Source organism: Eptesicus fuscus, chromosome 4 (assembly GCF_027574615.1).
Source record: "Eptesicus fuscus isolate TK198812 chromosome 4, DD_ASM_mEF_20220401, whole genome shotgun sequence".
In the NCBI taxonomy this organism is placed as follows: domain Eukaryota; kingdom Metazoa; phylum Chordata; class Mammalia; order Chiroptera; family Vespertilionidae; genus Eptesicus; species Eptesicus fuscus.
Genome location: NC_072476.1, coordinates 64015512 through 64303869, shown reverse-complemented (window position 1 = coordinate 64303869; position 288358 = coordinate 64015512). Strand labels below are relative to the sequence as shown.

Sequence of the window (288358 nt, the reverse complement as noted above, 5' to 3'; positions counted from 1 at the left end):
ATTGCCTTAATTGAACCTCCTTGAGAAAGAAAACCACACACTTTGTAATGTAAATGTTAATTGTAGTAGACAATGGGTCTAGGTAAATAGCACCCCTGGACATGAAGTAAATGAAAGGAATACAGGCACTTAACAATGAAAGGTTGTTTGCACAAACAGTGCTTCAAATGTAAATAAACAAGGGTCTTCTCAACAGTCACCACAGTAATAAAACTTTGGCACGTGTTCCAAAGCCAAATCGAGAATTTACCTTAATAAAGTCTCCCAGAGTTTCTAACTGAAACTATCAGTGGTTTTTTACAGGCTTCTCCAGTTTGAAGTCTTAAAAGGAGTTGAAGCTACAAAGGCAAGTGGAATGCTTTTGAAGAAATATTGCATAGTTGGGATTTAGGATTGTCAGTAATCTAGGCCATGTGGAAGATAACAGGCCAGTTTGGGCATTTTCTTATGGCAATGTTTGTATTTATGTTTAAATGCCTATACAAATGTTTGCTTGGTGACATGTGGGAACATTGAGGACATTTTTGAAAATATTACGATAGGGACCTTCAGAGAACCAAACTTTCTAAGCACAGTCACTTTTAGATTAAATAAAAATGGCTGTTTAGGATGTATCTAGCTGAGACTATACCAGAACAAACTTTTATCATATTGTCAGTGATCAACTTTCTACAGGTTGGTGATTTTATACTTTTACTTCCAATGTGTCTACTAGCATAATTCAGCCAAGTTTCTAGATGTATTATGTAAGAAGCAAACAATCTGATGAAGTGATGATAATGTCTGTTATACAGAGAGATGTATTTTCAAGTATAACTCACCCAAAGCAAAAGCCCCAAGGTGGTCCCAAGACCAAAAGTATGGACTGAGAATTTGACATGAAGGGCAGGCAGCAATGGAGCTTTCTTGGGACTGCTTTCTACAAGCTTTCCTTAAATATTGGCAATCTCAACCAAAGAAGGGAGGCCAACTTAATTGTGGCCCGTTTCAACAGTGGTTATAAAATTAACAGAAACAGACAGTATGCAGCAGCAACAGACCAGTTGGTGCTGCCATTTGGGAGGCTGCAGATGGCTGTGGGTGGGAAATGCCTCTACTTTTTTAAGCGATGGAGATGAGTATGGTGTGCACTTGATGTTTTTTTTTATATATATACCCCTCCCCCCCCCCCAACAGGGCTGTCTGTCATAGGCTGCCAGGCCCGCTTTACCACTTGCCCCCGAGCGTGGGAATCGGAGCGTCCTGCCGTTCACATCTCCTGCATTCCGTTTAGCCGAATCAATTAGGCAAGACAGACCCTCAGATTCCCCACCCCCTTTCCATTTTTGTCAGGTCTATATACGTCCTAATTATTTCAGTTTGGGATGCCAGAGCTGTTTCCTGGATAGACCTGATCATCCTTAAACAAAAAGAGAGGAGGCGCACACGTGGGTTGTGGCGTAAATGTCACTTTCATTTCCAATGCTAGGCGCAGAGTAAGACAGAACATTTTTTTAACACTTTGACAAGAGGGGAGGCGATCTCGTCTCCATCATGTCTTTCTGCTTCAGTAGCTTCCTCAAGGAAACCCTCTTGGAACAGAGAAGCATCTGTCCTTGTATTTTTGAATAGAAGAATAAAAATCAGCCTTTGCTTTTTTTTTTTTTTTTTTTTTGCATTTTCCCTACTAGCTCTCAGTCCTCAGTAGACATAAATCATTAACCTTCCAGTATAAACTTTGCTGAAAGTCCAATTTCATATTATCTGACATATACCCCAAATACATGTTGTTTCCAAGCATAATCTTAAAATTTTTTCAGAGGAGGGGCCTCGGAAGAGAACTGCCCAAGTCTACATAATATGACATCGTTTTCTAACTGGGTACCAGCCACCTCTACAGCAGCTTTCTAAGAAAGGAAAAAAATAACTCGTAGTTAAACTTTCGCCTTTAAGTAGGACAAACTGTACATGCCTCTTACCTCAGTAGCACTGTACAATTCTCCTTTTTTAACAACCCCTCTCAAAGTACCTGGCGCCTCCCTATCTTGGCATGTGTGTGCCACTTCATTTCCTCTCACCCCACCTTTACTCATAAGGAAAACGAAAACGAAAACAAAGTTAGATTCAATAAATATTCCTGACCTTTCTGGTTTTTACTGTCTCTTGGCTGCAGTCTTTCATTCTCACACGCTCCCCGGCGATCTTGAAGGAGTTTTTACTTTCGGTTATCTAGCTTTATGAAGACCAATACACTCATACAGCTAGATAACCAAAGATAACAACTCGCTTCCCTCACGCGCCTCTGTCTTCCTCTGGCCAGAATCCAGATCCCGATCTTTCTGGCAGCACCGAAGAGTCAGTCGTCCTCCAGGGCACTCGCCGCGCTCCAGATTCCTCCTTGTATGTAAATATGACCTGGTTTCTGTTTGTGTGTGCGGCTAAAACATCCAGACGAGATCTGTGGCTTTGAAAGTTTATTCCGAACTTTTTTTTTTTTTTTCCCCTTTCAGCAAGTAATCTCCGGCAGCGTTAGCCAAACAATTCATCTATTAATATCAGAAAATAAAACCAGCTATTAAGGTGCAGCAAGCGGTTACGAGTGAGCAGCAGCATCCGTCCCTTCGGAGGCCTCTATTTGCATTGTAAATTGCTTCATTCTCACGCAAGACTCCTTAGCCTCCCTCTATGGAGACGTGTGAAGCCAACGGCAATTTCCAGCGCAGGTTAAGGAGGAAGGAGAAAAAAAAAAAAACACAAAAAAACAAAACACATCCCATTCTATAGAAGTGACAGCTGATTCAAAGATCTGCTCCTGATCCTTTTGGGGTAAGCACCGTGAGCTTTTTACCAAGCGGTGGCAGCTTGATGGCAATATCTCGTGTGTGTGTGTTTTAGGGGGAAGATCCTCGATTTCACAGGGCTTCTAGGCTGGGAAAGAGAAGAGGCCGTCCTGCTGGCGTGCTGCTGCCCCCGGTCTGAAAGAAGGAGAAAAGGGCCATCATTGGAAGGGCTTTCACTGCCAAAATGTGGACCAGCCCGGCAAGGTCAAAGGTTCGAGACCGCTGGAGACCAAGGTAATGATGATGTCATGAGAAATCTCAAGTACATGGTTATTGATATGCATCAGTGATCAGCCAACTGCCCCAGGCCTGCCGCCCGAGCAGCGGCTGAGGCAGCAGCAGCGGCGGCAGCACTGCAACAAGCCCTGTTTTCTCCATCAACCTCTCCTCCGTTAGCACTACCGACTGCTCCTGGAGACGCAACCGCGGCCTTTTACCTCCTCCGTGCTGGTGTAGATCGCTCTAATATCCAAAGACTGGAAGAAATCTCTCTCTGAGGACAGATAAAAGCATTTCAGATCTGGGGAACGTCTTTGCCTGAATTTCTCTTATGGCAGATTGCATGGGCAGACAGATGGAAGGCACTTTGCTATGGCTTAAAGCAGGGCCTTGCTTGCTGGGGCTGGGAATCAGCTCTGTATTAGGCAGTGAGTCGATGTGTGATTGCATTGACAGTTTGCTCTGGTGGTGTGTTTCTAATGGCTTTCACAGCTCGGGCATGTTTTGTGTTTATGTGCCGTGGCGATAGGGTAGCGTTTGTTCTGTAAGTTCAAAATGAATGCTCTAAGCAAGCCGACTTCATCCCAATTTTTATGAAATAACTCTCTACAGGGTGTGTGCCTTAGAATGAAGAACAGGTTGACACTGCAGCAATAGTTTCTAATGTTGTCCACAACTCTACTGCAATAGATGTTGAGCCTTTGTCTATAGTTTCAAACATCAACTTTCATACAGAAGGTCAAAATATACTAGGCTCCCTTATGAAATTATGAAAAAAGAAATGTTACTTCAGTGAAGAAGACATCCAATACCTGCATGTAAAGAGCAGAACCCTTCCTCTTCCCCACCCCCACCCTCTTTCTATCTAGAGGGGAATATTTTATTAATTAATTAGCCTCATACCTTTTCTTAGGACTTTTCAACGTGTAAATATGATCACTTAAGAGAGCTCTCTTCTTTTCTCTCCTTCGTAATGAGTAATCTATGTCTAATGCACCTATAATATGTACAGTTCTAACAGTCAGATGCCCCTCAACAGAATATCTGAGGTGCAGTCCATATAAGATGTATATTCACAATGGGTAAGTTTTATGGACTGTTTCCCAAAATGATGAGTTATGTTTGGTGGTATTACTATTCTTTAACATATACGCTACAATCGAATGTCATAAATCTCCATATTCATTTCACACATCACTAGTCTATCGCAATACTCTCATTTCTATAGGTTAACTACTTTCCCCAATCACTAAAATACTTTCAGAATTAAAATACACTTTTTCATTGATTCAGTAATTTATTCATTTAAGACATGAGTGGAATATGCTTACCAAATTACATACAGAGCATACATATGTAAATTCTATAGAAACGACTGACAAGTAAAGAAAATCAGAATTGCTAAGAAAAGCCCCCAATCAAGAGTACAAACAACAACATTCTACCAATTAAAGATATGATTTAGTAACACAAATGCCAATTTTTCCCTAATTTTTTATTAATTTACTTTTTGGTGAGAATTCTTGTCCTGATTATTGAAAAAATACTGCACTGTAAAAATCACTTATCTATTTTTCTTATCAAATTTTGGTCCAGGAAGTACAATAAGAAATGGCTGTATTGTGATATATATATATATACATATACATATATATATATATGGCAAACTACAAACTAATTCAAAGAAATATACTCCTATAGAGTTACTGTTTCTTCTTGAACTAAGAGGTCACAACATAAACTACTGGATAAGAATTGAACATATCACTGAGGTATGTGTTCATGTCACTTCTGACAGTATGTAAAATCCTAATGAGCTTTGCTGCTTTGGAATATTGAAATTATTTTGGCCTTGCTTTCCAAGACCTAGAAACAGAATCATTAGTGAATTGGCATGTACTACATAAAACAAGCATATGATTAGATGAATTCAATTCCGTAAGTAAAAACCCCAGAAAATGCCAGTTATTTTTAGAATATCTTTTTGCTTTATATATGTCTGGGAAGGATGTTGGTGAAAATAAAGAGATCTGATGCATGAATGCATGTATGTCTGTGTGTATCACCCCCATATTTGTGTGAATTTGCAAATTAATGTTGCTATATTTCCACATTTAACAATTAAATGCATTTTAGAACCCAATTAACTATCATGAAAACCAAGACACTAAACATTTGAGATGCTTCTACAATTAGAAGCTACAAAAGATACTGTCTTAAAATAGCATCTTTTAAGGCAATACCACATAGTAATATGAACTGACTCCAGGACTGGCCTCCATGCCTAATACATGTAACATAGATTCATTATGAGAGCCCGAAAAGTGAAAATAGTCAACATAATGATTATGGCCAGTCTGTTCATTAACCAAACAGCCAATTAAATATTTTACCTCAACCATCATCTTTCAAAGTATGAAGAAATAAAAAAATATATAGCAAGATTTAACACTGAGCACCTTATTATTTTGATAATTGCCAAGGTTCATATCATAGTTTATCATACACATTTCAAGGACATGTTGAAATGTATATGAGACAAGTTGAAACAATTGTGCTCTAAAGATTCCTAGCAATGTCTACCATACATTGTTAGGAGCAGCTATTAACACTTACATGTTCTTATTCCAGATATTTTTGCTTTTCAAAAAGCTATTTAGCTGAGCTACAGAATACCCATTTTGAAATCTGCATATTGAAGAATATACTGAATTCAAATGGCTTGCATGCTCATTCTCTAATAAATTCCCATTAATGGCCAGTAGATTAGGACGTGATTGTCATGCTTGTTTTCTAATCTTTTTACAGGTCTCCAGATGGCTGAAACATGAATGGAAACATCCTGGCTTTCTTGGGAATAAACAATCTCTGCTTAAGTTAAAAGCGAAAATTTATGATTTTCCACATATTTGGATCAGAATTATACTGTCCCATGAATGAAAATTCATCAGGTTTGCCACTAATATTTAGAACACCTCTATGAATCCTATTCAGACTACTGTAGAATATATAAAGAATTGGCCTATCACCAAAATCCTTTTTAATATTGAGTTTGCATGATTCTCATGCATATAAAACACAGTCCACTAATACAGTCAAGACTACCATTTTCTACATAAAAGCCATTTAATTTACAGTGATTTGTATAGTTCAGGCAAGGTACTTGACTGGCTTGCTTTCTAATAAATGTATCCTATTATTTCTTCTGTGTCCCAAATTCCTTTTTTATAGGTAGTTACAGGTTATATTTACATTATCTTTGATATGTAATATACAAAGGCTACCTAGGGGGGTACAATTGCATATATGGAAACTTGGATTTTTCTGGAATTGTATCTATTGCATGAACTGGGAGATATGCAATACACTGCAGGCTTGCCACCCAGTGAATAATATTTTATACGTCACTTTAATTTTGTCAAATGTAAATTTTAAAATTACCTTTGGTTGGTGGGGTGTCTATTCATTTTATACTTCTTTGTAGAGTCATCTGAAAAACAGTCAAGAAAACAAATTATCACAGTTTTAATATATACATAAGCATGTCTAAATTTGGTTTCATTTAAAGTACTGCAATTACAATGATTCCTTAAAATGACAAGAGATTCCAGAAAACCCCAATACAATGTATCCTGGGCTTCAGCACCTACAGAGTTAAATATGCTAATTTGCATCTAAATGGAGACATGCATGATAATGGGAATGCAAAATATGCAGAATCTGGAGGTGTTTGAAAATTAATTTTTTTTCTTTCATTTTATTTTTAGATTGGAGGGAAGAGGGACTCTCAAAAAATACTAGGGATTTGAACACTGTTACCTGCCATACAAAAGAGGAGGGAGAGTTCTTCCATGCAAGAATATTAAGACTGGAACAAAGTCATAATTTCTAAATGTTTAAGGAACTAAATTTTCCAAACCTCTCAAACAATGGGAATCCCTGGATAAATATCTAATCCATTAGAAAGATACAAATAGTTTACTGTAAGGCAACAGCACGGTGAGATGTGCATTCATATCTATGGCTCCTGATTGGCTATTTCCTCCAGTAAATCAATGAATAATGTAAAACCTGATTGCTGTAAAGAGGTGGATTTTCTTATTCCCTTCCCCCATCCCCCATGACTCAATATATTCACGAAGTCTTACACTCCTGAAAATAGCTTGCTTTTCTTTTATGATTTTTAAATGCTTATTGTTATTTTGGAGTGGCGGGGTTGGGCTATTGGTTTTGCAAAAATGAAAGTACTTCACTGGTTCAACAACCCTGACTGTGGAAGCTTGTTTGCCAAGCCAGCGCCCTAATTACTGGGACCAAGGTGGAGGAGGAGGGTGGCGGGCAGAGGTGGGCATTAGAAGAGGGAGGAAACCAAAGCCGACCCCACTGGTGTGGACCCACGCCAGCCACTGGTCCCAAGGAGCCCCCCGCCAGTGGCCGTGACTTGACAGGCCCCCAGCCTAACTTCTGATCAATCTCACCGCTGCCCTGACCTCTCCAGACAGTCCTCCATTCAGGCACTGCGGATACCTTTGCGAGAGAAAACGCCACAGTCTCCAAAGCAGATACATTGCCTGGGTCCCCACTGCTTCGGGGCTCCTCCAGATAATTCCAGGCCACGGAAGGGCGGTCTCGTCTCCCTCAGCGGAGTCTGGTTCCAAGCAAACCGCAAAAAAACCGGGTTCCGCCGGCACTCCAAGCTCCAATAACTAACCGTGATGATGGCATACTGATGAATCTTAACTTGGGATAACCCTGAAAAGCGGCCTCTTGCCTCCCAGAATCCAAAAGGCAAAGGGAAGAAGGAAGCAGGAAATCCACCAGGTCTCGTTAGCTACTGGGTATAAGTTTCCACCGAAATCCAATCAAACCCTCTCCTCATTGCCAGGTAATTGCAACTCTGAGGGGGTTAAAATAATTATTCAAAATGCGAATTCTGCTGAATCCAGGAACGCAAAATATAACCGTTATTTGGCTGTAGGTTTAAGAGGGGGGAAAGTCCTACCTCCACCAACACAAAATGACATACAAAATTCCCTTTTCCAGCGCGAAATGTTCCTGGTTTCTCTCTGCAAGACGGGGGTCAGGATGCTGGATAATTAACAGCCCTGACTTAGACAACTCAGGAGATCAACAGGTTTGGTGTCTGAGACACACCGTCATTAGCTGAAGCGAACCGGGGAGCGGCCCGCAGCAGGATTCTGCGGGCACGGCTCGCGGGGAGGAGACCGGGCGCGGGGCTGCGGCGGCGGTGAAGGGCCCGCGCCGCCGGCTGAGCTGCCGCCTGCGGGCCGCCGGGATACTCACTTGCTCTCCCTGCGCCAGGCAGTGCCGCCCCCCAATCCCGCCGGGCAGGAACCGAAGCGCGGGCCAGAAGACAAGATCCAGTCACAGAGCGGCCGCAGTACACAAACAGGCTCTTTTCCGCATCTCAAAAGGAAAAAAAAAAAGAAAGAAAAAGAAAAAGAAAAAAAAATTCAGGTCACCCCTCTCCTTAGCACGTTTAAAACTGCCGCTCAATTCCACATGGTGATTCTTGCTTGATTGGGTCTAAAATAGTTTAAACGGACCTTCCCTTCTGGGGGGGCAGAGAGAAGGGCGCAAAAGACGGAGGAAGAAAAAAAAAAGCCAACTCCCCCCTCCCCCCAACGCCAGGCACTTGCTCCCTGAGCCTCGGAGTGGAGAGTGAAGTGGTGTGTGCGAGGCTCGGCAAGTTTTTGGGGGGGCCGTCCAAGGTCTAGTCCAGCCCCCTCTGCCGAGGAGGACGTGCTCTGAAACTCAACCAATTTCCCCACTGCTTTTGTTACTGATGAACTGAAGCCCCATTGTTCATCCATTGCCACGGTCTTTTTCAGTCCCCGCACTACGTCCTGCGTTGCCAGAGATAATGAATTTGCACCCAAACCTCTCATAGTCCCCTCCTGACAGACGGAACAAATTAGAAATGTCTCGTCTGAAGGAGGGCAATGGCTACATTTTCCTATTGTAGAATGCAAAGCACACATTTCTTTGGAAACTTCTTTCGCCTTTTCTACCTTTTATTTTCTCCTCCCTCTTTTTCTTTTTTCCTCCAGTTTTTCTCTCTTGATTCCTTTAGACTCTCTCTCTCTCTCTCTCTCTCTCTCTCTCTCTCTCTCTCTCTCTCTCTCTCTAGCCCTGTCTTGTTTTTCCAATGCACCATTTTGTGAAACTTGTGGGTCTTTTCTACCTTCCTTTTGGTATTTTTATTTACAAACTTGGAGAATGACCTTTTGACTTGCAGACTTTTTTTTTTTTTTTTTTTTTTAAGAAAGGTCTTTCGGTTCAAGTCCCCTTTACTCACTCCTCCCCTTCTTTTTGTTGTGGTCATTAAATGTGTTTTGCTAATGGCAAGCAATACATTATAAGGATTTTTACTCTTTAAACTCCAGAGCTATTCAAAAGGTACGGGGGACGCGCCATGGGGGATTATCTATTTGAGAGGTTAGAAAAAGCGTGTGTGTGTGTGTGTGTGTGTGTGTTTTGCAGGGACGGAGGCAGAGAGATGTGGGAGGGTGTGAGTGGGAGTGTGCAGTGAGAGAAGGGTGGGGATCTGGCGGGGAAGGTGGGCTTCCTGGAACACGATCGGGAAGACCGTTAGGGGTGTCAGCGCGGGAAGGAGGGTGCAAGGATCCGTCTTGCCGAGGGCGGCTCGTCCCCCTGGGCCTGTTTGAGCGCCGGGGCGCGCCGCAGCCAGGGCGCGGGGGTCCGCGCGCGCGGGCCCCGGTTCCGAGCCTGCGCGCGTGCGGCCGGAGGCGGAAGGGGGGCTGTAAAAATTCAGACAAGTGGCCCGTATGTAAATGATGCCTATTGGGGGGCGGGGAGGGGGGAGCTGGGCTGCAGCCATAGGAGTCTCGGGCTCGCAGCCCCACCGGCGGCCCCCAGCTTTCCCGCCAAGTGCAGCCGGAGGACACAGAGCCAGGCGTGTCCTTGGCGGGAGGGCCCCCGCCCGCCGCGCGCACCGCCCCCCACCCCGCGCACACGCACACGCTCCCCTCGCAGGCGTGGGGCTCCGTGGCCACGAGCGTGGCAGGAAAACAAAGCTATGGCTGCGGGGTGGGACCAAGAAGCGGCAGCCTTGGCGGCCAAGGGCAGGGCTGAGAGAAACCAAGAGCGCGGCCTCCCTCCGGCGCGCCCCCTTCCCGGCCGGCCGTGGCCTTGCCCTCCGTCCCCGGCTCTGCCAGGCCCGGCCCAGAGGAGGCCGAGGAGCGGGTCTGAGCTGCCTGGAGAGGGCGGTGAGCAAGGCGGCAGCAGATGGGCACAGGGACTTGCCAGCAGCCCCTGCCGAGTGCGCGGACACAGACACGCACACGCCGGCGAGCGGGGCTGGAGCGGGAGCGGGGGCGGGGCGTCCGGAGGCCCCGCAGCCGCGTAACCGGAGCCGCCACCTCCTCGCGCCGAGGCTGCCGAGCGCCGAGCGCAAAACACCCCGGGCTGAAGCCGGCCGGGCAGCGCCCGGGGCTGCGGCCGCGGAACGGTTCGCCCCTCCACACCCCCTCCCCAGACAATGTGCTCGGAAGGGCCTAGCTGTTCAAAGAGAGCCGCCTCCTCCTCCTCCGACCACCCCCCCCCCCCTTTCAAAAGGGAGAAACTCCAACGCCAGCCGCGGAGCTCCGTCCGGCCTACGTGTCCTGCAGAGAAGTCCCAGAGATGGTGGTGGAGAGACACCGATCTCCCTCGGCTGGCTCACAGCGCCACACTCACACTCACACACACACACACACACACACACTCACACTCACACACTCACACACACACACTCACACACGACATTCCCACCACATGAAAACGCACGTCAGTGGCATGGCTGTTCATGAAGCCAACGCGCTTAAAGGTTGGACAGGTAAACAGGTCCCGAAGCGAGAAGCCCCCCACCAGTCGCCTGGGCGATTTACCTCTCCCTACTGGAAACACGTGTAGCTTATCGTGTTTTAGGAACGATTTGCTGTTGTCTGAGGTTTCCCCCTCCTCTTCTTGCGGAAAAAAAGCAAAAAATTAAAAAAAAATTAAAAAAAAATCATGCTCCATTGTCAGTCTTCTTTCTGATAAGCTACCCGAGCATTATCTAAACCATTTTTGGGATTCGACTTGGTGTGTCTGCTGTCTTTGGTTTGTTGTTTTGGGGTGTGTTGTTTTTCTGAGGGGAGCAAAAGGACGTGCATTTGGTGGGGCTGGCGGTGCGGGACCAGAGCCTGCGTGTGCGGCCGGAAGGCTGGCGAGGCTGGCAGCTGGGCAGGGGAGGAAGAAGGCGGAGGCCGGTCCTCCCCCGGGGGCGGCACGGACCCCCTCGGGCCCCTCGGGCCTGGGCTCGGCTGGCGCCGCAGCCGACGCCCGCACCAGCGGGTTCCATCGGCTGCCGCTCCGTGTTTTCCCCCATCCCGGCTTCACGTTCAAGGTTTAGCTGCGAGGTCACGTCCATTGACGTCAGCTCCCCGTCTCCCTCTACGTCCGGCTACATTTACATACATCAAGGAAATTAGGGCATTAAAAAAATATGCAAATCCTGCGCGAAGAGGAGCCGGTGCATTCCTGGCGCGATCGCCTTTTATCGAAGCTTTTAATTAAAGGGGCCAGTTGGCGAGCCCATGAAACAACCGCCAAAACCCCCAAAAGAGAAAAATAAACGCTGTAGCCTTCGGGAACGGTTGTTTCGGTTCCTGTTCTGTGGGCGGCTGAGGACCGCCGGCTGCCCGGCTCGGAGAAGAACAGGTTAGAGGAGGCAGCTCCAGCCCATGCATAATCAGGGCTCCGCGGCGCCTCCATTCTTTCCTCCTCCTCCTCCTCCTCCTCCTCCTCCTCCTCCTCCTCCTCCTCCTCCTTTTCTCCTCCTCCACCTCTATTCCTCCACCTCCTCCTCCTGCTCCCGCTCCTGTTGGTTCCAGCGTGTATTATTTTTAATACTGATGCATATGTAAAGATATATTTGCATTTTTTAATTCGGGGGGGGGGAGTTCAGATTGTATCGTTTTATTGATTCTACCCCCCCTCCTGTTTTGCTATCTTATTATGTCTATCTATTTCTCTTGTTCCTTTCCGTCTATTTTTTGGCGAGTGTATGCTGCTGTCTCTTGCTAGATAAATATGCACAGTTGCCTCCCTGCTTCTGTTTATTTAAGGCTCCAAATATGCACATCTGTCATGTATGTAATGCCAGCTGTACAACCTCCTGGTTTGGTCACAAAAGAAAAGACACTTTTTTTTTTCCTTCCTGACATACCTCCTTGATGGATTGTAATGTAATGTCCATTGCTCAGGACTCAAAGTTTGATTGTCTAATTAACTTCATATTAACCAGAACACAGTTTGGGCCAGTGCATTTGAGATAATGTATGTATAACGGGAAGTGGCTCCAAAGATTTCTAAAGAATTTTTGTGTTGATTAACTGAAAAGTGCTGGATTCATGACTGCCCTATTGCTTTCTAGCATTTCTTATTGCAAAACAACAAAAAAAAATCTACTTTAAAATGTGTAGACATGGCAATGGACAGCCTTTTGCAAGGAAGACATTTTCAACCATGTTGTATGTTGTACCTTATCTGCTGCATTCAAAATTTACTGAGTTTCATTTTATCTTAGTATGTCTGAGAACAAGGCACATTACCTTGATTGAAAAGTACCCTTAATTCCTGACTGTGAAATGAAAACAAATAAACAAAACAGATGGCTATCTTAAGCCAATTGATCTTCCCTAAAATATACAGGCCTTCAGTTAGATTTCAAGCAATGGTAATCTTGTTTATAGAGTAGGATTTCCTTCCTGGTGATATATCAGTTCAGCACAATGGCTTTTGAAAAATACATATGTGCAAATCCACTTTTAAAATCCCCCCAACCTATTATTTTTAAAAAGACTGAATCCACAAAGAACAGCAAATACGCACTCATGCAGCTTATTCAATTAAACAAATCCAAGTACATGCACAGGTAATTGGTTTCCTTATGAATGACTTACCTGCATAGACACTCAGGACAAGAGTCAGCCCTCCCCAATGGCTTTCATGTATAAATATTCACATGTATTTCCCCATTTTAAAGCTACAGCTGAATACCATCTTTCATGCTGGGCTATCCAGCATCCATTTTTAACACCCTTAATTCTCATGGCATTTGCAGCCTTACCTCTGGCTGTAGTTTTTCCAAGCTTACACCAAAGTGCTCATATGCTATGTCACCCAATAAGAAGTGGTCAGATGGCTGCACGTAAAACATTAAAAAACGGAGACACACTCATCCTTTAGGTTTGCTCCTACCTTGCCATTTATAGCAAGATTATCTTTTCTAAAAGAACATTTTCAGCACATCTTACGAATAGTTGCAGATTCCACAACTGGTTGCAGAATTGCCAGTTTCTGGGGGTCACCTGCCTGAGTGAAACAATTCGGCAGGTTAAATGTCTCTTCGACTTTGGCCGCAATTCAATCGTGCGTGTCGGTTTGTTCCAGCCTGGATTCTGGCACATACCTGCCTGCCTTTATGCAGGGATCGGGACAGACACACCGGCCACTTGCAGGGCACAGAGCGGCGGCGCCTGTATTTAGATGGTAGTAGCAAGCAGTGTGTGCATGTACGGGCGTCTGTGCATGCATGTGTGTGCAGACGCGTGTGTGCGTGTGTGTATGCGCGCACGCTCGGTGACAAGGGACACAGAGAGGTACACCACATATCTGATCGCTGTAATCTCCTTTTCTGTTTCTAATCTCCCTTATTGGCGCATGGTAGTAACCCGAAGCGTCTGCACCTTCACCGTCATTGCCGGTGCGCGCGTGGCTTACCCTGGGGGCCGGTGGCTCTGTGGCTCGCTGGCTCAGAGGGTGCTGTGCTGGAGGGTGGGTAGCGCCGCTGCCGCTGCCGCCGCGGGTCCGGGTGCTCTGTCCCAGCCCGGCAGCGGAGCGCGCGGTGCCGGAGCCCCCTCCCACCCCGCCCTCACCCCCATCCTCCCCTCCCGCCCCTCGGCACCTCCCCTCCCACCCCCACCCCACCCCCGCCCCGCATTACCACTAGGAGGCCGAGTCCCTGCGAATCACAGCAGTAGCAGGCGGCATTTGAATAAGCACCGCAAACCTCGCGCAGACCCCAACTCCTCCGCGAGCAGCGCGCCCGGCACCGAGGGCCGTCACTCCCGCCGGTAACCTGGCAGCGGCTGACACCTCACCAAAGTGCCCCGGGCGCTCCGGAGAGAGGGTGGTGGGTCTCCCACTTGCTACTTTTATATTAACTTGATTGATAGGATCAGACAATAAATGGGTGGGGGCAGAGAGGTACATACACACAGAAAGACGGGCGCGGGGGGGGGGGAGAGAGAGAGAGAGAGAGAGAGAGAGAGAGAGAGAGAGAGAGAGAGAGAGAGAGAGAGAGAAGGGAGAAGAGGAGACCGGAGAGGGAAGAAGAGAGGGGGTGGGGGGAGTGGACAGAGAAGGGGAGAGGAAAGGAAGACAGAGGCTGAGGAATGGGAAGAAAGAGGGAGAAAGGAGCCCAGAGGATTGTGTGAAGGAGAGAGTAAAATGGGGAAACGATGGGAGGGGGCGAGATACCCAAATATATGAATTTGGGCTTTCCAAGCTAAAAATACCACTTCACTGAACTTCACAACCTCCAATTAGGCACGTGTTTTCTCCCCCCACCCACGTCAACGAATGATTAATTTGCTGTCTCAATCAGAAATAATTACTGACAATTGTATAGCAGATATGGGATTTAACGGAAAGGAGCCCATTTCACGAGCTATAGCAAAAGGCATGACATTTAGAGATGAGGCTGGCCGTCTCACGTTAAAAATGTAAGGCTTGCCTTGAAGACCCAGGCACCCGCCCAGCCTTGCCCTCCGACATCGCGAGAGCCAGGCCCAGAGTCAGGAAGAAGTGATCCCAAGGGTTTTGGACTTGAAGAATTTTTCTTTCTTCCTCTTTGATAATTGACTGTTACATTTTCTTCACGAATTGGTTATATTTACAAAAAAATTACAGATAAAAGCGTGGGTCTTGTTAAGAATTTACAGCAAAATGTCCCCACGTTTTAACTGACAATATAAACGTTAGTTTGAATGCATAGCCAGTTGCGTTTTGCATACTAACTCAGGAACTCGAGGTTCTGAATTTAACGTTTTCAATGTGGTTCCCTCCCCCCCCCCCCATCTTCAAATCGCCAGCAGTGATTTCCTTGCACAAAACCATCAAAATCATAACACAATCTCCAGCCACCTCTGGGATGTACCCATTGTAGATGTCCCTCTCGGCATGCATAAGCCAAACCTCCTCTTTGGAGACACACACAGAAAGAGCGCTTCTGATGAATAATCTCATGCGCGGCGCCCGGCGCCGTGAGGCCGAGGGCAGGGAGCCGCGGGATGCCCGGGAAGGGGGAAGGATTCCCAGTGCAAACCCCAGAGACCTGCGAACTGCTAGGTTCCCGAAGGGGAGTCACACTTGGCCAGCAATGTTTTGGGGGACACGACCACATCCACATACTGACTCCTTCCTGGGCGGGGGGAGGGACAGTCGCCGGTACCGGCATTTCTGCCTGCAGAATAGTGTGCAGGAGGGCACGCAGCTCAGGCTTGTGGCCAGGCCCTGGCCTCTCTCTTTCTTTCTTTCTTTCTTTCTTTCTTTCTTTCTTTCTTTCTTTCTTTCTTTCTTTCTTTCTTTCTTTCTTCTTTCTTTCTTCTTTCTTTCTTTCCTTCTCTCTCTCTCTCTCCTCCCTCCCTTCCCTCCCTTCCTCCCTCCCTCCCTCCCTCTCTTCCTCCCTTCCTCCCTCCCTCTCTTTCTTCCTTCCTTTCTTGTTTTCCCTCACTCCCTTTTCTCCTTCTCTCTCTCTCTCTCTCTCTCTCTCTCTCTCTCTCTCTCTCTCTCTCTCGTCCGTCGGCAAGAAATTGAAATTAATCCACTCTTTATGTGGCTAGCTCCCACGAAGCTGCGATTTCAACCTCTTCTTTATAATTTAAAGACGGTGTGGAGTCCGGGTGAAACCCCCCCCCCCCCCGACTTGGGATTTTACTGGGATGCTCCCAGTGCCGGGTCGCTGACCACAGCACCCGAAGAGAAGAGAAAGGAGAGAGAGTTGGTGGCTTCCAACTGCTTCCGTCGGGGCTCCGGGTTTCGCCCCAACAGACGCCTCCCTTCCTTCTCTCCCCGAGGCCGGCCAGTGCTGCTGCGGTCCCGGCCAGGTGAGCACGGGACGGCGCCGGGGGCAGCGGCCCCCTCGGGGGAGCGCCGGTGGGTCTGTGAACCCGCCGGGCGAGGCCGACGGAGAGGCCCCGGGGCCAGCGCGGGGCTCCTGGCTCCCGCCAGCAGGGGAACAGCGACACCTACTGGCCGTGCGGGCACCGCGTCGGGGCCGTCGAGGCAGCCTGGGGCTGGGGGTGCCCCGCTGCGTGGGTTTGGGAGGCCGCCGGAATCTGCGCCCAAGGCTCGGCTCGCCCCTCTGGGCCTCGCCTGGCCCGGGCAGGGCACAGCCTCTGCTCCTAGAGACCTAGGGGGACTGTAGGATGGAACTGAAGGCTCCCGAGGGCACACACGCCCTCCAGCCCGAGGATCCTCCTTCTGGGGAACCAGAGGGACCCGCCGACGCGACTGGCCGCCGCCTCCCGGTTCGATGAGAAACCCAGGAGGGCGTTGGAGCCCTGCCCTCCTCGGGTTCATGACCCAGGCCTCCTCTCCACCACCCGTTTCAGCTCCGACTAATGATGATGTCTTTACAAATTGGGAGCCGAGGAGAGTGTATTATTCTCCCTTAAGAGGGGAAATAGGCGAGCCAAGGACACAGACTCACGCGCAGCGGCTGGCGCCGGGCACGCGGGCCGGCCGAGCCCTCCAGCTCGCCGGACTCCGGCCCCTGGAGCGCGCTCTCCCCGCCGCCAGGGACTGAGCGTTTGGGTAGCTTTTCTGTAAGAATTGGGACCTTAATTACACCGAAAGTAGAGGCGCATTTCAGGTGGTGGTGATATGTTTGAAACCTAAGGGTACATCTAGATCCCCGCTGAATGTCACTGTAAATGCTTCGGTTGGGAAAGACGGAAGAAGGTGCCAAGGGATGGAGACCCCGAAGAAAATCTCTCGCAAGGACGAGGATGAAAAGTAACCCGCCCGCGTATTACACATTTACTTTCTCTATCAATATTTTCTTGCAAATAACCATTTCATATGAAAAGGAGATGTAGGTGGTCCCAGCATGGGCGGGGAAAGCAGGGGTCTCAGCCTCCCCTGGTCTCCCGGAGGCCTCCATTTCCCGTGCTGGGTTCTGGGGCGCACCTGGGCCTAAGAAACGTGATGGAATGTGATTGGGTGCTAACCTGCTTGAATATTAAAATACATTTCTTTTCCTAGAAAAACTGGAGTATTTGAACTAATTTGAATTCTTGAGACTTCCCCCCACTTAAAATATTATTCATTATAAACCTAGAATTAAAAAAACAAACGTTTCATTGAAAGTTCCCGTTCATCTTGGAAATAATTTTTCTTAGCTTTAGATATTGGTTGGAACAAGAATCTAAAGTGTATGGAGGGAAAAGGGGGAGGGGTCTGGTAAGGGCTAAATTTTAGTCAGCATTCTCTACAGTTGCAAAAGTTTTGCCAATTTTGTTTTGTTTAAATGGAAGTGGAATCCCCTAACTTCGAGTTTTAGATCAAGTCTTTCTCTCTCTCTCTCTCTCTCTCTCTTTTTTTAGTTAAACAAATCCTTAAAGGGCTCATGAAGCCTGTTTCTCAACTCAGTTTTGCAAGTATTATTTTTTTTCCTTTTTTCCTGCATGTCTTTACAAATGTGTTCTGGTAATATATGAATTCACATCCCAGAGCAGGCCCTTAGCAGTTTGTATGATGTATGAGTAAACCTGTATTATAATAATGAATAAACAGTGGTATATGCTAATGACATATCTCTCAATGAATCCTGCACCCTAATGCATATCAAAGTCAACTTTCTCCTTGCAAAATGGAAGTTTTCACAGAAAAATAATTGCACTGGGCACACAGCAAGCAACCATCAACCAAACCCACTTCAGTGGCATCTTTGGGTATTGAAAGCACCTTGAAAAATGCAGGGGTTGAAATGTTTTCCTTTCTTGGAAAGCATGGGGTTTGTAGGATGTAGCTTAATTGTGGCTTGAAAATCTTAGCTGGAATGGGTTCTCATTGTTGCTTGATATTCTTTGATTTTATTGACTCTAAAATTATTGGTTTGGCATTAAATAAATAGAAAAATAGGATTAAAGTGTCAAATTGATAGAATTTCTCTGTATTTCCAATCACTCCCCAAACATAAGCATATTAAACCTTAATTACAGGAATGTTTTTGTTTTTTTTTAGAACAAAAAGTTGGGCCAGTGAAATTGATTCTTATTCCAGGGGGAAAATCCATAGTTGTTGTGATGTATTTGTGAAGTAAGGGTGGAGACAAAGCTTCTCCATCTTTTTAGGTCTTCCTAGATATAGTTCTCTTTTAATTCCTCTTGTTTAGCAAGAAAATTAAGGAATGAAGACAGGCTAAACTGTCCTTAGACTGTTCCTTTGTTACACCTGCCCTCCCTGTGGGCATGCCTGGGAGGGTGTGTGTTTGTGTAAATGTGTGTGTGTCCTCCTTTCCTCCTGGTCGAGGAGCATGAAAGAAGGGTTGCAAGGATGGGAATATTGATCAGAAAGGCACATCCCTCCATGTGAAAATGAAATGGATACATTGGAAACCCCGATAAATCCCACCTGGCTGTTTATCTGGGCAGGGTATACTTGTGCATATGGTAGCTGGTAGACTGGTTGCATACATCGCTTGGGAAAAGGGAAAGGGTTCCTACATCTGGAGTGGCCCCCTTTTCAATTGTAGTGAAATGCACAGGGGCTCAAAGAGGTTTGGTTTCAGAGAGCAGAGCTCCAGGGACACCTGTGTGCATCTTGTTGGAGACAGGTGTGTGTGTGTGTGTGTGTGTGTGTGTGTGTGTGTGGTGTGTAGGAGTAGGAGCTTCATCAAAAATTCATTTGAAAAAATAGTATCCTAAAATTCTGCTATGTCATCCATTGGGGTCAGCACCAAGGTCACTAACATGTCCCAGGTTCGCTCATGGACATTGGCAACATCACGGCTTTTGATAGTAGGAATATGGCTTCTTTCATGCCTTTGGTTCTTTATGGTACTTCCTAATAGTGGGTCGAGGCTCTAGCCTCCCCCTCCTCCCTTCTTGATTCCCACAAACAAAACCATTCTACCACTTGAGCCATCTGCCGCAGGTGTAATGGATGGCAGGGGGCCGACCTAACCACACTTCAGTCTCTTCTAGGTCGTCGCCACTCCGCACCAAACAAATGAGTCCTGTTTCACCACTAGGGTGCCGAGGTGGAGGGTGGATGCCGGCCCCCGCCCCTGGCAGCGTTCAGCGCTTAGAAACCTGAGCCAGCTGACAACACGCGAAACACACAGGCACAGAGAAAAGGCCGAGCCCACTGCGCGCGCCCTCTATCCCCTCCCTCCGTTCTCTGTACACAGGGAGGACACATACAAAGCCTTTACACATTTAAAAGCCCTCGCGACTCTGATTACTTGGTTCCTTCTGACGGCCTTCCTCACTGCACATAGCCCCTTGGTGTGTGTGTGTGTGTGTGTGTGTGTGTGTGTGTGTGCGCGCCGCGCGCGTGTGTGTTTAAAACGCTTATTGGTAGGTCATCAGCAGCTGATCAGACATAGTAATCCAATAATCTTTTGAATACATACACATTTTCGTTAAAGGTAAATTTCTTTAAAGGAAAATTGTCCATTTCCTGCGGATTCCCAGTTTAGGTTCTAGGGAACCGCGGAGTTACGGAGCCCCCGCCTTGCCCAACTTTCCATTCCCGAGGTTTGAGCGGGGCGCCAATTGTCACTTCATGACAGAGCAGGGTCTCACTTGCAGGAGGGTGTATAGAATAGGACAGCTGTGGGAGTGAGGAGCTGGGGCGGGAGACTGGGTAGCTGGAAACCCCTGTAGTCGCTTGGAACCTTTGCAGGACGCACAGAGTACCCCAGGGCAAGCGCGCGGGGTCCCATCTCCTAGGCGCAAAGCATCCCCTCGGTCCGGCTCTCCGTCCTGAGCCTGCCCCCCCCCCCCCCCCCCCATCATTATTTTAGTAGCCCAGGTAATGGTGCTCACCTCCGGGGCCTGCGGTCTGGGCGGGGGCTGGGCCCTGCCAGGAATGAACTCCTCTGTCCCCAGGGTACTTACCTCGAGCGAGGCCCTGGCAAATGGTGGCCCAGCAGCGTCAAGTTTTGTCTCCCAGCCGTTGTGCCAGATTTCCCTCCTGTCTGCCGCTCCTCTGGCAGGCTCGTCTCTCTCTCTCTCTCTCTCTCTCTCTCTCTCTCTCTCTCTCTCTCTCTCTCTCTCTCTCTCGGATTACTTGTGACTTTTAGAAGCAAAAGCTTGCTTATTCAGAGGAGAGAGGGAGGGGAGAGGAAGAGGGAAGGGAGGTGGGAGGGAGGAAAGAGAGGAGGAGAGAGAAGTAGAAGGGGGATGGAGGCTGAAGGGGAGGTGGAGAATCTGAGGTACTGAAGGCTAGGTAGAGGGGGAGGAGGAGGAGGAGGAGGAGGAGGAGGAGGAGGAGGAGGAGGGGGGGGCTGGGAGGGGTAGGGTGGAGTAACCAAAGATGAGCTGGGATGGGTCGACTAGGAATAAATTGCTCCCTACCCGGCTGCAGTGAGACGCCCCCAACCTCTCGGGGGAGCCTTGCGTCAGATTGCGGCTGGCCAAGGCGGGGCCGTACAAAAGCGCCGCGGGACCCCTTCAGGAGCTTCTCTCCGGCCGACCCGGAGCCCCAGGCCGGAGCTCCGCTCCTCTCCGCCCGCACAGGGGTGGCTGTCTGGGGCTCCAAGCTCCACGGAACTTTGATTTCCTTCTGGAGAGCCAGGCCACCCTCGCCCGCGTCTCAGACGGGGCTGGAAGCCCGCACGTTTCCCGCGCATCCTCACCCCGGCCGCTGGCGCCCACCTTGGCCAGAGACCTGGTGCGGGCGCTGCTCCAGGGCGTCTTCCGCATCGCCCAGCCCGCTGTGTTCTCATTTGGGGCACCCCCTCAGCCTCTCTCTCTCTCTCTCTCTCTCTCTCTCTCTCTCTCTCTCTCTCTCTCTCCTCCCTCCCTCCCTCCCTCCCTTCTTTCCTTCTTTAATATAGAAGTGTGTGTGTGTGCGTGTGTGCATGTGTGTGTGTGTGTGTGTGTGTGTGTGTGTGTGTGTGTGGCGCATGCTCCAGGCTAGAAAAAAAGGTGAAATCCCGAAAAAGTCTCCAGCAGCTTGAAACTGACAACCAAGTCCGAGCACACCCAATACTTCAGATACAGTTCTTAGTGAGGATCAAGGCGGGAGCTCACGGGATCATTTCACCTGAGTGTCTATACATCAAGGATTGTTTATTATTATTAAATACAGAAATAGGCTTACAAACGAAGAGTCCTTACAGAGAGGGAAGGGGGGGCATTAAAGCAATGCTCAGGAACCAAACGTGGTTAAAATGGTTTTCCTGGACAAGAGCATCTACGAAGGATACAGGCGAAGTCTCAGACTGGCACAAAACCGATTCATGACAGCGATGGCACTTTAAAACAGGAGCATACGTCCCCACAGAGACGGCCCATTTGTTCTCTGTTGAATGTACTATTAAGCCAGACCCATGGAATGCTTACGTGGCAGCTTTTAATGTACTGCTGAAAGTGTGCACACGCGTTTATAGAATTATCTGTGTACACACATACACACATACTTAAAAAGGGAAAAAGTTGGAACACCAGCACCCTAAACTAATAAATATGTATATTTTCAAACAACTGTCCTTAAATATGGTAATTTTCTTCTGCATTTCCATGCTAACCTGTAGATTTGACCCTATAGTTATACACTAGGCTACCAGGATCAACATAATTCTGCTTACATTTAAGGTGATGGCAGGTCATAAAATGCTGGGGGTGGGGGGACCTGGAGGGGTGAGGAGAAGGCTTTTATTAACAATTATATCTCCCATAGCAGTTTAATTTAAATAATACTGATGATGTCACGATGACCATCCTTCTCCCACTCCAGTGAAACCACTGGATGGTTTAGTGAAGAAGCGTCTGTGTATTTAGTTAAGGAATTATTATTGCCATAGAGTTTTAAAACTATTCTGTGGCATATAAAAAAATATCAGAACATTGGGCATGATTTAGAACCTCATGACCTGCCAAAACTTGTTCCAGAATAAGAATGATAAAATGTTGCTAGTTTGTACCCACCATAGTTCTGAAGAAAAGTGTAACAAAGGGAATTGTTCTTTAAAAATTGTTCATTGTAGGCAAAAAAGAAAAAAGAAAAAAAAATACTTCCCTTCAGCAAAAACGAGCTGGTGGGCAATCTATGAAACGAGGACAACATTTTACTAATCTTTAGTGGCGTTTTAAGATTTCTTGTGGAGGGCGGTGAGAGGGGAGGACACAGGAAGCACACAGAACCCCAGCCCAGCCCGAACTGCGGTGGCTGTGCCAGGAGCGCACCCTCTGCTCACACGCATACGCAGTTCTACAGCTTGGGTGGGGTTCAAGGCTCCATTTCTGAGGATGAGAGACTCATCCACACCTTCTGTGGGTCAGCCACACGCTCAGAAATGGGTGTTTGTATAAGAGCAACGTTCAGGCTGTCATACAATGGCATGATGGAGACAGAACTCATTTTTTTTCATTATTTAACAATTGCTTAATAATTAATTTCTTTGCTTATTGAATACCATTTTAGAGAATTGCCTCTGTCTTTGAAATTGTTAGCCAGAGTTTGCTTTTCATGAGGCCTTAGAGTTGGGTTTACTGGAGGAGGGGAGGTACAGTTTTAAGGCACAGAACAATTAAGGCAAAAGAAAGGTAGAAGAGGACTAAAGAAACTTTCGGTTGTATTTAAGTAGGGCTTGGCAGTTTGTAACATATTTCTTCTTTATACTTTAAACAGCCAACTTTATAATTTACATTTCTTTTAAATCGTCTAAATCTCAGAGATATTATCTTCCTTAGTAGCAAAATGCCCCTAGACGCTGATGCCCTAACAACAACTGCCTGGCCTGCCCCTTTCCCAGCTTGGGGACCCTTTATGGGGGGCTCAAGAAAACCTCTCAAATCTAATCTGCTTCAGTGGTGACCACACTGAGGAGTTTGCTTTAAGGTTATTAGTCTTTTAAGCACCACGTGACTAGGCAGGGCTGCTAACTTGAAAGCACAACCTGATTCTGGGCAAAACCATTTTGTCCTTTTGGCATAAAAATGTAATTGTATCTCCAAGTTCCACCCAGGAACAGACGGCTGCATGTCAGGGCTGGAGGGCTGGTACCTGCCCAGATCACCCCAGGACTTGCGCTGGCAGAGGAGACCCAGCCCATGGGACTCAGGAAGAAACTCATGGGGTCTGGGTAAGAGGTGCTGCATCCTGGTTCTTTTTGTTGAGCGCTCCAGTGCTAACAATTAGTGGCTTCTGCACCAAGGAGAGCAAGAATTCACTCCTGAACAGTTTTGACCATGACATACTTAATGGAGCTAGTTCAAATTTTGTTTAAAAAAAAGTCCCCTGCAGATATTATTCTTCCCCCTGCTTATCATTTACAAGATTTTTTAAAAAAACCTCATTTATAGGTAGTCATTACTAGGGCTGTGCTACAATTAACACAGAACTCCAGGAGCACCGTGGGGTCATGTAATTATGAGGGTAAAAGGTCTTCCAACTTTACCTGGCAGCCTGACCTCTGTCATGGGAGCTCCTCCAGAGAAAGACATGTTTTTTATTTGTGGAGTTGCAACTCAGGTCTTTTGCAAGTGGGAGTTTTCAGCTGAATTCATCAGTCTGAAATAAGGAGTTGGATACGTGCCCAAACCTCCTGTCAATAACCACTTGAACACCCAGCCCCTGACCACTGTCTTCCCAGTTACTGTCATAACTCTTTAAGACGTTGCTTTTTAACCTTCGTATCCCCTTCCAGGAGGTTAATTAGTCTTTTGGGGACGGAGATTCAGATTTAGCCTTCGAGTTGGTCACTTAAACATTATTCCCTATTTTATCATTTAAAATTCAGCCCACTCCCCAGAATCAAGCATTTGGCTCAGTAAGGCTCAAACCTCTCCTCAGGTCTCTGAGGGTTCCAACCTGCCCTTAGCATCAAATGCCATGAAGGTGCTCATAGGTAAACTGAAGATTTGGAGAGGGAAATGACACCATTCCTTTTTTCTTTTTCTTTTTCGTTTTTGCCTAATAAAACGGAGGCGGACAGTATGTGTAGCCCCCTTCTACAGCTTGCCAAAATGGGTAAAATGGTTTTCATTCGAATTGGGTAAGAGTCCCTTGGTTTTGCACCTTAGAAAGGGTCCCCGACGAGCTTTCTCTGTGGTTGATTTTTAAGAGATGGGCGCCTCCGAGGAGGGATGAGGCTCTCAGGTAAAGCCATAGAGATGAAGGCGGGGCTCCCTGTCGCTTCTGAAGGTATCATACCTAGAATCCCCGAATTTTGCGCCCTAGCGCACACTCATCCACACTCACAGGAGAATCGGTAGGCTAATAAAAGACAAATTGTAATGGGTGGAACCCCACCGTGTCTACCAGAGGGACTTTGGTCAGAAAATAGAGTGTGTGTGTGTGGGGGGGGGGGGGGGAGGGACAACCCCTCACTCCACTAGCGCCTGGACTTCAGGCCACGTGGGCTGCTGCTGGCGACCTCAGGTGAGCGGCTCCGGGCCGGGACATTGGGGGCTCACCCCAGGGCCAGGCCTGCCGAAGGCCCCTCTCTGGGACCCCTGGGACCTGGGCCGCCTTTCCACTCGGTCTTTTCCGGCCAAAGAAAACACCTGCTGCTGCGGATCAAGTACACCTGACACCAGGTGTAGTCAACAAGAAAGGAAAAGAAAAGAAAAGAAGAGAGAGAGAGAGAGAACTCACCCTCCTCACTTCTGTTTGGCAAGAGCCGGGCTGCCAAGCCCATTACATAATGCCCGCTCAGGCTGACACCTGTGCGGCTGGCGCTGGCTCCGGGCCGGCGGCCAAGGGGAAGAGGAACGAATTTGGGGCTGGAGGGCGGCGCCTCGGTCTAGGAGGTGGGGGAACGGTGGGGACTGGGTCTTGGAGAGGAAGCTTCAGGTGGCTTCCCAGTACCTTGGGGATGGGGAAAAATCAAAGCCCTGGTTTGCAGGTCCCAGAGTCTTCTCTGGAAACATCGGACACCCCTCCCTGCTTCAGGAAGGGGTGAGCTTCCTGGGGGGCCCCCTCAGCCTCCCTCCCGGCAGGGTGGGCACCTGCAGCGGGGCCTCCCGGGACCCTCACTTCCGTCCGGCGCCCGCCACCTGGGTCCTAGCGAAGGCGACCTCGGAGGCCCCCAGGGCGTGGCCTGATAGGATGCCCCTTTGCTCGAAGGCGGACAGTGGCTTCATTCATTGGCCGTCGTTCAACCAACACCGGAGAAGCTCCGTCCCACAGTGAGGGCGCATCAGGTATTGTTTGCCTTAACTCAGGTATCCCCAGACCCCACCCACGGAGCGGTTTGGGCAAACGGTGGTTAAACGCGCAGAACCCCACTCTCCCAAACACCCAAGGCCCAGCTCTGTGGGAGTCTGCACGAGTGACTCTGCGGAGAAGGTCAGTACCCACACTGCTAGGATAGTCACACCCCCACCTCCTGCTTCCCGGATAAAGCGAAAGGCCTCGGACCGCACCGCGTCAAATCCCTCCGTCGGAACCCGCATCGCTGTGTCCAAGATCTCCAGCCCAAGGAATCACGAGCTCCTCAGTGCACTGGCCCACCGAGCAGGACACCATGTCAAGGGGACTCGTCCAGGCGGTTCACAGATACCGTGAACTTGGCCCGTGCTATTGGAATAAACCCCGACTTCGTTTCCTGCCGTTCTTAGGGATTTAATTAAGGCCCCGAGACATGCCATTGTGGAAAAATGGTTTTGAGTTTTGATTGTTTTTTTTTTTAAAAAAGCTATATCTCAAGTTCCGTGTGGATCTTTTAAAAGCAAAATAAAACGAAAAGAAAATCACGCGCACTCAGCACAAGGCAGGCCCCTTCCCCTGACATTGCAGGTACTCCTCTCCTCGCGGGTTCAATGCACCAGAGTCCATCTCCTGGCCTCCTTCTCGGCCCCCTCCCTGCTCCAGACCCCGCCAATAGGCATGAGACGCCGTGGTTTCTAGTTCTTTCCTTCACCAATTTCAAAGGCATCTGGGCTTTTTTTTTTTTTTTTTTTTTTTGGTACTTGGAAGCCTAAATAAATAAATATTCTTTTACTTTCATGTGCACCTAGGACTGTGTGGACCTGAGCCCTTCTCCCGGTGGCTACCAAGTTGGAGTAACCCGCCCCCAGGACCGGCTTGCTGAAGGGGCCAGAAGGCGCGCCGCCCAGCCCCCTCCCCCGAGAGCCGGAGCGCCGCGCCCGGCCCGCCAACCAGCGCTCGCAGAACCTTATCTTCACAGCAATCCATCCAGCAAGCCCCGCAAACAAAAGTTAAAGCGTGAAGGCACTATACCTTGCCCCGGGTTAACTCAGGCGGCTCCCACTTTGGACATGCTGGAAGTGTTGGGTTTGGGGAGGTGTGCTGGGGCTGGGTTTGGTTTGCCTATTTAAGCCCTGCCGGGGTACCGCACGGAGGAACGCGTTTTGATGGACTCGGGTGTTAATTAACGCGCGGCTAATTTGAGCTGCAGGAGCCGGAGGCGGCCGGTCCCGCCGCGAGCCGCGAGGGGCCAGTGACCTCTAGTGGACACGAGGGGATATGCAGCTCGCGCTGGTTTGCACGCGTAGCTCCACAGCCGAGAGAGCTGCTTGCGCGGGGAAGCCTGGCGTCTCCTCTGAATCCAGCGACGTGGAGGGACCCGAGTCCCCAATTTAAGGGGGTAAAGCCCTCAGCAAGCGATGTCGAGCAAGGGCCTCAGCCCTTCAGATATGTATGAAATCTAAACCCAAGGGGGTTAAAAACACAAACACACAAATCCTTCTTTTTTTTTCTTTTTTTCCGGCCAGAGCGGGAGATCCTATGGAAATGGTTTGAGAAGTGAGCTTCAACAACTTTGGTTTCTGAACCTAGAGGAAAGCAGGACTTTCAACGTTCGGGGGTGGGTGGGTGGGGGGTGTCTTCAGCCAGCCAGGGAAAGGAGTCAGAATATGCTTCTGTGAACAAAGTTCATCAGCAGTCCATGATCTATGTTTGCTTTAAAGCATTAACATAAATAAAGAAGACGCTTGGTTGGCTCAACGAGAGGAAAGCCAGGGAAGAAATGATGTGCGGAACAGCCTCGATGCCTCTGAGTTCACCCCCACCCCAGGCAATTACGCAGACACCACCGCAAAAATACTAATAACAATAACACAGGAGAGCCTTTTCACACAATAAACATAAAGGAAAAGACCAGGAGGATAAAATAACCTGGTTTCCCCTCCTCCTCCGCTTATTTAATTAGTTCGCTAACTTGTGTAGGGGTTGTTTGGGAAAAGATCCTCCCGGCACGGCAAAAGCAAAGCAAAGCAAAAGGGTAATTAAGACCGAATGGCCCTTTTTTTTTGAATAAACACAATTCTGCGTTTTATCTTCCCCCTCCCGCGCGCAGAAGCTGAGCGCAGAAGCCGGCGAGGCCCCCACAGAATCCCACGACCCGCTGCCCGTGAGTTCAGGCTCTGGCTGTGGGTGAGCTCACCTCGCTGACCACCGCGCCAGCCAGGACCCTTCCTCCCGGGCCGCGTCCTCAGGGCGTTTGAGGATTTCTTGATCTCCTCTCCTCAAAGGCACTCTCCCCCCGAGGGCCAAAGCCTGAATGACGAGCCGCTCGGAGCTGGAGCGTGGGTGTGATCCCGTCCCCCGGGGTAGCTTCCCGCCTGCTGCGGGCCCTTCTCCCTCTGTGCCCAACTGTTCAGCGGGTTCCCCCATCTGGCCTTAGGGGCTGGAAGGAGGAGATGGGGGGACTTGAGGCATTGCCTCTGCCCAGTTTACCAGCACAACCCGCGTGGGGGTGGTTTCACGCTTCCCGGGGCTGAGGGTCCGCGCCTCGAGCGCAGTCGTCGGGGTGCGCAGGTTTATACAACAAGGGAGCGCGTCTGGGGACCCAGCGTCCGGGAGCACTTGTGGGGTCAGAGGGACAGCCACCCCTGGTGGACAAAACAAAGTTTGGACCGCGGGGTAGGAAGAGCAGAACTGGGAACTGGGCTGGGAGCGGGGCAGTGTTATTTCTCCGGAATTTCCCCTCTTCCCTCTGCGCCTTCGGAAATGTCCTAGAGGTAAAACGCAGAGGCTGGGAGGCTGCGCCAGGAGCCAGGCCTCGCCCCGAAGGGCTGCAGCCCGGTGTCCGAGTGGAGTCTGGGAATGGGGGGCTCAGCTCCGCCGAGAGAGGAGCTCTGGTCCCCTCCTTTCTTGGCCAGAGACGTTGAGGGTCCCCTGTGACTGGGTCCTGTGAATGGGAACGTCCGGAGTTGGAAGTCACCCACAGGGTACAGCAGTGGCTACCCTCGGCGCGAGGCTGTCAGATTTGCAGTGCGGGGGTGGGGATGGGGGTCGGGGCCTGCACCCCAGCAGGGTCAGGAATGCGCGATGGAAATGAACCCAACGGGGGCCGAAGGTTTTTAAAGAGTTGTATTTCATTGCAGACCACAGAGAAAGAATTGCGAGCTGCCTAAAAGAAAAAAAATGAGTCCCAAATAATAAAATAAATGTTGCAACAAAAATGCAGTAATAAAATAAAAGTTTTAATAGATAAACGCGAATTGTAATGGCTTAAGCAATGACCTCTTCAGGAAAGTAAACCGGAAACAAAATGTTCAACTTGAAAACTCCCAGACGTGACCCGCACAGCAACAGGGTGGTAGGTGGTCCCCTCCCCCCACCTCCGTCCCCCCAGCCGCAGGAGATTCCTGTAACCCCGAGGTAGAAAAAAGCATCAACGTTGGAATCAAATAAGAAAAGAATATAAAAAACCTGTGGCACCTTAAGGCACGATCAACTCGCGTTCCTGCAACCTGGCTTAACCTCCGTGCCCCCAGGAAGTGGCGGGAATCACTCTTGGCACCACGTGGGGCGCACCGAGCGCAGCTGCCGCCTGTTGGCTGGCGGCCGCACACCTGGCCAGAGGTGGGAGCTCTGCCTCGTTCCGAGCCAGCCGTCTCCTCCAAGCCGGAGTCCGGCCTGGCTTGGGCCCTTGTCAGCTCGGGACTTACCTTTGGCCAGGTAGCAGCCCTTCCGCCCTGCCATCAGAGGCAAAGGGAACGCTCCCCTCCCCGTCAGCTGGGACTTACCAGGGGCATAGCTGAGCCCCCCAGGCCCCGGGGCCCTGCCGCAGGCCGGAGCAGGCCAGTGCCGCCTTCCTTGGGGGCGCTCACAGCAGCGTCCTCAGCCAGGCTCTTGGTGGTGGGGGAGGCCCCTGCGCTCTGGAGAGTCAGGGCTGCGAGCTTTGGGCGCTCCGAGGTCTGGCAGCGCAGGCCCCTGACCCAGGCCCTGACCGTCTCCGCCAGGGGACAGACGCCAGGGCTTATTGCCCGGTTTACAGCACCCAGCAGCCCGGCACCGCTATGACAGGGGTCGTCTCTTCTCAGGTGGTTCAAGTTCAGGATCTGTTCACAAGGAGGTGGAGAAAAGACCGGACTCGAATACTTGGCCCCTAGAAGCTCTGAGAACTTGGCCAGCAAGTGGCCACCGTCTATTTCCCTTCTCACCCCGCCCCACCCCAGCTGCTGGGGGGGGGGGGGTGAGGACTTAAAGGCAGGGCCACCCCCTCCTCCCCACCTCCCGGAGGTCCTCCCGCTGCTGCTGGGAATCAGAGGGACAATCTCACCCAAACAGTTTATTTGGAAACTTTGCAAAATACTAATACCAATACCAATACCAATACCAATACCAATACCAATACTAATACTAATACTAATACCAATACCAATACCAATACCAATACTAATACTAATACCAATACTAATACTAATACCAATACTAATACTAATAGTAATACTAATACCAATACTAATACTAATACTAATACTAATACTAATACTAATAATAAAGAATCTAGAGTCTGGGATCTGAAGACGATGCCACAGGCGGGGCGCCCAGGGCCTGCCAAGGAGCCGCGTGGCAGAGGGTGGGTGAGCTCGGCCGGCGGGCTGGCGGGAGCTGCGCGCAGGATGGTGCGCGGTCTTCCCCCATCCAGGCTATTACATTTCTTTCTTGGCTTGAGTTATAGATTTTATGTCTAGAGCAATTTAGAAAATACATTTGGACTATTTAAGCTATTCTCTCTATATTTTCAAAAGACCCTGAAGGGTCTCCCTCTCTCTCTCTCTCTCTCTCTCTTTCATCTTTTTCTCAAATTGCAAAAATGTAGCGTCCGGGTGAAGGGTAGGGAGGAGGACCGGCCGGGAGACTGAGGCGGGGCCCCAAGGTCTGGAAGGGAATTTACCCTCAGCGTCTCATTCCATTTCAAATGACGGCGACGGTGGTAATCTGAGCTGCAGAAGTCGATTTTGGGGGGAAATCTTGGGAATCCAACCGCAGGAACCGAGGTTCCAGTCCTGAAACTTTAATGAGAGGCTACCTAGTGCCTCGCTCGGACTTGGGGAATGGCATCCTCGGAACCCCCGAGCCGCCCCTGAACCTCCTGAGAGCAATTCACCCCCTCCTGCCGCTGCCACCCCCACTGACCCCCCAGCTTCGTCCCGTTCCCCCCTCCCCGGCTGGCTCAGCCCCCGGGCTGCTCTCGCAGGAGAACAGCCGGGCGGCCCTCCAGCCGGACGCCCGGGGAGGCTGAGCCGGAGGCTGCGGCTGCGGCTGGGGCCGGGCCTGGGGGCTCAGGGCTCTGGAACCGGGCCGCAGGGTCCAGAGGAGAGTGGGCGGACCTCCAGCGAAGGCGAAGCCCGGAAGGCCTGCCCCCACTGTGAGCGAATGGTAAACTCCTCCTGGCCTCAGTTCCCCGTCTTTAGATGAACTTTAAGGATCTTATTCTTTTAATAGTGATCCTTTCACCCCATATATCTCTTCTCTCCCCGACCCCCCCCCCCCAAAAAAACAACAACAACACACACAAAAAAAAAAAAAACCACACACATCGTAAATCTTCTTTTCCCAGGGTTAATTTAAAAGAACCACGAAACGATGCATAGACAGAATTTACCTGCCCATACATTTCTGTTGACGGGAAAACTTTTAATACGGGATTTAAAAAAACCATCTGGGAAATATTTAGCTTTTGGTGGATGGAGGTCAGCAGGTTTTCCAGGTGAGGCCATGTTCCCTCAGCTCTGCAATACCCTCCGACCGGGGGCTCTAGGTTGCCCATCAAAAGGGATCGCGGTGGATCAGCAGCAGGAGTAGAAGCTGTGAGGAGCCAGGCTGGGGCTGACTCCCAGTACAGAAAGCTCGCAAAAGGCTGGCGTCCCGCACCCCCCACCTCCCCCACCGCCCCATTCAGTGCTCTTCACCGGGGCAGAATCAAATCCTGTGTGATGTGAATTCTGGCACCCTCCTCAATCTCTTCTTGGTCACTCCCTCAGGCCTCTGCAAGAAACTCATTTTGTCACTCTCCTTGGTGATTGATTTTCAAATTTTGAGTTTAGAATTGTGGAAGATATAACGAAATGATAGAAAAGGGAAATCAAGTACCAGGAATAAAAAAAAACTTTTTAAAGGAATTAGTCCTTCAAAGGTTGTTGGTAATAATGCCAACACACAGGAAAAATTAAGTAATACTTTAATAAAATTTCATACTTTAAAAAATTGCTTTTAATTTTATTACTTCTGATATGGAGAATCTTTGTATTCAAATATTTTTTGTATTTAATGTAGCTTTGTATATTATAAATGTCATTTAAGACAAATGAGATAAATTATAGATTCATCCTCTATATATACATTATGGTATGTGATAATAAAGCAAATTTAAAACTTTTTAAATAAAGGTGTCAAAATATGCATGCAAAGTATTCATCTGGAGAGGTTATGTACTTATTTGAATAAAGTCACTTTCTGCAAATATTTGGATTATTTTTCTTCGCCTTCTCTTTTTTATTTTTTTTTCTCCTCTAGTTCTTTCTCATTCTTTTTTCTCCTTCTACTTTTTTCCCTCCTCTTTTATTTATTTATTTATTTATTTATTTATTTATTTATTTATTTATTTATTTTGTTCTTGAAACCTATTTCTGGGACACACAAGAAAATTAGCCTCAATAATTTATTATTTTTTCAATGGTACTTTTGAAAACAAAAAAGAAATATCTTCTCGTATGTCAATTTGAATATCATTTTAGACTGTTGCAGATATTCAGGGACAATATGTGCATCCCCCAAAAATGTCTTCTATGGTAGCTATTTTTTAAGATGTTGCCTTACAATTACAATAGATTTACTATTGGGTTAACATTCAATTAAAATAGATATCATAATATTAAAAATATCATCTTAAAGCTACAATTGTGATGTCCACTGCAACTACTTTAATTAAGGAAACCACAAAGTTTTGTGAGACACAATCAGCAGTGGACACAATCATAGCACACACACACGTACAAGGAAAAAGCAATTTATTGTAGCCTTACGGAAAAAAAATGTTCATTTGTTTTGTAGTCTCATATATTCTACTGCAGCAAGAACATGTTTATACTTTCAGTGTAAAACTACTGTACAACCACTATTTGGGATGGCTGAAATTTTGAGCTTGAAATAACTTTGTCTTTGTGACTTACCATTTATTGATCCTTTCTTGCTTTGCTCCCACATCAACTAAACTTAGCTTTTCTTTCTTCTAGTTTTCCTTCCCTTTGCCTTCCAAGCCAATGATTAGGTCATAATAATGTATTAATGATTATAAATGTTCAAATCCTAGGCCACAGTCCCTTCAAGCTTCCCAGTTCAGACGTAGAGTCTAATGAATGTGTTTGCATGGAATACTCCTGCTTTCATTGTCTAACTTCAAGTGCTGGACACGTAGGTTCACTTTTCTAAGGTTGGTCTGTCTTCATGCTTCAACTCATCAGTGCAATTATGGAGAAAGCCCATTAGGGAAAGAACTGGAACATACAACTCAGGAACATAAGATTGCTGAGTAAAACCAAACAAAACAAAATGGCAAAGACAGAATTAGTATCCAGACAGTTTGAAAGACCAGTTTCTAACTCTTAGACATTAATTCAAAAAGAGCATTCAATGACAATTTAAACTATTGGGCTTGTTGTTAGAAAGACTGTTCTCCTCTGTTAAAACCACATTCACTTTTCTGTTCTCAGAACACGTTCCTCAGAGCTTTTACAATTGCTGTTCCCTCTGACTGGAACACTTTCCCCAGAAATTAATATGACCACATCCTTCCCTCTGCATTCTCAGGAAGCACTCCCAGGCCAAACCTACTACTTCATCAGTCTCTTTCTGTCACATTCATATTTTAAAAAATAGAACCTATAACATGCAAAAAGTACTTTATTTATTCACACTTTTTTTTATTTTGCTTTATTTTTCTTTACTAAAATATAAGCTCCAAGAGGTCAGAGTCTTTGCCTCTCTTACTTGTCACATGACAGGTGCTTAATAAATATTGAAAAAATGATTAAATATGTTTGTAATGTGGATCATCTTTTGGATGTCTCTCTCATTAGCCATCCTCCATTATAATATCCACAATAAAAGTGCCTGTTCTGGTTTGCTTTTTAAATAAAACAATACACTTTCTTACCAGAAACTAAAATGGTGTGGGAGGAAGCAGAACATGGTTTAAAAGTTAATGCAGAGGAGTGGCTATTTGGAGACTATATTTGCTGTATACACCATCCTCTAGGAGTCAATTTCCAAGAGGTGAGTGATCATATTGCTTATAGGTTATATAAAATATCAAGAATATAGGGTGTCTAAAAAATGTACACATACACTTTGAATAATTACAAAGGCAGTGTTTATTAGAGTACATTTCATTTTCAAAATTGAACTATCAGCTGTTCAAGTGTGTATACATTTCTGGGGATACCCTGTATATTAACTGTTGAGTGCTTGCACTCATTAATTCAGCAAACATCCATGGAATGGCTACTCTATGGTCGATGCAATGCATTCAGAGGTCATTGATACTGTTCCTTCCCCGACAGGTTAGAGCAGTACAGTGATAGTCACCATCCTTACAGGCAAAACTACAAAGTCAGGCAAAACTAACTGCAACGCATCTAGCCCTTTCTCCACGTGTTCCATCACCCTTACCTCCCTTTTAGGGCACTCTTTGTATCTGACTCCCATGTTCTTCATTTGTAGAAAACTATATGGTAAAGTTTTACATTAAAGAGTAAAAGATTTACATTGGCTATCTCCTGAAGATATTTACATTGTATCCAATCAGAAAGTAAAGGAAAACCTCTTTAGTTAAGAACTTTCCAAACAAAAAAGGAGAAAGTAGAGTTATTTTTAAAGCCAGTGTCGGGTTACTGAGATACCATTACTTTACTAATTCATAAACTTTGAGAACTTAACAGTGAACAACAAGAGGATTTTTCTGTAGATCTAACATGTAAGATATTTCTAAAACCAAGTGCAAGTGTCCTCAATGCTTTTACATTTGGAGGGAGGTGCTTACTTCTTTATTTTTTTTCTTTCTTTTTCTCCCTTTCTTTTAACCATCCTTTTCCTGACCCTCTTCTTCTTCCGCCTTCTCCTCATTTATTCTTGCTCTCTCTCTCTCCAGGAAATCCAGAAAATTTAGGAAATGTGAAAAAGTTAACGCTGCTAAAACAAAGGATCACCACAAAACAGACCAAGGAAATACTATCTAAATATTGCTATAGCTTACCTGTAGTAAAGAAATATTATGGAAAATTAATAGCTGATTCTTACTAAATCAATTTATGTTTGTTTAATTGCATATGTCATATAAAACCTTCATTAAGGAGAATAAGAGGTATGGAAACTTATCACTTAAATATATTTTAAAATCATAATTTTGCCCTAGCCAGTTTGGCTCAGTGGATAGAGTGTTGGCCTGTGGACTGAAGAGTCCCAGGTTTGATTCCAACCAATGGCACGGACCTGGGTTGCAGGCTCGATCTCCAGCCCTGGTCAATTGTCTCTGGTCATTGTTTCTCTCTCTCTGTGTCTCTCCCCTTCCCTTCCACTCTTAAGATAATCAATGGAAAAATATCCCCAGATGAGGATTAATAAACAAATAAACAAAAAAAATCATAATTTTGAGCCTTGTCTTACTCTCTTTGGGCTACTACAACAAAATACCATAGACTGAGTGGCTTATAAACAACAGAAATTTATTTCTGAAAGTGAAGGAGGCTGCTAAGTCCAAGGTCAAGGCAGAGTTGGTGTCTGGTGAGGACTCACTTCCTAGTTCATAGACTGTGATCTTTTTTTCCCATATCTTCACAAGACAGCAGGCACCAGGGAGCTGAGTCTCATTTGTAAGGGCCATCACCTCATTCATGAGCGTTCTATCCTCATGACTAAGCACCTCCTGAAGGCCCCACCTCCAAATCTTATCACATTGAGGATTAGGTTTCAACATATGAATTGTGGGTGGACACAAACATTCGGTCTAGAGCAGGCCTAGTCCCCTTGGATAAAAAGCTCTTTGTCTTTTAGGGTGATATCATGACACCTCTCATTTGGAAAGATTGGTGTTCCATTAATGCCTCTGTTGGCCTTTAAATAGTATCTATAACAGTGCTCCTGATGCAATTTATTTATCAGAATAGGAGTTTTGCAGACAAACAGAAGGAAACAACTTCCTGAGCACTGTGGTCAATATTCAGACAGTTTCTCCCTCTATATGGTATGCTTCCTTTGTATGCTTCCTTTCAAAGTCTTACACATTTTATATACTAAGCCTTTTACGTTTTTGGAAACTTGGGGATTATAAGCTATTTATTTTATTCAGACTTTGAAGGCAAGCAAGATAAATTAGAGTAGGAGGGAGTTGGAGAGAGAGAGAGAGAAGCAGCTAGAGAGCTTTGGGCCTCAGTCAGGGTGACCAGACATCAACGGCAGTGAAGGAATTGCTTCGAGGGACAGGTCATTCTGGGAGGTGTTATTCAATTACAGCCCTCTCCCCTTGGCCTGACTAGGAAACTAGTTAGTCACAGCGGCAGGCTCTGTCCTAAGCTTAGAGACTTGAATTATTCATCAGTCTAATGTAAATTACCATTTAGAGGCAGGTGACACACATGTTTTCTCGAACAATTATTATCACTAATCATCATCTTCCACAGTAATTTGTATGCTCTCATTATTAGTCCTTGATTTCTATGTAAATCCTTTTTACAAAACTGCCACAAGATGGGAGTTCTTTTATTGGCTCCCTTTACCTCTTTCTATGTTTCTTGGCATTTTTGCACTCCTCATCTGGCACTTGATGGTTGGGTTTTCAGATTAGGCTGACTGTTGACATGCCCGGATAAAACATTCTTTCATTGAGCATATTGCATTTGTAGGGGAGGCCACCTTCTTTCACCTTCTGCCATATTGTACCCATATTTTTTTAGATCAATTGTCCAAACATTGACTCTCACATTTTCCCCTTTTTGATTTTCATTGTGCACCATATTTGACACTTTAACTACTTTTACTATTTGTCCAAGCCTTGTCACAAAGACGGAAACTGACACAGGCTTTGCCTGAATGGTTGCCTTGAATAAGTACATTTGCCATATGGATTTCGCCTTCACATCCTGTAGAACATCTTACATATTTCCCTGTTTCTCTTTTATTATACTTATATGGGTTCCGGGGCTTCACTACTTGAAAAGGACTAACATTCTTTGTAACATTTATTTTATATCGTCTAGATTCAATTTTAAAATGAACTTTGGAAAGAGTTCTTGAAACTAGGCAGTTCCTCGCAGCAGGAGTCCCTGTCTAGCTCAGGAGGGAATGTTGGAGATATTCCACTGGCTTGTAAAGCATCACCCTATCAAATTAATACCTGTAATTCTTACCTTTACAATGAACCTACTTACACTGGTGAGGGGAGGAGGAGGCACCCTAGGAAGGGCCAGCACATTAATTCTCAGCCTTTATGGGTTAAGGGTTATGGAGTCAGACCATCTCATTCAAGTTTTGGCTTTCGGATTTACCAACTGGGTGACTTTGTGGCAAGTTACTTAACCACTCTGTGCCTCAATTTTCCTCACCCATAAACAAGGTTTAATGATTGTGCCTACCTCATACGATTGTTGTAGGGATTCAATGAGTTAATACATGTGAAGCACTTAGTGTCTGGCAGAGAAGAAGTGTGTGGGTAGTGCCAGCTGTCATTGTTATTACAGTAATATGATTATTGTGGCACGGATTTGTTTCTTGGAACAATAGAGGGTAGGGATTTGGTAAGGCGGACACAGATGTAGAGTGGCCTGCAGCACAGGTGTGTCCTGTAGAGAGCAGACCTAGGTAGGAATCTCCAAGAGAAAGTGCCGAGTGGCCCCAACATCATGACCTCATGGCTGCCAAGTGCTTGTGCCTGGCCCTTCACAAGCGTTTAGAACAGGTGTTCCGACCAAGCTCTCCCATGAAGCATCCGTTGCCTATTAAAGACTGGAAGGAGAGGGAGGTTTAGTGGAAGGTTTAGTGATTTTTACCTGAAGATGTATTGTGGCCTTAATAGAACTATGCTTTTTATTACTCCTTTCTGGAACTAACGATGTGGTTACACACTATGTATGGACATCATCAACTGGTTTTCTACATTAAAAAAAAAATACTGTTTCAGTTTTGTTTTATCTCACAGTTGATTATACCAGGATCTTGCCTGCCACATTTTTCAGGCATTAAGCCTATATCCTGGCTCATTGTTGAGTCCTGCCAGTTGGTCAGAAGATGTAACTGCGTGTTACTACATGGTCCTGGTGGTGTCTTTCCATAAAATACAGTTTTCTTAAACAAGGAAGAGAAGCAGCTGCAAGATTAGTGATACATGTGTGCGTGCACACACAGGCTTAGACATGCAGGCGGAGGAAAGCACGGGACAATGTTCCACATTGTCATGGAGCTTCCAGAAACACAGAGCCTAGGGCCTCCATATTACAGCGACAGGGAACAGTGTCGCAATATCCGCCTGCCCCTCCTCCTCCTGACATTTCTGGAGAAGAAAAGGAGCCCCTGCTGCTTACGGGACTGAATGAGAGGAACCACGTGAGGTGTGCCCAAAGGGGTTTGCATTGCAAGCTGGGTTAAAATAACTTCTGTCTCTACCTGGAAAATTAAATTTTTTACATGTAAAATAAACACAATGAAAAAGCATGTCATTCCAGAAATGCTGTGTCTCACAGATCCCTAAATCTTCACCATCACAACTTAAAATTCAATTCTGGAAGGCTGAATTGAAAAAAAAAAATAAACACAGCCAGTTAGAAGAGGTACATAAGTACAAAATCTAAACATAATAACATACAGTTATTAATATACTAGTGGCCCCATGCACGAATTTCGTGCAGGTGGGGCGGCCCTCAGCCCAGCCTGTACCCTCTCCAATCGGGGACCCCTTGGAGGATGTCCGACTGCTGGTTTAGGCCCAATCTCACAGGGAGCATTAACACAAATTGCTAATGAATAGTGAGATATTTAGATTGGCTGCATAGAGGTCCACAGGGATCGGGCCTAAACCTGCAGTTGGACATGCCTCTCACAATCTGGGACCACTGGCTCCTAACCACTCACCTGCCTGCCTGCCTGATTGCCCCTAACCTCTCTGCCTGCCTGCCTGATCACCCCCAACGGCCCTCCCCTGCTGGCCTGATCTCACCCCCAACTGCCCTCCCCTGCCAGCCTGATCGCCCCTAACTGCCTCTGCCTGCCTGATCGCCCCCAACTGCCCTCCCCTGCCAGCCTGATCTCCCCTAACTGCTTCTGCCTCAGCCCCCACCACCATGACTTTGTCTAGAAGGAAGTCGGATATCCAGAAGATGGCTGGTCAACCCAGTCTAATGAACATATTACCCTTTTATTAGTATTATTAGTATATAGCAGGTAAATTTTCCTTAATCTGATGCCTGTTTTTAGAAAAATGTTACTCATTTAATTGAAGTAAAAGAAAATAACTTGCAGTATTTTGCACACTAAAGAGCCTTGATTTTTGTAGTTATCATGTTTCCTTTCTTGCTTAACCTTATCTTTACCTAGAGATCTGCTTTGCTGATTTTGCTTATGATATAATCCATGTGTTACTACCATTGACACCATACAAACCACTTGGTTCAGTTGGCAGAGGATGGAACTAAACCAGCCAAGATGTTTGGTTGGATTCCAGTCCAGTAGGAACTGGTTGGCTTGGCTCATTGCCATAGCAACAGATGATATTTCTAACTCTTCCTGACATCTTAGTTTCACAATGTCTTGACAATAGGGGCTGTATTTTAGAAAAATCGTTTTATTTCTTAAAGCACCTACAATACTGGTGTTCTGCACTCAGGATTTAATAACTATTTGCTTCGTGAGGGGAAAAATAAAGAGCAGCACAGGCATCTCTGCTGTGACGGAAAAGACCACCCTCTCCTGCTCAGTCAGCACATTCCTCAAGAGAAAAACATGGTCCAAGTCTGAAGTTGCATACTCAGTTATCTAAGAACTTTGTAAAAGTTGTCTCAAACTTTCCATTACGTTGGTCCTATTTCCTGAATATATGCATTTTGTAATGGAAGAATAAGAAATTAATCTGTCAAGTATTTAAAAATCCTTAAAGCTCACCATTAGAAAGGATGTTGATCTGAAGGAAAAAATGTAAATAAACACACAACAACGTGTAATTGCTTCTTCTTCTTTTCTTTTTTTTTGTGTTAATCCTTACCTGAGGATATTTTTTTCTATTGATTTCTAGAGAGAGTGGGAGAAAGGGAGAGAATGAGAGAGAGAGAGAGAGAGAGAGAGAAAGAGAGAGAGAGAGAGAGAGAGAGAAACATTGTGTGAGAGGCACATAGATTTGTTGCCTCCAGCACACGCCCTGACGGGCCAGGTATGTGGCTATTTGGTATTGTACATGTCTTCAATATCAAATGCCTATGAGTGGTTCAGTACTGACCAGGTACTGCAACCCAGGTACAGCAACCAAGATACATGCCCTTGACCAGGAATGGAACCCTCGACCCTTTGGTTCATGGGCTGATGCTCCAAGCACTGAGCACACCGGCCAGGGCCTCCCTCCTTTTCTTATTTAACCTTCATAATTATGTATAGTAACAGTGTACAAAATTATGTTATCTAGATAGTACCTGGTCTTTCAATGTAAGATTATTGACAATTCTAACTTGCTTTGACTAAACTTTTTTAGCCAATTTAAAGAACTCTGGCTTTATTTCTGTTTGTAGACATGAGTTCTTGCTGGTATAACAGACTTACATTATTACATTAGCTAGAATTCTCTGAGACAAGTTCCCCCAGGTGCCCGGGTAAAATAAAATGCAACATACCAAAGAATGGAGTAAGTAGAATACAACCTCTGATATCTCAATGATCTGGATTATATGTAAAGTGTTGGGAAGGAGAAATATGCTCCTATAGAATTATTCATTATTATGCGTGGAGGGACTATCCTTCACAAAACTGTGTAACCCTTAAATTCCTGTGTATAATTACATTTATTTGGAAATTCTGCAAAAATTAACTAGAATTAGGATGTTATTAACCTCTCAAATAATGAATATAAGAAATGATGTTAACATGATATATTTATAAGATTGTAGGACTACAAATAAAATGGAAAAACGTGACAGTATTTCTCCTGAAACATTCAACTTGATTTTACTTCTATGTAGTATGGTATTATAAATAATTTATTTTGAGCACAAATGAAAATAATATGTTGTTGCATTCTTCTTTGCTTTAGCTTAGCCCTTATGTTTCTAGGAGCTTGTTAAAGCCAGAAAATATTATCAGATTTTTAAAATTATATTTTATTTTTGAGTCTAAAATACTTCAAATGCACAGAAAAATGCAAACAAAATAAAAGAAGTCTTTATAACCACAATTCACATTTGAAAAACTTTACTTTTTGTTTAATCTCTCTTTTTTAAAAAAAGATATTTTTATTGATTTCAGAGAGGAAGGGAGAGGAAGAGAGAAATAGAAACATCAATGATGAGAATCATTGATCGGCTGTCTCCTGCACATCCCACATTGGTGATTGAGCCTGCAACCCAGGCATGTGCCCTGACCGGGAATCGAACCATGACCTCCTGGTTCATAGGCTGACACTCAACCACTGAACCACACCAGCTGGGCAGGTATTGCATGTTTCAAAAATTCTTATAGCACATGGTTGAAAATCACTGACTTAAGATATTACTTATTGCATAGTTAAAATAGCACAGGACTGAGACTAGAGACTATTTTAATCTGTATGATCTATACTAATAAAAACCTAGGTGGTCCTAGTGCCCTCGCGCCCTTACGTGATGCCCTCACGTCATCACAAGATGGCTGCCATAAGATAAGCCACACAAGATGGCCACCACAAGATGGCCCGCAGGGGAGGGCAGTTGGGGGTGACCAGGCTGGCAGGGGAGGGCAGTAGGGAATGATCAGGCCAGCAGGGGAGCAGTTAGGCATCAATTAGGCCAGCAGAGGAGTGGTTAGGGCAGTGGTTCTCAACCTTTTTAATGCCACGGCCCTTTAATACAGTTCCTCATGTTGTGGTGATCCCCAACCATAAAATTATTTTAGTTGTTACTTCATTACTGTAATTTTGCTACTGTTAATGAATTGTAATGTAAATATCTGTGTTTTCTGATGGTCTTAGGCTCTACAGCAGTTCTCAACCTGTGGGTCATGACTCACAGGTTGAGAACCGCTAGCAGGGTCGCCTAAGACCAGTTGAGATCCCTTTGGGATCGGGCCTAAACCGGCAGTCAGACATCCCCTGAGGGGTCCCAGATTGGAGAGGGTACAGGCTGGGCTGAGGGACACCGCCCGCCCTCCCCATGCACAAATTTTGTGCATTGGGCCTCTAATAGTTTATAATAAAATGGTTTGCATTTCTGTAGGACCCTTGCTCACCTGAAGAAACACTGGGATATATTATCAAAATCACTCTTTGATGTTATCCAAGAAAAATAGAGCAGAAGCCATGATCTTATAAGTGAGGTGGAAATGTGTTGCTCTCATAGAGCTTATATTCTGAGGCAGACATCCATGTGGACAAAATCTAGGCCTCTTTTCTGATGCTTTATTGTATTAATCTGATTCATGTTCATGACGTATGTAGTTTATATATAGTTGTGTGTGTAAATGCTGAATGTTAACCAGAGTTAATAAATATTGTTGGTTAAATGCATAAAAACAAATAGTACCTAATACTTTATGAAAAATACTTTGTGTTTTAATGTTTTGGGATTTTTTTTCTTAATAACTAAAAGAAGAATGCAATGTTCCCTCACTGGTAGCTTCAGAGTACTTAAGCAGATAGGCCTTGCACTTGATTTCACTAAGTGCACCTCAAAATGCACTTGGACTTTTATTTTTATTTGTGTTGTCCTTTACTTAACCCTCAAGGGGTGGGTAGATAAATGATCACTTTTAAAGGCAAGTGGTACAATTTTACTGGTTGCATATGACTATCGTTTTTGGTTCTGTACACATTGCAAAATTAGTTTCCTGGGGGCAAAACAAGTGAAGCCTCTTTTTGGGACAGTGTAGGAATAAAAGATCAACATTCTAGCTTTCTTATTCTTTTTGCTCTATTGAGATTTAACATTATATTGAGCAAGCCTGGTAAAAATATGGCATAAAACCCTTGATAGTAAAATAGTCATGCCATTTAATATTCTGGAATACATAATGCCTTCATCCTTAAAGTAGTCAATTTATTATTTCATGCACATTATTACATCATCAGTCTGAATATAATCATGTTAATTTACCTCTACCACACTAACATTTGTGATTATTTGGTCAGGATTGAACTGAAGTTTACCTTCCTTTATCTATGAGTATTGTGAATAGTTATCAACAAATATTGTGGGGGAATGTGTTCAGGGATTTAAAAAAATGAATAATTTTGAGCCATTTATCTTGATTTGAATTGAGAATCAATGGAAGTTTGAGGATTATCTGCATTGAAGTAGGTCCTACTACACCTCAACAGGAAGCACCTGGAGTAATAGCTCCTACCAGAGGCCCGGTGCATGAAAATTCATGCACTGGAGGGGGTGTCCCTCAGCCCAGCCTGCCCCCTCTCACAGTCCCGGAGTCCTCAGGGGCAGGAGGCGACTCAGCGATCAGGGGAAGGCAATGCCCCCATCCACACCTCTGTTGCTGCCACTGCCAGCAGCACAAGCCTTGGCCGGCCCTGGTTACCTGAGCCTTGGGCGGCCCTGGGAAGCTGGGCAGCCACCATCTGAGGCTTGTCTGTGCCTTTGGCCAGCCCTGGGTGGCTGGGGGGCTGAGGGCGAGTCCGGCCGCACCACGTGCCTGCCATCCCCCCGGCGCGGCTGAAAGGACTGGGGGACTCTAGCAGGGCTGAGGGGACTGGGTGCCGCCATCTTGTGGCTATGGGCACTGCCATCTTTGTGACGGTGTGATGGTCAATTTTCATATTCCCTCTTTATTAGATAGGATTATTATATATTATATATCATATATAAAATACTTATATATTATGTACAGTTAGATGAATTTTGACAATGTATCCCATTGAAGATATAGAGCATTTCTATCACCGCCAGAGAGTTCCTTTCTGCTTCTTCCAGTCCATCCCCACTCCCCACAATCAACCACTGTTTTGATTTCTATTACCAGAGATGAGTTCTGTCTGTTCTTGGGTTGCAAGACCAGTATGGAAGGACACAGTATGGAATACTATGCTGCCTAAATGGAGTTAGACAGTATGCTCGCTCTTGTGCTCAGCTTCTTCCACTCAATGTAGTCCTCACATACATTTTAATGAGCGATGCTTTGATGATTATTGTCACATTTAGCACTAGCATTGCTTATATTCTGGTTTATCTAATAACTAGTCATATATAATTTTCTAAATGCAGAAGTTCAATGCATCCTGTGTCAATTCTTTTGATTTTATATTTCACATTACTTTTTTTTCTTCTTAAAATTTACAAAATGCATTGTTAAGGGAAGAAACAAAGCTGTTCTTCTCAAGGTGAGCTTTCAAGGGCTGTTGTATATATTCTCATATTATTGTCAGTATCTTTAAATACTGGCAATACAGGATTCTGGAGAGGAAGAGCTATGTAGAAGGAAACCATTTTTTCCCCCCTGAGTTCTTTCTTAATTGAACTCAAAGGAAAAATATGATCACTAACTGAGAATTTAGGGGGAGAGATGGTGAAAAGCATCATCCTTTACTATCAGTAGAACTCTGAAGTAGAAAAAATATTCTTTAAAAAAAAAATTGGCCAATACTTTAACATGTTTAAATGGTAGAATTTTGTGCACGCAGATATAAACCAGGATAGTAGATGTGGAGGACAGGAAGGTGGGAAGTCATAAAACAATTACGTTTCGAGCCTTCTACATTTTACTTGGAAATTTAGCTCACGAATAAGAAACTATCAAAACATGACATACTGCCCATGCTACTTCAGCTGACCGTATGAACACAGAAGTTGGTAAGGAAGACATGTTTTCTGTGTTTTAATATTAGAGCTGGGTTGGGCACATGTGGGAGCAGCTTACAGTGACAATGAGCAGGGCAGCTGTAAATTCAACAGAAACTCGTCCAAGACCCTGTATTTTATTGTCTTAAAATTACAGGGCTCACTAAGACAAATAGACTCCTGATTAGGCAGAATACATTAAGTGTTATGAAATAAATTCTGAATTCTGGGGGGAAAAGTAGGTAAGTGGCTGGGGAAAATGGCAAGGAAAATGTGGATATTCTTAGAAAAGAATATTTGTGATTGAACTGGGGGAAATGGCTTGCTTTAGTAAGGCTTTTTTTTTTTTTTTTTTTTTTGCTGATTAGCGGAGTCAATAGAGAAGCAAACCCCTAACCTGGAGGTTTCATTCCTGCCATTTAGCTGGAGATGACAGCTGAAGGCTCCTGCCCCTGGAGCATCCTAAATGCATACCCACCATCCTGAGGTTTGCTCTACACACTGGCATTTTCCAAAGGCCTCATCAGTCAAAAGAGAGATTTCTATAAATCCACTGTGTGTGGCATTTACATTTGTTTGAAAGGCTTTTTTCTTCTAAACTAAAACCTTCCTCTTTTTGAATAAGTAGCATATTCATACAGTTCAAAAATAAAAACAATATGAAAAAGTTTATGTTGTTAAGTCTGGTCTCCATTCTTATCACCTCTTACCTCAAGCCCCTCATCCCTTTGGTAGAGACTATTCATTTCTTTGCATATCCTTACAGTCTTCTTTTGTAAATATAAGGACACATTGTTTTTGCATCTTGCCCTTTTACCTGAAAGATGGCGTATACATGACTTCATTGTTGCTCTCTTTTAATCTAACAATATACCCAGGAAAATGTCCATATCAGTACACAGAAGGATTTTTGTTTTGTTTCCTAGACTGTTTTATAATATTCCACTGTGATGGTGTACCATAATTTATTTTAACAGTCCTTTATCAATGGGCACCTTCTCAATATTTTAAACATAAACCCTACACATATAAACTTGCATACAAACAAGGTTGCATTTCCCATCGGGGCTCTTATTTGTAAAGAGAAACAAGTGTATTATATGGAATATTCATAAAATAAATGCTTGAAGGAGGTAATTTTCCTCTTACAACTATTACATCTAGAAAAGTCTGTGTCGATATATTTAGCACCACTAGTGGGATGCTGTGGGATGGGTAGTGCAAGGCACTTCTTTATCCATAAGTAGAATATGTGTCTTGGGCATCAGCAAAGCAGGGGCAAACCAAATTGTTCTTTGAGAAAGAATGTGGTATTGTTAATACAGGTTGTTGTCCTCAAAGGAAAAATCAGAACTTTACTGATTTCTTTTTCTGGTATTTTATAGAGTAGGGTCATGTTTATTTTGAGTAATTTGTAGGGGAGTAGGTTCTAATATTTTCAATGATTAGCAACTTTATAAAGGTCTCAATTGGGCCTCAGAGCAACCCTGTGAGTTAGTGCTATGTGAGAGAATTGATACTTGGAACAAATAACTTGACAAATGCTACTTAGCTTGTGAGGGGCAAAGCTAGTCTGATTGTCAACCAGGAGACGAGATGACCTCTGGAAAAAGTGCATCCAGGGTTACTGAGCAGGTGAAATAAGACGCTATAGGTCAAGGCAATTGCAGAGAAGGTACTCAACATGCTAGCATCCTACCTACTCTCACGCACCCCAGCTTCAGCTCCCATTTCTGCAGGTTGCCGTGCAAACCTCCCAGGCACTGGTGCTCTTTATGGCGGGGCCGGGAACACGGGTTTCTGGCATGACTGGCACTGGAGTGTTTGGGTGAAGTGTTTTCCTAACTCCTTTCCGTTCAGTGTGGAATTGCCCCACGGATGGTTCATGTTGCCTCCCTTTCAGCCTGGCCCTTGTACCAGATACCAGATTCAAAGGTAATTATCGTCGCTATTTTGCCTAGAGCAGCAGTTGGCTGCTAGGGATGGGTACTTTAGGGCTGGAGGTTCTTCCTGGAGCCCGAGCTGACCAAGACTGGGGTGTGATGGAGATGATGATTTGCAAGGCTGCTGCTAAAGCCAGAAACCACTTGGGCCAGAAACTATGGACACTTCCTTACATGTTTTCCTAACTAGAACTCTCAGGCAAAAGTCCCCCAGGAAAGAGGCTGTGCCTGGGAGAGGAGAGGTTAAAGGAATAGCTTCATTTTTGGTGATGGAGACATTTGCTCCCAGAAAATAGGGACAGTGTGAATTCAAGGGAGACATACAGTGGGAGTGAACTCAGCTTTTCTCTATCATCACTGATCTTGCTTAGAAGTCTGTCTGTAGGGATAACACATAGGAAAGCTGCCACAGAAATATACAGGCAAAATGGAAAAAGGGCTTTCTCAGTTTACAAAATGAAAACTCAGATGCTCTGTTCTGAATAGTTTTCCTTTATCAAATTCAATAACTCTTTTAAATCCAGACTCCCAAACATCATTGAAATAAAAGAGCCACATTTAAATTGGGCCTGAGGGCACAAAGTGTAATTCTTTAAAAATTATATATGATTTCAGAGAGGAAGGGAGAGGGAGAGAGAGATAGAAACATCAATGTTGAGAGAGAATCATTGATTGGCTGCCTCCTGCACACCCCACACTGGGGATCAAGCCCGGGCATGTGTCTTGACCGGGAATCAAGCCGTGATCTCCTGGTTCATAGGTAGACGCTCAACCACTGAGCCACGATGGTTGGGCCAAAGTGTAATTCTTTTTTATTTTATTTTATTTTATTTTATTTTATTGATTTTTTACAGAGAGGAAGGGAGAGGGACAGAGAGCTAGAAACATCGATGAGAGAGAAATATTGACCAGCTTCCTCCTGCACACCTCCTACTGGGGAGGTGCCCGCAACCAATGTACATGCCCTTGACCGGAATCGAACCTGGGACCCTTCAGTCCGCAGACTGACGCTCTATCCACTGAGCCAAACTGGTCTCGGCCCAAAGTGTAATTCTTTAGCCTTTGGCTAGAGTGGCTCATGTCTGCCTTCTGCCCCCTTAGGTCTCCGCCAGCCCATAAGCATTCTCTGGTAACACCTGATCCTTCACCACCTTGCCCTTCATCCTTGACCGTGCTAACCCTTCACACCAAGCTCTCTCCTTTTAATCACAAACATCATTAAATATCACTTCATACTTATTGCCTGAACTTTCACAATATCTGCTGTCAACCTCTTGCCCACATTTTATTGAAATTATTCTCAGATACCACCTAAGGCCAAGGCACTGGACACTGTTGGCTCCCCTGCCCCCAACCCCTTCTTGCTTTGACAGCACTTTTTGGCTTTCTGTCTGACTGCTCTTTCTGGATTCCTTCGCAGTCCCTTTCTCCACTATATTGTTCCCCCTCTTCAACACCTCCTTCTAGACCTGTTTCTTACCTCTCCCATCACCTCCTTGACAAGCTCATTCATGTGCAAGGCTTTCCCTATTACCTCCCCGAGAGTAACCCCTACAACTTTATATTCAACATTAGCTGGTGTCCTGAGTTCAAGTCTATATTTACAACATCTCATATTCTACTTGGCTATGTCAAACTGAGCATGCCAAACACTGAATTACCTTTCTCACAAAGCAGTGACCTCTCCATTTCCAATTGGGACATGCCTAAGATCCGAATCATTTAAGCTTAATACTGAAAAACTTTAACAATTCCTTATCTATCATCATTCCTACCATTAACACAATCACTTGCTGAATTTTGACAATTTCATCTCTTCTAAATCTTTCACTGAATTGCTTAAACACCAGACTTCAGACCCCAAACAACTCTTCCAGTCTGGCAAATTTGTCTCTTGCGTTCCCACCTCTGTGCCTTTGTACCTCTTATTTCCTCCTTGTAGAATGCCCTCAGGACTGGAGTCCTAATTTGTGGGGCTCAGTGCTAAAGGAAACTATTCTTTTTAAAAAGCAGGAAAAAGATTAAAGATACTAAAATGAAAGCTTTTCACCTTTTTCTGTGTATCTGCGCTGCTCACATTCATGCTTTCCTGTCCTACCAGACTTCACTTACAAAACACAAGATCCAAGATAAAAATAAGAATACGAAGATGGTGATAGCAGAGTGCAAAACTGAGAAGGGGGGCAGAGTGGGGGGTCTTGTGACTGCAGGGGTCACATGCCCACAAATCATCCAGGTCCTCATCCCTCTGGGATTTCCTGTCCCACCTACCCTCTGAAGACAAGTCAAAGGCTGCCTCTGCTGGGCAGATTGTGAAGTGTGCACGCCGGGGCCTCTGCCCCACTCCGCTGCAAAGAGGACCCAAGTGGTTTCCTCCTACACTTGGCAGCAGTCTCCGAGAACATTCTTTATTTGCTGTTAGTCTTGTAATCTCCTAGAGTTTATACATTTCTTAAAAGCCAGGGCTATCTCTTCATTTACCCTAGAATCCACCACATGGCTACACTTCATAATTGCTTAATAAATGTTTGCTAAAAATGAATAAAGAGAACAAAGAAGAGAAAAACACTGCAATTTCGAAGTCACATGCAACGTTTCCCCCAGCTGCATCCCTTGCTTCATCACTGCTAATGCAAAGTTCAAGTTCTTCAGTTGGCTGGCCAGGGCCTTTTTATTTTCCTTTTCATTTCCTGAATTCGTCTTTACATTGATCTTTCTAAGGACATTCCAATTGTCATTAAATTTTCGTAATGGATAAATCTTGGAGTTTCTAAAAATGTACGCATTTACTAGTTTTCTCAAATATTTAGATATACTAGTAAGCCCATGTTTTCAACCACTTTTGGTTAAAGAAACTATTTTGATGAAGAAAACAGAAATAAGTCTAGAAATGCTTTAGACACATTTTGATTTATAAAAAATTTAACTTATTGAATTGTAGTTTCTTTCACAATGACTTCTGGAAAATTCTGTGTATTTAAGCAAGTTATCAAAGACTTTCCTGGAAATGCAGTTTTGTTTTAAATAAGATTCCTTTATTTATTTAGTTTTGTTAATCCTCACCCAAGGATATTTCTCTCATTGATTTTTAAAGATAGTGGAAGGGAGAGGGAGAGACAGAGTTGATAGAGACACATTGATTAGCTGCCTCTACACACACCCTGACCAGGACCAGGGACTGAGCTTGCAACTGAGGTATGTGTCCTTGACTGGAATCGAACCCAGGACTCTTCAGTCCGAAGGCCATCTCTATCCACTGACCCAAACTGGCTAGGGCAGAAATGCTCTGATAAGGAAGTTGAACTCAATTAGAACCTTGAACTTCCCACACTGGCCAAATACATATGATCAGCCCAAGAACGCTGATCCAATTCATACCCATCTTTCCTCCTAAACACAAATATCCCTCTTTTTGAGTATTTTGAACTGAAAACTAAGAAAGCTCATGCGCACTTGTGGGAGAAGCTACTTTTAAAAACACACGATGAAGCAGAATACATTTAAAAGGCAAAACATTAATTAAAAAAATGCACCACAGACACTGCATCACTAAGAAAGCCAGTAACTTTACTGAATTGTCTGCAAAATACAAATTATACCTTATTTCCAGCAGGAGAAACTTTGGAAAATTCCCCACGTTTCCACTACAGACAGCTGAATGAAGTCCCTTGAGATACAGAGATGGGGTTTAACTTAGTTATAACATCTTGTCATCTAGTGGCGACAAAGTCCAGCTTATGCCGCTGTGAGCCTCTATTTGAATATTTGTTGCAAATGCTTGTATGCCCTCGTTTACAAGCTATTCGAATGACTGTTTAATGGAAACAAGTCCCCAGGAAAAGAAGGAAAGTGATACAGCAAACCATCTGAAGCAATCCAAGTCCTACCCTGCAGTGCCCCAGCCCATGTTGCTCTGAGAGAACACTGGTGCTGAATTCAAACCACAACAGAATCCCTCGCTTAGCTGACCTCTCTGCATTAAACTGAGGTATGAATCAATTTGAGGTACGAATAGGGAAGGCAAATGCAATACCGGATTGTGAAAATAACCCAAATGGACAAATTGAATGTAGAAGATATGTGGCTTGGATTGCTCCACATCTTTGGTTAAAACATATTTAAGAAAAGCCTTTAATTACATCTGTAGTCTGAAGCATTCTAACAGACACCAGTATTCCATCAATCTTCAAAAGATCTGCAGTGGCAAGAAATTCACGCTGTATAAGTGACGCCACACAGCAGATGGCACCAACGGGAACAGATGAAGTATGCCATGCTTAAGCAACAGCCTTTATTGAGGGTTCAAGTGGCTACTGCTTCTTGAAAAAATGTTTTTATAAAGAAAGAAATACAAGCATTACTCTCTGGAAAAACAAACAAAAGAATAAAGGGAGCAAAAAAAAAGCTATTTCTAAGTTAAAAGATGGGTGTGTAAGAAAAACAAATACATAACGTTGTGAGAGGGCAGATACTCTCTTAAAAAGTGTATTTGAATTGTTTTAAAATCCTCACCTTAGTTAACCTGAAAGTGATCTGAAGATGACAGGCATTTTCATATTCATCATTACAAAATGCTAAATTCCACCTTTGGGAAAAAAATAAGCCATTTTACTAAAAAACACAATTTTAAAAAAGGTTGAAATGAACAGCCTTCCACGCACCAATGCATACAATATACAGGTTGTGCATCTTGCATATATTGCATCAGTGTTACCAGTATGTAAGCTTAATGTTACCCAAAAATCTTTTAAACTAGGGTTAGGCATAACATGCTTGGAGCTGTGTAAAATGCCACTTGTGTTTCTTTGACTTGCAATGAAGAATGTTGCCTAAAATGTTCTCTATGATGACTATGTGAAACATCACTCCCTCAGGGCTCTGCCCTAAACTCCTGAATACAAAGGATTTACTGTGATAAAAATCCAAACCATACTAGCTTTGCAAATACAATAAAAGGTAAGTTACAGATAAGGTATAAGGGTAAAGATAGACAGTGATCGTTTACAGAGAGTGACTCATCACAATCAACATTGTGCTTCTTCTCATTAAATCATCTTTAAAAAAATTCTCAGATTATCCCTTCGCGAGCTTGCCACCACTTTATGTGAATTCAGTAGTGGGGACAAGCGATGACTGGCATCCATTTTCAAGTGATTCTGTTCTTTTCATGTTCTTATAAAACTATCGCCAGAATTGCTATAAATAGCCAAGGCTTCTGCTGGCACTTTAACTTACTTTATTTTCAGCATTAGAAATTCACTTTTTCTTTGTTGCTGAGGCAAAGTGCAGGTAAAAAATTAATATGGCTATTTTTTCATATTTTCACATAATGACCCTTTCCCACCCACGGATAAGTTTTTTTTTTTACTGATATTGATCAAGTGTTTTGAAATGATAAAGAACATTCGTGATATGTTTGCATATTTTATACACATCAAGTTATAAAGATGTGTTGTAAGGATGGGATCAAATCTATGGTGAGAAAAATGACTTCTTAGTTTTCTTCTCCCTATGTGTGAATGTGTGTATGTCTATTTTCAGCAATGATTTTCTGTTTTTCCTTTGCATAAATGTTTTTCTTTCATGTTCCATGGATACCTTGAGTAGTGGGATATATGAAATGATTAATAGTTATTTTTGCTTGTTTTTAGTATATAAAACGTTAGTACAAGGCAGGTTAGCATCCTATATGGATACCACCAAAGGTGCATTGTGGTCTAATTGTAGATTTCAGATTAAGTTAAGAAAAATATAGCCTAGTTAGTAAGGTCTCTTGGCTTTTGCCACCCAGCGGCAGCCTTTTTCAATGAGAAACACATAGCAACTTTACAAGTAAAAGAAAAAAAATGGGTAAGCAATGTCCTGCACACGATGTAGCAGTGTCGATCTTATTGTCTGCATCTTCTTTGCTGTGTATGTCACTGTGTATGATTGGAGATGGATCGACAGATCTCCACATTTCAAGAGAAGAAAAATCATCCCTAGACTGAAATCTTTTTTAAACAATAGATATCAACCTTTTTTTTTTTAAATGGCACTCACTTTTTAAAGGGTCTGAAAATGAAGCCCTTATAGACAAATATTAGACAAGAGTCATTATTTCTTGAAAAATTTTTTTTAAAAAAGGGACATAGAGAGGTTCTTTAATGGGATTTCTTGAAATGGCTATTAAATCTCTTTATTGAAGAAAAAAAATAGATGACATACATGCTTTATGCAGAAGTGACATTTGGGGGTCCTGACACACTGGGATTGTTCAACAGTCCTACATTGCTGACAAGATTGTTAAGGGTCAGTTAAAATAATTAAAAACGGATGGTGAAGCAACTATCTCTTTATCTGTTTCCTTCTTGTCTAGCACCCAATCTTTCACATTTTTCTTCTGTGGGAGTTTGTAACTTACACATCGAGCAAACTTCATATCACTTGTTTCTAGGGCCATATTTGCAGGACACGGGCCCCAGCACAGCTTCTCTATTCTGGGCATATTTCTAAAAGCGTAACAAATTCTGGGCTGAAAACCAACCAGATAATTTAGGATATGGGCAAGTTAGGGTGTGCACTTACTGAATTCCAAGATGCATGGTGAAATGGTGAGATCAGAAAGGGGCCCTGCGTTTGATGAAAATTCAAAAATAAAAAGCATAAAATAAACTAATTAGTATATACAATGGATGTCAGTCGACCCAAGAGATTGCTAATGTATTAAAGACAATTTAGGGTGTTGCCATGTGATATGTTCTAATCCCACAGGTTATCCTTTTGACAGCTGACCTTGAACTTATAAAATGTATGCAGAGTAAAAGAAAACAGAAAGAAAATAGTTACTCAAATGTGCAACCGCACAGATATCCCCCCTCCCACTATTAAGATAACAAAACTTCTGCTATTACCATAATATTATATATATTAGAAAGCTATACACAAGCATGTTAATTTCACAGATTTTTTAAAAGATTCTTAATATTTTATATAATTAGAAATACACATTTCAAAAACAAAACTTCTACAAAGAGAAAACAGTTATCTTGGTTAGCAAAGCATGGAGTTCCTCATGGCTTAGGGTAGTGCTTTCTATACAAAAAGTCCTTTTTGTTTTTTTACAGGACTGTTTAAAATATCAGCGAAGCTATCAAGGGGGGAAAAAACACATTTTGGCTTAAGTAAACTACAAAAAGCCACAAATGCTTTGCAAACTCTGTCTTACCTTTTATATGAAAATAAGCAAAATGTAATGTACATATTTTTATACTTTTATTTAATAAGAGATGCAGACCCAGATTCCTTTATTTACTTAATTAAATACGTTAGCCCTCAAACTCCACTTTTTTTTTTTTTTTAAATAGGTATGGTCCTCTTTTAATGGTCATCGATCCTTTTGATTGAGTGCCATACGCCAATGATATGCCTGCAGGTTTGTGAGCGTCCTCAGGGTGGCAGGTGACCTGGCGTGTTCCTAACGTTTACCAATGGCCACCCCTTTGCCGGGTCTGTCCACAACATCTATACATTTTTCTATATGTTGCATAACAGCTGCTCTCTCTTTCAGTAAAGATCTGCCGCTTTTGGCAAATGTTTCCTTTTTGTCTATTTACATGTGAATAACGTTGAACCTGCAACATGACACTATCTATTGTAACATACATTTTGCAAAGGAGCACAACAGTGAAAAGAAGTTAGCCTTAAAATCTATTTTGTACAAGTGTTCTGTTGTACAACTCAAGTGCTAAGCTTATCTCAGCATTTCTGTTTATCTTTATACTGTGTCACTGAGGCAATTTAAAAGTACTTTTACAAAACAGAGTACCTGACTTTTTTTTTTTTTTCCACACACAGCACATATAATGCATATCGACCCCCCTTTCCCCCATTAAGGTATAGCACACACACACACTGCAAGGAAAAAAAAACACAAACTAGTAAGTAATAATCTGATCATGTTGCCCATCCTTCAGAGAGTCGCATGCGCTTGACGGAGGGGCTTTCCCTTTCGTCCGGCGAAGGTCTGGTGAGTCCAATGGGGGAGTGGAATTCGTTCCGGTGATCCTCTCGGTCGCTCCCGTCGTAGGAACTGCTACAGCTGCTCAAGCTGTCAACAGGAGACCTCCCCGCCTCGTGGCGCGTGTGTGGTGGGTATCTCGAAGGGGTGGTGGTACGGTCTCTAGGAGGAGAAACAGGTTCTGACTTGATGTTGAGGCTTTGAGTAGAAGGCAGGGAGAGATTTGAACTCTGAGATAAATGAGTGCTAGTGCAAGCTCTGTAGGAGGAAAGGAAACCCAGTTACAGATGGAGGAGGCCTGGAGCCCCCAGGAACTCACAATTACATCAAACATCAGCTTAAGACTCTCGCATAGACACCAGAGCATGCCCGGAGCGGGAGGCGGTGCTCAGAAGCACTGGAGGGGGCAGCGCCTTCTCCATTTGCCCCCGGCGATGACGGTATTTAGCTGGCCCTGGCTGATGAAGGACACCTCTGGCCTGACAAGCTCCCTAAACCTACCCGTACCGGGCTGAAAAGGGGTAACCAGACACGCTGGAACAAGCATTCTCCGTGGGGTGGGATTCCTGCCTAGACTAGCTCCAAAACGGAATCTAAGATTTCAGATACCTGGTTTAGCTTTTGAGTTATACGTCCTTGATCTACGCATGCCAGTGTTTGAAAATTAGTGCAAAAAGCTTATTTTGGATACGAATGGTTCCCTCAATTTAATAAGCACTGACACAGTAAGTTGCACAGGCTTCAGAGAAAGGGAAAAGAGTTCAAATTTCAGGTGAGTAGCGTCTGTAAAAGGCTACCTATGACCTTATCTGGGGAAAAGCCTGGAAAGGCAGAAGGACGGAGGAAGGAGGTTGACAATTATCTGCAGAAATTTTAAGTGTTGGCTTAAAAACACTTAGATTTCCTACATCACTAAAACGGATATAATTTTACTTTCTCCATCTTTTCTCAGCTACAGGGGATAAAAATGCTGTTTATTTTGCACAACTACCTCAGCTTTCCTAATGTTAGTCTCACCCTGCTAGGGTACTCCTCTTATTTATAGTTGCCATTAAATGGTGAATCTGGATTTGCCTAAGAAAAGGTTGTTGTAAAGAAGGATCTAGTGTTATTTTATTGTGTTTATATAACCCCTAGCCCTTGTTTGTTCCAGGAGAGTATAACCTGCCCTTATTACAAAATGTGCGAGAATTTAGGGACTTGAAACTCTGGAGGGAAAAGCAGGAAGCCCTAAGTGTAGATTAGCAACCACGACTTTCATCAGGATAAACCACAGTACTACTGCTGATGTCAATGCTACGAGGCTTGCACTGTTCTCACATTCTGATTGCCCTGACATCCACGGCTAGAGTCAGTATTACTTGCCCACATTGTCAAGAGAATACGGAAACCTCTTTTACTGAGGAAGAGTTACAGCAAAGAATAATCCATACAGACACACCCATTTGAAACAAAGGAAAGCAAGGCTGCCAACCCATATATGTGATTATCGTACTTTTTAATGGAGAGAACTGGATGGTGTTAAAAATGTAATTATGAGCAGTGAGAAAATAGGTATATATATATCAGAGGAAAAAGTGGAGTAACTGGGGCTGGCTTTTTGCAAGATGCAATCGAAGCTCAAGATGTATAGCGATACAAAATTAGTCAGAAATGAGTTTATCTTTGAGTGATGTTTTATACAAAAGCACCACCTACTGGCAAAGAATTACTTTCCTTCCCTTATTAATAGATGAGCTAATGTTGAGAATAACATAAAGGAGAATTATTTGTTTCCCTAATAAGCCCTTCCTTCTCTGGCTTTTATGATCTTTTTATTAAAACTTTTTATTTATGGATTTTAGAGAGTGGGAGAGGGGGAGGAAAGGGGAGATAGATAGATATAGACAGACAGAGAGAAAGAGAGAGAGAGAGAGAGAGAGAGAGAGAGAGAGAGAGAGAGTTGTTGTTCCAATTATTTATGCATTCATTGGTTGATTCTTGTATGTGTCCTGACCAGGGCCTTTTATAATCTTATAGAATCAAAGCAGTTTTAGCATTTATATCAAGAATATATAATTTTCAATCACCCATTTATTTTAGTCTTTATACTAATTTTCTAAGAGTTTTAATTAAGTAATGTTTTAGTCAATAAGATATTAAAATAGAGGTGGAGCTGTATTTCAAAAGGATCCATAATGGTGGGCTATTTTATCTTGGTTCAATGTCACTTAATTCTTCATTTTGATGCCAGAGGAAATCATCGTTTGATTTCTGGAAGGAAGAATTTTCCTGGCTCTAGATAAAAAAGATCATTTCACTAAAATTTAATGAAATGCCTCTAACAATGACTCACACAGCTGTTTAATAATGAATGTGAATTAGGAGTCTGAAAATATGTGGCATATCCATAAATAGTTTTGTCTGCCCTTTGACATTTAAATTGTGTCTTCACAGGCTGGGGGCATGGAAAATTCGAAAAAAAAAATATTTGGTGATTTGGACTAGTAAAGCAGTTAATCTGGATAAGTTAAGCAAAAAGTAATATAATCCAAATGTTGTTTCTTTAATACAACTTTGGAAAGCTACATTATCTCCCAATGTCAGCTGGCTTGTACACACTTTGCTGTATTTCTTCCCCATAAAAGACAAGACACTCACTGCTCATCCCTTCCTGTAAACAAACAGGCCAGTCCCTAAGTTCGATTTTTGGTGGCAGTTCATTTTACACTGAAAGCATGTATGAAGCATTTTGAGTAGTTCCAGGGGCACTAAATGCACAGTCATAACCTGTCAGTGATGTCTGAGATTCGGCTTCATTGCACTGTGGTAGAGGATTCAAAACAGGATGAAATCTAATTGACCAGCCACTGTTATCGAGGAAGTGTTTTCTTGGAAAGGAAAAGTAACGTTAAAGATCACTTAGCTGTATGTGGGCGAGGTTCAGATGTTGGTTTACGTGTCCTTGAGAACAAAACTTTTGTGGACACAGATCCTCGTGAACTACCTCGTATGCGTGGGTGAGAACGAGGTGGGTGAGAACGAGGTGGGTGAGAACGAGGTGGGTGGAGAAGACAGAAGCCAGACATGCATGTTGCCCATATCAAGTCCTGCTGCTAGGTTTCATCCTCTACAAATGCCTTCCAACTGGGAAGACACCTACCCCTCCCCATAATTGTTCAGAAATGAAAGATGATTGGATGGTTTTATTCAAATTTCTTACTGCGTTCTCCTGGAAATTAGGCTAGCAGACTATATTTTATTGAACTTTTAAAAATTCGTCTTCATTCAAAGTTACCTCCTCTCAGTATGTCCTGCACACCCACCTCAACAACGATGATGTGTAGAAATGCTTCCAGAAAACAGGCTGCCCTGGTTTCAGGTGGTGAGAGAAAAAGCCCTAAAAATTCAAGGGTCTTTCTCTCACACCTTAATATGCAAACAACTCTCACTAGCCTTTGATGGCAAGTTCCTCCTGCCAGTGGTCTCTACTCCCTACATCCAACCAATTTATGCTGTTTATCTAACTTACTTAGATAAAATCAGGCACTAGGCAATGTTAAAAGTACAGTTTTGAAGAGTCAAAGGTATTTCCATGAACAAAGTACTTTTTAATTTTGAGAGAAAACTGTGGTGCCCATCTTGGTCAGGCTGAAATATATTTTACGCTGCTGTATCGAACCAAAAGAATGTGACCCCACCACACAGGCATATGAAACTACTTTAGCCAGGAAAACAAAATCAATTTTTAAAAAATTATACTGTGAGAAATGAAGGCAGCTCATATAGTTCATTTTACATAAATATTACAACCTGGGGGGAGGTAAAAAAAAAAGAGTGTCACACTTAATAGTGTGAGCGTGGGCTAGTCCATTTGAAGGAACCTACTCTTGAAAAGTTTCTGTGTGCGTGCGTGTGTGTGTGTGTGTGTGTGTGTGTGTGTGTGTCTGAGAGAGACTGAAAAAGAGAGACACCCAAGGGGTGTAAGAAGGCAGGAGAAGAAGGAGGAGTAAGTAGGTAAGTGGGCCAAAATTAGGAGGACTGGAAGTGTATCCTGTCTGAGGGATAAGGGAAGTGATTAAGTGCAATAAAAATTCATAGACCAAATTCAGTCTCAAATTATGCACCATGAGAATTGGTACTGAAAGAAATCCGAACTAAACAAAATGCTTCATGATTGGCTGTTGTAAATCATTTCCTCTCTAGTCCAGTCCCCCCACCCTTCTAATTTACTGAAACCTCTATTAAGAGCAACAGAGAATTAGATTCTTCCCAAGAAATAGAAGATAATTTTAAAATTGTAATTAAAACACATAAATATGTGTTTTATATGTAAAGTGCAAATTGTCAGATACTACCATATTCGAAGAAAATTATAGAGCTTTTGACATTGATAATTTCTAAGGAAATCTAGTCCTCTAATGGATGAATTTTGTGAAAAATGAGAAATAAACAGCGACCTTTATTTTTGCCAAGAAGCATGTACATGGATTCGCAGCTGAGTCACAGCACTGTTATGCCGTGTGTATGTATTTTAAGATTGCCTGGATGGTTTGATGTACTTAGTGATGATTACCTGAAAAAGTTATTGCAATAAATGTCTACTTAGCTAGTTAATTTTTCAAGAAAGCAGAGCGACACTGTCATGTGAATGAATTTTCTTATTTATATGAAAGTTTAGCTTTGCCACAATAGTGACTAGTGAGTAGAATGCACATAAGCAAATGGTGAATGGGTAAAGACCCCACTCCCAAAACATGAATCTATGTGACATCAATTCTAGTGAAAGCTGCTGGGGCAGGAGAGGGGTAAGAGAGACGAAGTTGTGGTATCAATAAGTGATTTTTATTCTACTCAGTATCTGATGCTCATTATCTCCTTAGAAATAGAAATGGAGAACTAGTTAACTACTCTAACCAAATGCTCAGCAGAAAAGTAAAGGTGAGGTAGGCATATAGAATGTTTCTAAAATATAAAAGCTTGTTTTCTTTAAATATTTTATATCATCCTACTATTTTCTTTTGAAGATTAATTTCAGTTTTGGCGTTATTAACTTTTGATTCAGGTTTTAAACTTCAAAATAAAAACTGTTTGTTTTACACGTAGTGTGATTGTGAAGTCAAGGCTTTTTAAAGGTTTGGACAATTCCATAGTTTAATGACAGGAGTCATTTCTATGGTAAAGACATATCTCAAAACTACCACAAGGGGGCAGAAATATACATCTTCTGACCAGAAAACAACAAAAATGATTCTTAAACTCAAATTTAGATAATTAGTATATCTATGGATATTTACATATATATTTACATATATATGAGTACATTACTATTCAATGGAATAGTTGATACTATAAGTACTACTGGAACATTAGCATGAACTGTATGGTTCATGCTGACTAAGGTTTCTCAAGTATCTCAAAAAACTCCAAGAACTTATAACTGTAAATGTTGTCTGATGTCCCACATGAGCTAAGTGAAAACTTAACTAAATAAAAACATATTATTGAGAGAAATAGAAATAAATATAGGCTGAAACAATAGGAAAATAATTTACATCATTATCCCAGAGCTCCCCCTCCTTTTAAAGAGTAAGACAATATTTAAGCTACTTGAAAGGTATTGATCTGATAATTACTTTCAGATTTTTGATAGAGTAGAATTTTACATCCTCTAATGGGACATTAGAGCACATTATTTAGAGACTGCTATTTGTCATTTAAAAATGCATCCTACAAGGGTATTACAAAAGAAATGACATTGCTTACCCCAGCTGACTGAGGGCAGACGGCGGCATGTTATGTAGGTGTTGCTGTTGCCAGCCAGTTACTGACCCCAGGTGCAGAGCGCTGGCGGTGTTGAAGCCAGACAGAGAGGACAGGTCTGCGCTACTCAGAGAGTACTCTAGATCAGACACAAAACAACAAGGGAAGGCATTTAATCTAGAAATTGTCAAATGATGAAGAGAATAAACGTTTTCAATTTTAAAAGTATTCTCTTAGTATTATTTAATGACTGTTATAAATTATTTTACTTTTGGGGTGAGGGGGACAAGGAGAAAAACATAAGGGACAATTTTAATTTAAAAGAGATATACTATATACCAAAAAATTAAGCATTCCATGAAAGCTTCAAGGTAATACAACTTGCAATTCTAGTTTATTAGAACTACAACGTGCTATTTCAGTATATACATATTTAATGATTTAGACACATTTTTTTAAACAATCATGAGAAAGTGAGCTATTACATCAAAGAACAGCTCCTTTTCCTTGAAATTGTTCTTCTATATTGACGTCAGTTTGGGTTAATGACACTTTCAGTCATTTAAAAAAAATGTGAATATTCACTTTGTCTTAGTAAGTCAGAGGTAGTGGTTTTAGTGCTCTGAACACCACAGGTAATAAATAAAGCCTCCTAATGAACTAAAAGGTAGTATCTTTTTCATCTTGCTTTTTAGTAAAAAAGTATTTAATATACTGTTTGAATGTGACAAAGCTACTCACCGGTACCATACGTTGTTGAAATGGCTGATGGATATCCTCCCATCCCTTGTCCTGGTAAAGTAGGAGTTGCTACGGAAACCACTGGGGTAGCCAATGACTGAGCAGACTGGGAGTTATTTATCCTTTGATTCTTTTAAAGTAAATAAAAAGACATTACTGGTGGAATTTTAAAAAAAGTAACAAATATTAGATTTCAGTATTGGTTTTGCACATAAAGATAGAATTTGGTACAAATCTCATGAAATTAATCATTTAACATGTGTCTCTATGAACTCTGCCAACCCTATCATTTACAATCCTTCAAGAGACCAGTTGTTGCCATAGAAACCCATTACATCAGTATCTCCTAGGCAACTGAACTAGTAACAAGTAGCATAGCTTTATTATGGGTAAAAACAGACTATGTTGAAAACTGCTGAAATATGTATACTGTACTTCCATTGTTTCAGCTTTTATTCAAATGCAAATTAAAAAAAATTAAAATCAACCAAGGTGGTTTTATCTTTAGTTCTATAGACAGCAGAGCAGACCGGTAGAGTTTCATGCTATAGTCTGACCAGAAGGTGGTGCTCTGAACACTTTTTTCAGATTCTTCTAAACTTCCCTCAAACTAGATGGCAAAGCAGCTAACATGTATATTTAACTCCTTACAGCAAAGAGATTAAAGATTCACATAAATTTAAACATCATGAGACTTCAATTTCTTAGAATAAGAAGTATCTTTGTGTTTTTAAATAACTAATTTCTGTGTTTGTGTGTGTGTGCGTGTTAGAATTTTGCTATAAACGAAGCCCTAAAATAAATTGAAAACATGGCCTTCACTTGCAGAGGTTGAGACAGAATAACCTGACGTCCCTTTCCCCTGTGAGTGATACTTGAGATGAACAGTATCTAAATATAATCGCTGTTGACACACTATGATAACTTACACAATTTTCCCATTTTACGAGAGCTACCATTCCACCTAAGAATCGCCGTGGATCTCTCCTTGCCCGTGCTATGTAAGGGAAGCCCTCTCACCACTTACCAAAAGCAGGTCGACATCCTCAGACTGAGAGCATGGGGAAGGAGTTTTATCAATTAGTGTCTGTAAATATTTATAATTGGGCAAAATCTTTTCAATACAGGAAAAAGCATCTTCTGATAGACCGAACAGTTTGGAGAGTTCTAAAACCCAGACTCTAAAGATAACTCCTTACAAAGACATTCTTTGTTTCCCTTAATGAGCTGTTTGTCTCAAATGTGAAGACAATCTATCCAGTTTTCAGCATAGGTCAGTGTCTCCACCTTCATTATTTCACCATCAGATTTTGAAAAATAAAAATTAAAAAGGATTGTCCTTTGAAACCCCACTTGGTAGATAGAGGAGGGGGCCTGCCTGTGGCTGCCCGGGAGAGACCTGCCCGACCTCTCACAGGATCCCTGGGAAAGCATCGGGTTTATGGGACTTGGAATCAATCTGCCGATGGAGACAGCTGGCCATGCAGGGCCCACACTGCTTGGCTATGGCCCCGTGGAAGATTTTATTTATTAGACCCAGTCTTTTCCTAAGGGAACGTTGCATATTATGTGATTTTTTTTGGTTGATATTCAAAATTAATCTGCACTGTGCCATAATAAACTAATCAGCTTGCAGGACTGTTCTACCCTGAAGCTTGCCACAGAGCACAGAAAGAAAAAAAACACACGTGTTTGTAGAATGATCTAAAATTGTCTACTGAATCTTGTTCTCACTTTTAAGAAAAGTTCATTTGGTGAACACTGATGTAAGTCTCTTTGTTGCTGAATTTGGTCCCACCATATTATCTTCATCTTAGCTTAGCCCTGCAGACCCAGTTAAAAGAAAGACGGCAGAGTCCGGGATATTATTTACATTTCTGTTTCTCATTCACTTCTTAATTCTTACAAGTACCACAACTTTTTTCATTTTTATTTTGTGAAATATAACCTTGTTCTCAGAATGCTGAGGATTTTAAAACAATTTGCTTTTGAGGGGTAACTATTTGCATGAAGCACAGATATGGGAAGATGAACTGAGGCAGCGCATAGGCATATGATACACTGAACATTATCGCTGCAATATACCCAAGAGGAGAATTGCCATTTAACAGGAGAAATTTCATTTAGAAATTATAAAAAAGATTTTTCATTGCCATTACCTTGAGGACAAAAATAGTTCAATATTATAAAAATCTGTTATGAAATACCTCATTCTGTGAGTTTGATTCTACCATTGGTCAAACCATATGTCCCCAAAGTAGAATAGGTAATTATTATTTTTTCTAATTATAAACTGAAGGCTTTAAAAGGCAATGTTTTCTTTGCCCCAGAACACCAGTCCTATAGTGGAGTTCACTAGGATGTCGGTTCTTTTTTATGTGGAAAAGGGAATGAGAACCAGTTACCAGAAATAATAGCTAAATACAAATAGGACTCCAGCAATAGCACTAATGTATTCATTTCGTGAAAGCACTTAAGTGATTCATAAAGTTAGACAAATGCAAAAATAGCAATGCATAGACAAAACATTATTGATATTTATTGAAAGTGTAGTTTTTCATTACCACGGATGGCATCGTATTCTTGCTGCCTGGTGGGATAAGAACTCGGAGATCTGGTTTACGGTTATTCATCCCTAAATTCATGGGGGGAGGAGACTTTGCTTGCATATTCTTGTTCAAGTTCCCAGGTGAGACCAGCAGACCTGGTGAGTTTCGGGGGTTGCCATACCCATTCCCTGTTAACACAAAACAAGGAAACTGCTCAGGGAGAAATGCAGACTCCGATATGTGTCTAGAGAATATATTAGGTGAGATTAAGAATAAAAGGGTAACAGCCTAAGACATACAATAACATACAATGGAAATCTACAGGATGACTGACGTAACCTCCGTATGGAGAGTAACCGAATCAGTTATTTACTATTCCTTTGAAGGAAGAGTACAAACTTTTAATTGAGAAGAGAGCCAATATACATAAACTTGCTCAGAAATCAACATATACGTGTGTGTTTTTTCTAGTAAAAAAAATTCTGGAATAAAGTCAGACAGTCATGCAAGGTCTAAGAAAAGCCCAGAATTGGTCCTGAACTTGAATTGACTGGCTCGGCAGAGGTCTGGCTGGAGTGACTCACTCTTTCAGTTCAATGATTTGGGTTTTATTTTGTGTGTCTGTGTGTCCTTAAACGAAGAAAGGGCATACAGCAAGACTATAATTTCTAGGGCATGCCAGAGGAGCCGCCTCTCACACAGCTTGCTGTTCAGTTCCCCTTTTCTGTGAAGGATTTCTCCCCCTGGTTTTCTTCTGTGTCCTCTGCAGTGTACGACCCCGAAGGCTGGCTCCCCTGCTCACACAGAACTTCCAAAACCAGGACTCCTTCTCAGGAACTAAAATGAAGGGACGATGTCTCCACTGAAACACGGATTCTCCAAAGCATAGGGACAGCCATCTAATGCGAACACCAAAAGGGTTTTTTAGGTCTGATGGTTAACCCCTACTTATAGAACATGGATATCTTCAGGAATCCATTTCTCATAATTCAGACATCCGGCCTGTGACAGGAGGAGCTGGGGAGGGAGTCAGTGCCACCAGAGCACAGGCAGAAAGTCATCTGCTGGCTTCCTCCACCACCTCTGGTCGCAGAAGAGAATCAACGACCTGATGCAACAATCCTTTCTGGAAACTAGACCGCCATTGTTTTCTGCAGCTCTCTAAAGGAGACAGTCAACCTCCTTGCTATTGTCACCATTATATTTCCAGTAAAACACAAATATCTATGACCCCGGGACAAATGATAGACACGGTGTCTACCCAGTGGGGATGCAATGACCAGGCCCCAGTCCTCAAAGGCCCTGCTGTTTCCCTGTGATAATTCAGCACAGGCATGTGCAAAACTTATAAACAGCCTGGGGTGAGGGGCCCACAGAGCAATCCAGGTTAAGTGTTACTGAGGGAAGAGATTAACCAATAAAGTTTCATGTAAGAGGCAGGAATTGGTGTGGGTCTTGAAAAAAGAGAAGAGATAGTAAAATACGCTGGGCTTGTGATTGGGCCCTGGGCCAGGGCCAAGGTGGGAATTTCCAGAGCAGCCAGGGTCACACCTGGTTAGCAGGGAAACCATGAAAGAAGAGGAATGATGGGGTCTCTGGATGGACTTGAAGGTTGGACTGTGGAGACCTTGAATTCCAAGCTAACAGGTCTTGGGTTTAGATGGTGGAAATGCAGAGCTATGAAGGTTGTGGAGCAGAGGGAACTCAGACCACTCAGTGGACAGAAAGATGTACTGGCATTGAGATATCCTGTAATCAGGAAGGCCTGGAAGTGTGGACCAGTCTGGAAACTACTGTGATAGTCTGAGCTAGAGGTGACCAAGAACTGGGAAGGCAAAGCACAGGTATATTTCAGGAGGTATATATGGGAACATATGGTGAATTAGATTCTATTGGAGGCACGCTGCGTAGAGCACAATTGTTCTTCATATCCATTCAGTTACCTATCTCATTTTATGCATGAACAAACAGGCTGAATATATAACAAATAACTACAAGATTAAATCTGTCAATTGGATTATGCATAAAATCCTTCCTGAAGAAAAAGAAAACCCAAAATAAACGAAATACCCTTTAAACTTGCTCTGAGTTACACAGTAGTTGTTTAAAAAATATTGGTTGACTTTGAATGTAAATTACTCTTCTATAATAAACTTCAAGAAATTTAGCTAAATTTTCTAAAGCCTGCTAAATATGTCCCAAGCCAAAATTTTCTTTTAAAGTGAATTTGGACAGCTTTCTGTGGCAAAACTTGTTATACGAAACAAACACATTTACCTTTTATCACCAGGAGAATTACAAAAAGTCTGTTCACAGAGAAATGCTTTATAAAATGGAATGCTCAGAGGAATTTTATATTTAACGTGTTTTACTGAATCATTATTGGGAACATGTTAGGACTTTCATTTTAATTAATAGATTCTATTGGATAAAAAGAGAATGAGAAAACCAAGACAAAATCTACACTGCTTTCCTGTCAGCTGAAGTCCACACTGAGATATCAAATACATACGCCACTTATCTATTAAGTCTGTGTGAGACCTGGTTTAAACAAACAATCAAATGGAAAATTAGCTGGGTAATTTCAAAAGAAGGGGGGTGGGGGGAGTCAGTTAAGCAGTGCAGTGAAGCTTGACTAGATCAGAAGAAACTAAAACCCCGGCTTGGTAGACGCTGATACTGGTTTGCATGGAGGAGTTATTTTGCTAAAAGGAAGTAAAACCACTTCATGAAATGTGTTGTCCTGTGATATGATGAACACTGGGCCAGTGTTTGAAAATGGAAATGCTTCACGGAGCCTCTGAGAAAAGGTTGTGTGTTTTTTATTTTAAAAAAAACAACAAACATTTTCTACAGTAAACGCTGAGAAATTCCAACAAAGCCTACATCTTTTAGCTCACATTTCAAACAAAATGTGGGCCAGCAGTAGGGAAAAGAACAACAACACCCTAACTAAACATACATTTTAGTTTTTAATCCAATAAATGCCTCATATCTTAAAAAATTTTTTTTGAAAAGCATTCTATTTTCCTCTTAGAATATTTCCTGTTATTTAGAAATTATGCCATTTCAGAAGATTACTCTTATTTTAAGGTGTTCACATATTGAATGTGAAATATTTTGAACCGCGATGACACTTCTTAAATTCATATTTTTAGAGCATAAAGTTATTTTTAAGAACAAATAAATTCGGCTTTTGCCTGGCGAATTTCTACTCTTTTTAGCATATTGTGCCAGCCAGCATTTTGGAGCCGTATAATAACCATTTCTGTTTCCAGCCACCAAGTTGTTATTCTGGCATAATATAGATTCAGGAATGCAAGACTGTGGATCCTAAACCAGTGATATAGAAACCTATCATTTCAAAATCAATGATGAATACATGCGTGCGGTTTGCTGCTAAGAGGAGCCTGCATTTAAACCAGCTCGGAAACCGCGGCCTCCTCCTCACTCAGAGGGCTGTGGCCCAAGTTGAGGCTGTTGTCCTAGCATGAGCTACATTCACTAAAGAGAATGGGCTAGTTCAAAGTTAGGGGTCAGGGAGGTGGGGAGCACCTCCTCTCAATAACCTTCTAATATGCAGATGCAACCTTCCTTCATGCCATGTTTTAAAATGACCCTCTGCCTGAACAATTATCAATTTAGATGTGACTGCAGGCAGATGTCATATTCCCTGAACCACTTAAAAGCACAAAAATTATAAAGCATGAGTGACTGGATTTCCTGATTATAGATTATAAGAAAATGAAGAACAGACCAACTTTGGAGTAAGTTTGTTTTATAGTTCATTTGATTAAAAATATTGTTCCACATAACATAAAACAATTTAAGCATTCACAATATAATTTGCATGAAGGATAAAAGAATCTATCTCAATTGCTTACAAGTTTCTAAACACTCACATTAAAACTAGTATAAATATACAGAACTTGAAATGTGGTGTTAGGAGAAAAAAATTTTTTTCTCTCTGGTTAACTTGAAAACACTTGCTGCCTTTTTTTTTTTTTTTTTATTGACTCCTATTTTAAGAAGTTGTAAATTCAAAGAACATATTCCTGGCATAAGCTGTCCTGAGGAGGACATTTTGCTTGTCTCACAGAGCTCAATTGAGCATGTAGCTTTCTTTGAGCCCAAAGTTCTGAAATTTTCTCTTATTTGGATATGTAGACATTATGAGTCTTTTTACTTTTTTTTTTCTTTTTTCTTTTCTGGGACTTTTAGTTACAAATACAAGCTTATAAAACGAATCCACACAAAACAGAAACTAGTCCTTATGGATCCTGGCTAATATTTTTCATTGGCACAATCATTTTTTTCAGTCTCCCAAACTGTCATTTTGACTATTCCTTCTCCCTCTTCCAACCCATCAGATACCATATCTTGTTAATTTTCCTTCAAAAATGCCTCTCTCCTGGTTTAGGCTTTCATCGCCATTTGACTAGGTCTTTCAATAACCCCATGTAAGCTTATGTGCATACGTGTGATGATATCAAATCTAATGTACAGTCCCAATCCACCCAGAGAAGTCTTTGTAAAGTGCTGCTTCCATCATGTTCCTTGTTCAGATCATACGGAACACTGCTGGGCTGGCGCCCTGGGTCTGACCCACTCTATCTATCTAACCTAATTTACAGTGGTCACGGCCAAGCACAAGGCCTCTGAAAAAGCCTCAGTGTTTGTTCTAGCAGTCTCACAACCTGTGTTTACCCTCCTGTTTGATGCAAATTCATTTTTTAAGGATCAGCTAATGTCCCACCTCTTTCATGATGCCTTTCAGACAATTTCAGTCTACCTGGGACTCTCTCCCCTCCAAAACCCTGCTGCAGAGGCAGTGATACCATGTAGGGTATTAGTTCTTTAAGTGTTTCAAGTGCTCACAAATGATACACAGCACATGCTGAAAGGTTAAGAATTATCCAGGAATGGCACAAAAAGTTAAGTTACTGAAGGAAGGTGAGAAAGCAACGGAAAATGTAGAGTAACTTGCTGATTTCAAACACGGAGAGACTCTTCTCTTTATGCTACTTGAGCAAATTTTCTTCTTTAGATGATAGCATACCGATGACCAAGTATACCAACGAGACAAACTACTTAGCAACCATATAATATGAAAAAGTCGGGACATCATGCAGTGCCGACCCGCCCCCCCTTCCTGGCCAGGCTTGGCTAACACGAGCCTCTCAGATCATGATAAGTTTATACCATAGACTTTCTACTACATTTTATACTATAGAAAATGAGCAGCCAAACTCCGTTTGTGCATGGTGAGTGACATCCTTACCTCTGTATGTGAGGAAAATAACAATCCTGACAGTGGACAGGATAGATTAAAGGGGGACAGGGTGCCGCTGGGGAAACCGGTTAGGACGCACCTGCTATGGAACACAGGCGGAATGAGGTCTGACTGCGGCAGCAGAGATGGGAAGATTTACCAGGCAGAGGGGAGTCAAGAACAAAAGGAAAAGATAAAGTAGATAAATCCAAGTTCTAGTCATGAGGTCTTCATCAGAGCTCCTTCAACCATACTGAGCCTTACTTTTCTCAATGCTAAGTGATGATTTCATTAGTGAGAGAGAAGCATAAAAGTAATCTGAATTAAAGACTCCCACACACTCGCCTGAGGCAGCCATCACCAACATGACCATGCAATATTAATAACAGCAAAGCCTTTATATAGTGTTATTTAGCAATACTAGTAACAACACAAAACATACACATTAAGTACCCAGAATAGCACCAGGCATCTAGTTACTGCTGTATGAGTGTTTGCTATTATATGTGGATACAAAACACCTCTAAATCCTCACAACAACAATCCTATGAAGTACTAATAGGTTCCTTGGATTACATAATGAGAAAAATGAGGAACAGAGAGGTCCAGTCCCTTGCCCAATGCCAAACAGCTATCTACTGTGGGAGTGTGATCTGAACCCAGCAGTGTGTTCGGAGTCCACACTCTGAAGGACAACACTGTCCCGGCTCCTTGAGAATCAGTCACGCTCTGAGATTCTGAAAACCCGTTTGTGTCAAATCTCATTCTAAAATGCAGGAATACAAAGAAACTGGGAGCAGATGAAGTGTGAGGCCAGGGACATTGTGACTCAAAGGTTCTCCTGAGCCAGAGGTGATGTGGAAGCTCGAGAGAGACCTTACGTGGCCAACGCGGCCATCATAACCACTGTTCTGGTTCAGAAGATGCTGAGCTTACACGGGCTGGGCAGAAGTAGGAGTAGAGTTGCTCGTATGAAAAAATACACGCAGGGTATGATCATTACAATAGATTTATTATCTCAAAAGAATGTCACAATGGCACAGTAAACCTACTTTTGCCCACCCCTGTATAAAGAGGCACAGGATGGTGATGTTCTAAGCCATATTTCTGCTCTCCCTCTGAATAAATAAATATTTACAAACAGGAAATATTGGGTTTAGCTACACGAAATGTCAAAAGCAGCTGTTGAACTTTCGATGTGCTATTCAAGTGGATAATTAAATATGCTTTTAAAAGTAAATTTTATAATATCATAGTCAATAATCTCTCCTGTAATATAGGGTAAAGATGTTCACCCACCTATTGTCAATTTAAGATACAAGCCTCCATCAAACCACTTAAAATGATACTGAAATGCCCAGTATTTCATAGTATCCGCTATTAGTTGTTATCTGGAAAACAATTTCTAATTATATATAGGGGTATAAAATTTAATTTGTTCAGGAATTTGTTAATGGTATCTCAATTTTTAGAATTTGAAGCAAACTGCCACAGGAAAACTGGTCAGATTAAACTGAACTTATAGTTGAACCTCTGATGTATTGATTTTCTGCTTGTACTTCATCAAAATGTTTTACCAAACTAGGTGTTTGGTTTTTTTCCCATTAGAACAATTTTGAAAACATTTACACAGTGTACTGTCTTGTTAAACCGGAGATGCCACATACATAATAATGCTCACTACCACCAATTAATTTTACATTTGACTTTTTAAAGGTTTTAAGGTAAGTTACTTTCTATTATCAGGACAGACAATAGAGTGGTGAAGGCCTGGGGAGGGGAGTGGAGGTGGGTTAAAAGAGGTTAATGGGGGAAAAGGAGGGCATATGTAATACTTTCAATAATAAAGATTAAAAAAATAAATAAACACAACAATTCTTTTGTATCTCAAATAAACATACATACTTTCATAGAAAATTCTTTTAAATTATATAGTAGACTTGTTCACACAACCCACTACTCTACTGGAAGTGACACAATAGTTTTAGTGGAAAAATATTATGAACTTCTAAACTTCAGTCATACATATACTTTGCCCAGAATGTTTGAAACCCTGTTGAAAGAGCTAGGCCCTGGCTGGGTGGCTCAGTTGGTTGGAGCATCACCCTGTACACATACACATGTACAAAGGGCACATACCTAGGTTTCAAGTTTGATCCCCAGTTAGGGCTCAAACAGGAGCAACCCTCTGAGGGTTCTCTCTCACATCGATGTTTCTCTCTGTCTCTCTCTCTCTCTCTTTTCTCTCTCTCTCTCTCTCTCTCTCCTCTTTCTTCTCTCACTAATAAAAATCAATAAATATATCTTTGGGTAAGGATTCAGGGGGAAAAAAAAGCACTAGGAACTATAAGTTATTCAGCTGTTGTGAATCATAGTTTATTTTTTAATTTTTATTTATTTTTTGTTTTTAGAGAAAAGGAGACCTTTTTCATGGGATAGCTCTAAGGGAAAAGGCAACCACAAAACATCTGGAGGTCAGAAATCTGGGAATGATGAAAATTTCAATATGCCTCCTGCAGAATGGGGGTTTGCAAAGCAGATTTCTGATTCTTATCCTGGTAAAGACTGCTGATTACAGATTCTTAAACATAAAATTGCTCCACTCTATCTGGGGGTTTCTTAGGGAAATAATATAATAATGTATAATGTTAGACTATGAAGAGACTCCTGTGAAACCTCAGAGCCTCTGTGGTGTATTCTCAGAAAAATACCCCAAGAATACACCAAAGCCAAGACTATTTTTGGCTGTAACAGTTAGAGGGCAGCAGACATTCTACACAGAAACTTATCTCTTCTGCTTGACCATGTCACCCTGAAGCCGAATCAGACCTTCATGGATCCCATATCTACCCCACTTGTCCTTGGTTTGTTTTTGCTTAGTATCGTTTGTGAAATTAAGTCTATCTGCCAACTAGATACTGAACTTCAAATATTCAGCACATACAATAAGCTCTGGATTGTGAGGCAGAAGTAAAGAATTTTTACTTATTACTGAGTTGTTTCTCCCAAGATCAAGAGTCCATATCATAAAGTAGGTTTCTGCTGCAAGCCACTTGCTCATGTGTCCTAACAGTCATGCGGGTCAAGCATGATCACCCCGACTTTTGACAGATGAGGAAACTGAGGTTCAGGAGCTTCTGTGACTTGTCAGTAAGTAGGAGAGCTTTGATTTGAATCCCAAACACAGACTGCTTCCACCACATTATGACAAAAGCCAGATGCTTCGGATTGAGAATGCATCCTTACATTTCTCCCTCTCTCTCCGAATAAAGCCTCCATTTGCAAACAAGGAGGAGATTGACAATCGGATGTTTCCAGTGCAGAAGGGGCACTCAAAATATCGTTCTGCTTCGAGTACTGATTTACTGCAGGGATAGTTTTTAATTGCACCATAAAAATGATATTGAGCCTCACTATCTTCAGAAAATTCCACTTAACGATGAATGATAGATTGATGACTCACTTAATTGTTCACTTCTTGTGATTTTGGGGCTGTCTCTTTGCTAAAAATGAGGGGGTGTCTCCATTATTGACACAATCGCTCATTCTTTCAGCCATTTTTATAAACAAAAATATTGAGACAGTATAAATTAGAGAGAACGTGACAGAAGAGAATGAATAATTACTTGTGGTTTGAACAGTTACTCTGCTGCAAACTCATCAGAAGATCATAATGTGCAAAGTGAGATGTGTTGCACGGCACCGCGCGGCGCTCCCACTCTGCCTCGGCTTTATTAACGTGCGCTCTTTACCCCCACCCTGGAGGGCAGGGGCCTAGCAGCCTTCTCTGTGAAACTACTAGCGCCCTGCACAGTAAGTAAATGTTACTGGAGCTGCATTCCACTAAGCTTTATTTATTTATTTTTTTTGCTTAGGAAACATAAATATAAATAACTGTAATGCTAACCATAGCTAACATATTAACACGCACTTGCTCTGGGGCAGACACTGCTAGGTGCGATGCATTGGTTATCTCATTTAAGTTTCACAACAATCCTGCAAAACGGGAATTCACAGACTTCCCAAGGGCAATAATGTCATCCCTAAAATAACCCAGATATCACATATTTTCCTTGATTATCTTATTATTCTCAATATCTGCTTCTGGAATATTTCCCCAAAATACTGCTTGAGCAAAATTTTTAGTCCATGATTTCATAGTTTTCTTTGAGTTGCTTAATATTCAACTAAAGGTTCCTTTTTCATGATTGTCATGTAAATTAATGTATTTTAATTTGTAAATTGAACATAGATTTGGATTTGCTATTATCACTATGATAATCTTTATTAATAGAGCAGGGCTCCCCTTCCCCACACACTATAAATACAACATAATTAGTCCTTTACTGTTAGTGCAGGTTGTAAGTGGAGTCTAAGGTAAACAAAATTGTGAAAGGAGGTTAAAACAAGTTAATATTAAGTTCGGTTAAAACAATTAAAATGGAGCAATAATAACCAACCAGAAGACTAGGTGTTTTTTTCCCCCCACCTTAATAAATCTACCTAGTGACACATCTGTAGTTTAAAAATTGAAATTGTTTATCCAAGGTTTTGGTACAATAATTTTCTTTAGTTTACTTTAAACCAAATATATTTGATTTGATCTTTCAAATATGAGACTGTATCATGACTATAAGGCTTTGAATTGAAATTCAAATGAAACATACTATGTAAGTCTAACTGTAAAATTTAAGTGACTGGCAAAGTTTTATTTAAAAACAGCAAATTATACTCTTGGCCGACAGCCTTGAAGTCCTGAAAAGTCCCTGGTAGGTAAAAAATTGATTTCCAAAAGAGGGGTTTTTTAACCACATCTCTCCTTCAGCATCTGCTGTCTGTTGATGCACAATTTCAAATCACTGATGATTCTGAGAAGAGCTTTTCTTTCTATATTATCTCCAAATAAAGCCTTATGGTGATCTCAAAAACAGGGAAGAGAGATATCAATAGTGTACAAAAAACAAGACTGCTAAGAGAAAAAGAAAATTTGAGTAAAACTAATAATTTAGGAGAAAATATTACCTGCCTGACTTGATACTAAAAATCATCAAAGATTTACTTTCAGCCACATCCCTAGGTTAAAGCAATGAAATATGAGTGAAGAGATCAATTTTCACATTGCATTACTGAATGTAACAGGGCGGTAGGGGATAACAATGATACAATTCGTGAGGTCAGAAATCATGTTTTACAAAGGACTCTAAAATCTGTTAAAGCACTCTAGGAAGTTATAACTAGAAAAAAAAATTTCCCTATAGAAATCAAACGTCTTAAGAATGAAGTCAAAACAAAATGTTTGAAAGCAGACTTTACGGTACCCTGACTTAGCCTGTAACATTTTCATTTGTCTTTACTTAGGCTGCCTCTCTTACTTCAACATCGGCCCCTAGAGAATGGTGTGAAGGTACTCTTTATTTGTAATTTTTTAGGTCTTGAATATGGAAGGTGGACACATTTTCTTGGCAGTGGCTCATGCTGTACATCATCCAACCAGAAGACTAAGTGTTGTTGTTTTTTTCACCCTTAATAAATTTAGATAACCTTGGTTGTGTTAAAAATATCTTTGTTACTTAATTTCAGAGATACTAACAAAGTAATGCTGTTGGATCTTTATTTGTGTTTTGGGTGCACTCCCAAGGTAAAACTGCAAATGAACTCAGAATTTTTTTTTTTTTTCAGAACAAATCAAACTAATAGAATACTTTCAAAACAAGAATACAATTATTAATTTAGATTTTTTCACATGCTGCTTAATAATATTTCAAAAGTAATATAAAATATATTTCTATCATAACAAAAGTAGTTTTTTATTTGAGAGCAATTAAATGGTATCCCTCTCCCTTTCGTGAATATTGTAACCTGAATTTGTGTTTTGTTAGGCAACAAAAATGCAAACTTGTTAAAGCAAATCCTTCTAAATTTTTAACCACTTCACTGATATTTTAAATTACTAAGAATTTCAGAGAAGTCTTTTGGCTAATAAGAGAGTCAGCTGAGAAATTTTTGATAAGTATTCTCAAAAACAAAAACTTGAAAAACAATGGTACTGGTAAAGAATAATAAACATTGTATGACCTTTTCGTCTCCTCACTTAGTTCCATTTTATAACACAATAAACATTTCTTTTTCAATGCTAAATGAATTTCAAAAGAAGCCATGTAGTTAAAGTTTTATTATATGATCATAACACGTTGTTTATAAATGGACACTATAGATATTTGTGTTTTATCTCCAATGTAAGTACTAAATGCAAAGGTTCTAAATCTAAGGTCTTGCTAGATGGAGTGTTTTCAGAGTCTGGAAGCCAGGTCTCCTTATTCACTGCTCAGTGACTTATTCGCAGCCGTTCACTGCCACCAAGTCTCCATGTATTCAGTGATATAAATTAAGCATTCTGGAAGTGACAATGCTTGACAACCAAATGCATAAAATAGTAAACAATTGACAATCAAAATAACAGCTGTTAGTTTCTTTTTATATAAAATTATATCTAATTTACAATAAATGCCAATTAAAATTATTAACCAATATACATAAATCTCCTTTGCCTTATTGTCAAATAGCTATGTAGATTATAAAATTCTTTTAAAACTTCAGTGATTCCTAAAGGTTTTCTCTCTCTCTCTCTCTCTCTCTCTCTCTCTCTCTCTCTCTCTCCAGTCTCAATCACCAATCAGTAAATCCTTGAGTATACTTGTACTTTCTACTCAATAAAAAGAAACCATGTTTTCAAAGTCAAAACAAAGGGTATTAATAGGACAGTGAATAATCCAATACAAGACACTGCTGTTCTAATGGTTATTTCTATTAAATCTAATGATGATGAAAACTCAACTGAGTTTGATCTTACAATCATCAATAACCACTAAGATTAGCATGTTAAAAGCTTTAATGTGCAGAGATATGACAAAATGCAATTTTAAAAGCAGTGACTTTTCATTTTGGTTGTTGAGAGAAAAGGATTAAGTAGTGGATGAATAACTGTCAACTGAAACCTAGAAATGTCACTATTACTAATGTATTATAATGACTTGCTGTATATTTCTCTTATAGCAAGAGTACAACCCCATCCTGTTCCTTCTTTATTTCCACTTGTCTTTATCTTTGAAACTGCTTCAAGTGATAAGAGGTTCATTATTTTAAGAGGTGATTTACGATGGTCTGAGATACCAACCCACATTTCATTTACTGCTATATATTAGCTCTATGGGTTTTCTATTAAGTATGTTAGAGAAGTTAGTAATTTTTATTGGCCAATGGTGCTCAGCCATTTAATCAAGTAATTAATTCATTATTCATTGTATACAGTATCAGAAGAATACATTATTTTTTGAATTAAAAATAGAGGGCATATCTTTTTTTATTTAAAGTTACATAATTTCTTTGAAATATTATTATTGTTTTTTATGTCAACACTATTAAAAATTTACGTCTATCAGATCAAAATTTCCTTTATTCAGCTAACAAACGTTTACTGAATATCTGCCATGTGCTATCTTTTATGTTTCAAGCTGGAATTACAAACTGAATGAGAGACAATTTGCCCTGAGTGTTGAGTGTCCAGGAGAGAGAAATGTGCCCAGACTTTGCAATTACAATGCAATGAGATAAGTAGGCAGGTACAGGCTGCCACGGGAGAATAGAGGAGAGGTGCATAATTCCTTCTGGGAGAGACAGAAAAGGGTTTCCTAAATGGCTGAACTGAATTCTGAGGGATGAGGAGGAGTGCTCAGGAGCCTGAAGCAGGAGTGCTAGGAATGCATACGTGAAGGCAAGCAGCCTCAGCACAGTTTGGAAAGTGGAAACACAACGCAGCTGGCTAGGAGCCTGGGCTCTGAAGACAGACTGCCTGGGCTCCACCTTGGCCAAGTACTTAACCTCTCTGTGCCTCAGCCCCACTGTCTTATGGAAGGGCATCACAAGAACATCTGTTGGAAAGGACTGTTATGAGAATAAATGAGTTACTTTTCGTAAAGCACCCAGGAAGAGCAATGTAAATGTCTGCTATCTCTTGGGCCTTTTGGTATTCATAGGCACACAGTAAGTGTTAAATTTACTTCCTTCCCTCTCAAGACTATCCTTTTTGCAAGTTCAGATGATTTGATTTTGAAAAAAAAATTAAAAAGACGGAAAATTATTGAACTTAATTGCAGCCTTGCCACTTGGCCTCAGAGTTTCTCACTTTATCTGAGGCCTTGTATTTCAATGACGGTATTCAACACGTGGAAGGTATCTTTTGGCCATTTTGTTTCAGTTTTCTTTTCTGAAAATGTAGAGACATTCTGGCTGGCCTTGTTTCCCCCGGTGTTGTGTGATTCTCTGACATCAGCACAGATATATTCAGCTTTGACATATGATACTGTCCAGCATGAGAAAGAAGGGAAGACGGCTGTGCCTGTGAGCAGGACATGACAGCTAAGCTCAAGGCTAATTGGCATCTACAACAGGTGTTCCGTGGAGCCAGCGTTAGAAAGGGCTTCTTCCTCTATTTTTAAGAAAGTGGGGAAGCAATTCTTTCACAACTATACAGGAACTGTGAAAATGATATACTCATGGCTACAAGATACGATCATCAAAATATAATACTTATTAGCATGGGGGTGGAACAATTGAGCGTTCTCCTTTCTGTTTTCTTAGCTATTTTTGAAATTGAAGATTCTCATGCCTATGGGAGGCATCCTGAAATAGGAGGGATGAATTTGCTAAGCTTGTAAGACTTTTTTAGTTCAATGACGTACAACCTCTATGTGGCTAACTTTTATGCTTACGAGATTGAGTACCTTCTCCGTCCCTGGAGTGCCATTAAACTTAGCGGACTGTCAGGCAATTGACAATGACAGCATAATTGAACAACCAAGCACTTCTTATCTTCAATATAGGATTCTAATGCATTCTAGCTGTTAAGCAGTAATAAGAGGCCACTTCCATCAAAGCTGAGTAACTCATTCCCCCCACTCCACGTGTTTTTTACTACTTCTAATAACTTTCATTGCCACTATTGCCTGTTCCCATAAGAGCAAGCAAATGGATGCAGCAAGATACTGGATAAAATACCATAACATCTAAAGCATTTTCCTGATATTATTTTTTCTTGGTATTTGTGACAACCCAACGCTTAGTCCCCACCATTCTTGCTAACCATAGTGATTGCCAGAGACTTAAATCCAAGAGACATTGGTCTGGCTTGGATCTGGTTCTGCAATGTTGAGGCAACAAGCTACAAAGTAATTTTTGAGGGGAAAAATGAACATATTTCAATATACAGCAAAATAGTACATTAAGTCTACTTATTAATTTGATTTTAATTTTTAAAAGAAAGATAAAATAGGAAGGCGTGCCATTGACTCTGCTTTATAATTCACTGTATACTTCTAATACTTTTTCTTCATTACTCACTGAAATAGGGAAGAGCCAACATCAGAAGTGAGAAACATTACCCCCAAATGGATATATCTGTAAAAATGTTTTCATATGCCAATTTTCTTTATCTTCTTTCTTATAATTAGCAGGCTATTATATTGGATCCTGGCAAAATATTTTAATTAAGCTGTCCATGGATATTCCAATAAACTTGAATTTTTTGACATTTCAAACATAACCTTGTGTCATTCATGCCTGTCTCCTACTATTTTAAATGTATAGCATGTTCCAGCTTGCAGGAATTAACCTGGTTACTTGTTATGCCAATAGTAAACTGCAGTTAGCATTAAAACATATTGTTTGCTGTTTTGCCTCTGAATTGATAATGCCATCAATATCTGAATAATCACAGTGATATGAATTAACATGAAACTCTGGAGGGATGTCACTATGATACAACAGGCCATACTGAAAGATGATATTAAGCTTAAATATATTAAAGTGCTTTTTTGGGGTCTGCACTATATTTACATTCTCCAAGACCTCATTTTAACACCAAATATGGTTTTAGTTTATGAAATTACTGTTAAATGATTGTAATCCCACCCCTCCTTTTCTTTTTGTATTCTCTTTTAGAAATGTAGAGGAGTTTGGTACTTCTCTGGGTAGTAAGTGAGTCACATTGAACGTGAAATGATTAACTGAGACCTCAAATGGCAAGGATGGGTATAGGCACTCATGTCTAGACATGGTATTTAGAATTAAATCGATTCTACATTGACTAGTTCTTTACATTGACTAGCTGAAGTTTCAGTAAGGTCAGTTCTAGTTAATAAACATTCTTCTTCTAAATGACTATCCAGCCACTCCCGTTCAGAAAAGTGCTTTAGAAATTCTTGGGGCCATTTTTCCATGCCTCTCACAGATCTCTCAACTTTACTTGGTTCAAGACTTACTTCCTGCAAATCTCCCAGTAAAGGAACCCTGAACAATGATATACACAGCAGTACGGAAGTCTCCACTCACCTGCACTGGTGCCTGCACCGGATGTGAGGTCTCCACCCATCAGACCACCTACGGATGACAGACGCAGATCAAAAGGAGCAAGGCTGAAGGCAGCAGAACAGCACACTTTACCCTTAGCAATCCCAGTATTTTGTCCTCTCTCAAGAGTCCTAAATTTGTAAAGTGTTACCTAAGTGAGATGGTTGACATTTGTTTTATTGCAACATGCTGTGCTCAAACATTAAAAACACATTCAATCACTGACATTTTGCAGAATCTTTTTTTTCTAAGAAAAATTACATTTAAAAGATCCAGTCTTTGTTTTCTGAATTTTTTATTATTTCCAAGTCTAGTTTTTCCTAAGAGGATGTTTTGTAGAGAGTACAGAATAAAAAATACAGTAAGGTTTACTGTATATTCAAATGACCATACACTTGATGCTTAATTCTTTAAAAACATATTTCATAAAATTAATTTTGTGTAGTGTTAATTGTCCAGGATCTTGGTCATTTCATGAATCTACCTACAGTGAATGACCTATTTAGTACCTGAATTTTACTTATTGACACAGTAAAATAGGTTTCACTGGCCACAAATTTAGAAACTTAGGCTTATTCATGGCTAACTTAAGAAAGTAATTAGAAATTTGTCAAGGTTTATATTAAGAGTTGGAGTGTTTCAATAAGATATTAAATATAATAATTACTATTCGTTTTTAAGGAATAAGATTTAGCCAAAATGAAAAAATAAACAGACACAGACTAACAGCTGATTATTTTGTAATTGCTTCTAAGTGACACTCTACAATTATCAGTTAGTTCTGGTTTTGGAATTAGAAGAAAACATTTGTTACATTTTATAAAAATGTTTATTATTTCTACCTGAATGATATTTTATAAATAAAGTATGAGATTTTAAAAAATAAATGAGCACTAGTTCATCAAATAGGAAATTCAACTGCATTTGAGTATGATCTGAAAGAAAAGTATTGATTATTGAAAATGCTTATGAAAAATTTCAATCATTTTTCTAAGCAGAGAGAATGGTATAATAAAATCCTTTATCTACATTTTTCAGATCAAGGTTTTTTATAGGACTGATTTTGATTGTATTTTCTATATAAAGTTTCTGTACTAAACTTACTAAATATATGCTTAATTTTAATTATGAGAGATATTTAAGTATTCTTTTGTGAATAAATTGCTTTTAATACAGTTATCTGTGCCTAAGGTATTAATATTTTCCTATAGAGTACTTTTTAAAAAACCCAAAATATAAATATATAATGGTTTCTGCACATGGGTTATAAATACAATTATTTATGTGGTGCTTCTTTTGAAAATATGAATGAATTGTTGAGTTATATTCAATACACATTTACTTAATTTCTACTGTGAGTCTAGCAAATCAAGAGGACAGTCTTCCCTTCAAAACTCTTTAAATCCAGTGGGAGAATAGATGCATACTCATTATAGTATATAATGTGTTCTGCATGGTCCGAGTGTAAGAGTAGTTGAAGTTTTCCTGAGCAATAAGTTCTTGTCTATGGGACACTGGGAATTGTAGAACATTAAGGACCTCCTCGAAGTGCAGGCAGGTGTAATGTCCTTACGACGCGCTCTTAACTTCATTTCTGACTTAGTTTTGTTTTTACTTCAAACTTCTTATAAATTATGCTATCCTACCACATTTTCTTTTTGCCATAAATATGCTATGGTATAAGTAAATTACTGTATAAATAAATAAAAATTGACCATGAGATATGCCATAAGAGAACACAGGGGAAGGTTTCACAGAAGAAGTGCTATCTAGTGAGGAGAGAAAATGGCATTTTAGACGAGAAGAGCACATTCTGTGTGAGAAAACATGTGGCTTAAATATAGCCACATGAGGAGATCGGTGATAGAGAGGCTGAATAGCTAAAGTGCAGATTATAAAAGATTTCAAAAGATATGCTCATGGGGTTAGGCTTTATCAGACCTAGCAGTGAAGGAATACAACACATGGAAAACTTGTAGATAAAATGGCCTTTTTGCCCAGAGTGGCTCCTTCCAATGACTTGTTCACATTGTGTTCTTATGAGGACATACCTGTGTTACCTGCACTCGGAGGTCGATGTGTTACACCAGGAGACATACTATTCCTCTGCAGAGAAGGGTGGGCCAGTGGCAAAAGGTTGGGGTTTCCCAGTGAGCTGACGGGGTTGCTGTATACCAAACTGTTATGGCTGGACACCGGGATGGAGACTGGCATCTCAAAGTTGGGAGGTGGAACAGCCTATATGAGCAGAAAATAAAAGGGTTAAAAAAAAAAAAGAATAGAAACAGAAGCTCTCAAGTTCAGACAGCCTTTACTTTCCAAGACAAATTTCAAATTCCAGACTGCTTGGTGTCTAGAAGACCATTAAGAAGAGCTCTCAAGATGTTCACATCATAAATTGATTTCTTTAATGTGCTTAGAACTCCTTCTATGCAACTATTAGAAAACGTTTCACTTTTGTTTAAAACAAAGCCCCATTTCATTAGATTCCATTGTCTTTGAATTCCATTCTATTAGGTAATAATTGTTCATTTGTGATATCTGAATCTGGTGGCAGAAATGACTGCAAAATCAAAAGTACATGATTGTGATGACTTCACAGAGAAAAAGGAGGATTGAAATGCAAGCCAGAGCCTTCGGCTTAATTGCTTATTGAAGCATATTTATGCAAAAGCTTAATGATATAAAATCATCTCCAGGCTTGTGAACAGCACATAGACTTTAATTATTATTTTTAAAAAGTCTGTCTTTTGAAAGTAACTGTGAAGATAATAGACATTTTAAGATACTAGATTCAACAGAGCATATATCATTTAATAATCCATATTTTAAAATGGTACTTCAGAGTATACGTTGCTCTGATATACTAACACTGAAAACTGGCAAGGCCTGCATCTCAAATGAGATAGTTGGCAAATATTTAGAGAACTGAAGCTGTGTGGCTATTTAATTAGAGTAATCGGGTCCCAATTATTGATTTTTTCTGATATTATTTTGGCAATTTAAGCAAAGTCATGCTTATTTTTCTGCTTGCCCTAACTAGATAATCATAGTTGCGACTCCCCCTCCTCCCTTCCCCATTTTTAACATTACAAATGAAAATACTGTTTGAATATATTGCCAGAGGGCTCGTAGTGTCAGAGCATACAGCATTCTTAATATAAAATGGATGTGTGTGTGTGTGTATCTAATATGTATATTGGAGATGGAGTTTAAATAAAACATTCCCTCAGGTGTTTTCAAATAAGCTATTGGGCAACTTGAAATGCATATATGCATGTGGTTCAAAGTTTTTTGTTCTTTTTTTTTTTTAAAAAAACAAACAACAACAGTTTTTCTCTGTAATCCTAACATCAGTTTTCTTTTGCTGGCTGACTGGCTGGCCTGCAACACACGCCTCGCTCTGCAGTAGTTCTATGTTTACCCTGTGGTGACTGCAACACCATTCTCTATTTATGCTCGTCCTCCTTTTATTTCTCACTATTTTTCCTGTGTTTCTCTCCTCCCATGATCTGGACATGCTGATACTGACCAGAGTAAATGTTATGTAACTCTTTTCTTTCACATGTCTTTGTTTCTTCATCGTTTTAGAGGGAAATAAAAATGTCCAAGTGCTATATTAACACAGTCATTCTTTATTAGGCGTTATCTGTTGTAAACAAGGTACAAACATAATTTTAGACAGACACCATGATATAATGGAATATAAATGTTTGATAAGATATCCAAGAGTGAGTATATCCCAAAATTTCCAGAGACTTTTTAAACGACAATGCTGTAAAATAAATGTCTGTAGAGTAAGTAAAATATTGTCTCCCTTTATTAAAAGACCAAATAAGAATGACTCTAGTATGCCTGAGAAAACACAGACAAGTAACTGTGCAACGGCTTCTCCATTTGCCCCTCCAGAGTCACTGTCCACCCTCTTCACTGCTCTGGGCCAGACGCTGACCCTCCGGGCTGTGTCCACCAGGCTCACCTTGCCCTCCGGCTTCAGCGTGGCCACTGGTGAGACCAGCAAGAAGTACAGAGTGGGAGTGGGGCGGGCGGGGTGTTTCCCTTTGCTGGGCCCCAGGGTGGCAGAGGTTGCCGTCTCCTGATCACTGTTCTGTGCTTTTGTTTCCCTTCTATTATGAAATCAATTCTGATGTTGGCTAAGTAAGGTCTCATTTCATGAAGGTGTTAAAGCTCTTTTGCTCTAAGTAATGCAGAGCCCAGTCTACTTTTTATTACATGAATGGAATATTTCTCTTCAAAGGAGAATTTTTAGGAAGACACTGTACTCCTACAAAGAATAAGCGTAGCATTTACTGTATGCTACTTATTGAGCAGGCATTGGACGGTATAATCTACAGACATGATATGCTACAACCCCTTCAACATTCTTTAGAATTCTCCCCTTTTAAAATCGGTGAGGTTAAGTGGCCCGATGTCATCAAACTAGTAAGTGGCTGAGCCTGTTGCTTTTGCTACTAAATAATTGTGCAACAAAAATGAATTTTTTTTGATAGAAAGAGAATGCTGCAATCAGAAATCATACTGTGAAGTAAGAGCTGGATGTTAGTAGCTTATTATTTTGAACCACAAAAATAATGAACTAAATGGATTCTATGGGATGTGGTGAGTACCACGCTGGAGTACAGTGTGTGCTCACTAACTGCCAATCTGTGACTGAGGTCTTAGGAAAAAAGAAACCTTAAAGACTCCCCTTGTCCATATTTACTCAGATTTGATATTTTAAAGCTATTATTTGGGTTCAAAATTTTAAATTTATATTTGCTATTACTAATTACAGTGTTTATTACTGAATACCTAAAGGTCGGCTATCCCTGAATATTTTACAGAATGTTGATTGTATCTCAGTAGAGAGCAAAGCTTATTTCTCTCCCCTCCCCCTGAATGATTATATGCATATCCAATATAAAGGGGATTATTAATAATTATTTAATAAATTCTGAAGCACCCTAATAAACAATTCATTACATGTCTCTCTCTACTCCTCCCTTACTCAACCATCATGCTTAAGAATTACTCAGTTTCTAGCATTCTGGACCATAAACAATTTGATGTTGATTATTATAAAATCTCTCCTGTGACTGACTAAATAGCAGTCAGGTATAATTCTGATACCAGAGCATACTTCAAAAACGCACAAGTTGTAAAATATGCCAACAGCCTTTGCATTTTCCTTATCTGTATCAGGAACTGGCTAAATAATTTTGAAATCAAATTATATGCTTAAAAATGACCACACTGAGAAGATACCTCAGAGAATCAGAAAGAACATCAGCCTTAATATCAGAAATCTCAGTTGCAGTCCAGGTTGTGCAATAAATAGACATGTAACCAGGCCTCTTTTAGCCTCACATGTAACCAGGCCTCTTTTAGCCTCCCTGGACCTGACGTGATTGCATCCCTCAGGAGACCAACCAGATCTAAACATTTTAGGGAAAGCAAAGGCTATAATAATGTATGCATGTTTATGAGATATTGCTGCTATTCTTTTTTCTTCTTGACTTTTCTAAATTTGAGAAGTTAAAAGCATCTACATTTAAAAAAATTGTTTAAAAAGTGAAAGCCAAAAAGTAGTTAAAGACTCCAAATTTGCAGAGATCTCAGGCCAGACTCCAAATTTCAGAACACTCAATACAGGAAGGAAGAGGGAATTTGGAGTGATTAAAAAAAAGGTGGTAGGCAGGACTGGCTATATAATTTGCAGGGCCAGGGCAAAATGAAAATGTGGGGGACCCTTGTTAAAATTTATTAAGAATTTCAAGGTGGTGATGGCACAGCGTTTTACCAAGCTGTGGCCCTCTCAGAGCAGTGCCCTGTGTAATTGCACAGGTCATATGCCAATGACGCTGGCCCTGGCTTTAAGAGATACAGGCGTAACAGCTAAAAGGCTTTTAGTTTTCACCCCTGAACAATTTGATCATGGTTACTGAAGTGAGTCATCGTGGTCAGAAAGGTATCTGAACTCTTATCCAAAAGCCACTGTTTTCCCAAACTTACCACAAGGAAAAGCCCAATAAAAAGTCAAATTAAATATTTGTAATAAAATATTTTTAGTTAATAAGCCCTCTTTTATTCAATCCAAGTGATTGAACCGAATCCCTTTTTTGGGGCCACCGATGACACCCTTAACTTCGGATCAACCATTACCAGTCTGCTGAAAACTAGCAGAGAAAAAGAATCACAGAACTTTGAGGACTAGTGACTACCAATTGCCGGTATCCAAATTTCCTCAAGGCTGCCTGACAACTCCAGCACGTACTTACTCATTTCCTCTGGGTCCCCAACTCCTCACAATGTCTACACCTTCATTCTCAGTCCTCTTTCAAGCACCTGCTTCCCCACCTCCATATCTGTAGAAGCTACACTCAACATACAAAATACAGTTCAGTAGATGGTCAGCCACTCAGCTTCCTCTACTCTCCTACCAACTTAATTCCACCTGGGTCCACCCACAGCTCTGTCCTGTTCCAATCCCACCCTCCTTCCCTTCCTTGAGCTTTGCCATTTTACCGCCATTGTACCTGTACGTTCAACCTTTCCTTCCTTCAAGTATTCCTCCTCTGCATGTAAATAATCTCAAGTGCTTTGCCTTTTAACCCCTTCCTTGACCTAGTGGCAGTACTATTTCTCTCTCCTCACTGTCCCTTATTTGAAGAACATAGAAACTCTCTATTCCCACTTCCTTCCTGTTCACTCTCAACCAATCCAGCACCTGCCCCTCCTTCCTTCAGCCCATTTCCTAATTCCTGGTTCCTCAAACGTAGCTGTTTTTTCTTGCCCCGAAGGCTGGCGTGAACCGGGGCAAACCCTGCAGGAGGAAATGCTGCTCAACAAGATTCCGAGTCCTCCGTGAATTATTGCACGTCGTTGAGGAATATGGGCATAAATTACATCGAACCCACAGGTGATTGCAATATTAAATTTTCTATTTTACAAGGGAAACTCTTCGAACTGGGTCTTTGAAATAGAAAAACAGTCTTGTAATGTTTTTAAAGAGGCGGAGACATTCTCTCCACACAAAGGGCAGAGTGTCCTTGCCCTGCTGTAAATGTTTTAGCAGCTGTGGAAACTTTCAACAAAATTTACTTCCAGCAACTGAAAGCGATGTGCGAAAACTGGGCTTTTCATCCTGGAGCCTGAAGCACTTACTAAAGAAATGAAGACTTGGAGGCATAGCGAGGAGCTGTGTGGCTCCTTCTCACAGCCCTGCCCATAAACTCTGATGTGGCTTTTCATCCCCCACCGCACACCACTGCACCTCTTAAGAAATCATGTATCCTGATTTTGAACTCTTTACACGACAGGATAAAATACGGTGAGGGAACCTAGGTATGTGTCACACCTCTTTCCCTCTAAAGCATGGGGAAAAGTGACCCAATGTGCAAATGTGGGCCTGCTCCCAGAAGTCTCGGGGTTAAAGCTACAGACACACTTCGGATCACCGCCCTGGAGAGTGATCAGCGGTCTCACAGATGCTGCCCCTTTCCCAGCTGGGCAGGGGATTCCTTCTATCTGAGACACCTGACGTGCTTCACCTGAAAAATCTTACATTCACAAACCTTGGTGCCCAGCAGCTAAACTAGCATTGTAGAGCCAGAGAAACCCAGGCCACAAGAAATAAACTGGCCCAAAGGAGCTGTTTCTTTCCAGCTTCTGGGCAAGACAAAAACCCCCCATGGATACTTGATCATTTAAGAATTCTGGGCATACCAAGTAGGCATTGCAGCATCTGATAGGAACTATTTCATTGGATAAAATGCCCACGGTGGATGTTCTGTATGTAGTGCTTGGTTTATGAAACCTTTAAGAATTTACAGCACTTAGCTTTCCTTCATAATACAGTGTATTAATAATTGCAACTCAACAAAAGCTCCACTGCTGACATTATTTCACTTAACAAAAGAAGCAGACATGTATTTATGAAGACAGAGAAAGCTTAAGATGCATACATTTTCTAAATAAGTTTTAAAGTGTTTAATTTAATTCAGCACAGGGTAGCTGTGCACCTACTACGTGTAAAGCATTAATTCATCTGGTGAGGGCAGTGGTGGAGCCCTTATACCCAAATATCTGCACTTGTGGTCACGGAGGCCTATTTTTACTGCAGTCTCCCTCAAGGCTCAGGTTGAGGATGCTTGGCTAACTTACAAAAATGTGTTGTTTTTTTTTAAGAAAGGAATTAATTACCTACTGAGGAGCATACAAGGAGGGTTCAGACACTAACACTGGTTATTCAGAAAGTGTGTGAACCTTGAGTTGCATCCCTTTATGTCACACCATTAACATCACTTGATGACAGAATATAATAAAAGGTACGTACCTTCCCCCTCTTTATGTGGGCAAACAAAGTAATACATGCAGAGTTATTTCTCTCAAGTATCTGGCAAGGCATATGATGGACTGTTAGAAAATTTTTGACTTGGTTAAGACAAAACTTAGCCAATTGTTAAAGCATGGGAAATGTTGGTGTCGGCAAAGCGGATATTTTGATGAAGCTTTAACACCACCCCAGCACACACACATGTTGAAGTCTTACCATTAGGTTTTTCATGCAGTCTGTTTCCCTGCAGCGAGCATTAGCTTTAACCCTTCAGTGCTGTTGCTGGGTGTCATGTGTGAGGAGAGGGGCTGAAGCTTTATTCAGAAATGAGCTTTTTATTTGGGTGATGATCGCCAATGTACGCGAGAGGACGACAGTTCCCCGCCTGCATCTGGTCTCGGTAAATATATATGTATCTGTATTTTACAGCAAGTCCTTAAACTTGTTGAGAAGGAGGTCCTGGTGTTTTCCGAGTGCACTGTGTGTTTAAGAGATTGTGTAAAGTCAGGGTGTGTTGCATAGATCTTTCTTTCTCTTCCTCCTGTGAATTTCCTATCTCTGAATGAACTCGATGGCACGTTTTTTAGATTCCATAGTTTAAGCAGCCGTTTAGTTAGGGTTTACTTTCTAAACAAACTGCCGTGAGATGAGATGGCTATTTTATTGGTTTGACTTTCCAATGCGTCTTAGACAAAGCCATCACTGAAAGGGTTAAGGTATGTTACTGCAGCAGTTATCAGCAGATCAGCCATCTACCTTTGGTACTTACAGGAATTTTATGGCTCTTGATCATATTATCAAATTCTTCATTAATTTTTTTGTATTTTTCTTCAGTGCGTGGGGTGAGTGCATAAGAGGAGTCGGGATCGGGGCTTTCACAGCCTTTGTTTTCCTTCTTGTTCAAGGCCTGCCAGGTTCAGAGAAATACCAAGAGTAAAAAAAATGAAAGGCGTTCTGAGTACTTACACACAATCTTTGTCTGCTGATCATTAGATCAATATCTTCGTTAATTTTCCTGTACTTGTCCTCAGACTCAGGGCTGTGACCTACGGAATCGTCCGCATCGGGATCTGGGCTGTCACAGCCATTAAGGCCCTTCTTTCTCAACGTCTGAAACACACAATGTGGAAAGTTCAGTCCCAGACAAAGGCTGTCAGAGACATTTAGGGTGGTTACAGAGGCTCACGCTGTCCAGGTTTTCAGGTTGTTATCACCTCTGCTGTATGACATTAGGGTAAAGAAAGCATCGGGAGAAAAGTCATTTCAATAACACACTCATTACTAGTTGAAAAAATAAAAGGGAAAGACTCCTTTTGCAACTAAATGCAGTCAGTGGACAAAGACAGTTATGGGGGCTGAAGTTTCATGATGTAGAATTCAGACATGCTCCAAACATCCCGGGAGAGACAATTACAGAAGAATACAAGGAAGGTGGGAAATTACAACACTCTATTTTCCCACAGAAGAATTAGAAGTCAGGACATTACACAATGATTTCAGAATCTGCGACCATGACAAAAGCAGAAATGTTGGAAACAGCTCCTCAGTGTAACGGGACGGTTGGCACCCACGGTCTCCTGCCCCACCTTCGGATGTGCCCTTGGCAGCAGAAGGCAGTACGGGAACCAGGCTACTGTCGGATGGAGCACCCAGTAAGGATGTTCGGACCCTGTGACCAGAAGGAGGATCACCTCTGTTCAGTCTGCTTAGAGTTCCATAATTGTGAAAATCTGTATTGAAACTGATAATACTGAGAAGTTTTCTGCCTACACAGAGGCTGAAAGAAACGTCAACACAGCTGAGGTGAGGGCTTCATTATCAGGAACTGAGTCGGGAAGCCCGGGAGCACTGAAAATAGGTAACCAAGTCAGTAACTCCCAAACTGGCACACGCTCCTCCGGGTTCCAGCCGGGTCGGGTCGCTCTGAGCCTGTCTCCTGACACATGAAAGTGGCAAGTCCGTCAGTGCCTTATCTTGGGCCTCCTGTCTCCAGAATGTAGGCCTGGGCTGGTCTCAGCTGTCACAGAGGATACATACTAATGAACACTGTAACAGAGAATAGGAGTCAGGAGTCCTGAGATCTCTTCTCTCTCTCTCTCTCTCTCTCTCTCTCTCTAACTGATGGTTGTCAACTTGATGGTACACGATCAGATTTGCAGAGACAATGTTATGTTTTTAGAGATCATAAAACTTCTGATTAATCACACAGCTCGACACATTAGTTATGAATAGACAAAGCAACATTTCTGAATTTTCCTGGTACTGCCAAAATTGTTACTAAGAGCTGTGTACCTAAGTGTCTCTCATTAATGGGAAGTTCAGCAGCGCTCATCTTTATTAAAGAGAGAATTCACATACAAATAAAGCAAACACTGCGACATCAAGCTAAGGAATTCAAAACTGAGATAACACTCCATCTTTAATTCATGCAATTGGGGGAAATAAATAAAACAACATGACTTTAAAAGGGGGTGTCAGACTCAAAAATTTAAACTCCCTGGCTCTTACCAATGTGTAACAAATGTAACATTATTTAAAATTGGTTTCTGGGGCAATGAAGATTTTCACTTAAAATCATACTAAGAAAGCTACCATTTCTAATACATCTATGATACACTGTGGCTCTGTAAATATTTATTAATGTTATAGTAGTATACTATAACAAATAAACATATGGTTACAGCTTATTATGTGGTAAAATGTTTGAATATTAAAATGAATATTTTGACACAAGATGATAAAATATACATTTACAGTCTTGGGGAATTTATAATTTGTGGGGCCACCTGTCCCCCTATCATGAATCTAGAGCCATCATTTTCAGCCAGAATAAGTATTCCTAGAGAGTTCACAATACATTAGAATAATAATTTTCTTAGCTAACTTAATTCTCTTCATTTTAAACTCTTTAGCTACCATTATCTCAGCCACAAGAGCATTTTTCCAGTGATAACTGTTTGCTGTATTATCCTGTGTTTCTGCTTTTATCTCCAGATATCCTTGAGCTTTTAACAATAATTCCTGAGGTTCTTGTGTCATACTCCACATATTTCTCATAAAAATTCACTTATGTACAGAAAAATATGTAAGATCAATGCTATTTTTCAAACTTTACCTATATTCTTATAAGGTATGTTAAGAATATTCATATATGAACCTTTAATTTAAAGTCTTATTCAGACAGTAGATTTTTCAATGTGCATCTGAATCTTTTATCCAATAAATCTGATCATAAAAATTATCGTTGTTTTGATGTACGGATTTTTGACAGCAGAACGCTAGGGTTAGCAGAGGCCTATCGACTGTCATTACAATCCATCTGGCACATACATGTGTGCTAAATGTTCTTACGAAGCTTTTGGGGGTAGATGCTATGTTTGGCTTATAAAAATTCAAGCATCAATTACATGTTATTGAAAGATCTCCACAAATATTAACTCATTGTCTCTCACAAGGCTTCCATAAGGACTTTAGGGAAACCTTATGCCAGGTCTCAACCCAGCCTGGCCAAGCATGATGGCCCAGGCCTCTTACCCCAGCTTTCCCACACTTGTGAAGTGTCAGATGCAGAATAGGGCTCTCCCATTCATATTTATGCACAGCAGTAGACTGAACAGTGAAATAAATTAGGTAGAAAATTTAAAAAATTAGGCGGTGGAGACATTTTAAGTATGAAATAGGGTTAAAATATTGATACTTTTTAGATGTCCAAGTTTAGACAGAGAGGGAATGCTTATGGGTCAATAAAACACATCAGTTTACCAGTAAAAAAAGGCAATTTGATCAATAGCTAACTTGAAGAATTATGTAAACTATTAGGCAAACAAATCAGGTGGTTCAAAGTCCCCCCCCACACACACAAAAAAAAGGTAGTGATGGGACAAGGGGGGGAAGTGGCTCATTTTCTCCCCCAAAATAATTCTTGTATCTGTCTCCATTTCCTTATAATGAGTATCACCAGTACTTAAGTAAAGAAATATCTCTACCCTTTACATTACAGAGTTGTTATAAGTTAAATTGTGTTATTTTAAAAAAGAGCATTTTGAGATATGCAAACACAAACTCCAAAAGCAAATTAATACTGAGTTCCAAATTCCCATAATCACACAACCAGAACACTGAAAAACTTGTTCAGAAATATTATCCTCAGCTGGGAACGTGTAGAACACACTTCTGCCAAGAACAAACGATTACGGTGGAATTATAAAGCTCTGAACATGGAAGTGATGGCACAAACTTGAATACCATAGTGTGAATGTGGAAGTACAAGAGCCATCTTATCTTTATGATATTAAAAATCTACAGCCTTTTAATGACAAAGGAGTTACTGTTAGATTTAGCTCGGCCTCTCTTTATCATAGCAATAAATAGTCAATATAAACTAAAGGGATTACTAAGTGGGTAAATCAGCATTATTCCTTCAGTCCTTTTTCTAGTAAAATCAAAATCTCTGCTGCTGGCCTTTGAAAGCTTCTTTGATCTTTTACAAGTGTTACTGGTCAGGTAACAGAGGCACCTAAATCATTATTCTTTTACAGGGGCTAGAAGTCCTGGATTTACATAAGTGTCTCTCAGCTGCTGATGTTTTGGAAAGACTTATTCTGTATGTCAGGAGAAGCCATGAGATCTACGGAAACCACTGGCTTTCTTGCTATGCATCTAAAGAAACTCTTTCCTCAGAGAACTCTGTATATCCTGAGTGAGCTTGTACACCGACCCAAGTCAGCTTTCCATGGGAGACTGACACTTGTGGGGTCGATCAATTGACTGCAGAGGCTTCTGGGATGTTTTCACAAGGCAGCGACTGTCATGCAGTGAGCTGAGAACAGTCGCTTCTTAGAGAAGTAAAGAGATTGACAGAAGGTGACATACTCCAAACAATAAAAGGGAAAAGGATTCCAGGCAGGTAATCCAAAAACCCCGTGGAGTCTCCCCTCCCAGACATGTGGCCATATGGACCCTGCACTACTACATTTGTTCATCGGAAAACGCGAAATCCATATAAACTGATGATGATAGGTGACAGGTGCTTCAAAAATTCTAATGAAATAGATGTAGGGAACAGATTCTATTTCATTACGGGAAGGAATATAAACGAAAAAGAATGCCACTTGGAGCACTCATTTCTGGTCTCAGGCATTATGTTATCAACTGGAAAGTGCCTTATGTATATATACAATGGTTAAAACTGGTCTCTCATTAATTATTTCTTGTTAGTAAAAAAAAACACCAAAACAACTAGATTACTGGCTTTTTTTCAGTTATATGAAGCAATAAAATTTATACAGTTGTTACTTAGGTAAAATTCATCTTCTTCCAGAGAACCACCATCAGATTAAAAGCTTCCAACCATTCCATTTCTTTCCGTGTCTGCCGTCTTAGTCCTCAAGAATGTATATTTTCACCACCTCTCTTTTTCTGTCCCTGCCCACTGTATAGCAGAGATTTCAAATCCTTTTGTGAAAACCCCCCAAACACACATCCCTTTCTTAAAAACCCAAATAATAAGCCTTTCTTGCACAGCCAGCACTATCCTTACTTCAGAGGGCTGATGTGTCAAGAACACATGCAGGAATTATTTCTGTTAGCTGCGTAAATGTCATGTTCACACAAAAGCCAAGGAAAAAAGAAAGACATCAACTTAGAAAACTAGGTTCCTTTTCTCTGATAATAAATGATTTCTGTGCTCGTCCCTCACAGCTTTATGAAGATCAGCGTCTACTCTTACGCTGAATATTCTTTACAAAGCAGTAAATCCACACAAGAGCAGGAGATTTGGCTGAAATGGATACTGCTTATGTATCAAGTTCGAGAGAGTATTTCGTAAACATCCTCCCTTCGTGGAGTGGGACAGTCATGGCACTGCTGCCCCAGGCCCTGCAGTGTTTGGGGAGTGGCTGCCCTAAGCACTGTGCCCAATGACTTACTTCATTTAAAACATAGTCAGCAAACAATGATCAAAACCCCACTGTACTCCAGATGCTGTTGTGTGCACGTGCTTTTTAAAGAAGCAGGTATTACAAATTCAAACTAAAAAGCTCTGAACTGACCTATACTATTGTATGTATATTTGTGATTTCTAGCACATATTGCCTAGGCTGGGGGAATGTCAGGGGCCAAGAAATTTCTCCATAGGTTTTAATCATCAAAGCTGTTAGCTTTGTCTGCACGAGTTCTTTGTTCTTAATATAGAAGTGAAAAGGCATTAAAATACTGCAGGTTAAGTACATTTAGTAGGTAGACTTTCATTAGACAACCAAATCAGACCTAGCACAGAGTCTGAAATTACATTTTATGAAAAATTATTCATTTGTCATGAAAATTTTATAAAAAAGGCAAAATGTACACCTTCCTATTGTATTTCTGTAGGTTATTAATGCTCATTCTAACTAGATAGCAACTCCCACCAGGGGAAGGCTGGGAAGAGTTGGAGATGTTAGCTGTTTTTGTTTTTATTCCTTTCCTCGAAAGATAATCTTAATATTGGACTTGCATTTTTTTCCCCCACTGAGTAATTTTTCAACTTAAAATAATAAAAATAAAAGACACGAATTAAAGCTGTGAAGACTTTAATAAACATGAAGAAACATTCACCCCCCGCCTTCTAACAGCCACCAATGATTTCCTATAAACATCAGAAGGCGATAGTTCCTAAAGTTGTTGGTACTTTAATTCTGGACGAGACCACCTAGGACCTTCTGGCGTGTCTGCCCTCATGCCTTCCGGAAGGGGAGGAGTAATGGTGCACAGGCAACTGGGCTTCCACACCTCATGTCCGTGCTCAGGCTGGTTTCTGGGATGAGCCCATCCCTGTCTGCACTCAGTCCTCCTTGGGCAGAGCTAGCACTTCACCTCCTCTCTGTGAGCGTCCCTTATCGCCAAGGCTGAATTAATTTCTCCCTCTCTCATGCACACACTATTCATCTACTTTCCCTACTAGAGCTTTAACACACATTGTTTGTCTCCTCTGCTAACTCATGTGGCAATGAACAAGTCACCTTCCCTTATCCCCTTCTGGAGTTTCGATGTGGGTGCTCCGTAACTGCCTGCTGAGTGAACAGAGCACACATTCCCACGTCACTGTTACTGTGTGCAGAGGTTTCCCCACTGGACCAAGGCCGTCTGTCTGACTGGGGGGTGGAGATGGTAGTGGGATCCAGACCTCTCTCTCTCTTTTTTTAATCCTCACCTGAGGATATGTTTCACTGATTTGAGAGAGAGAAAGAGAGGAGAGAGAAACATCTATTGGCTGCCTCCTGTAAGCATCCTGACCGGGGATCAAACCTGCAACCTGGGTATGTGCCCTGACTAGGAATCGAACCCACAACCTTTTGCACAGCGTGATGTTTCAACCAAGCACCTGGGTCAGGGCGGGATTCAGACCTCTTGATACGCAATTACTAAGTGCTATTATGTGTCAAGTGTTGTCTGGGGTCCTCTGGATGCAATATGTGATTAAGATCATTTGTTGACTACAGATTTGCAATAAGCATGTTTTGTGTTGTTTCCCCCCATGAGTGAGCTCCTGGAGTTGAGGGATTGTTTACTAGTCATCTGGTATCACCAGGATTTTAGCACAGGTCCTGGCATGCGGTAGACTAAACGTGTTCAGCATTAATGATAGTCGGAAGGGGTGGGTGAACAAAACAGGAACGAATGTTCTGATGCTAGCAGGAGAAAGAGTAGTCTCCGTGTAATATTTTTTTGCAACTGTAATCCCCTCATTTTATGTTATTATTTCACATTATGTTAAAAGTCAGTTATTTTACTCTTTATCAGTAACTGCTATAAACTGACTATTTTTGAAATGTACCGTTTTAAAGTTAGAAATCAATGCAGGATAGGCATAATTTATATAATGTATGAAATGGATTATAACTCAGGATATTGAAAACTTAAAAATTGGGGTATTGGTCTAAATACGGAAGGTCAGAAAAACTAACCGTTCATTAAATCTATAAGGAACAAAAGCGATAAGCATATAATCACAGTGATTAAATGGGTAGCAGGAAAGAAGGCACAGAATTTGGCATAGAAGGAGAAAAAAGGGAGTGGTATTCCAGGCAGAATGTATAAGGAAAATCAGAAACCTTATAAGTAAGAGCATGGGGGACACTTTTGTGAATGTGAGTCTGATACTATAAACTGGAAATAAGCATGTTTTAAAATTCTTGGGCAAAGTTCATTTCCCTTCTCTCCTCATCCTTGGACACTGGGTCTCTTGTTCTACTGTTCTCCTGGGCTTTGACGTTGGTTTTATTCTGGACCAACCGTAGCCTGGAGAATTCATGGAAAATCAGGGTGATGTAGGGCCAATCAGGTGAATCAGGCTTCCTCAGGATAGGTCAGTGGTTTGGTGTTTTATTCAGGATTTTTCCACCATACCGCTTCTGGAACCTGGATAAGGCATGCCTCATGAGGCTGGCCTAGAACGGAACTGATACAAAGAGGATCTGCACTCTTAGCCAAGAAATGTTCCCTGACATTCTGAATCCAGGAGAGATCTGAAGAAAAGTACTAAACAGGGAACATTTTACTATATCATGATTGAAATGCATGCTCACATACACAGTTAATCCTAACAATCTCTACAAAGCAAGTCCAGATTATAAAGGCTGGGATGGAAAGGATCAGACTGTAGGTGGGTGTGAAGAACAGACAATGTTAGTGATTTCTTAAATAAGAAAGGAAAAGACAAGACCAAACTCTGCATTAAACAAAGGCTGGGAAAGAGAGGAGAGGAGTAAGTTAACAAAGACAAGGCAGCAGGATTTTTGAAAGTATAAAACATGAATGTAACTTCACCTGCCAACCTTTTCAGACTATGGCATTTTACTTGCAAGTAGGTTACAGGGACAAAAAAGCAGAATCTTGGGACGAGAATTCTTTAAAAATAATACGTTGAAGCATCTTTGATAAACCATTAGTGACTTATTCTTTTTTAATCCTCACCCGAGTATTTTAGAGAGCAGTGGGGACACACACACACACACACACACACACACAGAGAGAGAGAGAGAGAGAGAGAGAGAGAGAGAGAGAGAGAGACAGAGAGAGATAGAGAGACAAAGAGAGACAGAGAGAGAGACAGAGAGACAGAGAGAAACATCGCTGTGAGAAACATGGACAGGTTGCCTCCTGTATGTATCCTGACTTGGGACCGAACCCACAACCTAGGTATGTGCCCTTACTGGAAATGGAACCTGTCACCTGAACCTGGTACACAGGACGACACTCCAACGGATGGAGCCACACTCAGGGCCATTAATGACTTATTTGAACAAAAGAAAACATGCACGTTATCTTGCATAATCAGAGTAAAGTCAAATCATTATGTTTGTTTCCAGGAGGGCGCTTATTTGGTAGCAAATGCGTTTTAATTCAAGTTGAGTCCCGGTTAATCCTTTGAAATGGGAGTAGCCTACACCGCCTTACGCCTTATCAGTCAGCTCAGGACCACCTTTCTCAGTCACCATGCTCCCACATTTCTATGGGATTTTCGTGATCTCTTCTCAGTACATCATTTATCTTCCCATTTGTTCTTTTGGTTCCAACCCAACCCTTCATCCACTCCTTTTCTAGAAAAACATTACAACCTAGTTGTTCAAGCCGGAAACCCGGAAATCACCCTTCACTCCAGTTATCTCTTAATTCAACTACCATTTGGTCTCTCATCCTTAGCTGGCTGGTCCTCTGACACCACTTTCCAATCATCCTACTTTGGGCAGGGTCTCGTTGAAATGCACATCAAATTGTATCACTGTCCTTACGAACCCTGGTGCTCCCCACAGCCACACCCACTCGTTTTCACATCCCCCCACCTGCCTCTCCAAGTTATTGCCTCTCTTCTCCCGGCACTCCGGGTTTTGGCAAGAGGGAACTTCTCACCGCTTCCCAAGTCAGGCAGGTCCTTTAATAACACTGTTTAGAGATGTGGCACTCATTCCTGCCTGGAATATCCTTGTTTACCCCTCCTCTTTGCTACACACTTAGTCATCTTAGGATGTGAACCACCTAATACCATCACTTGCTCCATCTGGGAAGCTTTTTTCGAACTCTCCTCAACACGTAGGGACTCCCTTATCTGTATTCTTAACAATCTTTGACTTTTGGTGTTTTTAAAAATATCATGTGGTATCTTATACTGTAATTTATCTTTCACATGCCTGCTTTATCACTAGATAGTGAGTTCTACGAGGGATGGGTACCTCTGCTCCCTGACAGAGGACCTGGTTAGTATATGTGGGCTCAATATAAGTTCTCAGTAACTGCTCACTTGAATAAGTGAATGAGTAAACAAACCTGAGAGTCAACCTTCCTAACAGTGACAGACTGACAGAAATGAGTGGGCGGTCTCCTAAGGTGATAGTGTTATTTTATTTGTCTTAATAAGATCATTTAGTCAAAATGCAAGGAGCACAAGTTCTGGTAGGTTAAAGGAATTTCTTTAAAAAAAAACATATTTTTATTGATTTCAGAGAGGAAGGGAGAGGAAGAGAGAGATAGAAACATCAATGATGTCAGGGAATTGATTGACTGCCTCCTGCATGCCCCCTACTGGGGACCAAGCCCGAAACCCAGGCATGTGCCCTTGATCAGAATTGAACCTGGGACCCTTCAGTCTGCAGGCCGACGCTCTATGCACTGAGCCAAACAGGCTAGGGTGGTTAAAGGAATTCCTATAATCACTTCATGACTGTGGTACAGGATGAAGTGTCCCTACAGAAGTGGAGGGAACAGGGGAGGTGCCAGACTATTGTACACGGGGTGCAAATGGTTGGCTTCTCTGTGTTTAGAATTGCTCAGAGTCCTGGGCGTGATCGTCACAGGACCAAGATGCACCAATAACAGATCTCAGTCTGGGTTATCACTGAAAATACTTTGCCAACTTCCTTTCTATTCCTGAATTTGGGAATTGGCATGGGGAGGGATTTTCCAGGACCAATTATGGGTTGGGAACACATACTTTATTTATAGTATACTCAATGTCTTCCCCCATCACACCTGACTTTCAAGCTTTTTTTCTAATAGAATTAATCTCTTTTCCCAGTAAACCAACCTGTCTCCAAAGAGTAGCTCTAAGCCATTCTCTATTGAAACTTTTCAATAGAAAAGTTTGGGGGGGGGGGCGGTGTGAGGGCATGTATGGGAGTGAAGTTGGGGGGCAATGGTAAGAGATGTACACATATAATACCTTAATAAAAAAAATGAAAAAAAAAGTTTGGGTTTTAATTATTCCTGAGATTTGACAAGAATGATGGGAGAGGGCCTCTTATACTCCGCCTCCCCACACAGTCCACCCTGTGAGTCTGCCCTTGAATACTAGCCTAGATGCTACTTCTGAGGGCTTTGCCTGAGCCTGTGATATGCCATCCGAGACATTGGTATTGACAACTATGTTAGCACGTGCTGCTCAATAGCAATTTTGCTCTGACAGGTTAAAATGAGGTCTCAGGGCTGCAGAGCATTGCTGGGATTGCATGAGAACAATATGTAAGTTACAGCTACTGTGGCTGCCAGGGCAGGCGAGCGTCTCACTGCAGTAGTACAAACCTCCACCAGAGCAGAGACTTCCTCTTTTCACCTCCGTATCCACAGCAACTTGAATGTGCCAGCACGTGCATGACACTCACTAAATGCTGTTGTTGGTAATAAAACAACAATGGAGGCCACGGCAGGGACAGAGGTTCTTACTTAAAATGGAATGACAACAGACGCTGAAAACACGCAGGGGGCGGTGGCTAGATTGGTACTCAGAGTTTATGCTGCTTTCACCCCTGTCAACTACACTCCCTGACCCCGCCATCTTCCACCCGAACACATGAACTTAAATTAGAAAACGAAAGCATCGTGTGAATCAGAGAGTTTATGGAATTAATGTGCCTCTCCTTGGTGCTTCCCCAGAACCTTGCAATTAACATTTATATCATGATGCTGCTCTCTGTACTCTCGTTTTTATCTCATTTCTAGGTGAGGAGATCCCTATAGACAGCAAAGGTCTCCTGAGAGCTTTCTCTCCTTGGCTGCCAGTGCAGGGTCTGACAGTAGAAGGTTGCAACACATCGGTTCAGTCTTCTGGACGTGCGTCCCGAGGGAGAGCTCTGCGAAGGAGAGCCTGATAACATATAATAAGTACACTCGGAAAGAGTAAGCAAAAGGCAAAAGTTAGTGGGGATCCACGCTTCCCCCTTTAATGCTGAGCCGTCCCCTCTCTCCTTTCAGCATTAGCAATGTTTACTAGGCCTGTCAAAGGCTGGCAGCCTTGTGTCTGGCCTTCCTCTGATTACTTGCCTCTTTTGATGTAAAATCCTCCTGGGACTTTGGACAGAGAACAAATCTCTACCCACACTCACATCAGGCCTTAAGAAAGTCCCTTTGGCCCAATCTCCAAAACACACAGCAGTGCACTTACAATGCCCCTTTTTTCTTTTTCTGCAAGTAACGTCACATTGTTTTATACGTCTAATCTCTCCCACCGCATTAAAAACTACTTGTGGGGGAAGAATGGAGTCTAATCTATTTATCCCCTACAGCTGTTATGTCATTCCCACAAACCTAACGCGTGGACTGGTGATACGCGGTGGATGTTACCTTCGATTGCCTTGGGTAGGTGTCCAAGGGAAGAAAGTCTGTGAGAATTGTACTTAAAAACAGAAAGAGCGGCAGGTAAATAAAAGGTGCTTCAAAATAACAGTGCTTCAAAATCCTCAGGCAGGCAGCTCCATCTCAGCCCCCCACTTACGGCTTCTGCAGTGTTTACAAGGCACAATGACATCGTCCTTCACCGTCTCGACTCAAACTCCCTGCCCAGCAGCCCCGTCACAGCTCTGCACTCTGCAGGGCCACTGTGTGCCGTCTCGGTCTCCACACAGGACTGAGCCCTGGAGGGCCGGGGCCGGGCCTTCTAGCGGGGTACCCCCCGGACCAAGAAGAGCACCTGGCCTTTAGAATTTCATAAGGTAATGTGAATTCTGAGCTCATTAATCAAAGGGCCTCTATTTGCCTTCCTAACAATATAATTATTTCCAGCTGGTACCAGAAAAATCACCAAACAGAGTATCGACAGGACACACATCACAAGTGCCAGTAGCATTTCAGAGTTAGGACCCCGCGCTTAGCTCTCCGCGGGGACGTGCCCTCTGGTTTCCTGGCTCATTTGTTATTGGGAGTTGCTGTCTCCTGGACTCACACTGTAGTTCCTGCTATTTTATAGGATTGATATGACAGGTCTTTTCTCATCTGTGTGGGTAATTATGAATGGTGTAATGATTAGAAATAAACAGGCCACAAACCATCTGCAAAGCAGATTCTAAGAATAACCTGATATACATTCTTTTATGGCAAACTGGGGTCTTCCCTTCCGGATTCAATATTTATAAGTAAAATATAATTTATGAGAAAGGTTTTGGAAAGCCTACTATTATTAATATCCAGTGCTGATCAAGGCCTACATAGGCTGTCACATTATTTTCTTTTTCTTTTATTTTTAAAGTCTTTATTATTGAAAGTATTACATAGGTCCTCCTCCCCCCACCCCATTAGCCTCTTCGAGCCCGCTCCCGTCCTCCCCCACCCTCCCAGGCCCTCACCACTCCATTGTCCGTGTCCACAGGTTATGCATATATGCATAGAAGTTCATTGGTTGATCTCTTCCCACCCACCCTCTCCTGCCTTCCCTCTGAGCTGTCACCTTATTTTATTGTACAAGTTTAAATTTTTATAAATTTGCTTCCAAATTAAGTGAATCAATGATTAAAATCAAACTAATTTCAATTCATTTTCCTTGTGCTATGAATGTCACCCATCTATGAATTTGTGGTCCCACAAGCTTGGGCCAACTGGTAGTTCACAAAATCCCATTTCCCATAACTTCACATATTATACAAATAAGTAACATTCTCAGGCTTTGCGTTCAGTCACGTAGGATTTCATACGATGTTAGAAAAGCTAGAGAGAGCATTAAGAAATGAAAAGTGAAAAAGTATGGAGAGTAAATGTTTAAGAAAAGGAATGACAAGAATGAGAGAAATTGAGAGAGAGGTTTAACAAATGGTAGGTAGGGAGATGTTAGATAGATATTGGGAGGATTAGAGGAGAGGAGAAATGAGAACGAGTGAGTGAGAGAGGTTGGTGGTGTGAAAGAGAGAGGGAAAAGGAATCGTGTGAGCACATCCTGTGATCCCTTGGTATGTAACCTGGCCTCTCACCTTGTCCGAACTCAGTGCTTTATGGTCTAACATAAAGCTCTATCACCGGCCGTCAGCTACTTTGCTCATCCTGATACTCATCCCAGCAAGTGGCTCAGCACCCACCGACTGGGTGAGGCCAAGCGGTGACTGCCGGCCTACAGCCTGCTCGGTCCTCTGACCCCACACAGCCTTCCCTGGGGCGTGTCTGCGGCCTGGGGCTCCTGGCTGCTGTGGCATTAGCTGCCTGTGTTTGTGGTCATGAAGGTTTTAATAATTTCTGGCATTATCATTGGAAATGTATTGCAACCTGATTTTTAAATTTGGTATTTCAATTTCCATAACTTATGAATTCTCAGTGATTATGTTAGTGCAGTGGTGAACTTAGATTTTTTTCATTTGCACAATAATTTCTTCCATATTACTCATTAGGTAGTTATAAAAAACAACATTTCCTCTTTGTGGCATGAAGAGGAAATTAAACCAGCCTCCACACACTATCAAAATATTAATTTTCTCCTTAATTGAATCTGTGCCTCAGCAATAACACCTACCATTTATTGAGCATTTACTATGTGCCAGGGACTGAGCCGGCGGCTCTGTACGGAGCTTTAGTTTAAGTTCTCACAATCACCCTGCCACTATGATTGCCATTCTACAGATGAAGAAAAAGAGGTGCAGGCAGTGGCTGAAGTCCACAAAGGTAGTGAGTGGCAGAACCAAGTTAATGAGCTCAGACACAAGCTCCAGGTTCTCCTCGCTGAGCTATCTCACTATTCTGCCTCTGCAGTTTCATCCAATTATAAGATCCTCTATATTATGCCAATGCTTTCTTTGAACACTTACTCACAGCTGAAATTGGTGAAATGTTTGAAAAATCTTATTTCCCCCTCCACAAAGGGATATATTTGCAATAGAATTCATTTTCTGGTGAACAACCTTAACTACAATGTGTTTCCTATTGTTTTATTGTAATATCTACTGAATGGAAGCGGGGACCCCTTCAACAACATTTAGGTTGTGGCTACCTAGTTCAGGGAAGCGTAGGTTGTTGAAAACCTAAGACAAAGCAAGGTTGCTACCTTTTTAAAAAAAAGTATATTTTATTGATTTTTTTACAGAGAGGAAGGGAGAGGGATAGAGAGTTAGAAACATCTGATGAGAGAGAAACATCGATCAGCTGCCTCCTGCACACTCCCTACTGGGTATGTGCCCGCAACCAAGGTACATGCCCTTGACCAGAATCGAACCTGGGACCCTCGAGTCCGCAGGCCGACGCTCTACCCACTGAGCCAAACCGGTTAGAGCTTGACTCCTACCTGTTTAAGACTAGGAAAGGCATTCTTCGCAATAGCGTTTAGTCTGTATCTATCTGGGTAAAAGGACGCGTAGGTTTGTTGCAATTATTAAAATAGTACTAGCAAGAATACATCTCTGTTACTAAGGAAAAAAACACCTTTGCTTTATGTATTTCAGTGCCTATATTCTTTAGATTCAGACGCTAACTGCTCAACCCTTCAACTTGTGTGAGTAGATAAGGGATGCCAAGGCTGGTAACTATAAGATTATATTTTTTGTTGGGGAACAGGGGGTAAGCTGGGGAAAAGAGAGAAATGCATGCTTCTATGGAGAAACTACTGTTTCTGGGCAAAGCTATGGAATCATGGAGAAATCTTGTCTGCACTTTAAAAATTCTTTTAAATCATGGGTACACAAGCTCTTCCCTTTCTTTTGTTTTTAGAATAATACCAATAACACCTTGTTATTTTATAGCCTGGATGGGAGGAAAAGTAAAAAAAAAAAAGACTATAAAAGTCCCCAATTTTTTTCAACAGTTAGGAGGAAGAAAGAGCAAATGTGATCTCCTTAGGTGAAAATTTCCCAAAGTTCCAAGGAAAAGGGGGAAACTGCAGGAGAGCTTCAAGAACCGCAAACCTTGGGATTCTGCACCAAAATCCGCACTGTTAGTAAAAGCTTGGGGAAGGCCTGGCACAGACCTGACTCAGCAGAGAAATGCCACCCACAGCCACCGACTCGGCTTCCGCAGGGCTGAGCTGCCCTATTTTCTCTGGAGGTTTCCCCGGCCAGGCCAGAACACCAGTCTCTCAGACGGGAAACTGGATTATTTGAAAACTGAAATTAAACAACGTTGCGTAACATTTCAGAGAAGTTTACCATTACGATACTTGGCTTTTTACACAGGTTTAAAGTCAGTTTTCTGTTGAATAAATAATATTAACCACATAGTAACCACCTAATAGTTTTCAAATGCCTCAAAGAGCCATCACCAGCATTCTGACTAGAATCCCACTCTTTTTAAAGACCACGGTTAAAAGATGAGGGGAAACAGTAGCATTAAAAGAGGAAGCCAAACGTGATTCAAAGTCTGTTTCCATGAGGTAATGCACACTATTGACTAATGGTCAGAGGAATCCGGTCTATAGGAAGATGAAGGATGGAGTTAAAGCAGGTGGCTGGGAGAAGTTAGAAACCTCCCCGACCCCTTCCCCCGCTTTATTACATTGCTTTAATGCTGAAGCCAAAGAGGCAGCTAGAAATCAATGAAAGTGTTCTTGATCTGACACAGGAACTTCTGCACAGTGAGATGGCAGGTATACACATATCCAAGTCCATCTCCTGGAAACTGGCAGTATAACATTAACTGCATGTGTATGTGTCTATATTGTGTAGGGGTGAGTGCATGAAGTTAAGGATTTTGAAAGGATCTTCAGAATTGTTTCTGGGTAGATGTATTTCTGCATAGCTATTTTTAACTTTTTTTTTTCCCCTCCAGAAGGAAATATTTCAATTTTGTAATTTAGACACCAGAAAAGTTAGGTTGTTTTATTGTAGTATGTCTGCAAACTGAATGATGGTTTCTAATGGAAAACAGACTTCTTCCCCTAATTATAATAATACAGTATAACAACAAACTTGCTATCATATTATTTAGTACTTTTGTCTCTAATATAAATAAAATCTCTTATATCTGTAGGAACGCAATTGTTGAAAGGGTTTCCCTATGCCTTCTAATGTTGATCAGCAAGTACTTTGATCTCAGTAGCCAGACATCAGGTGCAGAGTTCAGAGCTATAAATTTGCTGCACTTCCTTTCAGTAAAAGTAGGACACTGATGGTTGTCTTTTCTCAAATCACAACCCCTCTTTGCTAAATCTTCAGAGTGCAAAGGAGGTGTGGTTCAGCACAGAGTGCCAAGCAGACGTCAGGAGTTCAGAAATGACATCCTTTCCCCAGTAGCAGTATACATTGTGGGTATGCGACTGGAATATTTAAAACACCTGTTTGCTTGGCACTAAGCCAAATGTGAAATGCGTTAGAGTGTGTTAGAGCGTGCTTGGCTCACTTCCAAGAGCATGTATCGTTACTGCCATCAAAATGCGGAGGAAGCCGAGGCAAAGATACAAGTTAGAAGCAATGGCAGGTAGGTGTATTTTATTGTTAACAATATCGTCACACTAAGCACTGTTGGCTGGCTAAGTATTTTCATGAAATCAATTATTATTGTTATTATTATTACTAGAGGCCCGGTGCACAAAAATTTGTGCACTGGAGGGCTGGGTCCCTCAGCCCAGCCTGCCCCCTCTCACAATCCGGGAGCCCTCAGGAGATGTCCTACTGACAGTTTAGGCCTGCTCACCTCTGTGGGAGGCGACCAGGCCAATCAGGGGAAGGCGCCGCCCCCATCACCCTGCTGCTGCTGCCTCTGCCGGCCCTTGCAGCCACTGCGGCTTTGTCCAGAAGGATGTCTGGAAGGACGTCCTGTCTATCCGGTCTAATTAGCGTATTACCCTTTTATTAGTATAGATTATTATTATTGTTATCTGCATCAGGAAAGAAACTAGCAGTATAAAGACACTCTTGTCTTAGTTTTGCTAATTACTTTCATTGCCTTAAAATCTCAATCAACCTCCCCCTCCTCCCTGCCTCCCTTTCCCTAAACCCTCCTTTCACAAATTGTCTAACTGTGTTCTTCCCTGGACACACAGTGGTTCAAAGGGAACACCAGGGAATAAATTATACCCTAACTCTATCTGCCAGGGTTCACCAACAGAATGTGGGCAGACCACTCTATCTGCCAAAGTTCCACCTTTTTTAAAAAAAGTTCTGTTTGACTTCACTTAATAGAGTTATTTTGTGACTACTATCTCTATGCTTTCCTTAGTTTTAATATATGTATAGTGAAGATCGTATCTACAAAGAATTTGATAACTTTATTACACAAGAAATAGTTATATGTGTATTACATGTAACAATTTACAAAATGTGACATCTTGTTTGAATGTAAATCACAACATATACTGAAGATTTCAATGTCTAAGGTGTGTGTGTGTGTATGTTTGTGTATGAAAGAGTGAAAAAGTTAAAATTTCGCCAAAATTTACACATTCAGGAAGGAGTAGCAGGAAAGAAAATAACACATTTATGAGCATCATGTGCCCCAAATATGCTAATGGCTGTATGCATACATTATGTAAATTAACTCTTACAAAAAGACCCAAAGTGAGATTTATTACTCCTATTTGACTGCTGAGGAAGCTGAAATTTGGTGGTTTAGAAACTTGCCAAAGAGCACAGAATTTAGGAAGGTGGTAGAAACCAGGTTTGTATAAAACTTGTGAAACTCCTACATCTAAGCTCTAAACTCTTACATCACACCGTCTTACAATTAAAGACGGGGCTTTTAGATTATGGATGTGAACGTGTACAGGCAGAGTTTTTATATTTGGCAGTATTGTATCCAGATTCCTGACCTGTGTATGTGGTCACTGAAAGTGCACATGCTTCATTAGAAACTTTTAAATTTATAGATTTTGATTTCTTCTCCAATTTAGAGAAGCTTACATAGGTTAAGTACACCTTCTGAGGGCTCTGTCTTTTGCTCTGTCTTATGCATGACAAATAGTCCTTAGAGAAATGCACGTGTCTACTTTCAAAGCAAATTGAAATTATATGCATATTTCAAAAACAACTTGTTTTATATTATAGTCATAAATGCTTATAAGTGGCTTAAATATATAAGTATAATGAAAGGTTTCAGACTTTTTTTCAGCATACACACCTACATATGTTACTTATAAAAATTAAAATCTTTTGGCACTTCCCTTTTTACAAATAAATTGTTCTGTCTAGAGAGAGTTACATTTTCCAGTAGAAACTTCCTCAAGAATTGATTGTCACTATGCTCTTTTAGTGCTTGAGACCAGACAGTATTTTTCCAACATCTCCTCCATTGCATCTAATTCCATACCCAACACTGAGAGCACCTGATTTACCTGAATCCTCTTCCCCACTCACCTTGCCATCTTCCTTACAGCGTCTCCCATATTTGAACATTCTATGCACATCAAGCTCATATTTTCCATGCCCTTACTCATTTCTTCTTGTGGATCTCTGCATAACTGGCCCTTTGAAAGGTTTGTTCATCTCCTCTTCTTCAATTTACATCCATCTTTCAAACTTGACTTGGTTGAGCCTAAAAGTGACTACCCCTCATGGCTACCTTTCCTGACTTTTAAATAGGCTAGTTCCTAGCAGTTATTACTTGATTACAAGGTGTTATCACCATTGCCGTCGTCCATCACCATAAACTTTACTATGCGACAGACTCTGTTCCAAGCATTTTACAGATGGTCACTCATTTACTTCTCATAATAACTCTGTGTGAGGTCCAATCATTAACTCCCATTTACAAACCAGGAAGACTCGGAGAACCTAATTTAGTTGCCTGGAGACATACAACGAGTAAGTGGTGGCGATGGGACAAGAACTCGGGCATTCTAGCTGCAGAACTGGTGCTCCCAAGCACTACGTCGGTGCTGTGTCTGCAAATACCTCCCGGTGCCCGTTGTTGCGTGCAGTTGATCCACTTGTGTATTTGCTACCTTACCTACACTGTAAGTTTTGTGGGGGCACAGACCATATCTTCCAAACGGATATCTCTCCTAGCATCACGATGAAGTTCGGTACATCCTTGGAATCTAATCATTATTGCTTGACTAAGAATATCTACAGATAAAAGTGGAAGTGAATTTCTGAAGTGTACATAGTGGAAGGCCACTTCTAAATTTGAAGGTAAAAATGAAATCAAAATCTAACATGCTTTAATTAATTCACAAAATAAGTCTAATGTCATTCGTTATCTCTAAAGAAATGGCCATATCTACTTCTTTGCTATCATACAGGGTGAGGCAAAAGTAGGTTTACAGTTGAGAGCTCGTGAAACAGAGTTTATTCTTGTATTGCTATTTATTAATTTTTGTGTTATATTCCATATTAACAACTATAAATCTACTTTTGCTCCACCCTGTATTTAATGCTTTTTAAATGTCATTATAAACTTTTGGTGCATAAAATAAACACCTTCTCTGGTTTAAACCAACCAAGTTGCATTATTTTGGCTTCAATTACAGATAAATAATCCTGCAGACATTTAAAATCCCTAATGATTAGGAGGCAGTCAAATCAATATCAGCTACATAATACATAAAGGATGGATATAAATTTTATAGCAAAGAAATTAATTATTAATTTATATCTGTTTACTGTAACAAAAATCTGTTGTCAGCTTTTTGTGAAGTTTAACAATGCTTGAGCCAAGATCAATAATTTATACATAAAAATATCACCATCTAAGGTAAAAATGCCACTAAAACAATGATATCAGTTAATGTTTATAATCGGTCTATGTAGTTAATTCGTGCACTATTCTCTTCATATAAGTCAACCACAGTTATTTCAGCTCTCATATCACTGTATATCTAGCAATATTAAAATATTTTTTAGCAATTAAAATTAGCAAATATTTTCCATGTTACAAAAGCTTTGCTGAAGAGTTAGAAGTGAATATATCAAAGATAATTATTTTCCAGGCTGAATTTATCCTGCATAAATGACTCAACAGTGAAATTCTGTTCAAAATGTGTGCATATAAAAGGCTTTGTCCCTGGAATGTCGCTCTCAGTGGCTCACTATCTAGGTTGAAAACGGCCATGCAGGGCTGTATGTCCTATTTTTCCATGCCTGCAGTAAAGATACAATATGGGAATTCAGCTTGGTAATTACTAATACACCACACAGGCACAATTACACCCTGTATGCCACATGAAGGAATCACTTGTGGTCTGCATCCATTACAAAGAGCAGTAGGGGGCCCCCATGCAAGACGACAAAATGCTTTACAAGACGGAAGGAGACCAGAAGAGTCGATGTACACAGATACAAGGACCTTGATTCTTCTAGCAATGATTTAAGTCTCTTTCCATCAATTATCCTCCTTTGTCTCAAGAGTCTTATCACCAGCAGCATTACAGGAACTGAACATAACAATGCTCAAACCCGTGTAACCCCATGAACTGTGCTGACATTTCCACACCCTGTTGCTATGTTTGACCTGGTTATTCAGATTACTTAAGCAAAACAAAATGGAAAAAAAAAAAGCAAAAAAAAAAAAAAAAAAGCAAGCGCTACCATTGCAAAACCAGCCTATGTTTTTGTTTCTGATGGCTTACTCAGAATTCAATTTCTTTAAACCGAAAACCATCCTACTCTCGAAATGCTATTCTTCAAAGTAGTTCCGACTCCATTTAAAAAATTAAAGGGGAAAATCTGGTTGCATGAAAATTGTAATTGTAAGGAAGAGACTAAATATTGGTATGTCTAAGGAATATATTCTTAACCAGAGAATTTTATATCCAAGGGAGCTAAATAAACTCAAATAAGTCAGCTGCTCTCTTTAGCTGCAGTGACTCACAGGAATCATTTTCTTTCTGCAAAAACTCTTTAAAGTTTTGAGTTTAATTGCAAGCAGTAAGCAGTTCTTATTATAAGTTTCCTCTTAATTATTACATGATGTACATTATTTTACAAAACTTTCATTTAAGATACTCGTTTAAAATATCTTACAATTATGAATTTTTAAGACCTTAGGAAAGTTAGTTATGGCAGTTTGTCAGCTTCTGTGAAACAAAGCCCTGTCTTTCAGAAAATGTTTACAACCTATGAGAAAAAAAATGTATCCTGGGGCAAAAATGTTTATTGGCACCTAGAAGTCTGAAGAGAGAGTCAGGCCTGTGGTTTTTTGAGGGCACTTTATCATCGCCCGCATTCTCAAAGGTTTCTCTGAATGAATAGAACTGGATTACTCAGCCTTCTATTCCACGCCTATTCCTCTCCATTTTCCTTGGCACGACTGAGAGCCAGGCTATTTTTAGTTAGGCAGTTTTCTATTTTTAGACAACTACCAGTTAGAAGACATTTGTTAGGAAAAAATTTAAACACACACACACACACACACACACACACACACACACACACACACACGGAGGGAAGGAAGCTTCCCGTCACATATTGTAAAGCAGCCTTCAACCTGTAACTCCAGGCATTTCAGCTGCTTTCAATCTTGGAAAAATAAAGAAAAATTCAGAGTTCAGGGTTTTAAAAATAAACCTACCCTCTGGCAACCAGACCAAAATGCAACAAGCTGTTACTATGTGAAACAGTGACTACAAAAACAAAGAACATTCTCCCATGATTAAACTGGGAGAAAAGTTGTACAATGATTAGGTTATAAGACTGTTACACAGCCATGTAACAATTTTCCAGCCTCTCAGCCAGATGTATCATGTCTTAGGATTTAGGGGAAGGGGGGGCAAAAACCTCTTCTGTAAAGTTAAACCAAGGACGTGGGATGTAACCTTACGGTTTCCATTCTCAGCAAGAGAACCTTTTTATCAAACGTAAAGGCAATTCTATGCACTGCCTTTTTCTAACATCCGTATTCTATAAATTTCTCTAAAAATTATAATCACGTTTACAGAACCGTATATTAAAAATTCAATGCCAACGGGAAATCAAAATAAAGGCTGCTGCATATATATTACACATAAAGGTTTACACATACATTTATATGCATGTGTACATATATATGCATTTATATGGCCATATATCATCACTTTTATCGCTTTTACGTTCAATGGAGCAAATGACTTGCAGATTGGCTTAGCGATCAACTTACTCTACTGATCATTCAAACTTATGTTTCCAAATATAATCCACAATGAGATGTTTTCAGGTACTCAGAGCTGTAATTACTTTCCCCCTCTGTCCCCTGTACTCTGCCTCACTGTGGTTCAGGCTGTTGGGTCGGATGGTCACGGATGCATCACTGGGAGCTAGCACACTGTTTTGGCACATGGTCTTTGTGACAGGACAGATCCTGTGTGTGTTTTGTCCACCCTGGACCGTTGGCCCTGGAGGGCAGTGGATGTGCCGTAATCGCTGTGGCATTTTCCTGCCCTCGGCACAATACCTCGCATACATAAAAGCTTATGGAAAAGAAAATCAGCCCATTGGCCTTCAGATCTTCTTTCGGATATAACATGTAATAGTTACTTATATAAGAACACTATGTTTAGGCATTAAACAAATACTTATTCATACAAAATGTTTATATGATTACTCCCAAGTTAAGAAATTGCTGCTCCTCTCTCTTTTGGAGCTTTTATTGCCTGAACTTTCCCCTTAATGCTGAAAGTAAAAGCACCTGATACAGCATCACAGTTTACAATGGGTTCTGGCATCTTTTATAGCCTGTAATAATCACGGCAACCCTGTGAGGAAGACAGGGTCAGGGGTGACAATACTAACGCAGAGGAGGAACCTGAGGCCCAGGAAGGTTAAATAACTCGCCCCAGGATAGAGAACTGGTGTGTGGTGTTGCTAGAACTAGAATTTAATTTCTCTCCAAATGTGTGGGGCTTTTAAGGTTCTGTTTCCTCACCATAAAGTCCACAAGGTGGACTCTCCCAATAATGAATGCTTCATCAACATTCTTTAGCAAAACCATTCTGCGGCTTTTCCCCCACACGAACTTAATCCAGAAGCCCACACATCAGGAGAACCCAGCTCTGAGACCTAGGTGAAGACCACATTCCTCGCATGCCTCCTTCGGGTAAGTCACAGACAATCTGAGCGTGCGTGCTCTCCTCCTCTCCTTGGGAAAGTCCAGAAACGATCCAGTTGTGTCTGCTTCCCGATGACTCCTCTTGCCTGCCCCTGCCTCCGTCTTTCCTTCTTCCTCAGGGTAACTCCACCCTCAGTGTTCTCTCCATCTTCTCCTCTCGCTCCACAAAATCACGCTTAACAAAGAGCCTGTTCCTGGGAGTAAACCCTGACTGAGTGGCAGCTTTCCTGACAGTGTTTCCATGGCCTGACACGCAGTGGGCATGCAATAGGTGCCTGCTAGAGGAGCGAAGGATTGACATGGCTGCAAGCATCCTCTCCGGCTTATGTGCCTTTTAGGTTGTATCCATCACGCTAGTCTCCGCAGTGAGCAAGGGCACTAGATTCACCACTTTTACCCCTTGTGTCAGATGCTGCCCCACAGGAGGCTTCTGGGGTCAAGAACATTTCTATACCTGTCCTGACCAATCAAGCGCTTGAAATGTGGCCAGTGAGACCAAGGAATGGAACTTTTAGTTTTATTTAATTTCAATTAATTCCAATTTTTAATGGCTGCACCATGTAGCTAATGGCTACCTTACTTATCAGAACAGATCTGTATCCTTTCAACTGAAAGTTGGTTATATTACCCAAAGAGAATGCGCATGGCATAAAGACTGCGTTTGTAATTTTCAGGCCACAGGCATTCAATATTTCGCTTATTTACAATGTGCACAGTAACCTTGGAACTAAAAAGGAACAGAGACCGGAGCGGACTTTAGATTAGTAGCTCATTCTCAGGGTAACGCTGACCTTAGTTTTTCTGTCTGAAACGGTTTTCTCAAGGTCATGGCGATGGCATTTGTTTATGACTAAGGAGTAATGTGCATACTATTTTGAAAAATAAAGTATCTAATTCAGAAATTCTGAAATAAGGTTACTATTATTAATCCACATATCAGGTTTGTTTGGTAACCGTGTTTTCTTAGATGTCAGATAAAAGCCCAAATACCCATTGTACAGTTTACTGTTTATAGTGTTTCTTATCCTAAAACAGTAACTCTAAATAGTTACTGAGTTTATTTACTAAAACAGAAAGATAAGAGATTTAATTGATATGAAGAGGCTTTCAGATTCTAATTAACCTCCCAGCTAGTCATTAACTCTATGACCTTTAGAAATAATTGACAGGGATTTTTTTTTCCTTATTCAGAACTTCCATCAAATGCTAAATTTCAGGGTAACCAAGACTACACTAAATGCCGTTGAGACATGACTGGATAATATGCCAAATAGCTCTCAGTAAAATGAGATATATTTCCAATAATATAATCTACCCACCCAATCTGTCGTATACATATGCAGCACTTGCCTAATTACCGTCCTGTTAATGACAGAGTCTGAGGTCTTTTCCCAGAATGTCCAATGAAATACTTCGACTGAGGATAGCGAGGAAAACATAGCTGCCACCATTCTCCACAGCCCTGGCACACTCCCCTAACCAATCACCTACCACTTGCCCTCCGAGTCTGGTCTCCAAATCTTCCAACAGGTGCTCCATGCAGCCACTACCAACTGGTGGGCATTCACGGGAGGGGACCGGGACCAAGTGACTCACTTCCTGGAGCAAAGGCAGGCTTTTTACAGTGCACTTCCCCAAACCTCACACACCTGCTTTCATGAATTAGTTTCATCAGAGGCCAGTTGTTTTTTTAAATCTATTAGATGGTATGATTCTAACTCTCAGTAAAGCAACAAAAAAAGAAACGTTCAAAAATGTACTTTGGAACTCCATGCTGGAGAAAACAGATGTGTGGGAAGGGAAGTCTACTAGTAGATCCTTGTTACTCAAGTTTGGTTCACAGGCTAGCATCTTCAGCATCATGTGGGAGCCGTTCAGAAACAGACTTATGGGCTCTGCCCCACACCCACTGGTCAGAATCAGCCGTTCAGCCAGAGACCCCTAGGGGTTCAGACTGGCCCAGAGGCGTTCATATGAGGCACACGGACCACTCTTGTCAGATCCTGGCCAAAGTTGCTTCTTTCCTCCCTAGGAATCAACTAATGCATGCTGGTTCGAAAGTCTTTTACTTTCCACTAGGACTACAAACAATATTTCTATGTAAGTCTCCTGTGAATATTGTTTTTTGTTTTTTTTCTTACACAGCAACAACCTCTCTTCATCGCTGGTTCCCTTGAAATATTTTCACTTTCATTAATATTAGAACATATCTGACTTCAACAAAGAAAATATGGTAAATTTTAATAATGATCATCAGTGAGTTGTTTTTTTAACATATGTATGTATGTATATGTATCAGTACACATATTAAGTATACATACATATATGTGTGTATATGTATGTTATAGAAAATATTTATTGAAATTCTACAATGTTCCATATATTGAGCTGGCAGTTGGAGTTAACAGAGATAAGTAAAACATCAACATGTCCTTCAGAGAAGGGAAATAGATTTATAATAATAATGTTTAAAAAATGCAGTGAGATAATTGAAATTATAAACATCCTTTGATTAAAAGACTCATCATCTTTAATTCCAAGTCTAGGCAGGACTTTGGAATATTCCTAAGACTTCACTTGGGAATGTTTCACATAGATATATGCAGTAATTCCTGAGGAAGTAAGGATGTCCTACTCCTTGATATCTTATTTGTTCCTTGGAAAGCCCAACAATATAACTGTTACTTAGGTGCTGTCAGTGGCTAGAATGCAATCTTTGGTTCAAACATGCTGTCCAACATCAAGTTCCACATGCCTCGGAATCCGGAAATGTCGTTAAAAATGGATGATTATGATCCAGGATACATATTCTCCCCTCTCACTTTCAGGTATTGAGGGGGGAAAAGAACACGAGGACTTTGGTTTGCTCCAGTTAAGAAAGTTTGTAAAATAGTAACGATGATAAAAGGGTGATGATTAATAATTATAAGGAAGTTACATTACTGACAAAAAAGCTGTATTTTAAAACCTATTGTCTTTTCGGCTCCTACTTTATTAAATAATTTTCTGCTGACTCTGTGTCGGTACTAATGCCTATAAACCATTAGAGTTGTGCAATAACAGAGATGAGAGAAAATTCAGTTTTACTGCTTTGTATATATAACTTAAGAAGTCTAACATGCACTGTATTTGTTTAACAATGATTTTTTTAAAAAAGAAATGAGATGTGAAGCAGCTTTTCATGTTTACAAAGCATATGCAAATTAAGCAAAATCATTATTTAAAAAATGGATCTTCCAATCTGATATATAAAATTTGATATATTAAAAAACCATTGTGGTAGTTATGAGAAATATACATTTTAGACCCATTTCTTTTAAATTTAGGGGATGAAATATAAATATGATTTATAGTTATTAGTAAAAGACTTTTAAATATATGTAAACAAAAATGAGCATTATAATTTAGAAGAAATATGCAGAACCTTTTCTTACAAAAATCACTTTTCCCCCTTTTTTCTGGGTAGTCTCAACACTGAAGGTTTAAATCTTTATGGAATATACTAATCCTTTTTTTCATTTTTTAATACTAACTATTGAAAAACAATTACATACTTTCTTTATTAGAGGGTAGGGCAGCGTTACTTAGCTACTCACAATAAGAACTATTTTAATTTTGCATGGTAACCAAAGAAGGATTTTAAGGATTTCTTGAGATATTATTTTTCTAAGTTCCTTTATAAAGAAAAAGCTGCTTTTTTTTTTTAAAAAAATCAATTTACTAATTATAAAATTAAGTCTGGCCCACATCACTTCAAGTGAATTTAAAATAGTAACATGAAAGACATACCATCTTTCTGTTCCCACGCTTCATTTAAAAAAAACAGCACGCGTTACCTAGCATACGTGGTTAGCGCTCCCTGTCAGCCTGGATGACGTGTAAGGGTTTTCTGACCAGGCAGTAAGTTTACTGGTTGACTCTGTGGTTATTGGTTTAGGGGTAAAAGGTGCTTAGTTCCAAATTGGTGTCTATCAAAGGGAACGCTTTTGCTCTGGATTCTGCACAGTTCTTCATCTGTGAAATGCACACTTCAAATTTTAAATTGAAGAATGAATCTTGCTGTTAACTGGAGAACACACTTACTTTAAATGCCTCCCTTTTCACATTTCAATCAAGACCAGTGCTGTCCCACAGAACTTTCTGTGACGATCCAGGCCCATTCAGTAGTCGCCAGCCACATGGGGCTATTGAGCACTTGAAATGTGGCTGGTGCAACTGAGAACACGAATTAGGTATTTTATCTCCTTTTAATTCATTTAAATGTGAATAGCCACATGTGGTTGGTGGCTTCTATATCAGATAGCACAGATCTGGATTATTTTAGTTTTTTGATAGTGCTGTGATAAAATTTATCAAATTTTAAAGGACTGTTTCATTGGCACTATAAAACATTTTTCATATTTTAAATGAGTAACATTGTGCCATATGATCATCATGTGGGTAGATCCTATTATCAGTTTCCCTCTGTTTATCCTCCAATTATATTCTGAGGGCCTAACACTTTCTAGACCTCACATTAAGCCCTGGAGATAGGACGGTCAACAAAATGTGCACAGTCCCTGCCTTCGAGGAGTTTAAAATCTAGTATGAAATAGGCAATTGGGTAGCAGCTTCATTAGTGTTTGATGGGGAAAATGGGACAGATTATGACTGCGATGTAGGCAAAGGACCTACACAGGTTGGAGGGTAGCTCAAGGACAGCTCTCTACAAGTATAAACTGGGACCTGACTCGACCGGATGATCAAGGAAAGCCAAGAAAGGCCTAGTAAGGAAAGCTGAAGACAAAACAAATAGGGTTTAGAGAAGTAGAGGGGTATAGACGTGTTTAGGTGGCTTAAGGATGGGATGGGGGTGGGGGAAGGAGTTGTCTGCAGAGGAACAGCAGAAGGTGAGGCTGGAGGTTAGAGAAACACAGGGGCCAGACCTTGTGAGCCTGCCGGCCTTGTGAGCAATCTTAAGGACAAAGAGTCCTTGAGGAGCTGTGTTTGGTGTTTATGTCTACATCTCCAGGCCTTCCCTGGCACGTAGCACGTGGCAGGAATTCAGCCAATCTTTGTTCAGTGAGGGAATGCATGGAAGAATGAAAATTCAAAAAGGGATCAAATAAGCCAATGTGCCTTTTCTTTGAGAAAAGCGTGTTATATCCATCCACAAAGCATGCACACGCATAACTTTATATATGAAAACTCAAGTTAAACAGGTACTAGTACATTTTCATGTTTTACCCCTATTCCCAAATTTTGTAATAGAGTTTGTTAAAAAAAAAAATCCAATTCCACAATTGGCTGCATTTGCTTTTCCAAACAAAAATCAAACTATGTAGTTAGCTTACTGATAAGCTCCAGTAGCATTGTGAAACAATGACGTTTATAAGCTATTTTAAGGCCTTGCCTATTCCAATTCAGGCCTTAATTATTACTAAGTAAGAAAAATTTTTGCTGGAACAACTGTTTTCATGTAAATAGGATTCTTTAAGTTCAAATAGGATTCAGGTGACAGAAAATAAAGTTTCATGTAAATATCATCTCTTAATCTCTCCTCCACACTCTACACTCTTCTTGAATATTCTTGCATTAAAAACAAAAAACAAAACAAAACACACACACCAAAAAAACAAAAAAGTGCACCATGCCCTGGCCCGAGGTTTCAGGTTTGATCTTGGTCAGGATGAGAATGGGAGGCAGTTGATAGATGTTTCTCTCCCACATCAATGTTTCTCTCTCTCCCTTCCCTCCCTCTCTCTCCTTCTCTCTCTCTCTCTCTCTCTCTCTCTCTCTCTCTCTCTCTCTCTCCTCCTCTCTCTCTCTCTCTCCCCCTCTCTAAAATCAATAAAAACATATCTGTGGGTGAGGATTTTTTTAAAAAGCTAGTACTTCTCTACTGAGATAGTTGTGAATCAAAGGTTCCTTCTACCAGAGTTACATCTGCCTTTTTGATTTCCTGAGAGTAGCAAGTACCTCATGATTTACTTCCCTTCCACACTTTGTCACTCCGCTCCTGGCCAGACTAGATAAGCAGCTCACAGTCACTGAGCCCCTGAGAGGTGGGTTGAAAACATGTGCTGGGTATGTCCCTGTCTGGGACTTCTGGGACTCCAAGGATGACCTGGTGATCCCCGACCTGTCTGAATAAAAGTTTTGATAAATTGTTTTGCTTATGCCTTCCTTTCAGTAGCTTGTACTATTTGAATGAGGTTATTGCTCCTTTGCCCTCTACTTGTTCCTAAGCTGATTTTTATATATGTTTAACGTCCTTAACAAGAATGCCTGCCTTTTGCTGGTGTTTGCTAAACTGTTGCTAAGTGAAGTGTCCTGGAAGCATGTCCTGTGGGACCTGCACTCTGCAGCTCACCCTGGATGCTTAGCACCACACCTTCTTCCAGGCATCGAGCCCAACGTCAGCTGGGAGGGTGGGAAGGCAGGTAAGAGAACCAGGAGGGGGCTAGGCAGCTGGACGACACGAAGGGGGCAGTTCCTTAATACCATCAGAATCCCTATTGAATTTCAACAGCCTCACAAACTAGCATTTGGGGTAAACATCCAGTCACAGAGTTAAATAAAATGGACTTTCTTCAAAGGAAATGCTTTTATTACAATAACTGTTTTTTTTTTAACCGAGTGGATTAAAAATTTAACACATTTATAAAATCTGGCATATTTATATATTGTATCTGAGCAGATATTCAAGCTGCATTGTAATACAATAATAAAAAAACTCTTTCAGTCTGTCTGTTAAGTCTTTATAAGTCTTTGTGCCATTGTAACGGCAGTGCTAATTATCAAGCAGAGACATGATAATTACGCAGAGCTTTTTTTGCTATAAGAAGGAATCTTTTTCAACACCCACGCACTGTACAATTTCCTGTGACCCTGCAACACTACTCTGGTATGGCCCAGAAATTTATATTTCATTCTAAATGCCGGGAATCGTATTATTTCTCTCTCCCCGCCAATCCCTTTTTCTTGTGAGTAAACTGTTTTCAGAGGGTTAAGGGAGAGAGGTAATGGTCCAAATGGGAAATATAAAACTAATGACCCTTCATGAAACATATTATGTTCCTCATTAAATTTACTCAGTTAAATGTATTCTATTAAATTAAAATAAATAGGATTTAAAATTTTACCCAGGAGTAGTACCTTAACTCTCTACTTCATGTTAGCTCCTTTCTAAAAGCAGATTCCTGCAGTCCCTGATGTATCACAGGTTCTTTGGCCTTCAACACAATTTATGTCCAGTGCTGTAAAGGTGTTCAAACTGACTGTGCATAAGAACTGTTGAAAAACGTGTTATAAATGCAGATTCCTACTCAGACCCCCTCTTCTCCACCAAGAATCTCAGGCATACTGGTTTCAATGAACCACACTTTGAAAAAGACTCTACATGGAGGTGACGTACATTGTCTTGAGTTTATGGCATCCCACTCTACTTTCTCCATCATCCATTATTGCTACAGTGTGGAAAAGGCAAGTAGGTGAAGAACGTGTGATTCATGTAGTTGAGCAGGACAGACGTACTCATGTTAGACTTAACTGTTATTTCATCCAAAGAATCAAGCAATGGAATCTTCAGATTTAGCCTAGGAACCCCCTAGTGTCTTTTGGAGAGATTCAGAGCTTTAATATATTAACTGTAAGATAATAGGGCTGTTTCTTTACTCTCTTTTAAAAATATCACTTTTTTAAAGAATTCTGTCGTGAAGGACTTTCAATTCAATGCCTTTATATTTTAGATGCCTTTATATTTTAGATGATGGTGGGAAGGCAGGTAAGAGAACCAGGAGGGGGCTAGGCAGCTAGAAGACATGAAGGGGGCAGTTCCTTAATACCATCAGAATCCTTATTGAATTTCAACAGCCTCACAAACCAGCATTTGGGGTAAATATCCAGTCACAGAGTTAAATAAAATGGACTTTATTCAAAGGAAATGCTTTTACTACAATAACTGCTTTTTTTTTTTTACCCAGTGGATTAAAAATTTAACACATTTATGAAATCAGGCATATTTATATATTGTATTTGAGCAGATATTCAGCCAGAGAAGTAGCTAACATAGTAAGACTGTGCAAGACAAAGGTTCAAATGCAAGCCCTCTGACTTTCCACCCAGTGTTCTTCTCACAGCCTGCAGAGAAGTCTGGCTCAGCCACTCATCTGTCCAAGATTATGAAAGTCTACACAGTGGGTGAAGTTTTAGTTGTCTTAAAGTCACATAGGATATTGTTGAGCAAACCCCTCAGCAGATGAGTTTTCTAGATTTTAAACTCCTTTAAGAACGTAAATTTTAAAAGTCGACACATTTTTGACTAGTTTAATATGGTTCTTCCACATTTCACATCATGTTAAGGACTGGAACAGTTCAAGTCTAATGACAAATTCCAAATCAAATTCTTTTGTTGCCCTGAAATGTTTGTTGTAATCATTTTGGAAATGAGATGAAGTTTTGAATATAGAGTTGTTTTGTGTTTGGAGCTTATGTTAAATGTTTATGAGCAGGCATAGACCGACAGACAGATTGAGACACACACACACACACACACACACACACACACACACACACACACGAAAGCACCTATGAGATTTGACAACTGACTAGTGCTATTCATATTCATGTTTCTTTATATATTTTCACATTAAATGTGCACACGAATAAAAAACTATCTGAAATACACAGTAACATAAGTTTTACAAATGATCTTACATTTTAAGATTGAAGCAAACACACAATGAAAATTATCAGTCAATGAAAAAAAAACAACGATTTGCAATAATGCAAATCTGAAAGTATTTTGAACATATACCATATTAGGCCTAGTTATCACTCACTTTTGTTTCTCTGAAATTATTTGCTTGTATTATTAGGCAAAAATTTTAACAAATTGATCAGTATAATACTTTTACAAAATTTCACAATAAAAGCAAATAATTTTAGACAGTTATAACAAATAAAGTGAAGACCTATGTGAGAGGCAGATTAATTTGAACAGGGTCAGTACTGGATTTTTTCATAACACGGAACCAGTCTAAGCACTAGCAAGAATGACTTGAACTCTGGCAAACTGACCCTGACTACATACTTTTGAACCATTTATTAATTTTCTCTTAGTTCTGAGAAAGCAGTCACAATCTAGGCAACCAAGAATAGACAGTTAGTTAAGAAAAATAAACAGATGAGGATGGTCCTCCCTACATCTCTTCCTTTTTGGTTTACTATTCACTGCTTATCAAGGGTACTGTGAGGCAATAGCATTAAAATAGGATACATGCAAGAACACTTAAAATTGTATGGCAATGTTACTTACGTTAACAAATCTAAAACATTTTTGAGATTTATTTATTAAAATAGGTTTTTATTGATTTTAGAGAGGGAGGAAGGGATGGGAGAGAAAGAAACATCAATGCGAGAGAGCAACATCAACCAGCTGTCTCCTGTCCTTTACTATGCTGGGAAACTAGTCTATACTTAAAAGAAATGATGAGAAGTCATCCAAAATATGGGTGAGCCGTCCCCCGGCCACCGTCCCCAATCTGCGGACCTGACTTAGCAGTGGACAATGATGAATTCACGAAGGATGAGGCCAATAATTGGATACCGCTGCCTGATTTCTAGCAAGGACCAGATTCACGTGGTCCCTATCAGCATGTCATTCTAACTTGAAATTGGAGGGGGGAAGAAAGGGTGGAGTATTAGTTGGGGTGGTAACCCTGGGTGCACCAGTGGGAATATGAAATCATAGGTAAAGGAAGGTGGTGTCCTTGTGTGTGTGTGTGTGTGTGTGTAGCAGGGTGGGTAGGGAAGGGGGGGTCCAAACAACCCATGTCTCTGCCTCCGAAGTTTGGGGCTCTGCCACCGCGCACGCGCTCTCACCTCCACGATGTCCGAGTTGGTCCGGCTCTCGTGGGGCTCGTTGTACTCGGTGTACTTGAGCAGCACCTTGTCCATGTCGGTGCTGGCGTACTGGAACAGCTTGTTGGTGCTGTTGAAGATGATGAGCGCGATCTCGCAGTCGCACAGCACGCTCAGCTCATACGCCTTCTTCATCAGCCCGAATTTCCTCTTGGTAAATGTCACCTGGGAAAAGGAAAGCAGGCAGGTTTTTGTAAAGAAAAAGGAAATCGTGCTTTTTTTTTTTTTTTAAACAGTACTTTTTTTTCTTTGTAAAACAAAGCGTGCTGTTGTCAGAGCCCTGGGGCACTAACACATTTGGAAAGGAAGCAAATAAATCTAAAACTAATTTCTGCTCCGAATTTGAAAATGTGTGATTTCTAGCTGGCTGCTGAATGTGAAACTGTAAATGCCAGGTTTAATGTAGGGAATTTTAATGAAGGTGACCAGAGTACAGTTCATGGTTTCTCTGAACAATGTAAGATTTGAAAAGAAATTAATTTCAGCATGGTTGACATCCTTCCCTTATAATTAAGGTTGGGACTCTTTTTTTTTGACCACTTGAAAACTGGACATGGCATGATGAACGTAGCATTTTATATCTATGTTCAAAAATTCTTAAAATTGTGTAGTCTCATGCCACTTAATCGAAAACACGTGAAGGGATGTGACTGACTGTGCTTTCAGACAGTGTTGTGTTCTGTTTTCTAGAAATCCGGCAGGGAACTGAGGAGGACTTCAGCCACCATCCCATTAGGGTTTTGGTTTCATTCTTCTGTGTATCTTTCTTCCTCTCCCAGGCCAGAAACTGTACTGTTATCTTTGCCTTTTCCTTGTTTTAATCTAATCTATTACCAAGTCCCATAATTCCTTCCCTCAAAATGTTTCTCAGGTTCACACTTTCTTGTCTATCTCCCAGGCGGCTCTATCATTCGGGTCCTTATCAGCTTCCTGCCCGAGATGGTCTCCCTGTCTGGAATCATTCCGTCCTCAATTCATTCCAATCTTCAAAACCTCCTCTCCGCACTGCCTTCCTCCTGACAGGCCTCCGCCACGGCTCCGGCTCTGGCTTCCAGTACTTCCTACCTGCCAACGCTGCCAAACGCAAACATACATTTCACGATTCCCAATTTCAGTCCTCTCTTGCTTAAACTCCAGTCTGCCTACCCAAAACCATGAACATTCTTAACGATAAGCCCTCACACGACCCGGTGTTTCCCAGCAGGTCTTCTGTCGAATATCATTTCCATAAAATAGTCCGAAATAGAAAAAGTTCAGTGGCCCAATACATTTGGGAAATGAGGCACGTGGGTATATTAAAGGCCGAGAAACCTTTTAAACTTCGTTTAACCTGCCTCCCAAACCTACAGCATGTTTGTTTCTTTGCTTATTTATTTATTTTCGAGGAGCACTTACTACCATTCTTCAGAACTAAATTTTTTGAGGCATATTGGGTAATGGTGACTAAATTGATTTAGTTATTGTTTTCAAAGGCGGCTAGTATTTACTTTTTGTTCCTCACCTTCCTATACAACTCATCTAGCAGAAGCCAGCTCAGTTTGATCTACTAACTGTGTGTAATTCCTATATCCAGATTCCCACTCCTTCGCTTTCTCTTCGTCTTTAGACATCCAATGGATGTCCTCCATCCTAAGTGTATCGGAATGTCCTAGGAATCTCAAAACCCCCAGAGTGCAAACTCGTTATCTTCACCCTCGCATCTGCTCTCCTTCCTGGATTCCCCATCTCAACGTAAACTCAGTCACCCAAACCAGAAACCTCAGCTGAGCTCCTAGTCCCTGCCCCTCCCGCCATCCCACACACCTAAATAAATGTGTTGAGAGGAACTGTGGACTAGCAGACAGACGACCTATGCCTCCCCCCCCCCCCCGCCCCGGCCGCGGTCTCCTCATTCCTCTACACTTTGGTTAATACTTATTGTTTACCCATTAACCTTTATGTTTCCTCAGTAGCACATATTGTATTTTACAATTTGTGTATTTTTTGTGCGATCATTTGTTTAATGTCTGTCTCTTCCACTGCAGCGCTCTACAAGGGCCTGTAGCATTTTCTGTTTTGCTCACTGCTGTATCCCCAGAACAGCAGACACAGATGGGCACATGGTAGATGTCTAGTACAAAAAAACTAAACAGGAAAAATAATTATGTGAAGTTTTTAGAAATATCAAATTGATGTGTGCTATATAAAATTCTGTGATAGCTTTCCCCATGAACTTCTTAGCACTTTAAAAAGATAAATCTATACTTAAAATTATTATATTGTTTTATCATATTTGTATTGAAGGCAGCATGGTAGAAAGGGAAGAACATGGGGCCCTGGATTTGCAGGCTGAATCTGCTATTTACTAGTCATGAGAAATTCACTTAACTTCTTTGAGTTTGATTTTTCATCTGTAAAATGAAAAGAACACCTACTCAGGATTTCTGTGAGAATTACATAAAATAACGTATGTACAGTATCAAGCATTGTGCTTAAATTGGAAGCTCAAAAAAAAAATCTTAGTTCCTATTCCTTTCTGAGCTGAATTACAGAGAAAAAAATTTACAAAATATATTGGTCTTGGTAGCTTGAAGAGTCTACTGATTAAGTCAATTTGAGGATCTTATTATTCCTTATAGAATGATAAAGTGAACTATAGAATCCCCATTGGCCAATCTTTGGAAAATACAGCATTTAGGTATTTACCAGCCCACATAGCTAGTCAATATATACTGGGATATGTTAGTTACATTTCAATTTAGACATTTTTCTTTGTAATAATTGCCAATGTTGCACCTTCTATTTTATTTTATTGGTTGTCTTACTAAAGTGCTTCTAACAAAATATAGCTAGCGTTTTATTTTAATATTTGGTTATCATATTAATTTAGAAAATGTTTTATTCTGGTTCATTCAGATGAGCCATAATCAGTATTAAGGATGAGCTAAATAAAGACAGTCATTTTGGAATGAATAAAAAGCATAATCATTAATCATAGATTTATACAAAATGTCTTCTAATATTTCTTTTAGATGCAATTTAGTTATGCAAATATACCTGCACATTGGTATTTTGTTCAGTGAAATAGGCTACAGAGTAGGTTCAATATAGAACGCACTGACCCAAAATACTTTCATATATCTAAAACCACTTTTAATCAGACTTTCATGACCACAAACTGTAGGTGGAATGTCTCAATACAGTATGGTTTCTGTTGTACTGAAACCTCAGAATTTAGCACGTTACAACACTCACCATCAAAGTACATTTCAGCACAGAAATATCATCAAGGCCACTATTTGTATTTACTTTTAGGTGCTCCTCAACTTTTGTATAACCAAGCAGGCTGCTGCATAATGCCATCAGAGTTGGTGCATGTAGTTTCTTTTCATTAAAATTGCAAACTGAAATGAGGATGACTATACTGAAGCATTTAAGAAAATACCTTCAAAATCTTAACTGCTCTACATTTAATTCCGTACTATGTTCATATTCTTCATAGCATTCTCAAAATGCATTTTATAATGCCTTTTCTCATTGTTCATAGTTAGATGAGATAAAATTATTTTTAAGCATGAAGTTTTCTAAAGAGACCTGGACTATTACTCTTCGTTGAAAATATGCCACTCAATGACAGATTGCAATTCAGAACTTTTATACTTAAATATAGCAATGTATTGCAATCATTACATTTTTCATAACGTGACAATAGTTTGTGATGGGACAAGTCCATTTCTATTTCAGGACTGTATTCTGAGCCTTAGGTGAGATGGAAAGCTGTTTTTACGGTCAGTAGGCAAAGAGATGCTCTTTTCAAAGTTGAAATGTAACTAACACATCCCAATACATATTGACAATCCAGGTACACTGAGAGGAGGATACAGCCAATGTTATTTACGTTAGCACTAGAACTTGAAATTTAGTTTTCAGAATTAGAGAGACTTAATACATGCAGGGGAAGCAAAATGACTCTGTATGTAATGACCATTTTATGCTTTTTCTTTACCTCTTGAAATGGCCCCGAATGTAACGATGGTGTATTAAGATGTTTCAGCATTAAGTTTTATAGTAACCTCAAGTTTAAATCCTAGCATAAGGCCTAGCATAATATCGACAATTACTCTAGAACTTACTAGGTATAACTCAGGAACTGCAATTAGACTTTGAAATTGAGAAAAGTCACATTCATTCAATACAACTCTATATAATTCAGTCATAAAGAAATTAAGAAAATCTATTTACATAAACAGAAATCAATCCAAGCAATTCTTATTGAGCATTTTCTACATGCCAAACCTTATGCTAAGCAATATTGATTGAGTCTTCTCTATGCCAGACTTTTGTGCTAGGTATTGTGGGGCTTCTATTTTGCATGTATCTCCCTTATTCGGGTCTCTTAGTGCTGGAGAGAGAGTCATTTAATTCCTTAACGTTGAAAAAGAATTTTCTTTATTTTAAACAAAATGTATTATTGGCTAATAGTATTATATTTTTAGTCACAGGTAAGTGATCTGAAATTGTACTTTTATCTAGTGTTGGGTGATTTCAGTTTTTGTTTTCTGAAGAAATTTTTCTCTAGACTGAGCAAGGAAAATAATAGTAGATGTTAACCTAATCAAGATGAAGATGAAACAAAACCTGCCATATTGTTTATTTTTTTTAAACTTGAATAATGTGGTTTATTTCATATTTCTAAAGATATTTTTTTTATTAATCCTCACCTGAGGATATTTTTCCATTTTTTCCTCCCTTCCTTCCTTCCTCCCTCCCTCCCTCCCTTCCTTTCTTTTTTTTAATAGAGAGAGAGAGTGAAAGGAAGGGGGAGATACAGAGAGAGACACATTGATTGGTTGCCTTCCACACATGCCTTGACCTAGACATGTGCCCCGACACGTGCCCTTGACCCGAATCAAACCGGGACCCTTTAGTCTGCAGGTTGACACTTGATCCACTGAGCCAAAGCAGCTAGGGCTATTTCATACTTTTGACAACTCCCTTCTTAAAAAAATTCTTTTTAGCCTCCCTCTGTTTCCATAAAACTACCCTTTCTTGATTCTGCTTATTTATTTTTTCTAAAATTTATCTTTATTGTTGAAAGTATTACAGATGCCCCCCTTCCACCCCGCCCATTGACCCCCTCCAGACATTTCTTATGTTGTACTTAGTGAACTGACTGTGGTATTATGCAACCCTCCTCCCTTCCATCTGGCCCTGGCAGGCTCCCATCATGCTGCAGGGCTTGGTTTAAATGCCAACTTCTACGCAGCTTTCATTGTCACATTGAGATAAAACTCACTCCTCCTCATTATTGTCCCCTAGAACTTTTACAAACCTTTGTTATGAGACTTATTCTAATATTCCAGAGTTGGGTTGTTTATGAGTCTGTTTCTCCTGCTGGCTTTTGAATTCCCTGAAGACCCCCACTCTGGCCTCACACAGGCTCTGACTGGTGGACATTCAATGAATGTTTGCTGAAGGAGTGGATTATGGAATGAAAATAGACTCTATGTTAAAGTCTGAATGCCTTTTAGACAATCTCTAAAAAACAAGAGATTTGGGGCATAGATGTTTTACTAAAAAGTTTAACATGTTAGAGACAGGAATCTTGAGAGAAAGGAACTATTACACCTTGGAATATATATAAAGAGAAATCAGAGAATGTCTAGAGAGAAATACATATGTACATATGCTCTAGATTTCAAGAAAAACTTATTTCAAAAAGTTCAGAGAAAAGCCTTTATTCCTTTCCCAGATGATTCATCAGGAAGGAGGGAAAAGTGTGAAAATAAAATTTTAATTTTACAATCACAGGATATGAATATAAAGGGGGGATCTAGGACTTCAGGATGACTGCATTTGTTAAGCAAACATTTATTGAACTTTCTAATGAGTTTAGATTTTCAAAAAGCATGTATTTGGCAAAGTGTTTGATTAAATCCTCATCACATTATAGATTTGAGGCTGACTGGTAGTAATTTTGATAATTTAAATATGAATTAACTGGTCAGTGTTGAGTTTAAGGGAATGTCTCTAGCAAGGGCCGCAGAGTTTAGTAACTTTCCTGTCTCAGGCAACATTTTTATCAGTGGTTAAGATGAAGCTGTAGATGGCAAGCACATAACATAAATCTGGATGGTAACCCAACAGGCAGTAGAGGCTCTATCCAAAGCTCCCTCTACAGACTGGCGAGATGGGTCACAAACAAGATGAAACAGAGACAATCTTAGTCTTTGTTCACATTAAAGAAAACAATTACACGGGCTCAGGTTGGAAGAAAACTGATGTGATAGCTGCTTTTGGGGAAAAGGATCTAAAGTTACAGTGTTCCAATGTAGGAATTAATTGTTCTAATAACTTTTTTTTGTTAGTCAGCACCAACTAATTATTGGAACTCTATTCAGTTCTGAGAATTACATTTTAAGAAGACACTGACAAAATTAGAGAGGCTATAGGATGGCAAACAGGTTAATGTAGGATCTGAGAAATCTTAAGGTTATTTGAAATGTTTATCCAGAAAACACAGTTAAAAGTGAAATGCCAAACATTTTCCAAATCTGAAGACCTGTGGCCAAGTGGAGAGGCGGATGAGTTATTCTGTTTTGTTCTATGGAGCAGAATTAGAAAGTATGGTTGAAAATCATAAAGAGATTCAAATAGAAGAAAATCTAGTGGTGAAAATTGTCCATGAGTCGACCAAGTCTCATGAACTAAGAAGGAGTTCTTTCCTGAATATGTTAAAGTAAAGCTGCATATCAAGGAAGGTGCAGAAGGTGTTTCTGAACTCAACAGGAAGCTGGACTAGAGACCTGTAAAATACTTATTCCAGATTTCAGATGCTCAGATTCTATGCCTAGGTAGCATAGACTTGTGGGTCAAGGGGAAGATTATGGTTCAAAACAAAAATATATTTCTGTAATTTCATTCTATAAAATGTGTTATGTTTTGGTTATTCAACCTCATCAATATATTATCATAATCATATCTAATTTCCATATTCTGAGATATAAATGGGGTCATTTTTTTGTAGTTAGAAGAGACTGTAATCTGAGTAGACAATGTTAAGTTATACATAGTGCTGACAATGCATAGAAAAAGATTAATAAAATAGAAAATTCACATTACTAAACCATTTTTACTATTTTTAAAGCACTCACTATATATGCATCATTACTGGGTGGTTCGGTAAAAATATGGGAATTGAAAATCAAGTCTGAGCTCTGACATTTATAAGCTGTGTGCCCTTTGGTAAATTGTTTGACTTACCTGCACCCCGTTTCCTCATTTGTAAAATGGAGTTAATAGCAGGCATCTTACAAAGTTGTTATGAGACTTAAATTAAGGGATTCTCTATCTCTATCTCTATCTCTATCTCTATCTCTATCTCTATCTCTATCTCTATCTCTATCTCTCTATCTCTATCTCTCTCTCTCTCTCTCTCTGTATATATGTATATATATATATATATATATATATATATATCCTAGCTAATAAAAGGGCAATATGCAAGTTAACTGTCACTCCATCACAAAGATGGCGGCACCCAAAGCCACAAGATGGCGGCACCCAGTCCTCTCAGCCCTGCTGGAGTCCCCCAGTCCCGGGGAGGGGGAGGGGCGGCGGCTGCCTGGTAGAATGCTTGCCTCATTGCCATGGCCGTGGAGAGCCTCTGGGCAGTGGGCGTGGAGCGGCCAGGCCCCACAGAGAGCTACTGGCACACAGATTCGTGCTCAGGGCTACTAGTGTGTGTGTATACACACACACACACACACACACACACACACACACACACGTAAGTGACTTGTTGTCAGTGAAACACTATCCAAGGTATGCAGTACTTTTTCTCTGATGTGTCAGGCTCAGTCACTTCTTGTTACATCCTGCTCTTCTAGGACAGTGTTACCATTATTATGTCTAGGTCAGTTTCTCTCTCAAGTAGACCTTGAGCTTTCCTTGAAAGCCCAGAATATCTCCTGTCTGAAGTCCCAGAACAATACTTTGCTAAATAGTTGTTGAATGCATGAATGGATAGATGTATGGAGAATTATGATTTTTTTTGCACGCTAAATGAATGGTTAAAAATAAATTTCTATGCATGCTTAAACTATGTTAATAGGAAGTTTGCCTCTGAGAGAGGAAAATGTCACATATTTTTCTTTTTTTGTGGCTGTCATATTGACTTACAGTAAAATGTACTTTGGTAGAACTAAGTAAGAGAAAAATTGGACTGGATCAAATTTTGTGTGTGGGTTTGTTAGTGAAATTGGAGCATATCAGATTTCTTATAGTTGTATTTAGATAACAGTGTTGACTGTATTTGGTGAATGTTTTCTAAGAAGTTCAAAGACTTTATAAGTTATCTCACTACATTCGACAGTATCTCTTTAAAGTTATTATTTGGCACAGTTTATCATCCCCATTTCTCAGATGATGCTGTAGACAAAGACACGAATTGCCTTACAAAGGTCACAAAACTAGTCCCTGGATGAACTAGAAATAGAACCTTCTTCACACAAAGTTTATCTTTCTTTCCCTTAGTCAGGGTTCCTTCCCTCTTTTAGATAATTGCACTTCAGGGGCTTAAATTCAGCACAGCATGGACTGGGCAACCGCTCATTGAGCAGTGTACAGGTCCATTAAGAAGTGTCAGCAATTCTGAGGAGTACAAGCAAAGTAGTGCATGACATTATTAATTAATGTTAGGGTAGTTATCTAGGTTAAAGTAAAAAATAATATCAATAATACTATGAGAGTTGGTTTCTAGGTTCTGACAATAAACCAAAGCTTGTTTTGTGTGAACTCTGCAGAAGCTCTGCCCTGAGACCTCCAGCCATTCCCACTAAAGCCCGTGACAACCACAGGCATCACTAGTGGGCACACACTAGCTCTATATTTATGGCTGTTTATTTAAATTTCACAAAGTGAGAAACAGTTTTGGTGGGTAGCAAATACAGTTCTGTTTACTAACCAGAATAGAAAAGGTGGGTCTTTGATTTATGCACAGGCAGTATAAATGACAAGTTCTAAAAACAGAGGACCACTCCTGCACCGTTTCCTACAGGAGTAGGTAAACTAGTTTGACTACTGTGTAGTGGAAAGGACATTTAATAATGAGACTCCACACCACACACATGCCTCCTCCATTCACCCTCCTAATCCCAGCTCCATTCATAAAGCCACCTCGGGAGAACTTTCCTGCGTGTTAACTGTGGGAGTCTCTGCACCTTACAGGAAAGGGTCCTGAATCAATGAAAGCAAAAGGACTTTGGAAGCATCGGCTATACACATCTATGAGAACCACTGAGGCCTAACACCAAACTGCTTCAGGCACAATAATTACTAAGGGAAGCAACAATAATTTTATCTACGGGTCCCCAGTACTTCTTTCCACTAAGCAAGATACTTTTGACCTGATCTTGCTAAAATTTACTTTATTTTTTTATTTCCTTTTATGGTCCTCATAATTAAAAAAAAAATCTTCATGGTGTAAAGTATTACATATGTCCCCTTTTTTTCCCTTCTAGCCCACCCCATTCTAGCCCACCCCTTCCTTCTAGCCCACCCCTGCCTTCTGCCCCAGGCCTTAATTCAGCTGCTCAGTGAGTCTGCTCAGTGAGTAGACAACGATTTACTCATTTCTTTAACTCAAAAAGTAATATTAGTTTATTTGTTTTAGAATGTTTGGGACAGTGGCAGAAAGAGACTTTGGGTGGTGAGTGCATGATGCAGTGTGCAGATGATGTGTTATAGAGTTGTATACTTGAAACCTATATGGCTTTATTAACTAATGTCACCCCAATAAATTCAATTAAAAAACATTTCATTTTCGGGTTAATTTGCTAGCACAGAGGATGGTACCCTGTGGACAAACTTAGGCATTGATGACTCTGGGTTGAAGAATGATTCCGAACAATTGGATACAGGGTGAAGAAGTTTTAAGGATGTCTTAAAACAATCATTTACCTTAAATTTTCCTTTTAATGTAAAAGAATAGTATGATAAAAATCTAAGTGTAGATAAACCTAAAAGAGTTTTTTTTTTTTTCAATTAAAAAAAGCAAATTCAAAGGGATAAGAAAAAAAGAATCTGTTTGGGACTATTAATATACTCAGCTAATTCTATTTTCAAAGGTTAGAGGTTTTATCTTTTTTTTTTTTCTAACTAGAGTAATGATGAATATAACCCTCATCCTATGAAAATATTTTAGATCCACTCCTCCTCACCCCATCTTGATAATCAGTTTCCTCCCAGTTAAGGAAACGGAGTGACTAATGAGTGACAAGACGGACAGTTCGGAGACACAATGCACTCTCTAATTCAGAGCCACTAGGTCTTCCTCTGTGTTTAAAGGGTTAGGGATGGAGTCAAGAGTCTGCAAAGACAATCTCTAATTGAAAAAAGGGAAATGCCCTCTTAAATGCTCTTTTTTCTTCCTTTGGCTTGTTCCTGACAGTAAGTAATGGTACAACTGTTCTAAAGTATTCCTCTTCAATTTTTATTTTGTTTAATTCAGTCTGTCATTAGAAAGGCTTGCGAGCTTTAGGCTTGATGATTACTCTCGGTGGAGGAAGTAATGCCACTGCAGACTTGTATTCCAGACAAGTGCTCCTTTATACAATGACGGGCCTGCCTCGGTAAATGAAAGGCTCTTTAAAGAGCAGTGAGGGACTCTTTCAAGCAGACTGCTACCATGTGCTTGTAACCCTCCAGCATAACTTGCGAGGATGAGATGGCAGTGCATTCGGGCTGCAAAGAGGACTATTGTCCTCGTTAGCCTCAAGCAACTTGAGCGGGTTTCCCTGCAATGCAGGGATGTCCAAAAGGGTTTTGAGCAGTAGTTCCAAAAGTTCTGAACACGATAAAAGGATTAAAATAAGGGGGTTTGAGTATGGAATTTAGAACTCCACCAACCCCTTATCCTAAGTCAACACCCCAAACCCCAAAATAAAACTTTAAATCTTAAGCATTGTACACTATTTTGAAACAAAAACAAAAACAACACAATGGTTAGGCTACAATTAAATAATTAAATGCATATTAATAAACTTGAGTGTTTATTAACAAACTCATAGAGTCTGGGTTTTAAACTTTGTGATAGCTGATTCCTGATATATTTGTCTACACGAGGCAAAGGAAGAAGGATGATCTACAATTATTAATCTTGCCAGGATTTAAAAGATTTTATTGTGGTACATTTTTAAGCCTAAGAATGTTTTGGATTTTAAAAAGAGAAGACTATAGCATGATATATTTTTATATGTGCTGTTCAGGTCTGCTTGGTTTGATAAAGGGATGATTTACATTCTAAATCCAACCTGTAGATGCCGTCATAAAATAAATACCTCTATTTCTCTATACCACATATACATAAAATACATAATTTGAATCTGAGAAGAATCGAATAAAACAGGTTCATATTTTGGGGGCAAAACATGTTTACTAGTTTAACAAAGCCAAAATGTACCTAAGGTAAAGGTCAAAGACTGCTGCATTCCCTGCTGAGCAAATGCTCAGGAAGCACATTTGTCTACGTTTCCTGTCATAACAGGAAGAGTGTAACTTCTTCCTTTCCACAATGGCTTCACGTTTACCTCCTAACTCCAATATTTTCTCCCTCAGGGCCTTCCAAATCCATCCTTGCAAGACAGAAGGCAAGAGGCTGTCTTCGCTGTAGTTTCCAAACAGTTACATTTGTTGAAATGTTATTTAAATGTTAGTGATTTCTTAAGCTAAACTGTTCCAACTTAAAATTAAAAGTCAAATTTCCAAACATTTAGAGTGGTTCTTTTATTCCTATTAGTGATCCAACGTATTTCAAAGAAATGCAAATATATATCTATATTATAGAATTTCCTTTGGTTCAATTAAATTATGTAATTTTTTACACCAGTCATTATTTGGGGGCGGGGGGGGGGGGGTTGGTGTTCCAAATTGTCTTCAATAAGACTGTGTTGGGACATAAATTTTCAAAATATTTTTCACCATAATAATTTTTGAAGGCGCTCATTTTAAGTGAATAAATTACAAAGTTAAAATAAGTCTAGACTGTAAAGGGCATGGCTCTTGAGACAATCAGCATGTTCTTTAATCTACAGTTTGGAAAAAACATTTTGGTTTATGTGGTCTATTTATAATGTTAATATTTTTAGTGTTGGTTTGTCAGTAATACGATGTCACACAGAGTTTGTGCATTTGCAAAGCCAAAGGTGACTTGTAGCAGACAAGGTGTGTGCGTGCATTTACAGAAGTGGAAGGTGCCATTACACGTCAACCCTGCACACAAAACGACTGAGGTACAATAAGCCCAAACCTCAGAATTTTTACAAATTACAGTTTTGGCTGGAAATTATATGAGATACACAAATTAGGCGAACAACAAAACGTCTTGAAGCCCTCACGTTTAAGCAGAGCGTATTTCTTAAATCTAGTGATAGAATTCTAGAGGAACAGTTTCCTTTTCATGGTGAGCGTCTTGGCCTTCCTTGGGTTTTTGTGGCGGTAGAGGAGTAGATCTAGCTGACATACATATAAAATGTCTCACACCTATGGGATCTATAGGAAGTGTGTGGTGCAGTTCACTATGGTTCAACTGTGTGGGGGAGACCATTGGTGAACTGTTTCCACGTTGCTAGAAGTACAACACAAATGAACGGCTTGATATCACAGCTGTTAGACATCTGAGCACTTTGACCACTGCTTTCTTTGATTTGAAAATTCTCAAAAGTCTCTTCCATCACCAGGAATTCCAACAAAACCTTTTCCCTTGGGTGATTTGAAGATTAGTGAATGAATAGTTTAACTTATATGCGTGGGGAATCTTTAAGTAGGCATCCACAGGATGCATCAATATACCCTATAATTCAATTCTAAGATGTCCTGATATATTACTGTGATACATGCTAATTTTATTTCTATAAAATGAGTTTATTTAATAAAAATTTTAATACAAGTTTAGGAGAGGCAGCCAGCTGTTAAGAAATGATACTGAGGGGGGAAATGCAAAAAAATCTTCATTATGAGGTATTTGCAGGTTTATTTTGGATTTAGAGGTAGAAACATCAACACTTGCAGTGATTGAACTTTTTATTCACTTGATCTGAAACAAGGTTCCAGATATTCATTGCCTAACGTGGATAACTCTTCTATAGTATTTAAAGTATAATTTCCTCTCAAATACTATTCACTTACTTGATATGCATATAAGCAATTGACAAGTCTGGATGTTTTGTTTGTGGAGATGACAAAAGAAAACAGTGTGACTAGATTACTCTGCTCTTTTAACGCATGGTTCACAATTCATCAGAGTTATATTCTTGAACAAGCAATTTATTTGTATTTCTAAATTACCCAAATCATAATATTTAAAGAGTGAATCTATCTCAATTTCAACAAATATTATATTAGGTTAGTGGTGTGTGACTCTCAAATTTAGAACTGTAATTAGCCCTTTTAGTTACCAATATGTATTCTGGATTATCTATCACCTTGAAGGAATGAATGTTACAGTAGAAATCCTATTGAAATTTTAGCTAGCATTCTAAGAACAATCTAAAATAGTGGGAAACAGGAGAATGGAGTAAACTTTGTTTCTTTTTAAAAAAGAGTCACTTGAGGAAATCAATACATCTCAAGAGAAAAAGTTAAAAAATTTAACAGCTATGAACTCTGAATTCCTTTTAGTCATAAGGGGATTCTGCTGTTCTATTAACAGGAGAATGTTGCTAATTGTCTTTAATTTGTGCTCCAGTTATTGCACTGATAATTATATAAAATTTTGTTTGCTGGCAAAAACTATTAGTGTGCCAGATCTAATGAAAGAAAAGAACTTAAGGCATTTTTCTTCCTGTCCATCAGCCATCCTCTTCCATCATCCGGCTCTTGGTCTGAAATGACTCTCTCACCCCTTTTGCTTCTAAGGACCCCTTTGTGCTCCTGCACTACTCTGTTCCACGTTCCTTCCATCTCCCTGATACTCTTTTTAAGGTAAAACACTCGTGAAATGAAAGTTTAGGTACCATTCTTTAGTGTACTATACAGAGCAGGAGTAGAACATGCGTCTTAATAGGAATAGCTTAATAAGGAAATTTATTGAGCACTTATTATATGTTAGATGCTTTACCTTTATCCCCTAATTTGATTATCTCAATGACCTAATGAGGTGGGTACTATTTTTTTTTTAATCCTCAATCTACTACTGATGAGGGAACTGATGAGGCTCAGAGAGGTTAAGGCACTTGATGGAGAGAAATACAGCTGGTAGGTGGCAGAACTGGGACCAGATCTAGGTTTGTGTGTTACTCAAACCGTGCTCATTGCCATTATATTATACTGGGTGCAGCAGGATGTAATTGGGAAAAGCTATGACCTACAACTATGTTCTTAGCTATTATATTATGCAGGATGGAAGAAGATTTAATTGAGAAAATCATGTTTTGTGTTTCAATCTGAAAGATATGGGCTCAAATTTTGGCTACCTCCTGATATTAACTGAGTTCAAAGCTTTGTATGATCTGGCCTCTGCCTAAAATTCAATCTTTTCTCTCATTTCTATAAAGTTATATGAACCAAGGTCAAGTTCCATCGGCTTTTCTTCAGCTTCCTCGTTTGTTTCCTCTGGAATGTTGTCACCTGCCTGACTCTCACTATCTTAATGATCCCATCTTTAGCATTTCCTCAGAGAGGTGTTCCCCTGACCCCCAATCTAAATAAAGTACCTCCTGTTATTCATTCATAGCACTTTCATAGTTTCATTCATAACACATAACTTTGTTATATATTTGCATATTTCATGGCTGACTTATCCCACTGGGCCAGAGGCCTACAACCTACGACCCACAGGCCAAATCCAGCCTGCCCTCACTACCCCCTTTTTATCAGTAAAGTTTTATTCTACACAGGCACATTCATTCACCTGCATTTTGTCCATGGCTGCTTTCATTACTGGGGCAAGTAGTTGAGACAGACACTGTATGTGTATGGATCACAAGGCCAAAAATATTTGCTATCTGGCCCTGGACAGAAAAAGTTTGATGACTTCCGCAGCAGTTGATAAGCTGGATGAGATTCTTCTTGTTTCTACTGCATCTTAATGCTGGACACATTGCAAGCTAATAATATTTGTTGATTTAATAAATTAATAAATTATTAGCTGTAAATGGGGTTGATAAGGATTAAATGAAATAATATATATGTAGTTCTCAGAACTTGTAGCTGCTTTTATTAAGTTATCTGAAAATTTCTGCAAGGCAAATTGAGAATTCAGGATTTTATTTTATTTTCATATACTTGCTTAAGAAACCCATCTTGGTTAAGCTAGAAATTCAGTAGTCTTCATAAACTTAGAAATTTTTTTAAAAATTAAAAAGCTGTTAATATTTTTTCCTCCCCTAAACTATTACATGTATCAATTGGACTTTCTAAATTTTAGCTGTTCCCTACTTCCATTACGAAAGATAAAATATGGGCAAAATTCAATTTAAACAGTAAGCTGCTCTGTTTTACAACAGTTTTATTTCTTAATGATATACAATTTATCACATCTGCTCTGCAATATTTCATTTCACACTTTACGCCAGTATTTCTTATTCTGTAAAAAAAAACACCCGGTTCTCCGTATTGCCACATAAACACCTGCGATGGCAGAGCAGGCTTTCACTGCTTTAAAGAAAAGGTGACTGTGAACCATTGTGTGAGGCTCCGCCAAGGAGGCTGCAGTGGGGGAAGCTTCAAAAGGGCAGAGCAGTTAACTTTTTCTTCTCAACTTGGGAACACATAGCTTAAAGGAAGCCCAGTTTAGGGGAGCCTCCATAGTCGTCTGACATGCTCTAGCAGATGTGCTGGGGCTGATTATTAGAAGTGACCTACCTCTTTTAAGCTCTCTCCCAAATGGCTCTCACGACCACTCTTGTAGGAGGTGGGAGGCACACCTGACAAACATTTGGAAGTAAGATGGCTGCTGAAGATTGCCAATGGCCATCCATGATAGCCACTGAGACATATGTTGAAACGGAAGTTTTCAATTTTACTAATTACATTTAAGAGTATTGAATTAAAGGGCCTACTGTACTAGTACCTAAAGACTAAAAAAAAAAAAAAAAAAAAAAAAAAAAAAAAGATCCTAAATTCTATAGGATAAAGTAAGAAATTTGTCTTCAGGATAAATAAGAAAATAAACTAAGCTGAATTTAAATATTTTTTCTTCTCTTAAAGTTATTATGACTTTCAACATAGGTGAGAGTTATAGCAACTGTAGACACACTATATTTAAATTAAGAAGAGATGTTCAATAATTAGTTCAAAAATATGGTGTTAAAATTCATGTATCCCTGTGTGAGTTTTATGTTCCTTTATAAAGCATAATGAAAGCTCATGAATTCCACCTGCAAAAATTTTCTTCTCTTTTTGCAAGCAAAAGATATGATGGATTTCATGAGCCTAAAAATTGGTTGGTATTATTAATGAAGTATAAGTGCTAATACATATAACCATATAACTTTGACTACAACCAAATAAATTCTAGTCCAAATAGCTTGGTTTAAGCAGTCAATGGTACATGATGTTCAATATTTCAGTTTTAATTTTAATCTATAAACCAAGTAAAAATACTGTGGTTTTATATTGAAAAAAATTATTGCTTTTTGGCTTGACCCATAGCAATAAACAATATGTAAGAAAAGCACTGAAGAAATACCTTATAAATCTTAGCATTAGTCATCCTTTAGCTTAATTTTCAGCCAGAAATATTTCAAGTCATATGTACCTTGAATATAATAATTTAAGGAATTATAAACATAAAAATCTAAAAAGTTTCTTTACCTCTTAATAGCATACTGGCCTTGACAGCATAAATAATAACCTCTATCCACTTTAATTTACACAGGTAGCAACATAACTTTTTAAACCATGAATCAGTTGTAGTCTCACTTAGTGTTCCAAAGAGATAGAAAGGGACGATATAGGAGATAGACGGTCTTTATTTGGGGGAAATTACAGTCTTGTGGGGCATCTCCAAAGCTGTCCTCTTAAGCTTTTCTAGTGTAAATGGGGCAAAAGCAAAAAGATTCTTCTTTTCCAAGGACAAGGAATGTCCTATTATAGGTCCCATTATCCATTTGGGACAATGGATCCAGTGGCAGTGATCTGACTTATTGTAGTTACCCTCAGGAATCATTATTTGATATTTAACATCAGAATACATACAACCCGCCCACCTCTCCTTACATTGCCTAGCTAAATCTACTCTCTCCAAGTGTGAAGGAAAATACAGTCAAATGACAGATATTCATGATATACAACTCTTTGCTGAATAGAGCATTTGGGTGTATAATTAATGTCTTTAGAATAGATCAATTGTATCACACAGATATCTAGAAAAAATCATAGCATCATCGGCCTCTATGTGTACAAAAGTCAGGGTTTAAAGAAAATGGTATGAATTAATACTTCTTGCCTACATGCTTTAAATTACTAATATTTTATGTGGGTGTTTGTTGTTGTTGTCAGGTCATGTTAAATATTTTGGATGTATTTCAAACCTGTGAATAGAATGAAAGCTATTTTTTTCAGGATATTTAGCTTATTATATAAACCTTTTAAATAGATGACCACCAAAGGCCTTGTGCCCATGAATAGAAGAACATCTTTGTTTGATGATGCGTGCAATGTAGCAATGTCATGCTTATTAACTCTTGGTTATTAAGCTATTTATATTACACAAGTACAGCTTGCACTTAGAATTCAGGTTGAAGTAAAAAGTGAATAATCATGAACATGTAAACTGCATTTCTAAAAGATACGGTGATTTTTTTACACACACACACACACACACATATATATATATATATATATACACACACATATATATATATGTATACACACATATTATATATATATGGTGTCCCTAACATGTATACACATGTAAACAGCTGATGGCTCTATTTTTAAAATGTATTTTAATAAATACTGCCTTTATACACTTTTGGGGGGACACCCTACATATATAAGAGACCATTAGCACTTAAACTGGCCACGTTCAATTCATTGACACTTCTCTTAATGGATGTTTTTAAGTTCATAATGTTCTCAGGACCCTTAACCCATCTGGGGGAAATGTAATAAATAGTCCATGTTAAGTAATGACACAAAAAAGTTTTCCCCACTCACCTGTCTGTTACGTTCATCCATAATCCTCGTGATCTGAATCTTTTTTCTCCCCATAGTCCCCGTTTTTCTTCTCTCTCTCGTCCCTGAAATTATGTATTTTTTCCTTCCTTTTCTTTCTCTTTCCTGTTTCCTCCAAACAAATCTCCTTCTTCAGCACTTGCACTGCTCAGTTCCCAAATTCCTGCATTCGTTCCTGCTGAAGAACAACACAAATTCAGTACCCCTTTAACAGCAAGTCAGTTTCAGAAGAACTCTCATATTCTAATTATTAAAAAAAACAAACAAACAACTACATGGCAGGAAACCAATCAAATGAATGAAAATAAGTGCTTATTAAAAGTTCATGGTATATCACATGCAGGAGCACATAAAGTAGGATCCGTTTGTTTTTATAATGAAAATAACCTCATAAGTAATTTAACAAGTCATTTAAACGATGAAAACTATGCTTTAAAGGCCGACAGTTGAAATGTATCTTTTGCAGAGTTTCTTAATATTTTAAAAATAAAATTAAGTGACTATTTGCACCCTTCTGTTGTGAAAAATTACCTAAATCAGAGAGTTAATGAACCTTTATGTACCTGTGTATGCTAAGTAGGCAGCTAATTCATTTCTGAAGGGAAAACAATCTCGTGTTTTGACAGCAGAGGTGATAATGTCCCTCGTTATGCAAATAGGATGGACTATTATGAAAGTGCTATTTGATATATGTAAATGTCAACTAATTTAAATCCAAATCCTTTAATCTTATTTTTAAAAAGTCACCACTATGAGGACACTGTAAAAAGCATACGGGATATTTAATTTTACATAACCAGCAGCTATCAGCAGTGAGATCTCATCCTTTTGAGAGCCCTTAAGCTACATCTTCAGTACAAGAATCCAAGAAGATAATCATTCATAAAAAGAAAAAAAAATTAGAGTATTGTTTCATTTATAACTACACTTTTTATAATAAGCCATCAGTTCTCTAAATTTAAATATTTTAAAAAGACATATCATTTCTCTTTGGGGAGTAAGACACAAAATTACAGAAACTTGCTATTATATACTGGATATCTTTAGGTCACGAATTAATATTAGTGAAATGAACATCAGTAATATAAGGTAAATCCAGAAAATCCAGAGTATTAAAAGAATGTATTTTACTTTGTTTTAAAGTACATCTGAAAATGTTTGAATGTAATGAAAGTGAATTGCCGTGAAATGTGGAAGTTAACAAGAAAGCATTCCACAATGGCTTCTTCATTTGCAAGCAACAGCTTCAATTCTTCTACCCCATCTCATGTCAAAGAATGCAACTACTTTACACACTGCTCAGTATTTCCCTGTTTATTTTAGCTGGTGTCTGATGACCAACCTGGTAAATTCCCACATTTATTATGTAATGTTAATCCAATGTCCTGGCTATTTAATAGATTAATTGGCTCCAATTCAAAGTTATTGGAACAGGAAAGCTGTTATATACTTGCTCTGATCATCAGCTCTCTTTTGATTTTTTTAACTTAATTTCTAAATTCTTTATCACCTTGAGTAATTTTTTTTTAATTTTAAGTTTTCTGATGATCTAATTGGAGAAGCTATTATGATATAATTAGTTCTGGTGGATTAGGTGCTGCTTAAATACTAAGACCATCTATTCTCTTTTGCCCAATGCCTTTCTATTAAACTGCAGCTCACTCCTGCCTCTGAGAATACATGTATTGAGTAACATCATGACCACACAGTGCTCATCAAAAAGTAGTTATTACTCCAGTGGTAATTTTAAATGTTGGAAGTAGTTCAAAAGTTTTAAGGAGTTATGTAAATAACATACATTTGACAAACATACACGAAAAAAATAGCTATTCTAAGACATATTAAATCACATTAAAATACAAGAAAATCCACAAGCACAATTGCATCATATATTCACTGTTGCCATTGTCCATTTATCTATTTTTAGAAATGGTCTTAAATATCACTCAACTGGGCAACTTTCCTGTGTTTCCTATAGTCTTACCTTAGAAGCAAGCAGCACGTTAGAATGGTATTTCCCATGCATGTGCAAGACCCCACAGAGACGAACAGGCTTCCTCTAGCACAGAAAAGCCAACCCATGAATCCACAGCAAATGCAAATGGGACAATTTCCTTTCTTTCATTTAGCTAAGGCCCGTGGCACTATCGGCTTACAGGACTATGCCTGCCTAAGCGCTTATTCACTTTAAGGTGGAAGGTCAGGGTGAACAGATTAGTGTGGTGACAAGGCAGACAAGACTAGAACTTCCACAGATCCCGATTTCAAAATACAAATAACCAGACAAGTAGAGAAACATCCCTGGAGAAAAAAGCCTCCTCAGAAAGACACAGAGAGTTCCTGATGAACCAGACTTAGAAGAGTTCCTCCCTATCACCACCCGGTTATTTCACAACTTTGTAACGAGAGACACTTTTTAAAAAGAGCAAAGCAAGGATTTTTTTTTTTTTCTTTTTGAATTCTCAAAACATGATGGGAAATGTTTTGCCAGAACACATTTATATGTATATATCAAATATATATGTACATATATATAATAGTTGATAAAAATGCCACTGAATATATTTTTCTATTTGAAATATGCAATATAGAGAAGCAAGTATAAATTTCAATAAAAATAAAATATTTTTTTACTGTAAAAATAAATATTTCTTCAAGTGTTGCCTTTTGAACATTTCTACAACACAAATTTTACATTCTTAAGTATATATGCAGAATGCTAGGTGGTGATGATGTGACTGTTTTCCTGGAGAAATGTGTCATGGAACACATGGCTTAGAACATTGGATTGTGAGTCACAACATTTCAAGGCTGTCAGTAAAAATTCAGAGAGTTAGGAAGGTCAACAACAGCTCAGTAGCTGTTTTCTTAGCATAACAATTTCTCTAACCTAATTTTTATGCAAAAATTATATTGTAAGGTTGGTTTCAAGTATTCATTTGTAGGAAGCCTAGAGAGGATGAAAAAGAGATTATATAACTTTACTAATCTGTAAAATTGTTTTGTATGCATATGAAGAGAAGAATATAATAGCTAAGCTACACGTAGTAGAACTTCAAGTTATGCTGAAAACTTCCACTATGTACAATCAACCATAAGCTTAAAATAATACCAGCAGGCTTGCCGCTACTTCTTTCCACATGAAAGAAGCATTCTTGGAAAATGACAGAGTTCCATAGAAACAATCAGTAATTTAAAAAAAAAAAATAGAAAGAAAAAAGAAATTCTCTACCACAGTTAGACTCTATAGAGTCCCAGTCTTCTGCATTGTTTTTCTGTTTGCCAACCTAAATATGAGAAAAATAAGATCAGGCTGCTTACTAAAAAGGGGAAGTTCAGTATGGAAGGCTTCTGTTCACTCTGAGTTTGGCATAAGCAGGCACATGAAGGCAAAGTGGTGTGAGACCCAAGTAGAGAAGAATTTCGTGTGGATAGGTGCTAACGATCCTTCTCCCACTGGCTCTCCCATTTATAAACACGTTCCCTTGAGTGATACCCACATCCCGCCTCCCTTCCCCCTCTTCTCTACCTCCCTCTTTTCTACCTCCCTCTCTCCCTCCCGCCTCCCTCCCTCCCAGCCTCCTACAAATCCCTCCCAGTAACACAGAAGAGTCTTGACAGAATGGCAGGAAACACGCACAGACTGGTCAGGGAAGGATATGATGTCAGCAACCACGAACAATAAAAGGTGTAAAGGTGCTTCCTTCCCTAAACTGTTCCAGAAGTGTAAAATGGGAACCAAAACTCTTCACTTCCTTCTCTGAACTGAACTGTCTGAGTGTGCTGTGCTGCACACCCCACACAGAGAGGCCTTGGAGAGGTTCAGATAAGGGACAATGAGTGAAATCCAGACACGGGGACGAAATTTTTAATTTCTATTTTTAAAATACCTGCAAAAAATCAATTTTAGCTCTAGGTTAGTATTTTTGCCTGATTGCTTTCAGAAACAGAAATGAGAAAACCAACAAGTTCACTTTGGTGGAGAAGATATATCGCGATCACTACTTATGCCTCAGAAAAATCGACAGAGTCAATGTGGCCACATAATCTTAATTTACTCTTTGAGGCAAATGAAGAATTGTATGCAGTGAAAGAGCCATCATATGAATACATGTAGATATGTCATATTTTGGGTAAAAAATAAAAATCACAAAAATTGCCCCAAAAAATCAACGTTGGTAAAATAAAGTGATTACTTCTTTGTCCCCATGGTTAAAAAGAGGACATAGACTGGGTGGTAGAATAGATTCCTATGATATAAGCCCTTGAAGTTCTTTTGAAAAAATTCAGACTATGAACCAAAGTAAGTAACAAACTTTCAGTAGATAGTGAAACTATTTATTTTAATCGCATCACTGTTAGTTTCTTTCTAACCTGGAAATGACAGTCTACCATAAAGTTTCTGTAGGAAGAAAACCACATATCAAGTGATCTGAGTCATCTTCAGATTTCAATCATCTTCCCACAACACTCTGATTTAGAAATTAAACATAACCTTCAGTTATGTGTTTTGATCTTAGAGTGAAACTGCCATGCCACATTAAAAGATGTGGGAAGAAATTAATTCTCTCCTGCTAAACTTATCTTTGCAAAGCGTGTATTTTGCTATAATAAGCACAATGCAGGCACTTAAATAAAAACAGCCTATGAATAATGATAAAACATTAAAAGATGTGATGTCAATTTGCAGAAAAAGAATTCTGGTTTTCTTTTACTCGTATGGGCAAAAAACATTTTCATTCACTCACATTTTCACTGACACCAACTAGCATCTTCATATAATGTTTTGTAAAAACTCAAGGCTGAAAACCAAACACAGTGTATCACAAAAGAAATTATACTAGTACTGTTAAGTAAATACAGGCTGGAAACTTAGTAAGGGACAAAAAGGATCATAAGTCCCAGTTGCTGCAAGTCTGGTATGACTGATTCAAACAATTAAATGATTCATTATTACTTGAAGTGGAAAATGTGGCTCATTTTGGTGCAACTAGATACATTTAACTTTCTACTTTATGATATGTTTGAAAGACATATGAGACATCTAATTATATTTTGGTTAAAAGGAACAAGTAGAACTTTTACTTTTTTTTTCCTTAAGAGGTATTCTGAACGTCAAAAGATATAATTATTATTGTTCTTATTGTTACTTGACTGTGTGATGTCTTAAGAGTTGGGTAATATTTCCTTGGTCTTGAAAGTCACTCCATATCTGTCTAAGCTTACCATGTATTATACAGAATGTTGTATTACCCTAGCTGAGTTCATTTTAAAGACACGTAGCCAAGACTCATCCTCTAATGGGTAATAAAAGAACAGCCATTCTTTCCCGCTGAATAAACACCATTGTGCCAAATAGCTATTTTCTCTATCCCATTTTTGAGCCAACATGATGAATTCTGAGTCATCTTCAAGTTTCAGTGCAATATCACATATACAAATAATAAATAATGTGATAATTCTTCCTGCTGTGCTCCTTCCTACCACCTGCCAACTACCTCCTACCACAGGGCCTTTGCATATACAATTCCCTCTGCTGCGATGCTCCTCCTTCCCCTCTGTACCTCCATAACTTTCCTCTGCCTTTCTGTCTCACCTCCCCAGGAAGCACTCTGTGCTCTCCCGATCACATCAAATTCCCTTAAAAGGACACACAGCACCATGTCCTCCTTTGTAGCACTTGTCACAACTGAAATTGTATCTCTTCCTCAACACCTGTGGGCCAGGTACGTTTTGTCTCACTTTTGTATTCCCAGTCACTACCCCAGTGCCAGGCATACAGTAGGATTATATTAGTTGATTAATAAATTTAAGATTTTATTCTCTCAGGTATTTTCTGCAGTCACTATTTTTTTTTAATTCTCACCCAAGGATGTGTTTTTTAATCAAGTTTAGAGAGAGAAACATTGATGTAAAAAACATCGATTGCACCGCCCCCTCCCCACGCCCTAACCAGGGATTGAACCCAGGCATGTGTCCTGACCGGGAATCAAACCTGCAACCTTTAATGTAGAGGGCAACGCTCCAACCAACTGAGCTAACCAGCCGGGGCTGCAGCTGCTATTTTTAATGATTACTACTAAGAACACTTTCATATTTTTGCTTATACAGAAGCAGACTGATAACTGATAACCTGATACTTAATCCTTTGTCATGTTTAAATAGCATCTCATATAATGAATAAGAATAATTGAAGCTGAGAAGTGGAAGCTGAATGAATTTTGAAATCAGAAAGCTCAGGGTTTGAACTTAAAAGCTGAGTGACGCCCTAACCAGTGTGGCTCAGTGGATAGAGCGTCGGCCTGTGCACTGAAAGGTCCCAGGTTCGATTCCGGTCAAGGGCATGTACCTTGGTTGAAGGCACAAACCCCAGGAGGAGGTGTGCAGGAGGCAGCTGATCGTTGTTTCTCTCTCATCGATGTTTCTAACTCTCTATCCCTCTCCCTTCCTCTCTGTAAAAAAAGTCAATAAAATATATTTTAAAAAAGCAACTCTATTAAAAAAAAAAAAAAAAGCTGAGTGACTACTAATCCCTTGGAACCCCTGTTTCCTTATCCTACAAAAAGGTGGGAATGCATTTCTTCATTTGCAGGGTGGTTATGTCCATTAAACTGGTACTAGAGGTGAGTGCTGGATACAGAGTAGTACCGGGAGCCTAGCCTACTATTGTAAGCCTGCTTCCATTCTGAAGTATAAATTCAGTCCCATCGTACAGTAAGGCTGCCAAGCGATCCTTCCATACACCATGAAGACCTCACTCTGCAGGGCTAACGATGAAATCTGCTAACAGGTAATGCTTCATTTATCCATTAACAATAATCATTATATGAAGAAAAAAAATGTACAGGGTTACAAAAATTAAGAAGTTTCTCTTCAGTATCAGTCATGGAAGAGCTTCAGGCTGCAAAAGTAGAAATAACTAGGGAAATATATCAATTTTCCCAATGACCATGGCTGCTGAAAACTCCACATTAATGCTTCTAGTCCTACTTTAATATCTTTCCCCAAGGACAAAAGGAGATGAAATGTATGTCAGAAATATAATAAGGCTAAAAAGGAACTCATTTTGAAAACCCCTGCAATTAATTTAATAAGCGGGCCTAACCTGCCATTAACACTGACATAAATCATTTTATTTACACAGTTCTAGAATGTAGGAGACACATACCTTTAAACAACTGCACTGCATTGTAAACAATTTAATAAACAGGAGGGAGGCATAGCTGCCCTGCCATGGTTACCCATGGTATATTTTGTCTTGTTTTTTTTTTTTTTTTTTTTCACATTGCAGCTTAAATAGCATCTCCATTTTCCAAGCCAAAATAAACTCCAAATGGTTTAAAATATGTCAAGAGCCTCGTGCTATTCAACCACACCACAGTTTTTAGTTTTTCCACATCATCTTACGTAATTAATTCAGGGTTTTATCATGTCTTTGATTTCCTAATTTTTCACAACGGGGCAGCCACCACGTTTTCTTTCAAAGGCCATTTCGTGATGTGGCAGGGCTTACCACAAAGGTGAATTCCACCCTGTCCTCATCACAAAGCAACAGCTACTAGTTAGCATCCCAAAATGTGTTCTGCTCCCCAGCTGTAGCCGCTCAATGAGCACACGCAGCTGGATTTTTTGTTGCTGCTGTTGAACAAAGCAAGTGGAGCGCTGTACAACACCAATATCAGTGACACGAAATTGCCAGCCTTCAAAGCAAGCTAGGCTTTAAGTGGGCGACGTTGCTATTATACATTTTCTTCTTATTATGACAAAAATCTGAATTCCCAGGCATCTCTTGAACTTGTCAGAAAAAAATCTTATGTTCCTTATTTTCCTAATCTTTCTTTAATATATCAGATTTCATGATTAAAATGCAGATACTGTACAAATTTTTTCTCTCTAAACTCTGTATGTATTGGACACCCCTTTCAGCCTTACTGATACATTTGTGTGGGTGTGTGTGGGTGTGTGCAGAGAGAGCATTTTCCTGCAAAAGTACAGCAAATGGAAAAAGAAACACATTTTAGTTTTTCATAATGTGTAGATAAAACAATAAGAATACATTTTAAGACACCTGAGTGTCTTAAACAATAAGAATACATTTTAAGACACCTGAGTAGTCCTGAGTATTATCACCAGTAAATAATCACATTATTACGTTTGTGATATGGTTAAAAGGACAGTCTAAGTAAAGGCTTTGTTTATAATGTATTAAAATATTATGTTAAATGATTGAAAACTTATGTACTTGAAAATAATTTGCCTGTTATTTGTCTCCCCAATTTATTTAACATTTAAAGATGACCTGAAATGAGAAGAAACACAATTCTCCTGCCAATATTTTGTTATACCTTATGGATAATATGCTTGATAAATCATCTGCTATTTACATGGAATGTCATTTATTTTTGTCTCTAGTTAAACTTCAGAAATTTAGAAAGTTTACGTAAGAGCCTTCCATGCTAATATATATATATATATAATATTCAAAACGCCATAATCCTACTTCTCAAAATACAGACATTGCTATTATTTATGGCTCAACATGAAACCCAGTGATTCATCAATTTTTCTATTTCTCTTCATCTCTTTTATAGCATCCTAATCAACCTAATTAAGGCTTTGTTCATCTGAAACCTCTGACGGCAATTTGTTTAACTCTATCCCACTGTGGTCTTCTTATAAGGAGAATTAAATCTGATCTTCTGACAGCAATCATTAAGTGATCCCAACTGGCCCCAATTAAGCCACATGGCTCATGGGCTTCCATACAGGCAAGTGCCACGTTCTCCGTTTCATTTACACATCATTCTTTACCTTGGTTTATTTTCTTAAAGCCAATTAAGTATGCGTCTTATCAAGTGGAACTAAATTTCCTTGTGTACACTAACTCAGGACACAGTGCACCGAGTGACTTGACAGTCACACTGAAGTACCACGCAGGACTCCTGAAGCCCTGCTCTCTGGCTGTGGTGCTATTCATGAAAGACACACACACAACTTTCTATTTATTTACTGGCGCTGAAATGGACCCAAAATAATATACATGTTTAAACAGTTCTGGCTAACATAAATCAATAAGAACTTTTATCTGACTTATTTCCAATAATTTTTTTTTTTTTGTATAGTATTGGCATTTAGTTCAGTTTAACATCCTTTTTTTAATATTTGAAATTATCTCTTTATGACCCTCCAAAAGAGAAGTACCAAAGTAAGACTTCTGAAGTTAACCTTTCTTCCCCTTAATTTCTGCTCTAATTTTTTCACAAACGCTCCATCGCAAGTTCTGTAATGATGTTCCCAGGCCTTCCTCTGAGCGCAGGTAGCCTCAGGACTTAGAGCTCATTGATTGTGTGCTACTCCAGGGAAATGGCTGATTAAAAACCGCCTCACGAGGAGGAGTGGCTCCTATTCACATCCGGCACATCTTATTTTAAACTCTCACACCTGTATGGAGATTGCGCGCCCCCCCACCCCCCCGCCCCAGCTCTAGCTTTGGAGAACCACAGTTCATGGAGCCCTTCACCTTAGAGGTCCAGGCAGAAACACAGCTAAATAAATCCCAATGTGACTGCTGTATGACACCATTTCTGAAGGCCTTAATCAATTACCTCGACTACTTCCCTGTGAATCAAAACAAATGCACTGCATTTTTTAATATCTATTCTAATTATAGCTATCACTGATCATCTGCTGGTATCTGATGCAGGCTATCTATCACAGTTCTTAGAGCAGACGGATCAGAACATATCTGTTCATCTTAATCCTACATTAAAAACTGACATGAGGATAGAGAGCTCGAATGGATGCTATGCATTTTATAGGATATTAACCTGGATGGAACATGTAATTCTTCTTATTACTTGACCAACAGATGTAACTTCAAAGAAAAAACATACAATGGAATCTTTAACATGCTGATATTTGGGACACCTAGAAAAAACAGTATTTGCATTTTCGTTATGAGAGCTAAATATATAATTATCATCTCAATAAGTAATTGTTTTCAAAAGAGGAAAATTCAAAATAGTTATTACAAAAGGCTGATGATTTAGAAAATACTTACCAACCTCACAACTAACTGACTTTTAAAAATGTATAATAAATGGACTAAAATTTTAGTAAAGCAAAACAGACGCTGGGGTGTTGTATGATGAAATATTTCTCACTGTATTATTGTAATCTCCAATAAGATTTGATGTTAATTTTAGAGCATGCTTCTGCTAAAAAGGGCAAACCCTGCAACAGATTTAGTACAAAGAAGCTGAAAATATCCTGTGGAAAAAAAAATCTGTAGTGAAATCAGCCAGCCCAAATCCTGCCATTACTCAGCACTGCAGTGACGTGCGGATGTTTGTAGTGGTTTGAGGAACCAGAAGGGGTGGAAACTCTCCATACTCGACTCCAACATGATTGCAATTGAACCTCATCAAAGTAAGAGCTCATAATTTGTCACAGAAAACAGCCAATTAACATATGTTAGAAAAAGGCTTCATAAAGATAATATATGATTAAAGACCTAGTGCAGCTGTTGGAAATCAAAACTATGCATTTAAAAAAGAAATCTCAGTCGGAGCTTCCGTATGGTTAAACTGATAATGGCTACTATGATTTTTTTTTTAAGTAGAAAAATATAATTACAGTGCTTCTCATAAGTTTGGGGTTATGGCAAAGGAGAACTGGGTAGTGTGGCACTATTTACTGTGTCTTACTTAGTTCTATAAATAGTTGAAGCCCTTGCCAAAACTCTGTAGTTACTTTGTTATAGTGCTATTTTAAAACACAGACCTTCATTGTGAGCTAAATGGCCTTCAGGATGCACTTTGTAGTTGTAGCATTCCTCTCAAAACGATATCCTCCCTTTATCTGTGCATAACTCAGGACAAGAGGATTCCACACGACTGCCCCGGTCACTGTAAGACACGCCAGGGCTGTGTAAACACATGGTTTTAATACTTCAGAACTTTTGTCAGCGTTGGTGCTGAGGGTGAGAGTTAAATGTCAGAAATGAGATTAAGGTGCATGTATGTGGTGCAGATCCTCTAACGGGACACAATGCAGGCTGCCTGCCCCAGCTCTGGAACCAATGAGCTGCATGTAACTGTGTGTGTTTGGTGTATTTGCATCACAGGGTTTAAATGTAAGCTTCACCTTGGACCATGTAGGCAAGCAAATCCTGTCTAAGTTGACTTCACTGGAGACCATGAGCCAAAATCACGATGCTTAACATTACAGCTAACAGTGTAAAAGCTTGGTCATTAGTCACAGAGACATAAAAGTGTCAATCCTGATAGTAGGTGCCAGGGACAACACTCTGAACCAAACAGAGGTCCTGGTCTGCACAAAACACGTTTTAAAGAGGAATAAACAAGCACACTAATAGGATGATTTTAGAGGAGTGCTGTAAAGCAAGTAGCACAGTAGAATAGGCTAGGCAGTGACTGAACAGGCAAGGGCAGAGGTGGACAGTGATGTCAGGGGAGGTTATTTGAGAAGATGACATGCGAGGAGAGATCTAAACCATGGATGGAGCCAGACAGTATTAGCAGGATAACTACTCCAGCACTCAAGTCATTGGTGGTACAAACTTGGCTAATTCATAATTTCCTAAACCTCAGTTTCCTCATTTATAGAATGGGAATAATAATACATACATTCTATGATGGGGTTGTGGAGCGCAAATAAAAAACAGAGCCACATTCATCTGTAAAAATTCAGTTGGACACAATTCAATTTCATAAATTTACTATGGTAACTTGTTTCCTTTACTTCAATATTATATAATTTTATAAAAGTTATAAATACTTTAAAGCACTGAGAATATAATATGAGTATATAATAATGCAAAAGGTTTCTAAATTGATATTAATTCAATCCAAAGGTGTGTCTTCCCTGAAAATGTGGACTATTTCATAAAAGCCATGCCCACTAGTTGAAATAAGTTCTTTTTGCAATGCTAAATATAGATAGCACCATGAGTAATCTGACAAATACAATAAAAATTTTCTACAAATGTAAAATAAAGAATATTTTTGAAATCATTCCTTTTATCTCTTAGAAATAAATAATTTTACAATATTAATGCAACTGAGTCATTGGATTAGGTTGATTTATTTTCTCTCTCATAGGGCTCAACTCCCAAGCAATCAGCACAGTTTTGATTAAGATCTCAGCGATATTTGAAAATCCCAGTGTCTCACTATATAGGAAATATTCACATATCTTTGGACATACCCATCTAATGAGAGTAAGCTATATAGCCTCAAGCCAAACAGATTAATTTCCAACTCAGAATGAATAGACAAATTGAATCATCTAGTATTTTTAAATTAAGGCATTTTAAAGAAAAAAACAACAACAAAATTTAAGAATTATGATTATTTATGTAGGAAATTAGAGTACAGGACAATAGACACATTAATTTTAAATATAAAATAGAAACATCCAATTAAAAACTATAGTATTTTAAGTAAGGGGAAGGGTCAAAATTTCCTATGCAATATAACTTAATTTAAGAAATAATGGGTATACATTTTCAATTTTCCCTTCCCCGTCATTTTTTGGGGGAGTGGTATAAATTTGACCTTTTATTCCATTGTTTTCTTTTTATTCCATATTTGGTGAACCTAATTCGTCAGTTTTAAAATAAAGTAATCTTTATAATTTGCAAAACCTAAATTAACAAGTCTATTTTCATTTGCAATTGACCAAATGCCCTTAAAAAAGAAACACACATTTGAAATAAAAAAAAAAAAATCAAAACTATCTTCTCTCCTTTCCAAAATGAATCATGATACAGATATTTATTCTAATAAAAACCAACACAGTGTTCGGCTTTGTTCTCAATGCTAACCAATATTTAACAGTGCATGCTCACTTTCCTCCCTCTCTATCTTGTAAAATGACCTAAGGAAGATACTTCCTTTCCCCTGCAAAACCCTAGTCATAATTGCATACAAAGCAGGCACGGAAATGCAGGTTTCTTCTATTTGTAGCATCCCACACTCCATTTCTTTTTTCATTTCATCACCTTTCTTTATCTCTTTCTCCACATGTTTAGAACTGAGGGGATATGGAAGGGGAAACGGTCAAAGAGCTAGGAATAGAGGTGTTTTCAGAGGAACAGAAGGTTTCCCCCATTCCATCCAGGCAGGGCTGCGGTGGTGCCCGGACTGAAGGCCTGGAGGAAGCCTCCTTATCTCAGCATGTCTACACTTTCTGCTCCAGGCTATTTTCCAGGATAGCCCAAGTCACCCTTGGCAGATACCACTCCATGGAAAGTATTACAGTACTTCCCCTGGAAAAAAAGATCATGCTACTATGGATCAGAAGATGCTGAAATGGACAGTTTTTTATCCTGATTCTCTGAAACCTACTATCCAAAAAGAAAGCTCCCATCTGTAGCAGCAAGCTCATGACTCTCTTGAGAAATACGGAAGTAGATGCCAAAGATCACTAGTTCTTAAGGATGCTAACAGGCTATGCCTCAAAAAGAAAATAATAATAATAGAAAGGGTGGGGGCAGGAAATAAAATTAGGAAAATGGGTTTCTTTGCTACAGGACTTTTCATAATCTTCAATATACTGGTTTGCATAATCTGGAGTATTTTCAAATTTCTCTGGAATATCCTTAGGGAAATGCTAACTTTAAAGAAAGGAACAAGCTTCTTCCCTCTGAAGAATACACTGCACTGTTGAAGTGGCCCAAACCAACACTTAAGCTCAATGCCTGGCTCCGGGAAAACATCGTAGTATTGTTGAATAATTGATCAAACAATGAAAAAGTATTCTTTTAGCTTTACAAAGAAACACAAACATGGTATCAGGTGCAGAAAATTGCTGCTCTTTTGAAGTAAAAATATTAATAAAATATTTAGCATTTGGTGCAATATGTTTCCAAAGCCCAAGGCACCAAGGAGTGGTGGAGTGCAGTGGAAAGGAAGCTCTTTGGAGTCAGGCTCTTGGTTGGGTTCTGCCACCCACAGGCTGCATGTCTTTGTACCAGTCAACTCCTTTGAGTCTCATTTTCCTCAGACTTTTAAAGGGAGCTTGGTTCAATTTCTAAAGGGCCTTTTCAAGTTCCTAAGTGGTATAAATTCAATAAAGGTGTAAGACAAAATGAGATCAGCATGCTTCTCCAGGATACAGTCCTAGAAAAACAATAATTTTTTGCATTGAAGAGTTGTTTCGCTCCAGCTTCAAGCAATATAAGCAGTTAAGACCAAGGTTAACTTTGGGCCACTAATCATATTTAGAATTTTAATGAATAATAGCTACAAATTATAAAATACTGTGGCATTAAAAGCTTTACATATATTAACTCTAATCCTCATTATCAGCCTATGAGGAAGGCACTGTTGCCATTTCCATTTTACAGAAAAGGACAGAGAGGTTAAGTTACATGCCCAGGATCACACAGCTCAAGTTAGAGCTATAACTTTAACCCTTATAAGTCCAGTCCCAGACTTGTATTTGAACCATATATTCTGCTGCTTCTCTATGCTTCAAGGTAATATTCAAAAGAGGACTTTAAAGTTAAAATTCTATGCAGAAAATGTAATGTTCAGAGGGAGTTAGAGAGATCTAAGAAGTACTTTTAAAGTTGGCATTCTTGAATTCATCTAATATTCTCTTATTCTTGAGGACAAAAGGAGTTTACTTCTCTGTGCTAATAGGGGAATGCAATGAAACATGAGTTAGAGATTAGTCATCAGAATATCAGAATTTATTGTCTGATCAGCACCAGCAGTCTGCCCTCCAGACTTCTACAAAGAAATGTGGTTGTGCATAAGGAAAACCAGGTGAATGTATGCGAATCAACGCATCTACATTACAACCCCTGGGAAAAATACCATCAAGACAGATGTCTTCCTGAGGATGAGTCAGGAGAGTCAACTTCATTTCTGATGAAGATGAGATTACACAGCATTTACAGATATCTTGTTTCCAGGCTTGAGGTAGTCTTCTGGCTCTCCTTCCAAGTGCCCTGGGTAGGTTTCTAACCCAGACCTCCTCCACCCTGGTATTACCCTGGTCATTAACTCCCCACCCCGTTTCTATTCCTCCTCTTGCTCTTCCTTCTCCTTCATCTCCTCGAAATATGGCCTACTACAATATTCTTCTATATGCAGTGGAGTTTCCACTTTAGAATTTAATACATTTACCTACTTCTTTAGAATTCTTTGTGTTTGAGACCTCTGGGTATAATTGTGCAATTCAAGGTCTTTAAATATATTATTTTAGAAGTAATTTTATGGCTATCAGCTTTATATGACACACACCTAATAAAATGTACTAATTAATTATATAAAAACAGTTGACATAATTGGCAATATAGTTATAATTGTTGAAGAAAAATCACATAGTTTGGTGTATTACAGACGTTCACACCAGTTCTTTCACAATGTATGGTGCAGCCTCACTCTAGCAGAAGCTACAGAGTGTAAGGAAGTAATAGGTGATATATTTTAAGCAAATGTCAGACTTTTCTCCTACATCCACAGGCAGAACACTGTGGTGCAGATATAGGTACATATATACTCATTTGTGTATTTATATATGTTATTGCGCCAGTTGATGAGCACACAGTGGGTTGGAGCCATCCAACAATTCCGTAATCAACAATGGCACATTATATCCAAGCCTGAATTTAATTTGAGATGCCGGGCAGCTCACAGTACAAAGTGAAAGCTCAAAATGGCTGCTTCTGTAGTCTATGCACTTTAAGAGGGTTTTTGACAAACAAGAAATCTTTAAAATTTCTAATTCAGTAAGAAAGTACCTGTTGGCAATACTGCCTTTCAGTGAAGAAACCTCGGGAGCCATTTTTATATCAGTGTCACTCTTGCCTGTCCGTGGATCTGGTAATTAAAGAGTTCTGAGAAATGTAGAGGCTAACATTACTTTTAGATGCTAGAAAAGTGGACATTACCATCAACTAATACATAGTCAACACACCTAGTCATTACTTAGCCACATTCCTGAGATTCTAAAATTCAAAATTATATTAAAATGTTCTTTTTATATTTTATGAACTGGAAAACAATTACTGTAGCACAGTCACTGTTAAGGTTTTTTGGAAAATTGGTTAAGATGAGTATTTGATAAATGTCTCCCTAAACTCATTATGGAAAATTTTAGGATAAGCTTAGAAATTTCACTTGCCTTAAGCTGGATCTTTATGAGATCCATTAAAAATTTTATTTAGGCTAGCCCTAGCTGGTTTGGCTCAATGGATAGAGCGTTGGCATGCAGACCAAAGGGTCCCGGGTTCGATTCCAGTCAAGGGCATGTATCTCAGTTGCAGGCTCCTCCCCGGCCCAGGCCCTGGTCAGGGCTTGTGCAGGAGGCAACCAGTCGATGTGTTTCTCTCACATCGATGTTTCTCTCTGTCTTTCCCTCTCTCTTCCACTTTCCCTAAAAAAAATCAATGGAAAAATACCCTTGGGTGAGGATTAACAAAAAAAAAAAAAAAAAAAGAAAATATTTATCTAGGGTAGAGGGGAGCAAAGAAGGAAAATAGGGGACATCTGTAATACTCTCAACAATAAAGTAAATTTTTAAAATTCATCTAAATTTTGCCATGTCAGAAAAGAGCAAAAATTTTTTAAAAATACATCGCTATATTTCCATTCAGCCACAGTGAGAGTAGAAATACCCGATATTAATACTGGCAGAGGCCATCCAAGGTCAGATCATTTTCCCCTCCTTCAGATAATGCCATACACAAATTATTTCACAAAGATTCCACCTCTCCTATTTTTAAGGCCTTCCGGAAAAGGAGCAACATAACCTTCCTCAGTAACCTATTTTGATATTTCACAACTCTCACTCTCAGGAAATTCTTACTTATAGCTAATCCCTCACGGGATACTTTACGTCCAGTCCTCTTGTTCTAGCCTTGCGCAGAGAACAACATTTGGTGATCCTGGCCTCATTTCATACACTTGAAGATTGTGTATTGAATGATACCTATTTTTGTTACCTTTTACTTGCTTTACTTTCTCTTCTCTCCCCCCCCCCCCCAATCTTTGTGGCTCTTCACTTTAAGTCATATCTGCCATTAGCTCTGGAGTCTCAAAATATAAACATAATGCTAAAAAAAAAGACTCCTTTGTCTACTTCTATCAAATATATTTTTGAATTATCTACACATTGTATAAATTCTACAAATGTTTACCTTCTCATTTATTTCAATTTTGCATTTTCCCCTTGTCAGATTTGTTTCTAGCTACTCTTCTGCTTTGTATTAAAGCATTTGTTCCTCCTTCGCTTCATGATTTCTGACCACTTCTCCAGTTTACCAAGGTCATGCTGAGTTCTGATACTATCTTTCAAGGGCCAGACATTCCACACTCTCTTTACACAAGACTCGTTGGCATTTTGAAATTTAATGAATAAATTATTCATTTCACTATTCCTTCAGCTACCATTCTAATCAGTGTGGTTTAGCAGATATTTTCCCAATTTATGAATGAGGACATCTTAAAGCACAAAATCTGAAGCCTTGAAAGTTTGATATTATATCTTCTTCTCCATCACACTCCACAGTAAAGGTTTAAGTATTTTCATTGGATCAGTTTTTAATGATGCTGTCATTGTATAATTGTATAATGTGATTTTGCCTTGGGTATGTTTAAGTCTGTATATAAGACAGTTAATAATTGTGGTTCCCTGGATTATCCTTCATTTCCTTTAGAAATGTTATTACTGAAAGCCCACCTTCTAGTCTTTATTCAAAAAATTCTAGTGATAGTAGTAACATTAAATGAACATGTCCCAGAAACATTATTTCTATTATTTCAATTGGATCTTATACCTGGATAAATCTGTGCTCTCATGATTATATTTCATATTATATTTCTGTTCATAAAAAAATCAAGACACAGAAAAAAAAATACAGAACATGCCCTACTTTACACTGCAGATAAGCAGCAAAACTAGGTTTTGAGATAAGGGAACTTGACTCCATATTTCAAACTCTTATTTCTCTGCTCTACTGCTGCATGTGTTAGGAGGCCTGACAAAACGCTAAGGAAATGTGTTCATCCTCATCATCTAGTTTTTAAATTTATGTCAAAGTCCTAAGTCAGCTGGTAGTGAAATATATCAAATTCAATACATCTATGATCTGAGCTTCTATGTAAAAATAAACCTAAAAGTTTTATTCTCACTAGAAAAGAATGTTTCATGTTGTTTGTTTGGCTTTTCCACTACATCTTTTGAAAATTGGCTTAAAATATGTTGCTATTTATAGCTTTCATATAATACACCAAAAATGCTTAGTAACTTTCATCTCTGATTTAAATTTTATTTCTTAATGTACTACTATTTACAATAATCTCAAGGACAACTCTTTTCCCTATGGTTATGACTTTAAACAGTGTTGTAAGCTACATCAACCATCTACCTATAATTTATAGCTAGGGATAAGATACCTCTAATTTTCCATTTGGAGTAAGCCTAGTAATATAAACATAAGGAATTTTTATTATGTAAGTCAGCTTGACCATGAGTTAAAAATTGATGTTGCTAATGGTTACATTTATAGGTGAACTGATGAGAAATGCAGTATGCTCTAATTTACTGCACATGCCTTACCTAATAAATTTCTATGTCCTTCTTATCACATATTTCTTAAGGGTTTTATGTGTGAAAATAATTCACCTCAGGCACTTATGATGACCCATTAATTGGAAGCAGCTTTCTAATACTCTACATACACATACATACATGTGATTTGCAAAAATGTTAATGACCAATGAACAGTGAATTTGCTTTAATTCCAGAAATTAACTAATTTGGGCTGCTTATACAGTTTAAACTAGAATGTACATTACAATAATGAACACTGAACCAGAACTGTCATATCCTCCAGTGTCAATGGTACCTATAAATGCTGTTATTAACAGCTGGTTCAAATTGTAAAAGATCTCAGAAACAGTTCAGGAAGAAATAGTTTTTCTAAAAAAATGGATCCATATTATGGGGGAAAATGCTCTTCCTTTATAGTCATTGTTCATTTCCTGTATTGAAAGATGATATAAAAGCAACTCTAAGAAAGTTTGAACTCTTACAGGCTTTTTACTAAGCCCAACCTCCATTATGTGCAATGTCTTTATTACAAGCATTTCAGTACATATTATTACCAAATATGAGATACAATGGCAGTAGAATGTTTTTATAAGACTATAACTTTACTACTTGTCATGATCTTTTCTATTCATTTACCTGAATTGTCTATGTACTTCAGCTCTCTTCTTATCTGATCAACTCAGCTGAAGTAGAAAAGAAGCAATGATGCACCTGAATCTTTTATTGTGAAATCTAAGAAGTTGTGATAAAGATCCATGTTTTATCTTATGTAACCTAAATAAATCCTAAATAGTAATTATGAAGCTGAAGGTTTATAAAGCATAATAAAATTTTTTCTTCAGCATCGAGTTTTCAAGCTACATCTCTCTATATGCTTTCTGCTTTTTAGAACTTTTTTTTATGAATAGTATAATGGAATTTGACCACAAATTTATGCCGACAGTAAAAATAAAATTGACTTCAACCCTGTATGAATGTGCTACCAAATATATAGCAGTCTCCCATAATGACAGAAAAATGACAGCAACAATGCGTGGGAGTGGACTGTCATTTGAGAGAGCAAAAGGAAACAGAAAATCATTAAGGGATGATTTAAAACTATTTTTGTTAGGATAAAAGAAAATTAAGTGGTAAAGTTCCAAATAGAATTCTCTTTGAGGTTAACATGGTAGAAATATCATTCAAATAGTTTATCCCTGCAAGGAGATTACCTGTAATGCTGCCAAGGTCACTGCCAAATTGTATTAATGGCCATGTTCGAAGATGTCAGTCACATGAGTTAGAGCTGCCTTCTTCTTCCTTTTCTACTGCATAATGACCTACCTCTAAATGCACACTGACAAATTGAGGTGAGTGAATATGTTTTTCCAAAATATAGATGGAAGAGTTCCAATCCACCACTCTTCTATTTTAATTGTACCAAACATGAGGAATGTAAAGTCTGGCGGAGAAGAGGTTTTAAATATTCTATTCTGAAAATTGAACTGGTTTTGAAAATGGCACTTTGAATCTTACAGGGAATTATTTGTGGCTGCATTGTGAATTTTCTTTCAAGTGCACATTTGCTTACATTGCTGCAAAAGCACAAAATATTTTTTTTAAAATGTAGAAACAACGTTTCTTTTTAAATCTAGAGGATGTCACTGGAACACAAAGTTAGTGATAGAATGATTTAGTATTCAATAGTTAAGCTCTATTGCAGATTTTTAATTGCCATTTGTCAAAATTATTCATCATTTACAGAAGAAAAGTGAGAGTCTAGGCATATTGGCTTCTGAATATACATCTACTGACTGGAGTATAGCAGACATATTTATGTACGTAGAGTAAAAATAGATGAACACATCTCCTTCACAGGGCTTATATTTAAATAGAATAAATCACACCCTCAAAGAATAAATGATATTCTACTATGTTATAATAAGATTTGCCCATAAGAGATACCTCTATTAAAAATTTACCACTTTAGTCCTAGAATACCAATTTAGTCCTGGCCTTGAGATTAGCAATATATTAAAAATATCTGGGAAATTAGCAATTTCAATTCTCAATTTGATACTAGAACTTGGTGCTCATTTCTTTGTTTCCCTTATATGTACTAATCCATCAAAAACATTATTGAAATGATTGGGAAAGAAAGATATGAAAAACACTCCACTGCTTACATATCAGCTGACCTGAACAATATTTTAAAACTATATATAGAAAAAGATAAAAAGAGCTGAGTACTGTGACAATTCTCTATGCCAACTTCCGCTATTAGCACTTTTCTCTTTTTTTCATTTAGTAACTCATCTATAAAACAATGACATTAAAAAAAGAGAGATAATAATTCCAGGACCTCTAGGTAGAATTTTAATAGGCTTATTAAATGCATAATTAGGAGACTAGATCAGACACCAATCTATAGCTTTCACATAAAACTACTACTTCTATTTTATCTCATTTATAGTTACACAGTTTTTGGTAATGACTTGGATTACAAATTCATTACAAAGGAGTTTCTCCAGCTGGAAGTTGAATACAAACAACTGCTATTTAAATTACAAAAATCAGATTCAAATATATTGCACTTATAAAGTACATGAGTAAAAATTGGCAGAGGGTGAATCATTCTGCAAACTTATGTTAATTATAACTAGTAATTGGTGAGTAACTATAATTCATATATAATATATTACCTGAGATTTATAATCTTATTACCAAAACTTTCCCAAAGATGATATAGAATAATTTGCTATTTTAAAAAATTTCCCCAAAGGCAAGTAGCAGAAGGAGGTGATGGAGAGAATCTGTGTGATTTAAAAACCTAATAACAATCTGTATTTGAAAGTCCAAAGCTATAGTGGCTGAAAACAATTTAGGAGAAAATAATACACCTACTTCCAGAATTTAACTGAACGGGCACAATTTCTAGTTATGTCCTATCTCTTACTTTATAGAACACTGGGAAACCTTACGTGGATGGAAACCACTTCTTTAAGATAAAAATTCACATTTTTGCTCATTTACATCTTCCTACCTAGGGATAAAAATAGGCAATATACTAAGTGTTTTACATATATTATTTAATATTTATTGTAATTATTTTAATCACAATAAGCTAGTAAACTGAGATGTAGTTTGAAAAAGTAAGCAGTGTAACTTCTCACTCTATGCTGTTAACTAGTGATTTGCAACGTGGGTAAAGCACATAAAAAAAAAAAGTCATGAATTCATCCCCTCCTCTACTGATAAATGGGGTACACTGATATAAAAATAAAGTTCTGATTTTCAGTAAAAAATTGACATGGCCAAAGCCGGTTTGGCTCAGTGGATGGAGCGTCGGCCTGTGGACTCAGGGGTCCTGGGTTCGATTCCGGTCGGGGGCATGTGCCTTGGTTGTGGGCGCATCCCCAGTGGGGGGTGTGCAGGAGGCGGCTGATCGATGATTCTCTCTCATCGATGTTTCCGACTCTCTATCCCTCTCTCTTCCTCTCTGTAAAAAGATCAATAAAATATATATATAAAAAAAAAAAGAAAAGAAAATTGACATGCTTAGGGAAAAAAATATGTTTCCTAATGTCACTGTTTTCTGTGAAAGAACTGGTTGAAAGGCTTTCTATGTCCATGGACTGGTTACTTAGAGTTCTAGGTGGGCCATGTTGGAATATGTTGTTTTCTCAGATAGGTACAAAAATTCTTCAATGTCGTAAAATACTTCTTAAAAGAATATGCTGGTGCCAAGTACTTTAAAGTACAGTGGACCCTTGAACAGTGTTGGGTTCAGGGGCACCAATTATCACTCCCCTCCCTGCACAGCTGAAAATGCACACGTAATTGTTGACTCCTCAAATACTTATCTCCTAATGGCCTACTGCTGACCAGAAGACTTTACCAATAAGATAAACAGTTGATTAACACATTTTATATGTTACATGTATTATATACTGTATTCTTTCAATAAAATAAGCTAGAGAAAAGAAAATGTTATTAAGAAAATTAGAGAAAAAATAAATTAATAGTTATTTATTGAAAAAAAAATCCATGTATAAGTGGACCTGTGCAGTTCAAATGTGTTTTGTTCACGGGGCAACTGTATTTTTAATATACTTGTTTCTAAATCAGTTAACTTGGAAAACAAAGGTATTCACAAATAGACATGTTCCAACTGTCTAAATCTTTTTAAAAAATGCATTTTTATTGGTTTCAAAGAGGAAAGGAGAGGGAACCATATCAATGGGATTAATGATTGACCACTATTAAGGTTCAGTTTTCTCTGATGTTTCAGGAAGATGAACCTGTAAATTTTTTTCAGGAAATTATCTATTGTTAGTCAACATTTCAAAACACAGAAACTTCCAGAAATTGGTAAATCTGGTATTCCCTAGTTCTATTTTACCTTTTGAATTTTTATAAGAATTTATTTGAGCCAAACTGATGACATATGCCAGGGAGAAAGATCTCAAATGCTTCTTCCCTAGTCCTATTTTTAATTTAACAATATAAATTGAAACTATTAAAATTCCACAACAAGATTTTTTTAAAAAAAATTAGAAAATAAAAAAATCAAATAGTAATGTTACCTTCAGTTTACAGGACAATGTAGGTAATTATAAAATCTATTTCCCTAAACCTTCTCCCCAAACAGCTGAAATAAAAAACGTTTCAAATAAAAATTCCTTAATTGTAAAAGTTAAAAAAATATAATGATTGGTAATCTTTGTTTTGTGTCATGTAATGTTCTCTTTATATATATTAGCTAATTTAATCCTCATAACAACCTTATTGTTTCATTATTATGTCCATTTTACATATGGGCAAAATGAGGCAAAGAGGACTTCTCTTGACCAAGGTAAGTGGTGGCTCTGGGATTGGAACCTACACAATGTGACTCTGCCCTTCACCTCATGCTAAAATGAATCCAACATTTTAATAGAAAATGATGGCTACTTTGCTTTAAGAACACAACATAAGAATGACAATTGCCAAAACAGATGAGAGAATGGAGAAATTTATAGTTGGAGCAAATCATAGAAGCCCATTGCTCTTCAGGGCCACATAATTCCCAGAATGTCTGTCAGTTTACCACGGGGCAGCAAGTAAAGCTTCCAGGCCTTATATACTCACTCTGATCTTGCTGATCCCTTTGACATACATACAAACATCCATATATGTACTTACATATATGTGAGTGTATGTGTAACTTAATATCACTAAGAACTTAGAGTATATAATTAAATTTTAAGTGAAGAATAGATATTTTTAATGAACTTGGCTGTATTTCATTATTAGAATAATGCCAAGGTTTTGCTTTGTCTTCCAGTAAACATTCACACATTTCGATCAATCAACCTGTCTTAAAAGTATCGGATATAGATTTAGTGGATTTACTCAGCTTTGGATAATTTTTCTACTAACTTTTAGCTTCTACATGCTCACTCTATAAGCCACCAATGTTAATAATTTCATATTCTGATTGACCAGCTAGCTATCTTAAGGTGTAAAAATTCAGTATTTACTAGGGTACTCTTCTCTATCTTTATGTTTTTAGATTAAAATAATAATTTATGTATTTATAATCATGCAAATAGATGATAATATTTATCCTAGGTACTTGAAATCTTAAAATCTTTTCAGCATCTCACAAAAACAACACTAAAGCATTCTAATTGAACTAAAATGTACTGGGATAATTATTGCTTGAAGCTTTATAATGCAATCAATACAAGCAAATTCAATCTATAAGTGCTTTAGATGTCATATTACATCTTGACTTACCATGGAGTTACATCCTGATAAACCCATCTTAAATTGAAAATATGTTAAGGTCAAAATGCATTTAATATGTGCTCAGAACATAAACTACTGAACATCAGAGCTTAGCTTACCTTGAACATGCTTAGAACACTTACATTAGCCTACTGTTGGGCAAAAGCATCTAACACAATGAATACACTATAGAGTATCTGTTGTTTACCTTCATGATCACATGTTTGACTGGGAGCTGTGGATGGCTACCCCTGCTCAGCACAATGGACGAGCTGAGCTTGTCACTAGTCCATGAAAAGATCAAAATTCAAAATTCTAAATATAGTTTCTACTGAATGTGTATCACTTTCACACCACTGTAAAGCCAAAAAATTGTAAGTTGAACTATCCTAAGTCAGGGATCATCTGTTAAATAAACTATCAAACTGTATTTGTATTTTTGGTTGTAATGTTTCCATAAGGACAAATGATAATTTAAATGACAAAAAGTGGTTGTATATGGAAATAATTTACACACAATTTTCTAAATCCCTTAGCACTATAATGGCAAACAAAAAGTGATTAGTATCTTCTTAGATATTATAACAAGATTAAAATTTTTAGAACTTTATGTTAAAATGTGTGTTCAAATTCATTAAAAATAGTCAAATTTATATTTAAAAATCACACCCATTTACCATGTATTTTAAATCTGTTCTAAATAATTTTAAAAGTTAATTTAAAGCTATTTCTATTAATTAATATAAGGAAAAACATAAACATACCAGTATTAGAGATGAAAGTTGAGATGAAGAAAATACATGAAACATAATGAAAAAAGGTATTAAGAATCATTTTCTAAAATACATTCCTATAAAAGAACATTCAAGGCAATGTCAATTTACTTAAGCACTGGTTTTTGGTTGTATTAACCATCATTTGAAATGAGTGTAACTATATGACAAGCAAAATTTTTGAACATGGATTTTTGTCCTAAGTATTATATTTTCCAGTGGTAACTAGAGTGATACCTATCCTGCTCTTAAGAATGTAGTGTTAAAATGCAGCTCTAGCTGAGGTGACTGCCTAATGGATGATGAGGTCTTCTGGACTGGATTGTGTACAGCTGACTGAGAAATGTTCTATTAGTTACGTAATGCCCTAGACATTCAATAAATTGAAAGCTGCAATAAATCACTATACTTAAATGGTATAGGCAATTAGAAATGGCCTGAATAAATAAAATATATGCTAAATAAAATCACTGTAATATTTAGATAACAGTATTATTACAACAGACATACCATGAACATTGCTAATGAAGAGTAAACCCTATGATTTGACTATCATTTTGTTTTCCTTATATACTAATGCTAACTAGAAGTAGAACAGATAAAAGGCTTGAGTTAGCTTTTGTTAGATGTCTACCTTATAGATTTACCAAAGAAATAGGTCCTTTCCAATGTACTTGGTTCTTCATATATTTACATGAATAAGAGACCAACCTAGTTAGCTGCTTCTCACAAAACAATAAAATCCCAACTTACATAAATCAATTGAATAAAACTTGAATTACAACTGGGGCCAATTAGATACACTGTCTTTTAATGACTCATAAATGTGTCTTTCAACAGGAAGAATTTTTGGTTATGATCAACATTGCTCAGCCAATCAGGTATTATAGCAGATCTGGTTCAAAGAGTAATTTGTTAATTGAGACATTATAAATTCAACAGACAAAGATAAAATTAGTATCTGCCATCCAAAGAAATTAATTTTTACCAAATTGAGAAAGACACTCCAAATATTAACTTTAGTCCAAGATAGAAATTAATAAACATAAAATAGGTACACATAAAGTCTTCTGAAAGTCAGATATGGGAAATGATAACGCTAAAAGGAAAGGCCCTATGGTGGAAGTACTTATTTAAATGTTTTTTCTAGGTCTCTCTCATTTGAATTAGGCACAGTTATTACCCTTCAGTCACTTGCTTCAGTTCAATTCAACAAACATTTATGGAACATCTATTACGTGTAAACAATTAATTTAAATGATGGAGTAAACAAAGATACTTGAATATGGTACAGTCCCCAAGCTCAAGGAGCTTGCACTTTAAAGTGAGTTGAAAATAACTTACATTTGTACAGTGTTTCCACTTTACAATGCTGTTGTACATTTATCATTTCATTAAATCCTTGAGGACCATGGTTACTGAAGGCACAAAAGTTGACAATATTTCTATTGTGATAAGAAAAAAGAACTGCAATGAATCATGATTGCCTTCAGTTCAGTCTGTAGGGTTTTACTTTGGTGCTTCTGAGAACCCATTCTAATGTTAGTATGTATGTGAATATACTGACCCATTCTAGAATAGTTATGTGTGCTACTCTATAAAGTGGCTCTACATGCAGGAAGGGGGATGAGCAAGCAGAGGCGAAAGCGCCCCGCGAGGGTGCCAGCCCCAGTGCTTTCCTTACTGAAGAAGCCTGAAGAACAGGCACGGATTTATAAAGGAGCTTCGGAATTCTTTCTCACATTTATATTTTATTTTTCAATTGCCATAATTAATTTTGGGATTTGAATGAGTCTTGATAAATGCTATTAGAATACCTTGAGAAGCATAAAGATATGTCCCATATTTAACTTTATTTTCTTAAAAAATCTGAAAATATTTTTATCCTCAAAACAAGTTACTTCACTTTTTAGAAAACATATCAAAGCATTAAGCACAGCACTACATCTCATAATAAGATGATACATTTTAATAATTTTGGATTTTTTTCCTCAACTATTTACAGGTTTTTTTTCTAATACTCAACTAGTTGAGTTGATAAATAACTAGTAGAGTAGTTTAAAGAACAGTAAGTTAAATAATGCACTTCATGTTGCATGAACTTTCATTCTTTTTCTCCAGATGTCTTGTAAAGTAGTTGAATGTGTGCATCAATTATGGTCCAAGTCTAGGCGGTACACAGAAAAACCTTAAAGGAGTCGGTTTAAAACAACAAAGTTAAAAAAGCACCACTACCAACTCTTAGTTAAATACATGAATTATTGTTTTTAGACTCATAAAGCCATTCAAGAAAGTACTCTTCTTATTAACTCATTTTAATATGTTCAGGCATTTCTTGATAATAAAATCCATCTTGTGAATGTTTACTTCAAATAAACTCAATGCATATATCTGTATTCTGTATGTACATATGCAAATCACCTCACATCCAGGGCTTAGAAGAGATCCTAATTCAAGTCCTACCCAATTATTTTTTTTCTCAATTCAAGTCCATTTATGCATCTTATCCACCTACAATATGTTCCAGGCACTTTCCCAGTCATATCAGGGAACCCAAAGATAAATAAGACTCCACAGAGATTATAATTCAGAAAGAAGGAAGTGGCAGCATTAATTTGCTCATTTATTTAACAAATATCGATTAACTATACACCTGGAAGAGACTAGATTTTGGGCACATGGGCAACAAAACTCAAAGTTGGCCTCAGACATTTTGGAGGAGGGGAGCCCAGAAGAGTGTGTTAGAGGCCCAGGAAGGCAGCACAGTTATCGCCAATAAAGGTATGAAGTTCAGAACCCAACTGCTTGAATCCCAATGCTAGTTTAGTCAAATCCTTCTGCGGCACCCTCATCATGCACACATCCTGGTTAATCCCCTCTGTCCTCTTCTGTAGTTCTTACTCAGTCATCCCTGGGGGAAAACGCTTCCTCAGATGTTCTACATGTTAGCTAACAATAACTAATAAACACTTAGAGACATGCTTATGATATATTTGCAGTAAGAAACAGAAAATAGCTATTTTAAAAAGAAATTATAAACTAAGAATACTTGCAATCTTTAAGCACTAACCTTCAAACTCCAATATACATCTAAACATTATGTTGAAAGTTCTCCCAGGAAGGTGGTGGTGAAATATCTGCACTTTGAAGGAACACTGCATACGGTCCTGAGGTCTGTACGTGGCAGACTACATTTTGAAACTTAGAAACTGTTTTCATTATTTCCACAAAAATTCCACCTGCCATGTCAAAGAATGCTTTGGCCAAGCATTACTGGTTAAGGAAACTTTGAACAATCTATTTCAGTTATTTGTGTTACAACACCCGCATGGCTTCCTACTATTTTTAAAAATTTTATTGTAACTGTACAATGGGTTGTTGTGGGCACAATGTGAGTAGCTAACCATGTGAAAAACTATTTCCATGTAAAGTAAATCCCGGGTTTTCCAATTTTAAAACAGACTTTGGGGACACAAATCAGTTGTGTTGGGGATGTGACTGTGTTATGGGGTACACAGTGGTATGCTAGAATCCTCTTAAAAGGCAAGACATGTAGCAACAAGACATGACATATTCAAGCGCTTTCTTTAACATCCAGCTCAAGTGTCTTCTCTATGAAGTATTTCCGTAATGCTCATGCAGTACCAATTAGGTCTTTTATTTCCTGTGTTATCAAAGAGTGCAGAACCAGCATGAAAGAAAAATAAAAAAGAATATTGTTGAGCACAAAAATGTTCCTATGCTAAGTAATTAAAGAATGAAGTATTCTATAATAGAAAAAAAAGCATTTCCTTTTTTTCCGCACTCCTACAGAATATTCCAGTTCGGTTCATGGCTGAGAGAATACTAAATATCCAGTGCTACCTCATCCTGAGAGATGCCAGTAACTTGGAAACTAGACGATACAATTAACTGTCCATGTTGGAAAGTTGCTCTGGAGGATAAAAACTTCTTTTTGCAAATATGACAAAGTTGTAACACTAATGGCTACAAAGTCACCAGCTGCAAATATATGTGCTCATCTAGGAACAAGTCCAAAAATTTGATAAATTTTTTTTGGTAAGACTGAATTCCATAGTGTTCAACAAAAAGTATACTTTAGGGTTTTTTTTTTTTTCTTTGAGAACAGAACAAACACATTGCGTACTATAATAAACATTAATATTTTCCTTACACAATGTGATAAAGTTCTCTAGTGCATTCCAAAATAAAGTGTTTTAAAACCTTCAGGCCTTATCATTTTATTAAATACTTTTTGCAAGTAGGAAAGAGTATAAGTTTCCTTTATGTAATGGAAATTTGTTACATTTTAATGGCCAGTTCCACATTCAAATAATGAATAGAAACACCAATGAAATGGTAGGTTCTGGAGGTAGGAAAAAAGCAGCAGTTTCTTTTACATAATGGAAATATATTGCATTTTACAGTAGCAACTTTCTAATACTGATAAGTGCCAATGAAATGAATGAATTGCCTTCTATTTTTCTTCCGCATCCCTCAGGGCTGGAAAAAGAACAATCCTGCTACTTCTAGTGTGAGCAGGTGAATAAATGAATGAAGTGATTACTTTGTAGGTTTCTTTCTTTTTCTAATGGTAAGGTTGGCAACGTCCTTCTAATCAGCAGGATGGCATGCCTGCTGGCCACTCTTGTGGATTTGTCTAGTCCCTGTTTCCTTGAACATTTCCCCCTTCTAGAATCATAAAACAAAATGAACAGTGTTTTGCTTTGTTGTTGTTTTTTAAAGGAACTGTACATTTTTTTCGCCTTAAAAAATGCTATATTCCAGAACATACCTTTCAGACACAAGCTTAGATCATGTTGGTGTGGCAACTGCAGCCCGACTGGGGCGATCAGACTCAGCCAGCAGAGCCCACAGCCATGATCGGGAAGCGGCAGCCCACCACGTGCGTGACATTAAGATGATCCACAGCCATCCTGCAAGGCTACATTTTAAGTAGAGCTTCCAATTTGCTGTGGTTGGCATGACCTAATTTTGGCTCGAAAGGTACATTTTTTCCCCTCTGGGTTTTACTGACTACACATTGGAGAAGAAAAAAAAATCATGTTCTTAAAGGGATTCTTACTCTTTCCTTTTTAAAGGACATTTAGAGAATTTAACAACTGTTGGCCTCTGGCTAATACACAAACTAAAGTCTTTTTCGAGCTTCGCCTACATCTTGACCCCTCACGCCAAATATTTCAGGCAGTCTATTTATAAAGTTCATCACTTCCCCTGTTACTTCATCTTTAGAAATGCCAATAATTTAGAAACTGGAATGATACAGCTGGTCTCATAAACCAGGAAAAAGAAGATTCCATGGAAGAGCTCATTTCCCTGCTATAACTTAAGAATTCCATTCATTTTCTCCTCGATTTTATAGTTAGAAGGGAAGTAATGCTAATTCCCTTATTTACTTCACCTTAGTGTTCAAATATGATTCAAAGTTCTAAAGATTGTGAATGCTAACAGAGGTTCTTAACCCTGGCTGTACATTTGAATCACTTGAAATACTTTTAAAAATTAATGATATGTAAACCCATCCCAGACCAATGAGATCAGAATCACTGGAGCTGATTGCCCAGCACTGTTATGTTCTAAAAGCTCCCCAAGAATTCAAATGCGAAGCCAGATCTTGAAATTCAGTGTATGAAACTCTCTCAGAACTGTACAGGTATGCACCCTAATATAAGTATGTTATAGCATTATCTTATTTGGATGTAGTACATTCTTGAACGTTATCAGTCTATCCATTTATGAGCCTTCTGCCATGAAAGAGCTTCTCAGCTATTGCACGATGTGAGAGAAGAGCTCATCTGGATTACCTCGCTGACGCTCAATAAATTTATAAGTTGCAACCACAGAAAGCTCTGCTTTTCAGAGATAAAATGGTCCTAATACACATGCCCCTTTCCTGAAAAACCAGCACAGGGGGCTTCCAATGACTTGAAAATCGCTCATTTTATATTGACTGTGTGGAGGGTTTACAGTTGCCTCAAAAGTATAAATCTCACCTTATGACTTGCAAATCTCTGATAATACTCTAACTGAATTCAATGCTGTATACTTAATTTACTCTAGGTGATAATTTTCTAATTGCATGTGGGATGCTAATGTATAACCTATTTGAAATCAAATTCAGAATATTTTATGACTTCCAAAAAGGCAATCCATTAGAACACAGTTTTCAGTCTTTCATAACTAATTTAATTCTCTACTCCCGTCACTGGGAAATGATATATAATCAAGCAGTGCAGTCCAGTTCGCCTTCCTTCTTCCTAAGATGAAACTGGGCTTATTTAATGAAGAATCATTTGGTTTGTGGAGATAATGTGGTCTAGTAGCTGGAATAAAAAGTTGCTTTACAGACTTGGAATTTTATTCCATTATGTAACTAAGTGACCATCTAACCCCACCTCCCCACCCCCATAAAACTAGATGTGGCTCATTTTACAGTAAGGTTTCCTATGGAATAATGCAGTATATTTCTGTGTGACTTTGTAACTTACTGCTTATTTTCTGCTCATGGCTTGCCTTTTCTGTCCTCTGATATACACACAGAAGCATGTGTGTGTGTGTGTGTGTGTGTGTGTGTGTGTGTGTGTGTGTGTTGTATGTATGTTTGGCAACATAGAAAGAACAAGTCCAATTTCTTTGATTCTGTATGTTTATTAAGGCCATGGTTTGTTATGTCTTATAGATTTATTCCCTTATAAAAGCATACCTCATTCTTAAAGTACACAAGAGTTTTTCCAAAGGGTCTGATATCCCTAAAGTACATTTATTTGTGTACTTTTGCTTTTCTAAAACAAAAAAAGAGAAGAAATATTACTTGAAGTCTTTTTAAATTACTTTTTCTAAGAGATGAAAGTCTCCACTGTATGAAATACTCTTGTGGTGGTATCTCCCTGTTGGTGCTCTTCTCCTCATTCATTACTTGTCAAAACAGTGAATTGCAGGGGAGGGTGTGGGCCAGGCGGTCCTTCCTTTCAGCTGTGTCTAGGAAGTAGAGTGGGAGTGGGAGTGAGGAGGAGCAAGTCCTGGAGGTCACCTTGAGGTCCGTAATGGTGAGGTTTTCTGACTTACCAGAGAATGGAAAGGAGATTAACTACTAGTAGACACTTCCTACTTTTGCTACCATCCTCATAACTTCATTAGCTGCCCCCAATTTCAACGGAACCTAAAGTCCTGGGCAAGGCCTGGGCAGCTTCTCCAAATGCAGAGGCAAAGTTGAGAATATGGGAGTCCACACAAAAACATTTCCCTTTCCAGAACACTGCCAGGATTTAACTCATCATTTAAGACTCATCTTAGGTGTCCTTTCTCCTACTGAGGATGGACCTGACCAGTCATCTCCCAGAAAGTTGAACATTCCATGTACCTACGACATACCTCAGTGTAACTTTTATCACATTACATTCAAAACCACATCTGCCATGTTCATCATCCTCATCAGTCTGAACCCCTCAGGGGCAGAAACTCCCATCTTTCACTCTTGTATCCCTAAGCTCTAGCAAGCCACCCCCTAGTAAACACTTAGTGAATAGACTGACTGATCAATATATTGCCACTTCCTATTCAACACTTAGTGAATGAACTGACTGATTAATATATTTGTAGTGGATGTCCAAAGGGGAAGTTTTGGGGAACAGCAGTAAATATTTTTATGGGCAGAGTTTACAGTACTTGTTTCTTTAACGTTCAGAATGCGTTGTCACGCAGGCTTCGCATGAAAATGACCAGGCAGCTTTGAGAAGCAGCAATGCCTGGATGGCAGTCCATTTGAATTCAAATCTGGAGGTGGGACCTGGACATTAATATTTTTTAAAAGCTCCCCCTATAGACAGGATTGAAACCACTGCTCTAAACTAACTAGAAGAAGGACATGCAATGTTTTATATCTGTGACCCTGTCACTTAATATATACCCAAGATTGGTTACAGTTCAATTTTTTAATGGATTCTGTTTGTGAAAACTGTTAGTTGATTTTAGTCCTTGGAAAAATCAAAATTTTTGAAAAGGCTTTCGAAATGCAACAGTAGCTACATCAGAATCTTCTTCTGGAAATATTACTAATAATGCTATGTAATTATCCTTTATAGAGTTAGTCTACAGCTATGACTTCCTCCTCAATGTTTGGGTAATCCAGGCCATTATTGTTTCCTGTATATTTAGAACTCAAATGGACACTAAATATAAATCTGGTGTTTTATGGAATCTTAAGAGTGTGCTTTACAGTTGGAAGGTACCAAAGAGGGAATTCATTTAGCCATAGTCAAAATCACATTAGGAAGTAGACATAACTAGCTTCATTAGAAAGATAGAAAAAACACTGAGCAGTTCCAGTGGCACTTAATATTGCATAAAGCAAACTAAACTCCCCTTGCAATGGGCACCACAATGTGACATGGAGGCCATTTATCACTGTAACCAATTAATTCCAAATTACACATCTAATTCCCAAATCTTAAAGTCACATTTCTAATAAAAAACATTTTTTATTACAGAGAACACAGGTTATTTTGGTATTTGCACGGTAATCCAAATAAGCATTTGCTTCTCTTCAACAGCAAAATAAAGCGGAACCAAATGTAGTTACTAAAATTCACTGTGGAAATTTGGCAAGGAATTCATGACTTTAAAGATATGGGAGCTATTAATTTTGAAGTCCAAAGCGTATACATTTGGAAATTCATAAATATGTGAGTTTTGTTTGATCTCTGACCAGCCTCTCTGCCCTTACTTCTAGTCAAGGGCATGGTAATTCTTTTATGAAAGAACAAGAAAACTATATACTATGAACAAGGAAGTTCATATTATTTCTCAGAGTAAAAATTCTAAAAGTGATCCTTTTCCGTTCTTAAAAGTCCTTTTACTAAACACAGAAATATTCAATTAAAAACTAACAGCCATCCATTTGATGAATAAACTTGATATAATATTCCCTAATTCTAACTTGTCAGTATTTATTTCACATCTATCTCTGGTTTTAAGTTTTGTTGTTTATTTTCTTTTTCAACTACAAAGAGAAAGTTAAAAGACATGCTTGAATTCAAATTCTCCAGAAAATCCACCTAAACTAATTAAATTAACTGAAAACTCCTGAAATCCATTTACTATCCATTTATATATTCTGTCATACAGCTCACATTCTTAAATTAAAACTAAATAAATTACTATGACTCCTACAAGTAAAGGTTAAAAATTAAAACAACTCAAAAAGTGAGAAGCAAACTAGAGGTCACTACACAGAAATGAGATACAACTAGATATTTACATTTTGATTAAAGATTTTATATATATATATGTGTGTGTGTGTGTATGTGTGTGTGTGTGTGTGTGTGTGTATATATATATATATATATATATATATATATATATATATATATGTAATATTTTTTCCTCCAGGTTAACAATAGAGAACTGTGTCATAGAGCAAGAATTAGTTCACGTCTCTTTAAAAACCATACAAACATATCACACAAACATAGTCAAACATAGCTTTAAATATGTCCTTCTGGTGTTACTGAATACTTTTTTTCAAGATGCCACGTGAAATTAAGTTTCTGTAGTTTAGTCATTTTCTTTTTCTTGTCTAATTGCTGAGATAATGTATGTGAGATTTTTGGCTTAGTAGGTAAGAGAGCAGACACTGGAGACCGATTATGTTTGAGGTTCTAGCTTTGCCATTAGCAAAGTGGATACCTTGAGGCAAGATGCTAACATTTTTTTGCCTTAGTTCTTCATCTGTAAAATGTGGATAGTGCCTATCTCATTTGGTTTTGAGGAATAAATGAGTTAATGCGTGTAATGCCTCAAGACCTTAGAACGGTGTCCAAATATACAGTGAGCTCAAAAAGTGTTAGCTGTGACTGCTATTGTACCAAAATAGCTGTAATTAATAATACTTTCCAATTAATAACACGTTTTTACACATATCATAAAAGATATTAGAATCTTCAGAGATATCTTGAGTAGCGACACTGGATAAAAGTAAAAGTGGGATTTCCAAGTCATAGTTGAAAATATCAGTTATATTTATAGAAGATCAGTCTTACTTCGAACCACCAAGCCAACAAGAACTGAAAACCAACTGGTCAACATATGTTGATGCAGATGGAAAAGGATCTGCCTGTCTAAATCCCCTAAAGAAAGCCCTTCTGGTCACTGCTGTCCAACCTATCATTACCCGCGCACTAAGACTCTTTGATGGGCTTCGTAGGCTATGAATAATACATTTTTTGGAGACAGCTTCACAAAAATAGTCTGTCTTTGCTCCAAAAAGACCTATGACTAAGCAAATGCAAAGAAAGAAGGACCTCCCAACCACAAAGGAGGGTGGTACCCATGTTGGAAATTGAAGCAACTGGCAAAATTCAAAAAAAGTATTTTTGAGATAAACTAGCCCCATCATTCATACTTTAAAGAACCAGGAAAATTTCAAGTTTCAAAACCAATTTTCCCTTCATTTTAAAAAATAAAATTAGAAAAAAATCTAATTATTTCATTATAAAGTATTATAAATAAAAGAGCCTACCTTTTTAGAAGATCTGGTATCTAAAAGTATTTCACAGGATAAACCATATTTGCAAATATTCTTTAATTTCGGTGAGTCTCACTAAGAGGCGTAAGCTTTTTATTTCCCCAATGAAATTTAGGATTATATTAATACTTTGAGTAATAAATAGAAAATGTTGAGGATTAGTCATTCAGGATAAGTACAATTAAGTCTGCCTATGGAGTTTTGTCTCAAAATGGTGTTACATGTATTCAAATTGTAGCAAAAGAAAAGCTTCTCGTTGTTCTCCAACTGCTCCCCTAATACCCGCAGCAGTAAGTTAGCAAGGCTAAATCTACCGTCTTATAATGAATGACAACAAATCTCCCCCACCCCACCGCTGAAGACTTTGAGGGGAAGAGTAGAAGGCTCTGACATTCTACGGGATTCAACCAAACATTTTCTCAGTTCACCACCTGTGATTCTTGGTGTAGAGTAGCCTTTTTATCCAAGAGCAAATATTCAGGATTACCCAAAACTAAACAATTTCAAGTACCTATAGACTAGTTAAAAAGCAAAGTCATTTCAGAAAAGTCCTTTATCACTCATCTTAAACATATGTGCCCTGTTCATATCATCAAAAGCATTACAAAATCAACTTATGAAAGACGTATACATTTTTATATTTAAAACATAATGAAAAAGAATTCTTCTTTCTTTAGGAATTAATAAAACTTGTTATAACAATCATTTGATACAACTCTAAACAAGATAATTTAGCAGTTAATCTGCATGATATGACAACAGAGCCCATAAAGTCCAAGTCAATTATTTTCTTGCTAAAATGTGCAAAGTTGTTTCAGAAAGGTCTCTTAATGTACATTGCTTGAGTTGTCTATGTGACAATACATGTTATGACAGAAATTATTCCTTAAAAGGTATTCCATAAATTATCTTTATGAAGAAACAGTAATTAGTTATCCTATAAAAATATATAATTAATGCCTAATTTGTGATTATTCATTAATATAGTTTCATTTTTAGCTGATGTGAAGTATAACTGATAAAAATGCTTAATTTTCCAGAACTTTGAGTTGCTCTTCATGTCAAAGATTATTTTAAAAATCTAAAATTAGCATTTAAGTACATTTTAAAATCTTCAGTTCTGGGAGATACTTACAAACCATGATCTGTATACAAAATATTAATGTGTCCACTCTGCATGTGCCTACAAACGCAGTATGTACTTACTACACATACTTAAAACTTAAAATTCTGCTAACTCATTATGCTCATTATTTCAGGAATGAATGTAGGTTTCCAGTGCTCATTTTTTTAAAATTTATGTAAAACCAAAGAAATTATTTTCTATGAAAAATACAACAAAATTGAATTTTTATTTAGAATACTTGATAGGAATAGAGACACTTTAATAAATAAAATCAGTTCAGAAGTATTGACCTATTATGCAACCAAAGAAAAATGTCACCTTATTCTCAGAGTACAGTTGATCAAGTTTCTCCATAGGATAAGATAGTTTAACTGCTTTTGGTTTAATTTAATGGTGTTAAAGACTTAAGAAACCCACATTATCTATGAATTCAAATAACATATTTATGACCATACCCTAACTTGTATATCACAATATTTTAAAATAAAGCTTTGACTTGAGTAGAAAAGTAGGTTTGATTTTAGTAGGAGATTATTTGATTATAAAGTAAATTTTGTAATTGGAAATTTGATATTTTCATAAAAATATGTGGTTGATTTCAGACAGAACTATAAAAACCTACTCTTATATTTAAATACAATACATATTGCTAATCATTAAAGATGTTTGTGAACTTAAAAAATTTTTCTTAATGGAAAGCAAATATTTGGTCAAAAATATGTTTGGAAAAAAGCTTTTGGTCGATGAATGTTATAAAAGTTTCTTAGAAATCTCTTAAAAGCTGAGTACAATAAAACTAGGGCGATGCATATATTCTCAGTTACTCTTTTAAAAAAAACCTGTAAAAGTGACTATAGTGGCATGTTCTGACACATTCTTTTCATAAACCGAACCCTGTTAGTGACAGCAGAACAGATTGTGTGCATCTGCTGGGAGTGAGCCAGATGACAGTGGAAAAACGCACATGGATACCTTGGCACAGCAAATAAAAAAATGAGGAAAAAAAGACCTGGAAGAGAAAGTGTTCAACTTTAATTGAAACATTCTTTCCAACATGATGAACTTCATCCAACCACCTCTTGTAGCCTGTCAATTTTACATATAAGAATGTGTTTAAAAAAGGGTCCTTTGTAAAATAGAGCTGTTTTGTCCTCCTTCCGCACTAAATATTGACTCAGGTTTTGGATTATTTCTTCAAATTATGGCAAATGTAACAAGCATTAATGTCAAAAAAGAGGCCAAATTACTCTACCACAGTTTGGTACAAGAATGCTAACCTTCTAAAACCCTTTGAAGTTCATGTCAAAATTTAAATATCTGTGTTAAGTCATGAATTATGTGGGTATTATACTGCCATGTGCTAGAGATGCCACAATTCAAATATTCTGCAAATGTGACTATTGTAAATGCTGCGTGCACTCAATAGTACTACAATATTTTATTTTATGCTGATCAACAACAGTATTGTTTAAACAGTTGGCTCAATAGCACTGGAGAGGTCCATACATAAAAACAAACGTGCTTCTATAAATCATACCAGGAAGTTCTCTTGGATGCTCTGATTACAATGAAAATTTACTCTATACAGTATACAATGCAAATTTTAAACTGGAGACCAAGTTGTTTAATAGATTACTACTCTGACTGAAGCAGCTGCAGTAGAAAAATAACAAAATCTGGTGATTAACAGCCATTTTCCAGTAATCATAACCCTGGAAAGGGCTACTGAGCAGGGGGAGGGGGTTGCAGATGGGATAATTCTCAAAGCTCATGTGCCTTAGAGGGCTCCATCATCTTCACGCAGACATTTATTATTATTATTATTATTATTATTATTATTATTATTTTAAACTAAAGCTTTTAGAGGCTTCCTTGATTGCAGTGTTGGGAGCCGACCATGCTGTTTTACCATAGGGAAGTCCACTCTGTAAGCATTCCTTGCACTGAGCACTCTTTAGCCAGGCTGAATGCAAGGCAGAAAGCTGAATGCAAGGTGCACACTAGAGGGGCCTTATTTAAGAGCATGAGAAAATTTCAAGAGGTTGCAACTCCACAGGTGGTCTAAACTGGGCAGGCCTCGTCAACATTACCTGTCATCCAAAATACGAATTTCTTTGAGAAATTAAGTGACTATAAAAGCTGGACAAAAAGGTGGTAAACAGACTCTGAGACCAGAAATAGGTCGATTTTCATCCACATCTTACCTAAATGTGTTTATTTGTGTTATCAAAAGGTGTAATCCTCAGGTAAAATTCTGCATTTTCTGTCCTATGTTAGATTTCTTCTCACATTAAGAAAAATACCCAAATTAAGATAAGTTCACTTGTTCATCATCTCAAAGTTGATAAATTATCATTAAAACTAACAATCCCTCAAATCTGGAAAATTAAAAAAATGACATGGGAGTGCTACTTACTTATTTTTTTTAACTATTAAAATAAAAACGTGTCTTATCTTTACTAGTAAATACAATTCATTAATTTATAATAACATTTATTAAAAAAACCTATATTTTGCAAGCATTGTGAAGGGATAGAAAGATGAGTAAATGACACCTGGTCATCATACATTTATTCTATTGCTCTTATTACATACAACCAAAATTATGAAATAAGAAATATTAATGTATTCTTCAAAAGTGGCTAATATACATGCTAAAGCAAATAAAAACCTTTAGAATTCTTAGTGAGGCTGTGTTCACTATTAAAACCACCTAATAATTCTATGTACATCAAACGCTTCCTCCAACCTGAATTGTTATTAAAACTCAGCAATAATCTATCTGAAATTTAGAAGTTTCAATAAATGACTTTTAAAACTTATAGATGGAATAATTTTGTTTGTTTCATTCCATTTATGGTTCTAAAAATAATATAATATTTATTTAATAACATCTGATTCTGTGATAGGTTTTGATATTCTTGAAGAACTATATTGTACTTAGCGATCATTAACACTGGCCTAACATGGCATCAGAATTAGAGACTTACCCTGAAAGTAACCCAATTTTAACAAAATTAAGGTATTATTTTAAAAATTTCAAAATAATTATCCCTTCAAGCACTAAGTGATCATCATTAGCAGGAAGATAAAATAATCAAAATATAATGTAGTCTATGATAATAATTTACTAATTACTGAGCATTTACTAGTACATTGTGCTTTTATATGTATCATCATGTTTAATCTTTACAACTCTAGGAGGTAGGTGGTATTATTATCCCCCTTTTACAGATGCTGAAACTGAGGCTTTCTGGTGTTTAAATAACTTGCCTAAAGCCACTAATCAGTAAATGGGAGGCAGAATTTTGAAGTTACTCAGTTTAGTCTTCATTCTTAAATATTATTCTCTATTGCGTATGGGCCACTTGGTCTAATAGCACATATATGTATAATTTAAGAAATGATATTAGGTATGGCAATGATGTCCTTCAACTCTTTATGCTTGCAAATCAAAAGAACTGATTTTCTCTTTCTCTTGTATTCATTCTTATCCTCTCATGCTTTTTGTGTCTCACACTCTCTGCTCTCCCATTTCTATTCCCACTACACACACACACACACACACACACACACACACACACACACACACAAGCATGCACACATACTTTGTACTTTTGGCCCAAAATGATGTTTTCACAGAACATCATGAAAGCCATAACTTGGTTCAACTAGTCCAATAGCTGTTACTCCCTCCTGAGACTTCATAATGCTATGCATTTTTGCCGTAAATGTACCATCCACTGACTCTAAAGTCGTCAGCGATTCCTTACAAAGACACCATCCTATAGTCTGCTGTTTCAAGATCTGTGTCTGGAGCTCTTTCATGACATGGCATTGGGCTGTGATGAACCACATCAATCTCTCAAGTGTAAGAATAAGTCAACACCTGAAACAATTCAATGATCTCACACGTGTAGTCAAAACAATTAAAAGTGCATTTGCTTTCTCACAATACCAAATATTTTGAAGCAAGAAAGGAACTCAGAAGAGAATCCCAAAACAATAAAAACTGAGAAAAAAGGGTGAGGTTAAGAATTCTTTGATTTTTTAAATTTATAAAACGAGAGAAGGGGAAAAAGTCACATAGCATTCATTCTAACTCAAGTCAAGAAAGATCAAACAGTCCTACAAGGGACATTCCCCATTCATTTCAACCAAAGCGCCGTTGGGAAACAAGCAATGGGACTGAGTATTTTACCCAGCCCTTTCCAAATCTATTAATGTTATCGTGGGAATTTCTTTTTGGTTTATGTAAGGGGAGAAAAACTCAACCGTGAAAGGAAAGAATGATGTAGTCAAAATTATTTCCTTAACCTATAACCTATACAGACTGTTAAGTGGTCTTTGGATAAATATGAGAAATGAACAAATGGATACACTTTTTTTTTAATAGCCAGGTTTGTTCTTTTTAATTTAGTTAAGGAAAAAATCCTGATGGAATTAGGTCTGGATTTATACCTTTTTAACATATTAACTGTTACAGAAGAAGGGTGAAAAGATCTACTTTCTGGGCCACAACACCTTTCCTTAAAGACCACCCAAACTTAACGAGGTTCCTCAAATGTGAATGGAAATCAGGCACCTTAAAAAAGTACAGTACTTGGTAATTTATTGGTTAACAGTTAAAATATTTTAAAATTCTTGCCCAGAGAAATACCTACTCCAGGAACCTCCAAGAGATTCATGTTTTAATCAGGTATAGTTTTATAATATTTAAATAGCAAAAAAATCTGTTTCCTATTTAAAAATGTTAAAAATCCAGTACGCTTTAAACAACTGGAACTTTACAATGTGTCTAACAATATTTATCGAGTGGTAATGATTCAAAGTATCCTACCGGTCAGGAGAATTCCAAGGAGATAAAGAAGTCTTGTACCATATCCTAAGTAAAAGCAGTTTTAAAGGTTGAATCTGAATTTTAAATAGAATGCCCAATTTTGTAAAAAATAAATGTCAAAATTACTGACTTCTATGTATATTAATATATGCAGAAAAGTTTAACATTTTCCCCCTTGCTAATGAGCCCTGAAACTGTGCCAGGTGTAGGGCCCTTGCTCATAACACCTAGGCAAGAATAGGCCATTGTGATCATACTCTTAGGATTACATTTACATTTTAAGATCTACGTGGTATTACTTTCTTGACACTATTAGGAAACATTTGCAACCACAGAAAAAATAGTTGCTTGATATTTAAACATAATTAAAGTTATCTTTCTTATCTATTTTAAAGAGAAAATTAAATTTAATTTAACTGTTGGTCTGACTTAGTAAATTTTATATAGGCAATGAACAATTGGTTTAGTGGGTTAATGACTAAACTAGCATTTAAACACTATTTGTATATTAGTATAAAAATAAAGTCTCAATAAATATTTATTATGTAGTAACACTTTCTACTTAATGCTCCCACTTAATGCATTTTTCTTAGAGAAGGCTAGTTAGAGAAAGGTGTGCTGGCAATAATCTGACTACACTTCACACAAATGAGAATTCTACTATTGATTGAAAGGAGACGCGGCAGCTAGAAATTATTTTTAATAGGATTTTTAAAAATCACATTGGCAATGACTGAAAATGTAACTGGTAATTAAAGACTGGTTTTAACAATTTTTTACTTTATTTTACAAAGAGAAGTATGAGCTTTCAGACTACAGTTTCAAATGCAAAGAATATTAATGCAGGTAGTTGGAAATTGATTTACTTTGCATGGCAATAAGCACACTACTTACATTGTACCTTTCAAACGAAGAGCATAAACCAAATCTGAAAACTAAAGCCCATGTTTTTTTTTTTTTGCATTCTGTATTTTGACCTAGCAATCATTCAAAGTTTATCCATAAAAATTACTGTAGTGCCACATACTGCAGTGGATTATTGCTATTTCTCGAGATAAGTACAAAAAACACTCAATGTTTAATTTGCATCACAAAATGACCTAACATATCTGGAATATAATGCACAGGCTTCATTGAAAAGAAACCATTATATTTTTTTCTGCAAAACACCAAAAAAAAAAAAAAAAAAAAAGGACAGACATCTGATTGGGCCTGCACTTGCTGGGAGGAGGAGGGAGGGGGAGAGGTCTCATTTTCTATCTTACACCTATTGTTTTATGCATTCTAAACTGCTATATGGGAAGAAAAAGGAAACAGTGAATCCACTTTGCAGCTAATGTCTTAGTGATTTAAGAGGCTGAATTTCCAATTTAACGAAGGAAAACACTATGCTTTTCCTTTACCAAAGTGACTGCCCAGGAAGAAGGCCCTCCGCTCCTTAGTCTATGCCAGGGAAAAAGAGGACATTACTTGGGGCTGAACGCACGCCGAGACAGAAGAGGGGAAGTTTATGATGTGGCACTGTGCATGTATCTGGTCTGCAGCCAGCAAGTTTTCATTTTGTAGCTCTGCTGCCAGTACCTGCTCTGAATATTCAGAAATAAAACTGCACTACCAGAGCTCTACCTTAGAAACTGGATGTTACGAAGAATTAAAAGAGTGTATTTTACTTTCTTTATCCTGAGTGTAATTACTGTTGTTAAAAAGAAAGAGCTGAAACTATAGTAACTGAACAATTTATATGAATTTTTCTTCTTCTCTTTTTAAACTCCTCAAACTGCCTTCCCACAAAGCCATTTAAGTTAAATGGGACATTTACAGACTCACCTACATGAAGGCTATAACTTAAAACATCTGCTTAGACACCTATGTTCTGTTCAGATGTAAAGAATGTGGGGGAAAAAGTCAAAAAATACAGGCGCATTATATTCTTAAAAAATGTGTGTTCTGTGTGTGTGTGTGTGTGTGTGTGTGTGTGTGTGTGTGTGTTCATTCAAGAGATTTTGACTGCAATTAGGTAGTCGGTCCTATAAAGGCTTCCTTGTGTGACCATGATTTCTAAAAATAAAATGCTCCAGTGAATATTTCTGCTAAATAATCACATCTTCAAAATTACTTTAAAGAAATCCCAATTCCCTCATGTTACATTAAGCAATAATACCAGCTTTCCATAATAAGCCTGGGTTGTACACCTCATGCATGGTCAACAATTAATTAGGTTTAAAAAAGTCATGTTTACTCTATTAAGTAGTAGACTAATTTCCTTGTCTGTCCTTACTTATTTACATCAGTGGATCTATTTCCTAATTTTGCAAATGCATAAGCACATCTAAGTCAAAGCTGCCTATCTTCGGGGTTCGGGGGAAGATGCATTCTCTTCCTTAACATTCCAACTTGCTGAAAGAATCACAGACATAAAAAAAAGAGAGAGAGAGAGAGAGGTAGTAGTTAGTTGTTAAAAACACACACCAATTTGCGTTCTAAGGACCATATCCACCACTTGTTAAAACCAATATGCTAGAGATCCACAGTATCTGAGAACAATTTATACGCATTTATGTGCATCTTATCTATGACAAGAAGATACAAGAAGGAAACCAGACCATGCTCAGAATGCTATTTGGTAAAAGCAGGTTCTCACCAGGACTGCTTCAGAGATTGCTTTCTCCAGTCTATAAAAACAAGTTGAAAGTACTTTATTCCAATAAATTTTACTAGACGATATGCATTGTCATTCTACATGAATAGCAACCACTTGCAGGATGAACAACATTGCTCCATTCATTTCAAATTTACAGCATTAAGAATTAATAAAGTCTCTATAATGTCTGCATTATTAAAGAGTAATGATTGCTGCAGAAATCTGCCTATGATAGGCTTACTGTTTCTATCGCTTGTAATATCACCAATTTCCTTTATAATGTCCTCAAAAGATTCTCTTCATGTGTATTTTGAACTTTGTTTGGACTAGCTACTATAATTTAAAAATAATTACAGATATTTAACTCAGGCAAATGTACAACAAATGCATTATGGTGGTTGATAACAAATTAATGTTACTCATATTCACCTGAAACCAAAACATGGATTTTTATAACAGGTATCACATAATATTTATACTTAACAGCAATGTGGCTTTTCTTTCTGCAGTTAACATTACAATAATACAAAGAAATGTGAAATACTACTATTTGGGGTAATCCTTTTTATAATCTTATTTTTTTTACAATGGTACCCCTTTTATAGAATTTTCTGTATTTGCATACATGAAAACAACTAACATAAAAGAACACTGATGCTATCTACTCATTCTTCAAAGACAGGGAATAGGTGCCTCTAGATCCTTTATCTCTTTATGCTTCAATACGTTTTGTAAAATAGTTACTATTGAATTCTTGTTTTGAGCAAAATTAATTATTGTTAAATAATATTAAAATTACAAAACTTGCATAGACCTTTTCAGCATTCAGTGTGAGAAGGGTTATCAATAACTGCTTTTAGAAAAAACCCCAGACAGTTTCCTTTGCTCACTAACTGCAGCAGCCCATTAGAAATTATTTTTTTCTCATGCTCTTATTCACTTACATACTGCATATTTGCTTCAATTCTCCAAGGGAAGAAATGTGGCTCTTGTGGGAAAGGTCCACCCCTTTCTACATGTTTGCTTCCTTGAACGAAAGGAATACACCCCCTTACATTCTTTGAAATGTGTCCAACGTGCACAGAATTGTATTAGCACTGTATTATTAGCCAAATTAGAAAATCGTACATGACAGTTAAATACTGTTGAAGTGTGGTGTGTTTTGAACCAGGATAACTAAATGACACCTATGTATATAGGTAATAGCAATGAACTACATTCATTTAGTCTTAGTGTCTAAGTTTGGAAGCTTAGAACGCTTGTCTTAATGGAAGAAATTTGTGAATGTTTTTGTGCACATGTGTGTTGTATGACAACTCAGGAAGAGGCCCATAAATGTTACAGGTTTTTCGGTGCATCCTTTAGATTTAAGACCTATTAGAAAAATGCCTTCTCCCTTTCATAAGTATTTTAAAGAAAAAATATTGAGAAACTAAAGTATCCATCTTCATAAGTAGAGTCAGAAAGCTGAAATCATGGAAGTGCAAAAATATCGAAAGTCTATGCTCATCATCCTAATGACAGAAAACTCACACCAAGTTGGTGTCCACTAATTTCAATCTCATTAAGACAATCTGCTGGTCATGAGAAGTTATGTTCTAACAAGTCTTCCTTTAATTATGTAGAATAATGTACTCTCAAGGCAAGTATTATTTTGTTGCTATTTTATAATAAAGTTGAAATCTGTGCATTTATCTTTACCTTTGTTTTTTCTAAACCTTATTTTTCTTTATTGCACTTTTACAAAGAAATATGCAAGGGTCAAGACGCAGAGTAGGCAAAATTTTATATCTTTAAAGATATTTTAGTGTTTAAACGGTTAGTGCCTTTGGAATTTGTTCATCAGGCATTTCCGAATGAACACAACTATATAATTTCCAGGCCTACAAAATGGAAGCTATACTATCCTGCCTATGTTTTTTCACTTGGAAAAAGAGTGAACATAAACCATGAATATGTAAACTGGAACTGAAGGTAATAAACTTATTAAAACTTGGTAAGATATTGTTATGGTCAAAGAAAACCTGCAAGTGTGTGCTATAAATCCACTAAGATGAAACATCTCATTCACTAGAATTTCCTATCTTCTTATAATGCACAGAAAATTAAACACATAAATATTAATTTTATGTATCACAGAAGATGTAGGCAATGAAAATGCAATGTTTACATTTATGGATGACTCATTAGTGTTTTATTGTGTGAAACACTAGGAGGCATCAGTTGGGTAAAAAAGGACTTCAATTTTTAAAGAAGCAAGAAATTACTGTAGAGTTGGATGTGTAAGAAGTTGGGGTTTTCAAAATGTTATTATGTAAACCAAACTTTATTCTCTGAAATAAACTCTGAAAACATCATATTTTGTTGTTGTACAGAATGGTCTTTATATAACATTTATGAAATACATATAATTTGACCAATACATACCTATTAAGATATATTTCAAATGTATGGATTCATAACTATGTAATTACACATTTTTATGAAGAACATACTTGGTAACAGAATAACATAATGGCTATTGACTACTATGCATTTTCTGCTCAGTTACTCAATACCATCAGTGTATGTTTTATTTCTGGCAAATTCTGTTTTGTGCTCTCTACAATGTCTCTGAAAATGTCCACTGCAATTAAGCCTTATAATAACTGCTTCTCATAAGCAGCCAGAACTTGATTTTGTTCATAAAGAAGTGATGGAACTTAAAATTTAAGCAATAAAGACATATAAAAAAAGACATTTTCTCTTATTTCACTATCGAAAGCCTGTCATTTGAAAACTGAGTTTTCCGCTGTTTGAACGGTTCTTCATAATGATGAAGCAACAGGGTCGTGATATACTTAGCTAGCGATCATTTGAAATTGGAGTGTCTTGTCATTTCCCAACAATCAGCTTTTATCTCTGACCTATCAAAATAACACGTGAACTGGGTAATCCGCCTTTTGTAAGGTGCACAGACCCTGTTGTCGCTCCTGGTTTTGTGAATCGCCTCTGCAATCTGGTTTGATTTCCTAGAGATGACAGATCTCGGTGAACAGTCAGGCTTTACTGAGTGCAAGGCAGTCCACGCGCCCGTGAGATTAATGTACAGTGCTGAGGATGAGGGTCTTAATCACCTAGCCTTCCTCATGCAGCACACAGACTCAGCATCAGTAATTAAATCTTCCCATTGTGTCCAGGCAATCACTATATTCGTAAAATGAATATGTGCATTTTTAAGTAAGGTCTACATATTAATTTGTGTGGTGTTTTCTCAAAGGCTGTGCTTTTGTAAAATAAGTAGAACTTTATTAATAATCTCTTTAAAGTCCACTCTGTGACCCTTAATTGCATGTGAAATTCTTCCATGTTGTTTTGAATCATGCCTCTGAAGACAGGGTTCTCTGTTTAATAACTATTTTTTGTTGTTATGTAGCACAAGTGTTGCTGCACAGATATTTCCCCATTTTTGTCACTTTCTGAGATTTCATAGACTCAAAATATACCGCACACAGAGTTGAGAAATAAAACCACAAAATATAATACAATAAAGAGAAGAAAGTTTTGAAATATAATGTGAACATATGCCGTGTAGTTATTTAGCTTGGTTTTTTATAAAATAAATGTAAATAAAATAAATCACTTATCAGGAAGATATGGTGTAATGTTATGCAATTTTTGATTTGATAATGTGAGGACTAAGGAGGAAATTCATAGAAATCTGAACAATATAAAACACGATGCTTTTTCAATTTCAATTTTGAATCATTAGTGCTTTTCCCTATTAGAATCAACCATTTCCCTCAAATGTTGAAAACTGAATATGTTGACAAAGAATAAAAGAGGCAAGATGAAGTAAAGTTCATGTTATTTATATTTCATGCATTTAATGTTAATGTGTTTGGATTCTGAAAAGTTAATATAGGTGATTGCATACTTTTAAAGTCTGAACAGCTTAGGAAAGATGGAAAATTGACTTTTTAGTATACAGTGCTCATTTTTTATTTAACTGAAGGAACAAATTAATATTTAATAAAAGTTACATATTTAATATTGTCTTTCACTATATCCCACACACATACACAGCAATCGGAATATAAATAGCATAATTAATGAAGAAGTAAAATACTGTCTTTAGTAAGAAGACTGCAAAATGTGCCATAGATACTCCAAAGTTGCGTGAAGTACATTACTAAAAAACAGTAGATTTTCATAAAGTTTAGCAAAATTTAAAGCAAAGATAACTGCCAACTATTGTCTCCTTAACTTGACTGGGAGACCATATTTTAATCAAACATTGAATTTAAAGTTACCTTTGACCAAAAAAACTTTTAGAATTGAGTTAGTAGTCTAATATACAGCCAAATGTACTTTCCTGCAAATAGAAGGAGGTATTTTAGAGATTTTGCCCCCTTGAGATAAGATATGAGATACGTACATTTCATTTTACCTGTCAAGTTCTGAAGCACTTTCTTTAGAGCTACTTCTTTTAACTTAATAATTTCATGCATATATTGGAAGAGTGTAATGTGGTTTTCTAATTGCATTATATTTAACCAAAACTGATGGAGAAATAAAAATACGGCTTCTACCATATTGGTACATACAGAACATTTTCAAAGACTAACCAAAACTGACATTATTTTAAAAATTAAATAAGATACTTGAGTTTTAAGTTGAAGATTGTTAATCTATTTAGAGCAAAATTAATATTCAATTTGGAGGTTAAACGGGGTTCACAGGTGGTCACATTTCCATGTCTTACCAATTCTCTGGGGAGCCAACTTATTATACCCTACATAAACATCTTTACTCTGCAACCACAATTCCATTGCAAGGTGCCAGTGAAAAAGAGGCTGGTCACTCTTTTTGACTGGTATAATGAGGTGGCTGGAGTTCCCTTTATAGCACTTAGAAAATATATGCAGTCACTAGCCATTTCACAAGACAGTTACTGTTCGAGTTAGTTTCAGATTCACAATAGTAAAACCCACTTTGTGTCAAAGCAGTTCTTCACTGAGGACCGGTTAAAGAACTGGCAGAGAGCCCAATTCCAGTTATTATACTGTCAGCATTTACATATAAAGGTATTTTATACAAAAGACACACATTTCTAAATTGTGAGGAAAAAGAGCCCCTCCCCCCCCCCCCCCCCCCGCAAAAAAAAATTAACTACTGGAGCTAGGGTAGTCAGAAATGTTTGAGATATAACATTTCCTTTGAGAATTACTAGCCATATTCTGGGAAGGAGATAACATTAGTATTAAATTTAAATACTTGCATAATATTTAATACCATAAACAATGTGATATATATATATATATATATATATATATATATATATATCCTTTATGCCAAACTTTATCAATGAGTTTGCTAACTTTCATCCAAAGTCCAAACAGAAGGCAATTTAAGAGACTTGACATTGTTTGTTTTAAAACAGCTATTTATTTGACTTGACCTAAGTAGCAATGCATATACTGAAATACCAATACGAATTGTGAAATGTATAGATTACCATAGCCAGGGTGTTACATTTGTCCACACCAATTAAGAAATCCTCTATCAAGCCAGCACTTTGGCAAGGAGAAGGGGATGCACAAAGGTATACCCTGACAGACAGCCATGCTTTAGTTCCAACTAATCCCAAGAATTAGCAGCTCAAGAGCATAACCCAGAGCAAATCAGTCTTGGGGAGATTCAGAGGAGCATCTCTCCACAGTGAACTCAAGGCAAAAATCTTAAGGCATGTACTTCAAGGTCACAGAACATTCTATGAAATATTATAATCTACCAGTCTCCACATGCTCCACCACATCAAACATGCTAATGACGCGAACTAACTTCATGAAACTTTAAACACAATGATGTGACAAGAACGAGTCAGGAGTGATTCCAATAACTGATGGCAAACGGATAAGACTATCTAAAAAGTTACTTTTAGCAACAGACAAGGAAATCATGGAATCTAACGAAGAGAATGGACAACAACCCTCAACTTCAGCCTCCGAAAAAAGGCACAGGGATAGATAGACCCGGTGCTGTGGAATATACTGATGCAGATTTCAGAAACAATACCCAGGCTATTTCTATTTTCCTCGAGAAACGTCAGAGGTACTCACATGAAGGAAGACCAGATCAGATTAGTCCTTGGGATATTTTCCTTTCTTAAGAGAGGGAGAGAGAAAAAAAAACAAAAAACACACAACAATAATCTTTACTTCGTCCAGCCTTGAAGTGCTTCTCCACCTGATTCAAACATGCAGCCACGGCGACCCACACAGAATCTTCAAAGTCAATCCAATAGCAGCCCGAAGATGTCTGGGTGTACGCGTGTGCTCAAGTGTCTGTGACTGCGAGCAAAGCAGGCAGAGAGCTGGAGACGAGGTGTGTGAGTGTGAACGCGCGCGGAGGGGGCGCGCGCGGGGGAGGCGCGCGCGGGGACGCGCATTCGCGCGCGCCGAGGCCTCTCGGAAGAGGAGGTGGTGGAGGAGGAGGAGGAAGAGGAGGAAGAGGAGGAGGGAGGAGGAGGAGGGGAAAGTGGCTCTCAGCGGCCGGTGGATTAAAAGTAACCAGACTCGTCCAGAAAACTGCGTCCAGGAAGGAAGTGACAGAAGACGAATGGGAAAAGGAGAGCTGCTCACTGCCTTTGAAACGTCGCGTAAAAAAGGCGGGGGGGGCAGGGGGAGTGGTGGAAGGATATTGGGAGGGGAGGCGGGGGTGGCCGGGAAAACGGGTGCACACGGGCTCGGGGCTCTTAAGCAGCTCGAACCACAGTGCCTCTTGCCTTCTTTTTCCCCCTTTATTTTGTCCTTGCCTTTGCCTTCCCCCCGCGCCGCGTTTCCTCTTAGTCCCTCTCTCCCTCACAATCCCAAACCGTTTGACTCTCTCCTCGCGAGCTGGAGAAATCATCAGTTTCACTCTTGCAAAAGGGGGGCGGGACTAGACCTCAGAGCATTTTAATAAAACAAACATACAGCAGTTCGCTCCTCACCCCTCCAAGCCTCAACTAGATTGATAAATTACTCCACCACACTACTTTAATTATGTATATGGTATGCAGAATAAATCACTGAACATCAGTACCTCAATCAAGCACTTTTAAATGATAATTGCATCTCGGTGAATCAATCTTCCCATGCCTGACATTTTGCTAATTTTAGTTTTACGGTGGGGTAACGGCACATGCCGCACGCAAACCTAATGACAATTCTTTATTGCGCGAAACGAAGGCAACACCGCGAGCGGCGGCTCCCGGCGCTCTGCCCGCGCCGCCGCCGCCGAGGACCCTCGGAGAACCGAGTCTCCGGCTGCCGCACGCTCGCTCCCCGGGGACGCGGCGAGCCAGCCAGCCAGCAGGAAAGTCCTCCTAAAGTCGGGATCTTTCCTCTGACCAATAGGAGCGCGACCCTAATGGTTGGTCTTGTGACTTTTCTCCCGTCGGGAGACGCGTGAACCACTTCTTTCTCCCAGCGTTGGAGCGCGCCTCCGTTCCTTACCGTAGACGCCGCGGTCCAGGATGTCTGCAGCGCCCGATTCCAGCGCGCTTTTCCTGCAACGCCCAGAAGACGCGGTTTTCGGCCCGGAGCGGCTGGAGGGCTAGAGGGTTAAGCCTAAATGCTTCTCAAGTGTTAGGCATGTAGGAAATAATGAAAGAATTACCAGTATTTGAAATCTCGACCTCATCACGGGGCCGTGAACTTTCTAATCAGTTTGGAAATATGTACAGAGGCGGCAGCTTCCTCGGATATTTCCCCCCCCCCCCCCCCCCTCCCTCCTCCCACGCTATCATCTCTTCTACACCTTACTGGATTTTCTCCAGGGCATTTCACATGTAAACCAGACTAACTTTCCCAAATGCATTCAGCTTCCCTATCCGATAGCTGATGACTTCACTTATCCTGAAGAGTTTCAGCTGCACAGGAAGCTGACCTAGAGACTGACAAGGAATATATTCCTCACGTTGAAGTTTAAAAAAGTAAGTTAATATGAAAGATTTAGGAAAGGTTAGTAGGGATTGGGCACCTCCCTTCCCTTGCCAAATCACACCACACCCAGGAAAGCCAAAGATAAAATACACCAACTAGTACACACACCTTGAAATGACAAGATTGCATGCCCGTAGAACTGTAGGTTATGTAAAATGTTCCAATCAAATTAAAATATTTTAAAAGGTAGAAGGGAAAATACATGGGGAAAATAAACACATGGAACATTCAAGAGTATACAATAGGGATATACTGAAATACCTAGCTAACTAAAGATTTTTCCTCACTTTGAAAAAATCCTTTCAGCACTGTGTTTAGCCCAATGACTAGTTGCATTTCCTGTCAAGTTCTGCACTATGCCATGGGGGAGGACAGTGTGATTCCAAAAGCCTCCAGCTTCATTGTTGAGGTGTTTGATGTAAGGTTTCTCAGAAGAGTGGGCTCAACATTTAGGTGTCTGCCCCAAGGCTTCACTTGAAAGGGGAAGGCTGATTTTGCAGGCAAGTAGGACTAGGTCTGAACCATCCTCAGGACTCTGGCTCAGCACCATTGTGACTATCAGCACAGCTGAAATGAAACTCTTGCTTTTATTATAGGAAGGCATGGCAAACTGTCACAAAGCAACAACCATCTGAGATCGTATTGTTTCTTGCAGACTGGTATCTACAATATATTGGTTTGCCTGTTAGTTTTTCATCCAGTGAGTTTGCTACTACTCTGTATTCATTTTAATAATATGGCAGAGGTCATCTGTATTAGGTTTTCATTTAAGGTACAACTTCTAAAAAATACAAAAAATGTAAAGGTGCACAGACATTTTGAATATTAAGATATGTCTATATATGGTGGTAAAAAGGAAATTTCATGTTTTCCAGATTCACAAACATCCTGACAAAGCAAACCATTTGCAGGAACATCTAAGTTTATTGCCACAATGCCTGAAATTAATGTAATGAATCCTTAACAGTCTATTTTACATGAGCAAATAGACATAGGCAATTCATGACTTTCAACCATGCTATTTATGATGGGTCATATACATATTTAACATAGTACACTTCAGTTTTATATTGTTTTCCTTCAAAGAGAAAATATCTTGCTCCTTAATATTTTTAAGAATCATTTCATAATAAACATTTTAACAAACCCATAATTATCAATGATAGTACAAGCATTCAAAAGTATATATAACCTCACATGGTGGATAACTTGAAATTAATTTGGATCTGGAATGTATTACAATTGGCCTTTTAAAATATAAGTTATTCCCCTCAACAGATTTACCTTAATTATGTGTGATCCTAACTTAATATTAGCACTAGTTTCTTTCCCATGAGCTTTTATAGTTGAATCAGAGCAAAAGAGGTTGTATAGAAATATACAATAGAGTCATCTGGGATTTAAAATTATTCATTGGTAATCTACAAAGTGGTTAATCCAAAATGTGTTTTGTATTCTTCTTTAAATACTTCAGGATTTTTTTTTTTTTTTTAACCAAAATCATCCTTATCCTTGCCACCTAATGGCACTTGGCTAGGATCAGAATCTTTTCTGGTGTATGGAGAAGCTGGTATTAGGTATTAGGAGGCCTGGATTCTCTGGTTCAAGATTGGTGCCTAATTAATGAGTGTGTCTTTTCTGGGGTTCAGTTTGCTTATGTGGTAAATGAATTTTCCAGTCTCTTCCAGTTCTATGATTGCAAAGTAGGAAATTCATATACCCTTTAAAGCCAATTGGAAACTTGTGGCCTATCCTGTTAAGTAAAAGGTGATACTTCCTTTAAGAAAAAATGGTGTCTGGAATTGATGTACTATTTAAACCAGCTTTCCTCTCCCCACCCCCCACCCCCCATCACCAAATATTTCCTTCATTAAATAATTATCACGGCCTTTATTATACATCAAATATATTAACTTGTTTTTCCCACAAAAGAATTGTTTAGCAATATATTTAATTAAAATGCCACAGAAGTTAGAGAGAGCATGATGCTCAGGATTTTAACTCTAGAAAAAGCTAATTTCTAATTTCTGTTCAGGTTGCAAACCATTTTACCCCACCCTGCTCTTTACCACTTCCCTGCATTAAATCAGCAGTCTACTAACACCTTGTGCCCGGGGTCTGCCTGCCTTTAAGCGTGGCCCATGCTGGGCGTAGCTCTTGTAGTGAGCTTAAAAATGTATTTTAAAGTAAGCTGGTCAGTTGCCACAGCAACCCACCCTCAAATGAAGAAAGGCTGTAGATTAATCTACCCCTCAAGATTATTCAGTTATATAGAATACTATATAGTATTTAACTGTGCAGAATACTTCCAGCACAAACATGATAATTTAATACAGAAGTGCAGAAAAATATTAAAGGTAGTAAGATACAAATTCCAAAAGCACTAAAATGCTATTTACTTTATAGTTAGAGATGACACACGTGACTTTCTCTGAAATGGATTAATTGTAAAAGAGACTTGTGAAGATAAGCCCTAAAAGGGGACATGAGCTTTAAGCAAAATGTCATGGTATTGCTTATAATATAAAGCATAAAATGGTTATATAACTCTTTATCACTTTTAGATACATCTGTATCATAAATACCTGAAGACAAAGAGTTTGGCAGTTTTACCTCTATGACTTAACTTTGTGGGGGATGATATAACAACTGTTAAGCACTCACCACGTACACATCCAGTCATTTGCCTTCCATTCTTTACTTCATCTCTTCATAGAAGTTACTTCACAGTTTGCAACTCTTCTTTGGCACCTTAAAATGTGTAAGAACAACAAGGTATATAGTTAAAAAAATTTTAAGAATGTGATATTAAAGTACATTTGGATAAATTTATTTCTAAAGCCTAATCTGTAGAACATTAATGTTAATTCTAGTATTAAACCAAATGAATGTGTATTAACATAAAGTGATGAAAATTATCAAATAATACTTATAACCTGAAATATATGCAGTGCCAAATATCTAAATTTCAAAAATTCTTTTGGTACAGCTTTTTCGAGTGCACGGTATACATCACATGGACTGCTTGTGATTGAGAATCTGCAACATACAAAGGATTTGTCAGTCCAAGCCAAGGTTTAATCATATCTTTTATCTCATCTCTAAAGATCCTACATTTATTTTAATTTTATAACTGATGAAGAATTACAAGGAAGACAGTCAAATCCATAATATCCCAAGCTAATAAAATTTGAAGTTGCAACTGAAGTTGCTGAAAGGGCTTGGTTTATACGTTGCCTAAAGGCCAATTTTAAATACTTTGGGATCAGTGATGTAGATTCAGTACCCTTTCTGAATTCTATTACGAAGAATGCCTTTTCCTTCCAGGCGCTGTTTAACTGCATGAGCACAAATGCCCCTACGACCTAATCTGTTTGAAACTAGCTATCTTTGACTTTGAGGACACAAATGAACTTTTTTCCCTTGGTTTCAGAATGGGTCTAGTCCTCCCAACCTTGAGACATATCAGACCATGATGGTCAATATCCATCCTCTCATTTGTATTTGCCAGAAGACGTTTCACAGTGAAGTCATTAAGATTTATGAAGTCTCTATATTTGGTCTGACATCCTTAAGATTTATTTTTATTTTTTTAAGTTGCTTCAGAGTCAAGGAGAAATGAAGAATTTTGGACACTTTTATTTCAGGGGTGTTAGCTGAGTTTAAATCATTTAGGCTCAGGCCCACAGTGAGTTAGACTCAACTTGGTGATGGGTGAATTCTCTTTTTCCCAGCTCTGTTTGGTTTTACAGTCTATTAAGTGGGGAATCATTATACACATCTCCCTGGGCCTTTCCGCCTTATAGAAATGCAATCTTCATGAAGCAATGTCTGAAAGATATGTTAAGGTTTTTAAAAATGCCACCACAAATTATGATACATTTCTTCCTTTTCCTGGATCAGTATGCCCAAATAAGGCTTGATCTGTAATTTGCTCGAGAATGTGTGGCTGATTAAAAAGTTATCCATATGCATGGCTAAATTTAATGGACTTTACCTTTACTTATAAAATGGTTAAATGTTCATCGGGACATTGATTCTATTTCTTGAAATATCACAGAAACCTTCAATTCAAAGGACGGATTTTCATACTTCCTCTTTTAACCCTTTCTTCTAGATACCTCTCTATGTGTGTGCCTTTTAATTTTGAAAGCTCTTTCTCCGGGATGGGGCAGCAAGGGGGGAAGGATGGGGGTCAAAAAACTGCTCTTGCGTTTTGTGTCCACTTCTTTGTCTGGAAAGCAGAGGACTGGGATTCAGTCCCGACGGCCTCTTAAAGACCCAGACGGGGGACGCCTCTGGTTTCAGCAGCTCACTCCGCTAAGTTATTGATTGCAGGCAACAACAATCCCTCCGGATGACTTGTGTGGAAAGGGAATCCGCGCTGGCTGGGTGGTCAGCAGAGGCGCAACAGTCACAACACTACGCAATCATTACGGGCCCTCCCCTCCATACTGCCCTCAGCACCTATACACTCCTCCCTCTGCCCAGCTCCACTTCCCTTGCCCCTTCTCCCTACTTTTCTCCGGGCGGACGGAGTTGAGGGGTGGGGGCTCCTCCAGAGAGTGGGTCTAGAGCTTGGGAGGGGTGAGCGCGCCACGTGCATGCGCTCCGGGCGAGGAGCAGGCGGGTCTGGGACCCTTCCGGGCGTTCTCTGGGCCCAGGCGCACTTACAGGGGTTGCTGTCTTGGCGGCGGGTGTGTCCGGAGGGCGGATTTCACAGTTTGGGGAAACGCGGCCGTGGTTTGGTGGAGAGGCCGCGTGGTAGGTTCTGGGGAATGGAGGAGGGCGCAATGGTGGTGTTTGGGCTTTGGAGGCGGGCGGTGTGGGTGTCAAGGGAGCCGCCCTACCGGTCTGGTTTGGGGAGCTTGGGGATATTTCCCCTACGTCGGCGAGAGACGACTCCAAAGAGCCAGGGATGAGCCCCGAACTACGCAGACGGTGAACTCGCCCACGCACCCAGCACAAAGCGCTGGCCCGCCGTCCTCGCGGGCGGCACCGGCTGCTGGCGGTGCTCCGAGCGTCTGGCGAGCCTGGGACCCGGGGAGCGGCGCGCAGGTCCTGCTGTGCGCGTGCCCGCCCTCCCCGCCTTCAACCCAGTCCTGCACCAGCGAGCCTGGTTTGTCCCCTGACGGACCAATAGGAAAGGGCGGGGTCCCGGAGCCGGATTTTGTAGCCCAAACTCTCAGGGTCTTCAGGATTATTTAAAAAAACTAACAGCCAACTGCTGGCTCTAGTAGTTAAGTTGCCTGGGTGGATTTGTGCGCACTTGGCTAGGGAAAGGCCACAAACTCAAGGAGAAATGGGATGCTAGGGAGAACCCACCCTCACCCCCAACTTCATTTCCCCTCCCACTCCCCTTTATGTTTTAGCACGCGAGAACTGTGCCGGGAGCTCTTGCAAAAATGCCATCCCAGCCTGCGCTGTTCTTTGATCTGTGTGTGGAGCGGTTCCAAGGGCACCAAGCATGGTGGCAAGATCAGTGCTCCAGAGGCATCCTCTGCCGAATAAATCAAAGGAGTAAAATGTTTATAATCGTCCTGTTCTTAAAGCTATGAGCTGTTACCAATTGTAGCCTAGAGCCACATGTAGCTTTTAAAATTTAAATGATTAAAATTAAATAATTTTTGCAATTCAGTTTCTGAGTTACATTAGCCACCTATCAAGTGCTCAATAGCTACAGGTGGCTAATGCCTACCTTATCTGACAGCAATGTTGACCTCTCCATCTTTGCATAAAGTTCTATTGGAATGTGCTGCTACAGCCCTTTAATTGCATTCTCTCTCTCTCTCTCTCTCTCTCTCTCTCTCTCTCAGAAAGAACCTGCTTTATGGTAACAGTCACATTTTAGGACACTTTTGTCATTTGCATTTCTTGGCACTAATGTGAAAAGTTTTAAAGTCAGAATTTCAGTACCTTCCTGCTGAAAGAGATACTAGGAAACACTTAACACAAGCACCTAGTTTTCACAGGGGAGAGAAGTTGGGCCCATACATTTGGAAATACAATAAAGTCACCTGACAGAGTCTAGTATACTTTGTGCTAGACCAGGGCACATTGCCAGGGGTTGGCTAGGCAAATGAACTCTAAGAAGGGTGACCTGGTAGAAGATTTTAGATAGGAGTACCCATTTACAAGAGAAAATACTTCTTAGCATTCCTCTAGGAAGAAATTCCATTTGGAATCCCATTTGGTGGTGTCATAGAATCACATAATGCCTTTTTAAAGAGACCAGTTGGGATAAGTGTATGCCTATTTATACTTACGAAATTCTGAGGAAATGGAAGTACTTTTTTAAAGAGCTAGAAAGCACTCTTAAGGTCAGGGATGTGAGGTGTTACATAAGATGAGAATTGTCAGCAAAACATAATCTTCTAATTCTATGAAGATAGTATCAGATACATTGATTATGCCTTAGACTGATATCGCTAGGGTGAAATTTGACCAGAAATGTTAATAACACGAACAAAGCTTAATTATGAATTACAGTATCTGAGACATGAAAGGCAACAGAATACATCTTAAAGATTTAGAGATAAAACATTAACTTTCTAACTTCAATGTTCTGTTTGGGTGGTTGTTTTTTGCTATGATTATCCCCTATATATATATATATTTAATATAAACTATGTTTTTTTTAGTATATTTTATTGATTTTTTACAGAGAGGAAGGGAGAGGGATAGAGAGTTAGAAACATCGATGAGAGAGAAACATCGATCAGCTGCCTCCTGCACACCCCCTACTGGGGATGTGCCCGCAACCAAGGTACATGCCCTTGACTGAAATCAAACCTGGGACCCTTCAGTCCGCAGGCCAACACTCTATCCACTGAGCCAAACCGGTTAGGGCTCCCCTATATTTCCTATTTGGGGGTGAAATTTTGGCATTAATTCTGGCTAATTATGGCAATTAGCTTTGAAGTTAACCCTTAAAGTGTTCAGATAAGTGGACTCATGAATAATAAATAATTTTAAAATAATAACTGTAAAACATTCTTTTTAAGCTTGGAGTTCCCCTGAACTGAAGCATATTTGAATTATTGTCTTTATTCTTATTATTAACATTTCATGTGGTTCAAGATAGACAGGGTTCTTTCCATTCTCCCTGAAATCTAACAACCTAAGAGAAAATCATTTAGTTCTTCAAGTGCTTGCAGACTTGCTAGAAGGCCTCAATCTCTCCTAGACTGACTATTGAAAAGGCTGGTTTTACCTGGAAAGAGGCTATGTGGCCAAAAACCAGTTGGCTCTAACATGTGGTAACTGTATGATTACACACAAGTTACTGATCCTTCCTTTGACTCAGTTTCCTCATCTATAAAATGGAACATAAAGTACTACCCACAAACCATTGTTATGAGACTTAAACCAGCTACTCAATGTAGGCACAGGTCTGGGAAAGTTTTAAACTGCAGTAGAAGTCAGTCATTCTATTCTCATGCAAAGAAATTCTAGTTCTATATCATTAAGTTCCATATTCACCAAAACTGGACCTGTCAGAACAGAAAAAGTTGGAGAAGTAGGTTGTTAGATGTATGGGAATTGGTTCAGGAGAACTGTTCGTTTCACCTTTAAGAGGTGGAGATCTCTTCAATCCTAAAGGTCCCTGATTGTCTCATTTCCCTTTCACAGGCATGGTGCCTTCAGGACGCTTTCAGGCGTGCTCTTCTCTCTCTCTCTCTCTCTCTCTCTCTCTCTCTCTCTCTCTCTCTCTCTCTCTCTCTCTCTCTCTCCTTGTTAGCTGCTTGGTTTTTGAAAAGGCACTGGAAACTCCAAGTCCATCCTTTTTTCACCCTGGTTGACCTTTGGAATGCTGTTGTCAGCCAAGAAGACATTGATATCTTCAGTCTCCTGCTAACTTGAATTCTTTAGGGCAGAGCCTGCTCAGATTATCTCCTGATGTCATTCCAAATGTCTGATGGCCATCTATGGCAACGGGCGACAGTGGCCTGCTGGGAAGGGAGAGTCCACGGAGTGCCTACGAGAGCATTCCGTGTGAGAGGGACCTGGAAGTAGTCATCTGTTGGACACATGATGAACATTACAGCTATGTCTAGGGACTGTTTGCCACTTTTTGAAAAACAGAGAGCATAGATATTTTGCTTTTTTGGTTTAAATAAAATCCCATTTGGAATGTGTAGGAATCCTCTATCTGGTATTCATGCTAACGATCCTCATTAGGAATACTAAGTTACAACCAAGGAGTCTAGCAAGGAGATAATAAAGCCACCATGCTGCAAAACGTGCCTTGTTTCCTCTAGCTCTAGGTTATTTTTCAAATAATGGTATTTAACTTAGCTGGGAATTTACAAAATTATTTTTCAATATTTTATTCATAACCTAAAATTTTAAACTGAGCAAAAGAATGTAAAATTTTAATTTTTTAAGGAGGCAAGATCATGCATAGATTTATAAGCTTCCAATACATGCTAGATTTAAAAATAAGGAGATACATAATTGTATCCATATTCTAATTTATTAGGAACATAGAGAGTTAATTTTTATTATTTGGGATGAATTCTCTAAGTTATTTTAGACTGTGGTGAGAATTAAAAGTAACATGTAATAAGACTCTTAAATTTAAGTCAGTGATTAAAACTTTATCTTTTGCCAGTGTATGCAGTTCACTGAGTCAAAAAACCTAAACCCAAAAGGTCTCACAGCCTATAGATGATTTTTAAAAACTAAATTTGTGGTTAGTAAATATTTCTATATCAATAATATTCCTATTTATAATGCAATGATACTTGTAGTATATGTGCAAAACGAATACTTTCATATTAGAATGTGGATTGAAAGAAATAATTTAAAGTGCCTAACATTTAATGGTCACTCAGTATTTGTCAGTGTTGTATTAATTGCTTTAATTAACTTAATAGTATTATGCTAACTGATTTATAAACTTTATTTCTTCTTATTGAAACAACAATTTTTCAGACAGGTAATATTATTCTTCCCATTTTACAAATTTTGAAAACTAAAGCTTGGGGAGGTGATATTACCTGCCCTGGATCACATAGCTTATAACTGGGAGACAAAGGACATGACACCAGGTTTGTTTCCAATAGATACCCTGAGCTCGATGCTATACTTCTCCCTTTTCAGGTAACCTTTGCTCACTTATAGGGATGATGAGAGCAGGACATGATACAATCAATCTTTTTTTCCATCAGAAAGTATTTTAGAAATACCCATCTAATCCTATGTTATTTTTTCAAGGTGGACACTTAGGAAATTATTTGCTTATTTCAGTTATGTTGTCTTTGCATAAGTCAGATCTCCTTGAGATTTGCCATGCAGTCTTAAGACTAGTTTTATTTTTGGCAAGTCTTTATCATTAAGGATGAATTTGTGGCTGAAACTTAATCCAAACCAAATGTAGTGAAGAAGGTGCTTGATAGCAACTATGGCGTCATTACAAAGCAGGTGATTATTTGCTATCTGGTTTGTAAATGGACACTAATTGTAGATACAAAAGGGGAATTTCAAGGGTATCCCTGATATGAATGTGTAGCCCTTAAGGAGATATTTTGGTGAGTAACACTCATAAAAGGCCTGATGTTTTTAAAAATTAAAAGTTATACATTATTTATGAATATTGTGGGAAATACTTTCTCAAAGAACGTACAACAGGCAGGGATAAATCAAAGACTCTGTCTTAGAATCCAGATTCATACACTTAATAACAATTTGACCTTAACTTTCTAAATGTCCTTATTGTAAAACTAGAGGCCCGGTGCATGAAATTTGTGCACGGGGAGGGGGGTTCCCCTCAGCCCAGCCTGCACCCTCTCCAATCTGGACATCCCTCTCACAGTCCTGGACCACTGGCTCCTAATTGCTCACCTGCCTGCCTGCCTGGTCGCCCCTAACTGCCCCTCCCACTTCCCCCCCCAGTCTGATTGGCCCTCATTGCCTCTGCGTGCTGGCCTGATCACCCCTAACTGACCCCGCTGCCAGCCAGGTCACCCCCAACTGCTCCCTCCCTGCTGGCCTGGTCACTCCTAACTGCCTCTCACCCCTGCCAGCCTGGTCAGCCCTTACTGCTTCCCCCTGCCGGCCTGATTGCCCCTAACTACCCCCCCTGCCAGCCTGGTTGCCCCTCACTCCCCCCCCTGACAGCCTAATTGTTTTCAACTGCCCCCCCTGCCAGCCTGGTTGCCTCTTACTGCTCCCCCCCTGCCAGCCTGGTCACCCCCAGCTGTCCCCCCTGCTGACCTGGTCACCCCTCACAGCCCCCCCACTGGCCTGGTCACCCCATGCAGCTGCTTGTTCAGTCATTTGGTCATCCCTCACTAACCCCTCTGCCGGCCTGGTCACCCCACGCAGCCTGCTTGTTCAGTTGTTTGGTCGTCCCCCATTAACCCTTTGCACTCGCTTGCTTTTTTCTAGAGCTGCTACCAATGCTAACTGTGTCGAGTCACACTCGACATCCGAGTGCAAAAGGTTAAACCCCCTTCCAGCCTGGTCGTAGGCAGACATCTTGTGAGGGTGTGACAGTCAATTTGCATATTACCTCTTTATTATATAGGATGGGTTAAGTGGCAGTACCTACCCAGGATGATTATTTTAGCTGAGAGGAAGACAAAAAATTGTATTTCTATAACCACTTAGTGCCTGGCATGTAGAAAACATTCAATAAATGTTAGCTATTTTTGTACTATTTTACTTCAAGGACTATATTTCTGAAAAACATCTCAATGTCTCAGTTATCTAACAATATTTTAGATGTTTTCTTTTCTATCAGCTTACATGCTTCAAAGTAGCTTTTATTTCATAAAAAAGCATTTTACATGTGAAATCCTATATAATAAAAGGCTAATATGCAAATTGTCCCCTTGGGAGTTCGACCGACCAGGAGTTTGACCGCTCATTATGATGTGCACTGGCCACCAGGGGGCAGCCTGGAATGAAGGAAGGAAGGCCTTCACTGGCAGCCTGAAGGCCCTGATAGGCCCTGATCGCCGGCCAGGCCTAGGGACCCTATCCATGCATGAATTTCTTGCACTGGGCCTCTAGTAAGTATAATAAAAACATTTATGATAACATGTTGATTAAACCAATATATATTACCAAAAAAGTCTTGCACACTGGGGTTGCCAATTTATACTATCCTTATCAGTGTGATATCCTTGTCCATATAATATTCTTTTCAGAGAAATTTTTGGATTTATATTTGATTTTATCAGACTGATAAAAATAATTATATATCCATTTCCCCAGAATAAGGCTGAAAGTTTATTTTTTACTTTCATCAGACATCTTCTAAATTGATTATTGATTATATAATCTTACTAGAGACCCATGCATGAAATTCATGCATGGAGGGGGGTTGTCCCTCAGCCCAGCCTGTATCCTATCCAATCTGGGACCCCTGGAGGGATGTCCGACTGCCCATTTAGGCCCGATCCCGGGTGGGCCTAAACCGCTTCTGCCTGCCAGCCTGATCACCCCTTAACCACTCTGCTGCCAGCCTGTTTGCCCCCAACTTCCCTCCTCTGCCGGCCTGGTCCCCCCTAACTGCCCTCTCCTGCAGGGTTGATCACCTCCAACTGCCCTCCCTTGCAGGCCTGGTCCCTCTCAACTGCCCTCCCTTGCAGGCAGGGTGCCTCCCAACTCCCCTCTCCTGCTGGCCATCTTGTGGTGGCCATCTTGTGTCCACATGGGGGCAGGATCTTTGACCACATGGGGGCAGCTCTGTTGAGTGTTGCAGTGATGATCAATCTGCATATTACTCTTATTAGATAGGATAGAGGCCTGGTACAGGGGTGGGGGCCAGCTGGTTTGCCCTGAAGGGTGTCCCTGATCAGGGTGGGGTTCCCTTGGGGTGTGGAGCGGCCTGAGCGAGGGGCCTGTGGTGGTTTGCAGGCCAGCCACACCCCCTGGCAACCCAAGCGGAGGCCCTGGTATCTGGAATTTATTTTCCTTCTACAATTGAAACTTTGTAGCCTGGAGTGGAGCCAAGCCTGGGGCTTCCTCCACGGCCGGCAGCCATTTCTGTTGGGGTTATAATTGAAACTTTGTAGCCTTAAGCGGAGGCCTGGGCCAGGCCAGGGTGTGCGGAAAGCTTTGCTTCCCCTGTTGCCGGGGGCAACCCTGGCCTGCTCTCTCAAGCTCCATTCTGCCACCATTTCTGTTTGAATTTGTTTACCTTCTATAATTGAAACTTTGTAGCTTGAGTGGAGGCTTAGGCCTGGCAAGGGCAGGCAGAAAGCTTGGCTTCCTCTGTTACCTAGGAAACCTTGCTCTCTGTGGCTGCAACCATCTTGGCTGGGTTAATTTGCATACTCACTCTGATTGGATGGTGGGCGTGGCTTGTGGGCGTGGCTTGTGGGCGTGGCTTGTGGGTGTGTTGGAGGTATGATCAATTTGCATATTTGTCTATTATTAGGTAGGATGCTTAAATTCAAGGAACCTTAGCAGAAATATAGAGTTAGTGGCTTCCTATTAAATCTGAGTTTTTAATTCCTTTTAAATCAATATTATCTGTAGGGTGTAGGCAAAACTGTAAGGTTGCTGGTGCTTGTCTTTGTGTCTCCAACTTCCCTAAACTCACCTTCAATTTGTCTGTTTTTTCTCTGGCATGTTCTATTTACCCAGCAGCAATTTTAAAAATCAATAATAGCTCTTTATTGAGTAGCTCTATCTCCTCACCCACAAGGTCCTTTCATTCCTCAGCAGCGTTTTTATGTTTCAGAATTGGCCTGGGCTCTGTTTGAGCAGAGGAGCCAGCCACTGCAATAGCTTGCTTTATGATACAGAGCAACATGTTACTCCTTTCAATGAACTTTTCTTCAAGTTTTCTGAAAGGTGTTCATAATTCAAAGGAGTATCCAGGCTACACAAATTCCACAAATTCCAGCCTGTGTTGGTCAGGAGATGCTTTCAGGAGGAGACTCTCAGCATGTCTCAGGTACCCAACCCCACTCCATTAGCCGACATGTAGGTAAGCCCTGGGTTCAAGTCCATGGGAAGCCTGGTTCTTACTTGAAGGAGAAATTTTATTGTTTTTGAAAAGGTTGGGATTGGAAGATGAGCTCTCTATCAGCAAAATGTCATGATGCTCCTTGAAAATGTGTCTACTTATTATTTAAAAAATATTGTACACTTTAGTACCTTTTGTTCTACTCTCTATTTCCACTTTGCATAGGAGGCACATAGTTGCTGCATGTTCCTTGTACCATAACTACCATGTTGTCACTGGGTCTCACCCTGTGTGCACTTCCTTCTGCCACTAGAGGCATAATTAGTGATATTTCTCCAGGAACATCTTGAAGAAGATGTAAAAACCTTGTAAAGACAATATGTGTTGCTTACTGGATGAAGAGAAGAACTTGGAAGAGTTTGGTAGAGGTTCAAGGTTGGAGGGCCAAATGCATTCTGCCCTTTATCTCCTCTATGAAATCATTGATAAAGCCTGTTCCTATTTGCAAAGACGGGGCACATAAATGAATCATTTCTCAAGTTAGTAGAGCATTAAACCTGTAAATACAGAGTATCTATATCAAATGGAATGTACTTTATATTAAAAATCTTTTGCTATGAGGAGATTTGAAAATAAAATATGCTTCTAAGTAAAATATTTTGAATATTACTTAAAGGGGGGGGTTTAAGACACATTCTATAATTTTCTTGTTTCTTTTGACCTCTTTTAGTAATAGCTAAATAGCTTATTAACAGATTTACTCCCATATTTTCCAGTTCCTTCTTTTGTCTTTTCTTCCTTCATCTTTTCTGCTCCATCTCTTCATATTCAGTTGTAAATTTTCTATTTTCAGTTATAAACTCAGTAAAGTCACATATACACACACATGCCTGGTTATTAATAATTACTCAAATTGTTTTTCACTGCTTTGGAAGTTACATTTTCTGTTTCAGACCATACGACATTATCAATATTTTTTTCTGTTTATCTGAATCACTCCCAAATAAAATACTAACAAAGGAACTTATTTCTAAACAATTGATATATACTATAGACAATATAGTTATAGAAGAGTTTTTGTGACTATTTTTGTTATTAATCATTATAATCACTCTTTAATTATAATAATGATGATCTTACAGGGAATAAGACATGCGTTATGTTGTTCATCTAGTGTTTGTGAAGGATTTATGGTCACCTATCCACACATTCTCACCTCAATCTTATCCTATATAATAAAAGGCTAATATGCAAATTGTCCCCTCAACTAGGAGTTCAACCAGGGGGTGGGGCCGGCCAGCCAACCATCTGTGGCCCCTCCCCCCTGCCCCCAATCAGCCCCCCCCCCATAGCGGGCGGGGCTGGCCGACCTCCTGCAGGGCCCCCTCCACCCTGGCCGGCCTGGCCCCAATAGACCCCCATTGGTGTGGATGGGCTGGACCCCACCTGTGCACGAATTCGTGTGCCGGGCCTCTAGTGTAGCTATAAGATTCTAGTTTGTGCAGCCTCTGGCCACAAAATAACTCCTGCACAGCAGAATAAAGCCTGTGGCCTCCTTTACATTATTGCTAGTCTATAACCTCTTAAGCTCTCTAGGTCAGTGATGACTGAGTATTCTAAAGCTTGAATGTGCATGGCATACCACCTTCTCATAAGTACTGTCTAAGCTGTTTTCTTATGGCATTCTTGAAGAGTCAGTTCAAACCACTTTTCATGTTTCAAGCTGCATTATTTAGTGCCCCAAACTCAGGTAGAACTTGAGAATGATTTTTGGCTTACAACTAGTATTGGGTGAACTTTATTATTTGCCAATCCACATAAAAATAATTTAATAAATGAAAGACTTAAGTGCTAGTTTTCTTGTTATTGTAGGGGAGAACCGACCCTCTTGAAAAAAAGGCTCTTGTGAGGACAGAACGACGTAGTGCAGAGAAGAGTTTATCAGAGTGCCTAAAATCCGTTCAGAATGCAGGGCCCCGCCCCAGGGGCTACAGGCTGGGAGTCTGCATTTTAACTAGCTCTTCAGGTGTTTCTTATATACATTTTGCTTGCAAGCCCCTGCCTTAGGGTAAGAGTAAGCATAAGATCTGCGAAGGCCTTCTAATTTAATAACTTCGACTTTCCCCCATTATTTGTTTCTGTTCTGTCAACTATTCTTAACAAATTTCATAGAACTTTATATTAGTTACCACCTTTCAAAATAGAAAGAATGAGAGCTCAAAATGAATGACTCTTTCCACTGCCTGAATTGCTGCATATAATAAACAAGCAAATAGACATGCCACATATACAGGGTGTGGCAAAAGTAGGTTTACAGTTGTTTGTATGGGACATAATGCAATAAATAATAATACAAGAATACACTCTGTGCTTTGTGTACTCACAACCGTATATCTACATTTGCCACACCCTGAATGCTGTCCACTGTCATTAGAAAACTGATTAACCAATATGATGACCTAATTCTCTCAAATTTCTGAACAATTCTTTATCTTTACTTATCTGAGGAGTAGCTCTTCTCTTGGATGGAATATGTTCCTTGTATCCCACTATCTCAGGAAAACCTGTAGAGTGGGTTTCAGATGCAGGTATCTCTACCGTTAGTGACCAACAGACATGTTCATGCTTCAGTGACTGCCAGCTACTTGTGCGCCTAGATTCTTTGCAACTAGGAGTAGCACTGCTCATTGATCATTGGCTTTGCACTAAAGAGACTTTCTATCAGTATAAATGTTCATTGTGATCTCAGTAATTCCCTCTGTCTGCCCAGCAGTTATGAAGGGTCTTCACAACATGGCCATCCCAGACAACACGGAGATCCATGCTCCCAGCCTTTGAACCTCTCTCCATACCCAGCTGGTGCCATTAACCTCTCTTGGATCCAGATATTTTTAACACTTCAGTTTAGGAGTTCTCTGATGCTTCTGTTTCTTATTACAACATTTGTTTTTTTCTTACACGAACACATTATCATACTGGCTTACAGTGAGTGTGGTAAATATATTTTTTTTTTCGGTAAATTTTTTCTCTCTCATTTTATGCAATTAAAAACATTAAGTGACCATCAAGTCCTTTGTGTCAATTTAGCCCCACAGAGCTATGTGTGGTAATATAATTTTGAAGGTGAGACCGCTCATGTTTTGTTACCAGGGTACCCAAGTGGGAAAAATATGGCCAGCTGGTTGGTAGTGTATTACAGAGTGATTTTGTTTTGCCCACTGATTTCACAGGCTAAATACTGTTGTTAGTTTTAATGATTTGAAATGCTGACATGGTGGGCTACTTATAGCACTAGGGAGAGGGTGAGGCATGCCATTGCAGACTGAAAGCCACCGATATGGTCTAGGATTCTTCTGGGACTTCATATGTGGCAGAGGAAATATCTTTTATTGGATAACTCAAGCTTCCTTCCCTACGACTTACACATAGCCCAGCAGATTCTCGTCCATTCAGTAGCCTCAAAGAGGTGACATGACTTGTTTCCAATCACAAAGCTATTAAGCAGTGAAACTGATTCTATGCCTCCGAGCTGCCTACTTCTGCTCCGGTGCTCTTTGGACAGAATTCTTCAACTCTCAAGAGAAAATGTTTATGATCTTTCCAAGGCCAACGAGGGACAACTTATCCACTTTCATCAACACCCCTTGGAGACGTAGGGAGATAATTGAATTTTTTGAGTCTTGTGATTTTGCCTATTTTGTTATGACACTCCTGTCTTTCACAGTTGTTAGAAATGGATATTATTTACTCATTATTTTGCTTGCAATTGATTTACATACTGTTATTGCATATTGTTAAATTATTTGCTGATTAATAACTAATGTTGATTTGTACGAAATGTAGTGGAATAAGCAAACATATTTGTAAATTTAGATATATAATTTAGTTGCTAAACTTTGGAGATTATTTTAGACCAATCTCTTGCAGGGAAAACCTATCCAAAATTTTCTTCCGTATTCTATATCAATGTTTTAAGCCATCATGCCTTTTCCCCCTTTTAAACTCATTTGCATGTCTGAGTTTTAAAGCAAATATTGCTGCAAAGCACAGGGTTAAGGTAAATTGTTTTAAATTCAGAACAAGGTAAATGTCTCCTACACAGTTTCTTTCCTGGAGGGTCAGAAAAGAATGAAATATTTACTGTGAATATATTTTCATGACCTGGACTGAATCAGTATGTTGTAGAGCATTATCAACAAATTTTATTATAGCAATATAAAGTGTTTATTAATATCACTAATAATTATTTGAATAAATATAAGATACTTATATGAATACAGGATTATTGAATCATAGAATTTCTGAGCTGTTAGGAAACACTTGCTGACAAGGCCTTTGCAGAGAGGTTGGTAGTTATACACACACACACACACACACACACACACACACACACAAGTTAGTTGTTGAGTCAATTATATGCACTATTTAATATATTCTGCACTTGAGTACTATACATAAGCTTGTGCTTTGGTATATTTGGTATTTTTAATTATGCACTAATATTTAAAAAAAAACTTCAACCTCAACTTTTGATCCCTACATTCATCTTCTAAATATATATTGCCACTGATTTTTTTATTTATGCTATTTTACCTACACCATCATATTTTCAGTTTAGAAATCAATTTAAATGGTAAAGAGAATTTTTAAAAAAGAACATACCATATTTTAATGTGTTTATGCTCTTTTTTAAAACTATATTTAAATAATTTTAAGATGCTCTGATAAAATTGTGTATTTCTCCAAGAAGCTATTAAGTTTAGTGACTGAAAACAGTTCTCCAAAGGAATGTGACTCACTTTAATTTTCCATGTTATCTTTTTATTTATAGTTTGATAGTTCATATGTTTAAAGTCTAATAGAAAAAAAAAAATAACTGGATATGTAGTTGGGAGACAGACCCAAGTCTGCATCTACATCCTCATGTTGGTGACTAGGGCAAATTTCAAACAGAGCTTCATTCTGTTTCATTTTCTTTGAAATGAGTATTTGAAAGCTTCAAAGATGCCCTCCCACAACTCTAAGATTTCATGAACCCCAAAGAAGATTTGGTTGAAAGAAATGTATGGGCATCATTACTTGGCTGCCCAGTATTTTCATGGACACGCACTTGTTACATACATGTGAATTGCATGTAAGGAAATTAAGTCTTTGTAGGTGTGAGATGCGGATATCAACAGAAGTAGGATAAATAAGAATAGGAAGGGGAAATAAGTTAATCACAAAGGAAGAATGGTAGGTGGTTGAAATGATTCCTCTTTTACTTCTTTATATCCACAGTCTAATTATTCCTATTTGAAAACCTCCTGGCACCAGGTATTATCAACAGGGATGAGTAATATGTAATTTTTATCTTTACTGGGTTACATTTGGCCCGAGGACAGTTGACAGCTGTCAGTCAGGTGGCTGGTCAATGAGGAGATACATATAAAGCTGCCAAAATATTTTTGTTTCTTTAAATACTTACAAGCAAATCATTTTAGCTGGAAACTTCATTGTCCTGAAATTAAATAGATTGATACTCAGAATATAATTTATTGAAGTTAGTTGCTGGAGAATCTAGATCATCTTTATGAATATATAAGGTAAACAAAATGCTTTTCAAAAATGGGAATAATTACTTTTTATCCACTTAAATATGCTGGTCTTAAGATATGAAGATGCATTGCAAATGCTTAAAATGCATATGTTTTCAAATTAACCTTTTAGGGCACATATGAGTCATTGAAACTTTAAGCCACAATTTCTGACTAGGACTTATTAAAATAAAGCATTCTTCTATATTGAAGGAGTTGGCATAGGTATTTTCATGACATGAAAGTTGAAAGTTTATCAGAAAAGGACAAACATGTAGCTGCGTGTTAAACTAGGAAGTAAAACTTTTTCACATAATTAAAAGAAAAATAATATGGAATTTTAGATTAAGCCCACAACTCAAGGTGTAGTTAAAATAATAAATTTTAATTATTTAGAAATTTTGGGGCTAAACCTACCATTATTCCTAATAGATTCAATCAAACTTTAATAATTCACAAGTGTCATAAAAATAGTTTGGAAGAAGTTTTTTATTGCTTATACTTGGGGTGGATTACAAATAGTATAATAATTATAGCCAATAGTACTATGCACATAAAACATAACAAATATAATTCAGAAGTTGACTTAAGAGTGTATGTTCAGTTGTGTTGTATTTAGTTATCTCTAAAACGAGTGCTCTGATTCTTTAGGAATATAGTATTTAACTGACCAGATAATTGAAAAGAAATCATCAAGTGCATGGAGCACATTCTCATTCTTTAAAGGACTAATGAAATTATCTAAAATATTTAGCAACCATGGTTACTCAGGTGCCAGAATCAATATAATGAAGAAAAATAGCACACAAAAAATAGCACTTGGAAACTACAATATATTCTTTATTAAAAATAAAATATGCTTTAATTTTCTGAACCATATTCTACATAAAATAATTTATAATGAAAATCATATTTGGGTTTTAATTTAAAAAATATGGGTTCATTAAGTGTAGATAAGATTATGTTTTTAAAATATTAAGTTTTTTGTTAGGTGGAGCGTTTTTGGTAATATTTTAAACACATTTCATAATTTTAAACAGCAATTGTCATTCTAAAAGAGTATAATACTTATAAACTTGTGGAATATCTGTGTCATCATTGAAAATTGTTTTAGATATAGTGGTTATTTTCTAAAAAGTCAGATCTTGTTACTTTCCCAGTACACAACTATATGTTAAGCACATAGATTGAAAATTATTTATGGGATTATCAGAATAAAAGAATTGCCTCATAGTATTAGTAATTTATATTGGTGAGCCTTTCTCTTCTTAAGCACCAATTCTATCCCCCACAGCCCAGAAAATTGATTTTATGCATACTAATTTATAACATTCTTGATCAATGTATGCTGTGTGTCTTTTACATTCATTAGCCCATGCTGCTTGTGAATATGGAATTTGGTTATTAAAATGGTTTCATATGTTTACTATGTATAGTCCCTAGCTTTGAGCTCCTTACTAGCTTAAATAAATGTTTTCAATTTGCTAAAATGCAACAATTTGTAGAGAAATGCTTGAAGCATAGTTAAAAGCATGAGTTCTTGAAATAAAATCACTTTTTAGAAATGTGTCTAACATGTGGTCTCATTTTTCCATCTTTTGCATTAATTAAAATCCTATTCTGAAAATAAAAATATTTTTGCCTAAACTTTTGAATTCACACAATAAAAATACCAAATATATAAACGTACTAATTTTGGAAATCAATGACGCAAAAACATGCTTTAGAACTGTCTTGGTTGTTATTTCAAAGAATTTTCTCTAAAGAAACTCTTTGTAAAGTAATGAGAAAATGTTGCTACTTTTAATTAATAAATATTTTGTGCAATACATGTTTTTAAACAGTGTATTGAAAATAAAATTATTTTATTGTTATCCCTAATCATATTCCTATCACATGCACACACAAAAAGTACTAGCACATGAAATATCTAAAAAGAGCATGCACCATTCACATTTTCATTTGGAGACTTATTTAAAAATATAACACTTTATTCATAATAGATGATGACAGAATTAGGAAAAAAGATGAACTGGTATTTGTGTTTATTTAAATATTATAATATATATGTAATTAATTCTTCATCTTTCAGATGTTGAAGATAGTAATGAAAGAGACCAACATTAAAAATATAAAGTATTCCCTTTAAAAAACTTTTTAAAAAAATCTAACCAATTGTCAAATGGTAACAGCTCCACTTTCTACACCGGGCAAACCCACTATTGAGTTAGTTGGCTCTGATTCCAATGGTCTCGTCAGCTTTCTGAATGTAGGTACCACAGCAGTTTCTCTTCTAGGATAACAAAATCAACTTTTAGATATTAAAAAAATATATTTTGGCAATTGAAACTCACCAGTGCCTTTCTGCTTCTCCAGGAAGTTGTACCCGTCAGCACCTGCTGAGGGCTTTGTTGTCCAAACTCTGACAGGTAAAAAAATTCCTGTAGAATAAAGCCAGACCAGCTGGCTTTGAAGAGAAACCCCCCAGTTTGGGCTGCGTTTGCCTCCTCTCCTTTTCTATGAAGACCCAGGCTTTCCCCCCTTGATCGTCAAGCCGTAAGATGCGTGATCCCTGTGCACAAGTGTCTGGCAGGCCGAGGTGCACCTGCTCCTGTCACTCTGGAGTAAATTTAGCTGTAAAGGTATCACTGACAACCAGACCTTTGTCAGTGCTGGCAGAAGAACACAGAACTGCTCCCCTCCCCTCCCCCCTTCCAGGCCCCTAGGCTGCTAGTTCAAATGGAAAACATCAAATCGGAAGTCTATCCAAAAATCAGTCCTAAAAGAAATGAGATTGCTTTCATATGGTCAAAAAAGTAAGTTTTCTTATTTCATACAGACTTCGAAATTACATTTCCAAGAATAATCTTGGAACAAGACAAGTTTTTGTTCAATTAATTGTGGCTGGAAACTTTTTAATGGAAACATACCCCACACTTCCTTCATTTCAGGTTATTAAATTGTGTTAAGCATTAAAGTTAGTTGCCATTTGTTCATTTCGATCCAAAGAAATATTAGAAGGTTAAAACTTATCACATAGGAGGATTAATCATGCTACCAAAATTAGAAAGCATGTAGTTCTGAGAGACCGAATGTCAAAATCGTATGCTCATAGCATTTAAACTATTGGGAACCTAGGATCCCACTACAACATTTAAAATGGCAGCTAATGTCTGTGGGGGTTTGGGAGATGGCTAAAGCTAGTGTTCTCTTACTCTTTGATTAAGGTAAGGACATTTATCACTTATGGGAATCTTTAAAGGATTAATTTCTTTCCTGATAGTTTGAGAACAATTCCTTTTGAAGGAAAGTAGAGGGGCAAGCAGTGTTCATTAATACGTCTGACATCAATAATAGTCAAGATATTTAAGCAGCCCAAGGAGTAATGTTCTGAGCCGAAGAATTCTGAGCTTCTCTTTAATAATTATGATTTCTTAAGTGGTGTTAAAAAGAGTTGTACAAAGCACCAGTTCTATCATATTATTGCTGTTTATAAGGGTTGGGTGTGATGAGAAAAAGAAATCTGGGTCAAAAAAAAAAAAAGCTTTGTAAAATAAACAAAGTTCCTATTTACTTACTATGTATAAACAGCCACTTACCAAACCTCATTTCTCCGCAGGGCACCACTTTCAGATAAAAACATGGACCTGAATGGCATCATCCAGTATCCAAGGAAACCATGTAAGTACCTCTCTTACTGTGTACTTCTCTTATTCAGAGTTTAAAAGCTAGCTGAGTACTGAATAAGTGAGTGCATTTATTTAATAATTATACAGGAGGTATTTTTTAGGAGCCAGCTAGAAAGAAACAGGTTCTTGATTGCTACGTGCGTCATAACAAAACCCTTACGTTTTCATCATATTTCATGAAAGTATGCGCTTGGTCCCAACATCTCTATCAATACTCATTCTTAGGTACAAAACAGCTACTCAAGTCCTAATGAATTGAGAGTTTCAAACTTTCCCAAGACCCATTAGTGTTTGAGAAACAACATTTCAGAGGCATTGTGCCAGGAGTATGTAGTTACCTAATTATAATAAAACTGCTTAAATTTTAAAAATAAGAAAAAAATTGCCTGGGAACTATTTTATTGGTAAACATTTATACCAATTTATTGGGTTTAGATTTTCTTAGGGAGTGAACAAGTGAACAAAGAGATGAACTTACGAATTTAAACAATGCAAAGAATGCTGAAAGCAAGTGTAATTTCCAAGATGCAATAAGCTGTTAGCAGAAAACATTGGGAAGTTGGCATATTATGTTTTCTTTTTTGTCTGTCCCCAAACTAATGTACATTTTTGTAGCTAATTTCAAGGTTCTAATTAATTTTAAGAACTATGGAATCTGCTGTGGAAATTTAGTTTCCAAATACCATGCTATTCTGGAAAATGATCAATTTCTAAAATATTTGGAATATTCTTTTAAGTATTTATTTACCTAGACTTTATTATTTTTTACAGTTGCACTATCTACTTTTAAAATAAAAATTTTCTATAATAAATGATTATTTGTTATTGTTCACTTTTTCATGAAAATACTTAAAATTCTCTCTATACTCATGTAATTATAGATCTCTCTTTTTTAACAATCTGGGTCAGCTATATGGTTTATCTAGTCTTTTAAATACAGACATTTTACTTTTCATCAAGGTTTTCAGGAATTGCATAAATGCAACTGGTTTAGCCCTGTGGTTTGGGAGTTTTTCCTAATCATTTTAATTTACTTTAGTTACTCTTCTATTTCTGTCTCTCCTCTGCAACATGGTTCCTTGCTAAGCATAAATGGTGGAGAGAATCTCACTCATAGTTTCTCTATTGAATCAGACAGGCCCTCATGTTCAAATTCTAACTACAGGAGCATTTCACTTTCTCATAGAAGGAGGTCAAATTGCATTGTTTATGCATTTCTGTGTTTCTATATATATTACCAAATGCATCTTTCTGGATTGAGAGGTAAGAAGTTGTAAGACCAAGGAATTTGCTGGGACTTTTGAAGGATGTAAGAACCTCCTTACCTGGTAGGAGGCCCTGGGTAGAAAGTGAGTTTTTTATGCTGGTTACAAATTCCACAAGTGTGTAGTTTGAGGTCCTCTAAAATAGGAATTCCTCTAGAATAGGAATTTAGTACTGTCCTCTAAAATAGGAATTCCTTGCCACAAAATAAAGGTTGGGCCATGGCTGGGTAAACTTGGATGCAGAGCAAGGTTAGAACAGGTTTTTATAAAGAGAGAAAATGCAAATTGAAGGGGAGGATTGGCTAATGTTACAATTCCTGCTCTTGAGGAAATGGAATCTTTGGAAATTTCATTCTCCTGTAGGGAGAGAAAAAAGAAAATCTGTACTGTAATGAGTGTGGCACATTTTAAACTATTTACATTAGATTATAGATATTTTAGAAAAATTACTTAAATTTGATACTATTAATTTAACCTCTAACAAAGGAAAAAATGACTTGATAGAAATAAATATATGCACATCCATTTATCAGTAGTGGTTTCTTAAACAAAGACCATCATTATTTAATAGAATTTTCTGTGATGATGAACATGTTGTATATCTGCATTGTCCAATATGATAACCATTAGCCACATGTGGCTATTGAGCACTTGAAATGTGGGTAGTGCAATGGAGAAACTAAATTATGAATTTTATTTAAATTTACATAGGCCATACTTGACTACTATGTACTGTACTGGTATTCTGCTTTCATCAGAATTCAAAACACCCTCTTGCATAGAATTTCTAATCTGTTGGTATTTTATTATACAGCAACATTTTTATATTTGCTTTAATATTTGAGTTATCATTGCAATGGAATTTCTTTATAACATTTTCCCAGAGATTAATGTTTTTAATACTGTTGATGAGAAGACATTATAACATTGTTTTATAAACCTGGGGTAGCAACTTTTAAATGACCATTATAAACAAGGCTGTGTCTAAAAAGAAAAACACTCTAATGTAAATTCTAACTATGGTGATACATATTTTGGAAAGTTCACTTACAACTTCTACAATATATCCTTGCAAATAATTCCCCAGACTTAACCAGCATACAAAAATGTTCACTAGTCCTGATTCCCCAAAGCTAATTCTGCTCCAAACACACATCCGGTTTTACATCTGTTCCTATGACCTTTTCCAGGCATTTAGTGATGCAGGATGATTATTTTACTAGTACATTAATATTATAGACAGAATAATTACTTAAACTCTACCGAAAGTTTATTGGTTATTTGTAGGATAATAAATTAGAGACAATGAGGGATTTTTTTTAAAGGAAGATGTAACACTCACTTTCTTAGGTACTCCACTTATTGGATTTGAGCATATCCTTTTGGATAGGTAGAATTCATATAAGTTAAGGAGAGGAGAGTTCTTTTTTTAAAAAAATATTTTTTACTGATTTCAGAGAGGAAGTGAGAGGGAGAGAGAGAGAAACATCAATGATGAGAGAATCACTGATGGGCTGCCTCCTGCATGCCTTCCACGGAGGATCTCTCGTGCAACCTGGGCATGTGCCCTGGTGGGGAATCAAACAGTGACCTCCCGCTTTATAGGTTGACGTTCAACCACTGAGCCACACTGGGTGGATGAGAGTTCTTCTTTTGATAAAACCTTGGGACAAGAAGTCCAGAGTGTCCCTCTTACTTCAAAACAATCAGATCCTAGATAAAACATACTTTCTAATGAGTTATTTAACTTGAAAAAAAAATTCGAACATCTCTAAAAAATGGGGGACATCTGAAATACTCTCAACAACAAAGATAAATAAAAAAACACACACAAAAGACTAAAAATTATGAATGGTAGGTCGAGTTGAGAACAATAAGCAAACAAGAAATGCAAAAATGGCAAACATGATTTAGATGAGTAGTATTGTGAGGATGATGTTGGAAGGAGAGCAGCCATATGCTCTGTTAGAGTTTTCATAAACCTAGCCTTATTAAAAGAACTGGAAGAAATAATAACCACATTTATAGACCCAGTTTTTTATCTCCTTTTATGCCTTTTGGTGTCTTCAATTAGGTAGTCAACTGCTTGCATACTGCCAAACCTATTTTCAGAAAAAATTTCTACCCTGAAATGCCAATGACTTATGTGGGGAAAACATGGTCTCCGTTAAGGGAATCCTACAAATCAAAGTCTTCAATGTCCTCATAAAATATCATTTCTGATATCTCTATGCCTGAGAAGTTGTTTTCACTTAGAAACATGTACTGTGACCTCTGAGTCTTTAACCACTGCCTCAATTTATTATAAATTTATTTACATATTTTAATATAACGAACTTCCATATAACTACACCTACCTTCAATAACCATCAACTCTTGGGCAAATTTGTTTCATCATTTCCACTTCCCATCCCACCTCAAATTATTTTGAAGCCAATTGAGACCTGACATCATTTCATCCTTTAATATTTCAGAGGTATCCTTAATAGATTAGGACTCGTTTTTTAACTGAAAATGTGAACCACATCTAAAAAATGGATTGCATCTAAAAAGTCAATACTTACTTATTATCCAATATGCAAAATCAGTATTCAAATTTTCCCAGCTGTCTCATAATTTTTTATAATTACTTTTAACTGTTGGAAACAGAACACAAACAAGATCCCTGCATTGTGATTGGTTGATATTTCTCTTCTCTTTTAATAAATAGGTTCCCCCTGTCTATTTTTCTTATTAGTTGAGGAAACTGGGTTAATTTTTGCTGTAGAGCTTCCTATTGTTTTTTAAAAAATATATTTTATTGACCTTTTACAGAGAGGAAGGGAGAGAGAGAGTGTTAGAAACATCGATGAGAGAGAAGCATCGATCAGCTGCCTCCCGCACGCCCCCCACTGGGGATGTGCCTACAACCAAGGTACATGCCCTTGACCGGAATCGAACCCGGGACCTTTCAGTCTGCAGGCTGATGCTCTATCCACTGAGCCAAACTGGTTTTGGCCCTATTGTTTATATTTACTGATGCATTCCTGTGGAGTTGTTTAATAAGCTCCTTTGTCCCATGTCTTTCCAATTAATTGGTAATTGGAACTAGGAATTTGATCAAATTTATTTGGAGGTGGCTGGGCAAGATTACTGGTTCTTTCTCTTTTTGTGATGTTAGCAGGTATTGATCAACACTTGCATCCATTCATTCCTTAGGGTTAGGAATACGTATTTGCCCAGGTCAGTACTCTGCTGAATTCTTGATTGGAGATCTCAGATCTTTCTCTATGCAGCACCACTCCGCTAGGTGCTCTGTCCTGTGAACTGTAGCTACCTTATTCTCCCATATTTTCGGTTCTGTTTCCTCAACTCAGGCAGTTTGCTACCTGCCTCTTGAATTACCTTCCCAGTGCCACTGATGAAGCACCCTCAAAACAGTAAGCAAGGCAGTCAGAAGATTTACCTCCTTAGCTTTTAGTTTCTCAGGGATTATTGCTTTTTGTTGCCTGATGTTCCATGTTTTAAAAGTCATTGTTTCATGTATTTTTAAAGAGTTTTGTTGTTATTGTTATTATTATTGTTTTAGGAATGAGGATATATCCAGCCCCTTTAGTTCATCTTGGCTAGAATAGGAAGTCTCCCCAACTTTGTCTAAAGTAATAGTTCAGTTGTAACTTGTTAATCTAAGCAATATCTTAATATGAAGCTCAGTATTTAACATAAACTGGAAAATGTTCGAATTAAAGTGTGTGTGTGTGTGTGTGTGTGTGTGTGTGTGTCCCCTGTGAAAACTGCTATAGTTTTAACATTGTCAGTGCAACTTTCAGGAACTTTTGCTGACATTTTCCCTCCCAATGAATTATTTTTCCCCTACAAGATGAGTCCTATTTTATTTTCTGCCATTTAGAGGCAATTTTGTGGTTCATTAATTCTTTTCTTCAACAAATATTTTTGGAGATCTACCATGTACTGTTTAAAGTGTTGGCGGTAGATTGATGAATAAGACACTATTATGCCTTTAAAAATCTTACAATTTATTTTCACACTGAAACTTGACAGGAATGTTCATAACAGCTTTGTCAGTAATAACCCCAAATTGAAAAAACCCAAATGTCTGTCAATGGATGAATGGTTAAACAAACTCTAACATATCTGTATGGAATACTACTCAGCAATGAAGAGTAATGAACTACTGATAAGTGCAACAACTTGGATGAACCTCAAGAAATTATGCTGAGTGGAAAAAATTCATCTTAACAGGATACCTTGTTGCTTATTTCCATTTAGACAACATTCATAAAATAACATTATTACAGAGACTAGAGGCCCAATGCATGAAGATTTGTGCAAGAATGGGCCTTTCTTCCCCTGGCTGCCGGCACCACCTTCACTCCAGCTGGAGCCACCTTTCTGCCTTCCCACACTGCCCAGAGGCCTGGAGCGACTGAGGTGGTGAGGAATGCCCCTGGCCACTCGGCGCCTGCATATGCAAATTAACCCTCCATCTTTGTTGGGTTAATTTGCATACTCACTCCTGATTGGCTGGTGGGCATCACAAAGGTACAGTCAATTTGCATCTTACTTTTTTATTAGTGTAGATGGGGAACAGGTCAGTGGTTGCCAAGGTGAGAGGGGTGGAGAGGGAGTAGATGTGGACATAAAAGGGTGGCACTAGGGAGTCTTGTAATCATGGTAAAGTTAAGTGTCTTGACTGTGGTAGTGTTTTTGCAAAGCTACCCATGTAATAAAATTGCATACAGCTATACACATATAAACACAAATAAGTACATGTATAACTGATGAAATAGGAATGAGCTCAATGGACTGTACCAATGTCAATTACCTGGTTTTGATATTGTAGTTATGCAAGATGTTAATACTGGGGAAAGGTTACATAGTACAGTACATTTCTTTGTACCATCATATGAACTTATAATCTGTGAGATGAACATGGGGAGAGTCATATCTGTGACCTTTCTCCCTGTCACACATGTGAGGCTCGATGCATGTAGCAATACCAGGCCAGTACTCACATTTGGGATCATAAATACAGAGCTGGCCCCATCCATGGCTGTCACCTAAGGGGCATGGAAATAGATAGGAACAACATTCAAAGGGCAGAGTGCAGCAGCTGTAGGTAACACGGTCTGAACTCAGGCCGTGGAAAGAATGACTATCTGGAATACCTAAAATCAGGTGCACAGTATCACATCCAATCATATCTGTGACATACCACAGTGTAGAATAAATACATGGAGACAGAGTCTCACAAAGACAGAAAGGGAGCCACACAGGCCCCTGGGACGAGGCCCACAGTCCTGGCCTCCCAGATCTAGTGGACTACACAGATTCTAGTTGAGCATGAGCAGTAACATGGGAGCTCAGCAGTGGTAGCTGGGCCCCCAAATGTACCCAGTGAAGAAGAGAATCTCAAAGACTCTGAATACGCTTCCTATTATTGATGGGTTTGGTCCAGAGATTGATGGGCCTGGCTGCAGGTGGGGGCATTAGTACATTCATCTCAACTTTCCTTCAATAGACAGAGAGCAAAGAAGGAAGATGGTGGTAGTGCCTGTCTACAAACTGGAGTGAGTATATTGAGGTCGATGCAACTCTTATTGCAAAATGAATGTTTCAGGGATACTTAGGCTGCTCAGGAAAAAATAATTCTAGTAGCTTTCCAAATCTATGGAAAATCCACTGCTTCTTGTTACTCTCCATTGCTCTTCTCCAAATGCTTATAATCTTATTTAAGAGTATTAAAAATCCAACACAAGTACAAGATTATTGATATATTTGTATTTATTAGCATAGTGCAGGGTATTCAATTGGTGCTTAATGAATTCTTGCTAACTAGACCCAGGATTTGTCATTGACCTTCCTAATCTTGGTACAAAACTATATCCATCAGTTGTTAAATTACATCCTTGAAAGAAAATCACTGTTTTCATTGGGAAAATAAATACAAACACACACATTTGCTAACCTTCCTTGCTAGTTCCTAACCGACTTTATGAAAAAAAGAGAAGAGAATTAATAAAGAGAGCTCTACTACTTTTAGTTAAATATCAATAACATATAATAATGTATAATAAATGTGGGTGTGGTTTGTGGGTTTTTTTTTTTTTGGCCAGGAGAAAAAGAATGAATGACTATTTTTGTAAGGCCTCAACATTATAATGAAATAATCTAGTTTGTGGAATCATTCATTCTTCCATTCAGTAAACACCTACTGAACACTTGTTATGATTTAGGATATTATGTTGGGCACAATGGATAAAAACCTATAATTTTGACCCTCAAGTTGCTCACATTTTATTTGTAAAGTCAGATTGTGCCAAAGATCTCTTTAAGACATTGGTAAGTTTAGTGTTGGAAGCTAGCTATGAATGGGAAAAAGATTCAATAAGTGTAATTTTCACTGTTTTTTTTCCTTCAATTGTATTGTGAGTAAGTATTTTTAGGATAAATGTGTAGAGAGTGGTTTGTTTTTAAAGAAGTTACATTATTTGGCATTATTACATTTTATTTATTTTCTTGATTGATTAATTGAAGTTAAATTACCTTAGCATGCTAGAACAGATTTTACAGATTTTGACATATGATTAAACAGCATAAAGCATAACTAATGTGGTTTTAGTGACATGGTATGTATTAAAGCATAAAATTTAAACACACACTTCATCAGGATTTTTTGCAGTTACAGTGAATTAGAAGGATTCAGATATTGGAACTCTCCCTACTCCTCTTGTTAGGGAGGGGCAGGAATTTTGTAATTGAGATTATTATAGAAGAGTGTCCTGACATGACTGATTGACTTTAGTGATGTGTCTTGAAAGTTCAAATTCAAGGTGTGCACTTATTTCAGTCGGCTCATTCTGCATGTTTAAATAAGAAATACTATTTCTGGGTGTTCTGAATAACTCGTACATTTATTCCTAATAGTGAGCATTTGGACTAATGATGGATTACTAATGAGCATGTAAATGTACCACCTGATTACATTAATATATGATCCTCCATGACGAGGTCTGAAATGAACAGTTCTAATATGTATTTCTTTTCCCCAAATGGCACTGTGGTGTATACTGAGCAGGACTCAGACAAGGGTGTTTTCTTAAGAGCCACTGATTTAGTCAATTATCAAAAATCACATTATAATAAATGCTGTTCTAAGAATTTTGATTAACCTTTAAATAAATGTTACTTTGGAAAGAAAATCTGCCAAATGTGTTAATGATATTGTGAAGTGGTAATAATTGCAAATATGGCTATATAGTTAATTGATACCACCCTCTTAAACATATATAGCACATCAGCTGCTATGAGGCTGGGTGATAGTAATGGTGTCTATGGCATTTTTGATGCATTGAGGATGACATGAGTAAAATGGAAACTTAGAGTGCTCACCAGGGTTATACTCTCATGGACATCTGATGCCCATGGTCAAGTAAATTTTTAATGACACATAGTCACTACACACCTTTCAGCCTTCTAGAGAGGTAAGTGTACATTGATCTGTTCTAATTAGCCTTGCAGAGTACTTCAGACATCCCTGCATGAACACTATTATTTAATAAAATGGGAGCTGGATTTTTTTTTACAAGCTCAGCACTTGCTCCTTGGATGGCTGTATTGTTGTTGTTTTTAAACTTAATTCGCATGTTCATTCTTGTCTTTGTCTGGCAATGTAGTATTAATGCAGCTGCATAAAAAAGTAAGCAAAATTAAGAAATGGGCTGATTATGAAGGTTCATTGCTATTATAAGAAACCCATAGAGCACACATCCATTCCTTCCCTAATGTATAGGGTGCTGACTGCATAAAATTGCTTGGAAAGACATTAAGGATGTACAGGCAGTTGTGTTGAGGTGTGCAGTAGAATGCTTTTATGTTTGGCAATAAAGGTGACTCTGGAATATCTGATTTGCAAAATAAAAGGTGGCCAAAGCAGTTTGTAATTGCTCTAGATTAGAACATGTATGTAGGGACATCTACTTGTTTTTAAGAATTTAGTTTTCATCTGAGTTTGAGGTGTATAACAAAGAATCCTGAGTTCACTGATCATTAGAGTAAATCAAGCATTATTTATAACTAGCTTTCCCGTTGCAGGAAAAAATCCTGCAATAGGATTTCCTGCTGCACTCTACCCTGCCTCCGTTCCTCCCTTGTTCGCCTGCCTCACCTTCTCCTCCAGCCCGCCCGCGTTTCCCTTCGCCCCTGGCCCCGCCTCCACTCCACCTTTATCACCCGCCTCGCCTTCTCCTCCAGCCCTCCCTTGTTTTCCTTCACCCCCGGCCCCGCCTCCACCCCGCCCATCTCCTTCCCCCGGCCCCGCCTCCACCCCCCGGCCCTGCCTTCTCTTCCAGCCCTCCCTTGTTTTCCTTCACCCCTGGCCCCGCCTCCGCCCCGCCCTTGTTACCCGTCCCGCCTTCTCCAGCCCACCCGCGTTTCCCTTCACCCCCGGCCCCGCCTCCGCCCCGCCCTTCCCCCGGCCCCGCCTCCACCCCGCCCTTTTCCCCGGCCCCGCCTCCGCCACCCCCCCCTTGCTTGCTTCTTCGGAGCTTTACTCCCTTTTGCAGCTGTTGGCTTCTTTGGACGCTGTCTTGATATGCAAATTAGCCGCCATCTTTGTTGGGGCAATTTGCATACTCATCCTGATTGGTTAGTGGGCGTGGCTTGGCTGGTGGGCGTGGCTTAGGTGTAGCGAAGGTGCGGTCAATTTGCATATTTGTCTATTATTAGATTAGATTGCTTATAGAATTTGGGGGTAGGGGAATTTCTAATATAGATGCTTCTTATAATTGTGACATTACTAAGTTCCAAACGGGATACAGAGCAGATGGTGTTAAATCCCATCTCACGAATAAAGTCCACAGCCAGAACTTAGAGGCAGGAATATCGCTTGGTGAACATGGTTCACTGGTTACTGGATTTATTTGCTCTTAAGAAAATGGAACAGGAGTGGGTTCCTGTTGAGCTGTAGGGCTGGCCATTGATGACAAGGTCTGGAGTCGCCCTTATGTGCAAGGAAATAAGACATTCTTCTTGCTGTTTCATGGCCACAGATTTATCTGTTAGGCCCCACAAATGCCTGCTTTCTATTACCTGAAGTTGCATAATTACTAGTAGAGATGAAAATCTTTGTATTTTTGTCAATATTCTTAGAAATAATAGAATTTTGTTTAAATCAGATCTATAGCATTCGGTGTGAATGAGTTATCTAGCTCTTTTTGGAGAACAGGACTTGAAGGTGAGGCAGGTAGAAAAATATGAGGACGCTGGGAAATGAGGGAATAAGAAGAAATGCATGGTAGGCATGAAGGGGAGCGTAGGAGTGAGCTGAAGGCCCTGGGTGAGCAGAGGACAAGATTTACTTTCTTTACAATACAGGGAAACCTCTAAAAATGGTAGGCCTTTTAAATGCTGTTTTTTAAAAACACCTTTTAAAAATTCTGGTTGAAAACTGAATTTGTTTTCAATTTTATTTCAGTGGAAACTTCATAGTTTTGTTGCTATCAGGTATTTTCTTTGAATTACCCAGTTTATTTATTCCAGAGCATTTATTGAACAACTACTCTGGGCTAAATAGTATGTTGGGTGCTAAGGAAAAAGAACATGATTCCCATCTGTGCTATTTTATCAGTCACCCCATGCTTTTGGCTGTTGGCTACAGAAAACCTAAATGGCTTTAGTAATAAAGAAAGTTCTTGGCTCACACTACTGAGAGCCCAGAGATAGGGTGTAATTCAGGGACATTTTGACCCAGTAGTTTTGTCTTAGTTTTCCTTCAATTTCCCCCATGTCTATGGATCAGCTTCACCAGTGGCTAGTAGCAAGGTGACTATCAAGTGAAACGGGCTATTTCAGAGACTTTCTAGAAGAGTTAGAAAAGCTTTCCCAAAAGCATCAAAGAAACCTCTTCTTAGATTTTATTAGCCTAAGAGACCAAAATTATGCAGGCAATTACAGGACTGGTGCTTGTAGATACGTAAGGGTTCAGTGAAATTATTGGGTGGGGGCATCCACTCTAGACCAGTGGAGGTGGGGGATTCAGAGAAGACTATATTAAAGAGATGCTGCCCAAACTAAATCCAAGATGAGAAGGAATGAGGAGGTGAAAAGGGCATGTAGGGAATGAACACAGACATAGAAGTGAGAGGATCCATTGCACCAAAGCAGCTATCCTTATTTATCCTTTAGGTCTCAGCTTCACCTCATCTTCTTTGGCAGGTTTAACAGAGCCTCGTGCAGTTTCACAATTTCCTGTACTTTTCCCATTTTAACACTCACCAAACTTCCTGCCCTTCTCCACTAGATCTGGGAGGGCAGGGTCCATGCCTATTGCCCTGTGTATTCCTGGTGCCTAGCATGGTGCCGGTAACATGATAGACAGTTAATAAGTATTCATAAATGTATGAATAAATGAATTATGTATTATTATTTTGTTAAATGATAGCATTTGGACCTGTTTATTACTACATTGGTAACTTTCATGGCCCTGGTTAAACTTCTTATTAATAATCATAAAATGTGGACAATAAAATGGAATCAGGGATTCTGAGGAGTTTTTATGACTCTCATGTGATTATTTTGAATAGAATTTTCTTGAGCATAGTTATGTCTTTTTATACATTATATAATCTCAAAGCAGAATGAGACTTTAAAAGTCATCAAGACTCTTATTTGTTGGATGAATGAGTTTTTTAAAGTATTTTTTATTAGGAGACTGAATCTTTGCTCATCCCATATATATAAAGCTCCAGCTTAGGTGACTTTTTAATTTTTTCCCTAGTTTTATGATTTTTGAAATTTCCAATGAAATAATTAATACATTATTCTATTAATAATAACCAGAAATTACCCTTCTGTGTTCTCTGTTATGTGCAATGACTTGGGAAACATTTTGCTAGATTCAACAACAATGCATTTCCACTTGAAGTTTTAAGCCTCACATATCGAAATGAATTAATGAAAAGCTGATTTTGCATGAGTTGTCTATCGTGACTGCTGTTCATTATCATCAGTATTATAATTTGCAGATATAAAACGTATCAACTATTGAAAGTCTGAAATGTTTAACTTGAAGAAAAAGAATATTAGAATGGAAAAAAATATAATGATATCTCATGGTGAAATTAGCCCCAAAGCCTATTTGTGATGTTAAGGACCTTCTGTGGAGCAGTATGGTTGTCTAGCGGATCTCTAAGATCTTTAAGTCAAGTTTGATGTTTTCCTGAAGTATGTCACAACTGTATTTTATTTGGTGTTGGTAAATACTTAAAAAATGTATTTAACCCTTACAAGTTTCAAATCTTTTACTATAAAGTACTTTTATGATGTAATCCAGACAGAATGGCTTTATTAAGGTCTCATTTTTATGTTTATTTAGATTATTCCAAGTTATAAAAATTATTTTACAAATGGAAATAATTGTTTCATTAATTATAAATATTTTTTTTCACATTTTTTACCCTACCTATAATATATTTGGGACACTTCCAACTGCAAGATGTTTTTGAGGAGTTCGTGGAGCATCACACAAATTATACCTTAAGATTTCTGCTTCCTGGAAGAAATTATGGGATAACGTAGACATGAGACTAATAATAAGAACTGCAGAAATACTAAGACTTCATTTTAAATTTAGAATTGAGTATCATCATCAAAGACCACACTTTCTTTTATGTGAGGAAATGTCATTTTCCTGTAATAAGTTTTTTATAGTATGCAATCCCCCTTATCTGCAGGTTCACTTTCTGTGGTTTTAGTTACCCATGATCAACCATCGCCTGAAATTATTACATGAAAAATTCCAGAAACAAATAACTCATAAGTTTTGAATTGCTTACCATTCTGAGTAGTGTGATGAAATCCCTCACTCACCTATTTCATTCCACGTGGGATGAATCACCCCTTTGTCCAGCATCTCCACACTGTGTATGTCCCTCCTGTTAGTCACTTAGCTGCCATCTTGGTTACCAGACTGACTAGGTGTCGCAGTGCTGTGTCAAGTAGCCCATATAGTCGCCTAAAGCTATGTCACAATGCCTACGTCATGCACATCGCATAAGCATTGTATCAGCATGCATCATCACTAGAAGAAGGATGAGATATTTTAGAACAATAAGATATTTTGAGAGAGAGGTCAAATTTACATAATTTTATTATAGTATATTGTTATATTGTACTATAGCAGGTGCTCAAAGAATAACGTCATTTTGTTCAAAGCCATTTCATTATAATGTTGTTGGGGGGGGAAAATAAGTTCCCGGCCAGGGCCACTATCCGTGTAGAGTTTGCACACTCTCCACCCCCTTATCTGTGTGGGTTCTCTACAGATACTCTGGTTTTCTCCCACATACCAAAGATGAACTGATGTGACTCAGTCGTCCCACTGTGAGCGCCTGGGGGTGTGTGAGAGTGGATCTGCTGATGGAAATGAGGCCTGTCCAGGGTTGGGTCCCAACTTGATCCCTGAGCTGCCGGCACAGGCTGCAGACACCTGCAACCCTAAGCTGGAATAAGTGGGTTGGGAAATTATTACCTTACTTGTTTTTATTCATCTCTCTTAAATGTGTGTGAATACATTTAATAAATAGCTCATATTTGTTTATTTAATATTAAAAGTGTTTTGGTTCTTTATTTAGAAGTTTGGTGATGATTTTGTAACCAGAAATGTGCTGTGGGAACTTAACTCTTGTTTATATCAATTAACCTGTGGTAAAATTGGTTAAAGTTGCAGTTTCTGAAAAACCTATCAACAACATTAAGTGAGGACTTTCTGTATTTTATTATTATTGTTGTTCATCTCTTAATATGTGTAATTTATAAATTTTATCAGAAGTGTGTATGCATAGGAAAAAACATAGTATATATATATATATATATGTATATATATATATATATATATATATATATATATATATATATATATATATATAGGGGTTGATACTACTGTGGTTTCAGACATCCCCTGGGGGGTCTTGGAGTGTCCCCAAGGGGGTCCTACTGTATTGTCAATACAAATCACCTTTTTAAAGATAGGTTGTGATTTATGCACTTGTATGTGAGAAATAAAAAGATCTTTGTAATTAATGAATACTGCAAATGATATCTTTTTCATGTAATTATCTCACATGATAGGTAGAAAGCATATTTCTCTAGTTTAAGGGAACAAAGGAGATGAGTGACATAAAGTATGGGTGGTGGAGATAGCCCCTGTTTCTGAGCCCAGGAAGGAGAAGGAAATAACCTTTACTGAGAAGCTTTCTGGAGGTTCTGCTGTTTGGAGTAGAATTGCGGGACTGGAAGAATTCTTTAGAAAGCGTCTGGTTCATGCTTCTCCTTCTACAGAGAAGGGGGCTTGGGCTCAGCGAGGTTAAGAGACGTACCCAGAGCTGTGCATGATTAATGAGCCTGCAGAAGAGATGGGGCTGGTGCTCACGTCTCATGCTTCTCAGACTTATGGTTGTGCTTTGAATAATGTCATGCTGCTCTCTTGGACTGGATCTTGAAGAAACTTAACTGGATGTGAGAAGCAAAAGACTTTTGTATGAATTCATGAAATATACACTGAGTGGCCAGATTATTATGATCTCTGAATGCATAATAACCTGGCCACTCAGTATATATAGATATATATGAGACCCAGTGCATGAATTCATGCATGGGTGGGGTCTGGCCAGCCTGGCCAGGGGGAGGGGACATGGGCGGTTGGCTGGCCTGCCTGCTGGTCGAACTCCTGGCCGAGGGGACAATTTGCATATTAGCCTTTTATTATATAGGTTATACACTGAGTGGCCAGATTATTATGCATTCAGAGAGCATAATAATCTGGCCACTCAGTGCATATAATGCTGGTTTTGTAGTTTTACAGAATGGAGATTTATTGACTTTGGAAAATTAAGGAGTTAAGCCTCCCAAATACTAAATGAAATCTACTCATAATTTTAAAAAGCAAAACTTACTTAGAAAAATTTTCCTAAGTTCAACAGAAGCCCAGACTCCTCTCGGAAAGAAAGCAGGTTGAGGCGGTTCGGTTAGGCTGTGCATTGTGTTTTTCCTCTCTGAGAGCTCGGAGATTGGCATTACTCCACAGTAGTGTCACAGCCCGCAGTCATTTAATGCCTCTTCTTGTGAGGCCAGGATTCCACGCCCAAGTGCATTTAGTAGGTCAGTACAGTAATTTTAAATGTCTTTCTTTCAATCTTTTGCCATCTTCAATTATACCTTTCCACCCTACTATTTGTGTAATTTTCTTCTGTCTGAAGTCTCTTTACTGTTGTTCTCTATTGCACAGCATGACAAATTACCCATCAAGCCATATCTTTTCAGCCCAGAAATGCGCAATAACACGGAGTCATGGCATTATCGCATGTTGTGCACTTTATTTCCTCACAGTTCATTCAAGTGTGTCACTTTATTTTCCTGGCTTCCTTTTGTCATCATGGAGATGAAGCATTTTATCCTTCCTAAACTTTAGAAACAATTAGAATTTCATTATAGTGGAAGCTGAGAGTGAATGCTTGCTCAGTACTGTATGGAGCACACTTTTTCATATTATCGGTGGCAAAATTAAAGCCATGAATCCTGGGCCCTTTACGAAGGAGAGACTTTAGAGCTTATTATACAGCTGAGTAACCCTGGCTCTGGACAAGCGAATGATTTGAGCCTGTAGCCACCAAACACATTAACTGTAAGAGACTATTTAGTCTGACATTGAGTACCTGCTTTTTCTGTTCTCCTGGGAATTATGAAACTCTCTGAGGCCCATGTGTTCTGTACACAAAATCTTTTCCCCTCCTGTTAGCTTTGGCTAAATACCAATAGTGTACAGTGTACAATGAGATACAATAGACATTGCAAGTATGTGTTAGAAAATCAATTGGTATTGATGTTCTAATCAGCAGGGCTGCAGCTGGTATGTAGACACATCACTGGAAATGGTGATTAAGATCGTATTCAAACGCATTAAAAAAACCTCACAACATTTAGATCACTGTTCAGATAGATTGCTGTTTTACTGTGATAGTAGAGGAGTTGGGCAGCCAGTGATACTTCTTGATTCTGCCAGATTAATGTTTAAGATGCTTTATAACAATATATCTTATATGTTAAATTTTATAATTTATTTAAAAATACGTAATTCTAGGATATAGGGTAGTGGTTGTTGGTAGACAAACAAACAAAAAGTTCAAACTTCCTTTTCCATAGCTAACTTACCGCCTGCCAGCTACTATATACAAGCTGCTCTAGGGAAAGGGTAGAGAAAGAAAGAGGTGTGGTTACAGGTTAGCTTTAGTCTGAAAATACATTAAGTGAGGAGGTTGAGATGGCAGGGGAAGAGAGAGAGACAGAAAGAGAACAAGGGAAGGAGGGAAGCAAGAAAGGAGGAGGGAGGGGATGGGAATAAATGTGAAATGGTATAGGGGTGCAGAGTCAATAAGAATCATGATATGACATAGGAGGTTTGCAGAATTTAAAGAAATGGAACAATATGAATATAAGGCAGGGTTTCCTAGCTAGGCATTTCCTACCTGTGAGAAGGTAATTAGCTAAAAGGATTAGCAAAAAAAGTTCTTTTAGGAAAACTTACGGATGAAAAGAGATTTGAAATAGAAAGGGCAATTGCTTTCATAAAACTCTTCATTTTCTAATCTAGAATCACATTTTCCTGTGAGCACCTTTAAGTTGTCCTAAAATTATAGCCATTGAAAGATCAATCATATACATAATTTTTCAATTTTAAGTATTTTTGTAAATAGAGAATAAGCTGGATATCTAAAATAAATATAGGTACAGAGGTCCTGTCTTTTTTCTCTACATTATCTTTTTAAATTTTTTAAAATTAAATTTATTGTGTGACATTGGTTAATAAAATTATGTAGGTTTGAAGTGTACAATTCTATAATACACTATCGGTATATTGCATTGTGTGTCTACATTATCTTTGACATTATTAAGCTCTATTTAGAAGTATCAAAGCCCAACTAGAAAACAGAAGTGTTGCATAACTATTGAATGTGAGTGTCTTTTAGAAATAGTGACTATCATAGGAAAGGCAAGCTATTGATACTATTCCTAATTTAGGATTTTTTGAAGGCAAACAGCTATTGAGAAGAAAAAACAAGCCTGGTACTTAGCATTGGACAGTAGTTTCTTTAAACCATAAAACACATTGAGCTTTCCCATATATGATTTTAACTAGCAGCCAGTAACTTAAAAAAAAAAAAAAAAGGAAAGTGAGGGAATTCTGGGAAATGAAAGCAGAAATATAATAAAAATGTTAAAACTGAGAAAAACTCCTAGTTTTCAAACTACTTTTAAATATATATTTTTTCATGTGTCAACACAAGCTACCTGCAGATAAAATAGGACAGGGATTATTAAAGCCCTTTTAATAGTTGGAGAAAATGAGATTCAACAGAAAAAGGACTTACACACACGAAGTCACATAAGCAGATAGACAAAGAAGTACTAGAACCGAGGTCTTTAGAATTCTGCTGTCCAGCATGGCAGCCACTAGCCACAAGGGGCTACTGAGAACTTGCAGTGTGCCTAGTTCTGTGTGAGATGTGCTGTCTCAGTTCATTTATCACTTCAACTCGATTCAATCAATAAATAAAAAGAGAACCAAGTGTTTATAAAGATGGTTCTAGGTATTATGTTCATTCAGAAGGTTTTGAGGAGATGGGAAAGGGAGAGACCATCTTTTCTGGAATTCTCTAACCAGATCTATAGGAGGGAGAACATACAAAATATTCTTTCATTAGACTCCGTCATATCTGTCCTAAAGGAACCATAACTAGTGTAGATGTGAAGAACCAGGGGCTTTCTTGCCTGGGTGAGCACGCTGGTCTAACTTACCCAAGGGCATTTTGGCAGGTGCACAGGGTGGAGGATATGTGATCTATTGTACATTGAGTCCAAGTGGACTCTACCCACACAGTGGAGGACCTCGGCTTAGGACAAATGAGTGAAGCACATTAAGGAATAAGCTGTATGAAAAACGCAGCTCAGAGAAGGACTGAGGTAATTGTTGAAAAACTGATGAACCATAAGATCGCTGTAATTGTCTCTTAACGGGTACGTTGTTGAATTAACACTGGTGTGCTGCTAGGTTCATTATACCTTGTTGCGTCCGATTTCATGAACTCTATGGCAATGAACTCTCGGTTCTTGCAGAAAGGACTGAACCTACTATTGTCACTTAGAGCTCACTCTAATAATTACTGCTACAGATTCCTGTCTCAGAAAATATTAATATTTTTATAGAAACTGTTTTCAAAATCTGGAGTGCGACAAAGTAAAATCAAGCAACTATTACAGTTTTCCAAGGTTTGAGTGGAAGGGGGAATTACGCTGGCAGGATATTTTAAATGAAATTCCACTTTTAAAATTCTAGATCTATTTGATACCTGTCATTTAAAAATTAATAACTGTTTTTCTTTAACATAGTCTGTGTAAAAAAAAAACCACACAAAAAACACAACCCAATCCACTTCGGAACAGTTCTCCTGCCTTCCCAGATACATGGAAATTCACTACTGTTGCTGACAAACAAAATGCCACAAGATTTGTCATACAAATCACATTATAAGAGGTTCCAAAAACTTGACAACGTTGACAGTTGTTTTCAGCAAATGGCTGCTTTACTCTGTACTGTCAATGTTGATGTCCTTGTGCACATGTAAAAGAGCAATGTGATTAAGGCAAGCTTGTCCACGCTATATCTGAGCCAAGTTTTCCGTCTCCGCGTGGCACTGAAAGATTGCTCAGCTGTTGCAGATAAGGCAGGAATAGCTAGCAGATTTCTGCCATTTAAAAAAATTTCTCTGGGCATGCATTTCTGTAGGAATTTACCAACATCTGCTGCTGACCTAAAGTTTTCTATAGAAGCGGCATATTTAATTTATATAAGTAATTCACAATGGTATTGGTCAAGCCTGATTTCCTTAGGAAATAATGAGTTGTGTTTACCAAGAAGAGATGGATTGAAGTTTAATAACATTTATATTCACTAAATTGTCATTGGAGCTTCAGGCCTCATACTTTTTTGGCCCATCTTACATTTATTTTCTGCATGTTCTCTAAATTATATTTCAGCAGAGAAACTTTTTAGAAAGAAGAATAAAGAGCTAAGAGATTTTGGTGATTCCACAGAAGGCCTACACTTCACACTTATCTTTTTTTTTTTTTTTTTATAGGCTCTCTGAAAATGTTTGATTTTTGGAAGCTAATTTATTCTGGGAGAATTTTGTAGTTGAATTTTAGTGTGATTTAAAATTGTCATATGTGCTATCCTCAAAAGAACATATAGGATTTAGGTACTTTCTGTTGTCAAGGTAACTTTGATAACCTCAAATTCTTTTGATTTCAGACATCATTAACATTTTTATTTACTACTGCTCATTTTTGAAATTTGCTCTCTATGTTTATATTATTATTTTAATTCTGTTTCTTTTTAAATATGAGTGTTTTTCAGATAAGAATACAAAACTGAAATTAGTCCTGACAATTCAAACCTGTCTTGTAATTGCATTTGTTATTTGATTCATCTATTCTTATTCTTGGTCACCTTCTAGTACAGCTGCATGCTTTAACTGTCTGACTTGTCTTTGAAAATCTTAAGCCACATTCTTTGGAACAGTTGCTTCATGTTGGTTGAAATTCTCTGTGGCACTTTTTTCCATTCATAGGAGCCAACAGCCACCATAGCAGACACATAGTTTCCAAGAACTTAGGCATGGTTCATGATTCCTGAATCTCAACAATTTCTTGTAGGAATTACAATACCATGTACAGAGTCTGAAACCTTTGTGCTATAAGTTATAATGAGTATACACTTATACTGTAAAGTTAAATTAGCACACATCATTTAAAAACATTTTCCTTCTTGTAGCTAGCAGAGAGACACGATTTGAATACCCACTCATAAGACAAAATTAATCCAATGGCCACAAGTAAGTAATTAGCTAAAGATATTAGTGAAAAATTATTTTAGGGAAAATTTAAGAATGAAAAGATATTTGAAGTAGAAAGCATAGTGACTTTCATAAAACATCTTTGTATTTTCTAATCTAGACCCACATTTTCCTGTGAGCACCTTTAGGTTGTATTAAAAATATGGCAATTGAAAATTCAAATTTTAAGCCCCAGATTACTGCCATGGAGGCATCTAAACAATGGGTCACGGTAACAAAGCTAATGGAAATTAAATGAACATCAATATAATTGTGATGACTTATAATGCCTGTCCTATTTCCACTGTCAATTAAACATTTTCGGAAGCAGAAATCTTTGAAATATTTGCCACAGCTAGCATCTTCATGTTCAGATAGTCAAGAGGGAAGAAAGAAGTAAATTCTCATGGAGTGTTTAGATCCTCTGATTAAGCAACTGATTAAAAAAGCATGATTGGCCCTAACCGATTTGGCTCAGTGGATAGAGCGTCGCATGGACTGAAAGGTCCCAGGTTCGATTCCGGTCAAGGGCATGTACCTTGGCTGTGAGCACATCCCCAGTAGGAGGTGTGCAGGAGGCAGCTGATCGATGTCTCTCTCTCATCGATGTTTCTAACTCTCTATCCCTCTCCCTTCCTCTCTGTAAAAAATCAATGAAATGTATTTAAAAAAAAAAGCATGAGTGGTTTACAAAAAAAGGATTTGGAGTAAATTCAGAGAAGCAGAATGTGCATCAATAGAGAAGAGCATGCAGGCAGGAAACATGGACATGCTCTGTTTTTCCCCTGCTAATTTTTATTTTCAAAAAATTTTATTTTGTAAACTTTCATTAGAATGATACTGATGATGACTTTTTATACTTGAATTACATCTTATAAACTGGAAATAAGATAAGGTCTCATTGGTGAGATTTATGACGTTCTGGCCTTAGCTTCTTCCTTAATTGTTATTTTGTTTTTAATTTCAGAAGTGCAAAATCTGTCAGGACCTCAGCTCTTCTTACTGCCGAGGCTTTGTTTGGTTCAATTCATTTACAGATATGTCATTGGCAGACAAAAACAAAGAGTACGAGGAAATTAAATCATTATTTGTGTAGACACACATTTTACAAGAGATTCTTTTCTCTAAATAAACACATAATCATATTCTTTGATACACATTTGAGTTCACCTTTTGGCACTATAGCTGTCTGGAGAGAAGTGAGGATAAGTCGTTCTTCACAGACATTTGCAAGGTATTAGAAATATATCATGTGAGTGGCTCAAACATTTGCACTTCCCATTACCTTCCCATAAAACTCCAATTTGCAAGGTGAAAGGATTTTACTTGTGGATGAAGGAGGTTGTGGTAGCTTCTCATTTGCATTTGAACTTTCTCATGATACTGAGAATTTTGAGACAAAAGTAATGTTATCAGTCATTCTATAAATACTTACATGAAAGTTTTATTGTGTTTTTTTTTTCTGGGTGTATGAGATGAAACCCCTTCTATTGAACATTTCTAGTGTTGGAAAATATTTTCCTGGTGGGTTGGGTTCTATGTCATTTGTGTATGCTGCAAAATATTAGCCAGCATTTGGGAATGAAAGGATGTTTAAAATAAAGAGCCTACTGAGGACTGGAGAGTCTTTTTCTCTAGAGCCCAGCTTCTCTGTGAAAGGCCCAGGGCCACTCTATTCTGGCTGTATTTCTGGGGTGTGGTAGTATGCAAAGACAGGGGTGAGGCTAGAAAGTAACTAAATACATAATTAAATTTTAAAATTGTATGTTTTATCTCTTGACAAGATTACTGAATATGATTCGGGGACCACAATGGCCTGCTGTCACCTCCAGGATAACATCTAGATTCCTTAGTGTGGCACAAAGAGACTTCACGCACCATCTGCGTTTCAGACTCTTTTAGATTACTTTCAAAAAAATATTTACCTGAGGATTGGGTTTTAGAGAGAGAGGAGGGAGAGAGAAGGAGAGGGAGGAAGACAGAGAAAGACAGAGAGAGAGAGAGAGAGAGAGAGATAGAGAGAGAGAGAGAGACATTGATGTGAGCAAGAAACATTGGTTGGTTGCCTCCTGTACACATGTAACTGGGGATCGAACTCACAACCTAGGTATGTGCCCTGACCAGAAATCAAACCTGCAAACTTTTGGTGTACAGGACGATGCTCCAACCAACTGAACCACCTGGCCAGGGATACATTACTTCTCCATAGCTACACCAGCCTGTGAACTACCAGATAGTAACCATGTTCTGACTGGAATGTCTTCTGCAGTTTTATCTGAACATACAGTCACTCTTTCCAGGTAGGGTTCAAAATTACATCTTGGTGAAACATCCCTGACCATGCAAAGGAGTCCGTAGGTCCTTTTGCTTTCCCCCTGTTTTTGGCATTTATTCACACTGTATCATTTTGTATAGTATTCAGAGATATAGTTATCTCCCAAACTAAAAGATTGTAAGCTTTTTGAGTGTAGGGATTTTCTCATATCCATTTTTATATTCCTTGGCTTTTGCATAGTACCTGGCCTATGATAGGTGCTGTATAAATATGTGTTGAGGGAGATGTAGCTTTGTACAACATATGTGCCCCAGTCTCTGATCATTAATGAGAGTTCACTTGTCATAAGAATCTCTAGACACGTTGGGAAATAGATCTACAAAAGAAACAGTCTCCATGCATATCATTGACATTCAAGAGCACTTCCAGGTTCTTTTACCTTAAATAATGCTTATATTCATTTGCAGTTCATTTTGTGGAGGCAGCATCATTGTTTTGAGCATCACACTTCATATGGATGAACTAATTTGGATACATTCTAGCTGCTTATAAAGAAGTAGCAGAACCATGTGCCCATTATTTGTATTTAAAAGAATTCATTGCAGTTCAGAGCTAAAGTGTGTAGGGATAATTAACTATAAACCCCGAAATACTAATACCTCACATAACAACTGGTCAATATTTGAAACATTCAGGCCATAGCTAGGAATTTAAAACAATAGAAAGGGCATAGAAATGCAAAGGAAAGAAGTCCACAATATCAGTATTAATAGAAGAGCACTTCCTTCTTCTACTCAGACAGAGCCTACTCATTCTTATTTTATAGTTTTAATAAACTTTTGTTTGTTTCCATACTCTTAGAAGATTAGAAGGGGCGTATTACTCAAGTTTGGGATTACAAGACTTAGATGCAGGCAAATGAAAGAAACACATGCCAACTGATAACTGGATTCTGGAATGTCAGAAAAAGCAATATTAAAAAAGTGGAAGATAAAAAGGCTTAATTATGGGGCACTTCGGTATAGTTCTAGCTAATCTAGCCTCAACTCTGAATTAAGAGCCGATTTTCTTAGGCATTCCTTGCCTCCCCTCATAAGCCTACCCATTTCTCTTCTTCTCACAATTTTGCTCTGCCTTTGTTCTCTTAAACAAACACCATCCAATTTTCCAAAACCTTAATGTGGTCAATATATGAACATTTGAGATGATGACTTTTAAGCACCTCTGGATTTTGCAGCCGACGCACTGGAAATCTCCAGTGAAATATGCAGAAGCTCAAGAGCCCTGTAGAGATGGTGACTTTAGAAGTTCAGGGAAGTAGTAAAGCTTGTCACAGAAACTGTGGAATTTCCACGGCAGTATTGTCCTTTAGTCCATGGCCAACAATGGAGACAATCTCCTCTCTCTAAAGAATGACTCTCTTTTAAAAAGTGCCGAGTTGTGAGTTTCTTTGCTTGTCTCACTGGCTGTCATAAACCTCCGCAGACAGAATTCTTTAGTGTGGAGTGTGTGGTTCTGTACCGCCATGCCACCCACGTGAAGAGTATGCCTGGGGCTTTAATTTGTGTAGCACTGCTTTGCTGACTATGAATTTTGAACTACTAGTGTTACCACCTTCCACTTAGTGATAATTTACTATTCTATTCCACGCTTATGTTTTAGATCAAGTTCTTATGGTACAATTTAGGCGCTTTTATGTGCATTCCTGCTTGCTTAGATAAAATTACAACACATGGCTTAATTAGTAAGATGTGTATGTTCACAAAGGAAGACAGACTTCCCACCGATTTCTTTTTCCATCCCCGGCAAATGGCGTCATGAAAATTTGGAGAAGTAATAAATGAGTGGCACTTATTATTGTTTACCAGTTTATTGATTAATGATTGACCAACTAACAACACTGTACATTTTATCTTGGTTGCAGATGTCATCTCCATAATTCAGTCACTTCCACCATCAGGGCCATCACAGGTGTGTGACTTGTTGTCAACCCCTGAGGACAAATTTGAAGCTCTTTGGGAGCTAACCATTTTTCTCATTATTTCTCAATTGCTTGAAATTCTTCTGTTCACTCCTTGGGATCTTGAGAGCTTGTAGCCTTCAGAGGAAATATCTATTGCAAGGATAACATGCTAAACTGCCACAGTTAAAACTTCAATTGGAATTGTTGGGCAGTGTGGTGAAGGTAGGCCTGAGGAAGCAGGTTACAGAGGTGTCACTTGGAAGAGACAACAAAAGGTGGAGAAAGGAGTTCAAAAAGGAGTTCAAAAAGGAGTTCAAATTCAGCTGGAAGCTCTGAATTTGTCTATTATTTTATATACATTATAAAAAAAATCCTTACACCCTAGTTATGTAATTAATTTACTGAATCATGCTGGAGCTCTCCAATTTTTTCTAAAAGACCTATATTTTCAGGGTACTTGTTATGGTTTCGCCAACTCTTGATTTATTTCCTGAAAATAGGTAATTTCATCATTAATGACCTCTAACGTTCCTTTCAGCCTTAATTCCTGTTTTTTTTTTTTTTGTTTGTTTTTTCTTAGGATATTTCTCAGGATGTTTGGTTCTGGTTCTCATTTGCCTCGTCGTGCTGAGGAGGTGGTTTGTCTCGCTGAAGTCATCAGTGTGGGCACAGTCTTGAAGAGAGCTGATCTCACCAAGATAACCATTCAGTAATTTTTTTTCTTTGGCATGAATCTAAGGTTTCTTAATTATATTTGGCACAGCATATGGTATTGTACATAGATTTTTTGCCTTTCCCTCTGTTGTGTTTCTAAATTTTTGCAGATAAAGGGAAGCACTGATATCTTTAAGAGAGGCTCATAAAACACTCACTAATGTCTCCTATTATATTTCTTAAAACCTGTCAGAAAATCCACTCCCTAGAACCAAAATGTGGAGAGTCTTAATTTTAATGAACTTTGTGAATATTGATGTCTTTTTTTTTTCATATTAGAGTAACTCAGAATTTTTCAAATGCCTGTGTAACTTCCAATAACTTAGGACAATGAAAATTCAATATTGAACATGAAGAAATTTTTTTTTGGGGGGGGGATTTTTAAAAAAATTCTGGAGAAAACGGGTTGACTTTAAAGTTATTGCTTTTATTGACATGAAATAAAATAGTAGGTATTCTGTTATGATTTTAATTAATTTAAATGAAAAGGATATAAATTAAAAAACAAATCCACCAGAATTGAGGTTAGTAAATGACTATATTATGCTTAAAGTTACTGGTCAGATGGGTGGATTCTAATAAAAATCTTCACAATGATTTCCCAACAAATGAGCATTTACTAAACAACTGTAAATTGGTACAGTCCACAATGCTTCTTAAATATTAAAGGAACACTGTCAAGGACATAAGGAATCCTAGATATTTTATTTTTTTTATAATAAGTATGCTTGGAGTAAGTGTACAGAATCAGTTTTGCTGTTTTGCCGAAGTAACGGTTATGTATGAAAATAAGGCACAAGGAATTCCCATTGAGGCAAATGTTGCAACTGAACTGAAATTAAAAATGTAGAAGCACAAACTCCTTTCTGTGCGCCTCTCTTAACTCTATGGTGAAAGTCCATAGGACAGTGTACTTTTACATAAAGCATTAACCTTAAGCAAAACTTCCTCAGACCGTACCTGCTGCATAAGCGAAGCACAGCCTCCTGGCCTCCAGCCACAGGCCGGGGGTGCGCGTTCCCTAGAAGGAAGACAGGGAGCAAGTTTTCAAAGAAGCGAGCTTTTGCCTGCAGTGGCCTGGATGACTCATTCTGTCACAGGGGATAATTTCAGTGCGACCATTGAGATTTTTGTTTTCTTTCTGGGAGAAAGAATAGATGGGTTTATTTTAAGTACTGGGCAAAGGGATCGTTAGTGGGAGGTCTGAACAAAACTACCCAAGATGTGAGCTGGACAGGAATCATTCATATTCTTAAGATACGTTACTTCAAAATATGAGTATAATTACCTTTGAAATGTTACTTTTGAGTGTTTTTTTTTTTTTATAAACTACCCCCCCCTCTTTTTTTTTTCTTAGAGGGTGAAGGAAACACTTAAAATAATGACTGGGGCTAGTGGTATTTATAGGCCAGAATTGTCTGGCAGTCCCTCATTTCATCTTCAAATAAACAGATGACCATATGCAAAATAGCCATCCTATACTGTGAGTGTTTTAAATGGCTTTCATGTTTGGGATGCTCCTGACATCACCTATAAGGTTCAGTGCTACTCTCCTCAAGTTTCCGCTTTGCTTCAATGTCCCCAGAAGGTATAGAAAACGAAGCTTCGTCATGTGCTCCTGCCTTCCCATTGAGAAGCTCACCTCAGGCTAGTGACTGCAGAGAGGCAGGTCTGTACTGTGCCAGGGTTGTATGCAAGCTGCTCAGGATCATTTGGGGCCCTCCTGGCAGCACTCAAAGCATTCCTGGGTTTACAGCCTCCAGAATATCTTGGGCTCTGACCTGTTACTAAGAGTCAAATCTCCATGTAAAAAGAAGCACCTCAGTTTCTCAGGGGCCGCTCTGCAGAGCTAATGGCAAACTCTCTTTTCCTATGATGATAATGCTGCTTGGGTTTGTTTTCCAGAAAAATGCATCGATATATTTGCAGCTGGTGGGGGCACTGCTTTATTGCCCATTGTGGAATGCATAGCAATAAAAATCACCACGATATGTGACAGGCAATCTTATATGGCTTTCCAGGTTACTCTGATATTCAAACCCGCATAACCAATCATCAGTGTAAGAAATTCTCCTCTTAGCTCTTAGCGTATTATAGTCTGTGACTTTTCAACTCAGGGAATGATACTCATTTCTCTCTCTGTCCCATTCAGAACAACTCCTCCTTTACTGCATTTAGAACAGTGTAACTGAGAGGCAATAAGGAAAGGCAATATCACCGAGTGGTTCACATTACGCTGAATTTTACTGTAGTCTGACATTGTGAGTGAACCTTTGGAATCCTTGAAAGCAGCATAAAGGCAAAACCTGCTCCTAATGGACTGAAGAAAAATATTCTGACATAGTGATAAGTGGGGTGACTTCTAGAAATCATGACTTAAAAATATTTTCTGAACAAGCGATATTTTTGTTGTCCCAATTCACAGAATGACATTAAAACAGCCTGTCATTGGCCAGAAGTACTAACTTTTCCCCCCCTAGGGGCAGGGCTTCATTTTAAAAAATATAAAGTGATCTACAACTCCTCCAAACTCCAGCTAAAAACAACAACCCTAATTCTCCCAAATAGTTATATCAAAAGTATTAGAATTTAGGTGCTGTGAGAGTATTCACTTGAATCTGTTTATTTCTATATTAGACACATCAGTGGTGTTTATAAGTATGAACTTTGTTTTTTCATGAAAGGCAACAAATCATTTTATCTTCATTATTGTCTACTCTGAAATATGTGGAGTTGTGTATTCTTTAGATTTGAATTATTTCAGGAAACTAGTGTAGGTATATTTATCAACTACTATGGGAATGTCAGTAAAAATAATAAAGGCCCCATCAACATGGGGCCGTTTCACTAGAATCCCATGGTTCAGATTAGAAACGGACACTTCATTAGTATGACTGACGCGTTAGACACAGATTTTCGCAGGATGTCAGGAAAAGAAGCTCCCTTTTCATTAACCCAAACCCAAAGTATTTTTTTTCCTCTTTCCTCCCTCGCTACCACTGCCATGTCCCTGTTCTTCACTTTTCCCCAATTAACCTTTTCTGTTGTTGTGCCTGGCACATAGTAGGTGCAGAGCAAATATTTGTGTGTGTGTGAATGAATGAAGGACGTTCAGGACACAGAGCTTCTTGGTTCACTTGAGTCAGCTGGCTCTTAGCAGTATTCACTGTATAAACTGGACGTGTTGTTGACAAGTCTCTTTGCTCTTTGTGTGCATAAGCTAAGAATAAACAGCACTGAAGGGAAGGGAGTGCTTCATTCATCGGAGGATTACACCATCATAAACTCACCAAAGTGTACCACACAGAGCCAGTGATCACAGAAGACGGCAACCCAGGCCCCATCATTAAATATAGAAGCCTGTCTTCACTGTTTTTATCCAAACAGACACTCTGTATTTTGGAAATTTCCACCACACTTCCTTTTGAGTTGCTTCTTTTCTCAAGATACCAACCCTGTAGACTTGGTCAGGGAAGCTGGTAAAACGATGGCGAATGGCTATACATTCCTTTGTCTTCTCCTCCCCACCCCCACCCCCAGGAGACCATTGTGCTAATGCTTCTTGGCTGACTTTATGTCTCTGACACATTTCTATGCTTTGATTGAAAGACTGGAAACTCTGACATTCCAAGAGTTCAGGATCAATAACTAAATGATTCCTTTTCCTCTAGACCAAATAAAAGTGATAATATCTGAAGTCTCTATCTTTAAACACCAACCGTATAAAGAAACTCAGGTAGAATTGGTAAAGCTATTTGTGGTTCACCAGAAATGTTTCACACCTAAAGGCTCAATATTTTTCATTTCACTAGTGAATCACTATGTATGTGTGTGAGTGTTAAGTACCATCTTTGTTTTAGGTTATTTAAACTATGAAACATTTAATCCTTCATACAGCATTGAAAGTATTTTAGTATTTTTATATATTTATTAAATAAAACTATTTTTAAACACTGAAATATGTCTTAAATACTTTATTAAGTTGTCTTAACTATTACTAAGAATTTGCTAAAATAAGACATAGGTGAGAATAACGGGGAAGTCACAGCAAAGAGAGAAATGTGCTCCTCTGCTGAGGTGACAATGTGATAACCAGATTGTGTGGACGCACCAAACTCTGAACAATATTCCTGTCCTTGAGTAATATTCCGTGTCCACTTGGCTTGTTTTAAAGATGCTTGTGCTCCTTACTTTCCTATAACACCTGACACTGATGTAAGGTTGCTTGGATATGTTCCTACTCCTGGTTACCTGACAAAGCCACACACAAAAATGGAATAGTACATAATGTAGAAGTTATTGGTAAATTGTGTGTAAACTCTAAGCTAGTGCTAAAGTATGCGGTGGGATTGGAGATGCTTAGGATATAAATTCGTGTCAAAACTTTAATGCTTATTAAGGAAAAATTCATTTGGTGGCCAACTTGCATTACAGTTGTATATGTAGTCCTTGACTTTGTGAAGCATTCTAGAGGTAGTTCGGACTTATATATGACAACAACTTCTTACTTGACCACTGATCTCTTGGCAACTTAAGCTTTTTGGCAGAAAACGTAGTTGCAAAACTTCTAGAAAATTTGTATAGTAAGCCTTTATCCAGAATCATATTGATCATTATTTAGCATAAATTGTTAACATATTTAGACCTCTTTTTCTATCTCAGAACAGATTGGAAGGAAGAAGGTGAAATAATATTAGGCACAGGCACAGCAGTAGAAACGTCTTAACTGAGAACCTGGAACTAAAGGGGAAAGAGGTTGATTTTAGGGGCAAACAGGACACACAGATACATAACAGTGGAGATTCACAATGATGACATAAGATACAAATTTTAAAATTTTATTCCCAAACTGTTGTGTTTTTGTTTTGTTTTTTATGGAGGAAAGGGCATGTAGAAAATATTTTATAAGCCATTTAAATACAATGGCTAAAATGAAAGTGTTTAATTAGTTTATATACCCAGTAAACATTTATTTGGCAAATGCATGTCTCGGGCCATCTCATTAATGTGACGGGTATTGTGTTTAGAACTGAAGGCAATCCCCACCCATTCGTTTGAAAGGTGACCTTTTTTGTTTCTCTTACAGCCCCTTCAGACCTAATTCTCAGAGGTTTTGACAGAAATAAAAAACATTCTTTGGGTGTCCTGGCTGGTGAGGCTCAGTTGGTTGGAGCGTCTTTCCGTACAGCAAAAGGTGGCGGGTTTGATTCCCAGTCAAGGCACATGCACAAGTTTCAATCCCCTACCATGTGGGAGGTAACCAATCAAGTGTTTCTCTCTCATATCAATGCTTCTCTCTGTCTCTCTGTCTCTGACTCTGTCTTTGTCTCTGTCTGTCTCTTTCACTTCCTCTCTAAAATCAAATTAAAAACACACACCTAAAAGATTCTTTTAAAAAGACATTCTTTGGTAGATTGTAATATCTTAAAACACTCATTAGAAGCACAGGCGTTGATATCTAGGGTATCTGGAAAAATATATGATAATATGTATATTTTCCTTTGATGCTGGTGTAGTCCCTTTTTTACTGATGATGTAAACTATGCAGGTAAATCGGTGCAGTTAAAATTCTACTAAAGGCAATGCTACAACAAAACATGGCACCTGAGAAGCAATCTTGGGGATCTTGTGGATGTGACTAAAACCTCCAGATTTTTGATATTATATTGAAAAAAGAATTCAATATGTAACTAATGTTTTTTTAGTAAATGCTTCATTTTGTTCCTTCCATGTAACAACTGCTCTGAGTAATGGAGGTGCTTATTTAGTGTTTCACGTTTGAGAAGGGAACTAGAGTTGTTCTAAGGAGACCCTCAGCTGCTCACCATGCTGTTGTTTGACCATGAAGGCTTGCTTACTCTCTGCTGTCCTCACTCTGACGCACCAATCACTTGCACTTGGGAATTTTACCTTCAACACCAACTTACTCCCCAACACAAACCAATGCCACCAACACGCAGAGCCAGTAGACAGCTGGGAGGACAGGGATAAAAGTGATGCACACATAGCTTCCTCCATTTCCCTTTCCTCATGTCTGGCCTTGGGTTGTTAGTTGCCAACTATTTATAAAGAGGCTCGATTTAAACAATTTTATTATCTGCTCTTCAGAAATTTGAAAATTTGTTTTCTATGAAGGTCATCATTATAGTAAAACTTTGGCTGATCCATGAAGAACAATGTAAGGAGAATCTACCTCTGATCCTGAAAACTACTAGACCATTGCTTCAGTTCCACACGTTTGTAATCTTAATGGGTTCTTCCGAGTGCCAAATCCCCAGTGCGACGGACTCCCTGGAAATGTGCCATCAAGATGCCTGCCTCCAACAAGCCCATGCTGTCATTCTGTTACCCAGCTTGGGCTGAGAGACTGCAGGCTAAAAAGCATGTTGGATTTTTATGGTAAAAAGTGCGAAAGGAGGGCAACTACATACTAGGCTACCCTCCCAGATTGACCCCTGTCCTTAGGTTTTTATGGCCTGAACTGGCACCAAAGAAACTCCTTGAAAATAACACATTCCTTGTCCATTCAGTGGTTAATGATGCTTAAAAAAAAATCACAGTGTGTGACTGTGACCTAAATTATGCCAGAAGCTGTAAAACCATGGTTTCTTTACATTCAAATATGACCCACATGCCCTAAAACCACCACACGGACCCTATGGTGCTGTTGCTGAGTGTGCGTGTCCTCACAGAAGCACACACACACTCACACACACAAAACACTTGGCATTAAATGACTCGATAAAAGAAATGCTATTTTTCAGACTCCCATGTTAAAGAAAAGGCTCATGAAAGAGATGTAAGTGAGCTTTAAGCCAAACATTTGTTTGGCTTTGCTGCAGCAGGCTGAAGGAATGTAAACTTTTTTTTTTTTTCAATGACTTCAGCTCCTAATTTGAAAGCTAGGATTTTTAGGAGTGAGCAAGAGACTATATTTGGCCAAAAAATTCTGCTGGCTTTACTTAGCCACTCTGCACATTCAAAACAATACTTCTTTATCAAAAAAACAATAGTCTGTTTTATTCACAGCACATGTAGAAGTTGGAACATCGACTAAATTCCACTTTCTTCTCTCGCAGTGTGTCTGCAACCAGCTAATGAGCTGCAGCAGAGCCTGGCCTTCATTTCAGCACATTAAGTCCATCCCTCAGAGGAATTGTGGTCTGGCTCTGACCCCGCCCCTAGGTATGGGTGGGATTTGTTTCTTCTACCAGTGGTAGGTTAGCCACATGGGTACGTGCTGTCGCACCACACAACAAAATTTTCTCTATAATAACCAGTCTAAGTAGCCTTTTACCCCACAAAAGTAGATCCCATTTAATTTACTTTGTGTTTATAGCACTCCCTCTCAAACCGCATCATTGGCACAGACCGATATTTATACAACTTTTTATTTTAAACTATTTATTTAGAGTTGAGACTTCGGTAGCACTCCCTGTCAGATTCATTGAGCATGCTTCAATTCAGGATCCTGAAAATATAAATTGGGAAGAGTGATGTGTGTTTGTGGGATGTGTTTCTCCAGTGCATGGGCACCCACACGACTCTCACTGAAGTAAAGGGAGGTCAGACACGTGTTGATAAAATTGGTGATACAAATTGCTGATAGAAAATTTTATGTTGATGGTTGATTAAAAATAATCTCCTTTGCTTATTTTGTCTCCATATTTCTTTGACAATGTAGTCATGTAACATGCGTCTAAAAATCTCTAATTCAGAAGTAGCAGTGTCATTAGGGATCTCTTTTTATAGACAATGCAATATTCTATTACACAATTATTCTAATGGAAGTCTCTGGTCATCTAGGCACTTACCACAAAGGAAAGGAAAATAAATTTTGTATGTGACCTTTGTTTTGGGGCCTTACTCAAGTTATATTTCTCTTAAATAATGTTCTTAATTTTTTTTTTAACTTTTAAATTGAGGGAAGGGGTATACATTTCAAATTGACTTTCAACCCCATAACATAAAGTAGCATCTAATCAATATTTTAGCTTATAGTGGACATTTCACACTTTTATGATATTGAATTTTCATTTTTTTAATGAAGGGTGGCATGTTGTTTTTAAACCCTATACTATCTATACTAATAAAAGCCTAGGTGACCCTTGCACAGGACATCGTCATAAGATGGCCACCACAAGATGGCTGCCACGAGATGGCCGCCACGAGATGGCCACATGCACAGTGGAGGTGGGGCCTGGCGAAGGAGGCGGGTCACGGCAGGGGAGGGCAGTTGGGGGTGACCGGGCTGGCAGGAGAGCAGTTAGGTGTCAATCAGGCTGGCAGGGGAGCAGTTAGGGGGTGATCAGGCTGGCAGGCAGGAGAGCAGTTAGGAGCCAGCAGTCTCGGATTATGAGAGGGATGTCTGACTGCTGATTTAGGCCGGGCCTAAATCGGCAGTTAGACATCCCCCAAGGGGTCCCAGATTGGAGAGGGTATAGGCCAGGCTGAGGGACACCTCCCTCCCCCCCATGCATGAATTTTGTGCACTGGGCCACTAGTTCCATGATATAACAATATAAGTAAAGTCTTACTTGCATATTTGATCCCTTCTTACCTTCTTCTTTTGATGAACACCTATTCATTTTTCAGACCTGGTTTATGTATTGTCTCTTCAGTGAAAAATGTCTCATCTTGTCAAAGAAGAATAAAGCTCTATTAGAGTGAGATAGTCTTTTGAGATATTAACCAATGCTTCTGTCCTCCTAGTATTCCCAATAAGTTCTCTGCATTCAGGAGACTAGGCTACGTCAGGGAAGAGACCAAAAAATAAAACAAGTGACAATAAAGGAACTGACTTTGCTTTTGTAACTCAAAATTAAGGTCTCAATTTAGAAAAAAGATTTGAAAGAATAAGGGGCCAGCTTCTGTTGCGCTCACCTCAGCCCAGGGTAGGTAAAAATTTCATGGGTCCTGGGAAGGGAAGAGACTTGAGAAGAGACTAAGGGAGTTAGATGTTGGGCGGTGGGATCCCCTAAGAAGGGGCACAGACAGTGCCTGGAATGGTGAACAAGCAGAGAAGTGCTGGGGTGAGGAGGATGTCCCACCATTAGCACAGAGATGAGGGCTTTCCCAAAGAGTACAGGCAAGAGGACATGATGCCGTGAGGATTGGATTCCTCTCCCAATCTGGCTCTCCAGACTCCCTGGCACTTTTTAATCCCTTGGAATTTAGAGACAGCCCAGGAAAGAGGGAGTAAGAGGACGCCGAATTTCTGTCACTGTGTGAGTGGGGGCTTCAAATAAAACATAAATTGTTATGGGGGCGGGGAATGAAACAGTTTTTGCACATCTGAGTTTGGTGGCTCTAGGTATGTATACACATCAAAAGAACCAGGCCTTCCTCGTTGTTATACTCCTGTGTCGGAGAGTGTATGACACATAGTAGGCACACAATAAACAGAGGGTAACAGAATGAATCAATATTGTAGAGCCAGAGTTGTATGTCATATCTTTGATCTGGTTTCTCTGTTGGGTCAGAGAAGAAAAAAGTCTTGCCTTATTTTTGCTCGCTGCATGCCAGCTTGGCTTATTTACTCCTGTGGTTTCCCGAATTCCAAAACAATGCGGCATTGCCTGCAATTACACTTCAGTGCTTTCTGGAGCGTTTCTGCTGCCCACCCTACTTGCAGTGACTCTACTTCATTTCCTTGAACGCCAGCTGCTGAGATAGCTCTCTGTCACTGAGCCTCTACGTGCATCCACCCAGAGGAGTTAAGTGGGACCACATCAATGCTGGGGAACTGGCTGTCTTCCAGGACTGCACTGTGGGTCATTCTGGCTCATGCTTTGGTAAGGTCTATTTTCTCCATGGCCTTTCCGTGGGGAGAGGGGCCTGGGGCAGGGCAGAGCCTGGAGAATAGAAACAGGATGCCCAGTGTGGGTGCGAAATGTCCCCTTTCCCTTGAGCAGAGGAGATCCATTTAAAGGACATCCAACTTACACATTCCCTTCTAGTCTAATTTTTACACAACTTTTGTTCCTGGCACCTGTAAACCAGATGGGGTATCCACTGACATACTGAGCTGTGGAGGATGAGGGGCTTTCTGTTTCCCCTTCAGCTCTTGTACAGGCATCTGCTGTTTCCCTCATGCTCTGTGTAGACCTCAGCATCCACGTCTTCTAAATCACATTTGTGTGATCCAAAATGTCCTCAAGCACTTTTAAACTTTAATACATTAAGTACCAATGTCACTTTGATGACTTTAAACCCAAGTCGGAAATATGCAAGGAAGTGTAAACTGCCCCCCACTCCTACTTCTTTCCTACATCAGTGTGTATTTTTGGTTACAAGTAGCAAAACACCCAGTTCAAGCTGGTTAAACTGGAATGTAAGGGCCTCTTAACTGAAAGGTGGTGTGGTGTAGGCGGCTTTATTTTGTCAAGAAAACTTGACTATTTCTATCTTCCCACTCTGCCCTTCAGAACCTTCCTCGTGGTCACGTGATGACACCAGCGCTACCTGTTTTCCTGCTCACATCCTGCGATGCTATGGAAGCCACCAAGGAACTTCCTTTTCCAGAAATCCTCAGCGAATATATCCTTAAACCGCATCTGCACAGTTTTGATGTACACATCATATGCATGCAACATGTCACTTTCCTCCTCCTCCTCCATTTATCACCTCTACCATCCATTTGGTTAAAGTAGATAAAAGGGAATGAGGACACCATAACATATCAAAATGGGCCCGGATGAGACTGCAATGAGGAATACACTCTCAGTGACACAGGCTCCAGCTGCTTGCAATTAATCACTCTCACTTAATTAGTCAATCCACTGAAACTGGTTGGGGCTGTGAAAAGAGTTTTGTGAAGCTGTGCTCAAGCTCCGGCATTGCTTTTACTAACTAGGTGGGTTGTCCCAGTCAATTTGTTCCACCTCTCAGAAACCCAGTGTCTTGTGAGACTCAAAAGAGATGCTTGTAAAAGAACACTGATAATGACTACATTCTCCAAATGCCAAGTATTATTATTATTATTATTATTATTATTCCTGTCTTTTTAAAATAGGCAGACTAGTCTTCATTATGAGAGATCTACATTGAAAAGTTTTGTAGTATATCAGTCTTCACTTATTAAAAATTAAAAGTTCATGGATAGTTTGAAATGGGCATAAGAAATCTAGTGTGTATAAAAATGTGAATATTAATTATATCTACAGAGGAAATTAATATAACATGATATAAGAAATTGAGTTGAATCTTCCAGGGCATGCCTAGAAAATTCACTTTTTAATCCTTGAGTAACCAACTTATATTTGTTTGACTTTCCCCCCCCTTTATTTTCTTTTTCCTCATTTGTGTGAAGAAAAAGAAATTTAGTTAGCTAAGAATTTAAGTAAATTAGATTCCAATAAATGTTTCTGGTATATGAGTATTGTTAAGAAACTTGCATGTTCAGTACTTTTTGATTTATAATGTTGCAATATATATTACTAATACATCAACTTTTTAAAAAAAAATTAAAAGTTTTCAGTACTTCCTTAGAAAAACTTCTTATTCTGTAGCTAATTTCAAATTTTTGAAACATAAAGTTAATTGTTTTAAAATTTGGAGTTTATGACCACCAAAAAGAAAACCTCCCTTTCCATGTGAACTGGCATAAAGCTCAGAGTTAAATTTAGACCATAGCTGAGAAATGGCCTGTTTCAGGTTCTTCTAATATTTATCTCTTTGCTCCTTTTTGAGTCATCTTTATCCAACTTTATTTTTAATTGATTTATGTTATATATTTCAACATTTTAAATGTTTAATATTCTCTAGGGAATTTACAAAAAAAGAAAAAGAAAGATATGGAGGGAGGGAGAAAGGGAGAAGGGAAAAAAATAGAGAGGGACATGGGGAAAGGAATGACCAGCTCAGAGCTGAGCAATAGTTTGCAAACAATAGGGAATGTCATGGGAGACTGGTAGTTGGTTAGAAGGTACAAGTACCAGAGAGAAGAAATGAGATCCAGATAGAAAGAAGGTCATGTAGAGAGAAGATGAGAGGCAAGTGTAAGAACGATTTCAGGTGAAGAATACGGAAGACTTGCCAACTCAGGGATGATGGTTTTGAAAGGATGGTGATGAAAGTGAAATGTCAGTGATGCTGAAGGTTTGAACCCGGCTGATCTCAGAAAAGTTATGAATATGGGGTGGGGGTGGTGACAGAGATAATGGTGCCAGGCACTGTACTAGCCAATTTACAGAAAGCCCTTAACTTCACATAAAACATTTAATTCCCCATATAACCATGCTGGGTATTAGTATTACCTTTTACAGATGAGTAAACTAAGAAAGAACAAGCTTTTTGTTTTGTTTTATTTCTTAAGCTGGTAATTCTGACTAATATATACATAGAAAAATCCAAAAAGAAATCCAGGTGGCTATTTGGTCAATTTGATTAACATAGTCATTCAGTGTGGACAAGTCCGGTCAAAAAAGGCCATCCCATGTTCCTCACCAAATGCCATGTTGTGATCCTATATGTGTGTAAGAATGAGTGTTTGGAGAGAAATTATTTTTACTACAGAAACTTCCTTCTTTGTGTTGGCTATATAATACTGACTTCACTCACAACCTGGATATGCCTGGAAAATGTAACTCCATTATTTTGTCTATAACTACTCTGGTTTTCTTATGAATTTAAAGTCCTATGTGGTTTAAAATTTGGCCCATTCCAATAATTACAACCATCCCTTTAGGTATTGCTGTTCTTGTAGGGCAACATGCTTTGTCTCCCAGACTTCTCAACCTTCCATCTACTCCTCAGCACCCCCTCCAGTTGGTGTCTGGGTGTGTGGTGGAGAGCAAGGCTCTAGGAATGGTGGGGAAGAGCTGGCATCTTTGGGTGTGGAGCCCTCCTGATCCTCTTGTTTTCAGGGTGATGTCCCTTGTCTGATGTAAGCACCTTTTAAAAAATATATTTTATTAATATTTTACAGAGAGGAAGGGAAAGGGATAGAGAGTTAGAAACATCGATCAGCTGCCTCCTGCACACCTCCTACTGTTGGGATGTGTCCGCAACCAAGGTACATGCCCTTGACTGGAATCGAACCTGGGACCTTTCAGTCCACAGGCTGACACTCTATCCACTGAGCCAAACCGGTTAGGGCAAGATGTAAGCACCTTTTATCTTGGCTTGATTGACCTGCCCTCACTTTGGCTTTCTCTGATTTATTCCTCATGTGGCAGCACCTTGCTAGCTCCCAATTCAGTTGTCAATTCCCATGGGAAGGGGGGTGGGATGCTGTGGGAACACCTGGTTTTTGTCCAGGTTACATTGAAATGAAGTGGAGTTTAGGAAAGCCATTCCTCAAAGCTAAGAGGTGAGCTCCCAAGTAGTTGATGTAGACAGTCCCAGAGTATGGGGGAGGTTGCAATGTAGTCAGATATGGACTTTGACGTTGTTCTTCCCTTGGGCTTCCTGCACCTCACCACTCAGAAGAGTGAAAACAAAAAGGGAAATTGGGAGGCAGTCTCAAATTGCTTTCACACTCTACCATTCTCATTCCCCAGAAACGGAAGGGGTGGGCTTTGTTCCCCTTCCTCTTCATCTTAAATTCTTCTGTCATAAAGCAGCTGGCTACATGGCCTGGAGGTTTCATAGGTGGACGGTATCCTCTCTTAATTATGAGAATTCTAGATTGAGTCCTCCAGGTTTAGACCTTGAAATGTTAAATAGGAACTAAAAGAATTTAGCAAATCCATTTACTCTCCACAAAGCCTTGCTCTCAAGCTAAATTCTTATCCTTTTCTGACCTAGGGCAATATATTTTCTGGTTCTGCCTTGAAGGTGGCAGACTGAAAAAAGAGAGAGGGGGGGAGGATTTAGAGAATGTTGTGAAATACATTGGTTTAATATTTGCAAAATACCAGCTATGGTACAGTTACATAGACACAGTCAGGGACTCTAGAAATCTGTGCAACTAAATGCTCAGCTTACTTTGTCTAGCTTCTGGTAAAATTAACGTGAGAATCGCTTTCTAATCCATTGTGTCTAGCAAGTAAGAAAGGTGGAGAGCTGATTTTACTGTGCACTAAAAGTGGATAAAAACTACTAGTATATTTAGAATGCAGCCTATAAAAAAGGAATAATTATAGCAATCATGACAAAAACATGGGCAAACACTCCTTTTATCAATAAATAACGAATTAACAAAAAGGTGACTTTTCAGTGTTATGTTCCTGAGCTGTTTTTAAACTGGCATTTTTAGAAATTGTTTCCTAAGTGTTTTGTCAGGAAAAAAAGCTTTAGTACATTTTATTTTATGAATGCTACAGCTTTGAGTTCTGTTTTATGTGATAGCAAAATAAACTCATGTTTTTAAATAATTTCCCCCCATTAGATTTCACCATTTGTAGCATGCCCTGTCACATAGAGGTGAAAAGTAAATAATGGTAACATGAAAAGTGTACCTAGAAAATTGAGTGAAATCTTTAACGAAGGCTGCACATTTGCTTTACTCAAAGAAATATTTCTTTTGCGGTACAAACTGATAATTAAAAGTATTGAATTAGATATTTGTAAAAGAATAGCAGGGATTACCCTATTGCATGCATTCTGTCTCTTAGTCTTAGTATTCTGTTCTAATTATGAGCCAACATTTCCCCCAAATTCCAAATTTGTCATAAAAAGACACATATAATGACCGCACTTTCTAAAATAATCTCTGAAATTATAGACACCTTTATTCGTGTTAATATGAGGTTTGCATTTGAATTTAGATGATGGCGCTGTGGATTGCTTTTCTGAGTAATTGCATGTAAGGACAGTTTGTAAGAACAGACAAAACTAAAGGCAATTATAACAGGAACCTTTTTTCTTCCTCCTGTGTGCACGGAAAGGCATAAGTCTAGAACCTTTTTCTTTCTCGTACTTGTCAAATCTTAACGTTTAAATTTTTTTTTCATTCCAATATACATATAATAATTCTACATAATGGGTGGAAGAATTATGGCAGTGCTCTTTATTTCCTCCTCTTCAATAATTACATGTTCATCTATCACTCACAGAGAAGTGTAGACGTGTAGCTGTGTTAGTCTTGTTGCTTGAGAGATGCCTGTTTCTCTTTTTCTTAAGAACTTAGACGTATGGATGTAATGTAATGTTCTCACTCATGTGACATTATTATAGGCTCCACCCCCCTGTTGTTTTTGGTGACTTAATTATAAAAATAAAATGTTAAAGATGATTTTTAAAAATTTCCTCCTCTGCATGTGGTAACTTAGGTAACACCTCTGGAATGCAATTCGGTTTGAGGAATTCAATACATATTTTAATAGTGGGTAGAGGAAGAAGCATATTTACATACGATGCTTATAATTAATTTCAAGACTGTAATTTGCCATGATTTCTGAAAATTTTTCTTTTACATTTTTGGAAAAGGATCTTATTGACTGCACACTACAGCAATTATTGCTTTCAATGGACGATGCGTCTTAAACCCGAGTTTTCTAGCAACCAAGCCTGGGCATTGATGCCATTCTTTGTCTCTTCCTGCCCTCAATGAGATAATACAATTTAGTACCTAACACTATGGTTATTTATTATTGTAAACACATAAAGAAGAATACATTTTCAAATAGTTATGCTTTCACTTCATCAGGTTTTATCTTCAAAGCAACAATAATGTGAAAATGAAGATCTTTTTTAAAAAACTTATTGTCTTTTTGGTGACTTACGAGGGAATTGGTTAACATGCTTTTTAATTTGTCTCAAGGCCTGTGGAAAGAAACTGGCTTTCTAGAATGTACTAGGTTGAGCGTCGTACAGACATAAATATCTCCCCCCTTGGAATTTAAATTGTATCTAGTAGTACTATTTTTATACCTCTTACTAGGAAACTAAATACCTCTAAATTTAGTGTTTGGAATTTTATTTCTACTAAAAATTTCTTCAGATATGTGAGCACCATAGTAACAGCTTTGCAAGTTGGTTCTTCATTTCAGTTCCCGGAGAAGAGCTTCACTCAAGACAGTTCCTCTGGGATGACTGAGACTAAAAATCAATTCTGATAACATTAGAACAAATTTAAAGATGGAGAGAAAAAACAACCAGAGAAAGCATGCATGCTGTGGAAAAACAGCTTCCCTTAATTTTTTTTTTTTTTTGCTGATAAGCTAAAATGCATTTTTTTAAAAAAAATTTATTTCTTGTATTATTTTTTATCTAGGTGGGATTCTTTTTCCTTCTTTGGAAAAAATAACTCTTTTACCAGAGATATGAAAAAAATTAGCTGAATATTTATGGCAGAGATAAAGGTCTTTTTCATGCTTTACCACAACATTTTTGTTAAAACCTACAGGTAAGTAATATGGGGTGTGAAAAGATGAATGCAATGAATCTATTTTTTAACAAGTTAATAATTCATTATTTTCAAGAAAATCATTGCATTAAAAAAAAAACCGTGTAGTACACTAGACTGAGCTCTGATCATCTTAGAAAGAAGTCTGTCAAAATAAATCAGGTTGATAACTGATTAGCAGAACGTGTAGTCTGTCATTTTTAAATACGTGCCCAATTTCTTCCCATAAATCTTACCTTTAAAAATCTTCAAGGGGAAAATTTATTTTGGGCACATTGGCCATGAATATCAGTTGACATTTATACAGTGCACAGAATTTATACTGTGGGTTAGGATGTCGGCCATAATTCTAGGCTGATAGTTTGTAAAGGGAAGATTCCATTTTGTACTGTTTATAAAATGTTACTCTGCAGTTCCATGCTCCAAGACTAACAAAGTCTATCCAAGTGTAGTCGAGCGCTACAGTTTAACTTATTACATTCATTAAACTAGGCTTAGATTGTCCTAATTATATGTTATCAACAATTAAGGAATGGATCACATGCCACAGACTGGCTAAAATATTCTGTATTCTTGGCTGGATGCCAGTGGAGGTGCCAAGTTCCATTCTACCTTGTCATCAGCTGCATCTCTGCTTTTGTAGTACAAGCAGCAGCTGTGCTAGACAAAATAATCTAAATTCTCACATGTACTTTTCCTTTAGGAAATCGCTCACACTGAATTGCATTTCTGGTGTGAATAGTGCTACACCTGAGTGAGTTTGTGCTGAAAACATATTTTATGCAAATATAATTTTTAACTGATATAATCTTTTGTGACTTTCAAATGCATTTGTCCTATCAAAATAATGGTCTTACTTTTCATGCTGAAATTATTACCAAATGGATTCTGTGGGCAGCAAAGTACTTTTTGCTTGTTCGGCAATGATTTTCCTATACCTCAAATTACATAATTTTATAGGTGCTCTGTTTCAAAGGAAAACACTCTTTATTGATCCAGGCAGTCAGAATTAATCACGGATCCCCGATCTCAAAACTCCTAGCAAAATCCTTTTATTCAGAACATCCGTGTGCCAGACGCTCAACACTTGACAAATCCTTGTGGGATAATGGGTCTTTTCAAATCGTCTGATTGTTCAATCTAGTGTGGCTTCTAAAATGGAGATTCAGCCAGGCTTTTCCCTGGTCAGCCAATTTTATGAAGAGCTAAATTCCATCCATCTTTTGTATCAAATTGTCACTCTGTTCTTGGTAACGTGAAACTGGATGTCAGAAGTTGTTCGCCTTTCCATGTGTTTGGTAGAAAAAAGATCCTGGAGTAATAGGTGTGTGTCACAACAGGAGCAACAGGTAATGAGGCCAGGTGCCATACTAGGTGAATGAATCCCAACAGCCTTAGGTCCTTTGTTCCTTGAATGGAACCTGTCATAGACAGTCATGGGAAGCTATGACTTTAGAGTTCACCACAGAGCTTACCTATGGGTTGCCATGTATTTTCAGGCTACCAATTTACTTGGTTATTAAAAGCTTTACTGCAACCTACATGAATCAAGGTGGAGGGGTCATGCTAAGTCCTGAATGAGAAAGAGAACGTATCAAAGAAATTCAGAAGACCTAGATAAGGTCTCTAATTTACATAGAACTTATACTGTACAACTTTGTAAGGCATCTGCTGAGATCATTTCCTACTGGGAAATTTAACTTTTCAAATTTTACTTCATACTAGAAAATCCTTTATAATTCACAGAAATATGCCAAGAAACGCTGCCAAGACCAACTTCCTGGAATAATAATTTCATTTTATTTCATAAAAGATTTTTCCCTTTAATAGATGATCTATCTAGGGACTCAGAGTCGTGCTGTGAGGGGAGAACCTATTCTGTTTGAGCTTGATAATATATTGCCTTCTCTGCTCAAGAGCCAACCAGATAGTCCCATTATCTGTATGTATCCTCTCTTTCATCTCTTTGCTCTTGGTTTAGTACTATGCACCAGGCTATAATTTAAGAAACGCAAGTTTAAATAAGATTCTTTTTGTTCCTGGCCATTGGGAACAAAATCCTGGTGAGACAGCACATTGGGAATGGGCTTGCCTGTTACGGCTTTCACGGCCTCCCTGGCATCCAGGTCAGTGTCTCCAGTAGGTTCTTAGTGACTGTTTGCCGACTGAGGCTCTCATTTGCTGGCTGGCTTTCTTTTTACATCACTTATTATTTAGGTGCATCTTGCACTCTGTTTGTTATTTTTAACTCTTTTTTCTTTGTTGTTGTTAATTCTAACCCGAGGATAATTTTCCTTTTATTTTTAGAGACAGAGGAAAGGAGGGAGGAATGGAGAGAGAGACACAGCGATTAGTTGCCTCCTGCATGCATACCAACCAGGCCAGGGATCGAACCTGCAACCCAGGTATTGCCTTTGCCTGGGAATTCAGTGCATGGGCCAACGCTCTAATCATGCTGGTACAGCTGATTTTTGACTCTTTGAGGGGAGTTCCTCCACAGATGTAAGCCTTTTTCTGAGTGGTGAAAATTCCCTTTCTTCTTCAGACTTACTTTCTTTGTGGCCTTTTGTTAGTGATAACTTTCTTTTCCCCTCATGTGCTTCTTTATTATCTATTGCTTTCCTTACATCTTTTCTCTTTTGAAACAATCTTTTAGATTTCCTTTGTCAGATTTTTTCCTCCCTTTGCTCTCTTTCATGTTGCCATTTAGGTTGAGGCTAAATTGCTGGGACAGCTGCTCTCTGTGACCCGCTGTGGACTTTGCTGACCACATCACCAACTGGCAGGGTGTGGTGCCATAAGGTCTTCCAGGAGATTTGCTTCCAAATGGAAATAATGGAGTGACATTTTTGACTTATAATTTGTGACTGACATGAGAGAATCCTAGTAATCTTAAGCATTTTAAAACACATTCCCCTGTGTTACGGAAGTGATGATCAAAATTCTGAATCTTAAAATCAGTCTATCCCATATTGAAACTGCATGTGAATATCTGATTTAGACAACAGTCATTGGTTCATAATAGCATCAGAAAGAAGCCCTGGGGAGTCATCCAGTACACTCTTCTTGTAGGAAGCTATTCTTGGTAGAAGACTGTGTTGTCTTTCACGACTCCAAAGAATTAATTCATTTCTGTCTGTCATTTTATGACTTTTACAGCTACTGAATTATTTGAGCTAAATCCTATTCTTTCACTAGTTATGCCTTCTCAAGCCCGTACACACAAATATATATACATGCTAACAATATAGTGGAAAAAATAGGTTTATCTGTTTATTTGTATCATTCAGAGGAAATCTATTTTTTTTCCTATCAAAGCAGTAAAGGTTAGCTTGGGTTTCCTTCACAATACTTAGGACTAGAACCAAAGTACACTTGGTAGTGCTGAGAAACATTTTTTTTTAATTATTCAAGAGCCCGCTGGGTCATTTTGCCACTTCCCGGCTTCTCCTTTCTATCATGACCTTCTCTTCAGTAAAAATGTGTGTGAGTAGTGCTTGGCACCTCCATAGGGGAAGCCCAACTGCTTAGGGGGGTGCAGGGGACAAAGGGAGGACCTTCACACTCTGTAGCCAGCAAGACAAACCTCTGAAATCCGCTTAGATTTTAGAAGGGAATATCCTGAGCTATTCTGAAATCTCAAAAGGACCAACAAAGTTCATTCCATTTGTCATTGAAATGTGGCAGTGATATAGAACAAAACCTTTCCGCAGTGGGGGCTGGCTGCACCGAATTCCTTTTGCAATAAGGAAATTAGGTCAGAAGAAATTTAGGTCAACACCTTACAGCAATGCCCCCATGCCTGCAAGGAGCCAGGAGGACTTAAAATGTTACAAACAGGAAGGTTATAGTTTTTATATTTAATTTGAAAAATGGTACGTTCCAAAGCTTAGTGTGATATAAACCCAGTTATGATTCAGCAAAGAAAATTACCTCTTGCATCACTCGCCCTGCTCCTGATAAATCAAGGGGCGATCCCACAGCACTTCCAACCAAGCCCAGACCAGCCGACCCAGTTTAATCATGCAATTCAAGAAATATTTATCCAGCCTTCACGATGGGCAGTGAACCTATTAGATACTTTAAAGGTTATAGAGATTAATAAGCAGCCTCCTCCCACCAGCTCCATCTTTGCCGTTAAGAAGCTTATAACCTCAGGAGGAGGAGGTTAGGAGGTAGATAAAGGTGCAATACAATCTACAATTCTTTGAATCACTTAGCACACAGTACAGGAGCTTCCCCTGTGTGCCAAAAGCTATGGAGAGTGTTGCACAACCGTTTAAGCAATGTGATTGCTGGATGGAGAGGAGAAAGAGGTTGGGTTAGTTTGGCATGGGCAGGAAGAAATAATTTCTCGGAAAAAAAAGGGCAGTTTAATGAAACTTTAAATGGGTATCATTTCAACAGATGGTTGTCTGTAAGAGGTGCCTGAGTAGAAGCATTGGGAAGAAGGGTGGTGAGGGTGGGGGTGGGGATGCCTAGAGGAAGGGAAGTGGTAGAGGCAGGGGCTGAACACTTAGGAGAGAACAGTCTGTGCAAAGACAAGGGGATGGAAAAGAATGTGTTGTATTTGGGGAACAACTAGTGATTCATTTTGTGTTACATTGAGCACAGAGGGCAGAAATGGAAGTAGTTAGAAAAGGTGAATTGGAAACCTAGTTAGACGTGCCTTGAATGCCAGACAGAGTGGGGGTACGCCTATGGTGAACCATTCCATACCTCTGGATTATGGTGACTTGGATGGGATTTCTGACCAATTAGATGGCTGAATAAATGGAAAGCCATAAATCTTGATCCATTGTTCTAGAATGTCTCTAGGTATAAGGTTACTTGATCAACATCTATACCATAAATGTAGAATATATATTTTCTAAAAGAAACAAGTGGAACTTTACTAGTACTAAATTCTCTTTAAAGTATCTTAACTGAAGTCTAATTTGGTGTTTGGCCAGTTTAAACAAAAAATGAATAAGAAGTATAAAAAATGAGTGTGTTTTTTTTTTTAAATTTTCATTGGTTATGTGACCACCTTCTCACTACATACATCAGTTAGCAAAGTCTGCTTTCAGCAGTGGAAATTTCATTATCACATCTAATTCTGGTTTGGTAGCACATTAAACTTTCAAACAGTTAATGACTCTGGTTTTCTTTCTATTCAGCTCTACCTTTCATAAAAGCACCGCCGAGAGGAAAGGAATGACAGTAAGACTGAATTATGAACTTTAAAAAGTTGAGAACAAGTAACTCCTTGTGCTGTGAAAGCTGCTCTCCCTGCTCTTGATTAACTGTCTGCAGTAGGTCAGTGGTGAGCGCTGTGTGCCGAGGGATGGCTGGTGCAGCAGACAGGCAGGTGGGGATGTGAGGGGAGGGGCTTCTATTAGGTTTCTATTTGACACAGAAATTAGCTAAACTCTGCCTTACTAACATGGCTTGTTTCCTAGACTTGACTTCCAATATCCTCTGTAGATTAGATTTTAACAAAAAGCAAAACAGCATTTGTGATGAAGGAAGAATTAGTTTTTTAATTGCTCACCTTGAAATTCTTTGGCACTTGGTGAATAAAGCTTTGATCCAAGAAATGAGTTTGTGTGTATGTGTGTGTGTGTGTGTTAGAGAGATGTGCACATGTGTACATGTAAATATGTGTGTATGTGTATATACATATTTCTCTATATGTGAGATGTATCTGTATGCACAGTTTCATTTGTAATAAAAACACACACATGGGTTAGGTGTTGATGGGAATATCAGGAAAGGCAAAAGAAATTGACATGAATTGACCTCTTACTGTATTTTCTTCATTGAGGCAGGTACTAATATCCCTCAATTTTAGATGAATTTGAGGCTCAGAGCAGTTAAATAAATGACAAGTTATGCAACATGCCCAAAGTGCAAAAGCTAGAAAGCAGTGGGATTCCATCCTGGGCCTGGCAACCCTATAACCCAGAACACACACTCACTCTCTTTTTCTTTGTCCCCCTCTAGCCCTGCCTCCTTCTCATCCTTCCCTTCCTTCTCTCTCTTTTTTTAATTTAATAAATCTTTATTGTTCAGATTATTACAATTGTTCCTCTTTCCCCCCCCCCCATAGCTCCCCTCCACCCGGTTCCCACCCCACCCTCTGCCCTTACCCACCCCCACTGTCCTCATCCATAGGTGTACAATTTTTGTCCAGTCTCTTCCCGCACCCCCACATCCCTTTCCCCCTGAGAATTGTCAGTCCACTCCCTTTCTATGCCCCTGATTCTATTATATTCACCAGTTTATTCTGTACATCAGATTTTTTTATTCACTTGATTTTTAGATTCACTTGTTGATAGATATGTATTTGTTGTTCATAACTTTTATCATTACCTTTTTCTTCTTCTTCCTCTTCTTAAAGAATACCTTTCAGGTACACATAAGGAACTGTTTGACTTTGAAATTGGGTCTCAAAAGAACTATTGGCCCAGAAATAAACTCACTACAGACTGATTCATTTGCCTTTCAGCATAACCATTATTGCTTGTCTCAATTTCAGTTCTTATAAGTGTATTTCTAGTAGCACATGATCTCACTCATCTAGGGGAAATGATGAACAACATAGACTGATGAACAAGAACAGACCCAGAAACAAGGAGGCATAAATCAGACTGTCGGACCTCAGAGGGAGGGTGGGGGAGGATGGGGATAAAGGCAAGAGATCAACCAAAGGACTTGTGTGAATACATAGGAGCCTAACCAGCAGTCAAGGACAACAGGGGGGTGGGGGCATGCATGGGGAGGGGTTTGGGATGGGAATGGGGGGATGAGGACAAATATGTCATACCTTAATCAATAAAGAAATTTAAAAAAAGAATATCTTTCAGCATTTCATATAATACTGGTTTGGTGGTGATGAACTCCTTTAGCTTTTTCTTATCTGTGAAGTTCTTTATCTGACCTTCCATTCTGAATGATATCTTTGCTGGGTAGAGTAATCTTGGTTGTAGGTTCTTGCTATTCATCACTTTGAATATTTCTTGCCACTCCCATCTGGCCTGCATAGTTTCTGTTGAGAAATCGGCTGACAGTTGTATGGGTGCACCCTTGTAGGTAACTAACTGTTTTTCTCTTGCTGCTTTTAATATTCTCTCTTTGTCTTTTGCTCTTGGCATTTTATTTTTTATTTTTATTTTTTTTTTTTTTAATATTTTTTATTGAGGTATTATATGTGTACATATCTTACCATTACCCCCCCCACCCCACACCCACACATGCCCTCCCCCCCCCAGAGTTTTGCGTCCATTGTTTATGCTTATATGCATGCATACAAGTCCTTCATTTGATTTCATAACTCCCCCACCTCTCCCTAACTTTCCCCCTGTAATTTGAAAGTCTGTTTGATGCTTTACTGTCTCTGTATCTATCTTTTTGTTCGTCACTTTATACTGATCTTTACTATCCCTAAATGAGTGGGATCATGTGGTATTTTTCTTTCATTGACTGGCTTATTTCACTTAGCATAATGTTCTCCAATTCCATCCAGGTTGCTGCAAATGATGAGAATTCCTTCTTTTTTATGGCAGCATAGTATTCCATTGTGTAGATGTACCACAGTTTTCTGATCCAGTCATCTGCTGACGGGCACCTAGGCTGTTTCCAAATCTTAGCTATGGTGAATTGTGCTGCTATGAACATAGGGGTGCATATATCCTTTCTGATTGGTGTTTCTAGTTTCTTCGGATATATTCCCAGGAGTGGGATTACTGGGTCAAATGGGAGTTCCATTTTCAGTTTTTTGAGGAAGCTCCATACTGTTCTCCACAGTGGCTGCACCAGTCTGCATTCCCACCAGCAGTGCACGAGGGTTCCTTTTTCTCCGCATCCTCGCCAACACTTGTCGTTTATTGATTTGTTGATGATAGCCATTCTGACAGGTGTGAGATGGTACCGCATTGTTGTTTTGATTTGCATCTCTCGGATAATTAGTGACGTTGAGCATGTTTTCATGTGTCTCTTGGCCTTCCTTCTGTCTTCTTTTGAAAAGCTTCTATTTAGGTCTGTTGCCCATTTCTTTATTGGATCATTTATCTTCCTTTTATTAAGTTGTATAAGCTGCATGTAGATGTTGGAGATCAAACCTTTATCAGTGATGCCATTTGCAAATATGTTCTCCCATGCAGTAGGCCTTCTTGTTGTTTTGTTAATGGTTTCTTTTGCTGTGAAAAAGCTTTTTATTTTGATGTAGTCCCATTTGTTAATTTTCTCTTTAGCTTCCATTGCCCTAGGGGCAGTGTCAGTGAAGAATTTCTTTTGGCATATGTCTGAGATTTTGCTACCTGTGGATTCCTCTAGTATTTTTATGGTTTCCCGTCTTATGTTTAAGTCCTGTATCCATTTTGAGTTTATTTTTGTGTATGGCGTAAGTTGGTGATCAAGCTTCATTTTTTTGCATGTATCTGTCCAATTTTCCCAACACCATTTATTGAAGAGACTGTCTTGACTCCATTGTATGTTCATGCCTCCTTTGTCAAATATTAATTGAGCATAGTGGTTTGGGTCAATATCTGGATTCTCTATTCTGTTCCACTGATCTATATGTCTGTTCTTGTGCCAGTACCAGGCTGTTTTGAGAACAGTGGCTTTGTAATACAGCTTGAAATCTGGTATTGAGATCCCTCCTACTTTATTCTTCTTTCGCAGGATTGCTGTGGCTATTCGGGGTCTTTTTTTATTCCAGATGAATTTTTGGAGAGTTCTTTCAAGGTCGGTGAAATATGCCATTGGTATTTTAATGGGGAGTGCATTGAATCTATAGATTGCTTTGGGTAGTATGGACATTTTAATGATGTTGATTCTACCAATCCATGAACATGGTATGTTCTTCCATCTGTTTACGTCTTCCTCTATCTCTTTTTTCAGTGTCCTGTAGTTTTCCGTGTATAGGTCTTTTACCTCCTTAGTTAAGTTTATTCCTAGGTATCTTAATTTTTTTGGTGCGATGGTAAATGGAATTGCCTTTTTAGTCTCTCTGTCTGTAAGTTCACTATTGGTGTATAGAAAGGCCATAGATTTCTTGGCGTTAATTTTGTATCCTGCTACATTGCCAAATTCATTTATTAAGTCTATTAGTTTTTTGACGGAGTCTTTCGGATTTTTTATGTACAATATCATGTCGTCTGCAAATAAAGACAGCTTTACTTGTTCTTTTCCAATTTGGATGCCTTTTATTTCTTCTTCTTGTCTAATTGCAATGGCTAATACTTCCAGTACTATGTCAAACAGGAGTGGTGAGAGTGGGCATCCCTGTCTTGTTCCTGTTCTTAGGGGAAATGTTTTTAGTTTTTGTCCATTGAGTATGATGTTTGCTGTGGGTTTATCATATATAGCTTTTATTATGTTGAGGTATGAGCCTTCTATTCCCACCTTGTTGAGAGTTTTTATCAAGAAAGGGTGTTGGATTTTGTCAAATGCTTTTTCTGCGTCAATTGATATGACTATGTGATTTTTATCTCTCAATTTGTTTATGTGATGTATCACGTTTATTGATTTGCGGATATTATACCATCCTTGCATTCCTGGGATAAATCCTACTTGGTCATGGTGTATGATCTTTCTGATGTACTGCTGGAGCCGATTTGCTAGAATTTTGTTGAGGATTTTGGCATCTATGTTCATGAGGGATATTGGCCTGTAATTCTCTTTCATTGTGTTGTCTTTATCTGGTTTTGGTATTAGGGTGATGCTGGCTTCATAGAAGGAGCTTGGAAGTGTTCCTTCCTCTTGAATTTTTTGAAATAGTCTGAGGAGGATAGGTTTTAGTTCTTCCTTGAATGTTTGGTAAAACTCTCCTGTGAAGCCATCAGGCCCAGGGCTTTTGTTTGCCGGAAGCTTCTTGATGACTGCTTCAATTTCGTCCATAGTTATTGGCCTATTGAGCTCTTTAGATTCTTCTTGATTGATTTTAGGAAGGTTATATTTTTCTAGGAATATGTCCATTTCCTCCAGGTTGTCCAGTTTGTTGGAATAGAGTTGTTCGTAGTATTTTGTAACAATCCTTTGTATCTCAGCGGGGTCTGTTGTTATTTCACCTCTTTCATTTCTGATTTTGTTTATTTGGGTCCTCTCTCTTTGCTTCTTGGTGAGCCTGGCTAGAGGTCCATCAATCTTGTTTATCCTTTCAAAGAACCAGCTCTTGGTTTTGTTGATCTTTCGTATTGTTTCTTTGGTCTCTATGTCATTTATCTCCGCTCTGATCTTTGTTATTTCCTTCCTTCTGGTTACAGTGGGCTTTTCTTGCTGCTCTTTTTCTAGCTCTTTGAGTTGTAGGGTTAAGTAATTTATTACCATTGATTCTTGTTTTTTGCAATAGGCTTGTAGAGCTATGAACTTCCCTCTCAAGACTGCTTTCGCTGTATCCCAAAGATTTTGGATTGTTGTGTTTTCATTGTCATTTGTTGCCATGATGTTTTTTATTTCTTCCTTGATCTCTCTGGTGACCCAGTCATGGTTTAATAGCATGCTGTTTAGTCTCCAAGTGTTTGATTTCTTTGGATTGTATTTATTGTAGTTGATTTCCAGTTTCATGCCACTGTGATCTGAGAAGACGCTTGATATAATTTCTATCTTCTTGAATTTGAAGAGACTTTGCCTGTGACCCAGCATATGGTCTATCTTTGAAAATGACCCATGTGCACTTGAGAAGAATGTATATTCTGTGGCTTTGGGGTGAAATGTTCTAAAGATGTCAATTAATTCCATCTGGTCTAGTGATTCATTTAGGATTGCTGTTTCTTTGCTGATTTTTTGTTTAGAGGATTTGTCCAGTGGTGATAGTGGGGTATTAAAGTCTCCTACTATGATTGTATTGCTATTAATCTCTCCCTTGAAATCTTCCAGGAGTTTTTTTATGTATTTGGGTGCTCCTATATTGGGAGCATATATGTTTACCAGAATTATTTCTTCTTGTTGGATTTCTCCCTTTAGTATTATGAAGTGGCCTTCTTTATCTCTTATTATGGCATTTACTTTGAGGTCTATTTTGTCAGATATAAGTATTGCTACCCCAGCTTTTTTTTCATTTCCATTTGCCTGAAAGATATTTTTCCATCCCTTCACTTTCAATCTGTGTGAGTCTCTTGTTCTGAGGTGGGTCTCTTGTAGACAGCATATATATGGGTCGTGTTTTTTAATCCATTCAGCTACTCGATATCTTTTGATTGGAGCATTTAGTCCATTTACATTTAAAGATATTACTGAAAGGTATTTGTTTGTGGGCATATCTATTTTTGTGTCTATATTCCTTCTTACCTGTTTATTTCTTCTTTTTACAGTATTCCCTTTAGCAATTCTTGCATTGCTGGTTTGGTGGTAATAAACTCCTTAAGCCTTTTTTTATCTGCAAAGCTCCTGATTTCCCCTTCAATTTTGATTGATAGTCTTGCTGGATATAGTATTCTTGGATTCAGTCCTTTGCTTTGCAACACTTTGTATACCTCCGTCCATTCACTTCTAGCTTGTTGTGTTTCTGTTGAGTAATCATTTGACAATCTGATGGGTGTTCCTTTGTAGGTAACTCTCTGTCTCTCTCTTGCCGCCTTTAAGATTCTCTCTTTATCATTTATATTTGCCATTGAAATTATGACATGTCTTGGTGTGTGTCTTTTGGGGTTGATCCTGCTTGGGACTCTCTGTACTTGCGTAACTTTTATCTTTCCCATATCCGGGAAGTTTTCTGTCATTATTTCTTCAAATAGATTTTCTAATCCCTGCTGCTCTTCTTGTCCTTCTGGCAGCCCTATTATACGCATGTTACTTCGTTTCATGTTGTCCCGAAGCTCCCTTAGGCTTTCCTCCTGCTTTTTAATTTTTTTCTCCAATTGCTGTTGAGATTGAGCTTGTTTCTGTACCTGATCTTCTAACTCACTAATTCGGTCCTCTGCTTCTTGTAGTCTACTGTTGAAACTTTCCATGGTGTTTTTGATTGTAGCTATATCACTTTTCATTTCTTCCTGATTCTTGCATAAGTTGTTGATTTTCTCATCCATCCGATGTATAAATTCCACGACCATTACTCTAAACTCCTTTTCGGTCATGTTGCAAGCTTCAGTTTCACTGATTTCCTTTCTTGGCGACTCCACATTTTCTTTCCTCTGTGAGTTATTTCGTTTCCCCATTCTGGCTATCACCAGAAAGCTCAAGCTTCCGTTTGCGTGGACCTGGGCCGTGTGCTGTGGGGACTTCACTCCACCCGAGTTTCACTGAAGTGCTCTGACACTAGGACGTGTGGCTGCCTTTGGTTGGTGGGAACCAGACTTGCCCAGGGTCAGTGTCCCCAGTGTTCCGTGTGGTCTCGTGTGCACACTTAGATTCAGGGACCCTGTCTGCACCACACTGTTGGTATGTGCCGAAAATGAGATCCTTAGCAAGTGCCAGGAGTCAGAGTTTCCCTTTGTCTGCACCAGGACTAGAGTGTCAGAGTCTCTGTTGCCTTGTGCGGTTTCTCGTTGAGACTCAGGGTCCCTATGTGTGCATGCACCAACAATTGGGGTCGCTGGCTCTTAGTGTGAATGCGCTGTGAGTCAGGGATCCCAGGCAGCTGTGTCCGGCGTGCCAAATTCCCTGAAGTGGAGCTGCGACCTGTGTGTGCTCTCTCTACTGAGCCAAACCGGCTAGGGCGCACACTCTTGATTTCCTGAAGGTGAGCTGGCTCCGTGCACTCTCCCGGAGTCCCGGAAGGGGGGCGGAGTCTGTCCTGCGCGCCAAATTCCCCCAAGGGAAAGCCCCTCTGTGCAAGCACTAAGATTCCCTGAAGGGAGAGCTGTGACCCGCAAGCCAAATTCCCCCAAATTCTCCGAAGGGGTGCCCTCTGTGCGCACTGACAGATTTCCCCAACAGGGAGCTGATTCTCTCCTGTGCGCTCTCGCGCGCGCGCGCGCGCCAAATTCCCTGAGGGGGAGCGAGTCCCTGCGCACAGCTCTGCGGCTTGGGAGAGAGGCGGATCTATCAGTTAAAATGGCGCTGTCTGCGTGCCTGCGGGGAGGGGGTAGGCTCTTTGACTCACGGAATTCTGCCGGGACGTCTGGATTCTTGTTGTTTGTTGGTCTGAAGCTGTGATCGCAGTTCTCTGTCCCCAGTGGCTGCAGGGTCCTGGTTTGTGTCAGAAGCCAGGATCCGAGTCTCAGGCAGCTCTGTTTCTCAAGATGGCGTGGTCTCCGCGTCCGCAACAGCCGCGGAGATGTGTCCGCTTTGTGCGCGGGGCTCCGCTGTCTAGGACTGCCCGGTTAGGCAGCCCCTTGGAAGGCGTGCAGAGTCTAACTGACCCTAGCTCATACACACACACACACACACACACACACACGTCTACACTCTTCTCTATGGGTTCCTCACTCACACTCTCTCTCTCCCTACCTTCCTGCCGGTCGCCATCTTTTTTCCCTGCTCTTGGCATTTTAATTATGATGTGTCTTGGTGTGGTCCTCTTTGGATTCCTTTTGTTTGGGGTTCTCTGCACTTCCTGGACTTGTAAGTCTATTTCTTTCACCAGGTGGGGAAGTTTTCTGTCATTATTTCTTCAAATAGGTTTTCAGTATCTTGCTCTCTCTCTTCTTCTGGCACCCCCATAATTCTGATGTTGGTATGCTTAAAGTTGTCCCAGAGGCTCCTTACACTATCTTCATATTTTTGGATTCTTTTTTCTTTTTGCTTTTCCGGTTGAGTGTTTTTTTGCTTCTTTGTATTTCAAATCTTTGACTTGATTCTTGTGATCCTCTAGTCTGCTGTTAGATCTCTGTATAATATTTTTTTTATTTCAGTCAGTGTATGCTTAATTTCTAGTTGGTCCTTTTTCATATCCTCAAGAGTCTCGCTAAATTTATGGGCCTGTTCTAGGAAATTCTTGAAAAACCTTATAACCGTGGTTTTGAACTCTATATCCAGTCATTTGCTTTCCTCCATTTCTTTCATTTGTGACCTGTTTCTTTGTCTCCACATTTTGGCTGCTTCACTGAGTTGATAGAGTGGCTTTGAGTGCTAGGTGTCCTATAGGGCCCAGTGGCTCAGCCTCCCCAGTTACCTGAGGTAGACACTCTTGGTGCACCGCTTTATGGGCTGTGTGCACAGTCTTATTGTAGTTAAGCCTTGATTGTTGTTGGTATCACTGGGAGGAATTGACCTCCAGATCAATTGGCTGTGAGGATCAGCTGTGTCTACAATAGGAGAACTTCTGTGCTGGAGACACCCTTATGAGACAAGACTTGCAAAAGCCTCTGTGCTCAGCTTGGATGGGGCGGAGTCTCAGGGCGGAGCAGACAGCATTGGTTTCCTGTCAGCCCTGCCCTAATAGGCCCCTGTGTCTCAGTGTCCCATGGTAATCGCTGCAAGCACCTCTGAGAGAAAGCTGCCCTCGAGTTTCGCCCACTGCCAGACAGTTCAGTTTCTTCCCGAATGAGTCTGGGTCAATGAGAGAAAGCTGCCCCCAGAGTTTTGCCCAGAACTGGAGTTCAGTGCAGTCTTTTGTCTCCCTCCTGCTTGAGAAAGCCAGCCACATACTCAGTTGACCGCCCTTTCCGCGCACGCGCCTCAGTACCTCTGCCTTCCACAGTTCCTCTGAGTCTCAGTGTGCTTTTCTCTTTCCTGACAGTCCAGTTTCACCCCGTATGAGTCTGGGTCCCCAGAGTCTCACCCTGAACTGGAGTTCAGTGCAGTCGGGAGCTTTTGTCTTCCTCCCGCTTGAGAAAGCCAGCTGCGCACTCAGTTGCCAGTCCTCTCTGTGCGCACACGCGTCTTAGTACCTTTGCCTCCTGCAGCTCCTCTGAATCTCAGTGTGCTTTTCTCTTTCTTTCCAGTTGTAGAATTTCCACTCAGCCAGCCTTCCTGTGGTTCTGGATGATGTCTGTTTTGTCTTTTAGTTGTAGTTTTGAATTGTTGTGCGAGGCAGCAGCTTAGGTGTTTACCTATGCTGCCATCTTGGTTTCTCCCTCCCTTCCTTCTCTTTTATTGAAGTGTCAAAATGTTTCACAAAGGACTTACCATAAAGTAAGTAAAACTGACGAAATCCATTAAGAAAGATATTACGGCCCTAGCCAGCATGGCTCATTGGATAGAGTGTTCACCTGTGGATTGAAGGGTTGCAGGTTCCATTCTGGTTAAGGGCACATGCTTGGGTTCAATCCCCACTAGGGGGCATGCAGGAGTCAGCCGATCAATATTCTCTCTCATCATTGATGTTTCTCTCTCTATCTCTCTCTCTCTCCTTCTTCCTTCCTCTCTGAAATAATAATAAAAAAAGATATTAGCCAAATATAGCCACAATGAAGACCAAGATAAGAAAGCAAACACAGCAAGGCTAGATGGGATTTTAATGACAAAGATGATTCTGATTTTCTTAGCAGTCAAGCTAAAGAAAGAAACAGAATCAGTCATTTAAGTCATAAAGCAGTTATTCAGAAGTACCCAAACCAACAAAGTCACAGTTATGTTTATATTGTTTGTTTTTAATGATGTCCTTTGGTTTTGGATTTGGTACAAGTCTCTGATGATCTGGCTTAATTTCTCACTTTATCACCTATAATTTCAATGTAGGTTTATTCATGGCATCCCCCCCACCACACACACCTTGGCACAAAGAAACAAAATCTTGGGAAATGGGTCCACACTTCAAACTGAGTGTTCACCCTCACTGGAGAGAGAAGCTGTCACCTCTAAGAAGCTGTCTTACCTGTTATGTAAGGGCTTGATCTGACAGACTGTGTTGAGAATCTTTATACTGACTGTAATCATGCCATGAACACGTGTGTGTGATTGTGCCTATTCATATGTGTGTCTCACTACACCCTGTTCTATGTCATTCTCTTACTTTGTCTGACACCATTTTTTTATTATTATTATTTTCACTGTTGCTCATGAAAAAGCATATCCACAAACCTGCAATTATTTCACAATTTTATACAGTTTTCATTCTAGACCTTCACATATGCTGGGAATGAAGTGCACACATTGGAAACATTTCCACTTATTGCCAATGAATGTCATTTGGTATCTCGATTAGATGGGGCAACTCATAGAGATGAGCGTTTCCAAAAAGAGGACGCAGACCAAAGGCCTGCTGCAGAGAGAAGAAAGCGAAGGTATGAGGCTGCTGGCTCCAAAAGTGGTCAGGCTTGCTTTCAGTTTATAAAGAAAGAAGTGGACTTCAGGTTTTGTTTGATTATTTGCAATAGTGTTCTAAGAGACTTTATAAGATTCTTTTCTCCTTTGACTGCTATATTTATATATGTAATAATAATTATAAAAATGGTGTTTCCTCTTTATTAAATCCAATTTAATAAAAAATTGCTATTTGGAAAAAAAAATACTAAAAATGTGGTTTACTAGCCTCATTTATTTTTACAGAAATACTGGCAATCCAATATAATTACAAAAGAGATCTGAATATTCTCACATCCGTTCTGGATCTAACATTCCCTAGTAAATCAAAGAAATCAGAGAATCAGGCCCCATAAAAACAACTAAGCAAACTAGGTCACAGATAATAAGGTAGCGATTAAAATGACTGTATCCATTACTTGGTTGTTATTTCCTAATATTTCACTCTGTAGGATATTTTATAGAGGACCCTAATTTAATACTCTATTTTAAAGAGAAAACTATTTTTTTTAACATAAAAAAACTATTTATAGAATCATTTAAAATATGATGAATGGAAAAGAGCATTCATTAAAAAAGAGGTGAGGGTAATTATGAGAATTCTCATTTAGAAATATCTTCAACTAAAATCACCAAATTATAGTTGATGTGGTTAAAAACAAATTATTATGTTACCTAAAGAATATCATTTGGAACATTCTAGTTTCCCTAATGTCTGTTCTAGGAATTTAATTCCTTTAAGAGTTTATTTCCTGCTACATTTTGCATCCATGGTTTTGCCATTGCTATATCTTCCTTTCTTAAGCCTAGATTAACCTATCCTATCTAATAAAAGAGTAATATGCAAATTGACCATACCTCTGCCACATCCACAAGCTATGCCCACAAGCCACACCCACCAGCCAATCAGGAGCGAATATGCAAATAAACCCAACCAAGATGGCTGCTGCCATGGCGAGAGCAGGAGGGAGGCTTGGGTTTCCCCAGCAATGGAGGAAGCCAAGCTTTCCACCTGTCCTTGCCGGCCCAGGCCGCCACTCAATGCTACAAAGTTTCAATGATAGAAGATAAATAAATCCCCCCCAAAATGGCAGCAGCCACAGAGCTGGAGAGAGCAGGAGGTTAGGGTTGCCACTGGAGATGGAGGAAGCCAAGTTTCCACAGCCCTGGACTGCCTTGGCCTCTGCTTAAGGCTACGAAGTTTCAATTATAGAAGATAAATATATCCCAACAGAAATGGCTGCCGCCACAGAGTGAGCAGAAGGCTTGGCTCCGCTCCAGGCTACAAAGTTTCAATTGTAGAAAATAAATAAATCCCAGATACCAGGGCCTCCACTTGGGTTGCCTGGGAGCGTGGCTGGCCTGCAAACCACCACAGGCCCCTCGCCCAGGCCGCCCCACACCCCAAGGGAACCCCACCCTGATCTGGGACACTCTTCAGGGCAAACCAGCTGGCCCCCACCCATGTACCAGGCCTCTAACCTATCTAATAAAAGAGTAATATGCAGATTGACCATCACTCCAACACACAAGATGGCTGCCCCCATGTGATCAAAGATCCTGCCCCCATGTGGACACAAGATGTCCACCACAAGATGGCCAGCAGAGGAGGGCAGTTGGGAGGGACCAGGCCTACAAAGGAGGGCAGTTGGGGGCGATCAAGCCTGCAAGGGAGGGCAGTTAGGGGTGACCAGGCTGGCAGAGGAGTGAAATTGGGGGTGACCGAGCCTGCAGGGAAGGGCAGTTGGGGGGGACCCAGGCCTGCAGGGGAGAGCAGTTGGGGGGGGGGACCAGGCCTGCAGGGGAGGAAGTTAGGGGTGACCAAGCCTACAGGGGAGGGCAGTTAGGGGTGACCAGGTCTGCAGGAGAGGGCAGTTAGGGGCAAATAGGCTGGCAGGGGAGCAGTTAGGCATTCATCAGGCTGGCAGGGGAGTGGTTAGGGGGTGATTAGGCTGGCAGGAAGAAGTGGTTAGGGGCAATAAGGAAGGCAGGCAGGCGAGCAGTTGGGAGCCAGTAGTCCTGGATTTTGAGAGGGATGTCCGACTGCACGTTTAGGCCCGATCCTACCTGGGGCAGTCGGACATCCCTCGAGGGGTCCCAGATTGGAAAGGGTGCAGGCTGGGCTGAGGGACACCACCCCCATGCACGAATTTCATGCACCGGGCCTCTAGTTAATTTAAAAAGCCATATCTTTCATAAGGTGCTAGGAAACCAAGCCTGTGCAACCAGAGACTTGCAGTGCAATAAGCGATTTTATCGACTGTGTTCTGTTCATTTAACTGCCTCTATGTGCTCCTTATAATAAAATTCATGTGTCCCCACCCCCAAAAGGCAAAACTATGTACTTTGTATTGTACTACAGTACATAAAAATGGGTTGTTTACAACTTTTCCTGTATCACCAAACTTCTTTGTGGTCTTTTGGTGCCATTTCCCCTGAGCTTATGGACATCTATTTGGCTGTAGGATGGAAGTCGATAGGAGAAAGGGTTTCAAAACCCATGAAAGAGTTGAGTAAGATTCCACCGATTCAGCATTTGTCCTCATTGCTTCAGGGTTCGCGAGCATATGTTTTCTAAAAAGAAAAAACATTAGAGAAAGTGTCGTCTGCAAGATCCCATGCTGTGTGCTGGTGCATACAGTTTGGCCCCTTCCCTTGGGGAGTTCACTTTCTTCTGGGAAAGAGAAGACATCCCCAGATCACTATGATCTGGAGTAAGTGTGGTGATGGTGGGATGCACAGTGTTCTGCCAGCAAAGCGGGAAGGCATCTGACCTGGCCAGGGACTGGGCATGATGGGCAAAGTCAGGGATAGCTTTCTGGATGAGACCATGCCTGGGTCTTAAGGCTGAACTGCAGTTAGACAGGTGAGAGGAGGGAGGGCTTATAAGTGGGGGAAGGGATGGCATCTTGTGAAGGGGGAGGGCAAGAGGAAAGGCAAAGAGGGAGTAGTAGAATTACTTTCTTCTTTGACTACTTAATAAAGTTTTTTTTTTTGTTGATGTTGAGAAAGAACCCAATGCATAGTGAATAGTTGTCCTTTTCTCTTTTCCATTGAACAATGAGAGGATGGCCTAGAGTATCATCAAGATTTCTTCAGATTGTGGTATGCATATCCTATATAATAAAGATGTAATATGCAAATGGTTGTTACGCCATGAAGCATAACAACCGACCGCATAACGACCGGATCACAGATCAGCAGGAGGGTGGGGCAGCAAGCTACAAGCAGATGGCGGAGAGCTACAGAAGGGGGCAGGGCAGCAAGCTATGAGGGGAGGGCGTGGGGGTGTGGAGGGAGCTACAGGAGGGCAGCAGTGAGCTACTGGCGAGCTACTGGCGCACCGATTTGTGCACAGTGCTACTAGTATATCCTTTCTAATAAAGAGGGAATATGCTAATTGACCCTCATGCCATTGCAAAGATGGTGACACCCACAGCCAATAAGGAGGGAATATGCTAATTGACTGCCACCCCCTCAAAGATAGTGGCGCCCACAGCCACAGATGGCGGTGCCCAGTTCCCTCAGCCCCCCAGCCACCCAGGGCCGGCCTGAGGTGCATGCAAGCCTCGGATGGTGGCTGCCCACCCACCCAGGGCTGCCCAAGGCTCAGGTAATCAGGGCTGGCCGAGGCTCGCGTTGCCGGCAGTGGCAGCAGCAGAGGTGTGATGGGGTGTTGCCTTCTCCTGATCACTGGGTCGCCTCCTGCTCCTGAGGGCTCCTGCACTGTGAGAGGGGGCAGGCCGGGCTGAGGGATCCTCCCTCCAGTGCATGAATTTTCATGCACCGGGCCTCTATTATCTATAATAATAAAAGCATAATATGCTAATTAGACCAGATGTCCTTCCAGATGACCTCCAGGATGAAGCCAGGTCTGTGAGGGAAGCCCTGGTCCTGGGTGCCAGAGGGAAGCCGGTGCCAGAGGGAAGCTGGTACCGGCAGCCAGGGGAAGGGTGTCCACAGCCGGGGGAAGGAAGGTGTACTCTTGTACGGATTTCATGCATTGGGCCTCTAGTATATATGTATATATATATATATATATATATATATATATATATACACACACACATATATATATATATATGTATATATATATATAATGTACATATGTATATATATATATATAATGTACATATGTATATATATGTGTGTGTGTGTGTATATATATATAATGTACATATGTATATATGTGTGTGTGTGTGTGTATATATATATAATGTACATATGTATATATATGTATGTGTGTGTGTGTGTGTATATATATATATATATAATGTACATATGTATATATATACATAAATAATGTATATATATCCAAAAAATGTGAGAAAGCTAAGTGAAATAAGTCAGGCAGCAAAAGACAAACACTATATGATATCACTTATATGTATAATCTAAAAAATAAGCAAGCAAACAAAAACACCCTGCCTCCACCAAACTCTTAAAAAGAACAGACTTGTGGTTAATGGGGGAGACAGGGAATTGGAGGAAGGTGGTCAAAAGGTATGAACTTCCAGTTATACAATAAATAAGTACCAGGGATGTAATTTACAACATGATGACTATAGATAATACTGCCATATGATATATAGAAAAGTTGTTAAGAGGGTAGGTCCTAAGAGTTCTCATCCCAAGGAGAAAACATTTTTTCCCCTTTTTATTGTATTTATATGAGATGATGGATATTAACTAAACTTATTGTGCTAATCATTTTACAACATATATAAATCAAACCATCACGCTGTATAAACTTAAACTTCTATAGTGATGAATGTTCATTATTTCTCAATAAAACTGGAAAAAATTTAAACATAAAAATAGATTTCTTTAGGACTGTGATATTATGTGATTTATGTATTTAATTAAGATAACGGAACAAAACCTTTATAGTGTTTGCTATTAACAATTGGATATTATGTTCAGGAAAACAACAAAACTGTGTTTCCGTTTAGACACAACTTATAAATTAGAATATTGGACTAGTACAGGTCTTTCCCTTCGGGAATCTGATTAAAATAAATTTTACTGCACAGAGATTTATTTTCACAGGACTTTTCCAGGAGAGCAATTTTTCCACATCTCAAGCAAAAGCTGAGGTCCTACTGCTGCATTCAGAATTTGAGATTCTTTTATAAATGGGAGCAGAGTCAAACTATGCTACTACCAATGAGTGATACATTTCTATTGGATAAGCTTCACACATTTGGGGTGTTTTTATTATGCTACTTTTAAACTGTGGGAGAAATTTAAAAAAAATTACCTTATGTTTTTGTACAAAGGTATAGGATTGTGATGAACAGGAACCAACAGAGAAGAAAGCGCAAGGTTCCAGGACCAGTGTGTGACCATCTATTGTCACCCATGCCTTAGGATCCTTCTAGCTTTCTGCTCCACCGTTGTGACAGAGGAAGGTCTGTATAAAATGTGACCATTTTTGGCAGAAAGAACAGGGAAAGGGAAAGGAGAAAGGCATGTACCAGCTGAATCTGCCACACCCAACAGCTTCTGCTTACGTTTTATTGGCAGAACTTAGTCATAGGGCCACCCACCTGCAAGAGAGGCTGGTAAATATAGTTTTTAGCTGAATGTGTTGCAACCCCCAACTAAATTGGGCTCTGTTAGTAGGGATCAAACAGTAAATGAATATTGTTTAGGTAACTAGTTATCTCAGCTACAAGTCTCAAAATAAAATAAAAAAAAGAAATCTGGCTAAGAGTTTCAAAATACAAAAAGTCTAAGTGGGCAAAAAAATAGAGTGTCTAAGAGGAAAGTTAGGCTTATTGCCTAATTGTGCTATACTGTGGCAATCTCTTTCATATTTGTTGACTGAATTAATTTGAGCCACCATGAGGTAGATAAATAAAATCTGGATGTGCAGTTAGGAGAAAGGGTTCTACTTTCTCGCCTCAGGAAATTTATCTTTCTGAGTTGAGACTAAATTAGTAATTTTCAAATTTTTCTTAAAGCTCTGAAACACTTGGTTCAAATGGATGGTACCTGTAAGTAGTTAAGAGCAGCACTGCCTGAATTGAATGATATGTGGTGTGGTAGATCAGACCATGGGAAGAGAGAGTCTCTGAGCCTCTATTTGGTTTTATCATTCCACGTGTCCTTTGTAAGCAGGGACCAAATCCTGGTTGCCTTAGAAGCCATGTAGTACCACTGAAATACATCTAGCCATTGTTGTAACTATATACAAAATGTACTTTTCAAAACATTACATGTTTCTTTTTTTGTTTGTTTTCAACAAATGAATTATATTTCCCTGTTGAATTATATTTCAACTATTTGCATCAGCATCTGTTTTGTAAAATTTCTTATTACATTCTTTTGAAAATGTGGAAATGCTATGAGCTCCTGGGAAATTCTCAGAAGTTAGCAATTTAGATTTTTGCATTTTTTCCCTAATTTGTTTGGCCTCCTACATGGATTTTTAGCTTTACTTAAAAAAAAAAACCAAAACACCTCATCTGTTCAATACCTAATTCACGTTTACAACATCACACATAGCTGATGGGGGGGGAGGGGAGGGGGCGGGCAGGGGAGGTGGGTAGTAATGTTTTTGCTTCAAAGGTCACCATAACAGGAGGTCAGTAAAAAATCAAACATGAATTTAAAACCATGAGAACAGAAAGATACCCACAAGACTGAGCATGTGGACTGAGTGCTAGATGGGTGGTCAACCCAACCCAGACAAGCCAGCAATAGTCCAACCACATAACAGACCAGAAAACTCCAAACTTGCTAACTAAGAAGCCAGTTTTATGTTATTTAATTTTTTTTTCAAGAATTCTATTTCCAGTCATTACTATCAAGGGGTAGAAAATGTGCTGATTTCTTGTGTTACTTCTTATAGGCCGTTTATATAAGGTGATTTTATGAAGATATAAAATGCATTTACATTTCAGAATTTTATGAACAGAAAGCAATACTTAACTTAGTATTTTCCTGGTATGCCAATTGAAATAATAAATATTCCTTAATTTATGCATAATAGATGTTTAGAAATTAACACTTTTAATGAATTAGTGGTTAGTATAGTTTTATTAGTTTAATTCTTACTAGTCTGAGTAGAACCTTAGACTTATAAAATCTTATTACTTTAAATTTGTCTGTTAAATCAAAGTTTAATGAAGTATTCCCTTTTGGGGGGTGGGGTGGGAAGAAGTCACAAATTTTAGAGTTAATTATATTTAAAGCATTTCAAAGTTTTCAAAATTAATTTAGAAATTGGAATTTATAAAGTGTCTGAATTGCTAATTTTTTGCATCAATTCACATAAGAAAATCTTGCATAGTGATAGTTTGGCTTTTGATCATTAACTAGAAACTCCAACATGGAGTTTAGCTACCAGGGCCCATTATTTAGAATATTTGGCACTCATGTACATTAATTTATTTTGGTCATTCAACTTTAAGACATACTTAGAGACAATGCTTCCTTCACATGCAAAAAGTTAGAGTATGCGATAACAAAAACATTACTTTGTTTGTGTTTTTGTTATAATCTTTAGCTTAGATCTTTTCTTTTTCTATTTCCAGACACATATACAGTAACTGCTTGACATATGTTGGGGAATTGTTATCAGAGAAGCATGAGTAATCCAAAAATGCACTTATCAAAATAATTTTCCCATAAGAAATCATGGCAAAAGACTTTATGACATCCTTTTCACAGCCATGTAGCTGCCTGCTGATTTTCTATATGTGGTCAGATGGAACCAAAACACCAGGGACCACCGCCCCTCACCTCTGAGTATCCACAGAAGAGATTAGCTCCCACTCCTTCCTGCCTTTACCTTGCTGTATCCTGTGGAGAGCTGGCCAATAAACAGAGCCCTAAGGAAAAATTTCCATGACTTTTTTGTTGTTCTTCCACCAGAAATCCCAGGAAGCAAGACAACTAGGACACGGTTTTTCTTCTGTGATTCAAGGCTAAATCAAATGTGATTGAAAGTCCCCAAACCAATTTTCCAGTGTGGATAATTCAAGCATAGTACAAGCTCCATATTACTACAAAACAGAAGTCTGGAGTTAGCAGAAGGCTTAACGGTGACCAGCTAGTTTACTACTTGCAGTGAGAGCATGCAGTTTAGATGGAAACTAGAGATGTCTAGAAGGGTAAAACTGTATAACTATAGAAACCACAAAGTGTGCTCTGCTCAGTTTTCTAGCAGCTCTTTTAGCTTGTCCCAAACTGACCTTAATATCTTCCCTTCCAAACAGACTCATTTCTAAGGATTCCCTATCTCACCGGAATTACTACAATGACCCTCACTGATTCTCCTGTCCCCTTTGCTCTTCAGCCAGAATGGTTTTTCTAGCGACTCTTCCTCACTTTCAGGGTAAAATCTAAATATGATATGAGAGGCTGTTGGCTACCAAGGCATACCTGCTAGTCCAGCTTCACCTCTCTCTACCCCCTCATGCACACTCCTGGGTACAACTAAAGCCTGAAGTCCCAAAAAGCATGTTAGGCTCATGCTGGGATGCCTCCTGGGAGTCTTCTCTGGAGCCCCCTTGCTGTTCAGCCAGCATCTTTTAACATAGCACCTACCTCAATATGTCATTCTCTGTGAATTCACTGTGGAGTTCCCTGAAGGTAATGGGTGTTCTTTGTATATTAGGATTTATTACACATAGATTAGTGCTTGGACCCTCAGTAGAAGCTCACTAAGTTCTTATTGAATGAGTGAATGGTCAGAAGCTACACAGTTAGGCTTCAGTCTCTCAGCTTGAAATAAGTTGTTCAGTAATGTGTTTCTTTGGATCTGTAGAACCAAGACCACAACCTATATCCAGATGAACTAGATTTCTTGTTGTGTATGTTAGCTGTCAAAATTAAGGAGACTGTATATAAAGCATCTTAAATTGATCTCTGGGATAAGCGGATCCTGAGAATGTTCAACTACTAATGACAGTGGCAGAGGTAGAGATGGGGAACCACTCATCACAATAATGGATATTAAAAATGGAGATATGATCATGATGCTGTGGGAAAATTAATTTAAATGTTTTCTATTTAGTTATATTCAGGAATAATCCACATTATGGAAAATATTTTTTGTATTTTTAAAAAATGTTCAATTGAGAAAAGAAAGATTCCAAGTGTTGTTGTTTTTTGTATTTTGTTTTGTTTTGTTTTATGTGTGTTTTTGTGTATGTGTTTGGTTAATAATTTTTACTGGAAACTATACATTTATAGAAATTATGTGAATTTCTAATAAGTGAAAAGCAGTTATTATTTATCTTGTCTTTTTATTATGGGTTTTTAAAACATTAGATTCAAGATTAAGGTCCTTGAACTTAACATAAAGTTTACTAGAAGCTAGTAGAGCATTAAATGCAAGTGTGTGCTGTGGTCATATTAGATTTATTTTAGACTAGAGGCCTGGTGCATGAAAATCATGCACTGGAGCGGGGGTGGTCCCACAGCCAGGCCTGCCCCCTCTCACAGTCTGGGAGCCCTCAGGGGTGGGAGGCAACCCGGCGATCAGGGAAAGGCTACATCCCCATCATACCTCTGCTGCTGCCACTGCTGGCAGTGCAAGCCTCGGCTGCCCTGGTTACCTGAGCCTTGGGCGGCCCTGGGTGGCTGGGCAGCCACCATCCAAGGCTTGCCTGTGCCTCCAGCCTAAACCTTGGTGGGGAGACTTGTGATTTTTGATTGATTTTGAAGTTTAGAGAAGCATCATGAATGAGAAAGAGAAGAAGGGAAGAAGAAAGGAAGGAATCAATTCTGGAATGTTTTGACACTAGAATGTGGGTTCAAACTCTGTTCCTACCATTAATATTTTTTTTAGTAAGCTAGATAAACACCCCAAGTTTTATTTCCTTCATAGAAAAAGTAGGGAAAGCAATACACATCTTCTAGAGTTCCTATGAAAATGAACTGGGGCTTTATAAGTTGAATATGTATTTGTCTAATGTATGGTCTAATAGCACATACATTAGACAAATGTTGAACTCAGGCTTCTCTGATTCTAAAATCTAAACTATTAACATGTTCTGTAGTGTACAACAAGCACGGCACTCAGCTGAGATCAAGCGGACGTGAACATGATTGGTAAATAGCTTTCATTCTCATGTCTGCTTCAGCGTTCACTGTTGATTGGTTTCAGAAGAGGGGCCAAAAAAAATCTCTTCAAACAATCTAACCAGGCATCCAATATTTCATTCTCCTCTGGAAACTGCCTTGCTTTGAATTGCTTCATTCACCTGCTTTGCAGGCCAATGTAACAGGGGACTAACATCCACTGCTTTATTACCAATTTCCTGTAAGCTAAATGGGAAAGCTGTGTAATAAGTATTTTTTTCTCTTTTCTTAGTGTGCAAACATCTATGAGTTATGCAGGGTGTATGTTAGGACATAGCAGTGCACTTAAAGTTTGCAAATATGCACTTTACAAATTAGCTTGCTGCCAGAGTCGCTTGTATTTGTAACACATCTAATGCTCTTCTGCTCAGCGGCAATGTTACAGATGAACTTGAAAGACAGAAGTAGTATTTTTATGCAAATATGCCATAAAATGTCTTTGCTAAATAAGCAATTCCTTCCGAGAAAGGTTTATTTGCAGTGATATAATTTAGAAGCGTCCCCAGTGACAACCTTTTGAGTCATATTAGTTAAATGATAGAACAGCTACAGTGTTAAATCTACAGCAATATATTATAATGGGGAAAATGCCTGAGCAGCAGGGAGCCTATAATACAGAACTGCACAGGCCACTTAAATAGTGTAATCTGGCTTTCAAGTGGAGCATTCTAAAGAATCTCTATGAACCTTGCTTTGGGGTTTCAGAGAATCGGAATGATATTGAGGACAAAGCTCTCTTCCGGATCTACCTGTCACTGAAACACTCATGCTGCTTTTCTACAAAGCCAGGTGGGATCACTTTTCTAGGAAACATCAATTACTTCTGCTTTTGCTCAGAAATGGCACAGTTATTTTTAGATATATTTTCCACTGGTCTACAAAGTATTACAATTGCCATAACATATTGGGTAGTATCATAATGGTGTAAGGATTCCTGAGCAAAATATGCCTCCCCTTGATATTGCCTACTTATCTTTAAAAAGCAGTAGGATTATATATTTTAAAACTCCCTGTACAACTAGCAAGGTGCCGAAATGGATGGCAAACAAATGTTAGAACTTTACAGATTTCCAACACACTTAAATTTACAGATGGTTTTTACTCTGAGGATCAGTTTGTGAAATTGGTGGTTCGAAATAACCTTATCTGAATAAAATGAACCAGGTTCTTCTAGGGGCTAATCAAATCCCGGATAGTGAATGAGTTACTTTTGGAAGTTGGATTAACACAGTGGTAGGTTAATAAATGATACTCTGTTGATTTGACTTCCCCTGGTAGTTACTTTACAAATGGAGGTGATCCTGGTGTGTGGAGAATACAGCTTATCATGAGTCTCATCCTGATGCAGTGCATACGTCCAGCCAAGACGTTTGGAATATAGTTTTGTAAAAAGTATCAACAAATGAAGTCTTGGGAGCGTAAACTTCTCAACTGATGAGTCAATACCTAAATTCATTACTTATTTTTATTTCTTGGAATCTTTTCAATTTATCTTCCATGATAATATCTATGATATATGGAAAATGAATTGTTGTGTCACTATAGTCTCTTAAGGAAAAATTTTCCCAATTTTCCCCTCAGCTGTCTTCAGCCTCCTGGGTACAGTTTCAAATAAGATGCCATAAGAAGAAAGCAAAACACTGGGGTCTTTTATTTAAATAAAACTTATATTATAAATTAGAGTCTTTGAAAGTTCATCTCTCAATTTATCTAGACATTTAATCATCCACCAATTAATTTGTTGTTTTATTCATTCAATCATAAAGAACTCTCACTTTAATATTTTTGTAGGTTCTTAGGTTTTGAAAAATTTAAGGCAAAAAATATATAGACCATAAAAACTATTAAATCTCTTTCTTTGGCAGAGGTATTTGCTAGTAATAACTTGCCCCAGCCAGCTAGACTTGGTCATCTTTCTCTGCTATATGATTAGCTAAGGTGGGCATTGAATTACTGGTCTATTCTACAGATTGTATTGGAAGCTTATGTAGGCACTGTACTCTACATTTGTATTGTGGCTGAGTGCACTATACATAACCTTTGGATAAGCTGAAGATTTTGGTTTCCAAGCCTGTCAGTGTTTTAGCTGCTAAGTACACACATATCTCTTTCGGAAATCTGTAGAATTTATGTGCAGAATTCAACACCAACAAAAATGAATGGAGGTCTCCTGTCAAAACTGAAACTCACACATTTTGGCAGGAGGTGGTGACATTTAAGTCACTTTTTATTAGTCTTTTAAACAAAGCCTTCTGACCTCTATCCCTAATTCATTCTGACCCTCTTGGTTTCTCCATTTTTAATAGGAAAAGCCATTGTAATAAATGCAAAATTAAATCAAATTCTCCAAATTAAGTTGAAAAATGTATTTAATTAAGTGTATGGATGCAATTTACTAAATGAATTCACTTATTTACTTCAATTCACTGAGTGGGGGATTTTTAAAGTCTTTTTAGTTTCATTTAAATGCACCAGGATACAGGAGTCACAGGTCTGACTCCAAGATTCTAAAGGTGATGCCAGGAGAAAGCAAATGTTGATATCAATTGTGCTTTAATTTTAGGAGACAGTTTTCCTTTCAGCTGATGTTCAGCTGATGTGAGGTGGCTCGTGTTCACTAATGGGTCTGGCTTAGACCCTCAAGAGATGTTTATTATCCTTGTCTGGACTTAGGAAATGATTTGAGACACTTGATTTCAGAGCTCCATCAAGTTCTCATGCTGCAAAGAAACATTTGATCATTTGATGTGGTCATCTCAGGCAAAGAGCAAATAAAATGAAAAAAGAGATTTTATCTCATCTACCCATGTGATGTGTGAACTTTAACCTGTAATATATTCATGCTATCATACCGGATTGTGTTCTTTCAGTATAAATGAACTTTACAAAAGCTTTTAAACTCAGGTGACCTGAATTTAAGGAGGAAATATTAATTTGCAAATTGGTTGAACAGATACAGAAGAATGTGGACGTGTTTTGGATATTTTATATGTTTTTAATTAAGGGCAATTATACAGAGATGTAGATGTTACAAGCCAGCTGGTGTAGTGTGGAATAGTGGCATTCTGTGTTTGGCGTGGGACTTCACGTGTCAGTTGTGGCAAGACTCCAGGGTATCCACCAAAGATGTTTCAAAGTTCACTGCTTCTGGAGGCCAAATAATTTTCCAGAGAATTAATACCTCAAATATCTTAAATTGGTGACTTGGACTATTTAGAGATGCAGATCTTATCTCTTTTGGCTGTTGATTTTCAAAGGCAGGTTCTTTCTGGCTCTGGATAATTCTTAAATAAGAAGGAAGACTTACATGTACAGAAGGCTTATGGAAGACTTACACATAATCTTTAAAAAGTTGGGCCATTTAGAAACATGATCATTTGCATTTTTTCTTTTTAGAAAGCTTAACCCCTTAAATTATTATTCTTTAGAGAGAAGTGATTTATGATTTTTTTCCTTGAAAACTGAAACACACTCTTGTTTTTAGCATATAGCTTCTAAGGTAATGAAGAACACACCAGTACATTAAAGCGAATGTGTGTGTAATCCCCAGGGAAAACAGATGTCATGCATGCAGTATTTCCTTCAGACATCTGAAATCCAGCATCATTGTTCTTTCAATCTGTTTTCCAAGCAAATGAAACAATGGGGAGCCAATATAAATCCTTCTATATTAGAATATAAGAAATGTTTCAGCTGGAAAAGTTCAAAGTTTGCATTTGATAAATCAAGATATAAAGAGCTTAAAACTAGACATCCCATAGTTGGAAATATGTATATTCCTACTGGTTATTCTACACTTTCCCATTGATTTTAATAATCTGTGATGAAGTATAAACCCAAAAACCCTGTATAAGTCCATTATTTTATGAATATTTAAAAAATATGCTCAAATGTTAAAAATCATAAACTTAATGTGGTTTTTCTAATCTTAACTAAAGTTTATTAGTTATTATAATAAATTAAGATTTGACAGTCAGCAATAAATTTGGACCTTTGAAAACTGCAAACTTAAGAAAATCATTCATACTGTATTAACAAAAGCATGTTAGTGTGTGTCTGTGCTTCTCTGTGTGTAGAATTTAGCATTTGTTGGATAGAAAAATTATAAATGACCACATTCATATGTTCTCTAGTCTCATTTTGCTTTCAATAGTGAAAATCTTTGCTTTCAAGACTTGTTTCTGCCCAGTTTTGAGCTAGAGAGAATTAAGGCTGAAAGAAAAATATGAGCTACATCTCTGTCAGCCAGGAACATGGCACTAGTCTTACGTTCTGAGTTGGTCCCTACTTGGACTGGCGTGGGCCTGAGCAATTCCCTGCCTTTCATACTGTAGCCTCATCTCCTGATCTGGTTGAGCCCTTCCCGTGACTGAGCTTGCTTTCCTAGTGTCATCCAGTTCTGTTTGCTGGAAGAGAGTCCTGCCACAAACCCAGGCCCTGTGACTGTCCCCTTACCTCTCAGGTACTACTTGCTGTTCTACCAGTGGCTCCTGTTAAGCACAAGCTGTGGCTTTGCTTCCTGCTGTGTGACCAGCAGTGAGGATTGCATCTGAGATTGTGAGACTTCCTTAGGCATAAAAGCATTTTGGTTCTTTGAGGGTTGGCTCTATAGCTAGATTAATTGTGTTAGGCGTGGCTCATCACAATTCCAGGTTACTACACTTTTCATGTTACCCCACCATTGAGATCCCAGCATGCCTGTGGCAAGGCTACACAGGTATGACAAAACCCACATTAAACAGGAAAGCTTACAAACACTTAGCTTCAAGAGGAAAGTTATTACGAGGGTGATTGAGGCAATGATTCCTCTATCAAGCCATTGTTCTGCATGAAGTTAGGTGAGACGTATTACTCAGAAAGCCATTTGGTATCGAAAGTTTGCTCTTCACTATTTGGGCACTGACAAGATCAGTTAGTGGGTTAGGAGCAGGTGTGTTTTTCCAGCAGGAGGGAAAAAAGCAAGTAGTATTTCACGATACCACATCTCTAATTAAATTGGCAGACTTTTTAACAAGTTTCTGCTATTTCTCTCTCTCAAGGTAAGTCAGGTGTTATCTAACCTAAAACAATTAGACCTGAGTGTCTTCTACATGTTTCTTATATAGCCAAAGACCAATTTGATAGGTAATTATTTTTCATTATTAACCAGCTTGCATTGTAGCAGAATCACTTATATTTCAAGTAACTAATAATTCTTAATATTTATAAATGGTCCATTTTTGTTTTGGATGTACATGAAATAATTTTTGTTTTGGATATCTATATATATCTATATATCTATATATCTATATATCTATATATCTATATCTATCTATATCTATCTCTATCTATATCTATCTATATCTATATCTATATCTATATCTATATCTATATCTATATCTATATCTATATCTATATCTATATCTATATCTATATCTATATCTATATCTATATCTATATCTATCTATATCATCTATCTATATCTATAGCTACATCTACATCTATCTATCTATCATCTATCTATCATCTATCTATCTATCTATCTATCTATCTATCTATCTATCTATCTATCATCTATACTAGAGGCGCGGTGCATGAAATTTGTGCACAGGGGTGTGTGTCCCTCAGCCCAGCCTGCATCCTCTCCAATCTGGGACCCCTCGAGGGATGTCCAATTGCCCCAGGTAGGATCAGGCCTAAATGGGCAGTCTGACATCCCTCTCACAATCCAGGACTGCTGGCTCTCAACTGCTTGCCTGCCTGCCATCCTGTTTGCCCCTAACTGCCCTCCCCTGCAGGCCTGGTCACCCATAACTGCCTTTCCCTGCAAGCCTGGGTCCCCCCCAACTGCCCTTCCCTGCTGGCCTGATCGCCCACAACTGCCCTCCCTTGCAGACCTGGTCCCTCCCAACTGCCCTCCCCTGCTGGCCATCTTGTGGTGGCCATCTTGTGTCCAAATGGGGGCAGTCATCTTTGACCACATTGGGGCAGCCATCTTGTGTTGGAGTGATGGTCAATTTGCATATTATTCTTTTATTAGACAGGATTAGAGAGGATAGAGGCCTGGTGCACGGGTGGGGGCCAGCTGGTTTGCCCTGAAGGGTGTTCCGGATCAGGGTGGGGGTTCCCTTGGGGCATGGGGCAGCCTGAGCAAGGGGCCTGTGGTGGTTTGCAGGCCAGCCACACCCCCCCGGCAACCCAAACGGAGCCCTGGGATCTGGGATTTATTTATCTTCTATAATTGAAACTTTGTAACCTTGAGTGGAGAGCTTGGCTTCCTCCATTGCCAGGGGCAACTCAAGCCTCCTGCTCTCTCCAGCTCCATGGCTGCCGCCATTTTTGTTGGGATTTATTTATCTTCTATAATTGAAACTTTGTAGCCTTGAGCGGAGGCCTGGGCCCGCCAGGACAGGTGGAAAGCTTGGCTTCCTCCATTGCCGGGGAAACCCAAGCCTCCTGCTCTCTCTGTGGCCACAGCCATCTTGGTTGAGTTAATTTGCATACTCACTCCTGATTGGCTGGTGGGCGTGGCTTGTGGGTGTAGTGGAT

At 39.1% G+C, this 288358-nt stretch overlaps 1 protein-coding gene, 1 long non-coding RNA gene and 1 other non-coding gene across 19 annotated transcripts; 1 reads left to right on the top strand and 2 right to left on the bottom strand.

Annotated features, from left to right (window-relative positions):
• Positions 1 to 2185: 2185 nt before the first annotated feature.
• On the bottom strand, positions 2186 to 2265 carry MIR9-3 (microRNA mir-9-3). The gene has a single exon (NR_129194.2). It is a non-coding gene; the product is annotated as a microRNA mir-9-3 (primary transcript).
• A 47766-nt stretch (positions 2266 to 50031) lies between these two features.
• On the bottom strand, positions 50032 to 213046 carry MEF2C (myocyte enhancer factor 2C). 17 transcript variants are annotated; one of them, XM_054715072.1, is made up of 12 exons: positions 212839 to 213046; positions 210376 to 210408; positions 194648 to 194734; positions 139737 to 139932; positions 121560 to 121763; positions 88494 to 88637; positions 81244 to 81430; positions 79175 to 79222; positions 63532 to 63704; positions 60968 to 61097; positions 60230 to 60365; positions 50032 to 54742 (listed from the first exon to the last, which is right to left on the bottom strand). In XM_054715072.1, exons 4-12 carry the CDS (start codon positions 139788 to 139790, stop codon positions 54421 to 54423), a joined length of 1398 nt encoding a protein of 465 aa, XP_054571047.1. In that variant the 5' UTR covers positions 139791 to 139932; positions 194648 to 194734; positions 210376 to 210408; positions 212839 to 213046; the 3' UTR covers positions 50032 to 54420. The 17 variants fall into 17 exon arrangements, with proteins under 17 accessions (XP_054571047.1, XP_054571059.1, XP_054571046.1 ...); XM_054715084.1 differs by lacking the exon at positions 210376 to 210408 and adding an exon at positions 88297 to 88434; XM_054715071.1 differs by lacking the exon at positions 210376 to 210408.
• A 604-nt stretch (positions 213047 to 213650) lies between these two features.
• LOC129148718 (uncharacterized) lies at positions 213651 to 239841 on the top strand. Its single transcript, XR_008555679.1, has 3 exons — positions 213651 to 213711; positions 214104 to 214165; positions 239204 to 239841. It is a non-coding gene; the product is annotated as an uncharacterized LOC129148718 (long non-coding RNA).
• Positions 239842 to 288358: the final 48517 nt, after the last annotated feature.

Bases quoted from the DNA above. Each gene is read 5' to 3' on its own strand.
- MEF2C (XM_054715084.1), bottom strand. From the start codon at position 139,790: ATGGGGAGAAAAAAGATTCAGATCACGAGGATTATGGATGAACGTAAC. The intron at 121,764-139,736 runs GTGAGTGGGGAA...TCCTTTTCCCAG, and splicing joins TGGATGAACGTAACAGACAG to GTGACATTTACCAAGAGGAA. The intron at 81,431-88,296 runs GTAAGTACCAAA...CTGCTCATATAG, and splicing joins TCAAGAGCCATAAAATTCCT to GCTGTTCCACCTCCCAACTT.